This window comes from Poecilia mexicana, unplaced genomic scaffold (assembly GCF_051168715.1).
Source record: "Poecilia mexicana isolate PSO_F unplaced genomic scaffold, ASM5116871v1 scaffold_5, whole genome shotgun sequence".
Taxonomy (NCBI): domain Eukaryota; kingdom Metazoa; phylum Chordata; class Actinopteri; order Cyprinodontiformes; family Poeciliidae; genus Poecilia; species Poecilia mexicana.
The window spans coordinates 32,282,709-32,488,110 of NW_028263374.1; the positions used below are offsets into that span (position 1 = coordinate 32,282,709).

Below are 205,402 nucleotides of genomic sequence, written 5' to 3' on the forward strand. Positions count from 1 at the left end.
TCCCAGGCCGGGACTCAAACCCAGAACCTTCTTGATGCAAGGCAACAGCTCTACCAACTGCACCACTGTGCAGCCCTTTACTATCCCCTTACCATCAATTCCTGCCTTACTTCCTCCACCCTACCTCAACATAACATTTGCTCAAAATTACAGCTAGATCAGCTCTGCACAAACCGATCTAGCTAGTCTTATTTGGAAATATGCTGAGGTTAACACTAAATGGATCAACATCCATTTTTAAGCCTTGCCACAATTTTTCACGTTATGCTCTGGTTGTTTGCCTAGAACTTTTTCACTGTGGTGCAAACCATCCTGAAGGTCATTTATAACAAATGACCTTAAAATTAATAAAAGTAAACAATTTTGCAAAAATGCTTCTGTTCTTGCTTCCATAAAAAAAGAAAACATTTCACTAAAGTTAAAGGTTACTGGTTGCAATTTATGAGTATCAAAGTAAAAAAGCTGATTACAAATGTACAACACAGTGCGGTAGGTAGAACTGTTGTCTTGCAGCATGAAGGTCCTGGGTTCAATTCCCAACCCGGGGTCTTTCTGCATGGAGTTTGCATGAACTCCATGTGCGTGTGTGGGTTCTCTCTGGCTTCCTCCCACAGTCCTAAAACATGACTGTTAATTGGTCTGTATAAATTCTCCTTAGGTGTGAGAGTGTAAGCCTGGTTGTTTGTCCTGTCTATCTCTGCCACTGGTGACCTTGTCCAGGATGACCCCACCTCTCACCTGTTGACAGCTGGAGATAGGCACCAGAACCCCTCCTAAAGTCGAGTGCAAGAAAACGGATTGATGGAAATGCACCCCACTTTTCAGAGGTCTAAACATAGAATATTCTTTCTCCTTCACAACTGTGCTCTGCTGTAACAGTTCTGAGCCCTATAAATAAGCACGATCACCACACTTAAAAATGTTAACATTTATTGCTATTTCTGAATACCGCGCTGAAAGCAAAAGTATTCAGAGTATACACAGAAATTATACAATAATATATTGTTTCACAAAGGCAGTGAACACAAACTGTATTACAATCTACAAAAAAATCTACTTTACAGAAATTTAAAATTCTAAATATCAAAAAAGTACAGCTGCAGAAACAGGTGTAGAACTGTAACCAAAAACTGGATATCGGTCAGTCGGTGAAACAACGTGGTGACATCACGATACAAAGAAAGCGCTCCATCTTTGTACTTACAGCTGGATTTTTCGGGAACTACAACCGGCAGACAAAAAAACATCCCCAAAATGTACTCCAGAAGAAGTCACTGAACTGAAATCTAATAAATTATGGTTTTATGCATCCCAGAAAACATCAGTTTACAGAGGATGCTATTACAAAAGGGAACATGTCTGTATAGTTCAGTGGGACTGGTAGTGTATCACTGTGGAAAGACGCTTCAAATATGAGGATAGCAAGTGGTAAAAATAAAAGCTTCTCGTCTCACAGGAACTGAGAAATCAATTGGGAAAAAAAAACACAAAAAAAAACTGGCTGATGGAGCCTGGTGGATTAAAGATAAACCAACACTTAAGCTCATAGAAGTGGTTATACTTCTTATGAAAAGTCTACTAAATAATAGTCTGTAGAATGGCAAGTTACTTCCTGTTACAGGTTGGAGTAAGTGGTCCAAAACTCGAGCCATAAACCACAGCAGTCAAAATAAACTCACTGATCATAAAAATAATTAGAGGAAAAAAATTCCAAGGCTAATAAAATCAACCCTGTTGGATTTAAAAACAAAAACCTGTAAAATATTCCAATAGAAAGAAAAAATATTTTCTGGAGCCCAGAAAATACACTCCTCCAAAATAGTAGCCATTTTGGAGGAGTGTCCAGAGGCAGGGCGAGGTGTTCGTCTGGTGTTTGAGGTGCCTGTCGTCTTGGCGACAACTGATGGAAAGAACAAGCTGGTTTACAGTCACATGCGACTGCAGGGAGAAGGGGTAGCCTTCAGTCTAATCCTGCTCCATAGGCTCCTCGATGGTCTCAGTGTTTAAGGTGGCGCCCTCTGTAGGAGGTTCAGTTGTAATGAAGGAAGGAGCGACAGCGGTCTCCTCTCGCGTTGCCACTGCCCCCTCCTCTGTACAACTGCTGCTGCTGCTGCTGACCGGGTCACTGCTGCTCTCCTCTCCATCCCGGCTGCTCTCCTGGTTCTCCTGGACGCTAGTGGGGGCCTGCTGGTCTGTCTGGTCCATGTCGCTACTCTCCTCTTCTGAAGCGCATGGTACCTCCCTCTCAGTCGGATCACCCTCCTCCTGGTTGGATCCTTCGCAACTCTCAGACACTGTGCTGCTAGTTGGTTCTAAACAACAAGAAGGACAAAAAAGGGGGTACAACAGGTATTTATAATTGTATAAATACCTGTATAATTGTAAACATAATTGCTACATCTAAAAATACTTATCTGTTTTTATGAAGCAGTTGTCAACAGCTAGAGATACACCACAAACCTGGCTAGTCATCACCCAATTAAAAAAAATAATTTAGTGTGTGTGTGTATATATATAAAAAAAAAAAACTCCGTGGGTGGTCTCTTTCATCCTGTATCTGTCTCTAAGTTGCGCAGTTTCTCATGCTCCTTTTTCCTGATGTTGTGGTCACTTGGTATTGCTATGAACCGTCTTTTCCATGATGGAAATCAGCTCATTGGTTTCTGTTATGGTGTTGGTAGGGATTGTTCTCAATGCTGCATTCACATCTTCAATGAGACTATCTGATGGTACTTCACTCAGCCGTTGTAATTGGCGTCCCGAATTGCCTGGTGTTCATTCGGGCCATGATTCTGTCTCTCAGGTCAGTTGCTGTCTCGTTCAGCTTTGATAGTTCGTTCATTACTGGGGCTGCATACCCAGTCTCGGGGTGGGGAGTAGTTAACTCCCCCCTGACCTTACCTTTGGGCTCCTCCCTCCTGCCGTAGCATTTGTGTTGTACCTCGTCAATCTCAAGTTGTGATAGCAGTTGCCGTTTGCGGATGTTGGAACACTGAGCTACCAGTTGTTTGGCAGTCATTGTAGACTGTGGGTGTCGAAGTAACCATTCCACCCTCAGTCTTTGCATGTAACCCCTCTGACTAGGGTTACTTGAGTAGTAGCATTCCAACAGATCCATGTTTTCGTCTCTCGCCCATTTCCGTCTTGTTCCAGAAGCCCATTTTTCATCAAGGTGCTCTGGTTCTCCAGCACCTGACGCAGACCTTGTTTGGCCAGGCGACGTCTGAGCCGGCACGTCATGCTTATCAGTGTCTCTCATTGTATGAGGTAGGCTATATAGCTCCAAGGGTCTTGCCTAGGGACCCACACTGCATAGCTCAATTGCACTGTTGTAACTTGCCCCAACCTGGATTCGAACCCCGGTCTCCCAGGTGGTAGACTGGTGTCTTACCCACTGAGCTATACAGTCAGATATATATATATATATATATATATATACACACACATATATACATATATACTAGAGGTGTGCCGATCTATCGGCCACCGATCATAATCGGCCGATTTCCGTGAAAAAGTGATCGGTGATCCCCGATTACGGTCTCTTGTTGCCGATACCGATCACCTGCATCTCATTTCGCAGCCTGTCTGTACAGCTGGTCTCCTCTTTCCTTCACTCTGCGCAAACGCGCAGCAACAAATCCTAAGCGATGTGGAACTATGACCACTGAGTAAATGGAGAAGTTTGCATGTAGCGGTGGAAAATTGAAGCAGGTCAAAATGCATCAACACGACGAATCTAATATGGCATAAAAACAATGAAATACTTGATGGAGTTTGGCTACACCGAGGCTCACTGCAGTAAAAAAGACATATGGAGGATCAGATAGCAGGTAAAGCAGCGCACAGCTACAAACACTCACCCGGATTAGCATGACGGTCAGAAAGCTAAACAAATAACCTGGAAAATTATTTAAGTCTTCGAGCTGCGATGTAAGACGCTGGTTCTGCTCTCACTGTTGAGCCGCTGCTACGCTACAGGTAGTAATATTTGACAGACGGAGCTTCGCTTCTGCTCCACCTGGTAGTGACTCTCACACCGAACCTCTGCTTAAAGCTGCAGCATCTAACTTAAAAAAATAAATTTTACATACGTATTAAAACTTTCGCTGTCCTAACATGAGACAGATAATCTCTGAAAAAATAATCGATCTCCTCTGCCTCCTCCCTGATCTGCATAATTACTCCGCTCAGTCAGAAACAGCCAATCAGAGCTAGCAGTAATCAGCTAGCCGCCATGCTAACAGGAAGTTTTCATTCAGTAACTCTAGATTGTTTATTGTAATGGATCCTGTTTTTGCCTTTGAATGTTAAGTTTTATACTTGAATTTTTTGGCAATGTTGAGAGGTTTTATTTTGACTTTTTGCATTATTTAGCCTCTTCAGAGCCTTCACATGTTTTCAGTCTGTTAAAGGTAGTATTACTGATAGCAGTACAATCTGCACAATGCCTGTTTTGTTTTGTTTTCTTGAAAAAAGTTATTTTAAAAACAAGTTTTTGTCTAATGCAACCGGTAGTGCTTATGATTAAAAAAATAATAATTATGTGATCGATATCGGTGATTGGCCCTCATGGTGATCGGCACATCTCTAGTATATTATATATATATATATATATATATATATATATATATATATATATATATATATATATATATATATATATATATATATGTATTTGTTTTTGTTTTTTTTGAAGTAGAAAAACAATTTAAAACTGACAGCAAGCCAAAAACTCTGGGCAGCTTAGAGTAGAACCTTGATGGGGAGAACATTAAAAAAAGAAATAAATCCTATCAGAACCCACCTTGCTCCTCAGTGGCAGCTTCAGTGCTGAACGCCTTCTCCTCCTCCTCTTCCTCTTGTACCATGGCTTCAGCTTCTTTGGAGTGGTGGCTGCTGTCTGAGGACCTCAGCGTCTCCACTTCCTGCTCTTCTTCCTCCTCGTCTTTGCAGAACTTCAGTCTCTTTACCTCTTGGTGTTCAGCCTCCATGTCCTCTTCCTCCTCCTCTTCGTCCGAGTGTTTGTTCTTCACAGCGCTCCCCGGGGAGCCTTCTGAAGGCAAAACGTTGCTAACGAGAAATCGAGACAGATGACAGAAATAGATTCCAACTGCTGGTTGTGTTTAAGAGGGCAGATGGGTTTTCTATAGAACCTGTCCTACCTGGTGTCTTTGTTGTCATCTTGCTCCATGTTGAGGTCTTTGTTGTCTGTGCTGTCTGGCAGACCATTGGCTGCTAGTGAGTTGGCCAGAGACACCTTTGGTCTGTTCAACGGTCGAGGGGTTCCTGGACCATTTACTTTCCTGACAGACATGAAAAAAATAGCTACAGGGTATCTGCAGGTTTCAATAAGCCAAATTTAAGACCATAAGACTTTTTTTAATGCAATGTAACAAAATTTAAGATTGAAAAATCTATAAGTAGAGGTGATGGTTGAAGTGGTGAGAATGTTGCATCAACCATAGCAAAAACTGCACCCATGATACAGTCACAACTACCTGGCCAGGTAGCTAGCAAAGGTACCACCTTGAGTCACAGAATGAAATAAAAATATTTGTGTGCGACTCAAATTTTTGCCTGATAGAAGTCCAGTGAGAAAAAAACCCCTAGATTAAATGGTCCTGCCATAAGAAAATGCAAGACCTCTAATTATTCTCCACATCCAAATCGGAGAAAGGGTTTAGGAATCATAGCTCTGTAATGCATAGCCTCCTCTTTTTCAAGGGACCAAAAGTAATTGGACAATGGACTCTAAGGGCTGCAATTAACTCAGAAGGTGTCTCCCTCGTTAACCTGTAATCAATTAAGTAGTTAAAAGGTCTGGGGTTGATTCCAGGTGTGAGTTTTGCATTTGGAAGCTGTTGCTGTGACCAGACAACATGCGGTCGAAGGAACTCTCAATTGAGATGAAGCAGAACATCCTGAGGCTGAAAAAAAAGAAAAAATCCATCAGAGAGATAGCAGACATGCTTGGAGTAGCAAAATCAACAGTCGGGTACATTCTGAGAAAAAAGGAATTCACTGGTGAGCTTGGGAACTCAAAAAGGCCTGGGCGTCCACGGAAGACAACGGTGGTGGATGATCGCCGCATACTTTCTTTGGTGAAGAAGAACCCGTTCAACAACATCAACTGAAGTCCAGAACACACTCAGGGAAGTAGGTGTATCTGTCTCTAAGTTAACAGTAAAGAGAAGACTCCATGAAAGTAAATACAAAGGGTTCACATCTAGATGCAAACCATTCATCAATTCCAAAAATAGACAGGCCAGAGTTAAATTTGCCGAAAAACACCTCAAGAAGCCAGCCCAGTTCTGGAAAAGTATTCTATGGACAGATGAGACAAAGATCAACCTGTACCAGAATGATGGGAAGAAAAAAGTTTGGAGAAGAAAGGGAACGGCACATGATCCAAGGCACACCACATCCTCTGTAAAACATGATGGAGGCAACGTGATGGCATGGGCATGCATGGCTTTCAATGGCACTGGGTCACTTGTGTTTATTGATGACATAACAGCAGACAAGAGTAGCCGGATGAATTCTGAAGTGTACCGGGATATACTTTCAGCCCAGATTCAGCCAAATGCTGCAAAGTTGATCGGACGGCGCTTCACAGTACAGATGGACAATGACCCCAAGCATACAGCCAAAGCTACCCAGGAGTTCATGAGTGCAAAAAAGTGGAACATTCTGCAATGGCCAAGTCAATCACCAGATCTTAACCCAATTGAGCATGCATTTCACTTGCTCAAATCCAGACTTCAGACGGAAAGACCCACAAACAAGCAAGACCTGAAGGCTGCAGCTGTAAAGGCCTGGCAAAGCATTAAGGAGGAGGAAACCCAGCGTTTGGTGATGTCCATGGGTTCCAGACTTAAGGCAGTGATTGCCTCCAAAGGATTTGCAACAAAATATTGAAAAAAACTATTTTGTTTGGGTTATGTTTATTTGTCCAATTACTTTTGAGCTCCTAAAATGTGGAGTGTTTGTAAAGAAATGTGTACAATTCCTACATTTTCTATCAGATATTTTTGTTCAACCCTTTAAATTAAATGTTACAATCTGCACTTGAATTCTGTTGTAGAGGTTTCATTTCAAATCCAATGCGGTGGCATGCAGAGCCCAACTCGCGAAAATTGTGTTACTGTCCAAATATTTCTGGCCCCAACTGTATATTTTAAGGCCTTCAATTTAGACACAATTAAGACATTTTAAGAATGAGAACTCAAGAGTTACAAAAAAAAAAAAAAAAAAAAAGACAACCGATTTCAGTTTTCAACCTCTCTATAAAAGCAGATGTGTTTCCTGGAAGCATCACTCCATTCATTCGGTTAACAGTGCTGCATCCATTTTTCCTGAAAAAAATAAATAAATAAAAAAGATTAAAACAAGATTAAAAATGTGATCGTCTCATTGTTGCATCTAAAAATAGAATGATTCTTCAGCCTACACCATATACTTACTCTGAAGTGGGATGGACACAGCTTACCACCAACACATTCTAAAACAGAAGCAACAAAGCTCAACTTAGAACAAAACAACCGTTTGAAAAGTTTAGAGAGACAGACACCGATTAGGACCAACCTTCTCCACGCCTCGAAGGAACTTATCTGTTCCAGTGTAGTTCCTTTTGGGCTCTGTGAGCAGCTCGCACAATCGCTGGATTGTGAAGGGGATTCTAAGAAAAAAACAAACAAAAACCTTTTTTTTTTTTTTTAACAGTTTCTAACATAATATTTATGCTTTTGTCACCTTAAAAATCATAAACAATGCAGAAGTGTTGCCTTTTACGTAAGTTTTTTTTTTTTTTTTTCAATGTTTTACAAATAAAGTGAAATGCATCAGACTCATTTAGATTTAGGTTTAAACTCAACATGGGAAGGCCATTACAACCCATGAATAAAGTTTGATTTAAATGTTTCCATTTGCCCCTGTGTTAGTTTTTAAAAAAAGATTTATTAATCACATACTGGAATTAAATTGTGAAATATCTGAAGCAGGGTTTTCCTCAGTGTATAGCATGGTGGCACCCCCATGCTATGCTTGGCTACCCGACAGGCTAAGCGTTACATGTTTATGTTTTTAGGGAAAGGAAAAACATTTCGTAATTTTTTTTTTTTTTTTTTTTTTTAAATAAGCCACAGCAAGCGTCTCAGTTGCTCTGAGCATTTTACTGGTGGAGCATAATTATTCCCAAAAGAAAGGTTTATAGTTTATGGATTTTAATGGTATTTGTACCATTAAAATCCATAAACTATAAACCTTTCTAAACCGGGAGAACAACCAATCACACTGTTGGCGCTTCTACGCGTTGCCTCACGTGCTGCCACTGCTTGATCACTGAAGTTTACTCAGTGTGGATCGCGTGCCCCTCCTTTTACTCAAACTGGACAAAGGCTGACCTCTATGAATCAGTGATTCTTGAGAATAGGGACAAAACAGGTCCTATGGATAAAGCACAAAATTTGAATAAAATATACACAAAATATAATTTTTTCAAATATTTGACTCAACTAACCTGAGTCATGTGAGCACAACAATGTATATTTTCCTGGTATTTGCTGAATATTTTTTTATTTTAAACATTGTAGTCGGTGGATGATGCCTGTAAAAGCCCTTGTCCAGGAGCAGAAATCAATACATTATAATAGTTTAAAATAATTAAAGAAATACTAAAATTATATATTGTGACAATTAAGTATAAGTAGTCATATAAATAATTATAGAGGTATCAATAAATTGAATTAAAAATCATTTTTATATATTTTCCAACTCCGTTGAAATTTGTCCCTAGTTTTTGCCAACACCGTCAGAAATGAAAAGAATGTAAAAAAAATCAGGCATTATTGGGGGGCACCAGAACTTCTGAGGACCCCATGACGTTGTCTTTTCTCTTCCTTTGCTAGGAGGGCTAGTTAGCTCCGGTTAGCTTAAGTTATTCTTTAGTTTTTTCTTCTGTTTTATTCCTAAGTTGTTTGTCACAACCATGACGTTTCAACTCCATAACTGATAATTTACAAAACTTTGATAAAATTTTGTGAAATAAAAGCTTAATTTTGGTATAATGTAAAGATTTCATGGACCTGATGAGCTACAATATGGCCTCCTTCAGAATAACATCATATAAATTGAGGTAGTTTGGCTTTTTGTCAACTCCGTCAGATGTCAACTCCATCAGAGTTTTTCTGACTCTTTCAGTGAAATTGTTGTCAAATCTCACTTAAATTAGGGCCGAAACGATTCCTCGAATGATTCGAGTACCTCGATTACTAAAATTCCTCGAGGAAAATTTACCTGCCTCGAAGCTTCGTTAATTTATGTTTTATTAGTTAGCGCACCGTGTTCCGGCCGGGACTTCATTTGCGTTGCGCGGAGCTCTCACTTCCGCCTCTGAGTTGTTGACAAAAGCTAAGTCTCAGCGGCATAAAGTCCAATCTTCAAGATTGGCCTGTGGGGATTTTATTGATTGATGATAATGCCCGACTTTTTATCGTTTTTGGGGAACCAATAAGCATCCTTAAAATGACTGGGGGAATGCCTGGAGTACGGCAGCATTTCTCCTCCGGGGCTGCTGGTTGAAAGCGAACGGCGGGAAGAGCGCTGAGGTGAGCGGATAGACTGAACAGGGCGGGCGGCTGAGTAGCTGATGCTTACCGTGTAAATGTAGCTTTACCGACGAACCGCACAATAAATTTCATATCCCGGTCTGAAGAAACAGGTGGCGGAGCGCATCGTACATGGCTGGTAGATGAGTTTCTGAGTGTGACCAGTGAAGGTGTCGTAAATATCCCGTATTGCTTCCCCCGTGTTCGTCCCCCGGTCTAACGGTTCGTCAGTCCGCTGGTCTATTTCCTCCCCTCCACCCCATCTTACGTTCGTTCATTCGCCCTCTCCTCCCACTCCAGGCGGCATTTCCCGTATTTTCAAACCCAAAGCGTGACAGGTTAGGTGGCAAGGTGAGTTTAATTAATCTATTAAACTCACTGAAGATGAATACATAAACTAAAAGCTGGATTGTAGACATTTTTATAAGCACATTTGTGAGCCTGCCTCTTTGTTATTAAATTCAATATAATTTCAGATTTTTCTATAACTTTTCTTCTGGTTAACTTAGAAAGTGAGCTATTATTGTTACAGGTTAGTTTTCTAAACTACAAAAAAGCAACTGTTAGGGATGCTCAAATATGAAAAATTGGACTGATATTGATATCTGATAGTAACACCGGTATTATGCCAGATTTACCAATATTTCATTTTATATTTTTTTTTATCCGATTACTCGATTAATCGTAAGAATAATCGATAGATTACTAGATTACTAAAATATTCGTTTACAACAGCCCTAACTTAAATGTGCAGTTAATTCATTTTAATGTATTTTACATAAATTGCATTACTTCACATGTACCAAGTTTTTCATTTTATTCACTAGTTTGTCACCACCTTCAGTTCTGTCAACTCCGTCAGATGGACTTTTTGTTGTTTTTGGTTTTAAATAATATTTCTTTTGTTTCTTGAGAAACATTTGTCTGTAAAATGAGTAAAAATATCACTAATAGGGTCATTAAAAATGATTTTTTATTTATTTTTGTCAGATGGTGATGACAACTTTCTAGGTCAGGTCGATTAAAAATATAATTTTTTTTTAAAAATGTTGCAACTGGGAGCCTGCACCTTAGCATCTTTACATTTCCTAAACATTATTTGTCATATTTGCATACATAAGGTTGAGAAATAACAAAAAAAAATTATGGGAAAATTAAAACCCATTTTGTCCCTATTCTCAAGAATCACTACATCACCCCCCTGTAACTTATGTACAACTTATGTTTCCTTTCAGAGTTTTTGATCAATGTAGGAGTCAAGATTAAAACCCATCGCATTGGCTCTGGTTGCGCAGCTCTATGTGAAAGACAGGTATAACCCGTAGTCGCGCTTTCAGAGGTGTATGTTGAGGAGCAAGTGGTGAGAATGATTTATATCTGTGAACAAAGGATTATGAGCAGCATATGCGTTTACATCTCAACTCGCTATCCAACGCGTGGTTCTGTCTAGTTTGGGCAACCAAAACAGTTTCTGTGGCAATTATTAAAAACTCAAGACACGAAACAGAAGAGCCACTAACGCCACATTCAATATGGATTTAGTGAAATCTGGGAGGAGAGTGTAGTTTAATTAGCCAACCTAAAAAGCAATCAGTTATAACTGCAATTTACTGAGATGTAATTGTGAACAAGCAGAGCTCAAACTCAAATATTAAACTAGGGCTGTTGTAAACGAATATTTTAGTAATCGCGTAATCTATCGATTATTCTTACGATTAATCAAGTAATCGGATAAAAAAAATTATAAAATGAAATATTGGTAAATCTGGCATAATACCGGTGTTACTATCAGATATCAATATCAGTCCAATTTTTCATATTTGAGCATCCCTAACAGTTGCTTTTTTGTAGTTTAGAAAACTAACCTGTAACAATAATAGCTCACTTTCTAAGTTAACCAGAAGAAAAGTTATAGAAAAATCTGAAATTATATTGAATTTAATAAAGAGGCAGGCTCACAAATATGCTTATAAAAATGTCTACAATCCAGCTTTTAGTTTATGTATTCATCTTCAGTGAGTTTAATAGATTAATTAAACTCACCTTGCCACCTAACCTGTCATGCTTTGGGTTTGAAAATTCGGGAAATGCCGCCTGGAGTGGGAGGAGAGGGCGAATGAACGAACGTAAGATGGGGTGGAGGGGAGGAAATAGACCAGCGGACTGACGAACCGTTAGACCGGGGGACGAACACGGGGGAAGCAATACGGGATATTTACGACACCTTCACTGGTCACACTCAGAAACTCATCTACCAGCCATGTACGATGCGCTCCGCCACCTGTTTCTTCAGACCGGGATATGAAATTTATTGTGCGGTTCGTCGGTAAAGCTACATTTACACGGTAAGCATCAGCTACTCAGCCGCCCGCCCTGTTCAGTCTATCCGCTCACCTCAGCGCTCTTCCCGCCGTTCGCTTTCAACCAGCAGCCCCGGAGGAGAAATGCTGCCGTACTCCAGGCATTCCCCCAGTCATTTTAAGGATGCTTATTGGTTCCCCAAAAACGATAAAAAGTCGGGCATTATCATCAATCAATAAAATCCCCACAGGCCAATCTTGAAGATTGGACTTTATGCCGCTGAGACTTAGCTTTTGTCAACAACTCAGAGGCGGAAGTGAGAGCTCCGCGCAACGCAAATGAAGTCCCGGCCGGAACACGGTGCGCTAACTAATAAAACATAAATTAACGAAGCTTCGAGGCAGGTAAATTTTCCTCGAGGAATTTTAGTAATCGAGGTACTCGAATCATTCGAGGAATCGTTTCAGCCCTATATTAAACACACAGCATCAGATTGTAGTTGTAACAAAACACTATGTAGCTCTTTGAACTTTTACAAAGTAAACTTGCCAGCTCCTTAAAATCTTAAATTTAAATGTTAAACAATTCCAAATCTTTTAATTTATGCTGAAACCATAAAATCAAATTTAGCAGGATGTTGTAAAAGAACATTTTAGTAATCGAGTACTCTATGGATTATTTTTACGATTAATTGGATCTCTCTCTCTCTCCCCATAGCACAAAAGCTGTCATACTCCAAATGTCAAGCCACACGATTTAACGTGAAACGACGGAAAATTCAATGTCATGCTGCTACCACTATGCCTGTGAGCAACAACTCCTAGGCAGAAGTAACCGTGCTGCCCGCCACAAATAATGACCCGGGCAGAACACGGTGCGTTAAATAATAAAACATAATTTAACGAAGCTTTGAGGCAGATAAATTTTCCTTAAGGAATTTTAATAATCGAGGTACTTGAATCATTCGAGGAATCGTTACAGCGCTAATTAATATTCTCAAACAAATGTTACATTTATACATCTATGGTCTGTGTTAAAATGTTAGCATTTATAGGGCCCCTGAAGGTCTAGGGGGCCTTAAGAAGCTGCTGACATAATTTGGATTAAACAGAAGTGCATTTTACTGGTGACGTCTTTCTGGAGCATAAAACGGATCTTCTCTCTTAGCACTTGTTTTGTTTCGTTGAATTCTTTCTAACAATTTAGAATTGTGGTAGGGTAGTCGTGGTTGAAGCATGGTCTTCTCCCATGCCTTTCTTAGTATTTCCTCTGAGAAAGGAACTGGGCCACAATCTATCAGGGTTTTGCTGCTCCTATTGGTTTTGAAGCTAGAGTTCTGTGAGCTCTATGTTGAGTTCATAAGAGTAAGGGATGTCCAGTTTCTATCGGAGGAGCTTTTCAACAGGAGAGGTTTTAAAACCTTTAAGGAAGAGCGCTTATGGTATGCTGCCGTCTAGGTCAAACTGCCCCCAAAGTTGGCTTTTCAGTAAAAGTCTGAATGATAATAAGTGTAGCTATGTCCAAAGGTTGGTTGTAAAAAGATGAACAAATTGTGTTGTACTTGTCATTTTTCATTGCAAGAAAACTGTAAAAATTTATAATAATGAAAATTTCAAGAAACAAATTTGTATCATTCTTGAGCTGCAGTTGTGGGCTACAAGACATCACTCCAAAGGCCACAAATGGCACATGGGCTGCACTTTGGACACACCTCTTTTAATATAAGTTACCGGATGTAACGTTTTTTGGAGGTACCTACCCATTGTATCCCTTCACTATCTTCAAGATTCTCTCCTTCATGTCCTCAAACGAAACCGATTCCACGTTTGAGTTTGCCGAAGCTCTTTGCTCAGGTGCTGAGGCTCTGAAGTCATCCATTACTTTTTCCAATTTAAACAAGAAGTAGCTCTTGAATTGTGACCATGGAACACTGGAGGAATTAAAAAAAAAATCATGAGGTGAAATACAAAAACCAAAACAGAGGTTCTGAAATGCAGCATTTGTTCAGAGGTTTTTAATCAGAAAAAGTAGCTTTAACATGAATTCACGTTAACTATATAGCCAGAAACCGTAGAAATGTATCTGCAGTAACAGCTAGAGTTGCCCAATATCAGGGAATGGGCCAGTGCATTGTAAGCCTGTCGAATCACAAAGCTTTACTTGTGCCCCTAACCAGGCTAAGAATTGACTTTTTTATTCAAGTCTTTTTAAAATGTTTGCATTTTTAAGATTTTATAGTTGGTTTTCAGACAAAGAGTGATCAATCCTAGTGAGTTTAGTGCAGCTTGGATGGAATCTGTGGAATTTAGCGGCGGATATATGGCAACGGCTTCACAGGTGATTTTGCCACATCGCCACACCCACCTTTTTTCCACTTTTCTTCATTTTTCTTCCAAATTACTCCAATGTCTTTCAATGGGAAATTTGAATTAGTTTACATGGATTAACTTTTGTTTCCATCGTAGGTGAAACATAGGATTTGCTCCCAGGTGCTGTCTTACTGTAAACGGAGAACTTCCACAAGGCTGAGGCATAAGCTCACCCGGCCTCAGAGGGAAGAACTTAACACTGCTGTGATAAACCCTCGTGTTTCCAGAAAGCAGGCGAGTCATGAGTGACTATGATCATTATAGACTGTCAGCCGCTTATCCTTGTGGAAGATGAGCAGTTCCGAGAGCTGCTCCAACTTGAGCCCTCGTATGTTCTACCAAGTAGAAGGGTACGTGAAAAACTGATGAATGGGCGTTATACATGTTGAAGTATATTATTCTTCTCCATTTGTGTTATTAATTTTAGGCTATAAAGACGATGATTAGCCAAAGGTATGAGGAGAAAAAGGAGCAAGTGAAAAAAGAGCTGCAGAGTGCAGTTGCAATTAGCCTAACAGCTGACATGTGGACATCCATCAACATGGAGACTTACCTGGCTATGACCTGTCACTATGTCAACAGTGAGAACCATACATTTTGTAAATAAATGTTGGGAGTGGAACACTGCTGAAAATCTGGCCCAAGGAATAAAAAATAATGGAGGAGTCAGCCATATCAGAGAAAGTGACATGTCTGGTCACAGATGTGACTGTAAACATGATTGCATATGTCAGAAAGCTCCTAATCAGACACACGATTTGCATAGCGTATTCTCTAAATTTACGTTATCATGTGATTTGGTCAAATCATGTGACCAAATTGAAACACTCACTGATAGAAATAAAACAAGGCAGATTGTTGCATACTTTAGAACAAGTACTACAGCCAAAGAGAAGCTGGCACAAGTCCAGCTACAGAAGAAATTAATGAATGAGGTGTCAACGAGATGTCACGCATTTAATGCTGGAACACATGGCGGAAACAGAAGGAGCCAGTGTTGGTGTCCCTGGCCTCTTTAAAAAGTGACACACCTCAGCTAACTACAGATGATTACAAAATCATAGAGGACACATTCCGTGTGCTTGCTCTATTTAACCAAACTGTTGGGGGCTGGGGCGAGTGTAAAGTGTAATTCCAATGCTTAAAATGGTGCATCACAATGCATTAAATGTAACCACGAAAACCGCAATTAATCTTATGGAAAACCTTAAAAGAAAACCGCTAGAAACACTGCGCAACCTGGAGTCATTAAGTGGAATGACTATACCAACATTACTGGACTGTCGGTACAAGACGATGGGATTCTTAAGTGCTTCAAAAGACAATAATGCATTAGAGTGTGCGGCAGAAATGAGAAACACTGGACTGACAAATGGAAGATGCCCAAACTGGACCTTCAACTCAACCATCTGCTCCCAGTTCAGGTTTGTCACTATGTCAACATAGTGACATGGTGACAATGTTAAATGTGTATTTTAATGTTCTTGCAAGTCACACCATATAATTACAATGAATTAGTAACAGATGCATTTTTTTTTCTCAGATGATAACCTGTGGCAGCAGCTGGACATGGAAGTTGAAGAGACCAAGGTTAATTCAAATGTCAACACCGATGCCATTATCAAGGTTCAAAGATGCATCTCTGAGGTGAGATCACAAGATCCACTACTGGGAAACGCAATGACTACATTACCCTACCTTATACAAACTTGCAATTAAATTTCTATGTTCACCGTCATCATTAGTGCCCTTTGAAAGGGTGTTCTCAAAAGCAGGAGAAATGGTTTGTTTTTTGGCACTGTTCTGTTTTGAAGTTATAAATGCTGTTTTCAGTGTATACAAGAAAAAAGGGGAAAGCCTGCCCTCATGTGTTATTTTCAGGAATTGCAACCCTAGCAATCTTTTGTTGCTTTTGAAATAAACTCCATCGAACAGTGAACCTTGCGCTCTAAGACACAGTCCGCATTCACTTCGTGAGGCCCGGTCAAGTGATTCTGCAAACATCTTTTCTTTATGGTCGCATTGCCAGTATGTATTGTGAAAATATTTATGTAGGATTGTTTCTGTGCTATATGTAGCTTCTTAATATGCTATTTTGACTGCGAATACGTTTTTATTTACTTATTTTTACCGTTGTGTAATTAACCGCAAGTTGGGAAGTTACCGTATCGGTTGCCTAGATACACTTATAGATGTTCGGCAGAAACTCGGGGTAAAGTGTAATTTATGCGGCGCATACTGATACATTTATTTTGTCTTTTGTCTTGTTTTCAGTTTCATCCTTTTGAATGTCAATAAATCTGCTGACAACATCTTCAGTCTTCAGAGTTTTGATACGTTATCTAGCCTTTGCACCAGTAACGGCACAGGCGCAATTGCCTCGACCCAAAGTTGCTACAGCAGCTGACGTTTTTAAATACAAACATGAATGGACCCTGTTCAGTCTGTTTCCAGTCTTTTTGCAATTTGCCTACAGAACAGATGTCACCATCAAGTGATACAGCAACACAGTTTCAACACAGCATCGACACAGTTTGGGAAATGTGCCATACACAGGGCTTAAAGTAAAAAAAAAGATCCTGAGCCTGAAACTTATAGTTAATAGAAATTAACTATAGCGTCAAAGTGTCTTTGAATAGTGCAAACAATTGCTTCTAACAATACAATTAACAAGCTAAACACTCAAACTTAAATAAGACTTCAGTTCATTTCAACTCAAAACAAAATGTAAAATGTCTGTGCCCTAAAGGTTTGCCCTACAGGCAAAAATCCCTCAACATTAAATAAGAGTCCTTTCAGTCAATGTTTTTGCAAGTAATTTAGAACATGCAAAATTACCAACGAAATCAGTTTCTCAACCTTTTTCGGGCCAGCGCCCCTCAGCCTTTATCCAGGTCCCTCCCGCCCCCCACCAAAGAATTTGTAGGCTACTTTGCTCTGACTATTATTTTATTATTAATATTACTATCACTATTGTAGATGTTTTGATTTTTATGCTTGTTTCTGTATTTATCATCAAGATAATTTCCCAGAGAACAAAAAAGCCATGGGAATAGAAATTATTTTCACAGGTGTTTATGAAAAATTTAATGAACAATCAACTTAAAATTTGTAGGCCAACAGCAGCCAATCAGAGTGGAAAAAATATTCTTGTTCTTTGTCATTTTCTAGTTGTTAAATTTTCCACAAAATGATCAGATAAAAGATGTTCAACATGCCAGTTTAAACTTTGAACTATTTACAAACTGACTGAGCTCTGCAACATTAAAACATGGATAGAACTGTAACTACATTCATCATAACTCTTCTTCTCTTCAGTGTTTGTCAGTTTCTGGTGGTGCAGCTCTGTGCTGCCTTCAGGAGAATGGGACATCAGAGTATCATCCATAAAATTTCACCCACATGGCATTTACTGTGCAAACCAGAGCTTTCAGTGGAAAAACTAAAGTTCCTTTTAATGCCATACAAATATGAGACAGAAACATGGATTATATCTTTATATAGACCTGTCTATTGATTTATAGATTAATAGTTTTACTGGACAGAAATTACAAAGAACAAATCTGGTTCTTAATCAAATCCTAATGAGTCAAATTGAAAGTGTCATGGAGTCATCAGCCTCATGACATTAACACTGACATGAAAAATACTACTGAAGAAATAAATATATTAAATCTTATTAAAAACATAAATAAGTGATAAGTTATTTACTGTTATGGTCTCTAAGATATATTTATTCTCAGTATTAGATATGGTCTCATATCTAATACTGCATTTTCTTCTTCATTTCTATTTAGTTTCCTTTGATTATTATCCTCTCTTGGTTTATTGCTATGTCCACTTTAGTTTCTTTCCTGTTGCTAGATTTATTTGATCATTTATTGACGCCCGCCATCCGTAATCTTCACTCATCACCTGCTGCACCGCCTAATCATCATGTTTCACATCATGTGTTGATTTTTCACTGTTCAGCGTCGGATTCTCTGTTTTTATGCCATAATTCACATCTAGTTCGTTGCTCCGTTTTATGTCCCACTTCTCCTGTGTCAGAGTTTTGCGCGATGTGTGCGTCGTTTTTTTTTAGTTTTTTTTTTACCCCCTAAGGTGCAGGGCATATCCATGGGGAAAAGGCAGACTGACATAAACCTTTTAAAACAACGGAAACAATTTCGGTATTCTGATTATTGAAATTTAAAAGTGTTGTGGCAGTACAGTTGTTCTATCACACCCTTTTCATACCGGACCACTTACAGCACAGGTGTTAACACTATAAAATGAACGCTCTCTATCGTGGTATCACCCATGGAGGGATTTCTTTATTTAAATGGGTTCATTTTTCAGAGGGATACAAAGTCAGGGTATCGTGATTTTAGTAATTACAAGTTTATAAGAGCGATTTTCTGTTGTCCTTCCATGGAAGAGGGCAGCATCCAGATGGAAATAAAACACTTTTTAATTCAAGTTGCTGCTTTGACATGATCACAGAACCGCCTAAACATATGTACAAAAATCCTCAATAAAACATAAAATATTAGAAAATCAGACACCAGACAAAGTGAATCACAGCAACGTCATCAGCCGGTGTAACTCTGACCTGATGCAGTGAAGCTACCAGTAGCAATAGCGGAGCTGCGCCAAGAAGCTACAAACACTAAATAGAAGAAGATCTGCCATCGATACAGTTGCAGCCAAGAATGATTTAATGCCTGGCTGCAACAGTTAGTTTTAGGAAGTTGCTCAAAGTCTAAACTGGTATTGTTGTGATTGTAAGGTGTAAAGTTTACCTTCGACCAAACGCCCCCAAAGAAATCCCAGCGCCCCCCTTTTGTAAAAATTTCCGCCAGCTTCCCGTCTTGTCCCCTTTCCTCTAGCCATGCCCAGCACCACCTGTTTTTAATTCCTTTCTCAAGTAAACGTGTTTCTTTACCGGGTGAGACAAACTCCATCTTCTTTCATATCGCATTTGATTTAACCGAACACATGCACTTCTTTTCTACAAAACGTTTTACATTGGTCAAGAACACAGGAGCTAGAATTCTGATTGGCAGACATCTTTGTCTGTTATCTACAGTTTAGTTGAGGCAGGCCGTTTGGTCCAATGCTCGCTTTGCTTGGAAGTCTGGCCCCCAGACGGAGCTCTTTACCTTAAGTTTCAAACGTCTGACTAAATAAATCCTCCTTATTTTAATTGTAAGTAGTTCTTTAAATGTCCTGTGAGATGATATACTTACCCATGTATCGATAACAACTGGAACTTTCAATATCCAGCAAGTTATTTTCGCAATTTACCGTCTATTAAACGAGTGCCCCCCCCGGATTAATTACACTATCTGCAGCTGCAGCTATGAAGTTGCCGTATTAACCTGATATTTGCTGGAAAGTGCAACGTCTTCCCTTTCAGAAACCGCTGGAATTTTTCAGATGGCGCTACGTGTGGCGGAATTACGGTACTGCAAATTTAGATGTGTCGCCACCGACACGTTCAGGTCTAGCCTGGAGACTACAGTTTGGTTGAGGCGGACCGTTTGGTCAAAAGTCGGAAATCCGGCCCCCGGCTGGAGCTCTTCAAGCCCTGCATACACCCAATGAGACCTCATCTGCCCATCACTACTGCCAACACCTCAGACAGCTGATGTGCACAGTCCCTCAGTAACCACCCTGGGATGTTGTCAGGGCCTGCAGCCTTATGGGGATTGGTTTCCCAAAGGGACTTCCTCACATCTGATGTGGTCACACAGAGGGGTCTGTCACCAGGTGGTGGCAAGAGTCTGGTGCTGAGGGGGTGTCAGAATCCTCAAAGCAGGCAAGAACTTATTGAGTGCATCTGGCAATTAGGAGTTCCTTGGGCATTCTGCATCCCCGATATTGTAGTCTCTGATGCACTTGATGCCCTTCCACATGCGCCGGGGGTCGTTGGTAGTGAAGTAACCTTGAATTTTCTGGGCGTTTGTGTTTTGGCTCTCACAATGCCAACAGTCAGTCCCTTCCTCACCTCTCAAGAGTGCTGATGCCTCACCAGTCCTGAATGCAGCATCCCTAGATTTTCAGCAGAGATCTCACCTCAGCCTTCAGTCAGGGTTTCTGGTTCAATTAACAGGTTACTCTCGGTGTTGGTGATATTATCATCACACTTGGAGATGAAGCCAAGAACAGAAGGATCTCCTCCGGATCTACCTCTCCCTCATAAGTAGCTGCCTCTCTGAAGACCTGCCAGTCTGTGAATTACAAGGCCGAAAACAGTCTTGGAGCACACAGGCTGCATCCCTGGGTCACACAGTGACTAATGCGTATCATCAGCGGATGATATGCTGATGCCAGCAGAATACAGATGTGGTCAGAGAGGCCAAGATGTTGACAAAGAAAAGCCCTGTATGCAGTGTGAATGTTAGTGTACAGACAGAGTGTTGTCTCCTCATGTAGAAAAGGTGAGACGCTGGTAAAAACTGGGCAGTGTGTCCATCAGTTTTACGTGATTAAAGTCCCCTGCAGACAAGTAAAACACCTCCGGGTGTGTCATCTGCAGTGAGCTAACGTGTCATACAGTTATTGTATTGTATTTAATACAATAATAGATTATTAAATTGGAAAAGAAATTAGATTTTAATCAAAAATAAATTTAACTGGAAATGTATTAGAAAAAATTAATAGATTAAATTTTTTTTTTATTTTTGCTTGTTTTTTTACCTCATCTTCTCTCCAACTTTGAGCCTCCCTAGAGAGTCCAACTGTGAAAACACTGAATTAGAGTACAACTAACTCACGTTTGACTAAAAAATTTTTTCCATCTCAACATCCGATTCAGACACGGCCCAAAATACTATTAGAATGTCACTTAAAATATAACATCCTACCAAATATTGAATCCAAGCAGTTATTAGTGTTTGCAATTTTGTAAACACTGACATAACGATGCCTGTGATTTGATATATTGTGTAGCTCTAGATCTAAGGTGAAACAGAGGTGTGCACAGTCTAGATCAAAAGCTGTGGGGTTTCCCCAAATTGTTGTGTCGTTAACTGCTAGTTGCTATGAATGAATGAAGTAAGTCCAACATTCAGTATTTTGGACATGTAAGCAACAAATGTGAGCAGAAAAAAGGTAATAGAAATCAAACATAAAATAAAACCTCCATAGAGAAGTCAACCTTTATAAATTCCAACTCCCATTTCACTCATTCAGAGTACACATTGTGCATTTCAGTTTAAATACTTGACATTAAAAAAAAAAAATTATATAAAAATTCCATTCTCACCCTCCGTGGGTAGTCTCTCTTTCATCCTCTGACCTCAGGTCCTCTACCAGAGGCCTGGGAGCTTGAGGGTTCCTCCAGTATCTTTGCTGTGCCTAGAACTGCACCTTTCTGGACTGAGATGTCTGATGTTGTTCCTGGGATCTGTTTGAGCCACTGCTCCAGTTTGGGGGTGACTGCCCTGAGGGCCCCGATGACCACAGGCACCACTGTGGTCTTCACCTTCCAGGCCTTCTCCAGTTCCTCTCTGAGGCCCTGGTATTTCTCCAGTTTCTCCTGCTCCTTTTTCCTGATGTTGTGGTCACTTGGTATTGCTACATCCACCACAACGGCTTTCCTCTGTTGTTCATCCTCCACCACAATGTCCGGTTGGTTCTCCATTACCATCTTGTCTGTCTGGATCTGGATGTCCCACAGGATCTTAGCTCGGTCATTCTCCACCACCTTTGGGGGTGTTCCCCACTTTGATCTTGGGGCTTCCAGTCCATATTCTGCACAGATGTTTCTGTACACTATGCCCGCCACTTGGTTATGTCGTTCCATGTACGCTTTCCCTGCCAGGATCTTGTACCCTGCTGTTATGTGCTGGACTGTCTGAGGGGCCTTCTTGCACAATCTACACCTTGGGTCTTGTCTGGTGTGGTAGATCTGAGCCTCTATTGCTCTGGTGTTTAGGGCCTGTTCCTGTGCAGCCAGGATGAGGGCCTCTGTGCTGTCCTTGAGTCCAGCTTTCTCCAGCCATTGGTAGGATTTCCTGATATCAGCCACTTGAGTTATTTGTTGGTGGTACATCCCATGTAGGGGCTTGTCCTCCCATGCTGGTTGCTCCAGCACCTCAACTTCTGTTCCCCATTGTCTGAGACATTCGCTGAGCACATCGTCCGTTGAGGCTTTGTCCTTGATGCATTTATGGATCTTGGATGTTTCATCCTGGACAGTGGCTCTCACACTCACTAGTCCTCTAGTCCTTACGGCTTGTGTACAGTCTCAGGGTACAGTCTCTGAACTTTTTTGTCCATCACACATAAAGCAGATGAATGGATCTAACATGAGTAGTAGCATTCCAACAGATTCAAACAGTTTTCACCTCTCGCCCATTTCCGTCTTGTTCCAGTAGCCCATTTGTCGTCAAGGTGCTCTGGTTCCCCAGCACCTGACGCAGACCTTGTTTGGCCGGGTGATGTCTGAGCCGGCATGTTATGCATATCAATGTATGAGGTAGGCAGTAGCTCAAAGGGTCTTGCCTAAGGACCCAGACTGGATAGCGCAATTTGTTTTTTGTGTCCCGGCCTGGATTCGAACCCGGGTCTCCCAGGTGAAAGACTGATGGCTTACCTATATATATATATATATATATATATATATATATATATATATATATATATATATATATATATATATATATATATATATATATATAAATAAATAAAGCAGATGAACGGATCTAACTTTTTCTCCGGAGTGACAAAAACCACTGACAGCTAAATATATATATATATAGATAGATAGAGAGAGAGCGAGAGAGAGGTCACGCTAGACTTTTTTGTTCTCCGTCATTTTGACCGAAAGGATTAAAAAAAAATAAAAAATCGGTCATGTTCTATTTTTACCAATCAAATTATAATCACATTAACATTGGCTATTTAGCTGCATTTTTATACGGTTTAGTTAATATTCACCTAGTTGAACATTGAACTTTTGCATCGTCATTTATTTCCTCAAGATAAACTGCCGGCTCCTCAAATGGATTAACACAAAGTTGCATTCTCTTTAGTTTTCTCTGGTCTGTAATGGAGACTTGAATTTAACGCGCCATTTCAAACAAAGGTTTTGAATGGGCTTCCTAACCAGAAGCTCCAAAGAGTTGTTTAACAAACAATATGAGGTGTTCAATTTATTTTTAACATTGTATTTTCATACATTTTATGCTAGGGGTGCCCAAGTCTAGTTTTCCAGAGCTACCATCTGCAACTTTAGATGCGTTCCTTCTCTAACACACCTGGATCATTTACTCATTATAAGGCTCTACAGAACTGAGTTGCTGCTAATGAGGGAAGTCAACCTTTTGCCTGGGGTGTGTTTTAGCAGGGATGCATCTAAAAGTTGCAGTCTGAAGGACTGCAGCTGGGCACTCCTGATTTGTACCGTCAATGTGGCCCTTTGAGGGTGGCCAATATGCTGAAGTGGCCCTCGGTGAAATTGAGTTTGACACCCCTGGCTTATAGTATCAATTAAGCCGCATGAACTGATCAGTAGATTATTGTGAGGGAACGCAAAAGTTTTGCGAGGGAACGCAAAACCTTTTGCGAGGGAACGCAAAAGTATTGCGAGGGAACGCAAAACCTTTTGCGAGGGAACGCAAAAGTATTGCGAGGGAACGCAAAAGAAAAAAAATTCCCCATGTCCCCTGGGGGGCTCCGTAGATGTCAGCCAATGGGTGACAAGTCATCTTTTCTGTTCACGAAACAAAAAGACTAATAAACCGGCGACCCCACCAGAACCGCGCACAGTGTAAAAAGCTCAGCCAGAATCCAAACGGCTGCTCTTAGAACTACAGGTGGATCAAACTCCGCTCATTCATTTTTAGCTTACAGAGAAAGCGCCAAGCCTCCAAATTAAAAAAAAAAAACGCAAACTGACCAATAAGATTTAGGCTTTGGCGTGCTCACCCCCACAGACTGACACTGATGTGCGCTACATACAAGATGTTTTGAAACAGATCTTTTTTTTCTCTACAATTTTCTTAATAGTAAAGAGGGTTAGATAATAAAAAGTACAAGAAATATTATTTTTATTTTTTTATTTAAAAGGAAAATCTCAATATAGGCACAGTGCATACAGCCGTTCAGCTGCAAGTGCTACTGCAACAATCCTCAGTCACACTTGTAGGCAATTTAGAATCACACAGAAGAGCTCCAAAACTAAATCAAACTTAAAACTCTCTGAACTAAAAACATCTGATCACATAATAACAATTAACCATATCTGCCATGGTAAATCATTACCGATACCTATTGTGAGGAGTCCCTAACATTAATATGATCAGGCAGCATGTAATCATATATGTATTAATGTCATAAAGGCTGAGCCAATATAATTTATGTCTGTATCAAACAAGTAGCCCTTCGTGTTACTCTGTACCAGTGAAGTAGCTCCCAGTCTCAAAAAGGTTGGTGACCCCTCGTCTATAACATAATCAAAGCATAGCATTATGTACGCTATCCATATACTACATTAATCTTTAACCAGAACAACCAAAAACTACATAGTTTTGGGACTATTTATAATCCCTTATAAATCTGACACATTCGATCATGATTTTAGCAGTTAGACATAGCTTGGCTAAAATATGCAAGATGATGATGTCTCGCAGTTTTTTTTACAGCACAGAAAGTCACTGGTCCTTTCATACTTGATGAAAAATAATCTTACTTCTCAGTTTGAACAGAACGTCATTCAATAGGAATCACAATTCTTTTATTTTTTTCTGCCTAGCATACATTTATGCGAATGCTTAAGAGTTGTGAAATATCCAAACAATCCCGCTCCCCACACAAACAACCGAGACAAAAGAAAAAAGTCTGTCTTGAAACTAACATTCTTTTAACTTTTAACAATGTACATTTTACAGCTGAAAAGCTGTGAAATGTACATTGTTCAGCAACTTTTCTATGCATACATGCATGGTTGAATAGTAAAAATGGGGCCTGTGGGTTTCACTTACATGGTCTGTCCAGTCTTTGCAACATGGCATAGAAATTGTTCCAAAAGGGGGGTAAGCTCCTTCTTCGCTTTCTTATCAAAATCTGTAATGAGGTCAAAAAAGAGGAGACAGAGGAGACATACTTAAACTGTTGACACTGTTGCCTAGAAGAAGGGGTTTTCATTTATCCTGGCATAATGCTCAATTGTGGTAACTCTGTGACGTAAAACTGGATGTTTAACTTCCTTCAGTTATCTACATCAACCAAATATGCCATCAGTTAGCAGGTGGTCGGTTACACCTGTTTCAGTCAAGCCGTCGGAACATTTGATTCCCCTACTTTATTTACATAATCAATCTAGTTAAGAGCGCTTTCTAGCTAAAACTGGCACAAGTTAGCTTGGAATGCTAAGTTAGCCCGAACAAGGCGACCGCTAAACGGTTCTATACAAAACCCGAAGGCAGTGGCCTAAAAGTCCATCTAAGCCAACGACTTAAAATAGGGAAAACAGTATTATAGTTTAAATGTACTGGTTAATCATTTTAACAAGTTGGCTTATTGTAGCGAACACCGTGAACACACGGCTAACAGTTCTGTAAAAGTACCTATGTTAGCATCAGCTAAAGCTAAACTGGTAGCTAGCTAGCGACACGCTTTTCCTTTAGAAAAACAGCCATTTCGAAACACCTGTTTTACCCATATTGTCCTTAATCAAAACGAAGAAAGCGAAATTTGATTTTTGACCTCTGAGCGCCTCTTCAAGCGAGTCAATTTCCATCACGTCGTTGCCCTCTTGTCAGGCTTGTGGATGAAAAAGGCAGAGTGGTGGCTAGCCGCTGCTGCTAAGCTACAAGCTCACAGGCAGACAGGAGAGAGCATTTTAATATGGCGCCGTGAGGTCACCGGCTGTTTAGCAGCAGACACACAACCAGCTGTGAGTGGACCACCCTCTATCCCCACAGCATTTAAAATATCACTGGGAGGAAGTTTTACAAATATATAAAAGAAAAACCTTGTAGAAGAACAAAACACCAATTTGTATCCCCATATTGTCCAGATATTAGATAGTATTGTTTGTTACTTATGCTGTCTGTCCTACACGACACAACTCTAGAAGGCACAATTTCTTATAAAAAAAACACATCCTATTTTCTGTCTTATTATCCAAGTAATTCAAGATTCTAAGTATGTCAGTAGATAAAAGAGCAATACTACACAGTTTGTATCCTTTTTACATTATGTAATTCTATAAAGTTCTGGTAAAAAGATTATACTTCATCTGAACTCCTTTTCCATGGTGGAGTGTTTGTTCAATATAGCAGCTAAAATCTTTTTAATATTTACTTACAAATACATGGTCAAATCTATACAGACCCGTTCAATAAACTAGAATATTACTGAAAACCACATTTATTTCAGGAACTTTATCACTAAAGTGAAACCCATTATATAGGTTAATCACACAGAAGAATGTTTGAAAGCCTTTATTTCTGTTATTTATTATTTTTTTCACGTGCAAGTAATGAGATTAAGACATTTAAAATTATAATATTAAATCACACCAATAAAAAAGTATTTTTAAAAACAGAAATGCGGGCTTCATGAAAATCTGACAAACGGGCCTCATTTGAATGCATATACTAATTTATTCCATAGTTTTGAGGGGAAAATAGAATGTGATAAATAAGAAAATAAGGAAATACTATATGAATAAGAGAAATTGGAAAATGGAAAATTAAAAATTTTTCAAACAAATGTTAAATGAAAAATAGATAAAAGAAAAATGGGTAAATAAAAAAGAGATACATGAAAAATTGATTAATGAAACTGGAAAATAGAAAATTGGGTAAATGAAAAGGGAAATTGAAAAGTGGTTAAATAAAAAAAATAGATTAATGAAAAATGGGTAAATAGATAAAGGGATAAATGAAAAATAGATAAAAGAAAAAATTGATAAAAGAAAAGGCGAAATTGAAAAATTGATAATATGAAAAATAAATAAATAAAAATTGGGTTAATGAAAAAGGGAAATTGAAAAGTGTTTAAATGAAAAATAGAATAATGAAAAATGGGTAAATGGATAAAGAAATCAATCAAAAACGTAAATGAAAATGGGAAATGGAAAAATTGATAATATGAAAAATAAATAAAAATTGGGTTAATGAAAAAGGGAAATTGAAAAGTGTTTAAATGAAAAATAGAATAATGAAAAATGGGTAAATGGATAAAGAAATCAATCAAAAACATAAATGAAAATGGGAAATGGAAAAATTGATAATATGAAAAATAAATAAATAAAAAATTGGGTTAATGAAAAAGGGAAATTGAAAAGTGGTTAAATGAAAAATAGATTAAAGAAAAATGGGTAAATGGATAAAGGGATAAATGAAAAACGGGTAAACAAAAAAGGGAAAAATTAAAATTGGGCAAATAAAATGGGAACATAAAAATGGTTAAATTAATCTGGGAATAAATAAATGTATAAAAGAACAAATAAAAATGGGAATAAAATGACAATTATTTAACTCATTTTTTATTTATTTCACTCATTTTTTTATTTATTTCACTCATTTTTTTCATTTATTGATTTATTTTACTCATTTGTTTATTTAATTAATTTTGGCTGAAATGACTCTCCATACAGGGACAACTTTTTATCTCTCAGGACAAACAAGTTTTTTAATTTAATATAGTGTAAGAATAATTGGACTAAAGCAGCTTCAAAACATTATATTGTTTTATTTAGAAACATGTGGACAATATTTTAAGTTTGTAAGTTGAAATATGTGATACAATTACACCATTATAACTCATAAAAAAACAACTCAGGCACACAACAAACCTTCAAGCAGAGACACTTTTTCAAACACACGTACACTTCCAAATCTTCTGATAGGAAACATGGTACACAATAATATTTTTATGGCACATTCACAACCATACTAAGTCCATACAAAAACCTTCCACATTTGGTTTGATTTAAGTCAAGCAAAGTTGCTTAAAATGTGTACATTCACTTAAAAAGAATAATAATAAAAACCTGTTTTAATGTCACAAAGTATAGTTTAAGGATCTAATATTTAATTTACTGTGTTGTACTTAATACAACATAATTGCATAATTGGCATAATTGCAGAACAGACGCCAAATTATTGGATTGTTCTCATTTACATGCCTATGATTCAAAATCCTGCTAAAAGGTTAGTATTTCTGAAAGTTACTCGTTTGTTTTTAAATATTGCCTGAAAAGTGAGAAAAAATATCAATTTGGAAAATGCATAACAAAAAAAATATGCCTAAAAATATTCTTCTGCGTTTTTGATGAGGTGCGACCTTCATTATTTATTTTTTTTACCCATGGGAATTTATGTGATACATTCTTATTTTTGTAGAACCACAGGATGAAAAAAGGCAAAAATATTCTGTTGCATCATTGATCAGCATTGTGCCTTTGCTTAAATAGTCATGCTCCTTGAACTGCACATATTTTGTCAAATTACAACCACAATGCGGCCTGATATGATTTTTTTATGACAGACCAACACAAAACAGTGCATATTTGAAGTGAAATAAAAGAACTGAGGTAATAATAGATAATCAGTTTTCTACTTTTTTATCCAGTGCAAAAATGTTTAATTTTTCAACATTTAATTTGAATTGCAAGGTAAAAGGAATATACAGTAGAGCTTTGCATATTAATTTTTAAAAATGCTATATTTTTATATAGCATTTTTTATTATCCGTACGTCCATCCGTACGTCTTCTTCCGCTTACCCGGGGTCGGGTCGCGGGGGTAGCAGCTTAAGAAGGGAGGCCCAAACTTCCCTCTCCCCAGCCACTTGTTCCAGCTCCTCCGGAGGAACCCCGAGGAGTTCCCAGGCCAGCCGAGAAACATAGTCCCTCCAGCGTGTCCTGGGTCTTCCCCGGGGCCTCCTCCCGGTGGGACGTGCCCGGAACACCTCATCAGGGAGGTGTCCAGGAGGCATCCTGATCAGATGCCCGTGCCACCTCAACTGGCTCCTCTCGATGTAAAGGAGCAGTGGCTCTACTCTGAGTCCCTCCCGGATGACTAAGTTTCTCACCCTATCTTTAAGGGAGAGCCCAGCCACCCTACGGCGAAAACCCATTTTGGCTGCTTGTATCTGGGACCTCATCCTTTCGGTCATGACCCAAAGCTCATGACCATAGATGGGGGTAGGAACGTAGATGTCTGTGTTAAAAAAATAACACTGCTTATGTCAATTCAGCATTGTTTTTCTGTACTGTATCAGCTGATGCTAAACCTCATATATTGGTATCAGTATCGAAAGTGAAAAAAGTGAATCGGTGCATCAAGGAACGCTCTGCAGTGCAAGTGGAATGGGCAAAAATTTGGCTGGAGAAAGTATTAACTAGGGTGCTTAATCAAACTCCTTTGTGTTGGTCCATCCTAATAAAACACATTAAAGCTTGGCATTGCAAACGTAGCAAAATATAAAACACCAGTTAAAGGGGGTGGAAAAACTTTAGCAAGGCACTATCTGTTCATTCCACCAAATCATCGCAGTCCATCCATCGTCTTGTAAAGTAACCCATTCCAGGAGGTCCATAGTGTCCAGCACTACCAATCCACACAACCTCCAGTTTGCTTCAACATATCCCTTTGCTGCTCATAATCCACAGAAAGTACAGCTCTCCAACGTCAGTCACTTGTGTGGTCTGACATGGCGCACCACATTCGCCTCAAACACCGTCTTCATCGCATTTTCTATCTGCTTGAGGAAGACCTGGGGAATCCGACCACACAGAGTGTTGACAGTGTCCAAGAACTTGTTCTGGATGGGATAGAAGAGTGACTGGAACATGTTGTCCTCGAAGGGGAACTGTGGAGAAACAATCAGTCATCATCTGTTCTGGTCCACAGTTTGGTCACATCTCGTTTAGACTATTGTAATTCTCTACTTTTTGGTCTGCCACAGAAAACTCTGCATAAACTACAATTGGTTCAAAATTCAGCTGCTTGTATTATTACTCAGACCCCCTTAATTCATCACATCACACCTATTTTATGACAGCTCCATTGGCTTCCAATCACATATCGCATCAACTATAAAATACTTCTTCTAACTTTTAAAGTAGTTCACAACCTCACACCTTCATATCTCTCGGACCTCCTTCACATTGCCACACCCACCCATCTCCTCAGATCCTCTTCCTCTGTCCATCTCACCGTTCCCCCTGCTCGTCTTGTCACTATGGGAAGCAGAGCATTCAGCCGCTCTGCTCCTAAACTCTGGAACTCACTCCCACCTGATTTCCGTAACATTGAGTCTTTGCAATATTTTAAGTCCAAACTAAAAACCCATTTGTTTGAACTAGCATACAGCTTTTAATTACCTTTGTACTGTCTTATAAATCTTGTTTCTTTTATTACCAGTATGTATTTTATAACTTGTTTTATGTTAAGGTGACCTTGGGTGTCCAGAAAGGCCCGTATAAATGAAATGTATTATTATTATTATTTATTATTATCAGCATCCAACCCCAAAGTGCTTCTTCTCCTTTTTTTTTTTTTTAAAGAAAAAAAGGGAAGTCATCAAGGTTTGGATTTCCGGAAGCATATGGAATAATGGTCACACCAGAATCTCTCTCCCACCTTAATATCAAAAACCTCCATTTGTTAATCTGCTTGCTGCCTTGACAACGTAATTTATGAATGGGAGGAGAAGCACGTTAAGCCATAAAAAACTTTATAAAGATGCTCAGAGCTCAGGATAAAAATACGAAAAGGCCACAAAAAACTAAAAAGCATCCGAATGAAGCTAGCAACAACGTGGCTGGCCCAGGAGTTCAGAACACCGGAACAACCATGGACTCGGATGGAATATTTAAGGGTACCGATGATTTGAAGATGACCTTAAAGAGGGACAATGCAAAACCAAAACAAGCATTTGGGACATGAGATTAACGGTAAGCTGGATAGTATTGTCACTGATGTACAGGGCCTAGCTGAGCGGATTGACAAGACAGACGCCAGCGTGCATCAAGCGGACAACTGGGCGAAGGTGGCAACCGAGGCGCTGTGCTCCTGCATCGAGCAGCAGAGGATGCTCCAGTTCAAGCGCTTATTTAGAGTCCCACTTCAGAAGAAACCTGTATCTTTGGGGTCCCAGAAGGACAGGAGGTTAACTCTGTCATACAATTTATTGAGGCGCTTTTGAGAAGCCAGCTGCAACCTATGGCACAAAAAATTTTTCATAGAGCTATTGAAAAAAAAAATAGATAATGCCATTTGATATAAACATTTGTCAAAATGTTTATATCCAAAAGCTGATCGTGAGAACGTGAGATCCAATAGGTTGATCGTGGCATCATCCTGTCCCAAACATGGAACTGTGATGTTCATATGGTGCATCTTCTGTTTTGAGCCAATCCATTTCATGTTCCTCATTATCATTATGTTTTGCACCTCTCTGATTGTTTCCCTTCTTGGGCCTCACTGATTCACACTCACGCTACAATATTATCGAATGGATTATGCAAGTAGGTTTCCAGCACTCTTCATCTCACCCTCATTGTTGTGCCCTCGCTCTTGTTCCCTGGATGTGTCCCCTGGCTTTGCCCTGGTCGGATTGTTCCTAGTTGTCCATCTGGATCTCGACCCACGCCTGTATTACAGATTCCCCACCTACTCTATATCCTCCTATGGATAAATAATCTGTTCACTGCCTCTTCATGTATGACCGTAGCCCGTCTGACCCAGGATTTGGATATGGAATTGTACTTTTGTTGAACATGGAGAGGACCGAAGCAGATAGCAGGAGCGCCACCCTGCATCAACGCTCCTCCTCCCCGGGTTCTCACCCCTGAGCCCTCCATCAGTGGACCATCTGCTCCCTTCTTCCCCTCGGCCGATCTGTACAGTATCTGATAGGCAGGCCAGGTTAGTGTATATTCCACACACTAAGATTCCTTTAGTGTTTCTCAGATCTCAGATCATCGAGCTCTCTTCTCCGCCCCCCGCAGTGCTGCAGCTGCTTCTTAGTGTGGTCTATTATCGTTTGTATTGTGGTGTCATGAATTTAATGAACCCAGTTTGGTCTTCATGAATCTGTCAAGTAATGCTCCATTCCCCTTGAGACTATTGATGTAAAAAGTTTAGAATCAACATTCAGAATTGAGATTATGTAATATGATTCAATGTATTCAATGTTTTTCCCTTCTTTAGGGAGGACACATATTACAGCCTCTCTCCAAGATGGTGGCTTCTCTGCCCTACTCCAGAGTCCAGGGGAAAGCTCCTCCCTGAACATGTTGCACCACTCTTTTGGAAACCCATTGCTATGTGGGCACTTATTAGTTTTCAAATAGCAACGTTGGAGACAATGTGGCTGGCCATCAGAACAACAATTACTCTCTTATTTTGGTCCTGTCCAAAGTAGCACCTTTCTACTACCTTTCTACTGGGATATGTCATCCCCACGAACCCCAGCATTCTCCTTTTGAGGCTAATATCTGGAAAGGTGCATTAAAAAGAATTCCTTTATCTATTTAAAATTCTATCAGTTGCAAGCAAAAAAACTGTAACGTGGTCTTGGTTAAAGAAACTCCCACCCCATTGGCAATTCATGGAAGAGATTCCTTCTATGGGAATGTGGCATATCTTCTATGCACTAAAGGACAGTCTTTCAACAAACATTGGCCTAAATGGTTTACATATAAGAGCAACGGAAGCATAAGACCTAACATTATGTAATATTGTTTTTCTCCCACTAAACTACAAATCAGTGATCCAAGTTCTGTGTGCGTTGTATGTTTTACTGTAATAATGAAAAAGGTTAAATAAAGAGTATTTTAAAAAAAGAATTCATCACAGTCTGTAAACGCATTTACTAATTCTGTCAGCAGGGATGGGGCATGGTTTGTGTATTAATCATAAATTACGTCCCGCCTCGTGTTTAAGAGGCTTATCTTTGCTGCCAGTGAAACAGCCGTCTGAAATTAAAAAACTGACCCAAATTGTTTAATGTGAGCTCAAGAGAATTAACATCACACAGTCAACAGCCAGCCAGAGAGATCTTTTCAATGAGCCCTTTATTGTAAGCTAAAGAAGCAGTCCCACTCTTTTCAGCCAACTGTTGTGAAGTGTGAGTTGTTTTTCTATCAGTTTTTGCATAACAAAAAGATAATGATGTCCAACCATATAGTACAATGGTTTACATGAGCTTTCATGTCACTTGGCATTTACCAGTCTCTTACAGCATTTGTCATGTTGAATGTAAAGATTAATGTAATTTTTGGGAGAGTCTTGGTGATTTCTGATCACTTCAATTTCAGAAATGGTCCCTGACTTCAAAACTTAAGCTGCTGCTTGTAATTCCAGTCCAGTGCGGCTGCAGAGTGTGGAGTCAGACTCCAGGTCAAAGCCCTGAGGATTTGATTAAGCACAAGTGGGTGAACCATTTATAGCCATGTTCATAACTTGAGTGCAAGCTACATGTATGTGCTACATGTGTGCAAAAGTTTCTACGTCTTACTACATCATCTTCTTTTTTTTTTTTTTTTTTTTTGCAGCCATGATTAACGTCAACATCTGATAAAATCACTCTTTGCGTGGGCTGGTTGATTCACTTCAAACCAGTAGAGGGAAACACGTCTAATTCATATTTTCTTTTTTGCAATATTTTAAAAATTTGTCCAAAATTCACATCATAATTGCATAGAAACATGGCTACTGATGCAGCATTTCCAAAGACCTTTTCAGCTTTCCAACCAGTCCAACATCATGAATGACTCACAACATTTTGAAAAAACATAAATATGGCATTTGATTTACAAGAATGCTCTAAAGTCAAGAGGCACATTGAAGATGATGTTACATCTGTTACAAGTTACATATAGGGGTGAATTTGTCTCAATATTATTCAATCAAACAAAAATATTGTAATGGAATATTAGATTTTGGAAAAAACGTTTCGTCTAAAAACTATTTTTTAAATTCAAATCACAAATTTTTGTCTCATGAAGAGAAAAAGTTGCATGCAAAACATTAACTTTTATTTGCACGTGACAGAAGTCTTTGGTTGCGATTCTTAAACTTTTGGTTTTAATGCTCCCTTTTTTGGTTGAACTCAGAGTTTTAATTGATGGAAACATGAACATCTTGGGTGGGGCATAAAGATGCGTTAGTGCTGACTAACCCACCTCTGAACTGTACCCTAAACAACCAATTGTAAGCCACAAGTAGTGGTGACATACTTCCATTTAAATTCCGGTTGCCTCTTTCTCCATATTGTTTTTAGCAATAGCTGTACTGTGATCAAGACACAAAATCTAGAATATCTGCAAGCTACTGGTACAACAACTAATTTTTGTTGTGTGTTGTTGTATCCATCCAGTAATTAGCAGGTACAATCCAGTGATAAGTTATTATTACTTTCCTGTTGATATCAAGGCAACAAAGGACCATGGCTATTGTAGTGGAAAATTTTAAGGAAAATTTTATTGTTTTACTCATATGTTTATGAGTAAAACAATGCATAAAAGTTTCATGATTCTTGTGAGACACACACCTGCTCTAAAGGGAGTCTAGGGAGTCTTCCAGAGCAGTTCCTCTGTTCTTGGTAGTACAATAAATCTATGGAGTCGTTATCTTTCCTGGAATGTTATGATGTACATAGTTTCTGGATTGTTTCTGATAAAACTGTAAGTTTTGTTTGCTCGGGGTTCTTTCTCCTGACTGCGATCAGTGAGCAGAGACTTCGAACGCTGTAGAGCCTTCGAATAAATACTGATTAAGAATATATTCTTTCTCTGGTTCCTTGGGTTTTTGAAACAGTCTATCCTCACTCCTTGTTCAATGAAAATTTCCACAACACTATCTGCAGGAAAAACTTAGCCACTAAAGCTAAAAGTCACATACCATTTCAAACTAGAGGATATTATTTTATATGTCAAAGTAAAGCAAAACAAGATAATGACAGGAGAGGAAAAATGTTAAGTTCTTAGCAGTATTAGCTCAGCCGATGTCTCCCTTCAGGAAGCCACAAAAGCCAAACAGAACTCCAGTCCAGCTCCAGCTACAATGAAGATGAAAAGAGAGAAAACAGTATGCAGTGAAAATAGTCTCAAAATATCTGTACATGCGTAAAAAGATTTGTGCGTATGTAAAAAGATTTGTGTGTGTCTAAAAGTATCTGTGCGTGTGTAATACTGGATTTGTAAACCTTAAAAATAAAATAAACCTTCTCCTACGCCTATACATGTTGAAAAAGTACACACAAATCACCTGGTACACACACACAAAACTGCATTTACACACAGATCCGGTTATGAGTGCACAACTATTTTTGAGACTCATTTCACGCTTCGGGGAAGCTCCCAGATTTGTTGTGTAGATGATGCGTTTACATGCTAGTAAAAGCTGGGACATCTGAGTTTTGCTCTGACGTTTGCTTGTGCCGAAGTGGCAAATACGTTAGTTCGGTGAAAAACGGTATAAATCAGCACTTCTTTATAATATCCTAAAATTATTTATAGACATATTGTGCATTTTTGAGCGGCACAGAAGACTAAGTGGTCTGAAAAAGGACCACTGGGTGGCGGAATGGTTCGCTGGCCGGAAAAATAGCCAGGCAAACCCAGAAGCAAGACGGAGCGTCCCGGTGGTCTGTCCTCTGAAGTAAGTAGGAGCTAAACCTGCAGGCTTTGCCCTCCGATTATAATGAGACATGGAGTAATTATAAATGATTTCAGATTACGTTTTATATATGTGGTATTTTGATACTCTGCCCTCCTCATATGTTTCTGTTAGCGGGAGCTAAAGTTTATGTCAGCTACGCTACGTTAGCTGTTGGGAGCTGAGTCCTTGTATTTTTATTGTCTCACTCTTCACAGTTTGATAGTCTGTCTTCAGTCTTAACTTTAACCCAGGTTGATCACGTTTTATGATGCCGAAGTCGGCAAGCATCTTCAGGAGATTATGGCAGTTATAGATGTTGGTCACTATCACTGAAACTGTATTTTGTTGCTTCAGCAGCTTTAACATACTTAAAGATTTAGTCTAATGTTCACACATAGGACTGTTAGAATAATCAATAAGTCATTTCCATTGGCCTGATTTATCGTTTCTCTTTTTTTTCTCTCTTTCTACCAAAAACTGGATAATAAAAGTCTTCAGTTTGGTACTTTGGTCTCGACTAGCCCTTATTTTGAAAAGCAATTTTGTTTAAAAAGACTTCAAAATTCATTAGTTGTTTTATTTATTCTGTATATTAAAATGTCTTCAGTTCCAGTGTTAAATGTTCATTAGAATTTAAAGTTAAATGACCTTTGAGAATGTGTTCTTGAATTATTATTTTGTCATTACCATAACATTACTTAAAAATTGGTCTCAAAAGTACTATATTATCGTTTGTTGAGAACTTCTGGAACAATTTATCAGACAGTAACATTTTTCATGGTGACAGACCTATTCACGCATCCTCCAGAATCTTCAGATTAAACCGTCTTTGTGTCTGGATCTCTAAAATCCACAGAGACCCCATTTCATCGGCCCTTAAACAAATATAGGTATATACCTCATCTGAAAATTAGGACAAACCTGCTGTTCCTGTTTGTCTTCATTTCAAGTTGATTAATGTAGATGGTAAAATATATTCAGATGGTTTAGATTTTCACAAGCAGTAAATTTCTTTCTCAATCGATATTTTGACACAATTGAGAGCTAATAAACACATAGTTAAGAAAATAAATATTTTATGCATTTATTTAAAGCACCACTGCAAAAATAGCCTCCACAGAAAAACATTTAATGTAAAACATTTGATTAAAATCAAAAGAAAAATTTCTACATCCATTGTGATGATTCAAGTAATTTTCAGGTTCAGTAATGTTCTGTCACAGTCAGGTCTGTCGGTGCATCAGCTGTTCAGGAAAATCAACATATTTTTTTCTAACACTAACTGTCTATCTGTACTTTTCTCTGCATCTTCAGACAATCTGCAGCAGCTGAGATTCTGGGAGGTTCAACACCAAAACCTGAAGCTTCAAACTGAGCCGTCGACTGAACCAAGACGCCTTTCAAACAACTACAGTAGTAAACCTGCTCTGTTGGTAGATGTTATGGTGTCTTTTACTGCCATAATTTTAGTTTATGTTTTATTTTGTATTATGCACATTTTTTGTTATGACTCTTATTTTGAAAAGCCAAAGTAGGAAGTGCAATCCAGAATGTTTGCTGGGGCACCAGAAAAAGAAGCACATGGTAAGAAGGCACATTAGTAGTTGTTCCAAGTAATTTAAGTTTAAGAATTTTTTATTTTTTATTTTCTGCTCTCATTTCTACCTTAAAAGAAATGGTCAGCCAGCGAGGTATGTCATATGTCATGTATCATTTTTTTATGTCGTTGTATTCGTGACACTTTATGTTTATGTTGTATTTTTAGTTCGACGGTGGTGTTGTGTCAGTGCCAACAAAAGTTAAGTATTATAAGAAGACTTGCATTAAAGTTGACTTAACACCAGCAGTAACGAACTCTTTATTGACGCCAAGAAGAGAGGGAATGATAGTGTTTCTTTAATCTATACAGACTGACCTTGGTCTTCTTTGAATACACAGCTTTATGCTGTTTTCTTTTGTTAATTGATTATAGTCAATACTTGAACATCCATGTAAGTTTTAAGACATTTCATTGTTAACTTTAAGTAGATGTGAAACCACCCATGTTAATCTGAATGTATTTTGTTAAAGATTAAACAGATTTGTTGCATTCTTAAATATTTAATATGTCCTTTGTGTGCAGTGAAATTAACATTAAAGTTAATTTAGGAAACACTTATCTTCTTCTTTCTACAGTATAAATTGAATGATGCCTCTATTAAAATCATATATTTGTGACTTTCTGTCATAAAGCAGTGGTCAAACTATGGCTAAATGTTTGTAATTTACTTTCAACAAATGGAAACCAAAATGGTTTTAAAGTAAAGACACTATGTAAACTCCTCATCTACCTCAACACAGGTAAAGTTTCCACTGTATGCAAGTGAATGTGATTACGATTGAATGAAAATTGTACAAATGAGCTTTAACTCCAGTTCATAAGGATCAGTGTCCTCCAACCTTTAGATGTCTCTTCTTTAATACACCTGAGTCAAATCCTGAGGTCAGAGGTCATTAGCACGACTCTGGAGAACTTGACTGTCCTAAGCAGCCATTTAATTCAGGTGTGTTGGACCAGGACGTATCTAAATGTTGCAGGACACCAGACATCGATGCCTGGATCTGAGGATCCTGTTAGAGGATCAGTGTGTTCCTGCAGCAGCTCCATCGGATCAGAAGGTAGATGAGATCTGAAAGATCCTGATCCTCCAGAAAGTGAAATGACACCAGACCCACTCCATCAGTCACCTGTTTTGTCCTGTGTAGAGATAAATATAAAATGTTATTTATACACATAGAAAGTCAATAAACTAGAATTGAAAGGCAATTTATTTCACTTAATTATATTCACTTAGTGAATAAAGTAAAAGGCAAATCAGAATATCTCACAAACTATAGATACAAATATCAGTCAGCAACTTGACTTAGAAATTTGACTGGAACCTTTTGGGCCAAACAGATACTGTAAGAACCACACAGAGATCATTTTTATGGATTAAAGACTCAAACTGCAAAATGAGACAATAAAAATACAAGGACTCAGCTCCCAACAGCTAACGTAGCATAGCTGACATAAACTTTAGCTCCCGCTAACACAGGGGTGTCAAACTCCAGTCCTCAAGGGCCACTGTCCTGCAGTTTTTAGATGTACCAGAGGTACAAAACACTGGAATGAAATGGCTTAATTACCTCCTCCTTGTGTAGGTAAGTTCACCAGAGTCCTGCTAATGACATAATTATTCTATTCAGGTGTGGTGCAGCAGAGGCACATCTAAAAGTTGCAGGACACCGGCCCTCGAGGACTGGAGTTTGACACCTGTGCGCTAACAGAAACATATGAGGAGGGCAGAGTATCAAAATACCACACATATAAAACGTAATCTGAAATTATTTATAATTACTCCATGTCTCATTATAATCGGAGGGCAAAGCCTGCAGGTTTAGCTCCTACTTACTTCAGAGGACAGACCACCGGGACGCTCCGTCTTGCTTCTGGGTTTGCCTGGCTATTTTTCCAGCCAGCGAACCATTCCGTCACCCAGTGGTTGCTTTTCAGACCACTTAGTCTCCTGTACTGCTCAAAAATGCACAATATGTCTATAAATAATTTTAGGATATCATAAGGAAGTGCTGAGATATAACGTTTTCCACCGAACTAACGTATTTGCCACTTCGGCACAAGCAAACGTCAGAGGATAAAAACACTAGACTCAGAGCAAAACTCAGATGACCCAGCTTTTACTAGCATGTAAATGCATCATCTACACACAAATCTGGGAGCTTCCTCCAAAGTGTGAAATGAGTCTCAAAAATAGTTGGGCATTCGTAACCGGATCTCTGTGTAAATGCAGTTTTGTGTGTGTGTACCAGGTGATTTGTGTGTACTTTTTCAACATGTATAGGCGTAGGAGAAGATTTGTTTTATTTTTAAGGTTTACAAATCACTGGATTTGTAAACATTACACACGCACAGATATTTTTACACACACACACAAATCTTTTTACATACGCACAAATATTTTTACACACGCACAAATCCTTTTACGCACGCACAAATCATTTTACACATGCAAAAATCTTTTTACACACACACAGATATTTTGAGACTATTTTCACTCCATAAAACAAAGCTAAAATAACATGAAATAAAGGAAATTTGATAATTTGGTTCTAATGTGTTCCAGATGCAAAAAAAAGTTCAGATATAGACCTGTTTCAGACTTCTTCCAGGAAGTTGGTGTTAATTATTGTATTTTTCTTGCAAAAAATGTTATCAACACATATTCATGCTCATTTATATTTGTCTTGTCAAAACCAACTTTGCCACAGCATCTTAACCAATTATCATATTTCTGTCCCTGAATAATGAACTTAGGAAACTGGCAAGAATCAAATATGTTTAATGTGATGCTTGTCTGATTAGCAGCTGTCCCTACTGATAGTCCTGTAGCAACAAAGCTTAATGGATCCAACAAACTACAAAAGAACACTAATTTAATCTCATAGCATAACACAGCAAAAGCCATTCAAAATAATACAATTCAAAATATAACTAAATACAAGATACATACACTAACACTGAAGCAAAGCTTCAGTGTTAGAGTGCATGTATGGATATCAGTTTGGGTATCAGTTATGAGGTGGGAGGGAGTAAGAGTTTTTCACTTTAATCAGCGCTAACCAATAGGGACACGTCTTACATTGTTCGTCTTTAGGCCCCACCCACGATGTCCATGTTTCTAACAATCAAAACTCTGAGTTCAACCAAAAAAAGGGAGCATCAAAACCAAAAGTTTGAGAATTGCATCCAAAGATTTCTGACATGCACACATAAAAGTTTATATTTTGCAAATAACTTTTTCTCTTCATGAGACAAAATTAAAAAAGGTTTTTAGACATTTTTTTTTCTTTTAAAACAAAATATTCCATTACAATACAAAAAAATTCATTACAGTTCAAAAATTGGACCACAACTTATTTTTTAAATTGAGATTAGTTTTTGTTTGATTCAATAATATTGAGACAAATTTTTGTCCAAAAATATAAATATACAGGTGCTGGTCATAAAATTAGAATATTGTGATAAAGTTCATTATTTTCCATAATGTCATGATAAAAATTAAATTGTCATATATTTTAGATTCATTGCACACCAACTGAAATATTTCAGGTCTTTTATTGTTTTAATTTTGATGATTTTGGCAAACAGCTCATGAAAACCCAAAATCCCTGTCTCAAAAAATTAGAATATTATGAAAAGGTTCTCTGAACGAGCAATAAAAATAATCATCTGAATCAACAAAGTAACTCTAAACACCTGAAAAAGATTCCTGAGGCCTTTAAAAACTCCCAGCCTGGTTCATTACTCAAAACCGCAATCATGGGTCAGATTGCTGACCTGACTGCTGTCCAGAAGGCCATCACTGACATCCTCAAGCAAGAGGGTGAGAAACGGAAAGAAATTTCTGAACGAATCGGCTGTTTGCAGAGTGTTATATCAAGGCACCTCAGTGGGAAGTCAGTAGGAAGGAAAAAGTGTGGGAGAAAACGCTGCACAACGAGAAGAGGTGACCGGACCCTGAGGAAGATTGTGGAGAAGGGCCGATTCCAGACCAAATTAAATTTTCATCTCCATAAAACTTTTCAGCAGATGGAAGCATGAAGTGCTCCAAAATCTTCTGATAGCTGCTGCATTGATCCTGCCCTTGATAAAACCCAGTGGACCAACACCAGCAGCTGACATGGCACCCAGACCATCACTGACTGCGGGTACTTGACACTGGACTTCTGGCATTTTGGCATTTCCTTCTCCCCAGTCTTCCTCCAGAGTCTGGCACTTTGATTTCCAAATGACATGCAAAGTTTGCTTTCATCCGAAAAAAGTACTTTGGACCACTGAACAACAGTGGTCCAAAGTGCTGCTTCTCTGTAGCCCAGGTCAGGCGCTTCTGCCGCTGTTTCTGGTTCAAAAGTGGCTTGACCTTTGACCTGGGGAATGCGGCACCTGTAGCCCATTTCCTGCACAAGCCTGTGCACAGTGGCTCTGGATGTTTCTACTCCAGACTCAGTCCACTGCTTCCCCCAAGGTCTGGAATCGGCCCTTCTCCACAATCTTCCTCAGGGTCCGGTCACCTCTTCTCGTTGTGCAGCGTTTTCTGCCACACTTTTTCCTTCCTACTGACTTCCCACTGAGGTGCCTTGATATAACACTCTGCAAACAGCCGATTCGTTCAGAAATTTCTTTCTGTTTCTCACCCTCTTGCTTGAGGATGTCAGTGATGGCCTTCTGGACAGCAGTCAGGTCAGCAGTCTGACCCATCATTGCGGTTTTGAGTAATGAACCAGGCTGGGAGTTTTTAAAGGCCTCAGGAATCTTTTTCAGGTGTTTAGAGTTACTTTGTTGATTCATATGATTATTTTTATTGCTCGTTCAGAGAACCTTTTCATAATATTCTAATTTTTTGAGACAGGGATTTTGGGTTTTCATGAGCTGTTTGCCAAAATCATCAAAATTAAAACAATAAAAGACCTGAAATATTTCAGTTGGTGTGCAATGAATCTAAAATATATGACAATTTAATTTTTATCATGACATTATGGAAAATAATGAACTTTATCACAATATTCTAATTTTATGACCAGCACCTGTATATATTTTTTCCCCCTGTACTTACATTATGTATTGCATCATAGACTACTTTAAACGCAGGCTGCTTGTCATCATGATATACTCCACGGTTGCCATGGAGAATAGACACGCCTTCCTGTTCAGCTCCTTTACAGTTACTCCCATACATGCAGTGGTCAGGTCTGTAGTTCCACTGGCAGGGAAAGATATAGAGATTCTCTGCAACAGAAGGAAAAAAAAAAGAAGAACATGTCATCACATGTTCAGATTTAAGACATTTACTAACGTCTAAACACCCCTGCTACAGAACCTGCTTTTTGTATTTTAAAACTATTTCCACCTTAATGTGACATAATTCTGTACAATTAAGCTAAAAAACAAACAAATCTAGTCAACTGAAAAAGCCTAACATAAAATTCAGTTGTAGATGTTTGCTTCTGTGGTAGTTTCCACTGTGCATATCAATGAATATTAAGGTATATTTGGTGTTTGAACTATTAAAGTGGGGCAGTTATGCGGTTTTGAAGGGGCTATCAAGGATTCCCAGAATTTTGTTATTTGCGTATGGCTGTGGGTTGTGTATTGTTTTTAAATTTATTTTAAAATGCAATTCATGTAAAAAAAATAAAAACACCAAACAAGGACATGTTTAAATAAAATTGTATAGAAATGGGGAAATTGAGAAATTGGGGCTAGCGTTGTCTGTAAAAGAAACCTTGGATCATAAAATTGATCAGTTTTATGTGTTTTGCATGGTGTCTATGCCCTGCCAGCCACACAAGGCAGGTAGAACAAAGTGTTTCCATCAAAGTAAAATGTTCTCCAGTTGCTGCAATCCATTGGCTCAAGAGTTGGTGAACAATAGGTAACAGATGCTGGGTAAGAATGCAGATGTTTGCAACCTCAAGATGTTTCTAAGGTTTTCTAAAAGAGATCCGATCCATCTGTCTGATTTAAAACCTTTGTGTAGAATTGCAGGGTGCAGTCTTTCACCAAAAAATAGCAAATTGAAATGCTTTTCTTTTTAGAATTAATCTAGAAATCGTCTTTCTTGTCTCAAATCTCAGTCTCTGAAAGTTGCTTCTGATTTCAGAGCAAAGAATTGGACTTTTGTCTATAGAAAAATGTAAAAGATTCATCTGAAGACATCGGAGCGGAGCTTTTTTTGGCTCTGTTGCTTGGCAGCCAGTGTACTGCTGCTGCATCTGAGAAGTTAATGCCCACATCTGACAGCTGCAGCAGAAACTCGGTCTGCAGCCACAGCCATGACAAGGATAGCTTTAAGACACTACAGGATTAGTGAGCAGAGCAGGGTATGGTTTTCAATCTTTAATATAGAACGTTTCAGAGTAGTTGTGGTTTCTTTATTCACATTAGATGTGATGAATAAAGTGAAACAAACACTGCACCTGGGTTATAGTGGAAGATAATATTGAGGAGGTCCTGGTCTCCCCATGTTATGTAGTTCTTGTACTTCTGGTGAAGCGGATGAAGAAGATCTTCCCACAACAGACCACCAGCAATCAGGCTACTCTGCAAGAGCAAGACGGGCAGGAGAAGGAAAGTCATCAAAGCAGCTGGACATTTGTATTCTCCTTTCCAAGTGCTGCCAGTAGAGATGCTAAGTTGAGCTCTGAGGCATGATGTTTGTGTGGTGAAATGGAAAGTCTTGTTCAGAGCCACTCTGAGCACTGAGGGGAGGGGGTAAGAAATTACAGGCCACTTTAGTGTGTTTATCACAGCATGGAGTGACGGGGGGGAGGGGCTGTGTTCGGTGCTCACCTTAAACAGTGTTCTGCGGATCCTAGTCAGGTTCATCAGCATCACGCCAGAGTTGACCCCTGTCACTCCATAGAAAGGGTGCCGGGCGAAGCGGCTGTACCAGCCGATCTTGGACACCTCGTGCTCTGGAGCCATGGCCGCCAGCTGTGACCCATTAAAGGACTTGAGGAACATCCAGATATCGTCCATAGGCCGCAGAAACAGAACATCGGTGTCCACGTAAAGCAACGAGTCCACATCTTTCAGGATTACCTGGAGGCAACAGTAGTACATAACACGAATGCAAACAATTAATCAATTTACCATTGTCAATTAATGGTTTATTAGATTAAAATTTGTTCCAATTGATTAACAAATGTCTAATTAACATCAGCTTAGAGATTCATTAAGTATTGTAGTTTGGCCACCAAAATAGAACCCTTACATCTTTATGTGTTTTCTCTATTAAAGAATAATGGCAGTCCTCACTGTGAAGACTGAGAAACAGCCAGCCAGCCAGCCAGTCAGCCTCCCTCTTATCTGGGATCTGGTCGCGGGGGTAGCAGCCTAAGAAGGGAGGCCCAGACTTCCCTCTCCCCAGCCACTTGTTCCAGCTCCTCCGGGGGAATCCCAAGGCGTTCCCAGGCCAGCCAAGAAACATAGTCCTTCCAGCGTGTCTTGGGTCTTCCCCGGGGCCTCCTCCCGGTGGGATGTGCCCGGAACACCTCACCAGGGAGGCATCCAGGAGGCATCCTGACCAGGGGCCTCATACATGAAAGAATCCGCAGTTTTCACAATAAAACAGGGCGTACAGAAAAATTTAGAAAAGTGCGACACACCAAAAAAATGGGATGCATAAAGCCGCGCGCACGCACGTGGCTGCGCATCTTTCCTTTATAAATCCTAATTTACAGGAAATAGAGCGCAGCTGCTGGTCCGCCTGTTGCCACACATAAATACATATGTAGATTAATATAAATACCACGTCCTTGTTTGTAGCAGTATGAGTATTTATAATAATGTATTTTATTTAAAAGGTGTTTTTAGGACACGTAAGGTCACCTCACAAAAATAAAAATAATACATTTTAAAGAAAAAAAATAAAATCCAATTAAAATGAACAAATAAAGAGATGGTGAAAATATATGTTTGAACAATAGGGTGTTCAGCCGGGATTTAAAGACAGACAGCGTGTCACAGAGTCTTTGAGTGGGGAATGTGGATGTTTATTCTAAATAGTAGAATCATGTGCATAAGTTGTACATTTGCAGAATAAAGATGCTTTCTATTCAGAAAGGCGCTTTCACAAAGCTGGCGGCTCGATGACTGCAGTTGCACCGGTACTGCACGGCTCCTTCTTTAAGTTTTGCTCAGAGCTCCAGGATGATCAGTCTGGATTAATATAAACACTAATAAACCATCATCAACAGAAGATAAATAACGTCTCTCATCAATTGCTCCCTCTAAATCCTTCCATTGGCAATGTTCTCCATCAGAGCCAAAACGCTCCACAATGCGGCACATTTTTGCGCAGCTACGTACATACGGGATTGTCTACACACCTTAATTATCTTAAAAATAATCAGACCTGTTTGGAGTTAATCTGCTGATCCAACCTTGGTTTTCTTTTTTTTTTTTTTTTCTTAGTGAGAATGAAATTACCCCATAGATGCATTTCATGCGCTTCGGCACACAGACCGACGCGTTACATCTTTACAAGACAAAAACTGAGGAAAACTACTATTCATATTTGAGTGAGGTTTTCACATCCTTTCATTTTTATTTCCTTTATTTTGTGTTTGTGTTATTTTATTGTCTGGGGATAAATGCGGTTCAGTTTCATCGTTTACTTTTAAGCAATACAAAAATAAAATCATGAAAAAAACATCGGGTTTGATGCTTCTTGGTCTAAAAAACACTGAATGTCGTCAGGTTTCAGTGTATTTAGATGAGTTTTGACGCTTTGTAGTTTGATGGCTGCCATACATTTTCACACCAGCGAAAAAGTGTGCGCATATTTACGTACACTTTGACACAAAGTTAATTTTTATACATACCGACTTGTGTGTAAAATATGGCGCCGCACATATTTTGTGCGCACGCAACGCTTTATGCATGAGGGCCCCAGATGCCCGAGCCACCTCCACTGGCTCCTCTCGACGTGAAGGAGCAGCGGCTCTACTCTGAGACCCTCCCGGATGACCAAGCTTCTCACCCTATCTCTAAGGGAGAGCCCAGCCACCCTGCTGAGAAAGCCCATTTCGGCGCCTTGTATCCGTGATCTCGTTCTTTCAGTCTTGACCCAAAGCTCATGACCATAGACGAGGGTGGGAACGTAGATCGACGGGTAAATTGAGAGCTTCACTGTTTGACTCTGCTCTCTCTTCACCACGATGGACCGGTACAGTGCCCGCAGAAGCTGCACCAATCCGCCTGTCGACATCCCGCTCCCTTCTTCCCTCATTCGTGAACAAGATCCCAAGATACTTAAACTCCTCCACATGAGGCAGGGCGTCCCCCCCTACCAGGGTAGAGTGCCTGGAGAAGGCACTCTACCCTGGCTCAAGATCATGGCCTCGGATTTGGAGGCACTGATCCCGGCTGCTTCACACTCGACTGCGAACCGCTCTAGCGAGAGCTGCAGATCACGACCTGATGAAGCCAATAGGACCACAACATCCGCAAAAAGCAGAGATGTGATCCTAAGGCCACCAAAACGAATCCCCTCAACATCTCGGCTGTGCCTAGAAATTCTGTCCATGAAAGTAATGAACAGAATCGGTGACAAAGGGCAGCCCTGGTGGAGTCCAACTCTCACTGGAAACAAGCCTGACTTACTGTCGGCAATGCGGACCAGACTCTGACACCGGTCATAAAGGGACCTGACAGCCCTCAAAGGGCCCGGTACCCCATACTCCCGGAGAACCCTCCACAGTGCTCCCCGAGGGACACTGTCCAACGCCTTCTCCAAGTCCACAAAACACATGTAGACTGGTTGGGCGAACTCCCATGCACCCTCCAGGACCTGCTGAGGGTGTAGAGCTGGTCCAGTGTTCCACGACCAGGACGAAAACCACATTGCTCTTCGTGAATCTGAGGTTCAACTATCCGACGGACCCTCCTCTCCAGAACCCCTGAATAGACCTTGCCAGGGAGGCTTAAGAGTGTGACCCCCTGTAATTGGAACACACTGTCCGGTCCCAATTTTTGAACAGGGGGACCACCACCCCAGTCTGCTAATCCAGAGGAACTGCCCCCGATGTCCATGCAATGTTGCAGAGCCGCGTCAACCAACACAACCCTACAGCATCCAGAGCCTTAAGACACTCCGGTCAGATCTCATCCTTCAACGGGTTCGAGGGTTGTCACCTCGACAGGCACCGACAACCTTGTGGCCGCAGCTCCGATAAGCCGCCTCGGCAATGGAGGCACGGAACATGGTCCACTCAGACTCAATGTCTCCAACTTCCCCTGGAAAGTGTTCGAAGTTCTGCCGAAGATGGGAGATGAAGCTCCGCCTCACAGGGGACTTGGCCAGATGTTCCCAGCAGACCCTCACAACACGTTTGGGCCTGCCAGGTCTGACCAGCATCCTCCCCCATCACCGGAGCCAACTCACCACCAGGTAGTGGTCAGTGGACAGCTCTGTACCTCTCTTCACCTGAGTGTCCAAGACATGCCGCCGCAGACCCGATGATACAATGACAAAGTCGATCATCGAACTGTGGCCTAGGGTGTCCTGGTGCCAAGTATGCCATGTTCAGGCATAAGGACACCCTTATGCCTGAACATGGCGTTTGCTATGGACAATCCATGACGAGCACAGAAGTCCAACAACAGAACACCACTCAAGTTCAGATCAGGGCGGCCGTTCCTCCCAACCACGCCCCTCCAGGTCTCACTGTCATTGCCCACGTGAGGGATGAAGTTCCCCAGCAGAACAACGGAGTCCCCAGGAGGGGCACTCTCCAGTACCCCCTCTAAGGAATCCAAGAAGGGTGGGTAATCTGAACTGTTGTTCGGCCTGTAAGCACAAACAGCAGTTAGAACCTGTCCCCCCACCCATAGGCGGAGGGAGGCTACCCTCTCATTCACCGGGGTAAACCCCAACATATAGGCACCGAGATGGGGAGCAACAAGTACACCCACTCCTGGCCGGCGCCTCTCACCGTGGGCAACTCCAGAGTGGAAGTACGTCCAGCTCCTCTCAAGGAGACCGTTTCCAGAACCAGATCCATACTTCGAGGCGAGACCGACTATTTCTAGCCGGAACTTCTCAGCCTCACACACTATCTCCGGCTCCTTCCCCACCACAGAGGTGAGGTGATATTCCATGTCGCAAGAGCCAGCTTCTGCAGCCGAGGATCAGACCGCCAGTGTCCCCTCTCTCGACCGCCACCCATCCCACACTGCATCCGACCCCTTTGGCCCCTCTCACGGATGCTGGGCCCATGGGAGAGGGGATCCATGTGTCCTCTTCGGCCTGAGTCCGGCCGGGCTCCAAGGGTAAAAGTCTGGCCACCAGGCATTCGCCATCGTGCCCCACCTCCAGGCCTGGTTCCAGAGTGGGGCCCTGGTGACTAGAGAAGTGTGGTCGGATGGTTACAAAGAGAGAGAAGGTCGTCCACACAGAAGGGGTCTCACTCCCAGAAGGAACAATAGCAGACATTGAGGACAGGTACAAGTACCTGGGAATACCACAAGCAAATGGCAACTTCAATGAGGTCACAAGGAAAGAGCCACAGCCAAATACCTCCAACGAATAAGGCAAGTCCTGAGAAGTCAGCTCAATGGCAAGAACAAGATCCGTGCGATAAACAGCTATGCTTTACCAGTAATCAGATACCCTGCTGGAATAATTAGCTGACCAATGGAAGAGATAAAGGCCATGGATGTTAAGACTCAGAAGCTACTAACCATGCATGGAGGGTTCCACCCCAAATCCAGCACCATGAGACTGTAAACAAGCCGAAAGGAAGGAGGCAGAGGACTAGCGAGTGTGAGAGCCACTGTCCAGGATGAAACATCCAAGATCCATAAATACATCAAGGACAAAGCCTCAACAGACGATGTACTCAGCGAATGTCTCAGACAATGGGGAACATAGGACAAGGTGCTGGAGGTACCATCATGGGAGGACAAGCCCCTACATGGGATGTACCACCGACAAATAACTCAAGTGGCTGATATCAGGAAATCCTACCAATGGCTGGAAAAAGCTGGACTCAAGGACAGCACAGAGGCCCTCATCCTGGCCGCCCAGGAACAGGCCCTAAACACCAGAGCAATAAAGGCTCAGATCTACCACACCAGACAAGACCCAAGGTGTAGATTGTGCAAGGAGGCCCCTCAGACAGTCCAGCACATAACAGCAGGGTGCAAGATGCTGGTAGGGAAAGCATACATGGAACGACATAACCAAGTGGCAGGCATAGTGTACAGAAACATCTGTGCAGAATATGGACTAGAAGCCCCAAGATCAAAGTGGGGAACACCCCCAAAGGTGGTGGAGAATGACCGAGCTAAGATCCTGTAGGACTTCCAGATCCAGACAGACAAAATGGTAATGGCGAACCAACCGGACATTGTGGTGCTGGATAAACAACAGAGGAAAGCCGTTGTGGAGGATGTAGCAATACCAAGTGATTACAACATCAGGAAAAAGGAGCATGAGAAACTGGAGAAATACCAGGGCCTCAGAGAGGAACTGGAAAAGACCTGGAAGATGAAGACCACAGTGGTGCCTGTGGTCATCGGGGCCCTCGGGCAGTCACCCCCAAACTGGAGCAGTGGTTAAAACAGATCCCAGGAACAACATCAGACATCTCAGTCCAGAAAGGTGCAGTTCTAGGCACAACCAAGATACTGGAGGAACCCTCAAGCTCCCAGGCCTCTGGTAGAGGATCTGAGGTCAGAGGATGAAAGAGAGACCACCCGCGGAGGGTGAAAAGGGAATATTGTAAACTGTATTTCCTTCAGCCCACTGGCTGCAATGTTGACACATTGAGATGCAATGAGACCTAAATTCTGAACATCATGGCATGGAGTGCATCCCAGTTTTCCATGTCTGGCATATAACCATTCACTTTAGCTTTTAAACTGGTTATATTGATCCTGTGTCCAGACAGAGGGATAATCAGTAGCCTAGCATCATGACCTGTTTGTTCTGAAGATCCTGCAGCTTCCACTTCTTTTCCTAACATGGCGCCTCCTCACCTTGACTCTCATACTGATAGGAGGAACCACAGAGCTCAGAAAACAGATATCTGTTGGGGGCAAACACACTTTTAAAAACTTTTAGAATTTAAAATAAGCATATCATTTTTAGGTGGGTTTTTAAGTTATGTTTATTAGAGTAATACTATGAAAAGTCTAACATCTTTAAGCACATTTCCTAGAAAACATTTTTTTAAATACATTTAAATAATCATAAATAAGCTTTCCATTAAATCTCATCTCTGGATTCTGTTATCACTGGACACTGGATTGTATTGTTGCTCTTTGAAGGAGAGCCAGTCTGATTTTAGGGATATTTGTTAGTGACATTTTTACTATGGAAAAACACGCACGCACGCACAAAACATTGTTATGCAAGAGTGAAGCAGTGTAGTGGAACTGTAGATGTTTGGAGCTGCAGTACTGTCAGAAGAGATAATGTTGAGATAAAACCTGACGTTTTTGGAGTTTTCTTCTTTACAGCATACAATATTTTGCATAAACAATATTCATAAGGCTAAAAGGAAGTGCTTACAAATAATAAGCAATTCCCACACTCATAAAATTTTAAGTCAGGTTGCAGTTCTTTTTTTTGTTTTTGCAGCTGACAAAGCAATTTTGCAGGATAGAGCCTGGATCTGCATGCTTTTTTTTTGTTCCAATTTCCACTATAACTTTCAATTGTTTTCCACTCACAACTCTCTTGTTGGGGTCATGTTTCCTGTTAATCAGCCAGCTGCAACAACTAGTCAAAGGTTTTCTAAAAAAAATCAACAAAACACACTTTTAAATGTGTATTTATAGTGGGTTTTCACTTCATTTATTGAAAGTTTTTTTTATCATGAAATATCTTCAAAAACAGCAGTTAGTTTTAAAAGAAAAATCCAAATCACAACCGAAATTAAGATCTTATTCCAAAAGACCTGAGTATAATTTCCAGTCTCTGGAGTTAGATTAAGCCTTTGTCAAGATTTAATTCCTCACCTGTTCTTTTCCTTGCACTTGAAACTGTAATATGTTGACTCTGACTTGTTAAACTTTTCCTCCTTGTTTTAGGGTTAATAGTCACTGATTGCTATGCAGTGAGAGGAGAACATCATAGATTTGCTGCACCAGCATTATGTCCCTTTTATTGCTAGAAAGCCAACTGCTATTTCAATGGACAATGGTCTGAAAAGAAAAATCAATACCAGAGCACAAGCTTTGCTTAATGAAATCAATGGTTTCTGTCTCTAGAGACAAGTCTGTTTCTTTGAGTGTGCACTGCACACAAATGTGAAAAGTCACCCATGTAATTAATTATATCCATAAACTACACCTAGAATTAACTGCTGGTGTGGGAAAAACAATAAAGACAATAAAGTTGTCTAAAAGAGAAAAAAATTATTTGCTTGCTAGCCTATTAGTGACATTAAGCATGTTGAGGATATAAGATGAGAAACTGTGCTGTGGTCTTACAGGTAGGAAGAGTCTCTGAGCAGCACAGGGTTTGAAGAGCTTCTTCCACTCCTCAGCGTCGCCCACAGAGAAAGAGATGGGATAGATGCTGTACTGGAACCTAGCTGAGACCGACTGAGGCCACTGGTTCAGCTGCATGGGAAGATATACACATCTCATGAAAATATATTTCAAATAAAGGCAAAAAGGAAGTAAGAAATGCACCAGGAAATTGGCTGGTGACCAGTACAGAGCAAAAATACGCTTAATGATTGAGGATTGGATAATCACAGATAGTAGCTGCATTTCCATTTATCATATCATTGCGCAATTTGAAATTTAAAAAATAAGTTTGCTTAATGGAAATACACCAATTTAGAGTCCATCATGGTGGAGCGGGGGGAGTTTTGAAGAGAGTGACATCACATGCAAAGGGTGATATTGTCATATTGGTTTTCTTTATTCACTTGTGTTTTATTTGCCTATTTAACAACTTAAGAGTTTGATTTGACCATCAATAAGTGTCCGTATGAATCCTAAATGACCATTATAATTGGTGGCTGATCAATCGGCACACCACTAGAAATAAATTTTACAGAAGCTACAGCCTAAATAAAGAATAGATAAAAGTAGCTGAAGGTCAAGCTCATAGAAAATGAATATGTCTTTGCTAATCAGTGAATTTTGGTTCAGAATTGGCTTTGAGAGTCACAAGGACTTGGCAAGCACCTACCTTGAGTCTCTTAGCACTGTGGCTGCTCCTACATTCCTCCCTGTTCAAAGCCAGCATATGTGCAACACTATCCAAGCTCAGACTGCCATAATTCCCCTTTTTTCCTCCCAAACAAGAGTCAACACAGCACTGATTCAGCATGCATGAAGGCAGGCTTGTAAACTCAATATCTGAATGAATGCTTTAGTGTTAAGTTTGAAGTTCATTAATTGGAATTGTTTATGTAGCTGGTGACTTACAACATTACTGGAAAGATCTTTTAGGTTTTATGTTGATCTAAAAATCTTAGTTATGTAATATGTTCCTGTTTTGGGACAAAACATCAATATCTGCCTGTAAGCACTGAGAAGAAGTGGTATGTAATCTATTTCCAGGGAAAAGACACACCATAGATACAAAAACCTAATGAATTTTCATGGAATCGTTGCATGCATTGAATCCATGGTTCCAGTGTGCCATTATTGAGCCATTTAACAACTTGTACACATACTCCTAGAATTTGCATGATGAAGGTCTCTTACCCTTTCTTCAAACTCAGGCGCCAAGGAGTCCTCAGCAAAAATGTGAAACTTGATCTTCTTCAAGCTGAATAGCAAGGCCGACTTGAGCATTGTGAGGGTCTCATCCAGACGTTTCCCACAAGCCACCACAGCTAAGTGCATGACTTCCTCAGGTCGCCTGCGCCTGGTCACAGGTCGGATCACTTTGCCCAGAAATTTACTGGAATACACGAGAGAAAAAAAGCTTAAGATATGAAACACAGATGAATGACCAATAAAATATAGAGAGGAGACATAATAACAATAATAATCGAGATATGAAGAAATTACTGCCAGAATTCATTTGGGGTGTCAAGTTTTTAAACCTACATGTGTTTATAGATATCAGGAATGAGAAAGATGATCATTTCCTGTGTTGGTTGTTGAATAGTTTATGTACTGCAATATTTTAACACTACTACACAAAATGTATGGGCATAAAGCCATGTCTTTTTCTAACAATATATTACAAAAGAAAATAAAGTTAGGTTGCAATTAGAAACCTACACTCAGTAAAATGCATTTAGATATTTGAAAAAAACAAAAGGACTTGTTTGATATTTACTTCAATCAATGTTATATTTTTTAAAGTTACAAATAGAGTTTTCAATACCAAAATTTCTTTTCATGTTCATTTTAAGGTGTCATCATTTTGGCACCATGCCTACAAAAGTATAGAGTCCACAGTGTTTCTCTGCATCAGGATGGGATACCTTACTTTTGTCCAGATGTCAGAATTTATTCTATAGATTTGATCAACTGACACTCTAGTAGGGATGCACAATATGGACTTTAAATTGTATTAAGATATTTTGAGGTATTTATTGCAACAATGATAAAAGTGAGGATAAAAAAGTATTTACAACTTCCCTGCAATCTTTTTTATGTCTCTTACTGCACACAAATACTGTTCTTAAAAGACACACCCAGCTTCAAAATAGGCAACTTCAGGACACCAGCTACATAAAGATGTGAGATTTTTGTGGCTAATGCTCTCATGAACCAACATTGGAGAAAGTAGTAAAATTAACAATACCAACAATTTTTATTTACTTTTGTTATACTGACAATTTATCATTGTCAGCATAAATCAAAATCCTTATCACAATGTGAATTTTTTCACATCAACAATAAACAATACAATAAATGCCCATCCCTACGCCCTAGCTTTTTGACTCAGCTCTCTCTTCACCATGGCAGACCGGTGCAGTGCCCACTTCACTGCAGACGCTGCGCCATCCACCTGTCGATCTCCCATTCCATTTTTCCCTTATTCGTGAACAAGATCTCAAGATACTTAAACTCCTCCACTTGGGGCAGGACATCTGCCCCGAAGAAGAGAAGGCACTCTACCCTTTTTAGGCTCAAGACCATGGCCTTGGATTTGGAGGCACTGATCCTCATCCTTGCCACTTCACACTCGGCTGCAAACTGCTCCAGTGAAAGCTGTAAATTATGACCTGATGAAGCCAGTAGGATCACGTCATCTGCAAAAAGCAGAGATGGCCACCAAAATGGATCCCCTCAACACCTTGGCCATGCCTAGAAATTCTGTCCATGAAAGTAATGAACAGCATCGGTGACAAACGGCAGCCTTGGTAGAGTCCAACTCTCACTGGAAACGAGCCCGACTTACTGCCGGCAATGCAGACCAGACTCTGACACCGGTCATACAGGGACCTAACAGCCCGTAAAGGGCCCACTTCCCCATTTTCCCAGAGAACCCACCACAGGGTTACCCAAGGGACACTGTCAAATGCCTTCTCCAAGTCCACAAAACACATGTAGACCTGTTGGGTGAACTCGAACTCCCAAGCACCCTCCAGGACCCTGCTGAGGGTGTACACTGCTCTTCCTGAATCCAAGGTTCGACTATCCAATGGACCCTCCTGTTCAGGACCCCTGAATAGACCTTGCTAGGGAGGCTTAATAGTGTGACCCCTCTGTAATTGGAGTACACCCTCCGGTCCCCCTTTTTGAACAGGGAGACCACCATCCCAGTCTGCCAATCCAGGGGGACTTCCCCCAATGTCTATGTGATATTGCAGAGTCGCGTCACCCAACACATCCCTACAATATCGAGAGCCTTAAAGAAGTCCAGGCAAATATCAACCACAGAGTCCCCAGTCTGAATCCAACAGTCTCACTCAACATAAGGGATCCCGTTCTGCAGAGAGACGTGGTTTTCATTTACTGAGTTTGTAAAAAACACAAACATCTCATAAAGCTATAGAAACTTTTCTAAGACTAATTGGGAGCCTTGCCCAATTTAGTAGTTTCCATGAACTATGTAGGTAACTCCACCTCCTCCCAAGGCACCATGCCCCCTATGATCTTTTTTCCTCTTTTTTAATTTGTATATGCCTTCATGTGTATATGTATCTATATATATTTTGTTATTTATTGTTGTTGTATGTTTATTCTTATTACTGTATTTATTTAAATTTTCATTGTGCACTGGGACAAACAAAATATCTCCCTCTTAGGGAATCAATAAAGTATTATTATCTTATTATCTAATTTTATCTTATATACACATTTATTTACTTTATTTTATTTTATTTACTTTCTCTCTCTTTCTTGGGTTGCTTTGTTTATGTTTTGTGAACACATTATCTGAATATACTCTACTTCTGTATGTTAAATTGAAAAATATACAAATAAAGTTCTAAAAAAAGAAAAAGAGACCAAACAGAAATGTGTCTTTGTTTGGTAAACGTGGTGTGCCATGCACAGTGGACCATATTGAAGGACTGCTCCCCACATCTGGAAGCAGTCAATTGAAGCCATTGCAGTTGCCAGAGAGACAGCAGGACATGAGCTCTCTGTCTGCAAAGCAGCACCACAGCAAGGTTTATTAGCCCGACTTATATATATGCAAAGAAAAGAAGGGCAAAAATTTACAGCATGATTAACAATAACTTGGAAGAAAAACTGAGACATGCAGAGGGAAAAACTGAGACATGCAGAGGGAACAACCAGAGCAACAGCTGTACCAAAGTACAACTTCAGGGCTTTTTAGCAATTAGAATGGAACTGGGTCATTTAAAGGACTCTGTAGCTGCCGGAATCAAAGACGTTCTCTGAACATCTGAGGAAGGAACAAAGCAGAGCTCTTTCACACAAGTGATTCCCTAATCAATCGCCGAAGGAATGGAAGTGGCATTATTTGCCACTGGAAAGTCTGAATAAAGAACTGCTACTGTTTGAGGTTATTTAGATGTACTGTACTTTGTTTCACTTTTCTGAGTTCAATAAAAATCAGATCAAGATTGGGAATATATATTAAATAGCAAAAGTCTTGGAACTTCTTTATTACAGCAAAATCTCTTCTCTACTAATGTCAAAATCAGAATTGGTGGAAAGCAGCGCATAATTGCCAACACTCACCCAGATGAGCATGACTGTCAGAAAGCTAAGCACAAAATCTAAAAAATAATTTAAGTCATAGTTAGCAGTGCAAGACGCTGGGTTCTGCTCTGGCTGTTGGACCGGCTCTTTGAGCTACTGAGATGTAACAGTTTACAGATGTATTGGACGTCTACCAGACAGTGGACTCTCACATCTAACATCTCCTTAAAGCTGCAGCATGTAACTTAAAAAAAAAAAAGAAACATATTGAAACTTTTGCTGTCCTAAGATGAGATAAATACTCTATGAAAAAAATCGAGCTCCTCTGCCTTCTCCAGGCACAAAACAGTTGGCCATGCTCACAGGGAGTCTTGCATTAGAATTGTTTATTTTAATGCAACATGCATTTGACTTTGAATGAATGTTTCCTTAGCTCCCAATGATTCATTTAGCTGTAATTTCCAAACACGTATACAGCAGACTTCTCCTGATGAGACTCTCACGGTGAGTCTCATCAGGATGCTCAGGCAAGCAAGGAGATCTCAAAACACCCAGAGCAGAGAGAGCGCTCAGTCATACAAGGCGACATTTTTATGGTTCTGTGTAATGTTGCGGTGAGAGAGTGACTTCTTTACTGCCAGAAACGCTGCTTAACTATAGTTGAAGTGACAGGGCAAGAGATTTGTTTCAACACAAAACATCAACAGAAATATAATCCTGAACCTGAACATATGCAGGGAAGAAGGCAGTTTCTCAAACCAAATGCTGTGGAGAAAGTCTACTTTTTTCCCTGACACCAAAGCAGAGATGAATAAGTACTACTTGAAATCATGAATGCTTGTCACCTCCTGTTGATTGTGACGCATGGTGGTAGACGTTTAATGGTTTGGGCTAGTAGAGCCACTGGATCATTCACCAAGGTTCTTGAATAACTCAGAGTACTCCTCTGTATACCAAAATATTCTAGCATCCAGTGTGAAAGTATTTCACTGGCCAGGTTAAATACAACATCTCAGTCACACGTTGATTGAGATGTTGCAACAAACGGCCACAGACTTCAAGGAAATGATGGAGTGTTTTAAAGAAGCATGCAGTCATGAAGTGCATCCTTTAGGGAACTGTTGCAAAGATGTTTATACACACCACTAACTACAGCAGATAACTTTTTGACTTAAGGTTGACTAAAGATTTGGGATACAAAGAGAAATCAGGTGGATTCCCCATTTTCAGCTTGACCAGTCACCAGTCACCCAGAAGTGTTAAATGATTTTGTTAGATAAGCATATTATATTGCGTCATATCAATCGCAGACTTGAGAATCGAACTGAATCGAAATTTGTATCATGAGAGACTTTGTAATATCAAGAGACATATCGTCATCTAAACAAATTGATATATTATATTGTGATTAAGCCTGTCACAATAACAAATTTTAGTGGATAATAAGTTGTCACATGATTGTGAATAATAATGTTGTTTTGAGACCATTTAAGCGATATAGTGATATTCCCACAGAAATGTGAATATTAGTAATAGTACTAATCAAAATGGAAATTGAGCTCATCTAAATTTATCATGCAATTAACTGATTAATTGCTTATTGTGAAAAGCTTAGTATCATCATCTAAACAAACTCATACAATATCACATTGCAAAGGACAAAAATCATAAAAACATGAAAAACATAAGGGATGTGCTTAGGGTTGCCATGATAACACTGTCTGAGGAAGATGCTTCACAAGTATTTGCAGGAGAGAACTACGTCATGAAGGCGATCAGCCTCTGGGGAGGCGAGGAGGACGCCAGAGAGGCCACATTTACAGAAGTCCACACATTTTTCTATCATGGAGGAGGCCACAGAACTTCTCCAATCACCTCCAGAGGATAAAGTTGGTGTGGGCCTCCTGATCATAGAGGGTCAAATTGTCTAAGTAAATGGACTGCACTTGAGAAAGAAGATAATTAGCTCTCTATCTGTATGTAAAACATCTACTTTTTGCAGACAAATAGAGATTCCTTAATTTTCTGTGATGATACACTACTGGAATTATAGGTGGCCAGATCAGCCTACAAACGTGGCCTTTGAAGGATGCAGTCCCTGAATGCAGACACAGTCACTGTGCACTGTGTAAGAACACACAGCTGGTGACCTCATGGATCAACTTCAACAATGTGAAACGGACAACATGATTTCTAAAGAGGGGTCTGAAGCTGTGTGTTTATTGAAGATAAATTTTGCGATGGCAACATAAGTTGTATAATAGCCACATTTTAACTACCAATGCTAATTTTGCTAATTCCTTCTATAAGACGTTAAACACAACATAAAATGTTAACTCCGAATAATATTTTCCTAGTTTTAAATGATCAAAAACCACTTTTTAACAGTGGCTGCCTCACACACACAGTGTGATGTCGGCCGGTTTATAGTTGCCAGCAAGTCAAAGCTTTACAAAAACCGCAGATTGAATATCTAGTAAATATGACTAAAGAACCATTTTAAAAGTAAGAAAAATGTCTGTACTTTGAGCAAAACTGTGACAACAGTTTTAATTGTGAGGATGAGGGGATAAACTGGAGCCATTTTTTCCTCTATTTTTGGCTGCAGGAAGTGATGTGATGTGTCCAGAGGAAATTTAAAGATTAAAATTTGCACATGTGTTCATCTGGTAAGTCTTGCAGGAAATCTGTCTGGCGTTCCGACTTATAGACGAACAGCACAGGAAGGAGCGGATTCACCACGGAATAGGGATTGAAAAGGACAAGCACAAGTAATTTCTGTCCCAGAATATTAATCTGGCACTGCATGAATGATCCCATCCTAGCATTTTCACCCTAATCGCCTGTAGCAAAAAAAACCTGGACTTTTTCTTCACTACCTCCTCTAATCTTAGCAGTCACTTTGCAACATTTTTCATCTGGTTAAGTCTCTTATTTCCTCTCCTTTTTTCTCTAAGCGGCCCCACCGGTGACCCCTTTCCACCCATCTCCCTTATCAATACCGAGCACACGCAACAGCAGCGTGCCTTCTGCAAGGACGCAAAGGACTTTTCCTCAGTGCAATGCCTTGATGGCTCTTTATCTAGCGAGCGGCGTCTGGGGGCTCCAGCCCCGGCGTCTGTGCTGAATACATATTACGGTAGAGGGGGGGTGTCTCCACTTGTGACGCTGTCAGTCAGACTGAAGGTGAAAGCACAAGGGATGCATGAGGCTCAAGAACATAAAAACACTGGGTCCATCCTGTGTAGCAGAAAGTGAAAGTGACGTTCCAAGCCTGATCAGAGATTTTCTGTAACTCCCCAAAAAGAGAGAAAAAGAACAACAAAAATAAATAAATAAATAAAATAAAAAAGAGATCAGATAACTTTCAGCTGAACAGGATGTGCTTCCTTTATATGCTGCTTCTAATAATATCTCACTCAGTTTGTACACATGTGCAATTCCTTTTTTATTATTATTAATGCAAAACCTGTCTATCAAGGTCACTTTTGTAGCTTTAAGTCAATTAGAAGAATAAAATGACGTCTAGTTCCTACAAAATGGGGTTAAATTATAAACATACTGACAGTAGGGGATGATTTACTGCCTCCTGTAGTGTCTATGCACGCATTACCATACATTTGTACATATTTTCAGCCAAATACATTATGTTAAATGCACACAAGGGAGAATCTTTGCAGATGAAGCTTCGCCCTTGATCACATATTTTTGAAATAGAGGAATTCAGTTTAAAATATGACTAAAAAGACACTAAAGAAAGAATGATGAGAAGGTTGGCTCCTAAGCAAAGAGAGGTACAAACTGTCTTTTTTACCTTTTTGCATTCACGCTGCCCTCTCTTCCAGTCGCCTTGCCCTCTTTTCTCCCCACACGCTCGCCGACTCCAGTGGCTGATTTTCTGGCCAACTTCGCCACGGCGTCACTTCCCACATACTCGGAGAGAAGCGAAGGTGGGGATCTGCCGACCTCCTCCAACTCCCGATCCCCTCCAACTTCCTTCGGCGGCGGCTCGTCAGCGCCGCCGTTCCCCCCGAAGAGGTACACAAGTAGAAAAACTCCGAAACCCACGGCGATCGCAACTACTTTGCAGTGGATTCGCATGGTGAGAATGACTTGTTGCGGGTGGAAGAAGCGACGGCCACGGCCGAGCTCATGTCTACGGCGGAGGGCGAGCGGCCCAAGTTGGCATTTTTTGTCACCGCACCCCGCTCGCAATTTTCTGCAGATGATGATGGAGAGCGGAGAGCGGTTTCTCAGTCCATGGAGGGCTTTAGACGGCGGAGGAGGGGTTTCTACAGCTTTACCGTAATGATGCACGTACAGCTAAAGTTGCACGTACATTGCAAAAGTAGTCGTGTACTTTTATCTTGTATTCACAATTTCTAAAGTATATGCATTTGACCACATGTTTACAAGTACCCGGAGTTACGCACATTTTTTAACGGTTTACAAATCATGTTTCACAGATACAGCTATCCAAAGTTACACACAAAGAAGCTTAAACGGAATATAAATCCAGTATTACACACGTACAAGTATTTTGAGACTATTTTCTCTCCACAGTCGTGCCATATTTTCTTAGGCTGTAATATCACAAACGTCTGAGTATTTTATTGGGATTTAATGTGATTCGCAAAACAAAGTAGTGCATATAGTTGTTAAATTATTTGATGGATTGTTTCAGGATTTATTATAATACTTTGCATCACCACTTCTTTGCTGCAAAAAAAAGCTGCAACCCTAGGGACCTACCAGTTGACACATCCAGACAACAGAGTTGTGCAGTACTGCCTATTTTGGTATCAATGCCATACCAAGTACAGGGCCAGTATGGCCGATATAAATAACAATACTTTCTATTACTCATGAACGATATAGACTGAAACTTCTTACCTTTAAGGTGTTTTTGTGGTTTATCCTTTGAATTGCTTTGCTAAATTTCAGGACAGAATTTGGGTAAAGTTTATAGGTGTCTACAAAATATTTAAATTATACATATAATTGCATTTATTCCTAGAGAAAGAGCAAAATATTATTTGAGAGCAAATTAAACACAAAAACTCTTTTGAGCTAGGGTTGAGAGACTAATAAAAAATTAGGAAAAAAATTCAAAGAGCAAATGTGAACCTGAAGTATTGATCTTGCCACATTTGGTGGTACTTTTGGACTTCCATATAAACCCATAGATAGAGATAGGAAATAAATTCAGGAGCAGTATCTCACTATAACAAGAAATCTTCTTGTTACAATGAGATGCAAAACTCGCTAAAACAAGAAATTTTGATGCCAAAATCATTACACAAAGAAAATCAATGCAAAACTCATTAAAATGACAAGTTTTCTTATGTAGACAAGAAACTATAGATAAAACAAGTTTCTTGTTACAAGAAGAAACGTTCCTGTTTAAACGAGTTTTGTATCTTGTTAAAAAGAGAACATTGCTCATCATGAGATATTTCTCCTGAATTTATTTCATAGCCTTGGCAGTTAAACACTTGCATAGCCACTCGGTTTCTTCCAGATGTCAAACGTCCTGCAAAGTATCCCTACATGTGTTTAAACATGAACATTTTGATTTTAATGAGCTATAAATCTTGTTATGACAATTTTTATATCTTGTTATAACAACAGAAATTCTTTTTATAACAATAAACTTCCTTATTTTAAACAAGTTTTGCATCTCATTATAAAGAGAACATTTTTTAAATTTTTATTTTTTTTTACAAAACTCTGGAAAAAAATCCATATTATTTAGTTTTTCTATATTTATGACAGGTTAGGAGTTAGGCAGGGTACACTTCAAGCTGAAACTTCAACCTGTGGGACTAAATTTATGCTGTCATTTTTTAATACAGATTTGAAAATATCCAGAAACAAATTTACTCACTGTGCAAAAGTGAGTGAAGAAAATACATTGTAGTTTGAAATATGACTTTCATAAGACTCACTATTTTATACCCCGTGCATATATTTTTACTGAGCTTCTTGTTTTTATCTCAGACTCATTTGAACTGCGGTTTAACACTTCATATTACGGTAAAATATGGACGCTTGATTAAACGGCAGTGAGAGCTTTTTGGTATAGCCCAGCTTGTTTGGGGTGAGTCATTTATTTTCCTGTATATTTCTAAGTATTGTAACAGTGTCCTTAAACAGTTCGCCTGTAGCGCATGGGACTGAGCAAAAATCTTCTTTCAGCTGCTACACTGAAAGGCACGAGGACATACATCACGTGTTAGCTTCCTGTACGCTACATCGGCTAGCTAACTGTAAACAGAACTCCCTTTAAAAACCATTGGAATTACCATAAGTTTTGTGTCCGCGGCAAAATGTTTTGTTTCTTGGACAAGCATCTAATAATTTACGATGCTGGTGGCCTATGTTTAATTTCGGGCCACGTACAAACGAATTAAACTATTTATTTACAGATACTTAGCGCTAAAAAGTAATTTTAAGCCTTCATCTTTGGGTTTGCCTAGTATCAGGAAAATTTTGTGCTTTTAATGATAAAGCTAATGCCCGGGAAATATGTTGGATGTTATACGCTGGAATACTTGTCCAAAAAAAATTCTTCTGCTCAAACCTTTGTCAGTACATAAAACCTATTCAAGTTTAGAAATGTCCTCTACAGAGGACAAAAATGAACTACTACTGTTAGTCAGGAGGATATGACCAAATTGTCAACAACCACGTCCTCCACCAGGTGGCGAGCTGGGTGCTATATTAAAAACTTGGTGCCTTTAGTTGGAATGCAGCGAGTGAACTGATGAATCTTGCTGTCTCTATGGAGGACCAAAACTGACATAATAAAAAAATAAAAGCATATATATTTAGTTTTTCCTTGTCCTTACACATGAGTTTCCATCAAGAAATGTAGTGATCCCTCGCTGTAATGCGTTTCACCTTTCGCGTTCTTGCTGCTTTGCGGATTTTTTTGTGCAGTTTTTTTCACAGTGCATCCTGATTGGCTAAACAGTCTCCGAGCTCCTTCTCTACCTGTGTGCCAATAACGTTACGGTATTTAAATATAAGTAATACAGCTTGGCCATTCAGGAGATGGAAACTGAAACTTTGAATGCCAACTGGAAAAAACTGTGGCCAGAGGCAGCAGAACCCGAGCGGAGGCTCACTTGACGAGCTCCATCGCTCTGTCGTAGATACAGCTGTGAATCTCACGGGGCAGGTTGGAGGAGACGCTTTAAGGACATGACTCCGGATCACATTAAGGCCCGATTGATGAACACACACATCTGCTGACCTGAAAACAGGTTTTGTTCTTTTGGTTTCAATGTAGAGTATTTAATTATGCTGTATAATAATTGTAAAAACTAAAGATAACTACTTTAGTTACCTAAAGTAACACGGGTTATTTTCGGAAAGCAACCCCCGTGAAAAACGAGGGATCACTGTATATATTTTATTTTCATTCACCCTAAGCATGCGTTTTTGTCAAGAAAAGTAGATATTTTGTTTTGTCTTTTCCTTTTACAAGCCCTACTTTTGTTATTGCCTCCTGCATCATTATGTTAATGAGGAGAGCTGCCTTCTATGTCCAGCTCCTCTACTATTGGTCAATAGAGCTTTGGAATCAACGTCACTGCATCAAACGTTGTGGGGCGTTTAGGTCGCTCGGTGCCGAGGAAGGTAACCAACCAGGGCTTCATTGCAGATGGACAGAGACAGCTCAACCACAGACGCCTCTCAGCTGGGCATGACTGGAGAATACATGGCGTCCAGTCATTATGTTCTCCACCCCCAGGACGATGATGGAGAAGAGAACATGAATGACCATGAAGACAGCGGAACCAAGAAGAACTACAGGGAACAGGACATTTACCTCCCTATTGCTAATGTGGCTCGCATCATGAAGAACGCTGTTCCACATACTGGGAAGATCGCTAAAGACGCCAAAGAGGGTGTGCAGGAGTGTGTGAGTGAGTTCATCAGCTTCATCATGTCGGAAGCCAGTGAGCGCTACCACCATGAGAAGAGGAAGACCATCAACAGGGAGGACCTCCTGTTCGCCGTGTCCAGGCTGGGCTTCAACATGTACGTCGACCCCCTCAAGCTCTACCTGCAGAAGCTCAGAGAGGCGATGAAGGGGAAGAAGGGGATGCCGAGGGTGGCAGTGGGAGAAAGTCTGGGTGAGGATCTGACAGACGACGGCTTCGCCAATCCGCTTCCAGCTGGGATTATCACAGCAGATGGTCAGCAGCAGAATGTCATGGTGTACACCACCACTGCATACCCACAGATTCCCACCGTACAGCAGATCCAGTTTTCATGACGAGCGCCAACACCAGGCCCTCCTGCTGGGCTTTTACCCGGGACTCGTGCTCACCTGATGACCTCTGACCCTTCCGCTGGGAAAGGCCATCCAGTCAACTGGAAGGGAAGCATTCGGAGAAGCCCTCATGTACAGAGAAATCACTACTGCCCCTTTTCCACCGGCTCTACTTCAACACCCGGCTCGGCTCTGTTTCGGAGTGACCGCGTTTCCACCGGCCTACTTGGCTCTGTTGCAGGGTACCGCCTCCTGGTGGCGGGGGGTGGGGGGGCGTAGCTGCTTCCTCCTGAAGGAGATCCTGTTGTTCTGATGGTTCACACAACATCATGTCAGCCATGTTGCTCTCCTTCTGCTCCCTGGGAAAAGTAATCAGATGTTATAGCTTATAGCACATAAATGTAGATAAATAACATAGTTACTAATGTGGAAGTTACATACACATAAGGAATTATTTAAAACAGACATGTTACTTTATATATACATGCAACCCCCTTTTTTTTACCATCCAACCATACAGAATTATAAATAACTGGAATAGTGTAAATTAAAGACAAAATGTAATTACTTGTAAGTTTTAGACCTATGCATGCATACAGCCATGGATAAAATACCACTATTGTTTTCTTCAGGTTTATTGCTCATTCTACAATTACTAATTCATAATTTGATTAGAGAACTGGGTAACACTTTATTTGAAGGGGGTTGAATAAGACTGTCATGACACTTTCATAAACATGACATAACACATGTCATGAACATGAATAAGCCTTCATGAATATTTATGACTGTTGTCATAAAGCATCATTCGGTAAATTATGACACTTTTAATACAAAGTTGACATTATTCAAAATGTCTTTGTTATGACAACTTGACATTAACCAGGAAATCATTACTGTTTAAACTTTACCTTTAATAACATAAAGTTACCTAATTTTTAAAGTGCAATCAATAATACTTTTATAACAAATTTATATCAGTAATGATTTCCTGGTTAATGTCAAGTTGTCATAACAAAGACATTTTGAATAATGTCAACTTTGTATTAAAAGTGTCATAATTTACCGAATGACGCTTTATGACAACAGTCATATATATTCATGAAGGCTTACTGATGTTCATGACATGTGTTTATGACAGTGTCATGTCAGTCTTATTCACCCCCCTTCAAATAAAGTGTTACCGAGAACTGATATCTAGCCATTTTACAATAATAGGATGTCATATAACATGTTTTATTATCTCGCAATGGGGGAAACTCAGATGCAACAGCAAAATGAGAAACGATCGAAGCACGTAGATTCACGCAAAGATAAGAAACAAGCGAAGGTAAAATGCTGTACACTATTGAGTTATTTATAACTGTAATGTGCAACCGAGTGTCTTCAGAAAATGCGCATGTTGTGTTTGAGCAATAAAAATACAGCAGACTTTGTGTTTTAAATGTCTTCCATGACTGTATGTATGCAACCTAAAATGTAGTACAAACCAGACAGATATATCTACAAACTTCTCACCTGGCTGGAGAGCAGCAGCGGCGTCAGCTGCGTCTGCGTCGGTGTTCACCGTGAGGCTCTGTCGGCTCCCGGCTAACGAGGCTTTACATTCGCTCCACTACTGACAAAAACGACTCATTCCTCACGGCTCCATCGAGCTGGAGCTGGCGCTGAATATTGAAATCCGAAGCAAAGAAAAAAGCCGGCATCTTTTTTTAGTTAACGGCTTGTTTGTATCTTCCATCACTTCGTGTTGCAGCGAGTTTCAAACGTTGCGCCTTCATTTTCCTTCTCTCTCCGCTGCGCCGTCTTGTCCACGCCCTCAGCCAATCAGTGAACAGCAGCGAAGCTTGCGTCACCTACCAAACCAGGGCCCTAAAGAGCAGGGCCAGCCCCGTTGAAAAGGGCTGGTGGAAACGCATTTAAAGCGAGCCGAGCCGGCCGAGTAGAGCCGGTGGAAAAGGGGCATACCTGTTTCGTAGAGTGTGTAGTTTCTAGTTGTCAGGTACCAAACGTTTGGAGAACATCCAAGTAAGTTGGGAGATACAAGGTTTTATTGTAAAAACTAGTCCTCTTTATAGGCCTGTCGCAATAAACAATAAATCAATTAATCGCACGATAAAAGAAAATTATCGACCTCATTTTAATTTATCTGCTTTATCGTTTCTTCCTGCCTTTTTCTCTTTGTATTGATGACAGTGAATGAATAAAGCTCAACTCTGGTGCTCTCCACTGACCCTCCCTTCCTTATTTCCTTAGTGTAATGCTCAGCTCACACTACACGATTTTGGAATTGTCGGTCGATGATGATTTTCAAAACCTGAGAGACACACTAGCCGACAAAAAAGTCGTAAGTATAACGGGTTCGATCGGGTTTAATCATGCCGTGTGTCCAGCCACACGACAAGAGCAACACACCACACATGAACCGATTTCTCTCCCCAACATTCAGATTTAAGATTCCGTAAAAACCCACTATATCAGACATGAATTTAAAGTAAACGAACGCGGGTGCATTTATAGCCTTATCATTGTAACCTATTTATGTCACGTTAACGATGAACAGCTGAAAAGTTACCGGGTTTATCAACTGCGGTAGCAATTTTGCTCCAACTCAGCTCCTTGTCATTTCTGTGGATATTCCTCTCACAAAATGTTGAATTGATGTTTCCACATATCATCTCCGATGTCCGCTGGATTTTGGGTTGAGCTGTGTCTGCTGTTTGGGATTCCCCTTCGTAATTTCCCCTCAGAAAGCACGAAGGGGATTCCGCGCTTTCTGATTGGCTACCTGTCACATTCAACAGGCTGTGATCTCGCTCCCAATCTGGGAAAACTCCACACGCTGCGATAATGGGGCCAAGACAATCCAACATGTTGAATATGCCTGATCAGAGCGGCCTGACTGGACCAATCAGTCGTAACACACAGGATGATCGGTTACGACCGTTGGACTTTCGAAGATTGTTGTAAGGGAGGAAATCGGAGCAAAAAAATTGTGTAGCGTGAACTGGGCTTAAGGGAGGGGTGAACTGTTGCATTAGGTAGTCGGATATACCTGTCTTCTCCATCTAAATCTATTGATTATTGAAGGGCAATGTAGTATACAGACTTCATAATCTGCACTCGTTTAGTTGAATGTAGTTTTTATTTCCACTTTGGTCTTATGTTGTGTTTAGTTTTTATTCAAGTGCATTTTTTGATAATGGAGACTGAGAGTCCATTTTATTTTCGTTTTTGATTTTGTTTATTTTGTTTACCAGTTCCAGTTTTTAGTATTCTTTTGAAAATAAAGTGCATTTATTTTTGGCAGGATGTGCTTGCATTATTATGTCATTACCATTACATCAGTTTAAAATGGTCTTCAAACAATATCACAATAATTCTTGAGACAATTAATCGTCCAGAAGAATTTGTTGTCGTGACAGACCTACTCTTACATGGTTTAGTTTTGTATTATGTTTGTGCTTGTGTATCAATGTGTTTTGCTTTTAAGCGTTTTTGACGTGTTTCGGTGCGGGGGGAGGGTTCAGAGAGGGTTTGTGAAGGGTTGAGTTTCTGTCTAGGCTGGTTTTTGAACACCTGCGTTCAGAAGGAGCCATGTTGTTACCTTCACATTAGATCAAGCAGCTCTTTTTGTAAGTGATCAAATGTGCTTTAATATTATGGAAACCTTTTGAATAAAAATTCAGAAGTGATCTTTCAAGCGTCAAAAAAAAAAAAAATAAATAAATAAGTTGATCGGTGCCATCTTTACAGGCCACAGATCAAAACAAACTTTATCCCGGTGGTTTTGTTGTGTTACCGATTGCAGTGAAGTTAGTTTTGAGTTGGATATTTAATATTACAATATCCGCCAAGGTTAGCTCTTAGCTCAAGGTTACTCCTTGAGCTAAGAGCCGCTTGCTTGGGGATTTATGAACAATAATTTCAGCCAGCCGTTCTCCAGCTCCCTCCTCAAGCACTCAGAGGTTCACTTAGGGACTGTCAACAAATCTCCGAACCAAACACTCCTGTCAAACAAATGTTAAGAAATGCCTTGCCTTGTGACCAACTGATACAAAAAAGTGGTAATTCATGAGACACACTACCCTGTATTAAAATGTCAAGTCATATTCAATATTTTAAATAATTTTAATATTAAATAATATATTTTCTTCAGTAACTTCCATATTGCGTGCCACATTGACTAGAAATCAGTGTGTAATTGTACTAAACTATATATATGAGGCACATGCATTTTTATTCCATTTGAACTAAATTTTTATTTTTGTTACCTTTTTTTTTTTAGTTTAAATTTAGTATTTCTCTTCAATAGCTTCTAGGTCATGTGACCTATTGAGTTAAAATCAGTGTGAAATTGTTCTTCCAGTCTGTACAGATGAGGTACACTCATTGTTATTTGATTTGACCCTTTTTATTCCCTGTCGACGCACAGCTCTACATTACCATGTCTTCAGGTGACTCTGAACCTCTGTAGTCACTGAATAGATGCTTAAAACAGATAAATGTGTCAAAACTTTCTGCAGCTGAATAGAAACAAAACTGAAGTTATTATCTTTGGACCTAAAGAGGAACAATCTTGAGTTATAGATCTAGAGTTGTAGATCTATAAGTAGTGATGGACTCTGACCCAAACCTTTAGAGCCACATTAAGACAGTCACGAAGTTGGCCTTCTATCACCTGAAGAAAATTAGGCGACTTATGTCTCAGCAAGATCTAGAAAAACTCATCCATGCATTTATCTTTAGTCACATTGATTACTGCAACAGTGTCTTTACAGGTCTGTCCAACAAATCAATCCTCCAGCTGCAGCTGATCCAGGACGTTGCTGCTGGTGTTCTCACTAAAACCAGGAAGATGGAGCACATAACACCAGTTTTAAAGTTCTTACACTGGCTCCCTGTAGCTCAGAGAATAGACTTTAAAATATTGTTGTTAGTTTAAATCACTGAACAGCTTAGCACCACAATACATTAAAGATCTGCTGTAGTTGTACCAACTTTCTGATTGGTTCTGGTTCTGGTCTGCTCTGCATCCCCAGAACCAGAACTAAACAAGGCGAAGCAGCATTCAGCATCTATACACCACAAATCTAGAACAAACTTCCAGAAAACTGTAAAACAGCTGAAACACTGACTTCCTTTAAATCTCAACTAAAAACCCACCTGTTTAGGGTTATATTTGAAACATAATCAATTTACAAATTTACAAACCTTAATGTAAAATGTTTTTATTGTTGATTCTATGTTACATGACTTTGTGTTTTTAATGATGTAAAGACCTTTGAAAGGCTTTGCTGTTGAATTGTGCTATAAAAATTAAATTTGATTGTCAGTGGGTCACATGACACGTGAGCTATTAAACACCAATCATATTTTTATAAATATAAAATAACGTAAAAAAAATTTTAAACATCTAAAATGGGAAAAATGAGTGTATCTCATCTGTACTGACTGGTAGTACAATTTCACACTGATTTTGACTGAATAGGTCACATGACCTAGAAGCTGTTGAAGAGAAATACTTAATTTAAACTAAAAAAAAAAATAGGTAACAAAAATAAAAAATTAGTTCAAATGGAATAAAAATGCATGTGCCTCATCTATATAGTTTAGTACAATTACACACAGATTTCTAGTCAATGTGGCACGCAATATGGAAGCTATTGAAGAAAATATTAGATTACTTAATATTAAAATTATTTAAAATTTTGAATATGACTTGACATTTTAATACAGGGTAGTGTGTCTCATGAATTACCACTTTTTTTGTATCAGTTGGTCACAAGGCAAGACATTTATTAACATTTGTTTGACAGGAGTGTTTGGTTCGGAGATTTGTTGACAGTCCCTAAGTGAACCTCTGAGTGCTTGAGGAGGGAGCTGGAGAACGGCTGGCCGAAATTAGCCATTGGAATATCCAATATCCAACTTGAAATTAACTTCACTGCAGTCAGTAACACAATAAAGTTTGATAAAGCTTGATGAAGTTTGTTTTGATCTGTGGCCTGTAAAGATGGCACCGAGTGACTGCACCTAAGCACCTCACAACGTCTGACATATATAATAGTGACGTTGGTTCCAAAGCTCTATTGACCAATAGTAGAGGAGCTGGACATAGAAGCAGCTCTCCTTAATAACATAATGATGCAGGAGACAATGACAAAAGGAGGGCTTGTATAAGGAAATGACAAAACAAATATCTACTTTTCTTGACAAAAACGCATGTTTAGGGTAAATGAAAAAGAAAATGTATACATTTCTTGACAGAAACTCATGTGTAAGGACAAGGAAAAACTAAATATATATTTATGCTTTTATTTCTTATTATGTCAGTTTTGGTCCTCCATAGTCTTCACGCTGCAGGTCGGTATTACATCATGATCACTCCTGCGTTTGACCTGAGTCAGGATCCAGATTATCTAACCATCTGCATCAGAGTGCCTTACACCAGAACGTCAGAGTTTGACCTGTTCATCGATGGGGCAGACTTCAAGTTCTATGCAAAGCCCTACTTCCTTAGGTGAGTTGAGTAATATACTCTTACTAAAGTCACACTGCACAGTTGACCTGGGTTGACCTGAGGTGGGCTGGCGAGCATTTTTGCATTAGCATTTCCAGCCCGGTCCCAACTGCTCCCTGCATCCCAGAGAGCTGTAGTTCCAGTCAGGCTGGCCAGACAAGGCTGGTTTGGAGTCAGTTGTTGATGGGTACATTGGCTGCAGGGGCGGGACAGAGATGTGTGCTCTTCCAGATCTCTGGGTCAAGGAGCGTTTGTATTTAGACTTTCTCAATGTCTGTTATAACATGAGGCATCAAAAAATTCCTGTCATAATCTATTCTTACCTGTAAGTTTGTAAATGATACTAATGACCAGAGTTTCCCCCAGAAAACTTGCTAAGCTCAGTGGTCGGGGCACCAAGGCAGTCCACCGTGTTTTTGTATTAAAAGATGTTAAGTAGACAGAAAAAGTAAAAATATTACTGGGTAATTATATGTTACGGGAAAACATCGCCAGTGAAATGCTGTCTAAACCCACAACTAGTCTTAAAAACAATAAATAAAAAAAATTCAATTAAAATGAACATTAATTATTTGCACTTCTGTTAAATACAAATTAAGTCAGCGGCTCCATGAGGCCCCCCAGGTCTTCAGGGGCCCATAAATGCTAATATTTTAACACAGACCACATGCACATAAATGCAACATTTATTTATTGAGATTATCCATGCTGCTAAATTTGATTTAATGATTTCAGCATACATAAATTAAAATATTTTAAGTTGTTTAACATTTAAATGTAAGATTTTAAGGAACTGGCAAGTTTACTTTATAAAAGTTCAAAGAACAATATTCATAGTTAGATTGTTTTGTTACTACAGCTTCATTCTGATGCTGTGAGTTTAATCTTTGAGTTTGAGTTATGTTTGTTCACAAATACAAATTAGTAAACTGCAAAATATAACTTATTGCTTTATAGGCTGGCCAATTAAACCACTCCCCTCTCCCAGATTTAACTAAATCTAACACAGAAGCTGTTAGATTTGCTGATGTTTTTAGCAGAAGAGGGGCCCTTAAGTCAAATTCTGCTCATGGCCTCATACAGCCTTGGACCAGCCCTGCATGATGAGTTAAATCCGCTGCACTGCGTGCAGAGATGCGCAACAAATGGGAGATTTAATTTAATGCTGCTAATGTAGTTTTAGTAACTCTTCCATTTCATGTCTGCTGAGTTTTTAATAGGAGCCACAGAAACTGTTTCGGTTTCTCAAGTTTATAGGATGGGTTTTTCAGATCTCCCCTTGGCCATGCGCATTAACTCCATTAAGTGGAGAAAGCATTTGATATGGTTTAATGCTTTGTGTAACTGGAAAAATAATACTAAAAAATAAAATAAAATAATATAAAACAAGTGTGAAGCGCAGAGCCGGCCTAAGCCTCCATGGGGCCCTAAGCGAAATTTGGTTTTGGGGCCTTCTAGTTCTGCTAACAACGTGGACCGGTTGCAATCAGCAGTCTGATCAATAGATCATTCACACACCTGCTATAAACTTATTGCATCTCTGACAGTGCTGTTTACATTATATACACAGGGATTAAAGAGCTCCGGCCAGGGGCCGGATTTCCGGCTTTTGACCAAACGGTCCTCCTCAACCAAACTGTAGTCTCCGGGCTAGACCGGAACGTGTCAGCGGCGACACATCTAAATTTGCAGTACCGTAATTCCGCCACACGTAGCACTATCTGAAAAATTCCAACGGTTTCTGAAAGGGGAGACGTTGCACTTTCCAGCAAGTATCGGGTTAATACGGCAACTTCACAGCTGCAGCTGCAGAGAGTGTAATGGGCTCTTTGCACCTACTGCGTTGACGTCACATCTCCAGGAGCTAATGCGGCTCACTTGTTTCCGCTTTGAGTTACCATGACTGGTAGAAAAGTCTAAGTTGTATTTCAGATGCAAAAAACGCAATACTATGAACATTGCTGTGTTCCTAACATAATGGGCTTTTAAGTTTTCATTAATTTCCAAGCGATCCTGAATTAAGAAGATGGTGGCTTGTAAATATTTACCACTACCAGTTAAAGCTAACGCTGCACAACACAAAGTTTGCAGCCTTCACTTCACTCCGGATCAGCCTAAAAATACCAGGGATACGGATGGTAAATAAAGGAGCCTCCCTGAGTTATTTCCATGGAATCACTTCTGTATTCAGCCTGAAAGAGTTTATGGGAACGAGAGAGCAGACCAGAGCCAGACAGCCGAGCAACTGATCCGCCTGTACATACTGCTGTAAACACCGTCCTATCTGAGCTCTTCACAAGAAACATGCAAAGGTAATAAAACGAAATAACACGGAGACATGAAGCAACACGGTCATATTTTTCGAAAAGCAGCAACTTTGAACCTGAACAGCTGAACCAGATCTCTGACACCAGAGCTGCGCTACTGTTAAATATGAGGTTTGTTGTGCTTCGTCGTGCTAAGGAAGTAAAAAGCCCGAACCGTGACCTCCCCGTTAGTCTGTGACACTTACGGCAATAAACACACATAATATACTTGAAAATAAGAAAAACATTGTCCGTTAGAATGTTTAGATACTTAAATAGCACATTTTTACAAGAACAATGTCAGAGAATATTGCCTACTAGCATAAGCTAACGTTAATGTTAGCCACAAAGTTTTAAGTAAAACTCACCTTCATATCAGTGAATGTATAACGAGGCGTACATCTAAAACCTTTCTCCAGCTGACTTGTTGGGGCTTCGGATCGATGTACAAACCTTGGCCACGCACTGCAAGCACCTAATGTAAAAGGCCATTTTCAATAGATCGGAAACAATCGAGACGCTTTTCCCCAAACGCGGAAGCGGAGGTGCAAAGAGTTCATTAATCTGGGGGGCACTCGTTTAATAGACGGTAAATTGCGAAAATAACTTGCTGGACATTGAAAGTTCCGGTTGTTATGGATACATGGGTAAGTATATCATCTCACAGGACATTTAAAGAACTACTTACAATTAAAATAAGGAGGATTTATTTAGTCAGACGTTTGAAACTTAAGGTAAAGAGCTCCGTCTGGGGGCCAGACTTCCAAGCAAAGCGAGCATTGGACCAAACGGCCTGCCTCAACTAAACTGTAGATAACAGACAAAGATGTCTGCCAATCAGAATTCTAGCTCCTGTGTTCTTTACCAATGACTAAAACGTTTTGTAGAAAAGAAGTGCATGTGTTCGGTTAAATCAAATGCGATATAGTTAATTTAGTTGTATATATTGTTATTATTGTTATTATTATTATTGTGTGTTTGCTTATTTATACTGTATATATTTGACCTTTTGCACGGGAGCTGCAATGGAAATTTCGTTGAATTCTGTTCAGTGACAATAAATGCTATCTATCTATCTATCTATCTATATGAAAGAAGATGGAGTTTGTCTCACCCGGTAAAGAAACACGTTTACTTGAGAAAGGAATTAAAAACAGGTGGTGCTGGGCATGGCTAGAGGAAAGGGGACAAGACGGGAAGCTGGCGGAAATTTTTACAAAAGGGGGGCGCTGGGATTTCTTTGGGGGCGTTTGGTCGAAGGTAAACTTTACACCTTACAATCACAATAATACCAGTTTAGACTTTGAGCAACTTCCTAAAATTGTATTGTGTAACATTAAATCATTCTTGGCTGCAACTGTATCGATGGCAGATCTTCTTCTTCTATTCAGTGTTTGTAGCTTCTTGGCGCAGCTCCGCTCCTGCTACTAGTAGCTTCACTGCATCAGGTCAGAGTTACACCGGCTGATGACGTTGCTGTGATTCACTTTGTCTGGTGTCTGATTTTCTAATATTTTATGTTTTATTGAGGATTTTTGTACATATGTTTAGGCGGTTCTGTGATCATGTCAAAGCAGCAACTTATATTAAAAAGTGTTTTATTTCCATCTGGATGCTGCCCGCTTCCATGGAAGGACAACAGAAAATCTCTTATAAACATGTAATTACTAAAATCACGATACCCTCACTGTGTATCCATCTGAAAAATGAACCCATTTAAATAAAGAAATCCCTCCACGATAGAGAGCGTTCATTTTATAGTGTTAACACCTGTGCTGTAAGTGGTCCGGTATGAAAAGGGTGTGACAGAACAACGGAACCACAGCACTTTTAAATGTCGATAATCAGAATACTGAAATTGTTTCCGTTGTTTTAAAAGGTTTATGTCAGTCTGCCTTTTCCCCATCGATACGTTTCCCAACCGCCCTGCACCTTAGGGGGTTAAAATAAAATAAAAAAGACGCGCACATCGCGCAAAACTCTGAAACAGGAGAAGTGGGACATAAAACAGAGCGACGAACTAGATGTGAATTATGGCATAAAAACAGAGAATCCGACGCTGAACAGTGAAAAATCAACACATGATGTGAAACATGATGATTAGGCGGCGCAGCAGGTGATGAGTGAAGATTACGGATGGTGAGCATCAATAAATGATCAAATAAATCTAGCAACAGGAAATAAACTAAAGTGGACATAGCAATAAACCAAGAGAGGATAATAATCAAAGGAAACTAAATAGAAATGAAGAAGAAAATGCAAGAAGAAACTAAAGTAAATACAGAGAAATAAACTGGTATGGCAAGACCTTTAGAGCAATAATTAATACAGAGGATTGTATGGCAAGAATAAACAGACACTATTTCCAGATAAAAGGTAAAATAATATGTTGAAGTGGCATGAGTTTGTTGAGACCATATCTAATACTGAGAATAAATATATCTTAGAGACCATAACAGTAAATAACTTATCACTTATTTATGTTTTTAATAAGATTTAATATATTTATTTCTTCAGTAGTATTTTTCATGTCAGTGTTAATGTCATGAGGCTGATGACTCCATGACACTTTCAATTTGACTCATTAGGATTTGATTAAGAACCAGATTTGTTCTTTGTAATTTCTGTCCAGTAAAACTATTAATCTATAAATCAATAGACAGGTCTATATAAAGATATAATCCATGTTTCTGTCTCATATTTGTATGGTATTAAAAGGAACTTTAGTTTTTCCACTGAAAGCTCTGGTTTGCACAGTAAATGCCATGTGGGTGAAATTTTATGGATGATACTCTGATGTCCCATTCTCCTGAAGGCAGCACAGAGCTGCACCACCAGAAACTGACAAACACTGAAGAGAAGAAGAGTTATGATGAATGTAGTTACAGTTCTATCCATGTTTTAATGTTGCAGAGCTCAGTCAGTTTGTAAATAGTTCAAAGTTTAAACTGGCATGTTGAACATCTTTTATCTGATCATTTTGTGGAAAATTTAACAACTAGAAAATGACAAAGAACAAGAATATTTTTTCCACTCTGATTGGCTGCTGTTGGCCTACAAATTTTAAGTTGATTGTTCTTAAATTTTTCATAAACACCTGTGAAAATAATTTCTATTCCCATGGCTTTTTTGTTCTCTGGGAAATTATTTTTGATGATTAATACAAAAACAAGAATAAAAATCAAAACATCCACAATATTGACATTGATATTAATAATAAAATAATAGTGTAAAGTAGCCTACAAATTCTTTGGTGGGGGGCGGGAGGGACCTGGATAAAGGCTGAGGGGCGCTGGCCCGAAAAAGGTTGAGAAACTGATTTCGTTGGTAATTTTGCATGTTCTAAATTACTTGCAAAAACATTGACTGAAAGGACTCTTATTTAATGTTGAGGGATTTTTGCCTGTAGGGCAAACCTTTAGGGCACAGACATTTTACATTTTGTTTTGAGTTGAAATGTACTGAAGTCTTATTTAAGTTTGAGTGTTTAGCTTGTTAATTGTATTGTTAGAAGCAATTGTTTGCACTATTCAAAGACACTTTTTATTAAACTGTGGGAATAGCAACGCTATAGTTAATTTCTATCACCACTATAAGTTTCAGGCTCAGGATTTTTTTTTACTTTAAGCCCTGTATACATGTATAATATTGGATTTTCACTGGCCAACTGATTTATCGACCAGTTGATTTCTGGGTGCCAATTTCCTTAATTTTGGGGGATCGTGATCTGCTGATACTTGCATGCGAAGCTGCAAGTATCAGCTTATCTTCATCAGTAAAGGTTTAAAAATCAGTCTCTGTCCTCTTCTGCTCTACAGTGAGGTTTGACTGACAGACCAACCAGGTCAGGTCTGCACATTTACAGTTAACAATATTCACCCTACTGTTGCCAACTCGGTGACTTTCTTGCTATATTTAGCAACGTTTCAGACAAAACAAAATTCATATCAGCTAAAATCAAAATGATCAGGTCAGGCTTTTTAAAGATCGGTAACCAGGGATTGGCCAGAAAACTGCAGCCCTACACACATATTCATAACATTCTTTGATTAAATAAATTTCTCTTAAGTGTAACTCCAATAGCTAAACATGTAATTCATACCAGGTGAGTCTTTCTCCCCTGCGAATATAGATCGGTACCGGTACTGGACTGATTTTGTACCTTCCAATGATTTTAACAGAAATTTCACATAACTTAGAAGTTGATGTAAAAATAATGTTTGTTTTAGCCACAAAATAATTATGCTCAGCAGCAAACAACAAATCCCAACTATAGCACAGAGCAGCTCATCCATGTAGCAGCTATGTAGTCTGACGCAAAAACATTTTGCTAGACAATGTCAAATGTTGAGATGCTTTAATTATTGTTATGAAATGTTATCAAACTCGTTTTGAAGCCAAAAATACCTCAGAAATATACAGAGCCAACCATGAGAATCAACTCATTTAAAGTCAAGACTCAGTTTCACACAAACACAAAGACCCTAACATAAATGTTTGGCTGTTGAACTGGACCGTTCCAGGTCGCTATCAAGCTAATTTTCTATTAGCAGCTTTAGAAATCTTTTACATTATATTACATAACCAAGGCACATTGAAACAAACCTTTGTCTTAGCTTTTTTCTATTCTTCCTCTTTCATTTTTCCCTCCCTGAAGGATAAGTTCATTTTTGAGACATTGTTTTGCTTACTTAACTTCTGACTGGAGCTTTGGACATTTGGATGCTCTGCTTATTGCATGGCAGCTCATGTTACTGTCGATGCGTGCGGCACCTACCGCGGCCACCAGGGGCCGCCAAGAGCAATCTTTTTTCTTTTTATCAATAAAATAATAATTTCTACATACATTTTAAAATATATATTATTGTAAAGACAAATCACTTCATGTTGAAATTGTGTGTTTTTCATATTATAATGACATAGAAATTATTACTAAAACAAAAAAAATCAGCTGGGCAGCGCATAATTGTTTGTTTATAAAGATTAATCATTCTCACCGATCCCTCAATGTGCATGTCTGAAAGCGCGAGTACAGGTTATTCTTGCGGTTCACATAGAGCTGCGCAACCAGAGCTAACGCAGTGGATTTTAAACTCTTACCTCAATGTGGAGTTCGCCAAAGAAAAATAATTCCTCACAGGGGGTTGATGTAAATATCCATACAGGTCACTCTGTGTCCAGTTTGAGTGAAAGGAGGTCAAGCAGCGGCAGCGCGGGCTTCAACGCGCAGAGGTGCCAGCAATGTGATTGGTTCCCTCTCCCTGCTTTAAATGCATAAACTATAAACTTATCTTTTAGAAATAAATTTGCTCCGCCAGTGAAATGCTCAGAGCAACAGAGATGCTTGCAATCCGGGTTAAATTAATGACAAAAGAAAATTTTTTATTTATTTATTTTTTGATTATTAATTGCTCTAATAACAAAAACAAGCAACTCCTCCTCCAGGAGGGGAATCCCACAAGCTACAGCGGTAGTTCAGCAGGACCAGACAGAACACTCAGATGAGATTTTTTTTCTCTTTCTTTAGTAGGATAAGATAAATCCTTCTTTCCTTCAGATTCTTCACATGTACCGAATCAGCTGGTTATACAAGCATGTACCGAATCAGCTGGAGGGGACAACCAAGAGCAAAACTGCTCCACAGTCTCTGGGTAGATTGCCTCGACAGCTTTATCAGGAATTTGATTAACCTTCGTCTTTGACATCATACTCCGCTCAATGCAAAACAACCAGGGCCAGAGTACAATAGGACCAGGCCAGCCCTGCAGTGCAAAAAGGCTTCAAATATAACTTGCATGTAATGTCAGCTGTGATTGATTTTAAGTTTGTTTTCTTGTGTTTTGCTGATTTTGGTTCTAATATACAAACTCTTATTACTGTTAGATTAAGTCTTCCTGGAAGAATTGTTGAAGATGGAACAGAAAAGGCTACGTTTGACATTGATAAAGGTGGGTCGGATCATTATTGAAATAATATGTTTCAGTCATGAAAGTCTTGCAAATTTATGGTTTGTTCAAAACCTCTCTGTTCAGATTATTCCAAAAACCAAACATGAATTGGAACATTTGTTACATTTTCAGTTCGCTTTCTCACTGCAATATGTCAAATAAACCAAATAAAAAACCTGGTCCCTCCCCTCACCTGTGGTGGTGCTGCACCAAGAACAACTGAAAGAAACAACACAAAAACCTCTGAAGAAGACACTGAGCTTGACATCCTTCTTTGCAAAATGGAGTGGTGTCAAATTTTAGCGGTTGTAGGACTTCTTTGTTTTTGGCAAAAGACCACAAACCATTTCTCCTGCTACCAGTAACACACACTTTTGTTTTGGTTGTATTTACCCAGAATACTCTGTGCTATAGTCCAGTGGTCCCTAATCCCCGGTCTGTGGACCGGTACCGGTCCGTGGACCAATTGGTACCGGGCCGCTCAAGAAATAATTAAATATTTCCGTTTTATGTATTATTTGAGTCTGGAGGATCTTTTATTTTGAAAATCCTTTAACCGGATTCTCTCGGTTACTTGCGTGAGCCCACAAGCAGCAAAATGAGCAAGAAACAGATCAGGCGTCTTTGGAAAGTTTCTTTGCAAAGGGGAAAAGGCCCAGAGAAGAGACAGGAGGATGGATTTATCCCGGACCGGTAGGTGAGTCAAACATTACAAGCCGCTCTGTGTAACATGCGGCGATCGGCTGCTAATGAGGCAATGAAGCTTCAAACTGCTTCACCACATAGAGACCAAGCAGGCTGTGGATATAAGCAACACTTCGGGTGTCATTGTCTCCCATCACTCCCAGATGGGACCGTCTCGTTGCAGAGAAACAAGCTCAGAGCTCCCATTAGTCGTTATTGTGAGTTAAAATTTTCACGAAAGTAAAATGCTCGTTTTTGTGTCGCATCTGTATCTTACTTTGAAGGAATATGTAAACGACCAGAGTCAGAGAGAGTTTGGGCAGTGGTCGAGAGGAGATGAGTAGAGCTTGTGAGTCTTAAGTCTGGTTTAGACGGCAAGATTTATGAATTGTCGGCCGATTCTCCAAACCTCTGTGACCACAGAGCTGATAAAAGTACAACAGGTTCGATCGGTTCGTGTGTCCAAGGCAGGAGCAACACGAACCGATTCCAGTCACAAACATTGCGATTCCAGAAGAAAATCCACAAAACCCCCAACATCGCATACGGGAATTTAGAATAACTAAACACAGATGATGATGTAGAAGCAATAGTGATAGTTTGTGGAGATAAAAGACGTAACAAAAAGAAAAGGTGGTGGATAAAAGAGACGGGAGCAGCCGCTCTATTTGCTGCACTATGATTTGGAGGCAACTATGTTTTTTCATAGTTAACATTTTTAACTGAATAAACATAGACATATATAATAACGACCTTTACATATAATAATAAACATTTCCACATATCATCTCTGATATCCACCGGACTCACAGTTGCGCGATATGTCAGCTGTTTGGGATTCCCCTCTGTTCTTACGTCACCGCGCTTTCTGATTGGCTACCTGTCACATTCAACAGGTTGTATTCTCGTTCCCAGTCAGGGAAAACCCCACAGGCTGCGATAAAATGGCCAAGACAACCCAAATTGGGCATATTCAGGACTTAGCGGGAACACCAACATGCAGAAGCCTTATCTGACTGTTCACCCCCCGCCCGCTGCCCTGGGCCGCAGCAAAATTTTCTAAGTCTTAACCGGTCCGTGGTAATAAAAAGGTTGGGGACCACTGCTATAGTCAACTTCCTGCTTTTGGAGCGGTCTCCACTCCGCTGGGTATTCACATATGCACTCGAACCATCCCAGAGTATTCAAACCTCCCCAAAAGAGCTGGAGTTTCTAGGGAAACAAACTAGAATTTGATTAAAGCAGACTAAACAAGGCTGGTGTGAATGCACATTTAGTGCATGGGGGCAGAGTAAAGAAAAGCTTTATTGCACAACCTAAGGTCAAAGCTTTTGTTTAACCACTGTTGTTGATATTTGTTACATTCCAACAAGATTCTGGGACAGGGCTTTGGCTGCTTTTAATGATTGGTACTTGGGGCATCACTGAATGGGGCTGAATGGCTGATTTAGTAAATCAGCCATTGTTAATTGACTTAACTGATCATGTTACTCCACTCATTTAAATGTCCACTGGAACCTTCTGTGATGCTACAATGGTTACTATCTGGGGGCAATCTATCTGCTTTTGGGATAACAAAAGCAGATATTGATCTGATAATGGATCACACATATCAGATCATGTGTGACTTTTCTTTTTTTATTAGATATGCATTTATTTTTCTTTTTTTATATATAATATGTATTTGAATTTTAGTGTCACATAATTATTTCTGACATTTGTATAGTAGTGTCTGCCTTCTTCATCAGTGATATGTCTTTTACCCAAGTGTCAGCATATCTGTAGCTAACAAAATGTCAGTATGAGCCTGCAATGTTTGCTAATAAAGCTTCTGCTAATGAGTGTCCTTGTTTAGTCTTCTAATGAGCAATCATTAACGTCCCACTTCGAAGGCTCTCCATTCTTAAGCAATTAGTCACCTTCTCTTGCAAACTGGTTCAAGCTGTAACACTTGGGTGCATTGAAATTTTATGAGATCTTTAAAGCGACCATCTCTGTGGTGTGGCTACATTGTTGAACTCATCAGTCAAATTTGACCTTTTTCAACAGTCTACTTCAAATGAGCTAATGTGTTTTAAGGTCAGTAAAAGTAGGTACTCTATAGGATTCTTAGATTTTAGATACAAAAAGAAAAAACAGATCCTCAAAAGTATTGTAATTGTGCAAGTTTTGTAATTCCAAAAAATATATGTAAAAATTGTAGCTTCCATTTGCAAAGTTACATATGTTTTATGCATACGCAACTTTCAGAAATGATGGACTTTACCTGAACATTGCAAACACTTAAAACTGGTGCTGGACAAACAACTTAATGTCACAGAAAACTGTTTACTCATTGGTGGTCATTCTCACCACTGTGGGGGGAGGAGCTGTAGCATAGCAGAGAGCTTGGGGAACGGTGTGAGCACTGTGTATACGAGCATGATTGACAGCACTTGCACCGTCTTCCTGGCTCTGACTGGGTGTACTTTTGCAAATGGCAGTTGGATCATAGGGAGGAGGCAGAGGAGTTGGATTTTTTTCCTCATTTTATCTGTCTCATATTGCATACGGTCATGACAGTTTTAACAAATATGTCAAAAATACAATTAAAGTTACCTACTGCGGCTTTAATTTCTATTTTATATTTGTGCCGATACTATTGCTAAAACAGCAATAGCCATTTGTTTTTGTAAAGGATCTTTACCCTTAATCAAACTTTGAAATTCCACCAAAGCTTGACAACCTGCGTCCATCCAGCATGATGGATGCATGCAAATATGATGGCTATAACTTAACTTTATCTGGCCTTTTTCTGTTCCATCTTGAATGTCTGGCTCTCTGTTTGTTGCAGCCTGAATCAACGGCAGACGTGTCAACATATAATAGTAAATATAGTTCAAATTTAAGCAGATCCCTACATATCTGTGCTTCCTCTGCTCTCATTTTTAAACACTTTATAGAAACTAAAATATGTTGTCTTCCTTCAGTAATTGCATCCACACCAAAGAGTGTTGGTGGGAGGGCAACGTGGCTGCACTTTATATTGTCAAGCTGAAAGTCCTATGTTTATAATTACCACCCTGTATCTCCACCAAGTCATCATGCTATATTTTATGCTATATTTAATTAACAAGCAATCTTCCTGAAAGTGTGCTTACATAAATGTATCCTGCATGTTTGGATCTTATTTCTCTGGAGTTCTGAAAGGGTTATAATTCTCCTTTCATGTTACTTTGCTGTAGGTGTTTTCACACTTAAGGCTCCTAAGGAAACAAGAGGGGAGCACTTCGGAGGGCTTCAAATGCTCACTAGTCTCCTCGCACCAAAAGGCTCCCGATCAGCAAAACTTCTGGTGGAAGATATGAGTGCCGGTGAGTCCCGGAATTATTCCATAGGTTTGCTGTGTTTAAGAAGTCACTTTTGAATTTAGGTAAATGTTGCAACATTTGACTGTTGCAACATTCACTGCCTGTTTTTCTAGAAACAGGCAGTGAAACCACAGGAGATGGTGAGGAGGAGGAGGATGAAGAAGAGTTTGACTGGCAGCTGGAACAGGATCGATACACAGATCGATCTGAAGAGGAGCTGGGAACCATGCAGAAATACGGTTTTGCTAATCAAAGGTCCGGAGTGTTTGGACGATTGCAGGTTGGTTTCACAGAGAAACATTCCCAAATTTTAAATTTGGATGTTTTATACAAATATATTTCTGTGATGCTGAATATCTTGAAGGAGGAACTCAGTGACGTGATTGATGTCAAGAACCCAGAGGAGACTTTAGCATCCGAGAGACGTCGGGCTCGGCTGGAGGCAGAGGCATTGGCTTTCTCTTCTGACCATTATTTGTGAGTAAAGATTATTAATCCCCAACCTTATTTTCTCTGTTGCTTGGGACTGCTAACATCTCTGTTTTTTCAGAGCTGACTTGTTTGAAGACGATGAGATAAATCGCTTGGTGAAGTTTACACCATGGTGGTCTAAGCTGAGTCCATCTACGGAGCAGAAAGGGGAATCTGGTGAGTTTATTTATTTTATCTTATGTGGAGTTAGGGCTAAAGGTAGACCTACTTTATTAAAAGTAAATAAAGAGAGCAGCCTATTCTCCTGAAAAGTGCATAAATTTGCCATCTTCCCATATTTGCTAAGTTGACTTTGTCGTGTTTGCATGAGATCTACCTATACAACAAATATAGTCACATACTGATAAATGTACAAATTTTGATACAGCCGAAAACCACCTCATCTTAGCACAAAAACATTTTACAGAAAAGCACAAGTTTTTTTTAAAATTGCCATGTAGGAGACTTCTGCACCTCCTTATTGTGGAGAAAGAAACATCATTATTTACAACCCCTAGTCAGCACCATATGGGATAGGGTTAGGGTTATTTTGTAATAATTTTAACATAGATTTGGAGCTCTGTATGCAATTCTCTTGAAAATATACAAAGAAGAAATCTACACAATTTACAAAGTTCTTTTCCATCAAAATTCTTGTCCATGCTCCTGTTATTTGGGTGTCAGGAGAGATGAGCTTGAATAATTCATTGCTTAATCGCAAGAACAATGCAAACTTCAATTAGTGTTGATTCTATGTCTTTTAGTGGTGGAGCAAAGACAGATCTTCCAAATATTCCAAATAATTATTTTCACTTACTTTAAAAAAAGTAACACTGCAGCTTGCTACATTTTTGCTGGGTACTGTAAGAAAAAAAAGGGCTCTCACAATAGATTACTCAGAATTTTGAGAAACCTTTGTTGGATATTGTAACTTGTGCTGAAATAGAATAGACCTTTATTTTTCCTTAGTGGGGAAAGTCTTCTCTCCTGCTCTGCCCTCCCGGGCCTCGGTCATCACTTCTTCGTGGGATTGCCTCCATCCCCTGGACGTATGAGTATGCGTCCTCCTCGTTCTCCATGTTGTCTTTGTCCTCGAGTTGCCTATCCCCCAAAGCCTCTCTTAAGCTATCGAGCAGGGATGGGTCTAGGCTGTGTTGGCTGCTGGCTTCACGTCCGGATACATATGTTTATCCTCAGTAGAAGCTTTCCCTCACCTGTATGCTATACAGTTACTGCAAGGGTTGTGACTGACGGCCGGATCAGTCACCACTAACTCTATTCCCTAAGAGCTAGCCTCCCAAGTGAGCTATTCAGATCCTCGCCTCTGTTTTTACTGACTTGGTTAAAGTAGGGCTCTACCCCTTCTCAAGGGGCGTGGCCCCACGTTGGGCGCCACCTTGTTGTTGCACAGCACCTCCCCCCCCCTTCTCTCTCTCTACTTCCTCTTCTGAGAGGAGGGAGATGTTGCTCCCAGCTCTCCGTCTAACGGGTGAATTGAGTTTCCTAAATCTGCCGAGATTTACCCTACCCAGAACTGAAGTAAACTCTGTTTAAGCTGAGTGCGAGAAAGACTAGCCTGGCTTCTAACGACCTCCATCCAGATGTCCCATCCTTTTTCACCCTGTGAATGAGCCAGATAGAGCAGCCCAGAATCAGCTAGTTTCACAGAGCACACCTGTTAACGGTCGCTCTTTCTCTTATTACAACTTGCACTTATTACTGAACCAGGTTGGTTTTAGTGACTCGGGCGAGTCCCAAGGGTGTTGTTTTAGTTTTGGCTAAAAGCAACCTATAAAACATTTTCCACTTTCTCCTCCCAGAATCAAACTTCATAGCTATTTTACAACCATCAAAGAACTTTAAGGTGACTCATTAATTGAATGTCCACAACATCTTTTAGATTTTCTTGATGCTAATTATTTTATTAGTAAGGCAATTTTGCAAGGGTCAGTACAGCTTAAATCAGTAACAGAAATAATCAAATAAGTAAAATCAATAATCTAGCCTATCTTTCCCTAATGCTGACACTGTGAACTAAAAAAGGAAAACTTTGAGAGAGACGGACGGAGTTTGGCATTTTGAACCCCAGAACTGGCCTGATGATGGAAAAGGTGTTGCAGCAGCAGGAGGCTCCCAGTACAGGAAGAGTACTGAGTCAGAGCGGCAGATCCCGGGCCTCAGGGTGACTTCCTCATGCAGTCCTCTCCTTCTTGTCTTGCAGCTCTGTAGCTCCTTTCTCTTCGTCTCACGATCTTTCTGGTTCATCGAGATGTAGACGAGTTGGTCTCATGGAAGGAACACACCAGTTCTTCCTCTTTGCCTTCGTTCTTTGCCTTTGTCTTTATCTTCATCTTTGCCTTGGTCTTTGTCTTTGGGGTCTCGAACCCAGCTGGTGAGAAAAGTGCAATTTGAAGCCACATGTTGCGGGGCTAACGGGTTGGTCCCCATATGCAGAACAGTCTTCGGCTCTGTGGCTCCGGCTCTTCTTCAGCTGCAGAGTTCTTTGTCCATCTCGATCTTGGCTCGAAGCTGCCTGAAGGATCCAACCAAAGACTCCTCTTTTGCACTCACCTTATAAAGGGTTTATCCACCCTTTTGGTGCATTTGCATTGGCTAGCTTTGTTGCTGTGCCTGTTTCATTGGCTGACTGCTTGGACCGATGATCTCATATCCATCACCATCTTTGGACATGACCTGATGTCTGTTCTAATGTCCCCGAGTTGCTCAACAGCCCTCTTGTGTCTAACCTTTTCTTAGGTAAGTTTTAAGTTTAGCAATAAGGCCTTAGTCACCTCCGCTCTCCCATCAGTTCCTCTTCCTCCCTGACCTTTCACCTACCATCTACCTCCAACACAACATCAGTGACCTTTAGTTACAGTTACACATTTTACACCATTTCAAGTTCAATGTCAAAATCACATTTATAACCTTTTAGTTTCTCTGATTTAGCATTCACTTATAATATTATAATAACCATTACTTATTAGTTACTCTTATAATCATAATGTGTTATTACAGACATTTCTGAAAAGAAACCAATAATAATTCATTATTCTAATTATTTGACACCATGTTACAGTTACTTCTTTCACCTTTAAGTACTTCCATAAGTATAAGAGTAAGTGTAAATATTCTTATAATCAAACCAACATCAACCACTGGTTAAATCAATATTGATTATTGGCTTAATTATAAGTTATCATTATTAATTCAAGTATTTTACTCTGGGTTTTATCCAATTACTCAAAATGTCTAGATTTTATTCCTTAAACCTTTAATGCTCAAAATGAGCAGTCTGAACTATTTTAATCACTGCAGGCTGGAAACTTCCTCTTTCTCCAGGAAACCTGCTCTTCCTGTTTCATAACTCTCTTTCTGTCTGACTATGATTTTTTATGATTAAATAGAAAAAAGTAGAATTAAAGCAGGACACAATAACAACACACACAACCAGATTAATTTTATTACCGTCTGACTCTACTGTTGGGTCTTGATGTCACCTGTGTATTCAATTTTAAAGGTAACTTTATTTATTGTTATTATTAAACTAAAATCTCCAGCATGGGGAAGTGGGTTGAGCTCGACTTTTTCTCGACACAGGTGTACCAGCAGCAAAGTGACTGGCAGGTAGAAGCATGTAGATTTACACAAATACAAAAACAAAAGTAAGAATAACACACTGTACAGTAAGAGCATTTTTTTCAGCATAAGAAAAAATGTTTTTATATTAAAAGATGTTGGCAAGAAATATAAAAACATCACTGGGTAATTATGTTACCAAACTTTGTCAGTGAAATGCTATTTAAACACACAACTATAGTCTTAAAACCAACAAATAAAAAATCCAATTAAAATAAATATCAATTATTTGCACTTCTGTTAAATCCAAATTAATTCAGCAGCCGCTTAAGGCACCCCAGGCCTTCAGGGGCCCCATAAATGCTAACATTTTAACACAGAGCACATATAGAAAGTTAACATTTAGTGAGAATATCATTGCTGTTAAATTTGATTTAATGGTTTCACCATAAATAAATAAAAGATTTTAAATTGTGTAACATTTAAATTTAAGATTTTAAAGAACTGGTAACTTTGCTTTGTAAAAGTGCAAAGAGCAATTTTCATAGATTTTTTTTTGTTACCATAGCAATAGTCTGATAATGTGAGTTTAATCTCTGAGTTTGAGCTCTGTTTGCTCACAAATATATCTCAGTAAACTACAATTATCACTGATTGCTTTTAGACATGGTCAATTAAACAAGACTCCCTCTCCCAGATACTATTAAATCTATGGTGAAACGCAGTAAGTGGTGTTGATGTTCTTAGCAACAGGGGTCCGTAAATCAAATTCTGCTCGTGGTCCTCATACGACATAGGCCTGGCCCTGCATGACTAGCTAGAACTGCTGCACTGCACATCTCTTTGATGGATGCAGAGGGACAAACAAGGAGATTTAATTTGTGTTGCACTGGTATAGACCAAACTGTTCCATTTTGTGTCTATAGAGTTTGTGTTAAATTTGGCGATTAAAATGTTAGCAAACAGAGAACATTTGTTTTGATAGTCATGGCATTACATTCCAAATTTCTCTGTTCTCTGCGCGGCTGTGTGTAGCAACTATGTCTGACTGGAGCGAGATTTGATGTGGCGCAGTTTGAAGCATTGTGGCACTGCAAAAAACAAAACACACACAAAAAACCCCAGCATTCTGAGTGACTGTGAGGAGAGCACAACAGCTCCTCCATGGGCTGAACCACCGGCCCACTAACGCACTGTCTGACCGGAAACACATGCATAAACATTTATCAAGCTGCACCGCAGACACAGAGCCACGAACTGGGCAGCGTGTGTGAGGTGTAAAAGTACATGCCACACATAATTATTTGTTTACAAATATATATCTTCACTGCACGGCACGTACAATGCGCACCCCTGAAAACGCAACCATAGGTATAGGTTATATTTGCGATTTGCACGAGCAGATCAAATGAGGTGGCTTTTAAACTTGACTCATACCTGACTGAAGCATTCTCCAAAGGGACATGTTTTCTCACAGGGGGTAAATATAAATGTAGGTGAAGTTTCTCTAAAAGAGCACCTTCCAAATCGTCCAGTTTGAGTGAGAAATGGGGTGTTAACCACACAGCCGCAACAGCAGCCAAGGTGCAGAGGCGCCAATGGTGTGATTTCTACACATGGCCAGCTTCATGCCATGCTCAATGCATCAACTATAAAACTGGCTTTGTGGAATGATTCTGCTCTGCAGTCCGGGGTTACTGGTGTATTAAAAAAAAACTATTTTAAACAATTAAAAATAAATTAATTAATAAAAACAAGAAAGTTTTAGCCTGGTGGGGCTTCAACGGGCTTCTAGTATACCAGGGGAAACCCTGGTTATTGCGTCTAATACCTGCTGAAAGGAAGGATCTTTGATAGTACTCCTTTATGCACCTAGGATGCATAGCCCAAATTTGCTTTGTGCAGGATTTTGCAAGCAGTTCAAGCTTCACCTAAAAGTACATTTTCCTTTTATATCCCCAAATGCCCCTTGCAGGCATCAGTAGGTAAACTATTTAAATAGTTGAATTTGTTTTGCTTGTTTTTTTTTTGTTTTTTAAGATCTCTAGACAGATTTTTTTCTTACAGTTGTAACTAAAAGAAGTGAATGGACTGAACTTATGTAGCGTTTTTCCAATAATTTTTGACCACTCAAAGCGCTTTACACTGGAGTCACATTCACCCATTTGCACTCCCAAACACACACAGACATTTATCCACCAATACGCAGATCAGTAGGCAAGTTGGGGCTAAGTGCCTTGCCCAGGGGCATGTTGAAATGTGACAGGAGGAAAACGACTACTCTACCCACAGAGCCACAGTTGCCCGTCTGTGTTTTCACCATTTTTCTGTTGCCAGGACTACCACTTGAAATCTTCCCTAGACACACTTGAAACAATTCATATGCAGAGCTGTAAACAGATACCATATAGCCAGCTATTGTATGTGCCAGACACTGTCAGGTTGTCTAACAACACATTAATACTCAAAAGGACACTTGAGCTTTTTTTCCCTGGCTGTCCTCCTCTGGGAGAGTGAGACATCAGCTCATTTGTTAGTGAGCTGCACTCTTTGTTAAAGTGCCTCAGGCTCATTAGCAGAAAAGACACTTACCATTATCAGGGATTGAACTTCTCTAATCGCTTCATCTCTGCTCTGCCTCTCGGCCAGTTTAAACACCAGCATTCACAGTGCAGCGTGTGGCGAGTTGGAACGCAGCTCGTCTTCGCCCACCATCTTCATTCCGCTTTTAATTCAGCTTCTCTTTTTGCAGTCACTTCCCATTCTTATCCAATCTCTGCTTAATTTCTGTGATGCCAATAGCCAGAGGCCTTTTTAGCATTTTCTCCACACAAAGGTGATAACTTGTGAACTCTTGCCAGGGTCTTTAATTGTGCCATCCGGGTCTCATAACGGCCTGCTAATTCCTGCACATCCTCTGTATAAGCTGACATGGTGTTCACTGCTACAGCGGAAGTGCAGCACTCCAATGTCATCAGATTAAGACCAGATTTAGATTAAACAAATTGTGCAGTTTTGCAGGACGAATTGGCAGTTGGTCATGTTTTTTGTTGTTGTTTTTTTTAAGGATTTTATTGGTTCTTGTGGCTTCCGAGGTGACAGAAAAGTGGAAAAGTGGGCTGTGACAAAGGTCAACGGCCAGGACTCAAACCCTCGACAGCCTCGTCAAGGATCGAGTCCTCTGTATGTGGGTGGCATGCTCCACCTCTGTACCACTGCAGTAGACTGGCCGTTTTTTTAACAAAGCCTTTTTCGGCCTTTGATTGACAGTGACCAGAAAGCAGATTGTGAGAGCTGGGGGAACAAAGGTAATCTGGCTGGGACTCGAACCAGTGACAGTTGAGTACTAAAGCTAAAATCTCAGTATATGGGTCTCGCTGGTTCCACTGCCACACTCTTTTTTTCTTTTTCTTTTTGACAGGTTGACTTTCAGGCCTTTATTTTCCCTCGTCCTCTTCTTCCCCTTGCTCTGCTTTCTGAGACAGAGCATCTCAGTCAGGAGCGCAGTTGTAGATAAATGGGCCAAATTAAACTTAATGACTTGATTGACAGCACGAATAACATTAGTCTTGGCTGAGTATGAAGAATGGCGTCAGTCAGAAGGTTTAAGTGGCTCGCCATCAAATCTTAAATGGCATGCTTATGATTTTAACAGTTAGCCATATATTTCAATTGAAGAGTTAGAAGTCTTGTGTGTGAGTTTTATTTTTTTCTCCACAACCTCCTTTCTTACTGTCTGCTAAATCTGATATATATGTCACCTGACAGATGGCTGTGGACATGGGTGCTAATCAGTGACATGTGGTCAGGGGTGGCAGGTGAGGCAGAGTTGAAAGGTTTGCTTCAAACTACGAGACAGAAGGGTAGCCCCTCTTTTCAAACAAAGTGGTATACAGAAAAGGCAGGCTTTCTGGATGTCCTACTAGAAACTGCCTTTCCTGCGTTTTTTGCCACCTTTTCTCAACTTATGTCAAGGATAGACTTGGTTTTGGATGAACTGATATTTTTGTGCAGAATGAGCAGCGCATGGACTTCATCTCTAAATAAAGGTAAGATGGCAATACATTTTTAAAAAGTTTTTTAATGAAATGTGCATTTTGCAGAGAGTATGTGTAAAAAAGCGCAGAAAAGAAATAACCTGCAAACCGCTTAGCTTATAGCAATGGTAGCTATAATCTACCACAGCAATCACTTATTAATAATCTCAAAATAAACTTTTAGTCTAAAAACAAGCTACTGCAACGTACTGAATGTTCTGTTCTTTATGTTGGAAATATTTGAGTGTTTTGGGTGTTGAATCCTGAAACATAAAGTTGCGTTGGTGTCAGTTGCTATGGCCACAAGTCCGCTTGTAGCTTGGCCGCTAAAGAGAGTAGAAAGAAATGGTTTTGAGTTGTACTTCAATGGGTTTTCCCTTTACTGTGTAGCATAACACTAAATTAATAATACATACATTTCTAAGCTTCATTGAATTAATGGAATTATTCTAGACAGCAGTGTGGCTATGGATGACGTAAAAGAATGCAAGTCTTTTTGCCCTCCTGCGTTGTCCACATGCACGAAATCTCCATATGTAAACAATAACATGCAGGGAGTCTATATTTATAATTCTGATTATGATTAAATCAGTGCCTCACCAGCTATGAACCTCACTGCACGTCACTGGTGCTAATGAAATAGAAAGCAGCTTCTTTGTGCTTCTAGTGGCCAGCCCATTGACGGGCCACAGCTGTCTTCCGGGGGGCTGGGGAGTCTGTATTTACCCACTAATCTGGTATAAGTGGTCCTGACAGCTCAGACTCTTTGTATCTCTTCCACTTTCCTTTTCTATGTGTAAATAAATCTGATCCCTAACCAGGGATCAGTTTAGGGAATGGGCCAACTGTTGACATGAAGCTCCAGTGTTTAGAGTCCCTTCGTCACACGCCCTCTTTGATTTGATACTGGACTCAATCATAGGGCCCAGATCAAGTGGCATTTTGACCTCTGGCTTTTAGAGTTTAGCCCAGGACAACTTTCCAACTCTCAGCAGCATTTTTTGAAGCATATTTTGATTCATGCCGTCACGCCATCTGGAATTGGAGAGAGCAGCGATGAGCCAGGCTGCCGTTTCCAACTGGAGGAATTAGGTCAGAAATTAATTTCCAATCATTCTGCTCTCCAAAATGCATTTATGGTTAATGCCCAATAGAATTGACAGGCTTCATGGTAATGATGAATGACCATAGCAGTGAATAATACTGGCTCTGCAGAATTGATAGAAAATCCTCCGGCTCCATATCGCTGCTGTGTGGATTTAAATATTAGGTTTTTATGAGTTGTGGTGGAGCATCGTCACTCTGAGAAATCCATGCTTGTATTTGGTGAAATTGATGCAAGATATGTCTATAGTGCCTTGCGAATGTATTCGCACCCAGTGAACTTTTACATTTTGAGCTCCAAATTTCATTGGGTTTTACCGACCCATTCAATAAATTAGACTTGGACTTAATTTATTGTTATTGCACGAATACACAATAGTGAATTTGGCAACAAAATATCACTTATTGGCTACTGGAATACACAGAAAAAAACACAGAAAAACTAAAGTGTCACTATTTCCCGACGGTATAATATGAGACAGATAAGCCATGAAAAAAATCTAGCTTCTCTACCTAAAAAATGTATTTAGTTCTAGAATTGCACCACAGCTGGAGAGGCTGAACCAGTACAAGGCTACAAGTTCAGATGGTGTCAGCTCCAGAGTCCTGAAGTTCTGAAGCTGCAGAGCAACATCTCTTCAAACTTAACTTGACCCAAGAGAAGGTTCTGTTGTTATATAGGATATCCTGGTTGGTTCCAGTACAGAAGAAAACTCACCCATCAGTCATCAATAACTATAAATCTGTTGCCGTGACAACCCACATCATGAAGGTCTTGGAGAGACTTGTGCTGGCCCATCTCTGTAAGCAATCAAGGCCACATGCAGTTTGCTTATCGCCATGGAGACTGAGACACCATCATACACCTTCAACAAACCCACTATTATCTGCAGAAACCCAGGAGACACAGGTGGACACTTTAACAATCATCTAGATGTATGACTACCTAACAAAAGCTGCTTTTCCACTGGCAAGTTGCACACTAACCGAAAGTGTGGTTCAGTTTTACCCCAGGTAGTGAACTTTTCCATTATCCGATCTGTTCCTCACTATGGTGAGCAGGATGTGAGCTGCAGCAGTTGTGACCAACTCTCCACTGATGTTTGCAACGACACTCGTAATGGAGAACCTTGAGGTTCTGGTTCTAATAGACCAAAGTAAACCCAGATATTTAATTTTGTTTTATAGAAATCCATTGATGGTCCAAACATAATGATTAAAGCTCATATCAGCTGATTATTTTGCTGTATATACAATTACATTCTGGCACTTTATCGTTGTATATGTGCAACCTTTTGGACTTAGGTTTACATCTTTTTGCATTAAAAGATGTAAACCAATAGCCATACATAAGCTTTATTATTATTTTTTCATCCAAATGAAAAATAGCATTTAAATCACAAGTTAATATCATGTAGTTCCGGTGTTTCACACTGTCAATGCAAAATAGCAGCTTTGTCAGAAAGCTGACCACATGTGCACCATTTCTCTCTTCTTTATTTTTCATGTTTCAGAGAAACAAGCTGCTAGCACTGCTGCTAATTCACGGTCAGTCTGCTGCAAAAGTTACCGCATGTGTTCCTATCACTGCTCTTGATTAAACTCATAATTAAACTGCCCAGTACGGTCCACAGCTAAACGTTAACCTCTAAAAGCTGAATGCTGTTTGCAGTTGTCAGTGGTGTAAATAACGAGCCAATCAATGAATGCGGTCAGTTGTCAATCAAATTGTTTTGTTGCTGTACCCTGATCAGTGCTGCTAGTACTACCCCTGAAGTAGGTGCAAAAATCTGAGAACACCTGGGCAGAACCCAGATCTGCTAGTGGAGGTCTCGCTCCGGCTCGGCAGAGCGAGACCAGACCAGTTAGAGGGGGGCTAGTGGAAAAGTGGCTATACAGACTCCAGCTTGTAAGAGTGAAGAACTGTGTGTCTAACAAGGAGCACCACAGGGCACTGTACTCACATTCCTTTTCTCTCTTTACATTTCAGACTTCCAGCACAAGTCTGACTTTTGTCACCTCCAGAAATACTCAGATGACTCTGCAGGTATCGGGTTTATCAGTGATGGACAAGAGGCTGAATACAGAGAGTTGGTGGACCGCTTTGTGTCATGGTGTGGGAACAATCATCTCATCTTAAATGTGAAGAAAACAAAGGAGATAATTGTTGATTTCAAGAAAAACAGGATTAGATCAAATGCTATTTCCATCATGGCATAAAAACTTGTGAGGCATTGTATCATTTCAATCATAAACTTCCTACTTATGCTGAAATTTGTGCTGCTGAAGTACATTCAACCTGTGTCAACTAACTCCTCCAGTCACTTCTAGTCTTTTTTCATTTTGCATCTTGAGCCCAACTTCAGTGCATGTGTGCAGCAAATGTTCTCCTCCATGTGGGCTTTTATGTCCACTTGGCTGTGCTCTCCCCTTTGCGGCTGCACCGACGAGAGACTCAGGTAACGTCCACAGAGAACTGACGTAATGCAGGAGGAATCTCCTATGCAGCAGATCCAAGTTCCCAGTGCAGCCAGAGAGATATTGAGTTTCTGTGTGTTTGTCTGTTTGCTTTAGCCAACACAGTATACACATCAGAGATCAAGAGCAGGGACACTTCATCCTCACGCAGAGCAAGGAATTGCTTTCAGCTGTTTCCTACGGAGCTGGGAGGGGAATAAAGAGCAGGGCAAGCTGGGAGCTCGCTGCCGTCACAGACATCCAGCGTGCCTTTCAGTGCTAAACGACGCAGATTACCAAAATGGGATTGAAGTCTTTTTGCATCGCCCTAATAGGCTTGCTGCAGATCCCCATTAAGCAGATGTTTCTTTCAAAAGGAACTAGTTAATGAATTTTCAAAAACAGTCAAATGCCGAACCTCTGTATTTTATTCTGGGGTGAGCTATCAGACATATTGATATTGCACATTTTACTCACTTTAATTCGATTTTTTTGCACCACAGCGACAAACTCAGTCAGTAACTGCAGCAGACAGACTTTACTGGCTGACTGCCGGTTTAACGTTGTGTGAATTTGTCAGGTTTTTATTAATCTGACTTAATGAGGTGAAGAAAAAGGCACACTGTTTAGACCCATAAACTGATAATGTGTGAAAATAGTTTTCACCTCTACTTGTTTTTCTAACACCACTGCGAAAAGGCAACACAAAAACATTATAAAACATGAGCGGCGATGTAAGAAATTTGAGTGCATTTTCCTCCTGACTAACCCGTTGTTGTCTGATGCTGTATGTCCTAGATCTGTAGGATGTGTAGACGGCTCACTCTGGACTTTCTGTTCACACTTGGACATTCTCGCTTGACCTGTATAAATACACTGCGGCATTGTCAGCTGTGCTTATGGCGCTTAGCATTGACTTGTCTGCTGAACTTCTCGATCAGGAGATGGAGGATAATCTTCATAGTGAATCAGTTTCAGTTCTCTTGAAAGATTCACAGAGTCACGTCATCCTTGAAAGCTAAATCAGTGACTCCCAGTGGTATTAGCTTGATTATGAGTTTCGTTGAGGTCATTTATCTGAAACCTTCAACCCAGTTGGTTTTCCATTTACATGAACCGACCTGTTAGCATGCTTACATGGATTCATTATGGGCATGAATGAAAATATTACAATTTGGGTCTTCCTCAAATTGATTTGACTTGCAAGTGTGAATTTACTGTCAACATTTTATTTATTTCATACAGATTAAAATTACACCTACCAGGTCAGGGCAATAAATCATTAACGGTACATAGTGCATATTTTTTATTGATAAATGTAAAGAGAAAAGACGTGTTAGAATTTTCACTAACTTCACTGAACTCTGATCGAGAACTGCACAGTATTCTGGGAGATGTAGGCTTTAGCTGCTCAACATCTCACAGCCAGCATCAACTAACTCACTGGTGGCCTAGCAACAACCTATTGAGTAACTGGTGCAGCAGCACTATCTGGTTTTGCCATTGTGCCTCATGACTACTTAAAAATAAAAAACAACAGCATGGAATGAAAACTGAATAAAACAAGAAGGGTCATGTCACCAATTTGGCAGTATTTCAGTTACTTGAAATAAAAAAGCTAATCAATTTGTATTGATATCGACTGTTATTGAATGCTTTTATCATGATACATTTTTCAGCCATATCATACAGCCCTAATGCCTACAGACTTAATATGCTTAAGTTGTCAGACCAGACATAACGAGAGAGTTGGTCCCGTTGGTCCAGACGTTATGTTCACGTGTGAATACACTCAGACAAACTCTGGTACGGTTCACCTCTGGTGTGAATATAGTCTGGCATCGATCCAGACCAACTAAAGTAACTGCACATCTTTCTGAACTTTACGAGTTACCGTTGCTTGGCATTATAATTAAAATATGGCATTCAGTATTGCTAATGCTATTACTACATGTACTGATTGCACTGAAATTGTACTTGATTTGATGCCTTCTGCTTAGAGATGTTAGTAGCATGTTGTGGATTAAGACATGCAGAGTGTCTCATCTCATTCAGCATTTGCAGATGCCGTTAAAAAATTTAAATATCACATTGAGTTTTATGAGCTGGTCGTGACATCCCAAATGGTGTTGCCGTTGTAATAATAGTATAAATGTGCCCAGACAAATGCAGCAAGCAGGACTTCCAAACTTTGTTTTTCATTTCTGCCCACTGGGAGTAATGATCGTCACCCACGTGGCTTTACTTACAAATTGTAGTAAAGCACATTACAAATTATAATGTACAACTATTACAAATTGTAGTTGTACATTTTTTACATGTAAAATGTAAAAAAGAAAACAATGTAAAAGAAACCGCACCAAATGGAAAAAAAAAGTCCTCTTTTGGTCCGGACCAAACAAGTTGACCAAAGAACTTTCTTAGTGTGAATACACACTCAAATGAGGCCTGAACAATATCAGAAAAGTATGTCACTATTGCTAAATGGTGACAAAATAGCATTTCCATAAATATAAATTATGTAACTCTTAACAAATATTGTGATCACCACATCAGTTGGGATGAATCCACATTTTCCACACCCCGTTTCTCTTGTGAAAACACAATGGTTTGTTATTTTGTTTGTATTTCCTTTTAATTCATTCACTTTGAAATGCCTTGTTGCTAAAAATGTGCTATATGAATAAAATTACCTTACCTTACCTTGTGTGCTACCACAACTCTGTGAACAATGAGCTTCTGTAGCAGTGACCTTTTGTACCTTCCCCTCCTTGTGGAGAGTCTAAATGACTGTTTTCTGAACATCTGTTCAATTAGCAGTCTTCCCCAGGATTGTGTCCCACTGACACAAATATTAGCTCCATTTTCATTGATTTTAAAATTACACTAATTGGAATTACAAAAGTAAATTTCCTTAATGGATAAATGCCAATTGTGAAAAACCTATGTTTTTCAATAAAACCTTTTTGTGCTAGGATGAGGTGGTTTATCGACTGCATTAAAATTAATCTGTTTTGCAAAACTGCAGTGAAAACACTTTTTTCACATCACATGAGACATGTGATCAGCAATGGGATGTTGCTACTGGGAGAAAAGACGAAGAAGACGACAGGAGGATGATGGTATGCCATGTTTTTTTAAGGACATCGCTTGAACAGTTTTTTTTCACTTTTTCTTAATGGAAACACTGCAATTGTGAAATTAATTGTTTTTTTGTTTTTTTTTTACATTATCGGAATATCAGCAAAGTTTTGTGCACATTTGTTTTGGAAACACAGCTTGAGAGACCAATTAGAGACTCAGGAAACAGTTGCAAGTATTTCAAGTTAATTACTATGAGCTTCCATCACAATATTCAAATTTCTTGAGACATTGATTGATCATGAGTTTTTATCTGTAAGCCATCATCACCAAAATTACCAGAAATAAAGACTTTTTTCACTCTGCTGTATGGCTATATAATATAACTTTCAGTTCAGAGTGACAAAAAATACAAAACATTTGACATTTGTTGATATTAATTTTTTCTCAGCTGAAAAACAAAGTCTGATAAGTAATCTTGTACTTTTCATTTTAATTATATTGTGCTTGGCACCTGCTGGTACATTGAATGTGTTTTAAGCACAGAAATATTGCAATTCTGTAGGTCCTCTGAGAAGGGGCAGTTTAGCCCCAATGAACCCTGCACTGCTTTCTGTATGGAAAGCTTAATTTTGTTTAATCAGACTTGAACAGGTAGTTAGCAAAACAGTATGCATCTCATATTTATTCAACTCAATATAGACATTGTCTTAAAGACTTAATACACTAGATCTGCTTTGATTAAGCTGTTTGTTCCTGCAGCGATACATCAGGTCTTATCTTGATACATGCTGGTCACAGGTAACACTTTATTTGAAGGGATGTGCATAAGACTGACATGACACTATCATGAACATGACATAACACCTGTTATGAACATGAAGAATTCTTTATTAATGTTTGTGACTGACGTCATGAAGTGTCATTCGGTAAATAATGACACTTTTAATGCAAAATTGCTTTAAAAGTTGTATTAAAAGTCAATTAAAAGTGCCAACTTTGCATTAAAGTGTCACAATTTACCAAATGACACTTCATGATAATAGTCATAAACATTCATAAAGACTTCATGTTCATGACAGGTAGGATATCATATTTATGACAGTGTCATATCAATCTTATGAACACTTCTTCAGATAAAGTGTTACCGACCTGGTAAAGTACTACTTGTTTTGTCTCCTTACAACTACAAACTTCTGTGTACTTCATTATTTGTGAAAGGCCAGCATAGAGTTGTAGATGATTAAGTGGAAGGAAAACAATACCCCGAGAACATTAAAGAACAAACCACATAATAAAACCTATGCAGCAGACCATGAGCGTAGTCTGAAATGTCAAGATTTCAACATGTGAATCCCAGAGCCTTTACTTGTAATACCTCTTATGAATGCTGTCTCAAGTTTTACTTTCCATAAGCAAACCCCATTTTTAATTTGTTCAGTTTAGACTTAAAAGCGATACATGAAGCATTGATTTTAGATGCACTCTTGCAAGTGTGTCTTGTAAGATAAACATGTTCCCACCACGTCTTACTATTGTTGAGAGAAGTGGCCGTATTGAAACCCGAAGTCGGTCTTATAAATCATAACTGTGAGTAGTTGGATTTTGCCCCACTTGTTGAGGGGGATTCCAACTTTGCGGGGCATTCCAGTTGATTTTTCCGATTATCCCAGTTCCGACTACATATGGAGCCTTTTGAAAGCCATTGTTGAAGGAAAGGCACAACAAGGATGTGTTGGGAACACAGAAACATATGGACTCTGGTCAAAATTGGAACTTTTGGGCCAATATTATTGGTGGTAAACTAACTGCACACATCACCCTGACCACACCATCACCATGGTGAAACATACTAGTGGGTGTGTCATGTTGTGGGGATGCATCATATTTTTTCAGAAGAAGAAAGATCAGTTCATTTATGGGAAGATAGCAGAGCTAAATAGAGATCAAACCTGGAAGAAAGTATGTCTTTGCTTCTTACCATCTTTAAATCCACAAAATAAAATCTGAATATTTTTCTAGAAAAACCCTGGTGCTTTGAGCCTTAAGTTTAAGTTATATTTCCCAGATATTTGTTATTTTTACCTACTTGTTCAGTCATCCAGGACATTGAGAGTCTAAAAAAGGTTTCAAAATAAAACAACTTAAGTTATAATTTAAATAATGCATAATAATACATTGTATTGAGAGCCACTACAATAAATCAATATTTATGAGGAATTTTATTAAGTGGAGTTACTCATTAAAACTTGTTTTTATTCAGAGCCTTACATTTGTTAAAGGTCTAGCAGAGATTAGATCAGTGACACTGAACCAAACTCATATCTAGACATTTGACTTCAATAGGACTCAACAATTTATTTACTGAGAAAAACACACGTCTGATATGCATTGCCATTTACTAGTCATTTTTGTTCCTGCAGCTTGAACATATTTTTAAACCACATTTTACGTTACGTTTCACTGTGACTTTGTCGACCCCCCCCCCATTTGCTCTTAAGAAATTTCCCTGTTTATTGTCCCCCCTAATAATGAAATGGGATTTCTTCCCTAGCAGAGACCCCTAAAGACTTGATGTTGCACCTGCAGCAAAAGGGTGTTCTACAAAGTATTGAATAAGAGGACTTAGTAGAAAGGTCCACCAAAACGTTTCAGAATTAGATTTTAGAAAACATTTTCTTTCCACATTACACTTATCCGCTTTTTTGTTTTGATTTGTTGCATAAAAACACTGGAGTATATAAAAAATTAAGGTTATAAAGATTGTGATAAAGTCTAAGGTTGTGAATACATTGAAACACACTGTGAAACACACAATGTTTTGGTGTTTCACTAAAGCAGAGCTAAAACTTACTTTCATACCTAGTGATGTGTGCACAGCATTTAGAGTCAATTTAATGATTATTTCCCTTTTTTCTGCAGCCGTTTCTTTTAGTGATGAAGAGAAAGAGCAGCTGAGAAAATTCACAAACCGCTCCTTCCTGTTGGACAAGACATCTCGTTGCCAAGCATGGCTTAGCCTTCTTGACATCCTGCTGGCATACTCCTATGAAGTGCGTTCTGCAGAGGGGGAACACAATGTAAGTGAGAAGGCAACTCCTGGTGAGCAGCATCCATCCATTCATTATCTTACATGTTATCCCTACTGGGGTTGCAAAGGATGCTGATGCCCATATCAAGCAGTCAATGGGAAGGAGGGTCACCCTGGACACTCCATCACAGGGCAATACAGAGACAGACAGGATAAACAGTCATGCACATAGGGAGAATTTAGAGAGACCAATTAATCTGACAGCCATGTTTTTGGATTGTGGGAGGAAGCCGGAGAGAACCCACGCCTGGACAGGGAGAACATGCAGACTCTACAGACAGAAAGGCTCCAGGCCAGGAATTAAACCCAGGACCTTCTTGCTGCAAGGCAACGGTGCTACCAACTGTGCACTGTTGAGCAACAATTCCAATTAAAATCAGAAGTTTACATACACCATATAAAGACACACACACCTGTCTGAAGTGAAATCAGACCAAACTTCTCTTTGGGTCAGTTAGAATTGCCTAAATAATAATTTCCATTCTTTCTGGAAGCCCTGAAATTACAAACGGATCCAAGGGCTCACACTGGCCATCAGTGTGTTGTACCTCTGTGAGGTGGTACAGACCGATTGTGTTGTGAAATATGCTTCAAAACATGGCTGAAGTGTTTGATACCACATACTGAGAATTTATCTTTAACTATTAAACCACGACCTTTGTAGATAATAGAGATGCACCGATTACCGTCTTCTGGCTGCTCAGAGATTACCAAAGCCTACCTGCTGATTCTGATTTTGGCCAATACCAATTGATTTTTAGTCTGAAATGTTGCTAAAAATAGCAAAAAAGTCACTGAGTTGGCATCAGACAATCTTGTCTGATGCCCCACTGGCATCAGTGGGGTGATTATTGCAGGCATGACCTGATGGGCCAGTTTGTCAGTAAACTTTCTGTCGCTGTATAGCAGAGGAGGCAGTGGTTGATTTTTAAACCTTTGCTAAGGTTAATAAGATCAGGGAATAAGATCAGCTTCACATGCAAGTATCGGCCAATCTCCCAAAATTAAGTAAGTCGGCGCAGATAAATCTGTTGGTTGATAAATTGGTGCACCACTAGTGGATTAACTTTCTTTCTGTTTGGAAAATTGTAAAATAGAGACAGACTGTATCAAAACTCCTCCTCTAAATGTTCCTCCTCTGTTTTTAAAGTGTCAAAGAATTGTTCATTTCCCCGGCAGGTAGAGTCACCATGGACTATCAGAAAACTCAGCGGTACTCTGTGCTGGCTGGAGGTGAGGCTACTATTTTTTTAAATAATGAACAATTATATTTATGCTGACTCCAAAAAGTAATTTTGAATAAATGTTACAGTTCATATGCATTCATGTGCCCAAGCTTAATTTTAATGTTATTTATTTATTGGCAGATAAATAATTCTTGGAGCTTCAAGGTGCTGTATATGGTTCTCATTTCAGCCATGAAAGAAAAAACAAAAGTTCAACAGGAAGTCATAATTACGAGAAAAAGCCCTAATTTTGATGTTCTAAGTCATATTTATGAAACGGAAAGTCACACAGTTTCTCTAAGGATGCTTGATCCTATGGAAGCTCATATTTCATAATCATAACTTTGAATCTCATAGTTATGATGTAGAAAAGCAAAATTATAAATAGGAAAGTCAATTTCCACTTCCTATCTCAAAATTATGACTTTGAATTTCATACTTATAGATTTATATCTCATAATTATTACTTTGAAAGTTGAAATTATGACTTTCTATCTCAAAATTAGAACTTTGAATTTCATAATTATGACAAAAGGTGGGTAGTAACTAGTTACATTTACTCAATTACATTCACTAGAGTAACTTCTTTTGAAAAAAATTACTTTCAGGAGTATTTTTTATTATGCTGTACTTTTCACTTTTACTTCAGCAATTTTATGAAGTATCACGACTCTTAAGAAAAATTTTGGAATTCGCTACAACACTAAATGAAAAACAAATATGTTTTAGCCAAATATTCACCAGATACAGACTCACACCTGCAGTTTTTGTTAGTTTCATTAGTTTTTTATTAAACAAAATCTGATTTGGAAAAATGATGTTCTGCCTAGTATTAGATAATTGATCTTTTAATTAGTTACTCAGTACTTGGAGTTTTTACCAAATTCTTTTTTTACCTACTTAAGTAACTTTTTGGATGGCTTCTTTGTACTTTTACTTGAGTAAAAATATGTTGAAGTAGTGCTTCTCTTACTTGAGTTAAATTTTTTGCAGTTCTCTGATTAAGACTTTGTATTTCATAAATATGACTATGAAAGTCAAAATTTGACTTTCTATCCCATAGTTATGACTTTGTGTCTCATAATTATAAGTTGGGCAGACACAATTATGACTTACTGTAATTATGACTTTAAAATGTGTAGTTATGATTGATATGAACTTTAAATATGGATTGTAAATGGTAAAGATTAGCTGAAAAGAAGTCCATCGCTTCCATGTTGCAGCGAGTTTGAAATTTTGCGATGTTTGTTTTTCTTCTGACTTTACTGCCACATCTGACCATGCCCACGGCCAATCAGTTAACAGGAGCTTAGCTTGCTGAGCTGGCCCTACTCCAAAGCAGGGACCGGCCTCGAAAAAATTCCAGTGAGAACACTCGCAAAGCAAGCCGAGTAGAGTTGTTCCGGAACCACTAGAGCCAGTGGAAAAGGGGTATTAGTTCCCCTCTAACAGATGCAATCTTAGAGTGCAAATCTTCAGCAACAATATCCACTTTAGTAAAGATGTTATTTCTCAGTCTGTCCATCATAGCTTGAATCCTAGTATTCGGAGATCTAGCTGCATTATCTGAGTCCAGCATTTTGGATAGGATGGTGTTTTTTAGCCTCCTTTCTGATTGTCTTGTTTTTTTGTGAGTATTGTACATTTGTACGGCACAGGTTGAGATAGTGGGCATAAAAGAGTTTATAACCGCTTGAAAAGCAACTGCAGAGTACTTATATTTATGTCACTAAATCACTATAGCGATTTAAAAAAAAGTCAGGTTTCCTCTGAACTAACAGTGGACACGTCCACTGTCCACTGTTGGTCATCTTTCGTCATATTGATACTTTTACTTATTAACTTTTTTATTTTATTACTATTGGAGCTTTGCAAATACATTTTGCTCAATATGCACATTTTAATGTGCATATTGAGCAGATTCAGACTATTGAATGACAATAGTCTGTCTATGTCTATGACACGGCTCATCTTTTCATTGACGCCAGGGAGGCGTGTCGGAGGCTGCCTCCCAGAGCCTATATGAATATTTTAATGGGTGTTGGATATGCTCATGTGATCGGGCGAGGGTTCCTGGAGGAGACTGTGACTTCAGATTGAGAGGTGAACTTTTTTTTCATGTCGGTAGAGGTGGCATTGAGGGAGAGAACGGTCTTCGCCTGCCTGGCAGCCCTCTTAATGCTCATCAGGCAGTCGGCAGGGCCGTCTGCCTCCATCAGCATAGCATCTCCTCCATCCCCTGCCAGCTCCATCTTCTCCTCCCTCCTTAATCTCAACAATAGCTAGCTATGTCTTTGACTGGTATCCCGTTTGAGAGTCACCATCACCGTTTTCTCACTCCCATATCTGTTTTTTAGGTCTCACTTGGTGCCTCACACTCTCCTTCCCCTACAGAGCTATACTTCATGTTTACTTGTCCTCATTTGACTGAGTTGGTGTTCCTGAGGCCCCTGGCGAGCAGCAGCAACAGACCTTATTTACACTTCTGCTAAACAAGCCCCTGGGAAGGGTACGATCCCCCCCGACACACATTCCGCAAGCTAGCAGTGCATCTTTTGCAAGAGGAGAAGGGAGCGGGAAGCCTGGATAAATGTGTATTTCTTTCTTCTGACTGTGAGTTCTTTAAAGCAGAAACAGCATGTGGTGATTAACGAGAGGCAGCGATTAAGAGACCAGGGTCGCAGAAGTGATTGAGAACTACGAGTCCCCTTTTTGGTTCACTCTATGAAGGAGTAATTGTTAGGAATAATTAGAGCTTCATCACCTTCATATTTAACCCAAGGAAATGGTGAATGTAAAAAAAATCCGAGGGACTAAATGTGTGGCAGAAAAAAGTTCTTGTCATTTTTATTCGTGTATTTTTATTAGATGTCTGCCTATAGAATCTAAATTTCTAGTCTCCAACATTTGGAAAGCTTTGACGTACTGATTCAATTTTTCATTGAAAGCTTTACGAAGAAAACATCTTTAAAACAAGGAAATATATATTTGTTTGTATTATTATTTTTAGCCCCTTAAACCTCACTCCCTAAATCACCAAAAACAGCTGAAAAGGTATACCAAAATTAAATCAGCTGCTGTTCTTGTACAAGTTGGAGTTCTTGCAAAAGCTTGATCTCATTATGAAGATGACAAGCTAAATTTTCTTTTTTTGCAGTTAAAAATACTTTAACTGTTCAAAAATACTTTAACTGTAAGTAGTTTGTAGTTATATTTGTAACACAAATTAAAAAAAAAAAAAAATTTGCTTCACCCAGATTTTTCATTTTATTTTTTGTAAATGCAGATTGAGTGTTGAATGTATGGACTGGAAAATACAATAAATCTGTAGAATAAGGTATTCTGCTCGTGTATTTCAAGACTGATCAAAATAGCACAAAAAAGAAATGTCATTTTGGACATGTTTATTTTTGAGGGTGTACCGGTGTTGTCCAAGTGTGCCATTTGGAGTCTCCATTTGGAGTCTCCAAATGACACACTTGGACAACACCTGATATACAAACTCTAAAGAAAGATAATGACCAGAGGAATCCTCTGGTAGACACATTACTAATCGTGGAAATTACTTATAATTATATAAATAAAATAGCATATCTAGGGGGGCAGGGGGAGTTAGCGTACAGTCAGACCTCCTCCCCCTTCTGACAGTATGCAGACTGATGGGCAGTCTGACCGCCCCCATCCATCCATCTGCCCCCCCTCCCCAGCACTCAACGGTACACTAGCCCCCCCCCAGTCCGACCCCCTACCTTCTCTCCTTCTTCGCAAAGAAGAAGAAGGAGAGAATCGGATCGGGATCAACGGCTGTTCCGCAGATATGATGGCACATATATGTGGCTTAATGCTTAGAATTACTCCACAGTACCACCTGCTGGACACTTTGAAACCCGGTTAGACAAACAAAGGGAATAATGGTGACTTCACTTTGGACATTAGGATCTAACTTCACATTTAAGTCCTCTTCCCTCAGTAACAACTTCCATACTAGTGACTGATCAGGATGCCAGCTCTATTCCAATTGTCAGCTGAATTCTTAGTAGATATTAACTTTAAAGTGGGATACATTTTGTTTTCTGCAGACCTACAGCTGCTTACGAGACGTCCTGGTGTCCTTTGGACGGAGGGTTTTGTGCTACCCACTCTACAGACACTTTGCTTTAGTGGCCTTGTCAGTTTGTGACACGGCTAAGATTTTACAATCAGGTGAGTCACCAAAGAGCACCACACAACATAAAAGTTTAAAAGGGACTAGTACATTACCTTCAGAAAGCCAGTAGCAATCAGTATCTATATTTCCATCAGTGGTGGGCTGTCAGGGCCAGCAGGGACTTCTCTGCTAGCCCTAGAAACTGAAAAGAAAAAGTGTAAAATGTCTTATTCATATTTAATTGTATCTATAACTTCATGTTTTTATTTTACAAACAAGTTGCTTATTTGTATTATTGAATATTCACTTTAATTTCCTACTTTAAAAAGTGCCTTACGGGGTGTGCTGTAGTGGTGCAGGGGTTAAGCACAGCCCACATATGGAGGCCTTAGTTCTTGACACGGCTGTCGCAGGTTCAATTCCCTGCCTGGCAACCTTTGCCGGATGTCTTCCCCCTTTCTCATTACCCACTTTCCTGTCAATTAACTGTCAAATAAAGGTCACTAGAGCCAATAAAATCTAAAAAAAAAGTGCCTTACACACATCTGTCGAGCTGCTCTGCCTCAGGACCTACTGTACAAATTCAGCTACCCTTTTGACAAAAGTGCCATGCAATAGGCCATAGTTGGCATGACTGACAGAATTATCAGCCAATCAAAATGTACATACTTTGACAAACTTTGTAAGGCATTTTAAAGACTAGCTATGAGTTCTACGAGTGGCTAACAACTAGCACAGACGCATGGATTTTATTTACAAGTAATGAGTGAGTGTTACTTTTCTGTTACATTCCCATACAGACTTTACAGAACATTATTTCTTTTAATTGTTCACATGTGCTAGTTGAGCAGTTTGGATTAATGTTGATCTTAACTGGGAAACATAGAAAGGTTTTGCTAAATTGCTGACTGTTCAATTATGTGCAGCATTGCCTGTGTATACAGTTATATATATTTGCTTAACTTGGATTATTTTTATTTATTTGCTTATTATTAGATGGCTGTAGCTTGGTGTGGTGAATAGATTTTGCATTGTCCTGCACAATGTGTGTATTGTTCAGATATAGTTGACGCCTACTGAAGGCCCTGACTGAAACCTCATGGCATGGTTTCCATTGACCATATAATTGCGAAATTTGGAATTACAAAAACATTTGCTTAATGGAAACACGGCAATTTAAAAAAATATATATATATTTTTCGATAAAAAGTTTTTGTGCTTTTAACAAAAACTAGAATGAGTTACTCATTATAAATGTTACTCATTCTAAATGAGTAATTAAGTCATTAGTTAGTCTTTCAGCTGTATTGAAATTAGCCGTATTTTGAATGAGTCGTGATCAATGGATGTTACTACTGGCAGAGAAGACAAAGAAGGCAACAGGTAGTGGAAGGAGGATGATGGCGCAACATGTTTTTTAATGTTATATATCGTGAACAAACTTATTTATGTGTGATTTTAATGGCATTTCTTATTTATTGGAAACACCACAATTGCAAAATTGTGTTTTTTCTATGTTAGCAGAATACTGACTGACAATGTTTTGCGCACATTTATCATGGAAACACAACTAGTTTTGGTGCATCTACTAGACAGCAGACATTAAAATGAAATACTATTTATCTTGGGTCATACTGTGAAATATAGGAAGGATGGGGATGTTGCTTGGGTTCGACAGGATGCTACCAAAAAGGCATAGTCAGCGTAGTCTCCATGTGTTTTCAAGCAAAAGCATGTTGACAGCTGGATACAGTTTACAGAAAGTGCTTCATGGACATCCTGCACTGGGTGTTTGAAGGTAATATTTAAGTAGGGAGAAAAGGCTACATATGGAGGACCAAAACTGACATAATGAGAAATAAAAGCATTAATATATATTTAGTTTTTCCTTTTCCTTACACATGAGTTTCCGTCAAGTAATGTATATACGTTCTTTTTCATTTCCCCTAAACATGCGTTTTTGTCGAGAAAAGTAAATATTTTGTTTTGTCTTTTCCTTATACAAAACCTCGTTCTTTTGTCATTGCCTCTTCTCTCCTGTTTTTACTTTCCCGTATGCATCATTATGTTGTTAAGGAGAGCTACCTTCTATGTCCAGCTCCTCTACTATTGGTCAATAGAGCTTTGGAACCAACATCACTGTCAGACGTTGTGGGGCGTTTAGGTGCAGTCACTCGGTGCCATCTTTACAGACCACAGACCAAAACAAACTTTATCCCGGTGGTTTTATTGTGTTACTGACTGCAGTGAAGAGGTGGATATTGGATATTCCAATATCCACCGAGCAAACAGCGTTTAGCTCAAGGTTGATCCGATTTATAAACGATAATTTCAGCCAGCCGTTCTCTTGCTCCCTCCTCAGGGCTCGGAGGTTCACTTAGGGACTGTCAACAAATTAATTCTTTTCAGCTGGAAAGTGTGTTGTAATTGATCCTTCTGTGTTCTGCTAGCCTGATATGTTTGCAGTACTGTAATGTGTATGAAGCATGTCATGTACAAAGTGGCAAAGAAGAATAATAAAAGACATTGATAAGTACCTGAAAAGTGTACTTCATTAGCAATTATAGTAAACCAAAAGTGTAATTGTAGCATACTGTGATCACACTACTATTTAAAATATGTAATGCTCATCTACTTTTATCAGACTTTTATCAGACTTTGCCAGGAGGCTCAGTAACGTTACTTCATGGCCCTTTGACGTCACCGCCTTCACTCGTGTCTTTGTTTTGTCTGAATGTTGCCATTTGCCCTAATGTGTCCTTTTCTCTTTTTTTGTTTTAGGTGGAGTACTCCCTATTTAACCCAGAAAAGGATTATTTTAGTTTATTAGTAATATCAGAAATTGTGGAGTACGCACTATTTAGATCAATATTATACAGCCTAGAAATGGAATCAGAATTAGAATTAGAATAACTATGAACTTGGAATCCAGAAATACTTATCAGGAACAGTCACTGCTTAGATTATATTACTTTTAACCCAGAAAAGGATTTAGAACAAACTTAGAATTGTGGAGTACTTACTTTAACCCAGAAAAGGAATTAGACCAGTCACTCTTTAGCTTATTTTATCAGAAACTGTAGAGTACTCACTATTTAGAAATGGAATTAGATACTTAGCAACCCTGAACAGGAGCACTTGGTTTACATACTTTAGAACAGTGGTTCCCAAACTGTGGGGCGCGCCCCCTGGAGGGGGGCGCCGTGCCATTGCAGGGGGGGACGCGGGAAGCTGTCTGGATGGAAAAAACCCCCAAAAGAACAAACATGAACGCTGTATGCGCTGGGTTTTTACCTTAGAGTGGCCAACTCTCTGTTAATCCTCTGTCAATTTGATAGAGTAGGGGCTTCCGCACTTCCCATATCTGTGTCTTCTGTCACTTTTATCAGTAGTTAAAACTGTTTAATCCGTTGTTAACATGTCGTAACCTGTTTTTCCGAGCCGCCTTTAAACGCAACATGAACGCTACGACGCTCGCGATTGGTTTACACCTGTGTGGCAGTGAAGGAGACCTGCTGCTGCTGTACAGAGCTATAGGTGTGTTAGAATCATGGCAGCAAACCAGCAAAACGCAAAGAACTTTTCACAGTTTTTCCACCAAACAAACCGACTGAGTTGAGTAAAGCTGTTGGATGCAAGTAATGTTAGCTAAAAGACGACTAGCTATCAATACCGCAACTTAAGCTTGTTAACAAGTAGCTTGTAGGGTACTGGTGTTGTTGTCTATGTTCAGCTACTATTCATTTTGCCCCCAAAAAAGTTGATTCCCCCTTACCCCTTTGTTCGTCTGGAGCCAGGGCTGAGTATAACAGGGAGTCTCTAAAAATCCAACCCCCACCCCCTTTGCTCACGCACATCGTTCAACCAAACAGCTATTTGTAAGCAAAGGGGGGGGCGGGGGACAGAAATAGTTTGGAAACCACTGGGGGGGCCCAGGAGAAAAAGTTTGGGAACCACTGCTTTAGAACAACATTAGATTAACTTTATTTTGTTTGTATTTCCTTTTAACTCATGTAAAACACTTTGAATTGCCTTGTTGCTGAAAATGTGCTATATAAATAAAATGACCTTACCTTAAAATACACTAAGCACAAAATTAGTTGTTCTAACACACTTCAAGTTAACTAATCCTAAGCGAACTTGAACTATACTCATGATTAGTCTGACTTAAAGTAGGCTAAAATGTTATATACTTAGTATATTTATTTTCACCTGGGCTTTTACGCCCCAAGGGAGGGAAACATGAATTAGTGGAAAGTGGACTTTTGACTTTGATATCTTTAATCTTTAAAGGAAGAAGCCCCTACAGACTGTGAAGAGTCGACAATGTAAACACACTTTGATATTATCCTGCTGGTGACAATTCTGACACTGGTAAATGACAGCAAATTAGAGGCCTTTTAAGCCCCTGATTAGCATTTCATCGACTCACCAAGTAGGAAGATTAGTATTCGGGAGTGTGAGAGAAAAGACAGTTTGTCACTCTTGCCCCGCACTGTCTTTCTCTTATGTTTGAACATCTACTCCCGTTTTCAAACTAATATATTTTTTCAGTTCACAAAATCTAATATTCAAGCCCAGCTTTTGGTAGGAGTTACTGCTTTGTTCTGGGTTCCTCGTAAAGTCTGGAAATTGAATAAAAGGAACAAGTATGCAAAAATATTTTTTGAATTTATTCATTTCCATTGCTAAATAGTTGCGACTGTTGGTGCAAATAAAAGTTTAGCTTTTTGATCCATCCATCGACCTGTTGATCTGTCCATCCATAAGCCAGCCAGGCAACAAACAAACAAGCAAGCAAACACGCCAGTCAACATAGAATTGTGTAAGAACCCTGTTTATTCATGTTTCTTGCTGTACCCATCCATAGTTCAAGCATTATGCTAAAATGAGTAATGTGGCTCTCCCCTAATAAACTGTAACAGCACAGAAATTTGGCCTGGCTTGTGTCTAGAGTGTTTCCTCTCAGAATTACACTGCATCCTCATTAATTTGTCATAGTGAGGGAAACTATAATGCACACTCCAGTTTTAAGCCACTCCTTTCACAAGGCTGCTTAAACAATCACTCATAGGTATTAGCAAAACAAACCTTTCAGCAGTGGTAGACAGGTTAGGGCTGCAGAGGAAATGCTATTCAGCGGTAAATATTTAAGCAGCCCTGAGGCATGATGGCAAGTATTCCCAACAAGGCCCTCCACTTGCATTGGAAGTGTAACTCAAGAGCCATCAGAAATGCAGGGAGGAGCAGGGAGCGTATGGGACACTGGAGTTAGGAGGTATGGAGGCCAGCATCAGGATAATAGTGCTGCCATTCTTTTACCAACATGACAAGAAAACTAAATGTTCCCTGCGGCAGGATCCAGTCGACAGATGTCTTTGTTCATCCATCCATATATTTTACAGAAGATGCCGTAGTCTCCTGAATGTTGAGAAAGCTGGGAAAGCTCAGGCATCTGATCAGAGGGAAGTTAAAAAAACAACTGACCTACTTGTACGATAGTCATTGAAAAGTCAAAAAAGTGTACAACCGGGTTTGAGTGTGTTCAGGGTAGTGATTTTCTTTTATTGCTTTTTACCCTTAAGTAAAAACACAGAACACTTTCTGCAGGTGTATTTGCTTTACAAAACCTGCTCCTGCTCTTAGTGCCAGTAAAAAAGTGTCACCACTTGGAATGTTTTTTTTTTTTTTTTCCAAAAAGCTTTGTTGTTCATGATGGATTTGTAAAAGCAATAAAAAGGGTTAAAACATCCAAGGGAGTGAACTTTCTATACCTTTTAGGCATTGAACATTGGCAAAATAGTGTAAAAAAAAACTTTTTTATTGGTGTTCATTTGAAATAACATTTCATCACTGAAGCTCTTACAAAGAAAAATGAAGGTTTCATGTTCCCCAAGCCAATGATTTTTCACCTTAAAATCTCCACAAACTATGGAGAGTACAAACTGAATCTGCCCTGACCAAAATGAGATAAGCTTCAATACTTCTAATACTTAAGACTACTGTTTTGCCCCAGTATGAGACTCCATCAACAGCACATCTCTTTTTCATGCACTCCTCAAGCCTGGAAGCCTAGCCATTGTCTTCCTACACTATTCTAATCGGTTGTCATCACCATTCAGTTCTCCATCTGGGTTTTGTGTCGTAGAGCTGGATTTTTCAGGATGGCCAGTCAGAAAACATGACCTGGGCTGAAGGAAGGAAACATCTAAATCATGCAGAGCAGTGTGCCTTGAGGACCAGGGTTGGGAAACATTGTGTTAGGCGTTTGGTTGCTGGAGAGGAATCCTCAAGAAAACGTGTTAGCGGCTGCGGAACACCTAAAACTGGTGTAGAGGTTCACCTATGGGCAAGACAGAAGCACCAAAACATCCTGCCAAAGATAGAATGGTTGGGTTGTGTTAGAATGGCTCAGTCAATTTTAAGTGCCAGACAGATGTTTTTCAATTCTCCAAATAAAAATGGGCAAATATGCCTGGTAGAGAGATTTAGCTTACCTGAATTTTACTAATTTAAAAAGTTTGATCCCTTCTATTTAGCTAGAATCAAAGTGTAACCTTTCCTCTAGTTTTCCACAAGCTGAGAAAATGATAGTCTTCCTGTTGAGAAAAAAAAGGCCAAGTCTTGCAAGCATATGTGCTTTTGCCTCATATGATCCAAATTCTTCTTAGGGCACAGCTCCCCGTGTATAACCCCATGTTTTAAATGAGAACCAAATGTTAGCTTAAGCTTTTCCTCTTTGTTCGTGTGCTGTTTGTTTGGATTGGTCCGGAATGCTCCTAGACAATGCCAACCAGCTCAGTGGAGGTTGGGAAAAGCTGATTCTCTGACCCTCATGGAGTTGTTGGCCACACCATTAAGCTATTTAAATGGTTGATTGGAAGGGAGGCTGGAGCAGTTCAGTTTGTTGGATCATTTTGAGAAAAAGCATACGTCGGAATGGTAGGAGCAGATTTTTTGTGGTTCTGCAAACCTGAGCTGGAAACCCAAACCATTTCAAATCACACATGCAGTGGGGCAGGTGTCACTTATGTGAACTTTGCACTTACAGCAAATGGCTTTTGTACATTTTAATGCAAACTTTTTTGTTATATTCACTTTTTAAACTTTAGTTAATTTTCTTCAGTTAAAAAGTTTACACATGAAATAACCTGTAAAAGGCTTTTGTTGTATAACTGCTTATTAAAAGGGGACATGTTATGCAAAATTTATAATTTACATGTTTTGTACTTCCAATTTTGTCTTTACTGCTTCTGAAAACAACCCAAGCACTTAAAAAAATCTACCCTGACATTTTTGGCAATGACAATATTTTTGCTGTCTAGAAAATGAGCCATTTCAAAAACCTTATTAATGTAATGTCACAAAACAAAATCCAGTTCACAAATCAGATATGTACAAGTTCATTGCACTTGACTTATAACAGAGATGAACTCCTGTTACCTGGTGTGGGTCTTCGGACTGTGATTATAAGTCAACGGCTGCCCAACCACGTCATGCGTCCTCGTTTTGCATTGCTAACCTTGAAAAATGATGGCCTAATTTGGTGTGCAGAGCTTGCAGAACTGTACAGAGCATCTACATTATGCATTTGCGGCACTTTCCTGCAAGGTTTTTCAACAGGTTTACGAAGACCATGTTGAAATATGTCATGAGGCAAAATATTACTTATCACATCCAAATTGGCGTTCACTCACCTCATTGACTTCCTGTATTCTAAATGCTTATGTGATCTAGGTGTGTACAGGCAGCTGAGCGAATACTTTTGATAATATGGTGTGTTTTATTTTCCTCTAGATCTAACAGCCAAATTGATGCGTGGCACAATGCAGTCAGACAACGAGCTGAATTAGAGCTGCATAACATATTGAATCATAGTTGATATCGCAGTGTAATTGTATGGAAATCAATATTGTCATCAAAGGACTGCTTGGAAGCAATATTTGGTAGGATTGTATATGTCAAGTGTCTTCCATTCAAGTATCTGTCCAGCTGGATGTGTTTTAACAGGCCTTTATGCCAACTCCTGAGCTGTGGGGGGAGGATATTTTGTAATTATAAAGTATGAAAGACTGGATTGTATTGTATCTCCTGACAGCATGAAAATCTTTCTGAACTTAATCAAAACTGAATCTTTAGAAATCTGTGTAGAGCTGAGTGTTAGAAAAACGTAGGAAAAGAAAAATTTCGCAAAGTTGTTCTATTGGGTTGAAGTCAGGACTCTGTTCAGGCCAGCCAAGTTCACCCACACCAGACTCTGCCCTCCATGTCTTTATCGACTTCCTGAAAAACAACTTCACACCATAGTCCCCCCTCCACCAAACTTTACATTTGGCATAATACAGTCAGAAAAGTACCGTTGTCCTGGCAACCGCCAAACCTAGACTCATCTATCGGATTGCCAGATGGAGAAGCGCAATTTGTCACTCCAGAGGACGTGCTTCCCCTGCTCTAGAGTTCAGTGGCCGCATGCTTTACACCACTGCATCCGATGCTTTACATCACTTGATGCATGGCTTGGATGGTGCTGCTCCAAGTCATGGAATGGAAATCCATTCCATGAAGCTCTCTGCACACTGTTCATGAGGCCCACGTGAAGTTTGAAGGTTTGTAGTGATTTACTCTGCAGAAAGTCTCAGCCTCTTTGCACAATGCGCTCAGCATCCGCTGACCCTGCTCCGCTAGTTTACATGGCCTACCACTTGGTGGCTGAATTGGCCTCAATATTGACCTATTTTACATAATTTTTTATAGGGATTCACAATATATCGGTACTAACATCAGTTTTGGCCAGATGTAGTTGTTTTATAGGGACACACAATATATTAATATTCATATTGGCTTTAGAAAATTTTAGTCATGTTTTATAGGGATGCATAATATATCTGCACTAATATCGATATCGCCAAACTTTAATAACTTTTTTAGGGATTCACAATATTTCTACTCTAACATCAACTTATACATTGGTATAGGCCTTCTTCATCCGGAGGTTGACGCTGTCAAGACGAGAATTTGCACATATTCTAGTCATTTTTAGCTTACTGATATCCGTCCAATAAATAAAAATGGGATATTTAGGCATGCTGTGGTGGGGCAGTGGTAAAGCACAACCCATATAAGGATGACCCTCTCCGCATGTCTTTCCCCTCTCTCATTACCTACTGTCTTGTCAGACTACTCTCAAATAAAGGTCACTAGAAGCAATAAAACCTTTAAAAACAACAACAAAAAATAACCTGTATTTATTTCCATCTTCTTGCTGTTTGTTTCTGACAGTGATGCTTTGCATTATTATTATTGTGAGGAGTTAAACTGAAGCAGAGAACTCAGCAGTGTGATTGTTTTCTTTCAAGGTGTAGAAAGGATTGGGAAATATATATATAAATATATATATGCAATATTGGTAAATATTGGTTATCAGCCGCAGCTGCAATGAAAATATTGGATTTTGGTATTGGGCCAAATTTTTATATCAGTGCAATCCTTACAACTCATCGCACAAAAAACACCAGCATCAATACCAAAGTTGCACACTCCAGATAGAACCAGCATTAAATAGATTGCAAAAGGAATTTGAAATGGGTTTCTAGTGTCAAGGTTGTTAAACACACACTCAGGTTCTTTGTCTCCTATATCTCAAATGAGTCCCTTCTTACCCAGGAACTCTTTTTGAAACATACGGATCAAATTACCCTGCAGCATGCTAGGATTTCCCTCTCATCTCATACCTTGGCTTTTATGTATGGAACAAAGACTGCGAGCCTTAAGATGGATGCTGCATCTGCCAGCAGCCACAGCACATTCTCATCCTCTGTACAGACTTCAAATAACACTGTTTTTCCATTTGCCTTCCACGCTGTGTTCCCGTGCCAAGGGAAAGCCTGTGTCCTCAAATGCCTGCTGGATATTCATAAAGTCTTCAGAGAGAACGACCCAGCCTACATACTGAATGACTTGTACATCACGGATTACTGCATCTGGATCCAGAGGGTCAGGTAAGTTCATCCAGACACACAAGTCCATGCTCAGTTTCATACACCACCATCTTGAGGGAATTACCTTCAGAGCCGTGGGAAGTGCCACTCAGCTCTTACAAAACATTAGTAATTTAGATGAGAGGTCCAGCCGAATGATTTGTCTCAGTAGGGACAGTTCAAGAGTGCAAATAGCTCAATCGGTTATTTCTCTCTCCTTGTCTAGCAGAAGTAGCAAAACGGAGTCATAAAATAGCTATCTTCATACATTTTCTTAGACTCAATAGGGTTATTTTATGTAGACAACACTAAGCATGTTATAGTCTGAGCTACAATAGATTGACTTGGATCAAAACATGTCCATGTGTTAGAATTACGGTTGGTATTTTAACCAATGTCAATTTTATTTATAAAGCACTTTAAAAACAGGTATTAACTGCACCAAAGTGTTGTGCAGTATTCATGAAACACAAATTAAAACAGATAGGACAAATATTTATAATGACTGGCCTTATCGGAAAGCCAAACAATAAAAAAATTAGTTTTATTGAGTTTTGTTAAATTCAACTAATTAATTACATAGATTTTCACATGATAAAAATTTTATCGCAATAATTTTGTTTTTTTACATTCACAACTCCCGAGCTGAAATATTTGCAATGTGTTTCTGATGCACACATAAATCTGATGCACGCGGCTGCACCCTCATTAGACAAAATTAAAGAACAGTGGCAGCTGGAGATGAGATTGAGAATAACTGAGTTAGAGTGGCAGCAGGCAACAAGGCTTATTCATGATTCATCAATATGTATCAGACATGGTTTAATACAATTTAAGGTGGTTCATAGACTTCATTTGTCAAATAGTAAACTCGCAAAGTTGTTTCCAGGATTGGGTGAAGTGTGTCCAAGATGTAAAAGCGAGAAAGGCACTCTTGGTCATATGTTTTGGGAATGCCAAAAACTGCAGACCTTCTGGAGAGCTATCTTTAAGACCCTGTCGAAATCGTGGAATATTAATATTCCGCCGAATCCTCTTTCTGCAATATTTGGGGTTGTTCCTCAGACATGTTGTGTGTCCACCCGACAAGCTTCAGCTGTAGCCTTTTCCACATTGGTTGCTCGACGACTCATACTTCTATCATGGAAAAAAGAGGCACCTCCCTCCTATAAACAATGGATTAAGGACTTGCTTTCAATTCTCAAAGTTGAACAACAGAGATATGCTGTGCAGGGTTCTGCGGACAAATTTTACAAAGTATGGCGGCCATTCTTGTGTCACATTGAGGGACTTCCAGCCAATCAGTCAATCCAGCATGAAACTAACTAAGTAACTAAGTCAACCTTCCCTTTTTTTTATGTTCTGTAAAGGATGTGTTGATTTGAATGTTTGGGTTTGTAATCTACTTTGTTGAAAACCAATAAAAATATTCAAATAAAATATTCAAATAAATCTGATGCACAAGCGACATGCGACGGACAGTAAAGCTGCTTCTCTTGGCCCACTGGGAGTTACATTTTGCTTCAAAACCCATTGACAGAAGCAACAGGAGTTGAATAATTTTCTACTTTCTTGTGTAGCATCATTAGCCCGCGTGTGCTCGTCTACATGTACAAGCTAGAAATTTCACATGCATGAATTATGCTGTTTGCTCTTCTGGATGAGGTCAAGTGACTGTCGCCTCACCATGCAAGTTTCATAGAAATGAATGGAGAGGGAGCAGCGCTGACTACTGTCACCGAATGGACATTTCCTCAGTTACCTACCAGGCTCCTGGTCTCCTACCACAGAGCGTAACATAAAGCCCGATGAGGAGGAGAGAGCCAGGGAAACGCTGGTTTAAAAGCCGAACGTGACAGTTGCAGTCTGGGAGCGCTTTGGATTCAAACTGAATCACTGGTGACTGTGTTCATCACAGTCACCAGTGAACCACTGAACCTGTGGAGCTGCTACGCTGTAAAACAGTAGCAACTAAACAACTGCCATATCCACATCTAAATTGCACCAATGCATCTTGTGGGTGGCGGCTCCCTTTCCCCCCTGCCAGGAACCGGAGGATCTGAATGTGAACTCCAACCCCATCCCAATTTTTTATTTAAAAGGTGTTTCAGACAAGGTGTATTTGCATTGTTATGCAATTTTTATGCTATTTGTAAACAATGGTCTCAAAATGACACTAATATTGTTTATCGCAACAATTTCTGGGACAATTAATTGGCCAGCAAAATTTGTCATTGTAACAGGCCTAATAAGGAGTTCCTGAAACACTTAGACTAAATAAATTTGTAAATTATTGAAAAAACTATGAGCTTCCACAATGGGCTCTTTGCACCTCAGCTTCCGCGTTCGGGGTAAAGCGGCTCGATTGTTTCCGATCCAATACAAATATCATTTACATTAGGTGCTTGGCCAAGGTTTGTACATCGATCCGAAGCCCCAACAAGTCAGCTGGAGAAAGGTTTTAAGATGTTCGCCTCGTTATACATTCACTGACACGAAGGTGAGTTTTACTTAAAATTTGTGGCTAACATTAAGTTAGCTTATGCTAGTAGGCAATATTCTCGGACATTGTTCTTGTAAAATGTGCTATTTAAGTATCTAAACATTCTAACGGACAATGTATTTATCTTATTTTCAAGTATATTATGTGTGTTTATTGTCGTTAGTGTCACAGACTAACGGGGAGGTCACGGTTCGGGCTTTTTACTTCCGAAGCCTGACGGAGCTCAACAAGCCTCATAGCTCGACAGTAGCGCAGCTCTGGTGTCAGAGATCTGGTTCAGCTGTTCAGGTTCAAAGTTGCTGCTTTTAGAAAAATATGACCGTGTTGCTTCATGTCTCCGTGTTATTTCATTTTATTACCTTTGCATGTTTCTTGTGAAGAGCTCAGATAGGACGGTGTTTACAGCAGTATGTACAGGCGGATCAGTTGCTCGGCTGTCTGGCTCTGGTCTGCTCTCTCGTTCCCATAAACTCTTTCAGGCTGAATATAGAAGTGATTCCATGGAAATAACTCAGGGAGGCTCCTTTATTTACCATCCGTATCCCCGGTAGTTTTAGGCTGATCCGGAGTGAAGTGAAGGCTGCAAACTTTGCTGTGCGGCGTTAACTGGTAGTGACAGATATTTACAAGCCATCTTCTTAATTCAGGATCGCTTGGAAATTAACGAAAACTTAAAAGCCCATTATATTAGGAAGACAACAATGTTAATAGTATTGTTTTTTTTTGCATCTGAAATACGACTTAGTCTTTTCTACCAGTCATGGTAACTCAAAGCGGAAAAAAGTGAGCCGCATTAGCTCCTGGAGATGTGACGTCAACGCCTTAGGTGCAAACAGCCCATAAATTGACTTAGAGGGAAAGAACACAACTGCACACCATGCATTTTCATATTGCATAATTTTCCATCCACTTTACAGTTCTGTGCTACTACAGCTTGAGGTTTGGGGTTGTAATGTGACAAAAAAGTCCAGGGTGTGCAAGTCACTGTAGCTTTTCAAGCCTAACATTGAGAATCTGTGCTTTGTTCTTCAGATGATAGAGGTCCTCCGCCTTCCCCTCCTCCTAGTTCATATTGAAAAATTACTCACACACTTTAAATGTGAGCCTGCAAGCATATTTCTCAGTAATGAGCTCTGTTTTACTCTTGGCCAAAGTTCAGCTGAGTGGTGTGCTCATCTGGAAAAAAGCCCAGTTGAAAAATGTGTGCCTGATGTTGTAGGCTCGGTGCCCAGATGTAGACATAATAACAGGTCCACAGGGATTTAGTGCAATCCCACCACCACCACCGCTCCACCCACTTCAAGACTTTTCCAGTTCCGAATCTGAAGTTCTGCTCTGAGAACGGTTCAAATGTTGGAATGCAAGAAATCAGCTTCAGGGTTTAAGTTTGATGGCTTGCGTTTATGTCCTCAATTGAAGAGTCATCTGGACTGTAGGATTGAGAATTGATATTTGTGAATATTTCCAAAGACTTACAGCTGTGAATCATGGCTTTGTCACCCTGTAAAAGAAATCTGTCCGAGAATTCCCTATATATGAATGAGCTGAAGACAATTTTTTCATGTGTAGAAAAGTTGCATAAACACAAGTTTTTTTTCCCCCAATTAAATTCAATTCTAAACTTATTTTATCTCAAAGAAAAACTTAATGTTGTCGTAACTCGTATCATCCAAGTATGTTCAGAATGGTTGGATCTCTGGCTACAATCAAGTAGCTTGCCATCATCAGTGTGTGAATGTGTGCCTGAATGGGAAAGAAAGATGAAGTGTCGTTGAATGTCTTCAAAAGTGCTATACAAGTCTGATGTCAGTTCATTTAAAAAGGCCTCTAAGAGAAGACTGTTGCTGTATCAGTTTTATGATATGCTAATGGCTCAATTTCTGCTCAGCAACATGTTATGGATGTCATGATTTGTGAGGAGTGGTGAGAGAGGACGCAGGCAGACCCAGGTTGAAGTGATGATGATTTAATGAAAAATCCATCGAACTGAACAACAGGCAGCAAGACGTTACATAATGAGGATCCGACAACAGACAAAGGCAACAGGTGGGACTAAATACACTGGGAGGGTAATCAAAGAAACGAGACACAGCTGGAAACAATCAGGATGGCACAGAGATTCATAGGAGAAAACAGGACACAGAAAACCTCAAAATAACACACAGAAAAACACAGATCACCACAATGGAAATGTCCAGAACTTTATCGCTTTCATTTTGATTAATTAATTACGTAGGTTTTAACAGAAACATTTTTTTTAATGCGATTAATTTTTTTTTCTTGCATACAAAAGTCCCTAGCCAGAACCTTTGTATTTGGTACGTTTGTAAATTTGAATCCAAACAACAATGATGGTCAACAACGGTCAACAACGCCGCTTCTCAGTTAATTTTTTCTTTAAAAAAATTATCTGATGGGATGCTGGAAAACATTATTGTTGTGTTCAAGATGTGCTAAAAGGAGTTAACTTATCAGCAAAGCTATTCGAGGATACAACAGCATCTCAATGCTAAACATGTGGCAGCAGCACAGATGTCCCCAACGCTAATGCAGTTCACATTTCTAAAGAAGTTTCATGAATGATCAGGGGTTTCTGAAACACTGGAAAGCTGCATAGATATAATAGCACTTTGCACAAATCTTATGGATGAATAACCTAAATAATAGATTAAAAACAATAAATATTCTCGTTGTTGACCTCATGTGTCTAATTATTCAATAATTTAGCTGTAAATAGAATTTTAAGATATTTATTTTGTTGATATATGGTTTCTGATTAGAATGCAATTAGTTTCAATTAATTAATTACAGACCATGGAATTACCTCAAAAAAAATTTTTTTATACGAGTCCCGTTTGGCACTATGAGTTGTTGATAAGCAGTGCTAATCCACTTCATTTACTTTTCCTGCTCCTCTTAAATCTCTGTCAAAAATCTTGTTTTAGTTTGTCAACATCTGGCTACAAGTAAACAGAACACTTTGCATATGAAACTCAAGGCTTAAACTTCCCACATTGTAATACTAAGAGCTTAAGAGTAAAACCTCACCTGTTTTAGGTGAACCAACCAATCGGAAGGCAGATGTGTTGAGCTTTAACCAAAGATAGATGCATTAAATTTACTTTAATTTAATTTTAGGAAAGCAAAGACTGATGTTACAAACAAATTCTCGAATCTGGAGATAGCGGAATAGGATGGAACACTGTAAATTAAATTTAGACGTGTTGGTATTAAAGGTAGCAAAAATTCCATCTATATAAAGATCACTAAATTTACATAAGCCTGCTCTCCACCACTAAGTAAAGACAGGATCTTATATGGCTGCCAGGAAAACATGGTTATCACATATGGGACTATAGACATGTAAACTATAGTTCATAGACTGTCCAAGGGTGTCAAACTCCAGTCCTCAAGGGCCGGTGTCCTGCAACTTTTAGATATGCCTTTGCTGCACTACGCCTGAATAGAATAATTAGGTCATTAAGGCTCTGGAGAACTTATCTACACAAGGAGGAGGTAATTAAGCCATTTCATTCCAGTGTTTTGTACCTGTGGCACATCTAAAAACTGCAGGACACCGGCCCTTGAGGACTGGAGTTTGACACCTCCAGTCCTTCAACATATTGAAGTGTTGGTTAAATTGTGGCCAGATTTTTAGGGTGGAGATAACAATTGGGCATGAAGAGTATTGCTTAGGGGAGAGAGAGAGCTTTGAGGTAACTAATGCAGGAATTGATGATAGTTTACATACATTCAGTTCTAATTGGTACCAGTCAACATCTGGTTGTTGAAGCAATCAGACTGTTTGTAGGTTTGCTCCCCAGTAATAATACATCAGGTTGGGTAGAGTCACATTGCCCTCTTCTTTGTGTCTCTGAAGGAATCGCCTACTGATTCTGGGGTATTTATAACCTCATAAGAACAAGGACAGCTGTTCATCAAGAAGTCTGAAGAATGATTTTAAAAGAAAACTGAAATATTCAGAAAAAGATACATAAATCTTGGCAATATATTCATTTTACTACATGCTACTTTGCCGGCTAAGGATAAATTTGGGACACTCCACTTCTGGAGGTCACATTTAAGATTATTAAGCAGAGGAGTGAAATTCTTTCCGAACAGATCAGAAAGTGAACGGTCACATTGATTCCCAAATATTTAAATCCTGTTCTAGAGAGAGGGAAGGGCAACTCAGTTTCTGTAATTTGGAGCGGAGAGTTAATTGGAAAATGTTCACTCTTTGGGAAATTCTTTTTATATCCTGAAAATATACCAAAATGGTTTGGCAAATTCACAATGTTGGAGATAGACGATAATGGGTCTAAGATATAGAGCAATAACTCTGTTTTTTTTACCATCTTTTAGTAAGAACATGATGGATGTTGCCTTCTGCAAGGGTCTGTGGCAAGGTTCCCAGATCCAGAGTGGTTAAACCCATCCGTCCGTCCCTCCCTCTTTCTCGCCCTCCCTCCCACCTTATGGGGAGCCGGGTCGTGGGGCAGCAACCTAAGTAAGGAGGCCCAGACTTCTCTCTCCTCAGCCACTTAGGCCAGCTCCTCGAGGGGAATCCCATGGTATTGCCAGGCCAGTCAAGAAACATAGTCCCTCCAGTGTGCAGGGGTGCCGCCAGGAATCATGGGCCCCCTGACAAAAAATTTGTTTGGGACAGATAATCTGTGAAAACAATCAATCTTCTCAATTTCCTGCCTGAATTACTATTACTGGTTAAAGTCATGCATCGTTCTGACCAAAACAACCAATCAGAACTAGTAGTATGCTCTTAGCGCTGACAATTAGCCTCATTCACTCACTGCTAAATGTGCTAATGGGGGAGAAACAACTTATCATTACAAGAAACCGTTTATCTGCCATCATTGGTAGCTATGCTAACTAAACTGAGCATTCACAGTTTGAAAATTGAAAATGCACAGCTCTGTGCTATGCTAACTGCAGCACAGCACAAATCGAGGGGGAGGAACGATGAGCAGCACCACATGAGATTGTGATTTACAGCACTAAAACTCTCCTGCCACTGATTGGTTGTTTCTAGAGAACCATGGGAGAAAGCAGAGGAAATAGATTTTTCACAGATTACCTCTCATACCATACTGTCACAACATAATGACAGTTTTTTAAAAAAATATGTGAAAAAATACAATTATATAAAAGTTACATACTGCAGTTTTAATTTCACTCAGGAGAGGACGGATCAGGAGGGACGTGGGTTACAGCTTCTGCTGACTGACTCATCTGTTAAGTGGTAAAAGGCACAGGGACAAGTTAAATATATGAATATGTTGGTAATTGTTTTCCTTAGTTCATTAAATGCTAGTGAAACGGAGGTAAACGGTAGTCTGTAGCTAAGCTAATTATGCTAAATGGTTGATAATCTCACACAGTCTACCCACCTCTCTTGGAGAAAAACTGGGTTATAAATTAATACTCTTGCCTTTTTTCTTTCTCTCTCTCTATTTTGTTTTTGAAAACCTGATTTTATAACTTTTCTTAGCAGCATAGTAACTGGCACAGTCGTTTCGTGGCAGCTGTATTTAGCAGCAGTTTCTACTGACTGCAGCTGCATACAGCGTCACTCTCAAGTGCTCCAAGCAGGAACGAATCATTTCATGCAGATCCAGGGGAAAGGGGTGGGGGTGTTCAGGGCAAAAACAGATGTGTGTTTTTTGGTCTGGGAGGGGTAATGTTAAATTTTTACTGCTGAAAACAATCTTTGAAAATACAATATGATTAAATTTGTATTTGACAGGATCCTGATTTTTTAAATTTTATTTCTATGAACAAAATACAAATAATTAAATTGTGGAAGGCCCCCTGCTGGTCAGGGCCCCTCGAATTGTCATCACTTTTCACCCCTTTTCCACGCCCCTGCCAGTGTGTCCTGGGTCTGTGACACCAAGCCCGACTTACTGCTGGCAGTGCGAACCAGACTCTGACACTGGTTGTACAGCCCATAACAAAGGGCTCAGTACTCCCTACACCTGGAGCACCCCACACAGGGTTCCCAGAGTGACACGGTTGAATCCCTTCTCCAAGTCCACAAAACGCATGCAGACTGGTTAGACAAACTCCTAGGCACCTACCAGGACCCTGCTCAGGATGTAGCATTGGTCCAGTGTTCCATGCAATATTGCAGAGTCGCGTCAACAACACAACCCTACAAAATCCAGAGCCTTAAGGAACTCCAGGCAAATCTCATCCACCCCCAGCGCCTTGCCGCTCTTGATCCAACTTAGCGTCCTCATTTCCAGAGATTGTAGAGCTCGATCCAGAGTCCCCAGGCTCTGCTTCCTCAATGGAATGCATGTTGATAGGATTGAGGAGGTCTTTGAAGTATTCTGCCCACCGGCCACAACATCCCAAGTCGAGGTCAGCAGCACACCATCCCAACTATAAACAGTGTTGGCGCTGTCCTTTCCTGAGATACTGGATGGTGGGCCAGAATCGCCTCAAAGCCGTGCTACAGTCTTTCTCCACGGCCTCTCCGAACTCCTTCCACGCCCAAGGTTTTCCTCAGCAACCACCCAAGCTGGATGCCGTTTCAACTGCCGGTATTGATCAGCTGCTTCCACAGGCCAACAAGGCCTGTGGAAGGATTCCTTCTTCAGCCTGACAGCATTCCTCACCAAAGGTGTCCACCAGCGGGTTCAAGGGTTGCTGACTTGACATGCACTGATAATCTTGCAGTCACAGTTCTGATAAGCCACCTTGACAATGGAGGCACAGAAAATGGTCCACTCAGATTCAATGTCCACCACCTCTCCCAAAACGTGTTCAAAGTTCTTCCGGAGTTAAAATTCGAAGTCGATCATCGAACTGCGGCCTATGGTCCCAAGAGCACATATGGACACCCTTGTGCTTGAACATGGTGTTTATTATAGACAGTCCATGACCAGCACAGAAGTCCAACAACAGATCACCTCTCAGGTTGAGATCAGAGAGGCCATTCCTCTCAACCACACCCCTCCAGGTATAACTGTCATTGCCCATGTGAGTGTTGAAGTACTGCAGCAGAACAAGGGAGTCCCCAGGAGAGGCACTCTCCAATACCCACTCCAAGGACTCCAAAAAGGGTAATCCGATCTGTTTGGTGCATAATTTCAAAGAGTCAGAACCAGTCCCCTCACTGGTAGGCGGAGGGAATTTACCCTCTCATTCACCGGGATGAACCCCAACACACCTTCACCAAGACGGGGGACAACAAGTATGCCCACTCCTGCCTGGCGCCTCTCTCCATGGGCAACTCTGGAGTGGAAAACTATCCAACCCCTCTCAAGGAATCTGGTTCCAGAACCAGAGTCATGCGCTGAGGTCAGGCCAACTATTTCTAGCCAGAACCTCTCAACTTCACACACCAACTAAGGCTCCTTCCCCACCAGAGGGGTGACATATTCCACGTCCTGAGAGCCAGCTTCCAAGAATTGGATCGCCAAGGTCCCTGGCTCCAGAGTGAGTGAAGAAAGATTGTTTCCAATGGTCATCTTCATTATAAGAGGTCTTCTGGCTGACCTTTGTCTGGCACCTCACTTAGGACCTGTCTGTCTTGGGTGGCCCTACCAGGAGCATGAAGCCCCTGACAGCATAGCTCCTAGGATCACTGGGACACTCAAACCTCTTTACCACGATAAGGTGGCAGCCCATGGAAGGACCCATCTGGCCCTTCCATGGGTACGTAATTTCTTGTCCACAAAGTTCAAAATTGTGAGAAAAATAAAGTAAAAAAAAAAACAAAAAAAAAAAGAAAAAAAAAAACAGCTGTATGAACCCAAAAGGCAGCTCTGAACTCAAAACTTATTAGAACCAACCCCAACTATGTCCTTGTGAGGTCTTTTGATGGACCATACTCTCAATCCCAAAATAACTTAGAAAGGCTTCCAATAGACTTAGCATGCAGGAGTTGCACTCTTTGGTCAATGAACTAAAATAGTGCCTGTGACTATAAACAGTGGCTAATATAAGCTCCACATGGAACCTGCACCATAACCAACTTATTTATGAATGTGGACTTTGGTCTAAGTTCACTAAATTCTAAAGGTAACAACTAGGCAACAGGCACTTAAACCTTTAATCTATAATTATTTAGTGCTAACCCTTAATTTAAATGGGTGGCAGTTAAACAAAAAAAAAAAAAAAAACAGTCATAAGGTAAATATATGAGTACATGCATACATAGTGCGAACATAGGCACAGAGCGAATTGAATTATTGAATTATTGAATAGCTGAATTATTTTACCCACCAAAGTTCCGTGAAACTAAAACCAGGGACAAACTTTTTTTTTATCCGTCTTCTGCCTTCTCAGCGATGCTACCAGAGTCGTTCACTGCAGACTGCACAGATGCAATAGGATATAAGTCAATAATCTGCTTATTTTAGAATTATCTTTCCTTTTTTTTTGTTCTCCCCATCTGCTTCATCCTGGGTCAAAAAAGTCTGCGGGTTGTTTATTTTCCAACGCAGCAGCCATAAAACGCCATAAAAGGCCTGGGCCTCTTCTGCCATTTCAAATAAGTGGCTTTCTCTCTTAAATTTAACTTTAAGACAGGTAAGGAAAAGAAGATGAAATGTGACACCTTTCTGGCAAAGAGCCCCTTTAATACCGTTGAATGCCAACCATTTCTTTGCAAGAGTGATGCTGAGATTTGGATATATTCTAAGGGTGGTTCCCTGATACTTTACTTTGTGCTGCCTGGACCATCTTACAGTGGCTTCTTTCTCCAGTTACCGAAGGAATGCAAGGATGAAGGTCATCCTGCTGCGGGCTTGGGTCCAGCTGTGCGCTGTACGCACTCTAGTTCCGGGGGAGACAGGAATGTGCTGTTCCCCATAACATCCTTCAGCGTCTTGGAGATTAACTTAGTGGGATCCTAGTCGTCTTCACTGCCTTCAGGTCTATTAAGTATGTATAGATTTGATCTTCAGGATCGATTTTGCAGATTTTCCAGGTGCTCCTGCAAGGCTGTGTTTTGGGCCTTTAGAGTCTTGATGACACCTTCAGCTACACATATGCGTTGAAAGCTAATGCCTGCCAGGTTTTCCGCTACCACAAGGAGGCCCTGAAAAGAGCTAACTTTTGTCCCACAATCCATACGTCAAGGAGTGCAGATGCTGAATTGTTTCCTGGATTAATGTGGCCACAATATAGACCCAGAGATTTTCATCAAGTTAATGTTTATTATTATAACGGGTACTTCAGTAATATGTGTGGTAAAGTTGTCCTTTAGCTCTCAACAACTAGCAATTGGGAAAAATATTTTTAAACCCTTTATTGAGAAGTATTCACAACAAATGTATTAGAAATGCTTTAAATAAGCAAAATATTTATTTTCAGACAGAAAGCATTAAAAATTCTAAAAGCACACAACACTGCAGTCCCCCATTGTAAATCCCTCATCGGAGCCCATGGACTTCATGTCAAAACGCTAGTCGCATAACATAGAGATGAAATGTCACACTGTGTAAAACGAGAAATGTAAACTGCTAATTCACTGGCTTGACATGTTGCCTAGATAGTTAACAAACCATATCTAACATGGAGTAATTACACATTGTAGCTGCTTTTATGTTAGCTTACTAGCTATTTATAACCTCTAAAAGGAGTGCAACGTTAAATTAAATATGAGCCAACTATTTTTAAAATGTAAATCATAACGTTGATATCTACCTTATGAAATAGCTGTTTATCTGCCTGTTTCGGATTATTACTGGCCATTATACTGTCACAAGTGTTCAGGAACAATGCTTCTGTCAGTCCAGTGCTTACTGACAGAAGCAGATAAAAAATAAGTAAATAAAAAGATTAGCTTACTTACTTTTTATCTCATAAAAACACTTTCAATTTTTGCTGATATAAGAATCTAAATCTTCTCCACACAAACAGTAGTATTGAATTTCTGAGAGATTTTTTTCACTCAGCCTCTGTGATTGATTTATATCTTGAAATCATTCATTAACATTAACAACCTCATAATGATTCTGCTATAAGACCATGCCTCCTTTTTTTCTCTCTTTTTGACACACACAGAGCTGCTGTACGAGTCCCTGGAGCTGCTTAACCCTTGTGTCCAGAAATGGGGTCCAACTGACCCCACACACGTAAAACTTGTATCATTTTCCACAGTCCTCTACGTTTGCCTCAGTCCTCGCACGTACAAGAGTTAAGCTTTGTCAGCTCACAAGAAAAGTCAATCAGTCTCTTATCTGCTGAGGGGCACTGATCGGAGCACCGCTGCTCCTCCTCGCTCGTTCTCCTCGCTGCACCCTGGAACTTAATGTCAGCTTGACGGGCTGATTCCAGCTATGCTCTACATCGATTATTAAAGAGATTAGCTCTTTCTGTGGCAGCCCTAAGCACAGATTTTATTGTTACATCTCTCTTTGATAGAGATGCGTTTTTTATTATCAGAGCTTACAGGCCGTCACATTGGAAAAAAGACATCCAGGTTACAGAACTTTTGTCACTTTCAGCCACTTGAGAGAGACAGTAAGCCTGACTGCCTGACTGCCTCTATTTCTCTTGTAGGATGTGTACTTTGGCTCACACTCCATGGAGATTTCATACAATCCGCTCTTGTGATTTAAAGAACGCATTTATACCAGCCCTGTTTAGTCCGCTTCAGTGTGAATGCATGATCAAACTCTCCTGCGGACAAAAAAGCTAACTGATGCCTAAAAACCTAGATATTAGACTGGCTGAAGTGAATTCTTCCGCAGTTCAAGAGCATATGTAAACACCAAGCCGATCGGAAATCACTCCAAAAGGCAGTGGTGGAGGAAGTACTCAAACAATGTACTTGAGTAAAAGTGCAAATACACAAAGTGTACTCGAGTAAAAGTACCACATTAACATTCTTACTTGAGTAAAAGAAAAGTACTGTCTTTTTAAAATACTTAAAGTATTAAAAGTAAAAGCACTTGGTGAATGTATTACCTAATGGCTAATACAATATCATTAAGTGTCCCTATGGCATTGAATTTTAATAGACCTCTAGTGTGCCATTGTAATGAACAATGCTGCAGATAAACCATGCTTTTTTGTGTTTACTCTGTGACAGTTTAGATTTAGATTTGTGATTCTATGCATCAGAATTTCACGTATGACCTCTAGCAGTCCTTAACTACAGTCATTTTCAATAGGATATCTATAAAAAGTTCATGCATTTCAATAACTCTGCTCAAAAGTTAAACATCATACAGATGAATTCCCTATAAACTGTTTTAAAGCTTTTATTTGTTGCTGATGATAATTTGTTAGTAACAGCTAATGAAAACACAACATTTCTGATTAGATTACAGACCAATAAAAAGACCTTCATGTAGAAATGTGGGTCTAATGAAAAATATGTTTAAGTTGTTTTCAAAGTCTGCCAAACTATGGGGAAATTTTTCTCCCATAATTTCAGAGCACACATTTTCAGTCTGAAAGCAGGATTTTATGTATTTTGTTCTCAAAATTTTTAATACTTGTGCTTAAATTTTCAGTCTGAAAGCAGATTTCATGTCTGTCTTTTCAAAACTTGTAATCCTTGTACTCAAAACTTCTACTCTCTTTCCAATATTCACTGTTCTTTCTCAAACCTTTCTTATCGCACTTAAAACTTGCCTCTGCTTGGATCAAATTTCTGCCTGCAAACATTTTCTGCTAGTGCTTGGAACAAAAGAGCACCGTTGCCTGGCAACTTCTCAGCCAATAGAATGAAAGTGATATACTGGGTGCATTTGTTTCCTTGTAGTGGGTGTCCCAGCGCTCCCTCCTTCCCCACCTCTGTTCCCCCCCGCCCCAGTCAGAAATTGAAGTAGCAAAGGTTGCCACGGTAACTGACGAGCATTGATCCATAGTGGTACTCAGCTTTACATATGTGATTTATTTGCGGACACCAAATGAAATTAGTCTGCTCTGCTGTGAAGATTTGGTGTTGAACGGATGACTGTCAAATTGTCTGTAGTACTGAAGAAGCAGGAGAAGCTAATAGTGGCTAATAGCCACTTTGATTGCTGCTCAGGACAGACAGGCTGCAGTCCAGTTGCAGAGCGCTGTCCCCATAAAACTCTCCAACAACATGTTTGAATGAGGGTTAAAAAATAAAACACACTTTAATGCTAAAAGTGCGTACTCAGTACTTGTTCTATTATATGTCCATAGTTGATGTTTGCACCCAGCTGTCATGCCAGTTGCTATGGCAGTTGTTAGTGCCATAGCACTTCTGGTTTTGCTTATGTCGACTTAAACAAACCAGAAGCTTAGAGCTAACTCTTTTCCCGCTGTGTTCATCTTTTACACAATATACATACATTACACAACACAGAATAAGCTAAATTTATTATTAGTTATTGTTTTGAGAAAAAAAAAGAAGTCACTAGAGGAATAGAAAAATCAAAAAACATTGCGACAAAGTGAATAAGTTGACAAGTGCTTCTTTCATCCTGATGACACTCTTATCCCTCTGCTCATCTCCCCACTCTGTCATGTCTCTTGGCTTCGCCACATTTGCTAGAAGGAAGAAGGAAGTTCCCCTCAGTGTCTTCTTTAGAGGTTTTCCTGTCGTTTCCTTCAGTGGTTCTTGGTTTGATGATGGATCTTGTTGGCTGTTGGCATTGTTTCCTGCACTGCGACATATTCCCCTGAGTGAGATCAGTCCTCACCTGTGCTTCGTGGCGAGATGAGACATAATGGATTCCTGGTCATATGACACCTCTATCCTGTCATTGCTCGTCGCCTACAAAGCAGAAGTGATCATCCTCACATGATGGATATGTGTTTAATGGATGTACACTCACTGTGGGAGCAGCTTGATTTATCTAATCTCCCAGCCATCCCACGGGCACTTCTCCTTCTAAAGTTCCATCGACTGCCTGGATGTCTGTCTCAGATTTACTGCCTTGCAAAGACTTCATCATGATTTAAGACCACAGGGTATGGGATCTTCCTTACCCTTACACAGTGAGTGAGAGCAGCACTTGATTGTGTGACCTCTTAGCAAGTTATGTTGCACACCAACCCTGATTTTTGCTGTTCGGTTTGTCTTCTTTTTTGCTACAGAGCTCAGTTTCCCTTCAGACTTCCTCCTGATGAACTTGTTTGATCATACTGTTACTTCCAAAAAGGACACAACATATTTGAGGACACAGAGGCAATAATGAGGGTTCAAAAATTATTTTATTTTAAAACTCTCTTGAACTTTTCTTTTGGTTCAGCTGCTTTGATTTTCTGTGAAGAGAAAAAAAGAGAGACTTAAATACCCTAAGTCCCCCATGTCCCAAAAAAGAGAGGAAAAAACAAAACACCAAAAGTATTAACAGAAAGTTGGACCTGGTGAGTTGATCAAAAAGAACTAAACGGTACAACAGGGGGCCGACCCTACACAGGGCTGTCAAAGCCCCTACTAGTACCAAACTAAAGCAAAAAGAATCTACTGCAAAAGAAAGATCGAAAGCAGGACAACCGGTCCCACCAGGCCAAAATCACAACAAAAAAAGTAAACAAACTACCGCATGGCAGGCTGGAGACGTCAGCTGCGGCCTACAGCTACTGGAGACACGTCAGGACACATCGCCGGTGGTGGTGGTGGAGCGAGTGGAAGCGAGTGGAAGGGCAGGTCTCCCACACACATCGAAACCCAGCCTACTGGTAGGCAGACCAACAGCGCCACAAATTAACATAATCAAATTAGTTACCAAAAATAAGAGATTATCCAAACTCCAAAATATTAAGAAAAAACAGAAAATCATTCAACTAAAGTTTATAAACAAAACAATCTAGAAAAATAGACAAAAATCATTAGAATGTGCCCAAAGCACATAACACATACATCCGCATTATCTCAAGACTCCAAATACAATAAGTGCCTCTTCAATTCATTAGTTCCAGGATGAAATTTTGAAGGCCAAAGGTCCCCCTGCAGAGATTCTGCACAACAAAGAGGACAGTAGAGTAGAATAGAATATACTTTATTGATCAATATACTTTACAGATATTGTTGGGGATTTGCTATACCACCAAAGGTGTGAAGTATTAATATAAGCGAATATAAGCGATAAAATGTATATTTTATCTCTGGAAAAAATTAAGAGACTACTATATTGAACCCCATTGAAGACCTTGTGAGAAAATTAGATGTGAATTACTCAGAGTTGGGCATTGTAAGTCTGATGAGCACAGGCAGAAATGATTTTCTGTGGTGCATTTAGGTAAAAATGGCTGAAGGTGCTCCTGTATCTAGCCAGCACATCATGAAGTGGTGAGACTTGTTGCCTATGGCCTGCATCTTAGACAGGATCCTACTCTCTGACACTACTGTCAGAGAGTCTAGCTCCTCTCCAACAATCTTGCTGGCCTTGTGGATCAGTCTGTTCAGTCTGTTGGTGTCCTCCACCTTCAGCCTGATGCTCCAGCACCCCACAGATGAGAGCACTACAAGCACAGTTGAAACCAGACTTTTATATAGTTCCAAAGTACAGTGAGAAACCCAGAGGACTGGACCAGAACTCCAGCAACATATTGTGAGAAACCTTTGGAAGAAAACCCAAAATGTTTGACCTATGTCATTCAGTTCAAAGGTAATGATACCAAATACAGTAGAAATTTATGTAAACTTCTGATTTAGAAAACATTAATAAAAGTTTTCACTTTGGACTGTGACATAGAAAAAGGTGTATGAGATTTTTTTATTCTTCTCATTATTACTTGTATGTAAACTTATGGTTTCGACTATATGTGGATCTGGTAAAATGATCGCTACTTTTCTGTGAGGTCAAGTTTTTAGTTAATGCTTGTAACATGATAAAATAGCTAAAACACTCAGCAGGGTGTGAATAATTTTAGTATGGTATTTCTTGTAGTCGGATATGATGTGTTTCTTAAATTTGACAGTATTTAAGAAAATTTACAGGCTACGTCCCTGTAAACAACCTTTCTCTACAGACTCTGTCATGGTGAGTCGCAGATGTAAAACCTGAACAACACAGATGTTGTGTTTGGGGCTTATCCTGTAAGGTTCAGCCAAGAAATTAAATCCTCCTTCAAAGAGTGGGATCCAGCCCAGGCATCATACATAGCATGACATCAAGATCTTTGTTAAAAATGAGCAGCTCTGGGCTGCATTACTCAGCTGTCAAATGGTCATCCTGGATGCTTTAAAACAGATAAAGGAGCTGCTCTATCTGAGCAGTGATGGAGATCCTGATGGGTCCCGCTGAGAACAACAAAGACACAAATGTCACTAATCTAACAGGGATAAGTAGTGCAGATTTCCTCTCAGCATGGAGCCACTCCAGATTTTGTCTTGAATACACATGCTCATTTTAAACAGACAGCTGCGCCTGCATAATTTGTTCCTCTCATGTTTGGAGAGCACTCCAGTTAATACAACTGATTATGTGTGTTGTTTTTTTCTTGTCATTGTGGCTTCACAGGCTGATGTTTTGAGATAGAGCCCTATAAAACTATGAATCTCCATGATTTCTGAAACATAGTGAAATCACAGGCTTGAAACTGAAAAGAGCCAAATCTTTATAATGTTTGAATTAAATATCAGTATACTGTAATACAAACTGAAGTGTTTCTTAATCAGAAAAAAATGGATGGGATGAGTTTTACTTAACGTAACAAAATCCTCAGTCAATAATTCTGTTCTCATTTTAGCACTAAAATGTATGTTGTGCTAACCCAACAGCTCTAATGATAAACATTACTTCAATTCAAATTATTTCTTCCCTTGGAAGACTACAATTCTCAAGCACCAATTTAGATTTGATGTTATAATTTGCTAGTTATAGTATGCCCTTAGATACTCTATTTATGTTTTTATTTTGTTCCTGTATGCTTGTTCAAAAAAAAGAAGGAATATAAGGAGAGGAAGCTGCTCCATAAACAGCCATCATCCTCTTCAAAATAAGAGCATGAATGTAAACATATATCTACCTGTAGACTTCTTAACAGTATATAACTAAGACTTCAACACAGATGTTGAGCTTTATTCAATAGAAAGTTTACAGAACAGGGAAAATTACTTTAGTGCACAAAGTTAGCAAAAGCGAAAAAGTGCCAATAGAAAGATTAGCTACTAGTGGATTAGAGGAATTGTGCCCACCACAGCCTCCTAATGATCTCAGCAGTATTGGTTGTAATGAAGTTTTGTTTGCATCACCCCTCCACATACCTACTCCCCAAATTGGCTTATTTTTAAACCAATTTTTGTCATTACCTGCTATGTCAGGCAATGACCAGTTTTTGTCCAATCCATGTGCAGGACACACATGGATTGGATATGGTCGTTTCTATCACAGCAAAGAGTGGCATCTTGGGAAAACTCCCAGAGGAAAAATTTTTTTGTCATTTGAATATATGGAAAAGCACCTTATGGCAACTGTAAAGTAACATGGAGGATCTACAATGCTGTGAATCAGTATCTCTTCGTATAATGCATGATCTATAAAAAAATGGAACGAAGAAGGTATACCTGGCTGTATTCCTCAACCTGGTGAAATGTTTTAGGACAGAGTTTCACAAACTTTTTCAGGCTGAGGACCACTTAACCCATTTACCAGTCACAGACCACCTAACCTGAAATTGCCCCCACAATAACACATCTTAATATATAATGCAACCTGAAATGTTAATATTAGTCTCTTAACTCATGTATTGTTTTTTTCTTCATCCTAATTAGAAAAGTGGTGCTGTTTGGTAAATGTGACTGGCCACATCAAGGCCATGAACAGGTCTACTTGGGTATTTTGAGTTATTTACAGACTCTGAAAGTGTGGAGTTGAAGCTTTCCAATGATGCCAAACACATAGAAATAAAAAAAGAAGTTATTCTTTACTACCAAGTGTTGTGTGCATTAATAACATTTAGGACTATTTGTGATTTAGAAGCATGATTAAAGAAAAATAGACTTGAGTTGCTTTTACAGAAACAAAAAAATCCTTTTCTGCACAATTAAATATAAAAATAATTAACCCATTTCTATTAATTGTATTTATTTATTGTATTTATTTTAATATATTTTTAATGAAATAAAAATAACAATAGCTGATGACCTAAAAGCAGAGCGTCAGTCATTACCAAGCAAAGTCATAAAAAACAAAGAACAGTTCTGACTAACTGGAGCGATTCATACCGCTAACCGTTCAAAGGAATCAAATCGCTAGTGAACGACACATCAACTCTCAGCAGTAATGACTCAGCTTCATCTGAGTTGTTTTCCTGGAGTTATTTTCTTTCCACCGGTATCTGCAGATTTTCTTTAGAGTAACCCAGTTTTAAGCCAGTTTTCCATCATTATTTTTAACACAATCCTGTAGCGTCGCACTTTGAGCTCACGTCACGGCAAATAAACAGTCGTTTACATGCAGTACCTCGCGAACCACTAGGGGGCACCCGCAGACCTCTAGTGGTCCGGGGACCACAGTTTGATTCCCAAAGTCAAATCCGTTATCCTTCCACATAACACCACCTCAGACTGGTATCAGACATCCCCATCTCATCATCTCATATAGGCAGCTCTGAGACCAAACTCGAATAATGTCTTATTGGATAAAGTCATCTGTGTTTCTTATATCTGTAATACTTATCAGTGTCTGGGGGGGGGCATTCTGGTGTTTCGTCTCAGTGAAGGATTGCATCTTTTAGTTGTCAGCTTTTATCTCCCCCCCACTTCCTTGAGCTAGTGAATGAAGCCTCCACAAGACTCTCCAAGGGATTCCAGTGCTTCTATTACCCAGATTTCTACATCTCAGGACAAGCTTTATCTGACATGTTTTTCAAGACCATGGGCTCACTGAATGAGCCACTCTCTGAGCACACATGAGCTGGATGAGAGAAACCCAAGACTGTAATTTAACTTGGGTTCACAGATACAGGCGGTGCACATACGCAGAGACGCTCTCTCTGCCCGTTCTCGCCAAATACTTTGGCAAATGGAGGCATCTTTGTCTCGGCAGAAGTTTTCCAACCTTGGAGAAATAAAAAAGTCTCCCTTCCACGGTTTAATGAAAGCAAGCCACAACAGCAGTGTGGTAATGACCGGATTGTGTACAACATTATCCCTCGCTCCTTCTGGGCGTAGCCTTTGTATCCACCGCAAACAGAGCTTTTCCCACCACAGAGTGAGGGAGGGGAGCGAAAACAAGCACCCCCCTTCTCCATCGCTATCTCAATAATGACTTCCCACGGGGGGAAAGAGAATACAGGGCAGTGACTGAAGTGGCCCTACTGCAGGAGGCCCCTCTGGCCCAGCGTCACTGCAGAATGCTCACACAAAGGCTTCTAAGTGCCAGGTACCTAAACAGGAATTTTATTGGCTCCCTCACTCGTCATCCTCATCAGCAAAGGTTGCCGTTATATATCAGTGTACCCTCCCCCTCCCGCTGGCTCTTTGAAAACACAATCCTACACGACAGGTGTTGAAGATTCTCGGATGCAGGGATTTTCTCTGTTTCCAGAGAATGGAGGGATTTTTGTTTACACATGTTGTGAATCAGTTCTTCAGACAGCTAAGGAACTGGAGGTGGAGTGTTTTTCTGTCCTACTGTTGGCATTCCTGGTGTTTTTATCAGTTGATACCCAGGTTGTGTAGGAAATTCCAGATATGGTGGGCAGTAAAGTTACAAACTAATTTTACGGGGTTTCATCCATCTGTTTGTCCATATGACATTCATCTGTTGTTCCATTTGTCAATTCTTCCATTCCTCAAATTTCTCTTTTTTTTTTTTTTTGGTATATTTTACACTGAATCCTGTTTGTTGAAGAAATACCTGTCCTCCAAAGGTAAATTATAATTTGAGTTTTAAAAACTGAAAATTTGACATGAAAAAGACTAGGGAAACCTGTTTTTTGGGCATCAGTTTGAAATGAGATTTCAATGCTTGTCAGACTAGTTCAGAGTAAACAGAAAGCAGCAGTGTAAGATGTTAAGAGTCATCTTTGACCTACTACAAAGATTAAATTGAAAATTTACAAATATATGTAATGAATGAAGTAACATATTGTGGCGACAAAACCCTTACCTCTCCCTCACCTGTTCTTCCATCACTCTGGGACCTTTAGTATTTTGGACAGTGTCATTTCTGTGAACATCTGCTACTGTGAAACTATACAGCTAGCTAAAAGTTACATTAGCATGGAAAATGCAAGTTCAAAACACTTGGAATATATTTTCCAACAATTATTGTATGATAATTAGTGCTTTCCAATAGGAGTAATTTCAGACTTTTTGTGTCTGAAATGTTTGACGATGTTACTCAAGTGTACTGTGTGAATTCTGTGAGCTGTGCAGATTCCATGCGCACTGTCAAACAGTTGAGATTAAATTTTTGTGTGAACTAATTTTCTACAATTCTCATGACAAATTCCCCACGATCCGAATAGATTCTAGAAAGTTTGATGAGTTAGTTGGGCGCCTGGCCCCATTTCTTCTCCAGCAGGTTAGCCATCACATACCTGTTAGTGCAGCACAGAAGGGCAGTGATGCTGCACATTCTTGTAACCGGTTGCTCCAGCTGTCAACATTATCACCTCGATGTTGCATACAAAAGTATTCGATGTCAACACTTTTTCTTGTTGGACAGTTTATTGCGTATGCAATCATAAAAATGTACCTCTGCGTGGACCTGTCCAGCAGACATCCGCTTTAAGTCTGCTTCGAGGCGCATGGACTGAATGGAATGAAGTACGCCTGAGGCCTGAAATCTTAAGCATATCATCTGCATGTACACCAATAGAAATTGGAATGGCTCAAATACTTTTCTAGAAGTCTGTCATGAGCTTCTAAACATCCAAATTGTCTTCAGATTTTTCTGACACATTTTCAGTGTTAGTGTGTGCAAGAACAAAGAGTGTTCCAGCCCACAGCCCCCCATTGCATGTTTGTTTTCTTCTCCTTTCTCACACTTCAAAATGGAATTTGTGTGCAATTCCATTTTGCATACAGAGATAGAATAAGATTTGCTTACGCAGCCCCTCCTTAGGTCTTAAATGAATGTGCAGCCTCCACAAACACCATTCACCAGAACAGGGCTCTCATTAGGACTGCATCAAAATGAGGAGCCACCCCGGCGCTCAGCAGTGGTTTAATTGAGCCAGAGAGGGCAAGAGGGGTAGAGTGTGTGTGCATATGAATGGCAAAAGAACAGTGGCCCCTCCACACACACGCACACACACACACTCACACTCCAGCTCTGCTCTCGCACACTTTCTCTAATCTTGAATGGACACATCCTGAATGGTAGTGATCCACAGAGGTCTCCCCTTCAGTAATCACCACGGCAATGGGAGCGGCACACATGCACTAACCACACCAGGGGACAAATTGCAATCACTTTAGGTTTTGGCAGCTCAGTGGACTTTCCCAGCGTAAATAATGTGCAGGCGGGGTCCTCCACACAAAGGTAATGCCTTTACAAAAGAAGGGCCGATGCAGGAGGACAATCATCAGCAGCACAACGTCTAACACCTAGAGCGGTCTGCTGCATTATCCACGGCGACACCACTGTAAAGTCAAAGTGACAGGACAAGAATGCTGTTTAATAATGTACTACCTAATGAGGGCATTCTTCTAATCCTAATCTCTGGGGAAGCAGGGCTGCAGCCTGGAGTCACTTGTGGTCTGGACTTTTATTATCTGGACTGCAGTCAGACTGGACTTTGCTGCAGTCTTTTCAGCTGGCTTCCAGCTTTCATTCTGCAGGATCTATTCAGACTAATGGCTTGTTTTGATCATGGTTGGTTGGCCTTTTTCTATCTGCCAAAAATTACGCACTCAGGAGAGCCAGTGATACATCTTCCACAAGGTTTTCACACACTCACAACCACAAGCTTCTATGTGTTTTGTTGGTATTCTGTGTGATAGATGTCATTATTGGAAAGTGGATGCTAAGTTGATTTTCCTTTAAAATGTTTTTATAAATACAACCCTGAAAATTGATGTGTATGTGACCCCAGGTATGTCTTGGTCTGACAATCCAAGATGCAGTCTTAGGGAATCATTTACGAGACCCCATTAACTTTAATGTGTTCCAGTTGCTGATTACATCATTGGACCCAATTTTCCATCGGATAGAAAATTAATCTGAGAAATACATCAATCAGCAGTGTGATGTAGACTCATGCTGAGGATGTGTGTACACATCCTCAGCATGAGTATTTAAAGAACCGGTTGTATCGTCAGATGAAGAGGAAATCTCCCACACATGTACAGTGGATATAAAAAGTCTACACACCCCTGTTCAAATACCAAGTTTTTGTGATGTAAAAAATGATAGCAAGACAAATATATTCACAACTTTTTCCACTTTTAATGTGACCTATAACCTGTACAATGCAACTAAGAAACAGAAATCTTTCAGGGAGGAAAATATAAAATAAAAAAACTTACAATAACCTGGTTGCATATGCACACCCTTAAACTAATACTTTGTTGCAGCAACTTTGGCTTTTATTACTTTTATTATAGGATGGCACATCAGCCCTCTTCAGATCACCCCAGACCTGAATCGATGGGATCCAGGTCTGGACTCTGGCTGAGCCATTCCAAAGCCTTCATCTTATTCCGGTGAAGCCATTCTTTTGTTGATTTAGATGAGTGCTTTGAGTCATTGTCATGCTGAAAGATGAAGTTCCTCTTCATCTTCAGCTTTCTAATAGAAGGCCAAAGGTTTTGTGCCAACACCGACTGATATTTGGAACTGTCAAGTTTTGTCAGGTTTGCTTTACTGTGTGATTCCCCACTTGAAAGGGATAGTCTCTATAGTGAAACTTTTAACAGGATTTCAATCAAAGAGCCTTCAATTTAGCTGATCCATATTTATTTTTGTATGATGGTCACCATAGTGATTTAGCCTTTCAGCCACTTAGGTGAAAAACCTGAAAAGAAACAGAAACACATATATTACATTGTGAAATTAACAAGATAAATACATTGTGAAATAATCAAACAAATTTTATAGTAAAATTCAACACCAATAAATAAATTAGCATATTTATCAACATTTTGATAAATACATTTTCATAGTCAAACATTCTGACCAACATTTATTTATTTTTGTTTTTTAGTCTCATTTTCTTTTTCACTTCCTACTTTAACCAATAAACACCAAGTGTTTTTTTTTTTTTTTTTTTTTTACTTACTAGCTTGACTTCAATAAGATTAAAACTATTAGGTACAACCAGGGACATGGCATAGGGGGGAAAAGTGATGACAATTCTAGGGGCCGTGACCAACAGGGGGCCCTCCACAATTTATTTATTGTTCATAGAAATTAAAAAAAAATTGAGGCCCTGTAAATTACAAAATTATTCATATTGTATTTTCTAAGATTGTTTTTAGCAGTAAAAATTTAATGTTCCCACTCCCAGACCAAAAAACACACATCCATATTTGCCCTGAACACCCCCACCCTGCATGAAATGGTTTGTTCCTGCTTGGAGCGCTTGAGAGTGAGGCTGTTCAGCAGCAGACAGTAGAAAACAAGAACGACTGTGACAGTTACTATGCTGCTACGAAAAGTTAGAAAATCAGGTTTTCAAAAAAAATAGAGAGAGTGAGAGAGAAAAAGGCAAGAGTGTCAATTTATAACTCAGTTTTTCTCTGAGAGGTGGGTAGACTGTGTGAGATTCGTTAGCGTAGCTTCAGACTTCTGTTTGCCTCCATCATTTCACTAGCATTTAATGAATTAAGGAAAAAAAATTACCAACATATTCATATATTTAACTTGTACCTTTTACCACTTAACAATTGGTGAGTCAGTCAGCAGCAGTTATAACCCACGTCCCTCCTGACCTGTTCTCTCCTAAGTGAAATTAAAGCTGCTGTATGTAGCTTTTATAAAAATATATTTTTTCCACATATTTGTTAAAACTGTCATTATGTTGTGACAGTATAGTATGAGAAATAATCTGTGAAAAATCTATTTCCTCTGCTTTCTCCCAGTGCTCAATAGAAACAACCAGTCAGTGGCAGGAGAGGTTTAGTGCTGTCAATCACAATCTCATATGGCTCATCCTTCCGCCCCCTTGCTCTGTGCTATTCTGCAGCTACCATAGCATGTTGTAAATGCTTAGTCTAGTAAGCATATCTACCAGTAATGGCAGATAAACGATTTTCCTGTAACAATAAGTTGTTTCTCCTTCATTAGCGCATTTAGCAGTGAGTGAATGAAGTTGATTGACAGCGCTAAGAGCATCCTCCTGGTTCTGATTGGTTGAATTGGCCAGAACATTGCATTACTTTAGCTAGCAATAGTAGTTCAGGAAGGAGGTGGAGGAGATTGATTGTTTTCACTAATTATCTGTCTCATAACAAACTGCTACGACATCGTGACAGCTTTAACAAATATGGAGAAAACATATTTTTTTACATAACTGCACTTTGAATAAAATGCAACTACTTAGCATTTTTTGAGAAGTCTGAATTGCTTCATGTATGTGGACCAAAGAAACCAAGGCAGTTGCAAGCTTTTGAAATTGTGACGCTTTTGATGGGTCAAGTTAGACTCAAGAAATTGTAACTGCAGCTGTGTGAGGGGGAGCCCAATTTAATTTTTTGTCAGGGGGCCCAAGATTCCTGGCAGCACCCCTGGATACAACATTCAGTCAGAGTCCATGTGCTGCTCCAATAAGATTCAGGAAGTGCATTGTGAGGCTTACCGGCTGTCCTTCACAGTATGTAGAAGACTTTTGCACAGTTCTGAATTTTTTTACATGTGCTACCAGCACTGTTTGCTTCTGATGCTGTGGCACTTTTTCAAACAGGAGTAACAGGTCAGTCACACCAGAAGTACCTGCACTCTGATTGCTAGCAGATTGAGTCCACCTGGTCCTTATCACTAACAAGCAGAGAAGCCGCAGAAAGGTGCAGCCTATGGTCTCAAACGCCACTCCTGGCACTTCGCCAGAACGGGAACTGTTCATAATTCCGTCCACCCTGACTAAGGCCCCAGTTCCAGCTGAAGAAAATCAGCCCCAAAGCATGATGCTGTCACCACCATGCTTCGCTGTATGTATGGTGTTCTTTTAGTGATGAGCAGTGTTGTTTTTGCGTCAAATATGTCTTCTGGAATTATGTCCAAAAAGTTCAACCTTGGTTTCATCAGACCATAACACATTTTCCCACATGTTTTGAGATTTCAGATGTGTTTTTGCAAAATTAAGCTGGGCTTTGATGTTTTTCTTTGTAAGATAAGGCTTCCGTCTTGCCACCCTACCCCATAGCCCAGACATATGAAGAAGACAGGGGATAGTTGTCACATGTAATGCACAGCCAGTTCTTGCGAGAAATTCTTGCAGTGTTGCTGTCTGCCTCTAGGCAGCCTCCCTGACCAGTTTTCTTCTTGTCTTCTCATCAATTTTGGACGGACGTCCTGTCCTTGGTAATGTCACTATTGTGCCATGTTTTCTCCACTTGATGATGACGACAGTCTTCACAGTGTTCCATGGTATATTTAATGAACTGGAAATTCTTTTGTAGCCTTCACCTGACTGATATCTTTGAATAATGAAATCCCTCTGATGCTGTGGCAGCTCTTTGTGGACCATGGGTTGTGCTGGATGATGTGGCTACAAAAATGTCAGGACAAGCCTACTAGAACAGCTGAACTTTATCAGAGGCACTTTAATCGGTGACAGGTGTGTGCTGACTCCAATTTAACATGAGTTTGAATGTAATTGGTTAAATCTGAACACAGCCACACCCCCAGTTCTAAAAGGGTGTGCACACTTATGCAACCAAATTTTCTCAGTTGTTTATTTTTACTTCACCTCCCTGGAAGATTTCTGTTTGTTTTTCAATTGCATTGAACAGGTTATAGGTCACATTAAAGGTGGAAAAAGTTGGGAAAATGTTTGTCTTGCTGTCATTTTTTTACATCACAAAACCCTGGTATTTGAACTGGGGTGTGTAGACTTTTTATATCCACTGTATCTCATGCATATGCAACCAGTGAGTTCTAAGCCACATCTCCTCTGTTCCTCAATCCCAGCTGCATTCTCAGAAAGCACACACTGCAACAAGCTCTTCTTTGATTGATTAGGGTTCATTTACACCAGCTCTGTGTAGTCTGCTTTAATTGGTCTCTAGTTCGTTTGCCTAAAAAGTCTGGTTTCTTTTGGGAGGTGTGATTTTGCTCTGTCACACAAACATACAAATAAAATACACCAACACTTGTGATTGTAGCATGAGAACAATGTTAAACAGTCCAAGTTGTGTGAATACGGTCTCAAATGCCAAACTTTGAAATATGGGAATTGCATCTTGCAATGTAAGGTATAACGATTCCATCAGCCTCAATGTCAATGTCAAATTTATTTATATAGCACTTTAAAAACAGGTGTAAAACTGCACCAAAGTGCTGTACAGGAATGACAATAACACAAACTGATAAAAACAGAGTATCAAAACACTTCTTCAAATAAATATCAAAGAATAAAAATTAGTTTTCAGAAGCAATTTAAAATGATCCAGGCTGTTGGCAAATCTAATCTGGAAAGGTAAATTGTTACATAGAATAGGAGCCACTACAGAAAAAGCCCGATCTCCTTTCCTCTTAACTCGAGTTCGAGGAACTGTCAGTAATAGCTGATTGTTTGATCCTAGGGTTCTGGACACAGACTGAAATTTTAAAAGGTCCCGAAGATATGGGGGGCCTAACCCATTTAAGACTTTATAAGTTAATAAAAGAGTCTGAAAATCTATTCAATAAAAGACAGGCAGCCAGTGAAGGCTTTATATGGTCATTCTTCCTGGTTCCTGTAAGAAGCTGTGCCGCTGCATTCTGTATCATTTGAAGTCACTGCATCTGTGATTTATTCATGCCTCTTTATAATGAATTGCAATAATCCAAATGAGTTATAATGAAGGTTTGGATAAGTCCTTCAAAGTCCTTAAAACAAAAACAAGATTTAACTTTTGCTAAAATCCACAGGTGATAAAAACTTGATTTGATGACAGAGCTAACTTGTTTATCTAGCTTTAAAGAGCTATCAAAAGTGAAACCAAGATTCCTAGCAGAGGTCTGAAAAGCCAGTCTCCACAACTCCAGTCTGATTGGTTCTGTCTCTTTCTGTTCACAGCCCCGAACATCTGCTTTAATCTCCCCGTACTTAGAGGTACATGTGTGTACGTGTTTTTCAGAGCAGGATGAATTGGGGGGCAGGGTTGATCTGCCTCTGTGTAATCCCATGCAGTCTCTTATCACCTCTCGCCAGGAAAGCAGCGGTTTGGGGAACAAAAGGTCCCGATCCTCCTTGCATCAGCAGAGCTCATCTTCTTACATTATAAAACATTCATATTTCCATATTTAATTGAGCCCCCACCGCTTCTGCAAATCACAGGCTACTTAGTATTCATACGAGAATGGGATTTGCTTAATGGGTATTAGATTTGTAGATGGTTATCCTGTGGCTATGTCTTTAGTATGCCAAGCCGGTCGATAAGTCAACCGCCATGCCTCTTTCCGAGTGAGGCGGCAATACCGATCAGTTTGTAGTTTGATGTCTCTTTCTCTCTTCTCAATCTGAATTGTCAATGCAGAAACTCTGCTTTTAAAACTTCTTTCTTTTTCTTGGTAATCTCAGTTCCAAGAAGATGTTGGAGTTGGCCAGTATGCTGCAACACACCTTGCTTCAGAAGAAAGATTTGGAGCTGGAGCTTGATGAACTTGAGAGTGCGGCGAGGATCGTGGTGGAGGAAGAAGAACAAGCTTCTACAGAGAGCAGCAGCAGTGATTCATCCAGCGAGAGCGAAGAGTCTGTAGCTGAAGAACAGGGCTGCTCTGACTCCAAGCAGGGAGGTGGAGAAACATGTAAAGACAGCCCCTCGGAGCCCAGCTCCTCCCCCTCCTCTCCCATCCCCGCCTTATCCTCCGTTGCGCTCTCCCCATCAGTAAACAGGAAAGCAGGCGTTGAGAGTTCAGACTCACAGGGCCGCAGGCAGCTGATCCAGGATCTGGGGAGACAGATGACAGAGGAGATGAGGATCTCTGCAGATTCCTGCTCCTCTGGAGCAGGAGAGATGTTGTTCGCTGATGAGTGACGCTGCAGCGGAGGCAGAGGAACCATCTGGGAGCAGCAGCAGCTGTAGTAGTTGGACTTTATTAGAGGAGAGTCCTTGCAAAACCCCCCTGCTCATCATTTAGACCAAGGCTTCATTAGCTAGATACAAAACCATAAGGAAGTTCAAATCTTCAAGAATTAGTTCTGTTCTTGTAAAGAAAGTTATTTTTGTTAAATTCTTTCATATTTTATTGCTATACATATTTGACTTAATGCAGTAAAAATATAATGTTGTAACTTACATACTTCGGACTTTATGTGCTTCAAACAAGAAATTCATAATGACTTACATTTGATGTGTGTTTGTAAATACCAAATGTATCCAATCTAGAACTTCATCAGCTTCATGCAAAGTTATGTCAGATTTGATGAATTTTGGACTCTTCTAATAAAGAACTTTGGAATTTCAATGTCCTATAAATTTTTTGTTGTAGTTTAGATTTTATGCAATAATTCATCTTAGAGGGTTATATTCCACTGTGAAAATACTAATATATTTAGCATAGCTGTCAATTCATTCATAAGTCATTTGAAATAAATCCTTATTGTGCGTGCATTGGCTGACTTAATTTGGTTAGAAGTAGAGATGCGCTAATCAGAACTTTGTGGCTGATTTTAAATAACCAGTCACTGGTTGTTGTAAAGGTTTGTTTGACCAAAGACAATTTTTGCTGAAAACATAAAAAGAAATCAACTTTGCAATCCGGTGAGCGGACACTGGCCAGAAAGAGAGTTGGAATCGGTGCTTCCTAGGTTTCAGCTGGGCCAACGCTCCCGCCCGCTTCCCCCTCTTCTGTTTTTGGACACAATGTTTCTGTTTGACCGTCGGTCCTCGTACTCTGCTATGCCAGTCCGTTGTCCTCAGGAGCCGCTGTCTACCAAGTGCGTTTAACAGCCGAACTGTCTTCAATAGACATCATTCAGTTAGGCGGAGCTGTACTTTAGCCGTGAATTAAAATAAGGCTTAATTCTGGGAGCTGGAGAAGCCTCTGTACCTTCTCCTTATATATGTAACCGAATCCTTTCTGCGTTATGCTGGTTTTATTGATTGATCAGGCCGTGACACAGTTTGTCTTTAAAAGGATGATTCTCGGTTTATTCTGACAAGAACAACATATAGAAAACGACTGTGTTATAGGCTGCCCGCTCCAAGTACTACATAAAAACACATAACAAAAATTAACTTAATAAATCTATAAATAAACTGGATGTATTTAGATGAAAAATAAACAGCACACACCTCTCCCGCAGAACATGACAAAAGGGGAGGATCTAAGGGGCGTAAACAATTTAAAGACAATACCACAGAAGAAGAAATAAAAAGGAGGGGCTTCTGATCTTAAAGTAACATTACAAATACCCCCCCAAAAAAAGAGATTTTGTGTACCGTATTTTCCGCACTCTAAGGGCACCCCATTATAAGGCGCATAGAATAGACGCTATAGTAGAGGCTGGAGTTACGTTATGCATTCACTAGATGGAGCTGTACTAAAAGGAACAAAACAGTCTGACTCCGGTCGGCGAGGAGAGCCTTCCGGACTGGGCCGGGGCGTGGCCGGACGATGGTCACCCTTCTCCATTCCGCACAGCATGTTTGTGGAGAACGTGGTGCTAAATGACCTGCAGACGACCTGATTCTAGACGCTAGATAGGTAGATAGGTCCATAGACATAATATAAGCATAGACGCCTCATGGACCGCTCCGGCGCAGGAAATACGGCGGCCATCTTGGAGCGGTATACCCTCCTACTTTGCTCAATCAAAACAGCAGAAGATGCCTCAGCACTGAGGGATATTGTTGTTCGGATCGATGGATTATTGATGCGAGGGCTCCACAGACAACATTTCACAAGTAAGATGGACATATTATTGTGTATATTTTGTGATTAGAATATTACTTTACTGTATTTATGTCCACCGGCGAGATACCAGCTAATATTAGCTACAGTGCTTGGTGTAATACGGGTTCAGCCCCGCTATGAAGGCTGACTGAGATTCTGTAAATCTAAAAAAATTAATTATTCTCTAACATTGAGTTAGATTATCTGACACAAGGGCCTATATTAGAAATGAAACAATATAACACATATTATAAAACTTATATTATGTGTTATAACATTCACCGGCAAAGTTTACACAGGTGGTAAAGACTATTATTTATATTCTTTCACTCTGTCAAAAGTAAGATACATCCTAAATCTTCCGTTTTTGTTTTGAAAGTTTCATAAAGACACGATGTGAGGAAGAAGAGGGAGAAATCTATAAAGACAGACGGATTCACTGCAGCATGGATGAATCTCACATCGGATTTTGGACTCCTCGGCTGGAAAATTTATATATATATATATATATATATATATATATATATATATACTGCTCAAAAAAATAAAGGGAACATTTCACTTTAATTTTGTGTGTGGCTCCAAATCCAGGCCTCCATTGGTTAATAAATTTGATTTCCATTGATTATTTTTGTGTGATTTTGTTGTCAGCACATTCAACTTTGTACAGAACAAAGTATTCAATGAGAATATTTCATTCATTCAGATCTAGGATATGTTATTTCAGTGTTCCCTTTATTTTTTTGAGCAGTGTATATAAAATTCAGTATTAATCATTATTTATTTGTGCCATTATTAATTTTTATTTATTAGTGTTTGTATAGTTATATAAAATATGTATTGATATTACTACATAATTTATTAAATAAATTATGAACGGCTGTGTGCTTTGTAATATGCTCTTCATACATCGATATCAGAATATTCCATTCCTATTCTATTGTTATAGCCACTAAGCATATTTAAATATGATGAACTATGTATTAAAAACATACTTAAAAAATACAATTGTTTATAAATGTTGCTTTGATAGATGTTTGAATATGGTTTACAGTAACAAAAAAGTGTGTTATGATCGATTAAATGCGCTGATACATCATTGTGCTGCTAAACACATAACGCTGAGTGGAGGGGTGTACCGCTCCAAGATGGCCGCCCTAAATCTCGTCAGCGACAATAGGCGAGAGCGGTCCATGAGGCGTCTATCCTTATATTATGTCTATGGATAGGTCAGTCAAACTTTATTAATAGATTACAAACCAGCGTTCTAACAACTATCCCAGCATGCACCAAGCGCTTCTTCTTCTACGGGAGAAAATGAAGTCGGCGGCTGCTTACCGTAGTTGCTAGACCTGTTGTGGCTCAATATTGGTCCATATATAAGGTGCACCAGATTATAAGCTCACTGTCGGCTTTTGAGGAAATTGAAGGATTTTAGGTGCGCCTTATAGTGTGGAAAATACGGTAATTATAACAAAAGAGAAATACAACCAGGTTACATCTAGTAATCTGCCTCCATAGTAATAGTAATATCAACCTCAGGAGATGAGTGAGGGATGAAGAGACTGATTTCTGATTCTGCAGTTCCCCTCCCGATCCATTCTGTCTATCATACAGCAGCACACTGCGCCACAACACACTTTTTTTTTTGTCGATCGATGTACACACTATCCATCCTAGCTGACATTGTTCGACTTATAATGCGAGTCTTTTCACTCACGTCTGTATTTTTTGAAAGTGTTTTTTCCTCTAAGGACATGTAATCGGGTTTTAAAAAGACGCGGGTTAATAGCAGCTCACCGTGGCTGCGTAGTGTCCGTCTCTGGGCAACCGTGAGGGCTGTGTCGGTTCGTCTGGGGGTCCAAGCCATTTTAACATAAATTGGTTTCATCTGTCTACCCATAATTACATTCCAGATATCTAAAAATGCATTTTGACTAGACAAAACTACATTTTGACAATTCGGAATGATAATTTAAGATATCTGTATTTACATTCTGACTAGTAAGAATAATAATTCAAGATATCTTCAATTACATTTTGACTAGTCAAATTTCCTTTCAAGATATTTCAGATGACGTCACTGGATCTGTCATTTGACGGGACACAGATCCGTAATTAAGATTTAAGATATCTTCAACACAATTATGACTAGTCAAAATTACAATTTAGATATCTGAATTAAGAATGACGTGGAAGCCCCTTTGTGGTGTCCAAACAGTTGCCTGCAGATGTTTCCTGCACAAAATTGTCAGTAAATGCTACAAATTAGAAAGAGCTCGACAATGTTGGAAATGCAGAGATATCAAAACTTTATAAACTATAAGTCTGCTTCTGATATCTGCAAATAATTTCCTGTTTATTCATTTCCGACGAACCGAATGCACTTAACAACAGTTTTGAAAAGCTAAAATTGCTATTGTCAAACCATTTTCAACCATGAAAGTAATGCATTTTCTAACATCTTTTTTGTTTTCTCTTTTTTTCATTGTTTTATTAAACTTTGAAATTGCTATCTAAGTCAGGGACGTTTTGACTAGACAGAACACTAAGTCAAGATATCAGCATTGTCATTCTGACTAGTCGGAATGTCCATTTAAGATATCTTAAATAGAAAAACTGTGTAATTCAAGATATCTCTAACTCAGATATCTTAAAAGGAATTTTAACTAGTCAAAATTACAATTCAATATATCTTTAATTTAGTTTTGTCTAGTCATTATTGCTTTTAAGATATCTATAATTTAGTTTTCACTAGTCAACAAATCTCCTATCCAAAAATACATTTAAGAGATCTTGAATTATGGACTCATTAGAGATATCTTTAATTAGAATTATGACTAGTCAAAACCAAAATCCGAGATATCTTGAATTTTCTTTATGACTAGTCATAATTTAATTGTATGGAGAGCCATTTCAGCCAAAATTAAATAAATAAATAAATGGGTGACCCAACATCAGCAGGTAAAGTGGGTGGTGTGTCTTGCCCAGGGTCACAAAACGAGAGCAGCCAGACCAGGAATCAAACCTCTGAAGCACCGATTGCAGGGCGAACTCCTGTCGCTATCATCCCCTGAAAAATATACTATTTCTGTGCTGAACTTTACATAAGCTGTATTAATACACTAATTCTTCAGATTGAGATATTTAAAAATACACAAAAAGTGCAAGAATAAAACATTTATTTATTATACTGGGAACACTGGTCACAGGCAGGGCTTCAGTCTGCTGGTCACTGAACTCAATGACTTCTGAGACGTCCTGGTTCACAGGCTGAAGCCAAGGATAAAAGAGAAATTATCCAAAAGTGTAATAGAAAATACATAATGTTTCCTCACATTCATAAAAAGCCATTTCAGCATGTTGGGCTCTGACTCGTAGCATCTTTATAGCTAAATACCGACATGGAGAAGCTGAGCTGGAAACAGACTGAAGAACAGCAGCTCCAGCTCTGATCCTGACTGATCTTTCCTCACTAAATCCTCTGGTTTCTAACGAACTTCTCCTCTAACAGCGGTTTCTCATCAGCTCTCTCTCATTAGAAAACAGTATGAAAACATTAGCTGCTAAGCTAACAATCAGCGGTTATTTCGGGCCAATTTAGCTACATAGGAAATATTTTCGGTTGTTTAAAGCAAATTTCTGGCTGCAAAGTCAAGTAATTCTGATCTTTCATCCTTACCTGGGGAAGGTAATGCCGGTGAATCCAGTTTGTTTTGTAAAACGGTTGAAATAAGTCCTCACAGCACAGGACTTAAGAGCTCCGATCGCTCTGCTGCCACATACAAGATGGCGGACGCAGTTACGTACGGCTCAGCGCTCCATGAGGCGTCTACGTATTGATGTCTATGCATACAACGGCCTGATACTACAACAGGTGGATTGAGGCGCCAAATTATTTTTCTTTTTCTTGTGATTAATGGCGGTTGGGAATCATGGCACATTACCGCCACCAACTGGACTGGTTCGGTGACAGGAAATTAACAGGAAAAAAAAGTAGAATAACTAATTTATATAGGTCTATTTATAATACTAAGTGGGTAAATTAACATTAGCTTACTAAATTATCTGTTTTACCTTTTATTTTACTTACGTCACTTTCAAGCTTATTTTAATTATTTTTGTTTATTATGATTATTTTCCACTTAGAGTAATGCAAACATGACAGTTAAATTAGAATATTACATCTGAAACACTCAAAACTTGTTTAATACAGTAATGTGGTCTTAACGAAAAGAATGTTTCCCAGCTAATAAGCGATTGTTTAATTTTCAAACTGACATTCACCAAATCTCGTCCAATGGGGTATATGCCACGGACTTCCGTTTTAGCACTTCCGCATTTTTTAGCCACATAGACACTTCCGGTGCGCAGGCAACAGTATGTTAACAGTGGCCTCTCAGTCGCTGCATGACTATTAATGATGCCTATAAAATTATAAATAAATAAATATTTACTACTTAGAAAATGCATGTTAAAATCTGAATACTCTTGAAAGTGTGCAGCTGAAATTAATTGAAACTACTAGCAGGCAAAGCACAGTGTTCGCCTGATATCTGTACCAACAGCAATACAAAAAATTTTGCATATAAGAGGTATTAGTTTATAAAAGTCGAGGCAAACCTAAATTTACCATTTTAAAAACAAAAAAGCAGCGGGAGAATGTAACTTCATAACTTCATTTTCTAAGCAGAATCTCAGAGGAAAAAAATAGAAATTACAAGAACAGATTATAGCAGCCAATGGAAAAATTCACTCTAACGTGGATTATAATTATGAAACAGCAAAGGTAGATATCATATTTTCGGTATTTGGGAAATACGTGATTTGTACTATTTGTTCTGTGGTTTTTCATGTGGATCGGTGAAACTTAAACTGCTGTAAACGAAGGTTTTGGACATTAATCTGACTACTTGTGTGGTTTGGATCGGGCTGAAGCGTTGCTGCTCTCGGCTGTTCTTAAATTACCTGCTCAGTATCGGAGGGGCTCGTCGCTCCGACTGCATGTTAAATGTATTTTATATATGTCATATAAAGAAAAGCTAAGGAGTTGCCTAAAAATAATTTCATACTCTGTATAACACAAACGGCATCAACACATGTATTGACTTACCCTGTGCCGAATCGCTGCCTCTGTTCTCAGCCTGTTTCCGTAGCAGTGGATTTCCTCCGGCATTATTTTCCTCCAACAAATTATTCCAGTGAACGAACCACGTACCTTTATATCCCCCATCTTCCCATTTCTGACGCTGGATCTTCAATATCCTCAAGCTTTGAAACAGCAGGCAGCTACAAACCGCGTGTTAGCTGTAGTGGCTAAGTTTTGGCTACAGTCCGCTGCCGCTTTGATATCAGCAGGAAAATTAAAAAACTAAGCACTGGATGGTACCGACTAATTACTGGACACAACGGCACACCACAAAACTCGATTGTTGTACCAGCAGCTCACAGACATTTTAAGTTTGCGTCTTTTTCATGGTACAGATCTTGCAGCTTCGGCCAAGAACAATAGGAGCAAGAAGGACCCAGAACCAACCTATGTGGAATAAATTCAAACGGAAATACGTCACCACCTCTCGTGGCATATACCCCATTCCTTTATTCTGGGCTCTAATGGCGGTGAGAAGATAGGCGCCTACCGGAACTTTCTCCCAGACTTTTTTTTTAGAAAATCGGTTTTTATAGAAATGCCAACCAATCCCTCGACGAAGAGAAAGAGTGATAACCCCCCATCTCTTACCCCTACAAAATCCACTAACATCAAAAAAGGTAAAATGGAGCAAGAAATGGCAGACAATATCGTGAAGGAGCTAACGCAAGCAAGGATCTTCCCTTGAAAAATCTATGGATGATTTGAAGCGGTCAGTTGAATTTATCTCCGCTGATTTGCAAGACATCAAAGAAACATTGAATACCACAGTAAAGAGGGTTGATAAGGCGGAAGAAAAAATCAAAATTCTAGAGAATCAAGTTGGCACGTTATAAACGCCGCTGGAACTTACGTTTGCGGGGTTTGCCGGAGGTTGAAGGGGAAGAGCTCAGGATGAAAGTGATTGACATCTGTCAAAATATAGTTCCAAGCCACAAAGAAAAATTCTCGGATGTAATCGACTCAGTGCACAGGGTCGGAAGATCAAATGTTGCCAGGGCTCAACCCCAACCGAGGGATGTCATGATCCAGTTCGCTATGAGGCATTACCGGGATGCCGTGTGGAAGATGTCTAAAAAGGCGGACTACCTGACTCAGAGGAAACTGCGCTTCATGGAAGACCTGACCCCGGAGGATCGCGACAAAAGAAAACGGCTGTGGCCCATCATCCAAAAGGCAAGGGAGGAGAAAAAGATGGCATATTTCGTCGGAGGGAGAGCATTTGTTGAAAACAAAGAAATATTCTAATGGATATTTTGTTCTAAAGGGAGAATAGCTCCGCTGTTTCATCCAACTTAAGAGGAGTTAAGTCACTGTTCTAACTTTTTTTCTATCGTTCCAATTAAACATTTTTACTCTAAAATTTATTTCAGTTAACGCTCAAGGCTTAAGAGACATTATTAAAAGAAAGGCAGTTTTTCTTTATACAAAAAACTTTGACGCAGACTTTTGCTTGGTTCAGGAATCGCATTCGTCTAATGAAGATTACAAGTTCTGGAAATCGCAATGGGGCGAGGATTTATGGATGTCCCATGGAAACAGCCATTCTGCTGGAACACTAACTCTTAAGCACAAATTTAATGAGAAAGTTATTTTTACTCAATCTGACTCTAATGGTCATTATATGTTGATAGTTTTCTGTTATTGTCACCAACTTTTTCTGTTTGGAAACATTTATGGTTACTCAAGCACGAGACAAAACAAAGAATTATTTCAAACGCTAAATAATTTGATTGATAGTATTGTTGAAAGGTTCTCTGAAGTTAAAATAATACTGGGTGGAGATTTTAATTGTACTATAGACAACAAAATTGATAGATAGCCACAAAAATTACAGGTAGTTCTTTCTTATCTGATTTCATAAATGAAAGAGGCCTTGTTGATATTTGGAGAGTTAATAATCCAGGTAGAAGAGACTTTACATGGACAAACAGAGCCGGTTCATTACGATCTAGAATTGATTTTTGGTTCATTTCAGAATCCCTTACTCAACTGAACTGTAAAACAGAAATTATGCCGACACCCTTATCAGACCACAAAGCAATTGCATTAACTTTAAATTTATCGCCAAACAAACCAACTCAAAGATATCCAGCCTATTGGAAACTTAATAATTCTCTCTTGCAAAATGAAACTCTAAGGGAAATAAGAAATATAATTTTAGAATATTTTAGGACTGCTACAGAGGAAGGTAATTATCAAAAACAATGGTAACTTTTAAAATTTGAGTTAAGAAAATATTTTATAGAATTTGGTTCTAAACAAAGAAAGGGAAAAATGTAGAGGAAATCACTTTAATAACAAACCTTACTGCTCTATCATCCATTTTGCCAGAAAACCTGTCTGAACCACAGCAAGCAGAACTCCTATCATTACAACTAAAACTAGATCAATTGTACATAAATAAAGCTAAAGGTGCATTTGTTCAATCAAGAGCGAAATGGTTAGAGGTGGGTGAGCAGAATTCCAGTTATTGTTTTAATCTAGAAAAACAAAGACAGAATAAAAATAATATAAATAAACTCTCCTCAAATGGTAATATTGTAGATAAAGAGATCCAAGAGAGATATCCAAGATCTGTGAAAACTATTATAAAATGTTATATACCTCAAATATCTCTGGTACCCAAATGAATAATTTCTTTAAGAATCTTGGTGAGGTTAAACCCATCGGAGAACTCCAAAGGTCAGTCTGTGATTCACATATAACGCTTACAGAAATTTTGGATGCCATTAAAAACCTTAAATTAAACAAGTCCCCAGGCACTGATGGGCTAACATCTGAATTTTATAAATTATTCTCTACCCAACTTCCTCCCTTTTTATTGAATGTTTTTACAGAAAGTATACTGAAAGAACAACTACCGACCACACTTCGTCAAGGCGTAATTACATTAATTCCTAAACCGCAAAAAGATGCTTTAAGTTTAGACAATTGGCGCCCTATCACTTTATTAAATAATTATTATAAAATATTTGCTCTATGTTTGGCTAATAAATTAAAATCTGTACTTAATGATATTATTGGAGAAACGCAAAATGGCTTTATGGCTGGACGATATATAACTGATAACATAAGACTTGTTTTAGATTTATTAGATTACTCTGATCTAATATCAGAAAACAGTTTTATTCTTTTTCTGGAGTTCCATAAAGCCTTTGATTCACTGGAACACGAATTTCTGTTTAAAACACTCGACCTTTTTGGCTTCGGTGAGCAGTTTAAAAAGTCAATTCGCACTTTATATGCATTAGGTAACAGTTCAGTTAAACTATCTCATGGAACCACCTGTAGATTTAATATTGAGCGTGGAATTCGTCAAGGTTGTCCAATTTCACCGTTTTTGTTTCTTCTACCTATGCAAATATTAGCAAATTTCATAAAGAACAGCGGCTTAAAGGGTATTCAAATTGCAGAGAGAGAAATTTGTTTGAGTCAACTGGCAGATGATACGACTCTATTTTTAAAAGATTGCTCTCAAATAAATATTGCTATTAAGCTGGTTAATGAATTTTCTTCAGCATCTGGCCTCAAACTTAATCTCTCTAAATGCGAATTGCTTCCTATAAAAACCTGCTATGAAACTGAAATCTCAGGAATCCCTGTTAAACATAAAGTTAAATATCTTGGTATCTCCATTACGAAAGAAGAAAACCAAAGGTCAATTGAAATTTTTAACCCCATTGTTGCTTTAATCCAAAAGAAATTTAATATGTGGTTACAGAGAGATTTATCTATCTCTGGTTGGGTCTTACTGTCTAAAGCTGAAGGTCTCTCCAGTTTGGTATATGCTAGTTCAGCACTTGAGGTTTCCAATGAGATCAGTTCAAAAGTAGATAAAATATTATTTGATTTTATTTGGAAGAAAAAGGTTCATCTTATTAGGAAAAATGTAATGATAAACAAGTTGAGCTCTGGTGGATTTAATGTTTTAGATTTTCAAACTTTGAATTCTTCCTTTAAAATTAAGTGGATTAAAAGGTATCTTCTAAATCCAAACTCTCTGTGGAACTTTATATCCACACATGTATTTGAGGCTATAGGTGGTTTATCTTTTCTTTTAAGATGTAACTATAGTATTGAAAAAATCCCAGTTAAACTTTCCAGTTTCCATAAACAGATACTGCTTTGCTGGAATTTAATACATAAACATAACTTTTCCCCACACAACTACTATATTTGGAATAACAAAGACATCTGCTATAAACATAAATCTATTTTTCTTAAAAAATGGTTTGACAAAGGCATTGTTTGTGTACATCATCTTTTCAACAAAGAAGGTAATACTTACTCTTATGATGAATTTCTGACCACATATAATTTTCCTGTACTGCCTAAAGAATTTGCAATTGTTTTTGATGCCATTCCTTCTGGGGTGAAAATGTTACTGTCATCCTCTGTTCAATACCATGCTGATTACTTAAGAGAACAATTATTCATTGGTAACTCAGACCCATTTTTAAGTAGTAAGACTAGTAACAAATGCATTAGAGAACTCATTATAAGAGATCATATATGCAAACCAGCTTCTACTTTTTTTTGGAACAATATATTTAATGGTATTTGCTGGAAAGATGTTTGGTTATTGCTGAAGAAATATTTAATTACTAATAAGATTCGAGAAGTGTCTCTAAAGATTCTACATAGATGTTATCCTGTTAATAGTAAAATATTTAAATATCACCCTAATGTAGACCCTCTATGTTCATTTTGTCACAATTCTGAGGAGACTATCACTCATCTTTTTTGGGACTGTTCTTACACTCAAATATTTTGGAAAGATGTTTTTTTATTTGTAAAGAATTTCTCATGTAATTTGTCCTAACTACTGTATTTAACCTTGTCCTGTTTGTAACCTCTTCCTTTTTGTATTCCTTTCTTGTTTATAATTTTTGCTGTTATCTTCCTTAAGCCTCTTTGTTCATCTAGTTACTGTTTATGTAACTTGTTGTACATATTGTTGTAATAATAAAAAAAAATCCCTTATTCTGGAATAAAAAATATAGCTGTGATTTTATTTAATCTGTTTTAGACCTTTACTGAACATCAGGTATTTTTACATTAGTAAAATCTTAGCAGGTGTGTTAAAATCCAGAGATTGGTCATATAAGATTTCATAATATTTACACAAATCGCTCGCCTCTGGTCCACAACAAGACAGAAATTTCCAGAGTAATAGCAAATACAGTAGTAACTCAGCTTAAATGTAACACAGGCATGCAAGTGGAAAAACATCATTTTGATATTTTTAAATTTTAAAATGGAAGTAAACATCCATCTTGCTCTCTAAAAGAGTGGTATGTTTAAAAAATAGGACAAAGGACAAAGTCTGAGAATTAGATCTTTTTTTAAAATCTATATTTGAGAGGTCAGAGGAGAAACACTTCTCTCAACATGTAAAACAAGATGTTGGTAATGTCCGATAATCGCCATGTTTTCACAAACACTGCACATTCTCAATGTAGATTATCACTTTCAGTAAATGCTCAGGTATTGTAACATAACCTGAGGAACAGGACTAGCACAGGCTATTGCTCAGCATTAGCTTTAAGCTAACTGACAAATCAGGTTCATGCTGAGCAACAATGCCATTTGAACAATAGGAACAGACATTTCTTTCAGTCCAAGTATTTTGGCTAATCTTGTCGTGTTCTTTTGGTTGTTCTCAAAGAACTGCTTCATAAACTGAGTTGCACATACTGCACAATTTGGTAACATCGCAGGGACACTGGAGGCAGGAATAAAATGTAGCCATGCTGTTTTGTTGTCTGGGACTGGGAGAAAATACATGGACACATGCTATGTATTGCAGCCAACAGTATAATAGTTTCCTTTTCCAGCAGCCATTTTGCAGCTTAAATCCAACAGAATAAATTTAGCAGTCTCTCGTAGGTGGAGCTCCAGCTGGGTGGCCTGGTGAGGAATAGGGCTGGGCTTGAGGTTGCCAGACAAAAAAACATTGTAACACATCAATTTAGAGGTTTTTGAAACAGGTTATTTTGCAGACACCAGCAGAGCATATACTTATTTACAAAAACGGCTGGGTGTTTTTGTTTTCCTACTGCTAGAATTAGGACATACTCAAATGGAAGGATGAAAACATGCAAAATGGGAATTTTGTATAATAATGGACTTTTACTGGACAAGTGACCAAATGGCTCCAAATCAGATGCAATTAACTTATTATTAACAACATAAAGTTAAAATATTAAAAATGCATCAACATGACAATAACATGTTAACCATACGCAGACAATGTGTTGTTGAGTGTTAAAAAATCATATATAGTTGACTTGAATGGCCTTCCTTAGATTCCTGCAGTTCATTGTGTTGGTCACCATTTAGGGGAAATGAGCTGCTTTCCCTTTAACAACGCAGCCTTAGTAAACATGAGGAGTGTCTCCCTCGCTGAAAATGAAAGTTTGAAAATGAAACTTCTGTCACAAGGCTCTGGTATATTTCTGCAGTGAGTAACGGTTTTCTCCTTTCTCTATCCAGTCCCATATGTTGGTGTCTTTTAAACACTGCCCACTCTCTTCTTCTCATCAGTAATGTTATTCTTGTTATAGATTTTTGAACACTGTTCGATCAGATTATTCTCAATGTTTGTAAACAGTTATCAGATTGTTCTGACCCGTAATGTTTCTCTTTTATGATTTACAAAACAAGATGGCGTCTGAGGAAGTGATCGAGGTGGCGACTCTGGGCCGACCGTTCAGACTCGGGATGCTGTACGACCTCCGCCGGGACACAATCATTCCCGGTAAGGATTCACATTGTGTTATTTTTAAATTATTTATTTTACCTGTTTTTGTGAGAGAACAGGACTGTAGTGGAAGAGAATTGTTTTTTTGTTCATTCTTTTTCTATTTTTTAATCCTTCTTTTGTCATTTTATTTTAACTGTTTAGTTATGAGTTACGTGGTTTTTGTTTATTGTTTTAAACTTTTTTTAAGTTCTGAGGTTGTTGTCTTTTGAGGGTGTGGCTGCCAGGTGTAACTGGTTGGCATGTGCTAAGAACTGGAAATTTTTCCATCGGGTAAGGAAGAACCGTGCCTCATTTCCAACTCATTAGTCTTCGCCCTCATGCATTAAAGACTGCACAGTTTTCTCACTAAAACCTGGCGTACGGAAAAATTTAGAAAAGTTCGGCGCACAAAACAAAATTGGATACATAAAGCCGTGCGCACGCACACCTTTCCGTTATAAATCCTAATTTACGGGAAATGGAGTGCAGCTACTCTCTGCAATGTCGCCAACCATCAGTGTTGTGGTCAAGACCACCTAACCCGAGACCGAGTCAAGACCAAGACCAGCGGCCCGTGCTACATGATACAATGAAATGTAAAATATGATCGAAATTGCTTCTCAAAATAATCTGAAAGATCCATATTCCCATAAAAACACCTAGATATTAAATACTTAATATATTTTACCAATATTAAATATTCCATTTCTGTGCTACAATGTGTGATGGTCTCGTGAAAACATAACACCCTGGACATTTGCCCATATTGCTCATATAAGAAACCACCACTGTCTGCACCATTAAACATAGCAATTGAGTCAATGCCCTGATGGTAAATAATGCTCAACCATGAACACTGACCAAGGAGCAACAAGCAAGAAGTAACCAAACAGAAGGCGCTCATCGTGACTGTTTTCACTCTCTATCCCAGTACATGAAGCCAGGTAGTCTGACACCATGGCAGACATTACAGCTGCCACTTTGAACAAAAACAATCAAAGAGCAATGTACATGCTCTGCGTGCTCTTTCGTTCTTGTGTTTTAGTTATTTAATTTAAATATCAACGTACATAATTAAATAAAATAATGATGCCGTGTACACAGAGCATTACAAGAACAAAGAACGGCTGTTCTGTCAGGTCGTCATACGCTTAGCACAAACTCACGGTGTTCTGTCAGATCAGCATACGTTGTCAGATAGTCGTACGCTTAGCTCAGACATGCATACGCTGTCATTACCATATGATTTTATTTAATCAGCAACATAGAATCATGACGTAGATCATTATTAACAGTTATTAACAGTTGTATGGCATCCAGCTGCAGCCAGACCTGCTTTAAATACACTTTGAAACCATGACAACGCATGTATATCTATCTAGTTATCATATTATGTCATATTATAAACAATTTAATGACTTATTTTCATCATAACTTGTTGCGTATACTGAACTGACAACTCCACTGACGGTCGTACTTCTTAATGCGCAGGCATGGTACTCACTGCATGTATGCTATTCTGACAGTGATATAACATCAGCAATATCTGTCAGACACGTCATTACCATAAGATTTCATTTAATCAGCAACACAGAATCATGACGTAGATCGTCATACACTTGGTTATTAACAGTTGTATGGCATCATGACTCAGCGGTTAAGTAAGTTTTACATGGGCGTGTGTTGTAGCTGACTCCAGCTGCAGCCAGACCTGCTTTAAATACACGTTGAAACCATGACAACACATGTATATCTATATAGTTATCATTTAAAACAATTTAATGACTTATTTTCGTCATAACTTGCTGCATATGGTGAACTGACAACTCCACTGACCGTCGGACTTCTTAATGCGCAGGCATGCTACTCACTGCATGTATGCTATCCTGACAGCGTATGGCTATCTGATAGAACAACGGCTCTCAGTGACACTCCAGTCCTATCTAATAAGTAAAGAGACGAGCAGATGAATCGACTGTTCCTGAATGTCACATCACTATATTGCAGACTTTTGGACACAGCGTTGTCACATATATGCGACAAGTCAGTCTACACCTCCGCACAGTAATTCAGCGCAGTGAGTGACAACATTTTTCAAAACAAATTCTTATGTGTCTCTGTACAGCTAGCTTTGCTAACATCACGTTAACGGGGCTTACCTTCTTTGAGCTACTTTTCTAAGTGACAAAAAAGTTAGACGTTGTCTCCACCGTCTGTGAAAGCGAAGCGCTACTGAGTTAGCTGTGGCCATCGGATTTCTTACTATTTTTGCAGCGCTATTATATTACTGACAATTAGACAAACATCTTCTGCCGCTGAGAGAAAACCACTGCGCATGTCTCAGAGCGCGGCGCGCGAGTGGAAGGTGGGGACGGGTAGAGGAGGGGGGAGTAACAGAAACACATAGTTGCTTGGATTTTAATTGGTGCATTTTGCATCCACTGAAAACAAAGATGTTAACAAATAAACTGGACAGTATGCTGTACGTTTAGTGATATTTTCACAGTTGCGGTCTCGACTGGTCTTGAAATAAAATGCCGAGTCCTCAGAGACCGAGACAAGACCGAGACCAAATGCGGTCGAGTCCGAGATGAGACCAAGACCATCAAAAAATGGTCTTAAGACCGGTATCGAGACCAAGACCAATTTCGAGTACCACAACACTGCCACCCATAAATACATATTAATATAAATTTGTATAAATACCTGGAAGTCTGCCACCGATTGAAGCAGTAACCATGGCGACGTCCTTGTTTGTAGCAGTATGAGTATTTATAATAAGAATAATTGTATATGTTATTTAAAAGGTGTTTTCAGGACACATAAGGTCACCTCACACAAATAAAAATGATACATTTTAAAGAAAAGACATAAAATCCAAATGAAATATAAAGAGATGGTGAAAATGCCTGTTAAAACAGAAGCAAAACGTTCAGCCAGGGTTTAAAGACAGACAGAGAGTCAGAGGGTCTTTGAGTGGGAATGTGGACGTTTATTCTAAATAGTAGAATCGTTGTATATTTGCAGAATAAAGATACTTTATGTCCATAAGGTTCATTCGCAAAGCTCGACTGAAGGATGGCTGCAGCTGGACCGGTACCGGTACCACACAGCTCCTTCTTTAAGTTTTGCTCAGAGATCCAGGATGATCAGTCTGGATTAATCTAAACACTAATAAACCATCATCATCATTTCCCAATAGATCAATATGATCTCTGATCATTCGCTCCCTCTAAATTCTTCCTTTGGCGATGTTCTCCATCAGAGCCAAAGCTCCACAATTACGCAGCTCACCTTTGCGCAGCTACTTATATACGTGTAATTGCATACACACCTTGATCACTTTAAAAATAATCAAACCTGTTGATTATTTGTAATCAGCAGATTTGAGTTAATCTGTTGATCCAACCCTGTTTTCTTATTTTAGTGAGAATTAAATTACCACACAGACCAATGAGTTACATCTTTATGAGACAAAAACTGAGGAAAAGTACTATTTACATTTGAGTGAGGTTTTCACATCCTTTCATTTTTATTTTCTTTATTTTCTGTGCGTGTTAGCTTATTGTCTGAGGATAAATGCAGTTCAGATTCATCATTTACGATCAAACAATAAAATATTAAAATCATGAAAAACATCGGGTTTGATGCTTCTTGGTCTAAATGACACAGAATGTAGTCAGATTTCAGTGTATTTAGGGGAGTTTTGACGCTTTGTGGTTTGATGTCCACCGCACATTTTCACGGCAGCGAAAAAGTGTTTGTATATTTATGCAAACCTTGACGCAAAGTTAGTCTTTAGACATGCCGAGTTTTGCGTAAAATATGGAACAGCACATTTTTTGTGTGCATGCAGCTTTGTGCATGAAGCCCCTGGTCTTTTGTTCAGCATTTAACCTCCCCAGTATTTAAGCTTCTCATTCTCAGTCACTCCTGGCTGGTTCCTCTCGTCAACTGCCATCATTTCTCTGTGCTTTTCTGTGTTCTCCTTGTGTCTCCTTGCTTGATGCCTTTTTTGATTATTATTTGTTTTTCCCTGGTTCCAGTGATTTTTGTTAGTTTTGATTTATTTCGTTTTTCATAGATATTTTCAGGGTCCTAGGTCTATCCTATAAGACAAACCACATGACATTTTGCCTTCTTCTAAAGCTTTGTACTTGATACCGTTATGAAAAACTGATACAATGGTATTTGTAAAAAAAAATGTAGTTGCTAAAAATGGAATAATCATTTAAAAGACTGTGAAATGACTGTTTCTTAATGGTAACCATCAATGATTTGAATCTATAAATTGCCTCTGAAATCCCCAAATTTGAATATTTTCTCTGTTTCTACAGGACTAACACTCTGGGACTGTGAAGAATTGGAGAAAGACAAAAGAGAAACCCCACAACCAAACAGTGAATTTGAGATAGTTGCTTCTGAATCTATTGAGGACAAATCTTCAGCCCTGGATGTTGAAGCATCTTTAAAAGCAAGTTTTTTAGGTGGCCTAGTTAAAGTTGAAGGATCAGCCAAATACCTCAATGATCAGATGACATCCAAAACTCAAGCCAGAGTAACACTGAAGTACAAAGTTACCACAAAGTTCCAAGAATTATCAATGAATCACCTTGGAAGAGGCAACGTGAAGCATCCATATGTTTTTGAGAACAAAATAGCAACACATGTGGTCACAGGCATTTTGTATGGAGCTCAAGCATTTTTTGTCTTTGATCAAGAAAAATCAGAGACAGAAAGTCACCAAGACATTCAGGGCAACTTGAAAGTTTTGATTGAGAAGATTCCAAAACTATCTATTGAAGGGGAAGGCTCCTTACACCTGGAAGATAAGGATAAGGAAAAAATCCAGAAATTCTCCTGTAAGTTTCATGGAGACTTCCTGCTTGAGGAAACTCCAACCACCTTCCAGGATGCAGTAGCAGTCTACCAAAGCCTGCCCAAGCTGCTGGGAGCCAGTGGAGAAAATGCCGTACCAATCAAGGTCTGGATGCTGCCTCTGACCAACTTAGATTCTTCTGCAGCTAAACTTGTCCGTGAAATAAGTGTTAGGTTAGTTCAGGATGTACAAAGTGTCCTGGAGGAGCTCAGTGACCTGGAAATAAGGTGCAATGATGCAATGAAAAACACAACAACTCAGCAGTTTCCACAGATTAACAAAAAACTTAAACGTTTTAAAAGTATGTGCTCTGAGTTCAGGCTAGGATTTCAACAAACACTAGCAAAGAAACTCCCATCAATCCGAGGAGGAGGAGAAGAAGAGTCTGAGCTCGCAGATTTCTTGAAGAAGATTCATTCCTCACCTTTCAACAGCAAAAGCCTCAATGACTGGATTGACTGCAAAAAGAGAGAAATACATGTTCTGAAATCCTACACCAGGATGATGAAGAACACCAAAATCATCCCGTCTCCAGATATCTTTGATGAAGAACTTCTCACTGCAGAGCATGCTTTGTGTTTTGTCTTCAGCTCACTGGACAGAGATGAGCCATACCTCTCTGCTTTGCTGAACTACCTCAAAGGCAGAACCAAGTCAGAAGATTCACACAGTTATGATATTGAGAAGGAACAATGGTATCTCTCCAACAACTTGGCAGATGAAATGAGAACAAAAGTAAAACTCTTCAGTGATTTTGCAGAGGCCAACACTGAGACCAAGAGCTCAACATTCCTGGCAGTCGGTCTAACAGATGAGAAACATGAAGGTTCAACCATCTACCTTTATGAAGATGGCTTCCCTGTCAGTAAGAACTTTGAGCCTCCTTCAAAGCCTGAAACTGTGACAGCTGCTGATATAACCCACAGCAGTGTGACTCTGAAGGTTTCTCCTCCCAGGTTTGGAGCAGAGAGCGTCACCTCCTACTCTGTGGAGTTCTGTGTCAGAGGACAAGATAGATGGACACAACAGGTTGAACCAAAATCTGGAGAAATCACAGTGACCCACCTGCAGCCAAACACAGAGTACGTGTTCAGATGCAGAGCTGTGACCTCAGCAGGTGTTGGACCGGCCAATGTAATCAATGATCCCATGAAAACTTTACCCTGCAGCCCTCCTGGAGAACCTCAAGGTGAACCAAACTCTTCTGAGATATCAGTGAGTTGGGAGAAACCTGCTGAGCTCAGACCAGATGTTCAGATCCTGAGCTACATGGTGGAATATGCAAGCAGAGCCGATAGTTCAAAAGTAGAAGATCTCATCTGGAACCAAACAAGGTCAACAGGTGAAAAGGCCATCATTTCAGGACTTCAGTCAGAAACTCAATATGCAGTCAGGATCACATGTGACTGTGGAGGAGCCGGCAGAAGCAAGGAAAGCAAGATTGTTCAGGTTCATACAACAAAGACAAACATGCTTCCTGATGCTGTTAAAGCTGAGAGCACAAAGCTGGAGCCACAGTTCGGACCGCTGCCTGTTTATAGAGTTCCTTTGAAGGAGGAGAGCATCAGAATAAAGGGATGCAGGTTCTTCAAATTTGGAGAACTCAGCAAAGTTGCTCCCAAACAAAGTCGTACCATCATGGTTCTTGGAGCTACAGGTGCTGGGAAGTCAACCCTCATCAATGGGATGATAAATTACATTCTAGGTGTTAAATGGTCAGACTCGTATCGGTTCAGCTTAGTGGATGATGGTCCAACAAAATCCCAAGCTCACAGTCAGACCTCTGAGGTCACTGTGTACAAACTCAACCACAGGGACGGATTTGAGGTTCCCTTTTCTCTGACCATCATAGACACTCCAGGCTTTGGAGACACCAGAGGAATAGACAGAGACAGGGAGATCACAGAGCAAATCCGTAACCTCTTCACTAGTAAAGACGGGGTCACAGAGATTGATGCCGTATGCTTTGTTTCTATTACACCTTTAACACCAACACAGAAATATGTCTTTGATTCCATTCTCTCCATCTTTGGCAAAGATATAGCAGAAAACATCAGGATCCTGGTGACCTTTGCAGACGGTCAGAAGCCTCCAGTTCTAGAAGCCATCAACGCTTCAGGCGTACCAAGTCCGAAAGGGGAAGATGGTCTTCCAGTTCACTTCAAATTTAACAACTCTGCTCTGTTTGCTGACAATAAATCCTCTGCAGCAGATGCCCTGAGTGATGATGATGGAAACTTTGATCAGATGTTTTGGAACATGGGAACAAAAAGCATGAAAAGGTTTTTTGCTGCTCTAAATCAGATAGAAACCAAAAGTTTGACACTGACAAACGAGGTCCTGAGAGAAAGACAACAGCTGGAGGTTTCAGTTGAGAATCTGCAGCTTCAGGTTAAACTTGGTTTGGCCAAAATGGAGGAAATCAGAGAGACGAGAGAACAAATCAAAGAGCTTGAAGCCGAGATCAGTAGAAATGAGGACTTTGAGTTTGAGGTTACTGTGAAAAAACATATACAAGTTGATGTCTCTGGTACTGGGAACTTCACCCTGAACTGTCAGCAGTGTCAGGTCACCTGTCATTACCCTTGTGAAACATCAAATGATGCTGATAAAAGAGGATGTGTGGCGATGGACAGATATGGATACTGCCGTGTGTGTCCAGGGAAATGTTACTGGAACCTTCATTTCAACCAAAACTACGCTTGGAAATACAAAGATGTTACAGAGAAACGGACAGTCGCAGACCTGAAAGAAAACTATGAAAAGGCCACAGGGCAGAAGATGACTGTTGAAGGCCTGATGAGAGAACTAAAGGCTGAATATGGTATCATGCAGAATGAGGTGAATAAATTAATAGACAAATCAGCAAAGTGTCTGAACCGACTGAAGGAGATAGCACTGAGGCCCAATCCTCTCACCACTCCAGAGTACATTGATGAGCTGATTGAAGGAGAGAAACAGGAGGGAAAACCAGGCTGGAAACAACGAATTGAGTCACTGATGGAAGTGAAACAAAAAGCAGAGTTCATGGCTAAATTGGAGAAAGGAGAAAATTCTCTCCACTGATACAGTCGCTTGATGTGAGATCTCAACAGATCTCCTCAGAATCATTTAGATTTTAATTATTATTACTCTCTTAGTTTTTGCTCAAAGCAATTTGTTTCGTTTGAAACAGGAAATATAAATCCTGCATACATGATTTTACCAGCATCAAATAAATTTGGGGAAGCCAGTCTGACTCTTTTATTACTCTTTTTGACACATCAGGAAATCTCTCTGAATTGCACCCTGTGTCAGTGCGTGTATCACTTTAAGGAAAACCACATGACTGCTACAGTTCCTGTCATTTGCATGTGAATGCCCCAAATTATTTTCTCCCATGTGGGATAATTTTGATCTATTATTTCATTCTCATTTCCACTTTTGATAATTATTCTTTTGGCTTATTTCAGTTCCTTTCTATATTATATTTGAATTAGTTTACAGGGACTAACTTTTATTTATATTGTAGGTGAAAAGTAGGATGCGCTGTCTAACTGTAACCAGAGCTCTTCCACAATTCTGAGGTGCCAACATGTCTAGCATGAGGGGCATGAACCGTTAACATTCCCGTCTTTATTGAGTTTGCCTGCAATGACTTTCTAAATCCAGCAGATGTCACTGAAAGTGACAAAGCAACACAGTGTCAACAGTTTGGGAAATGTGCCACACACCCAGTGAGGCCTCAACTGTCAGATTTATGCTAGTCAATATGCTAAAGCTGTTGGAGTCTACAGAAGGCAGGCCTTGTTATATGTGGGTTGATGCTTTCTGCTTTTAGTTTGTTTTTGTTTTTTTTTATCTCATTTGCTAAGATAATTTAGGGTTCAGATATTACTTTAACCAACATAATATTCTTGGCTTTATTTGAGTGTCATATTTTTGCTGTAATTTGACTTAAAGGAGGGTAAAGACTTGCAAACACTTGTAAAACATTTCAGGTAGATGATTTTTATGTGAAAAAACTTAATGTGACTTAATGTGCTTTTAAGAGTTGTGCTAAAATAATAAATGTTTCAACTCATTAGTGTTTTTAGTTTTGTCTTTGTGTCTTTAAACTCCTCTATTAAAACCTGAATGTAGAAAGTGAAATTGTTAAGTAAAACTGTTAACCTGTACAAAAAAAAGAAAGAAAAAAAAGATGCATCTGTAGTTAATTTTTACATAACTAGCGAAAGTCCTAGCGCAAAATTTTCGCGAAACAGGCGGACGGAGCCTGGTGCTGCAAGGCTGGAGGCCTTGTCCTGTTAGGCTGTGATTTCATCTTTTCTTTTTATCTTTTTATTACTTTCTTTTTCTTTCTCACTGTTTAAAATTATGTAAAGCACTTTGAAATGCCTTGCTGCTGAAATGTGCTATACAAATAAAATTTGATTGATTGATTGATAACTAAGCTTTTGTTTTAAAGTTCATTTAGTTAGTGTAACGTCTTGCATAGGCGTAGGAAGCTAGAGGGGGGAGATGTCCCCCCTCCAATATTGGAGAGAGTCACATTCGTCCCCCCCAATAATTTCACCACAGTTGTGAAGAATTTTAAAATCTTCCACTCGCGTGCTTTTATTTTGAAGGCGCACAACAGCGCATTGAGCAGAGCGCTTCCTGCCCCTCCCCCCTCTGAGGGGCAGAGTAAAGGCTGCAGCGGCTCAGAGTAAAGGCAGCAGCAGACGGAGTCAGAAACTCGTTTGAATGAGGTAAACTGTCTGTCAGGAATGTTGCCATGAATATCGCTCGTTTATAACTGTAGTGACCATTTGTCCCCAAACTTAAATTCAAAAATCAAAAAACTCGAAGGTGATCAAAACAAAAGTAAATCCAACTCAAATAGTCACCTGATGCACCGTGGATTCTGGTTTATGCAGCAAAAAGGGAATCAAAAGTCAAAATATAGTTCTTTGGTTTTATTTGCAGTTCAAGCAAAAGGGTTACAGGCTTCTGCTCCTATTCCTGTACCTGTTCTCTGACTGACAAAAGAAACCGATGTGACTGATTGGCTGGTAAAAAACCTTATGACCACCACGTGCATAATAAGCTACCTAAGACCCACCTATTTATACCGTGAAATACCCACATCCCAACCTGAAATTAATTAACTATTTATGTGAATTCCTAATCAAAGAAATTATAAACAAAACAAAAAATTCTAATGATAAATCCACTCGCGTGGTGAGCAAATGTCAGGCCCACTGTCTTTGGGTGAGCAAATGTCAGGCCCACTGTCTTTGGGTGAGCAAATGTCAGGCCCACTGTCTTTGGGTGAGCAAATGTCAGGCCCACTGTCTTTGGGTGAGCAAATGTCAGGCCGACTGTCTTTGGGTGAGCAAATGTCAAGCCGACTGTCTTTGGGTGAGCAAATGTCAGGCCGACTGTCTTTTACTCAACCACTGTCTTTGTGTGAGCAAATGTCAGGTCGACTGTCTTTGGGTGAGCAAATGTCAGGCCCACTGTCTTTGGGTGAGCAAATGTCAGGCCCACTGTCTTTGGGTGAGCAAATGTCAGGCCGACTGTCTTTTGCTCACCCACTGTCTTTGGGTGAGCAAATGTCAGGCCCACTGTCTTTGGGTGAGCAAATGTCAGGCCCACTGTCTTTGGGTGAGCAAATGTCAGGCCGACTGTCTTTGTGTGAGCAAATGTCAGGTCGACTGTCTTTGGGTGAGCAAATGTCAGGCCCACTGTCTTTGGGTGAGCAAATGTCAGGCCCACTGTCTTTGGGTGAGCAAATGTCAGGCCGACTGTCTTTGGGTGAGCAAATGTCAGGCCGACTGTCTTTGGGTGAGCAAATGTCAGGCCGACTGTCTTTTGCTCACCCACTGTCTTTGGGTGAGCAAATGTCAGGCCCACTGTCTTTGGGTGAGCAAATGTCAGGCCCACTGTCTTTGGGTGAGCAAATGTCAGGCCCACTGTCTATGGGTGAGCAAATGTCAGGCCCACTGTCTTTGGGTGAGCAAATGTCAGGCCGACTGTCTTTGGGTGAGCAAATGTCAGGCCCACTGTCTTTGGGTGAGCAAATGTCAGGCCCACTGTCTTTGGGTGAGCAAATGTCAGGCCGACTGTCTTTGGGTGAGCAAATGTCAGGCCCACTGTCTTTGGGTGAGCAAATGTCAGGCCGACTGTCTTTTACTCAACCACTGTCTTTGGGTGAGCAAATGTCAGGTCGACTGTCTTTGGGTGAGCAAATGTCAGGCCCACTGTCTTTGGGTGAGCAAATGTCAGGCCCACTGTCTTTGGGTGAGCAAATGTCAGGCCCACTGTCTTTTGCTCACCCACTGTCTTTGGGTGAGCAAATGTCAGGCCCACTGTCTTTGGGTGAGCAAATGTCAGGCCGACTGTCTTTGGGTCAGCAAATGTCAGGCCCACTGTCTTTGGGTGAGCAAATGTCAGGCCCACTGTCTTTGGGTGAGCAAATGTCAGGCCCACTGTCTTTGGGTGAGCAAATGTCAGGCCCACTGTCTTTGGGTGAGCAAATGTCAGGCCGACTGTCTTTGGGTGAGCAAATGTCAGGCCCACTGTCTTTGGGTGAGCAAATGTCAGGCCCACTGTCTTTGGGTGAGCAAATGTCAGGCCCACTGTCTTTGGGTGAGCAAATGTCAAGCCGACTGTCTTTGGGTGAGCAAATGTCAGGCCGACTGTCTTTTACTCAACCACTGTCTTTGTGTGAGCAAATGTCAGGTCGACTGTCTTTGGGTGAGCAAATGTCAGGCCCACTGTCTTTGGGTGAGCAAATGTCAGGCCGACTGTCTTTGGGTGAGCAAATGTCAGGCCGACTGTCTTTGGGTGAGCAAATGTCAGGCCGACTGTCTTTTGCTCACCCACTGTCTTTGGGTGAGCAAATGTCAGGTCGACTGTCTTTGGGTGAGCAAATGTCAGGCCCACTGTCTTTTGCTCACCCACTGTCTTTGGCTGAGCAAATGTCAGGCCCACTGTCTTTGGGTGAGCAAATGTCAGGCCCACTGTCTTTGGGTGAGCAAATGTCAGGCCGACTGTCTTTGGGTCAGCAAATGTCAGGCCCACTGTCTTTGGGTGAGCAAATGTCAGGCCCACTGTCTTTGGGTGAGCAAATGTCAGGCCCACTGTCTTTGGGTGAGCAAATGTCAGGCCCACTGTCTTTGGGTGAGCAAATGTCAGGCCGACTGTCTTTGGGTGAGCAAATGTCAGGCCCACTGTCTTTGGGTGAGCAAATGTCAGGCCCACTGTCTTTGGGTGAGCAAATGTCAGGCCGACTGTCTTTGGGTGAGCAAATGTCAAGCCGACTGTCTTTGGGTGAGCAAATGTCAGGCCGACTGTCTTTTACTCAACCACTGTCTTTGTGTGAGCAAATGTCAGGTCGACTGTCTTTGGGTGAGCAAATGTCAGGCCCACTGTCTTTGGGTGAGCAAATGTCAGGCCCACTGTCTTTGGGTGAGCAAATGTCAGGCCGACTGTCTTTGGGTGAGCAAATGTCAGGCCGACTGTCTTTGGGTGAGCAAATGTCAGGCCGACTGTCTTTTGCTCACCCACTGTCTTTGGGTGAGCAAATGTCAGGCCCACTGTCTTTGGGTGAGCAAATGTCAGGCCCACTGTCTTTGGGTGAGCAAATGTCAGGCCCACTGTCTTTGGGTGAGCAAATGTCAGGCCCACTGTCTTTGGGTGAGCAAATGTCAGGCCGACTGTCTTTGGGTGAGCAAATGTCAGGCCCACTGTCTTTGGGTGAGCAAATGTCAGGCCCACTGTCTTTGGGTGAGCAAATGTCAGGCCGACTGTCTTTGGGTGAGCAAATGTCAAGCCGACTGTCTTTGGGTGAGCAAATGTCAGGCCAACTGTCTTTTACTCAACCACTGTCTTTGTGTGAGCAAATGTCAGGTCGACTGTCTTTGGGTGAGCAAATGTCAGGCCCACTGTCTTTGGGTGAGCAAATGTCAGGCCCACTGTCTTTGGGTGAGCAAATGTCAGGCCGACTGTCTTTGGGTGAGCAAATGTCAGGCCGACTGTCTTTGGGTGAGCAAATGTCAGGCCGACTGTCTTTTGCTCACCCACTGTCTTTGGGTGAGCAAATGTCAGGCCCACTGTCTTTGGGTGAGCAAATGTCAGGCCCACTGTCTTTGGGTGAGCAAATGTCAGGCCCACTGTCTTTGGGTGAGCAAATGTCAGGCCCACTGTCTTTGGGTGAGCAAATGTCAGGCCGACTGTCTTTGGGTGAGCAAATGTCAGGCCCACTGTCTTTGGGTGAGCAAATGTCAGGCCCACTGTCTTTGGGTGAGCAAATGTCAGGCCGACTGTCTTTGGGTGAGCAAATGTCAGGCCCACTGTCTTTGGGTGAGCAAATGTCAGGCCGACTGTCTTTTACTCAACCACTGTCTTTGGGTGAGCAAATGTCAGGTCGACTGTCTTTGGGTGAGCAAATGTCAGGCCCACTGTCTTTGGGTGAGCAAATGTCAGGCCCACTGTCTTTGGGTGAGCAAATGTCAGGCCCACTGTCTTTTGCTCACCCACTGTCTTTGGGTGAGCAAATGTCAGGCCCACTGTCTTTGGGTGAGCAAATGTCAGGCCCACTGTCTTTGGGTGAGCAAATGTCAGGCCGACTGTCTTTGGGTGAGCAAATGTCAGGCCCACTGTCTTTGGGTGAGCAAATGTCAGGCCGACTGTCTTTGGGTGAGCAAATGTCAAGCCGACTGTCTTTGGGTGAGCAAATGTCAGGCCGACTGTCTTTTACTCAACCACTGTCTTTGTGTGAGCAAATGTCAGGTCGACTGTCTTTGGGTGAGCAAATGTCAGGCCCACTGTCTTTGGGTGAGCAAATGTCAGGCCCACTGTCTTTGGGTGAGCAAATGTCAGGCTGACTGTCTTTGGGTGAGCAAATGTCAGGCCGACTGTCTTTGGGTGAGCAAATGTCAGGCCGACTGTCTTTTGCTCACCCACTGTCTTTGGGTGAGCAAATGTCAGGCCCACTGTCTTTGGGTGAGCAAATGTCAGGCCCACTGTCTTTGGGTGAGCAAATGTCAGGCCCACTGTCTTTGGGTGAGCAAATGTCAGGCCCACTGTCTTTGGGTGAGCAAATGTCAGGCCCACTGTCTTTGGGTGAGCAAATGTCAGGCCGACTGTCTTTGGGTGAGCAAATGTCAAGCCGACTGTCTTTGGGTGAGCAAATGTCAGGCCAACTGTCTTTTACTCAACCACTGTCTTTGTGTGAGCAAATGTCAGGTCGACTGTCTTTGGGTGAGCAAATGTCAGGCCCACTGTCTTTGGGTGAGCAAATGTCAGGCCCACTGTCTTTGGGTGAGCAAATGTCAGGCCGACTGTCTTTGGGTGAGCAAATGTCAGGCCGACTGTCTTTGGGTGAGCAAATGTCAGGCCGACTGTCTTTTGCTCACCCACTGTCTTTGGGTGAGCAAATGTCAGGCCCACTGTCTTTGGGTGAGCAAATGTCAGGCCCACTGTCTTTGGGTGAGCAAATGTCAGGCCGACTGTCTTTGGGTGAGCAAATGTCAGGCCCACTGTCTTTGGGTGAGCAAATGTCAGGCCCACTGTCTTTGGGGGAGCAAATGTCAGGCCCACTGTCTTTGGGTGAGCAAATGTCAGGCCCACTGTCTTTTGCTCACCCACTGTCTTTGGGTGAGCAAATGTCAGGCCCACTGTCTTTGGGTGAGCAAATGTCAGGCCCACTGTCTTTGGGTGAGCAAATGTCAGGCCGACTGTCTTTTACTCAACCACTGTCTTTGGGTGAGCAAATGTCAGGTCGACTGTCTTTGGGTGAGCAAATGTCAGGCCCACTGTCTTTGGGTGAGCAAATGTCAGGCCCACTGTCTTTGGGTGAGCAAATGTCAGGCCGACTGTCTTTGGGTGAGCAAATGTCAGGCCCACTGTCTTTGGGTGAGCAAATGTCAGGCCGACTGTCTTTGGGTGAGCAAATGTCAGGCCGACTGTCTTTGGGTGAGCAAATGTCAGGCCGACTGTCTTTTACTCAACCACTGTCTTTGTGTGAGCAAATGTCAGGTCGACTGTCTTTGGGTGAGCAAATGTCAGGCCCACTGTCTTTGGGTGAGCAAATGTCAGGCCGACTGTCTTTGGGTGAGCAAATGTCAGGCCCACTGTCTTTGGGTGAGCAAATGTCAGGCCGACTGTCTTTGGGTGAGCAAATGTCAAGCCGACTGTCTTTGGGTGAGCAAATGTCAGGCCGACTGTCTTTTACTCAACCACTGTCTTTGTGTGAGCAAATGTCAGGTCGACTGTCTTTGGGTGAGCAAATGTCAGGCCCACTGTCTTTGGGTGAGCAAATGTCAGGCCCACTGTCTTTGGGTGAGCAAATGTCAGGCTGACTGTCTTTGGGTGAGCAAATGTCAGGCCGACTGTCTTTGGGTGAGCAAATGTCAGGCCGACTGTCTTTTGCTCACCCACTGTCTTTGGGTGAGCAAATGTCAGGCCCACTGTCTTTGGGTGAGCAAATGTCAGGCCCACTGTCTTTGGGTGAGCAAATGTCAGGCCCACTGTCTTTGGGTGAGCAAATGTCAGGCCCACTGTCTTTGGGTGAGCAAATGTCAGGCCCACTGTCTTTGGGTGAGCAAATGTCAGGCCGACTGTCTTTGGGTGAGCAAATGTCAAGCCGACTGTCTTTGGGTGAGCAAATGTCAGGCCAACTGTCTTTTACTCAACCACTGTCTTTGTGTGAGCAAATGTCAGGTCGACTGTCTTTGGGTGAGCAAATGTCAGGCCCACTGTCTTTGGGTGAGCAAATGTCAGGCCCACTGTCTTTGGGTGAGCAAATGTCAGGCCGACTGTCTTTGGGTGAGCAAATGTCAGGCCGACTGTCTTTGGGTGAGCAAATGTCAGGCCGACTGTCTTTTGCTCACCCACTGTCTTTGGGTGAGCAAATGTCAGGCCCACTGTCTTTGGGTGAGCAAATGTCAGGCCCACTGTCTTTGGGTGAGCAAATGTCAGGCCGACTGTCTTTTGCTCACCCACTGTCTTTGGGTGAGCAAATGTCAGGCCCACTGTCTTTGGGTGAGCAAATGTCAGGCCCACTGTCTTTGGGTGAGCAAATGTCAGGCCGACTGTCTTTGGGTGAGCAAATGTCAGGCCCACTGTCTTTGGGTGAGCAAATGTCAGGCCGACTGTCTTTGGGTGAGCAAATGTCAGGCCCACTGTCTTTGGGTGAGCAAATGTCAGTCCCACTGTCTTTGGGTGAGCAAATGTCAGGCCCACTGTCTTTGGGTGAGCAAATGTCAGGCCCACTGTCTTTGGGTGAGCAAATGTCAGGCCGACTGTCTTTGGGTGATCAAATGTCAGGCCCACTGTCTTTGGGTGAGCAAATGTCAGGCCCACTGTCTTTGGGTGAGCAAATGTCAGGCTGACTGTCTTTGGGTGAGCAAATGTCAGGCCGACTGTCTTTGGGTGAGCAAATGTCAGGCCGACTGTCTTTTACTCAACCACTGTCTTTGGGTGAGCAAATGTCAGGTCGACTGTCTTTGGGTGAGCAAATGTCAGGCCCACTGTCTTTGGGTGAGCAAATGTCAGGCCGACTGTCTTTTGCTCACCCACTGTCTTTGGGTGAGCAAATGTCAGGCCCACTGTGTTTGGGTGAGCAAATGTCAGGCCCACTGTCTTTGGGTGAGCAAATGTCAGGCCGACTGTCTTTGGGTGAGCAAATGTCAGGCCCACTGTCTTTGGGTGAGCAAATGTCAGGCCGACTGTCTTTGGGTGAGCAAATGTCAGGCCCACTGTCTTTGGGTGAGCAAATGTCAGGCCCACTGTCTTTGGGTGAGCAAATGTCAGGCCCACTGTCTTTGGGTGAGCAAATGTCAGGCCCACTGTCTTTGGGTGAGCAAATGTCAGGCCGACTGTCTTTGGGTGAGCAAATGTCAGGCCCACTGTCTTTGGGTGAGCAAATGTCAGGCCCACTGTTTTTGGGTGAGCAAATGTCAGGCCGACTGTCTTTGGGTGAGCAAATGTCAGGCCCACTGTCTTTGGGTGAGCAAATGTCAGGCCGACTGTCTTTGGGTGAGCAAATGTCAGGCCCACTGTCTTTGGGTGAGCAAATGTCAGGCCCACTGTCTTTGGGTGAGCAAATGTCAGGCCCACTGTCTTTGGGTGAGCAAATGTCAGGCCCACCGTCTTTGGGTGAGCAAATGTCAGGCCGACTGTCTTTGGGTGAGCAAATGTCAGGCCGACTGTCTTTGGGTGAGCAAATGTCAGGCCGACTGTCTTTTACTCAACCACTGTCTTTGGGTGAGCAAATGTCAGGTCGACTGTCTTTGGGTGAGCAAATGTCAGCCCGACTGTCTTTGGGTGAGCAAATGTCAGGCCCACTGTCTTTTGCTCACCCACTGTCTTTGGGTGAGCAAATGTCAGGCCCACTGTCTTTGGGTGAGCAAATGTCAGGCCCACTGTCTTAGGGTGAGCAAATGTCAGGCCCACTGTCTTTGGGTGAGCAAATGTCAGGCCCACTGTCTTTGGGTGAGCAAATGTCAGGCCCACTGTCTTTGGGTGAGCAAATGTCAGGCCCACTGTCTTTGGGTGAGCAAATGTCAGGCCCACTGTCTTTGGGTGAGCAAATGTCAGGCCGACTGTCTTTGGGTGAGCAAATGTCAGGCCCACTGTCTTTGGGTGAGCAAATGTCAGGCCCACTGTCTTTGGGTGAGCAAATGTCAGGCCCACTGTCTTTGGGTGAGCAAATGTCAGGCCCACTGTCTTTTGCTCACCCACTGTCTTTGGGTGAGCAAATGTCAGGCCCACTGTCTTTGGGTGAGCAAATGTCAGGCCCACTGTCTTTGGGTGAGCAAATGTCAGGCCGACTGTCTTTTACTCAACCACTGTCTTTGGGTGAGCAAATGTCAGGTCGACTGTCTTTGGGTGAGCAAATGTCAGGCCCACTGTCTTTGGGTGAGCAAATGTCAGGCCCACTGTCTTTGGGTGAGCAAATGTCAGGCCGACTGTCTTTGGGTGAGCAAATGTCAGGCCCACTGTCTTTGGGTGAGCAAATGTCAGGCCGACTGTCTTTGGGTGAGCAAATGTCAGGCCGACTGTCTTTGGGTGAGCAAATGTCAGGCCGACTGTCTTTTACTCAACCACTGTCTTTGTGTGAGCAAATGTCAGGTCGACTGTCTTTGGGTGAGCAAATGTCAGGCCCACTGTCTTTGGGTGAGCAAATGTCAGGCCGACTGTCTTTGGGTGAGCAAATGTCAGGCCCACTGTCTTTGGGTGAGCAAATGTCAGGCCGACTGTCTTTGGGTGAGCAAATGTCAAGCCGACTGTCTTTGGGTGAGCAAATGTCAGGCCGACTGTCTTTTACTCAACCACTGTCTTTGTGTGAGCAAATGTCAGGTCGACTGTCTTTGGGTGAGCAAATGTCAGGCCCACTGTCTTTGGGTGAGCAAATGTCAGGCCCACTGTCTTTGGGTGAGCAAATGTCAGGCCGACTGTCTTTGGGTGAGCAAATGTCAGGCCGACTGTCTTTTACTCAACCACTGTCTTTGTGTGAGCAAATGTCAGGTCGACTGTCTTTGGGTGAGCAAATGTCAGGCCCACTGTCTTTGGGTGAGCAAATGTCAGGCCCACTGTCTTTGGGTGAGCAAATGTCAGGCCCACTGTCTTTGGGTGAGCAAATGTCAGGCCCACTGTCTTTGGGTGAGCAAATGTCAGGCCCACCGTCTTTGGGTGAGCAAATGTCAGGCCGACTGTCTTTGGGTGAGCAAATGTCAGGCCGACTGTCTTTGGGTGAGCAAATGTCAGGCCGACTGTCTTTTACTCAACCACTGTCTTTGGGTGAGCAAATGTCAGGTCGACTGTCTTTGGGTGAGCAAATGTCAGCCCGACTGTCTTTGGGTGAGCAAATGTCAGGCCCACTGTCTTTTGCTCACCCACTGTCTTTGGGTGAGCAAATGTCAGGCCCACTGTCTTTGGGTGAGCAAATGTCAGGCCCACTGTCTTAGGGTGAGCAAATGTCAGGCCCACTGTCTTTGGGTGAGCAAATGTCAGGCCCACTGTCTTTGGGTGAGCAAATGTCAGGCCCACTGTCTTTGGGTGAGCAAATGTCAGGCCCACTGTCTTTGGGTGAGCAAATGTCAGGCCCACTGTCTTTGGGTGAGCAAATGTCAGGCCGACTGTCTTTGGGTGAGCAAATGTCAGGCCCACTGTCTTTGGGTGAGCAAATGTCAGGCCCACTGTCTTTGGGTGAGCAAATGTCAGGCCCACTGTCTTTGGGTGAGCAAATGTCAGGCCCACTGTCTTTTGCTCACCCACTGTCTTTGGGTGAGCAAATGTCAGGCCCACTGTCTTTGGGTGAGCAAATGTCAGGCCCACTGTCTTTGGGTGAGCAAATGTCAGGCCGACTGTCTTTTACTCAACCACTGTCTTTGGGTGAGCAAATGTCAGGTCGACTGTCTTTGGGTGAGCAAATGTCAGGCCCACTGTCTTTGGGTGAGCAAATGTCAGGCCCACTGTCTTTGGGTGAGCAAATGTCAGGCCGACTGTCTTTGGGTGAGCAAATGTCAGGCCCACTGTCTTTGGGTGAGCAAATGTCAGGCCGACTGTCTTTGGGTGAGCAAATGTCAGGCCGACTGTCTTTGGGTGAGCAAATGTCAGGCCGACTGTCTTTTACTCAACCACTGTCTTTGTGTGAGCAAATGTCAGGTCGACTGTCTTTGGGTGAGCAAATGTCAGGCCCACTGTCTTTGGGTGAGCAAATGTCAGGCCGACTGTCTTTGGGTGAGCAAATGTCAGGCCCACTGTCTTTGGGTGAGCAAATGTCAGGCCGACTGTCTTTGGGTGAGCAAATGTCAAGCCGACTGTCTTTGGGTGAGCAAATGTCAGGCCGACTGTCTTTTACTCAACCACTGTCTTTGTGTGAGCAAATGTCAGGTCGACTGTCTTTGGGTGAGCAAATGTCAGGCCCACTGTCTTTGGGTGAGCAAATGTCAGGCCCACTGTCTTTGGGTGAGCAAATGTCAGGCTGACTGTCTTTGGGTGAGCAAATGTCAGGCCGACTGTCTTTGGGTGAGCAAATGTCAGGCCGACTGTCTTTTGCTCACCCACTGTCTTTGGGTGAGCAAATGTCAGGCCCACTGTCTTTGGGTGAGCAAATGTCAGGCCCACTGTCTTTGGGTGAGCAAATGTCAGGCCCACTGTCTTTGGGTGAGCAAATGTCAGGCCCACTGTCTTTGGGTGAGCAAATGTCAGGCCCACTGTCTTTGGGTGAGCAAATGTCAGGCCGACTGTCTTTGGGTGAGCAAATGTCAAGCCGACTGTCTTTGGGTGAGCAAATGTCAGGCCAACTGTCTTTTACTCAACCACTGTCTTTGTGTGAGCAAATGTCAGGTCGACTGTCTTTGGGTGAGCAAATGTCAGGCCCACTGTCTTTGGGTGAGCAAATGTCAGGCCCACTGTCTTTGGGTGAGCAAATGTCAGGCCGACTGTCTTTGGGTGAGCAAATGTCAGGCCGACTGTCTTTGGGTGAGCAAATGTCAGGCCGACTGTCTTTTGCTCACCCACTGTCTTTGGGTGAGCAAATGTCAGGCCCACTGTCTTTGGGTGAGCAAATGTCAGGCCCACTGTCTTTGGGTGAGCAAATGTCAGGCCCACTGTCTTTTGCTCACCCACTGTCTTTGGGTGAGCAAATGTCAGGCCCACTGTCTTTGGGTGAGCAAATGTCAGGCCCACTGTCTTTGGGTGAGCAAATGTCAGGCCGACTGTCTTTTGCTCACCCACTGTCTTTGGGTGAGCAAATGTCAGGCCCACTGTCTTTGGGTGAGCAAATGTCAGGCCCACTGTCTTTGGGTGAGCAAATGTCAGGCCCACTGTCTTTTGCTCACCCACTGTCTTTGGGTGAGCAAATGTCAGGCCCACTGTCTTTGGGTGAGCAAATGTCAGGCCCACTGTCTTTGGGTGAGCAAATGTCAGGCCCACTGTCTTTGGGTGAGCAAATGTCAGGCCGACTGTCTTTGGGTGAGCAAATGTCAGGCCCACTGTCTTTGGGTGAGCAAATGTCAGTCCCACTGTCTTTGGGTGAGCAAATGTCAGGCCCACTGTCTTTGGGTGAGCAAATGTCAGGCCCACTGTCTTTGGGTGAGCAAATGTCAGGCCGACTGTCTTTGGGTGAGCAAATGTCAGGCCCACTGTCTTTGGGTGAGCAAATGTCAGGCCCACTGTCTTTGGGTGAGCAAATGTCAGGCTGACTGTCTTTGGGTGAGCAAATGTCAGGCCGACTGTCTTTGGGTGAGCAAATGTCAGGCCGACTGTCTTTTACTCAACCACTGTCTTTGGGTGAGCAAATGTCAGGTCGACTGTCTTTGGGTGAGTAAATGTCAGGCCCACTGTCTTTGGGTGAGCAAATGTCAGGCCGACTGTCTTTTGCTCACCCACTGTCTTTGGGTGAGCAAATGTCAGGCCCACTGTGTTTGGGTGAGCAAATGTCAGGCCCACTGTCTTTGGGTGAGCAAATGTCAGGCCGACTGTCTTTGGGTGAGCAAATGTCAGGCCCACTGTCTTTGGGTGAGCAAATGTCAGGCCGACTGTCTTTGGGTGAGCAAATGTCAGGCCCACTGTCTTTGGGTGAGCAAATGTCAGGCCGACTGTCTTTGGGTGAGCAAATGTCAGGCCGACTGTCTTTGGGTGAGCAAATGTCAGGCCGACTGTCTTTTACTCAACCACTGTCTTTGTGTGAGCAAATGTCAGGTCGACTGTCTTTGGGTGAGCAAATGTCAGGCCCACTGTCTTTGGGTGAGCAAATGTCAGGCCGACTGTCTTTGGGTGAGCAAATGTCAGGCCCACTGTCTTTGGGTGAGCAAATGTCAGGCCGACTGTCTTTGGGTGAGCAAATGTCAAGCCGACTGTCTTTGGGTGAGCAAATGTCAGGCCGACTGTTTTTTACTCAACCACTGTCTTTGTGTGAGCAAATGTCAGGTCGACTGTCTTTGGGTGAGCAAATGTCAGGCCCACTGTCTTTGGGTGAGCAAATGTCAGGCCCACTGTCTTTGGGTGAGCAAATGTCAGGCCGACTGTCTTTGGGTGAGCAAATGTCAGGCCGACTGTCTTTTACTCAACCACTGTCTTTGTGTGAGCAAATGTCAGGTCGACTGTCTTTGGGTGAGCAAATGTCAGGCCCACTGTCTTTGGGTGAGCAAATGTCAGGCCCACTGTCTTTGGGTGAGCAAATGTCAGGCCCACTGTCTTTGGGTGAGCAAATGTCAGGCCCACTGTCTTTGGGTGAGCAAATGTCAGGCCCACCGTCTTTGGGTGAGCAAATGTCAGGCCGACTGTCTTTGGGTGAGCAAATGTCAGGCCGACTGTCTTTGGGTGAGCAAATGTCAGGCCGACTGTCTTTTACTCAACCACTGTCTTTGGGTGAGCAAATGTCAGGTCGACTGTCTTTGGGTGAGCAAATGTCAGCCCGACTGTCTTTGGGTGAGCAAATGTCAGGCCCACTGTCTTTTGCTCACCCACTGTCTTTGGGTGAGCAAATGTCAGGCCCACTGTCTTTGGGTGAGCAAATGTCAGGCCCACTGTCTTTGGGTGAGCAAATGTCAGGCCCACCGTCTTTGGGTGAGCAAATGTCAGGCCCACTGTCTTTGGGTGAGCAAATGTCAGGCCCACTGTCTTTGGGTGAGCAAATGTCAGGCCCACCGTCTTTGGGTGAGCAAATGTCAGGCCGACTGTCTTTGGGTGAGCAAATGTCAGGCCGACTGTCTTTGGGTGAGCAAATGTCAGGCCGACTGTCTTTTACTCAACCACTGTCTTTGGGTGAGCAAATGTCAGGTCGACTGTCTTTGGGTGAGCAAATGTCAGGCCCACTGTCTTTGGGTGAGCAAATGTCAGGCCGACTGTCTTTTGCTCACCCACTGTCTTTGGGTGAGCAAATGTCAGGCCCACTGTGTTTGGGTGAGCAAATGTCAGGCCCACTGTCTTTGGGTGAGCAAATGTCAGGCCGACTGTCTTTGGGTGAGCAAATGTCAGGCCCACTGTCTTTGGGTGAGCAAATGTCAGGCCGACTGTCTTTGGGTGAGCAAATGTCAGGCCCACTGTCTTTGGGTGAGCAAATGTCAGGCCCACTGTCTTTGGGTGAGCAAATGTCAGGCCCACTGTCTTTGGGTGAGCAAATGTCAGGCCCACTGTCTTTGGGTGAGCAAATGTCAGGCCGACTGTCTTTGGGTGAGCAAATGTCAGGCCCACTGTCTTTGGGTGAGCAAATGTCAGGCCCACTGTTTTTGGGTGAGCAAATGTCAGGCCGACTGTCTTTGGGTGAGCAAATGTCAGGCCCACTGTCTTTGGGTGAGCAAATGTCAGGCAGACTGTCTTTGGGTGAGCAAATGTCAGGCCCACTGTCTTTGGGTGAGCAAATGTCAGGCCCACTGTCTTTGGGTGAGCAAATGTCAGGCCCACTGTCTTTGGGTGAGCAAATGTCAGGCCCACCGTCTTTGGGTGAGCAAATGTCAGGCCAACTGTCTTTGGGTGAGCAAATGTCAGGCCGACTGTCTTTGGGTGAGCAAATGTCAGGCCGACTGTCTTTTACTCAACCACTGTCTTTGGGTGAGCAAATGTCAGGTCAACTGTCTTTGGGTGAGCAAATGTCAGCCCGACTGTCTTTGGGTGAGCAAATGTCAGGCCCACTGTCTTTTGCTCACCCACTGTCTTTGGGTGAGCAAATGTCAGGCCCACTGTCTTTGGGTGAGCAAATGTCAGGCCCACTGTCTATGGGTGAGCAAATGTCAGGCCCACTGTCTTTGGGTGAGCAAATGTCAGGCCGACTGTCTTTGGGTGAGCAAATGTCAGGCCGACTGTCTTTGGGTGAGCAAATGTCAGGCCCACTGTCTTTGGGTGAGCAAATGTCAGGCCCACTGTCTATGGGTGAGCAAATGTCAGGCCCACTGTCTTTGGGTGAGCAAATGTCAGGCCGACTGTCTTTTGCTCACCCACTTTCTTTGGGTGAGCAAATGTCAGGCCCACTGTCTTTGGGTGAGCAAATGTCAGGCCCACTGTCTTTGGGTGAGCAAATGTCAGGCCGACTGTCTTTGGGTGAGCAAATGTCAGGCCCACTGTCTTTGGGTGAGCAAATGTCAGGCCGACTGTCTTTGGGTGAGCAAATGTCAGGCCGACTGTCTTTGGGTGAGCAAATGTCAGGCCGACTGTCTTTTACTCAACCACTGTCTTTGGGTGAGCAAATGTCAGGTCGACTGTCTTTGGGTGAGCAAATGTCAGGCCCACTGTCTTTGGGTGAGCAAATGTCAGGCCGACTGTCTTTTGCTCACCCACTGTCTTTGGGTGAGCAAATGTCAGGCCCACTGTGTTTGGGTGAGCAAATGTCAGGCCCACTGTCTTTGGGTGAGCAAATGTCAGGCCGACTGTCTTTGGGTGAGCAAATGTCAGGCCCACTGTCTTTGGGTGAGCAAATGTCAGGCCGACTGTCTTTGGGTGAGCAAATGTCAGGCCCACTGTCTTTGGGTGAGCAAATGTCAGGCCCACTGTCTTTGGGTGAGCAAATGTCAGGCCCACTGTCTTTGGGTGAGCAAATGTCAGGCCCACTGTCTTTGGGTGAGCAAATGTCAGGCCGACTGTCTTTGGGTGAGCAAATGTCAGGCCCACTGTCTTTGGGTGAGCAAATGTCAGGCCCACTGTTTTTGGGTGAGCAAATGTCAGGCCGACTGTCTTTGGGTGAGCAAATGTCAGGCCCACTGTCTTTGGGTGAGCAAATGTCAGGCCGACTGTCTTTTACTCAACCACTGTCTTTGGGTGAGCAAATGTCAGGTCGACTGTCTTTGGGTGAGCAAATGTCAGCCCGACTGTCTTTGGGTGAGCAAATGTCAGGCCCACTGTCTTTTGCTCACCCACTGTCTTTGGGTGAGCAAATGTCAGGCCCACTGTCTTTGGGTGAGCAAATGTCAGGCCCACTGTCTTAGGGTGAGCAAATGTCAGGCCCACTGTCTTTGGGTGAGCAAATGTCAGGCCCACTGTCTTTGGGTGAGCAAATGTCAGGCCCACTGTCTTTGGGTGAGCAAATGTCAGGCCCACTGTCTTTGGGTGAGCAAATGTCAGGCCCACTGTCTTTGGGTGAGCAAATGTCAGGCCGACTGTCTTTGGGTGAGCAAATGTCAGGCCCACTGTCTTTGGGTGAGCAAATGTCAGGCCCACTGTCTTTGGGTGAGCAAATGTCAGGCCCACTGTCTTTGGGTGAGCAAATGTCAGGCCCACTGTCTTTTGCTCACCCACTGTCTTTGGGTGAGCAAATGTCAGGCCCACTGTCTTTGGGTGAGCAAATGTCAGGCCCACTGTCTTTGGGTGAGCAAATGTGAGGCCGACTGTCTTTTACTCAACCACTGTCTTTGGGTGAGCAAATGTCAGGTCGACTGTCTTTGGGTGAGCAAATGTCAGGCCCACTGTCTTTGGGTGAGCAAATGTCAGGCCCACTGTCTTTGGGTGAGCAAATGTCAGGCCGACTGTCTTTGGGTGAGCAAATGTCAGGCCCACTGTCTTTGGGTGAGCAAATGTCAGGCCGACTGTCTTTGGGTGAGCAAATGTCAGGCCGACTGTCTTTGGGTGAGCAAATGTCAGGCCGACTGTCTTTTACTCAACCACTGTCTTTGTGTGAGCAAATGTCAGGTCGACTGTCTTTGGGTGAGCAAATGTCAGGCCCACTGTCTTTGGGTGAGCAAATGTCAGGCCGACTGTCTTTGGGTGAGCAAATGTCAGGCCCACTGTCTTTGGGTGAGCAAATGTCAGGCCGACTGTCTTTGGGTGAGCAAATGTCAAGCCGACTGTCTTTGGGTGAGCAAATGTCAGGCCGACTGTCTTTTACTCAACCACTGTCTTTGTGTGAGCAAATGTCAGGTCGACTGTCTTTGGGTGAGCAAATGTCAGGCCCACTGTCTTTGGGTGAGCAAATGTCAGGCCCACTGTCTTTGGGTGAGCAAATGTCAGGCCGACTGTCTTTGGGTGAGCAAATGTCAGGCCGACTGTCTTTTACTCAACCACTGTCTTTGTGTGAGCAAATGTCAGGTCGACTGTCTTTGGGTGAGCAAATGTCAGGCCCACTGTCTTTGGGTGAGCAAATGTCAGGCCCACTGTCTTTGGGTGAGCAAATGTCAGGCCCACTGTCTTTGGGTGAGCAAATGTCAGGCCCAATGTCTTTGGGTGAGCAAATGTCAGGCCCACCGTCTTTGGGTGAGCAAATGTCAGGCCGACTGTCTTTGGGTGAGCAAATGTCAGGCCGACTGTCTTTGGGTGAGCAAATGTCAGGCCGACTGTCTTTTACTCAACCACTGTCTTTGGGTGAGCAAATGTCAGGTCGACTGTCTTTGGGTGAGCAAATGTCAGCCCGACTGTCTTTGGGTGAGCAAATGTCAGGCCCACTGTCTTTTGCTCACCCACTGTCTTTGGGTGAGCAAATGTCAGGCCCACTGTCTTTGGGTGAGCAAATGTCAGGCCCACTGTCTTTGGGTGAGCAAATGTCAGGCCCACTGTCTTTGGGTGAGCAAATGTCAGGCCCACTGTCTTTGGGTGAGCAAATGTCAGGCCCACTGTCTTTGGGTGAGCAAATGTCAGGCCCACCGTCTTTGGGTGAGCAAATGTCAGGCCGACTGTCTTTGGGTGAGCAAATGTCAGGCCGACTGTCTTTGGGTGAGCAAATGTCAGGCCGACTGTCTTTGGGTGAGCAAATGTCAGGCCGACTGTCTTTTGCTCACCCACTGTCTTTGGGTGAGCAAATGTCAGGCCCACTGTCTTTGGGTGAGCAAATGTCAGGCCCACTGTCTTTGGGTGAGCAAATGTCAGGCCCACTGTCTTTTGCTCACCCACTGTCTTTGGGTGAGCAAATGTCAGGCCCACTGTCTTTGGGTGAGCAAATGTCAGGCCCACTGTCTTTGGGTGAGCAAATGTCAGGCCGACTGTCTTTGGGTGAGCAAATGTCAGGCCCACTGTCTTTGGGTGAGCAAATGTCAGGCCGACTGTCTTTGGGTGAGCAAATGTCAGGCCCACTGTCTTTGGGTGAGCAAATGTCAGTCCCACTGTCTTTGGGTGAGCAAATGTCAGGCCCACTGTCTTTGGGTGAGCAAATGTCAGGCCCACTGTCTTTGGGTGAGCAAATGTCAGGCCGACTGTCTTTGGGTGAGCAAATGTCAGGCCCACTGTCTTTGGGTGAGCAAATGTCAGGCCCACTGTCTTTGGGTGAGCAAATGTCAGGCTGACTGTCTTTGGGTGAGCAAATGTCAGGCCGACTGTCTTTGGGTGAGCAAATGTCAGGCCGACTGTCTTTTACTCAACCACTGTCTTTGGGTGAGCAAATGTCAGGTCGACTGTCTTTGGGTGAGTAAATGTCAGGCCCACTGTCTTTGGGTGAGCAAATGTCAGGCCGACTGTCTTTTGCTCACCCACTGTCTTTGGGTGAGCAAATGTCAGGCCCACTGTGTTTGGGTGAGCAAATGTCAGGCCCACTGTCTTTGGGTGAGCAAATGTCAGGCCGACTGTCTTTGGGTGAGCAAATGTCAGGCCCACTGTCTTTGGGTGAGCAAATGTCAGGCCGACTGTCTTTGGGTGAGCAAATGTCAGGCCCACTGTCTTTGGGTGAGCAAATGTCAGGCCGACTGTCTTTGGGTGAGCAAATGTCAGGCCGACTGTCTTTGGGTGAGCAAATGTCAGGCCGACTGTCTTTTACTCAACCACTGTCTTTGTGTGAGCAAATGTCAGGTCGACTGTCTTTGGGTGAGCAAATGTCAGGCCCACTGTCTTTGGGTGAGCAAATGTCAGGCCGACTGTCTTTGGGTGAGCAAATGTCAGGCCCACTGTCTTTGGGTGAGCAAATGTCAGGCCGACTGTCTTTGGGTGAGTAAATGTCAGGCCCACTGTCTTTGGGTGAGCAAATGTCAGGCCGACTGTCTTTTGCTCACCCACTGTCTTTGGGTGAGCAAATGTCAGGCCCACTGTCTTTGGGTGAGCAAATGTCAGGCCGACTGTCTTTGGGTGAGTAAATGTCAGGCCCACTGTCTTTGGGTGAGCAAATGTCAGGCCGACTGTCTTTTGCTCACCCACTGTCTTTGGGTGAGCAAATGTCAGGCCCACTGTGTTTGGGTGAGCAAATGTCAGGCCCACTGTCTTTGGGTGAGCAAATGTCAGGCCGACTGTCTTTGGGTGAGCAAATGTCAGGCCCACTGTCTTTGGGTGAGCAAATGTCAGGCCGACTGTCTTTGGGTGAGCAAATGTCAGGCCCACTGTCTTTGGGTGAGCAAATGTCAGGCCGACTGTCTTTGGGTGAGCAAATGTCAGGCCGACTGTCTTTGGGTGAGCAAATGTCAGGCCGACTGTCTTTTACTCAACCACTGTCTTTGTGTGAGCAAATGTCAGGTCGACTGTCTTTGGGTGAGCAAATGTCAGGCCCACTGTCTTTGGGTGAGCAAATGTCAGGCCGACTGTCTTTGGGTGAGCAAATGTCAGGCCCACTGTCTTTGGGTGAGCAAATGTCAGGCCCACTGTCTTTGGGTGAGCAAATGTCAAGCCGACTGTCTTTGGGTGAGCAAATGTCAGGCCGACTGTCTTTTACTCAACCACTGTCTTTGTGTGAGCAAATGTCAGGTCGACTGTCTTTGGGTGAGCAAATGTCAGGCCCACTGTCTTTGGGTGAGCAAATGTCAGGCCCACTGTCTTTGGGTGAGCAAATGTCAGGCCCACTGTCTTTGGGTGAGCAAATGTCAGGCCGACTGTCTTTGGGTGAGCAAATGTCAGGCCCACTGTCTTTGGGTGAGCAAATGTCAGGCCGACTGTCTTTGGGTGAGCAAATGTCAGGCCCACTGTCTTTGGGTGAGCAAATGTCAGGCCGACTGTCTTTGGGTGAGCAAATGTCAGGCCGACTGTCTTTGGGTGAGCAAATGTCAGGCCGACTGTCTTTTACTCAACCACTGTCTTTGTGTGAGCAAATGTCAGGTCGACTGTCTTTGGGTGAGCAAATGTCAGGCCCACTGTCTTTGGGTGAGCAAATGTCAGGCCGACTGTCTTTGGGTGAGCAAATGTCAGGCCCACTGTCTTTGGGTGAGCAAATGTCAGGCCCACTGTCTTTGGGTGAGCAAATGTCAAGCCGACTGTCTTTGGGTGAGCAAATGTCAGGCCGACTGTCTTTTACTCAACCACTGTCTTTGTGTGAGCAAATGTCAGGTCGACTGTCTTTGGGTGAGCAAATGTCAGGCCCACTGTCTTTGGGTGAGCAAATGTCAGGCCCACTGTCTTTGTGTGAGCAAATGTCAGGTCGACTGTCTTTGGGTGAGCAAATGTCAGGCCCACTGTCTTTGGGTGAGCAAATGTCAGGCCCACTGTCTTTGGGTGAGCAAATGTCAGGCCCACTGTCTTTGGGTGAGCAAATGTCAGGCCCACTGTCTTTGGGTGAGCAAATGTCAGGCCCACCGTCTTTGGGTGAGCAAATGTCAGGCCGACTGTCTTTGGGTGAGCAAATGTCAGGCCGACTGTCTTTGGGTGAGCAAATGTCAGGCCGACTGTCTTTTACTCAACCACTGTCTTTGGGTGAGCAAATGTCAGGTCGACTGTCTTTGGGTGAGCAAATGTCAGCCCGACTGTCTTTGGGTGAGCAAATGTCAGGCCCACTGTCTTTTGCTCACCCACTGTCTTTGGGTGAGCAAATGTCAGGCCCACTGTCTTTGGGTGAGCAAATGTCAGGCCCACTGTCTTTGGGTGAGCAAATGTCAGGCCCACCGTCTTTGGGTGAGCAAATGTCAGGCCCACTGCCTTTGGGTGAGCAAATGTCAGGCCCACTGTCTTTGGGTGAGCAAATGTCAGGCCCACCGTCTTTGGGTGAGCAAATGTCAGGCCGACTGTCTTTGGGTGAGCAAATGTCAGGCCGACTGTCTTTGGGTGAGCAAATGTCAGGCCGACTGTCTTTTACTCAACCACTGTCTTTGGGTGAGCAAATGTCAGGTCGACTGTCTTTGGGTGAGCAAATGTCAGGCCCACTGTCTTTGGGTGAGCAAATGTCAGGCCGACTGTCTTTTGCTCACCCACTGTCTTTGGGTGAGCAAATGTCAGGCCCACTGTGTTTGGGTGAGCAAATGTCAGGCCCACTGTCTTTGGGTGAGCAAATGTCAGGCCGACTGTCTTTGGGTGAGCAAATGTCAGGCCCACTGTCTTTGGGTGAGCAAATGTCAGGCCGACTGTCTTTGGGTGAGCAAATGTCAGGCCCACTGTCTTTGGGTGAGCAAATGTCAGGCCCACTGTCTTTGGGTGAGCAAATGTCAGGCCCACTGTCTTTGGGTGAGCAAATGTCAGGCCCACTGTCTTTGGGTGAGCAAATGTCAGGCCGACTGTCTTTGGGTGAGCAAATGTCAGGCCCACTGTCTTTGGGTGAGCAAATGTCAGGCCCACTGTTTTTGGGTGAGCAAATGTCAGGCCGACTGTCTTTGGGTGAGCAAATGTCAGGCCCACTGTCTTTGGGTGAGCAAATGTCAGGCAGACTGTCTTTGGGTGAGCAAATGTCAGGCCCACTGTCTTTGGGTGAGCAAATGTCAGGCCCACTGTCTTTGGGTGAGCAAATGTCAGGCCCACTGTCTTTGGGTGAGCAAATGTCAGGCCCACCGTCTTTGGGTGAGCAAATGTCAGGCCAACTGTCTTTGGGTGAGCAAATGTCAGGCCGACTGTCTTTGGGTGAGCAAATGTCAGGCCGACTGTCTTTTACTCAACCACTGTCTTTGGGTGAGCAAATGTCAGGTCGACTGTCTTTGGGTGAGCAAATGTCAGCCCGACTGTCTTTGGGTGAGCAAATGTCAGGCCCACTGTCTTTTGCTCACCCACTGTCTTTGGGTGAGCAAATGTCAGGCCCACTGTCTTTGGGTGAGCAAATGTCAGGCCCACTGTCTATGGGTGAGCAAATGTCAGGCCCACTGTCTTTGGGTGAGCAAATGTCAGGCCGACTGTCTTTTGCTCACCCACTTTCTTTGGGTGAGCAAATGTCAGGCCCACTGTCTTTGGGTGAGCAAATGTCAGGCCCACTGTCTTTGGGTGAGCAAATGTCAGGCCGACTGTCTTTGGGTGAGCAAATGTCAGGCCCACTGTCTTTGGGTGAGCAAATGTCAGGCCGACTGTCTTTGGGTGAGCAAATGTCAGGCCGACTGTCTTTGGGTGAGCAAATGTCAGGCCGACTGTCTTTTACTCAACCACTGTCTTTGGGTGAGCAAATGTCAGGTCGACTGTCTTTGGGTGAGCAAATGTCAGGCCCACTGTCTTTGGGTGAGCAAATGTCAGGCCGACTGTCTTTTGCTCACCCACTGTCTTTGGGTGAGCAAATGTCAGGCCCACTGTGTTTGGGTGAGCAAATGTCAGGCCCACTGTCTTTGGGTGAGCAAATGTCAGGCCGACTGTCTTTGGGTGAGCAAATGTCAGGCCCACTGTCTTTGGGTGAGCAAATGTCAGGCCGACTGTCTTTGGGTGAGCAAATGTCAGGCCCACTGTCTTTGGGTGAGCAAATGTCAGGCCCACTGTCTTTGGGTGAGCAAATGTCAGGCCCACTGTCTTTGGGTGAGCAAATGTCAGGCCCACTGTCTTTGGGTGAGCAAATGTCAGGCCGACTGTCTTTGGGTGAGCAAATGTCAGGCCCACTGTCTTTGGGTGAGCAAATGTCAGGCCCACTGTTTTTGGGTGAGCAAATGTCAGGCCGACTGTCTTTGGGTGAGCAAATGTCAGGCCCACTGTCTTTGGGTGAGCAAATGTCAGGCCGACTGTCTTTGGGTGAGCAAATGTCAGGCCCACTGTCTTTGGGTGAGCAAATGTCAGGCCCACTGTCTTTGGGTGAGCAAATGTCAGGCCCACTGTCTTTGGGTGAGCAAATGTCAAGCCCACCGTCTTTGGGTGAGCAAATGTCAGGCCGACTGTCTTTGGGTGAGCAAATGTCAGGCCGACTGTCTTTGGGTGAGCAAATGTCAGGCCGACTGTCTTTTACTCAACCACTGTCTTTGGGTGAGCAAATGTCAGGTCGACTGTCTTTGGGTGAGCAAATGTCAGCCCGACTGTCTTTGGGTGAGCAAATGTCAGGCCCACTGTCTTTTGCTCACCCACTGTCTTTGGGTGAGCAAATGTCAGGCCCACTGTCTTTGGGTGAGCAAATGTCAGGCCCACTGTCTTAGGGTGAGCAAATGTCAGGCCCACTGTCTTTGGGTGAGCAAATGTCAGGCCCACTGTCTTTGGGTGAGCAAATGTCAGGCCCACTGTCTTTGGGTGAGCAAATGTCAGGCCCACTGTCTTTGGGTGAGCAAATGTCAGGCCCACTGTCTTTGGGTGAGCAAATGTCAGGCCGACTGTCTTTGGGTGAGCAAATGTCAGGCCCACTGTCTTTGGGTGAGCAAATGTCAGGCCCACTGTCTTTGGGTGAGCAAATGTCAGGCCCACTGTCTTTGGGTGAGCAAATGTCAGGCCCACTGTCTTTTGCTCACCCACTGTCTTTGGGTGAGCAAATGTCAGGCCCACTGTCTTTGGGTGAGCAAATGTCAGGCCCACTGTCTTTGGGTGAGCAAATGTGAGGCCGACTGTCTTTTACTCAACCACTGTCTTTGGGTGAGCAAATGTCAGGTCGACTGTCTTTGGGTGAGCAAATGTCAGGCCCACTGTCTTTGGGTGAGCAAATGTCAGGCCCACTGTCTTTGGGTGAGCAAATGTCAGGCCGACTGTCTTTGGGTGAGCAAATGTCAGGCCCACTGTCTTTGGGTGAGCAAATGTCAGGCCGACTGTCTTTGGGTGAGCAAATGTCAGGCCGACTGTCTTTGGGTGAGCAAATGTCAGGCCGACTGTCTTTTACTCAACCACTGTCTTTGTGTGAGCAAATGTCAGGTCGACTGTCTTTGGGTGAGCAAATGTCAGGCCCACTGTCTTTGGGTGAGCAAATGTCAGGCCGACTGTCTTTGGGTGAGCAAATGTCAGGCCCACTGTCTTTGGGTGAGCAAATGTCAGGCCGACTGTCTTTGGGTGAGCAAATGTCAAGCCGACTGTCTTTGGGTGAGCAAATGTCAGGCCGACTGTCTTTTACTCAACCACTGTCTTTGTGTGAGCAAATGTCAGGTCGACTGTCTTTGGGTGAGCAAATGTCAGGCCCACTGTCTTTGGGTGAGCAAATGTCAGGCCCACTGTCTTTGGGTGAGCAAATGTCAGGCCGACTGTCTTTGGGTGAGCAAATGTCAGGCCGACTGTCTTTTACTCAACCACTGTCTTTGTGTGAGCAAATGTCAGGTCGACTGTCTTTGGGTGAGCAAATGTCAGGCCCACTGTCTTTGGGTGAGCAAATGTCAGGCCCACTGTCTTTGGGTGAGCAAATGTCAGGCCCACTGTCTTTGGGTGAGCAAATGTCAGGCCCACTGTCTTTGGGTGAGCAAATGTCAGGCCCACTGTCTTTGGGTGAGCAAATGTCAAGCCCACCGTCTTTGGGTGAGCAAATGTCAGGCCGACTGTCTTTGGGTGAGCAAATGTCAGGCCGACTGTCTTTGGGTGAGCAAATGTCAGGCCGACTGTCTTTTACTCAACCACTGTCTTTGGGTGAGCAAATGTCAGGTCGACTGTCTTTGGGTGAGCAAATGTCAGCCCGACTGTCTTTGGGTGAGCAAATGTCAGGCCCACTGTCTTTTGCTCACCCACTGTCTTTGGGTGAGCAAATGTCAGGCCCACTGTCTTTGGGTGAGCAAATGTCAGGCCCACTGTCTTAGGGTGAGCAAATGTCAGGCCCACTGTCTTTGGGTGAGCAAATGTCAGGCCCACTGTCTTTGGGTGAGCAAATGTCAGGCCCACTGTCTTTGGGTGAGCAAATGTCAGGCCCACTGTCTTTGGGTGAGCAAATGTCAGGCCCACTGTCTTTGGGTGAGCAAATGTCAGGCCGACTGTCTTTGGGTGAGCAAATGTCAGGCCCACTGTCTTTGGGTGAGCAAATGTCAGGCCCACTGTCTTTGGGTGAGCAAATGTCAGGCCCACTGTCTTTGGGTGAGCAAATGTCAGGCCCACTGTCTTTTGCTCACCCACTGTCTTTGGGTGAGCAAATGTCAGGCCCACTGTCTTTGGGTGAGCAAATGTCAGGCCCACTGTCTTTGGGTGAGCAAATGTGAGGCCGACTGTCTTTTACTCAACCACTGTCTTTGGGTGAGCAAATGTCAGGTCGACTGTCTTTGGGTGAGCAAATGTCAGGCCCACTGTCTTTGGGTGAGCAAATGTCAGGCCCACTGTCTTTGGGTGAGCAAATGTCAGGCCGACTGTCTTTGGGTGAGCAAATGTCAGGCCCACTGTCTTTGGGTGAGCAAATGTCAGGCCGACTGTCTTTGGGTGAGCAAATGTCAGGCCGACTGTCTTTGGGTGAGCAAATGTCAGGCCGACTGTCTTTTACTCAACCACTGTCTTTGTGTGAGCAAATGTCAGGTCGACTGTCTTTGGGTGAGCAAATGTCAGGCCCACTGTCTTTGGGTGAGCAAATGTCAGGCCGACTGTCTTTGGGTGAGCAAATGTCAGGCCCACTGTCTTTGGGTGAGCAAATGTCAGGCCGACTGTCTTTGGGTGAGCAAATGTCAAGCCGACTGTCTTTGGGTGAGCAAATGTCAGGCCGACTGTCTTTTACTCAACCACTGTCTTTGTGTGAGCAAATGTCAGGTCGACTGTCTTTGGGTGAGCAAATGTCAGGCCCACTGTCTTTGGGTGAGCAAATGTCAGGCCCACTGTCTTTGGGTGAGCAAATGTCAGGCCGACTGTCTTTGGGTGAGCAAATGTCAGGCCGACTGTCTTTTACTCAACCACTGTCTTTGTGTGAGCAAATGTCAGGTCGACTGTCTTTGGGTGAGCAAATGTCAGGCCCACTGTCTTTGGGTGAGCAAATGTCAGGCCCACTGTCTTTGGGTGAGCAAATGTCAGGCCCACTGTCTTTGGGTGAGCAAATGTCAGGCCCACTGTCTTTGGGTGAGCAAATGTCAGGCCCACCGTCTTTGGGTGAGCAAATGTCAGGCCGACTGTCTTTGGGTGAGCAAATGTCAGGCCGACTGTCTTTGGGTGAGCAAATGTCAGGCCGACTGTCTTTTACTCAACCACTGTCTTTGGGTGAGCAAATGTCAGGTCGACTGTCTTTGGGTGAGCAAATGTCAGCCCGACTGTCTTTGGGTGAGCAAATGTCAGGCCCACTGTCTTTTGCTCACCCACTGTCTTTGGGTGAGCAAATGTCAGGCCCACTGTCTTTGGGTGAGCAAATGTCAGGCCCACTGTCTTTGGGTGAGCAAATGTCAGGCCCACTGTCTTTGGGTGAGCAAATGTCAGGCCCACTGTCTTTGGGTGAGCAAATGTCAGGCCCACTGTCTTTGGGTGAGCAAATGTCAGGCCCACCGTCTTTGGGTGAGCAAATGTCAGGCCGACTGTCTTTGGGTGAGCAAATGTCAGGCCGACTGTCTTTGGGTGAGCAAATGTCAGGCCGACTGTCTTTTACTCAACCACTGTCTTTGGGTGAGCAAATGTCAGGTCGACTGTCTTTGGGTGAGCAAATGTCAGGCCCACTGTCTTTGGGTGAGCAAATGTCAGGCCGACTGTCTTTTGCTCACCCACTGTCTTTGGGTGAGCAAATGTCAGGCCCACTGTGTTTGGGTGAGCAAATGTCAGGCCCACTGTCTTTGGGTGAGCAAATGTCAGGCCGACTGTCTTTGGGTGAGCAAATGTCAGGCCCACTGTCTTTGGGTGAGCAAATGTCAGGCCGACTGTCTTTGGGTGAGCAAATGTCAGGCCCACTGTCTTTGGGTGAGCAAATGTCAGGCCCACTGTCTTTGGGTGAGCAAATGTCAGGCCCACTGTCTTTGGGTGAGCAAATGTCAGGCCCACTGTCTTTGGGTGAGCAAATGTCAGGCCGACTGTCTTTGGGTGAGCAAATGTCAGGCCCACTGTCTTTGGGTGAGCAAATGTCAGGCCCACTGTTTTTGGGTGAGCAAATGTCAGGCCGACTGTCTTTGGGTGAGCAAATGTCAGGCCCACTGTCTTTGGGTGAGCAAATGTCAGGCCGACTGTCTTTGGGTGAGCAAATGTCAGGCCCACTGTCTTTGGGTGAGCAAATGTCAGGCCCACTGTCTTTGGGTGAGCAAATGTCAGGCCCACTGTCTTTGGGTGAGCAAATGTCAGGCCCACCGTCTTTGGGTGAGCAAATGTCAGGCCGACTGTCTTTGGGTGAGCAAATGTCAGGCCGACTGTCTTTGGGTGAGCAAATGTCAGGCCGACTGTCTTTGGGTGAGCAAATGTCAGGCCGACTGTCTTTTGCTCACCCACTGTCTTTGGGTGAGCAAATGTCAGGCCCACTGTCTTTGGGTGAGCAAATGTCAGGCCCACTGTCTTTGGGTGAGCAAATGTCAGGCCCACTGTCTTTTGCTCACCCACTGTCTTTGGGTGAGCAAATGTCAGGCCCACTGTCTTTGGGTGAGCAAATGTCAGGCCCACTGTCTTTGGGTGAGCAAATGTCAGGCCGACTGTCTTTGGGTGAGCAAATGTCAGGCCCACTGTCTTTGGGTGAGCAAATGTCAGGCCGACTGTCTTTGGGTGAGCAAATGTCAGGCCCACTGTCTTTGGGTGAGCAAATGTCAGTCCCACTGTCTTTGGGTGAGCAAATGTCAGGCCCACTGTCTTTGGGTGAGCAAATGTCAGGCCCACTGTCTTTGGGTGAGCAAATGTCAGGCCGACTGTCTTTGGGTGAGCAAATGTCAGGCCCACTGTCTTTGGGTGAGCAAATGTCAGGCCCACTGTCTTTGGGTGAGCAAATGTCAGGCTGACTGTCTTTGGGTGAGCAAATGTCAGGCCGACTGTCTTTGGGTGAGCAAATGTCAGGCCGACTGTCTTTTACTCAACCACTGTCTTTGGGTGAGCAAATGTCAGGTCGACTGTCTTTGGGTGAGTAAATGTCAGGCCCACTGTCTTTGGGTGAGCAAATGTCAGGCCGACTGTCTTTTGCTCACCCACTGTCTTTGGGTGAGCAAATGTCAGGCCCACTGTGTTTGGGTGAGCAAATGTCAGGCCCACTGTCTTTGGGTGAGCAAATGTCAGGCCCACTGTCTTTGGGTGAGCAAATGTCAGGCCCACTGTCTTTGGGTGAGCAAATGTCAGGCCCACCGTCTTTGGGTGAGCAAATGTCAGGCCGACTGTCTTTGGGTGAGCAAATGTCAGGCCGACTGTCTTTGGGTGAGCAAATGTCAGGCCGACTGTCTTTGGGTGAGCAAATGTCAGGCCGACTGTCTTTTGCTCACCCACTGTCTTTGGGTGAGCAAATGTCAGGCCCACTGTCTTTGGGTGAGCAAATGTCAGGCCCACTGTCTTTGGGTGAGCAAATGTCAGGCCCACTGTCTTTTGCTCACCCACTGTCTTTGGGTGAGCAAATGTCAGGCCCACTGTCTTTGGGTGAGCAAATGTCAGGCCCACTGTCTTTGGGTGAGCAAATGTCAGGCCGACTGTCTTTGGGTGAGCAAATGTCAGGCCCACTGTCTTTGGGTGAGCAAATGTCAGGCCGACTGTCTTTGGGTGAGCAAATGTCAGGCCCACTGTCTTTGGGTGAGCAAATGTCAGTCCCACTGTCTTTGGGTGAGCAAATGTCAGGCCCACTGTCTTTGGGTGAGCAAATGTCAGGCCCACTGTCTTTGGGTGAGCAAATGTCAGGCCGACTGTCTTTGGGTGAGCAAATGTCAGGCCCACTGTCTTTGGGTGAGCAAATGTCAGGCCCACTGTCTTTGGGTGAGCAAATGTCAGGCTGACTGTCTTTGGGTGAGCAAATGTCAGGCCGACTGTCTTTGGGTGAGCAAATGTCAGGCCGACTGTCTTTTACTCAACCACTGTCTTTGGGTGAGCAAATGTCAGGTCGACTGTCTTTGGGTGAGTAAATGTCAGGCCCACTGTCTTTGGGTGAGCAAATGTCAGGCCGACTGTCTTTTGCTCACCCACTGTCTTTGGGTGAGCAAATGTCAGGCCCACTGTGTTTGGGTGAGCAAATGTCAGGCCCACTGTCTTTGGGTGAGCAAATGTCAGGCCGACTGTCTTTGGGTGAGCAAATGTCAGGCCCACTGTCTTTGGGTGAGCAAATGTCAGGCCGACTGTCTTTGGGTGAGCAAATGTCAGGCCCACTGTCTTTGGGTGAGCAAATGTCAGGCCCACTGTCTTTGGGTGAGCAAATGTCAGGCCCACTGTCTTTGGGTGAGCAAATGTCAGGCCCACTGTCTTTTACTCAACCACTGTCTTTGTGTGAGCAAATGTCAGGTCGACTGTCTTTGGGTGAGCAAATGTCAGGCCCACTGTCTTTGGGTGAGCAAATGTCAGGCCGACTGTCTTTGGGTGAGCAAATGTCAGGCCCACTGTCTTTGGGTGAGCAAATGTCAGGCCGACTGTCTTTGGGTGAGCAAATGTCAAGCCGACTGTCTTTGGGTGAGCAAATGTCAGGCCGACTGTCTTTTACTCAACCACTGTCTTTGTGTGAGCAAATGTCAGGTCGACTGTCTTTGGGTGAGCAAATGTCAGGCCCACTGTCTTTGGGTGAGCAAATGTCAGGCCCACTGTCTTTGGGTGAGCAAATGTCAGGCCGACTGTCTTTGGGTGAGCAAATGTCAGGCCGACTGTCTTTTACTCAACCACTGTCTTTGTGTGAGCAAATGTCAGGCCGACTGTCTTTGGGTGAGCAAATGTCAGGCCGACTGTCTTTTACTCAACCACTGTCTTTGGGTGAGCAAATGTCAGGTCGACTGTCTTTGGGTGAGCAAATGTCAGGCCCACTGTCTTTGGGTGAGCAAATGTCAGGCCCACTGTCTTTGGGTGAGCAAATGTCAGGCCGACTGTCTTTTGCTCACCCACTGTCTTTGGGTGAGCAAATGTCAGGCCCATTGTCTTTGGGTGAGCAAATGTCAGGCCCACTGTCTTTGGGTGAGCAAATGTCAGGCCCACTGTCTTTTACTCAACCACTGTCTTTGGGTGAGCAAATGTCAGGCCGACTGTCTTTGGGTGAGCAAATGTCAGGCCGACTGTCTTTTGCTCACCCACTGTCTTTGGGTGAGCAAATGTCAGGCCCACTGTCTTTGGGTGAGCAAATGTCAGGCCCACTGTCTTTGGGTGAGCAAATGTCAGGCCCACTGTCTTTGGGTGAGCAAATGTCAGGCCCACTGTCTTTGGGTGAGCAAATGTCAGGCCCACTGTCTTTGGGTGAGCAAATGTCAGGCTGACTGTCTTTGGGTGAGCAAATGTCAGGCCGACTGTCTTTGGGTGAGCAAATGTCAGGCCGACTGTCTTTTACTCAACCACTGTCTTTGGGTGAGCAAATGTCAGGTCGACTGTCTTTGGGTGAGCAAATGTCAGGCCCACTGTCTTTGGGTGAGCAAATGTCAGGCCCACTGTCTTTGGGTGAGCAAATGTCAGGCCGACTGTCTTTTGCTCACCCACTGTCTTTGGGTGAGCAAATGTCAGGCCCACTGTGTTTGGGTGAGCAAATGTCAGGCCCACTGTCTTTGGGTGAGCAAATGTCAGGCCGACTGTCTTTGGGTGAGCAAATGTCAGGCCCACTGTCTTTGGGTGAGCAAATGTCAGGCCGACTGTCTTTGGGTGAGCAAATGTCAGGCCCACTGTCTTTGGGTGAGCAAATGTCAGGCCGACTGTCTTTGGGTGAGCAAATGTCAGGCCCACTGTCTTTGGGTGAGCAAATGTCAGGCCCACTGTCTTTGGGTGAGCAAATGTCAGGCCCACTGTCTTTGGGTGAGCAAATGTCAGGCCCACTGTCTTTGGGTGAGCAAATGTCAGGCCGACTGTCTTTGGGTGAGCAAATGTCAGGCCCACTGTCTTTGGGTGAGCAAATGTCAGGCCCACTGTCTTTGGGTGAGCAAATGTCAGGCTGACTGTCTTTGGGTGAGCAAATGTCAGGCCGACTGTCTTTGGGTGAGCAAATGTCAGGCCGACTGTCTTTTACTCAACCACTGTCTTTGGGTGAGCAAATGTCAGGTCGACTGTCTTTGGGTGAGCAAATGTCAGGCCCACTGTCTTTGGGTGAGCAAATGTCAGGCCCACTGTCTTTGGGTGAGCAAATGTCAGGCCCACTGTCTTTGGGTGAGCAAATGTCAGGCCGACTGTCTTTGGGTGAGCAAATGTCAGGCCCACTGTCTTTGGGTGAGCAAATGTCAGGCCGACTGTCTTTGGGTGAGCAAATGTCAGGCCCACTGTCTTTGGGTGAGCAAATGTCAGGCCCACTGTCTTTGGGTGAGCAAATGTCAGGCCCACTGTCTTTGGGTGAGCAAATGTCAGGCCCACTGTCTTTGGGTGAGCAAATGTCAGGCCGACTGTCTTTGGGTGAGCAAATGTCAGGCCCACTGTCTTTGGGTGAGCAAATGTCAGGCCCACTGTCTTTGGGTGAGCAAATGTCAGGCCGACTGTCTTTGGGTGAGCAAATGTCAGGCCGACTGTCTTTGGGTGAGCAAATGTCAGGCCGACTGTCTTTTACTCAACCACTGTCTTTGGGTGAGCAAATGTCAGGTCGACTGTCTTTGGGTGAGCAAATGTCAGGCCCACTGTCTTTGGGTGAGCAAATGTCAGGCCCACTGTCTTTGGGTGAGCAAATGTCAGGCCGACTGTCTTTTGCTCACCCACTGTCTTTGGGTGAGCAAATGTCAGGCCCATTGTCTTTGGGTGAGCAAATGTCAGGCCCACTGTCTTTGGGTGAGCAAATGTCAGGCCGACTGTCTTTTACTCAACCACTGTCTTTGGGTGAGCAAATGTCAGGCCGACTGTCTTTGGGTGAGCAAATGTCAGGCCGACTGTCTTTTGCTCACCCACTGTCTTTGGGTGAGCAAATGTCAGGCCCACTGTCTTTGGGTGAGCAAATGTCAGGCCCACTGTCTTTGGGTGAGCAAATGTCAGGCCCACTGTCTTTGGGTGAGCAAATGTCAGGCCCACTGTCTTTGGGTGAGCAAATGTCAGGCCCACTGTCTTTGGGTGAGCAAATGTCAGGCCCACTGTCTTTGGGTGATCAAATGTCAGGCAGACTCTTTGGGTGAGCAAATGTCAGGCCTACTGTCTTTGGGTGAGCAAATGTCAGGCCGACTGTCTTTTACTCAACCACTGTCTTTGTGTGATCAAATGTCAGGTCGACTGTCTTTGGGTGAGCAAATGTCAGGCCGACTGTCTTTGGGTGAGCAAATGTCAAGCCGACTGTCTTTGGGTGAGCAAATGTCAGGCCGACTGTCTTTTACTCAACCACTGTCTTTGTGTGAGCAAATGTCAGGCCGACTGTCTTTGGGTGAGCAAATGTCAGGCCCACTGTCTTTGGGTGAGCAAATGTCAGGCCCACTGTCTTTGGGTGAGCAAATGTCAGGCCGACTGTCTTTGGGTGAGCAAATGTCAGGCCCACTGTCTTTGGGTGAGCAAATGTCAGGCCGACTGTCTTTGGGTGAGCAAATGTCAGGCCGACTGTCTTTGGGTGAGCAAATGTCAGGCCGACTGTCTTTTACTCAACCACTGTCTTTGTGTGAGCAAATGTCAGGTCGACTGTCTTTGGGTGAGCAAATGTCAGGCCCACTGTCTTTGGGTGAGCAAATGTCAGGCCGACTGTCTTTGGGTGAGCAAATGTCAGGCCCACTGTCTTTGGGTGAGCAAATGTCAGGCCGACTGTCTTTGGGTGAGCAAATGTCAAGCCGACTGTCTTTGGGTGAGCAAATGTCAGGCCGACTGTCTTTTACTCAACCACTGTCTTTGTGTGATCAAATGTCAGGTCGACTGTCTTTGGGTGAGCAAATGTCAGGCCGACTGTCTTTGGGTGAGCAAATGTCAGGCCGACTGTCTTTGGGTGAGCAAATGTCAAGCCGACTGTCTTTGGGTGAGCAAATGTCAGGCCGACTGTCTTTTACTCAACCACTGTCTTTGTGTGAGCAAATGTCAGGTCGACTGTCTTTGGGTGAGCAAATGTCAGGCCCACTGTCTTTGGGTGAGCAAATGTCAGGCCCACTGTCTTTGGGTGAGCAAATGTCAGGCCAACTGTCTTTGGGTGAGCAAATGTCAGGCCGACTGTCTTTGGGTGAGCAAATGTCAGGCCGACTGTCTTTTGCTCACCCACTGTCTTTGGGTGGGCAAATGTCAGGCCCACTGTCTTTGGGTGAGCAAATGTCAGGCCCACTGTCTTTGGGTGAGCAAATGTCAGGCCCACTGTCTTTGGGTGAGCAAATGTCAGGCCGACTGTCTTTTGCTCACCCACTGTCTTTGGGTGAGCAAATGTCAGGCCCACTGTCTTTGGGTGAGCAAATGTCAGGCCCACTGTCTTTGGGTGAGCAAATGTCAGGCCGACTGTCTTTGGGTGAGCAAATGTCAGGCCCACTGTCTTTGGGTGAGCAAATGTCAGGCCCACTGTCTTTGGGTGAGCAAATGTCAGGCCCACTGTCTTTGGGTGAGCAAATGTCAGGCCCACTGTCTTTGGGTGAGCAAATGTCAGGCCCACTGTCTTTGGGTGAGCAAATGTCAGGCCCACTGTCTTTGGGTGAGCAAATGTCAGGCCCACTGTCTTTGGGTGAGCAAATATCAGGCCCACTGTCTTTGGGTGAGCAAATGTCAGGCTGACTGTCTTTGGGTGAGCAAATGTCAGGCCGACTGTCTTTGGGTGAGCAAATGTCAGGCCGACTGTCTTTTACTCAACCACTGTCTTTGGGTGAGCAAATGTCAGGTCGACTGTCTTTGGGTGAGCAAATGTCAGGCCCACTGTCTTTGGGTGAGCAAATGTCAGGCCCACTGTCTTTGGGTGAGCAAATGTCAGGCCGACTGTCTTTTGCTCACCCACTGTCTTTGGGTGAGCAAATGTCAGGCCCACTGTCTTTGGGTGAGCAAATGTCAGGCCCACTGTCTTTGGGTGAGCAAATGTCAGGCCGACTGTCTTTGGGTGAGCAAATGTCAGGCCCACTGTCTTTGGGTGAGCAAATGTCAGGCCGACTGTCTTTGGGTGAGCAAATGTCAGGCCCACTGTCTTTGGGTGAGCAAATGTCAGGCCCACTGTCTTTGGGTGAGCAAATGTCAGGCCCACTGTCTTTGGGTGAGCAAATGTCAGGCCCACTGTCTTTGGGTGAGCAAATGTCAGGCCGACTGTCTTTTACTCAACCACTGTCTTTGGGTGAGCAAATGTCAGGTCGACTGTCTTTGGGTGAGCAAATGTCAGGCCCACTGTCTTTGGGTGAGCAAATGTCAGGCCCACTGTCTTTGGGTGAGCAAATGTCAGGCCCACTGTCTTTGGGTGAGCAAATGTCAGGCCGACTGTCTTTGGGTGAGCAAATGTCAGGCCGACTGTCTTTTACTCAACCACTGTCTTTGTGTGAGCAAATGTCAGGTCGACTGTCTTTGGGTGAGCAAATGTCAGGCCCACTGTCTTTGGGTGAGCAAATGTCAGGCCGACTGTCTTTGGGTGAGCAAATGTCAGGCCCACTGTCTTTGGGTGAGCAAATGTCAGGCCGACTGTCTTTGGGTGAGCAAATGTCAAGCCGACTGTCTTTGGGTGAGCAAATGTCAGGCCGACTGTCTTTTACTCAACCACTGTCTTTGTGTGATCAAATGTCAGGTCGACTGTCTTTGGGTGAGCAAATGTCAGGCCGACTGTCTTTGGGTGAGCAAATGTCAGGCCGACTGTCTTTGGGTGAGCAAATGTCAAGCCGACTGTCTTTGGGTGAGCAAATGTCAGGCCGACTGTCTTTTACTCAACCACTGTCTTTGTGTGAGCAAATGTCAGGTCGACTGTCTTTGGGTGAGCAAATGTCAGGCCCACTGTCTTTGGGTGAGCAAATGTCAGGCCCACTGTCTTTGGGTGAGCAAATGTCAGGCCAACTGTCTTTGGGTGAGCAAATGTCAGGCCGACTGTCTTTGGGTGAGCAAATGTCAGGCCGACTGTCTTTTGCTCACCCACTGTCTTTGGGTGGGCAAATGTCAGGCCCACTGTCTTTGGGTGAGCAAATGTCAGGCCCACTGTCTTTGGGTGAGCAAATGTCAGGCCCACTGTCTTTGGGTGAGCAAATGTCAGGCCGACTGTCTTTTGCTCACCCACTGTCTTTGGGTGAGCAAATGTCAGGCCCACTGTCTTTGGGTGAGCAAATGTCAGGCCCACTGTCTTTGGGTGAGCAAATGTCAGGCCGACTGTCTTTGGGTGAGCAAATGTCAGGCCCACTGTCTTTGGGTGAGCAAATGTCAGGCCCACTGTCTTTGGGTGAGCAAATGTCAGGCCCACTGTCTTTGGGTGAGCAAATGTCAGGCCCACTGTCTTTGGGTGAGCAAATGTCAGGCCCACTGTCTTTGGGTGAGCAAATGTCAGGCCCACTGTCTTTGGGTGAGCAAATGTCAGGCCCACTGTCTTTGGGTGAGCAAATATCAGGCCCACTGTCTTTGGGTGAGCAAATGTCAGGCTGACTGTCTTTGGGTGAGCAAATGTCAGGCCGACTGTCTTTGGGTGAGCAAATGTCAGGCCGACTGTCTTTTACTCAACCACTGTCTTTGGGTGAGCAAATGTCAGGTCGACTGTCTTTGGGTGAGCAAATGTCAGGCCCACTGTCTTTGGGTGAGCAAATGTCAGGCCCACTGTCTTTGGGTGAGCAAATGTCAGGCCGACTGTCTTTTGCTCACCCACTGTCTTTGGGTGAGCAAATGTCAGGCCCACTGTCTTTGGGTGAGCAAATGTCAGGCCCACTGTCTTTTACTCAACCACTGTCTTTGGGTGAGCAAATGTCAGGCCGACTGTCTTTGGGTGAGCAAATGTCAGGCCGACTGTCTTTTGCTCACCCACTGTCTTTGGGTGAGCAAATGTCAGGCCCACTGTCTTTGGGTGAGCAAATTTCAGGCCCACTGTCTTTGGGTGAGCAAATGTCAGGCCCACTGTCTTTGGGTGAGCAAATGTCAGGCCCACTGTCTTTGGGTGAGCAAATGTCAGGCCCACTGTCTTTGGGTGAGCAAATGTCAGGCTGACTGTCTTTGGGTGAGCAAATGTCAGGCCGACTGTCTTTGGGTGAGCAAATGTCAGGCCGACTGTCTTTTACTCAACCACTGTCTTTGGGTGAGCAAATGTCAGGTCGACTGTCTTTGGGTGAGCAAATGTCAGGCCCACTGTCTTTGGGTGAGCAAATGTCAGGCCCACTGTCTTTGGGTGAGCAAATGTCAGGCCGACTGTCTTTTGCTCACCCACTGTCTTTGGGTGAGCAAATGTCAGGCCCACTGTGTTTGGGTGAGCAAATGTCAGGCCCACTGTCTTTGGGTGAGCAAATGTCAGGCCGACTGTCTTTGGGTGAGCAAATGTCAGGCCCACTGTCTTTGGGTGAGCAAATGTCAGGCCGACTGTCTTTGGGTGAGCAAATGTCAGGCCCACTGTCTTTGGGTGAGCAAATGTCAGGCCGACTGTCTTTGGGTGAGCAAATGTCAGGCCCACTGTCTTTGGGTGAGCAAATGTCAGGCCCACTGTCTTTGGGTGAGCAAATGTCAGGC

General features: G+C 41.6%; 4 protein-coding genes, 1 long non-coding RNA gene and 1 pseudogene across 11 annotated transcripts; 4 read left to right on the top strand and 2 right to left on the bottom strand.

Annotated features, from left to right (window-relative positions):
- Nucleotides 1–913: 913 nt before the first annotated feature.
- On the bottom strand, nt 914–26,230 carry ppp4r2b (protein phosphatase 4, regulatory subunit 2b). The gene is made up of 9 exons (XM_088005929.1): nt 25,976–26,230; nt 25,252–25,333; nt 13,669–13,839; nt 7,588–7,681; nt 7,467–7,504; nt 7,284–7,358; nt 5,166–5,306; nt 4,808–5,073; nt 914–2,312 (listed from the first exon to the last, which is right to left on the bottom strand). Exons 1-9 carry the CDS (start codon nt 26,007–26,009, stop codon nt 1,966–1,968), a joined length of 1,248 nt encoding a protein of 415 aa, XP_087862055.1. The 5' UTR covers nt 26,010–26,230; the 3' UTR covers nt 914–1,965.
- A 1,720-nt stretch (nt 26,231–27,950) lies between these two features.
- Nucleotides 27,951–60,785, bottom strand: gxylt2 (glucoside xylosyltransferase 2). Of its 3 annotated transcripts, none has more exons than XM_014978586.2 (7): nt 60,350–60,785; nt 53,167–53,365; nt 51,934–52,065; nt 44,281–44,532; nt 43,908–44,031; nt 42,545–42,717; nt 27,951–30,093 (listed from the first exon to the last, which is right to left on the bottom strand). In XM_014978586.2, exons 1-7 carry the CDS (start codon nt 60,634–60,636, stop codon nt 29,917–29,919), a joined length of 1,344 nt encoding a protein of 447 aa, XP_014834072.2. In that variant the 5' UTR covers nt 60,637–60,785; the 3' UTR covers nt 27,951–29,916. The 3 variants fall into 3 exon arrangements, with proteins under 3 accessions (XP_014834072.2, XP_087862056.1, XP_014834073.2); XM_088005930.1 differs by lacking the exon at nt 27,951–30,093 and adding an exon at nt 33,288–33,638 and having other exon boundaries at nt 60,350–60,751; XM_014978587.2 differs by lacking the exon at nt 27,951–30,093 and adding an exon at nt 33,288–35,289 and having other exon boundaries at nt 60,350–60,751.
- Nucleotides 60,786–62,552: 1,767 nt separating this feature from the next.
- On the top strand, nt 62,553–146,770 carry shq1 (SHQ1, H/ACA ribonucleoprotein assembly factor). Of its 5 annotated transcripts, none has more exons than XM_088005924.1 (12): nt 62,553–62,635; nt 71,156–71,342; nt 79,532–79,596; nt 83,505–83,633; nt 83,744–83,910; nt 83,995–84,107; nt 84,181–84,278; nt 101,282–101,439; nt 102,630–102,683; nt 106,756–106,879; nt 116,701–116,821; nt 145,884–146,770. In XM_088005924.1, exons 2-12 carry the CDS (start codon nt 71,200–71,202, stop codon nt 146,338–146,340), a joined length of 1,629 nt encoding a protein of 542 aa, XP_087862050.1. In that variant the 5' UTR covers nt 62,553–62,635; nt 71,156–71,199; the 3' UTR covers nt 146,341–146,770. The 5 variants fall into 5 exon arrangements, with proteins under 5 accessions (XP_087862050.1, XP_087862051.1, XP_087862052.1 ...); XM_088005925.1 differs by having other exon boundaries at nt 83,750–83,910; XM_088005926.1 differs by lacking the exon at nt 102,630–102,683.
- Nucleotides 62,694–65,262, top strand: LOC106911759 (nuclear transcription factor Y subunit beta pseudogene; annotated as a pseudogene).
- LOC148159843 (uncharacterized) lies at nt 91,885–94,977 on the top strand. Its single transcript, XR_015762937.1, has 2 exons — nt 91,885–94,369; nt 94,812–94,977. It is a non-coding gene; the product is annotated as an uncharacterized LOC148159843 (long non-coding RNA).
- Nucleotides 146,771–159,722: 12,952 nt separating the features above from the next.
- LOC106905467 (uncharacterized) lies at nt 159,723–169,040 on the top strand. Its single transcript, XM_014970329.2, has 3 exons — nt 159,723–159,816; nt 160,020–160,113; nt 164,436–169,040. Exons 2-3 carry the CDS (start codon nt 160,020–160,022, stop codon nt 168,041–168,043), a joined length of 3,702 nt encoding a protein of 1,233 aa, XP_014825815.2. The 5' UTR covers nt 159,723–159,816; the 3' UTR covers nt 168,044–169,040.
- The last annotated feature ends 36,362 nt before the right edge of the window (nt 169,041–205,402 follow it).

Coding starts and splice junctions, on each gene's coding strand:
- ppp4r2b (XM_088005929.1), bottom strand. CDS start 26,009: ATGGAAATTGACTCGCTTGAAGAGGCGCTCAGAG. Junction 5,074..5,165: donor GATGACAACAAAGACACCAG/GTAGGACAGGTT, acceptor ATTTCTCGTTAG/CAACGTTTTGCCTTCAGAAG. Junction 2,313..4,807: donor AGCTGCCACTGAGGAGCAAG/GTGGGTTCTGAT, acceptor CTTGTTGTTTAG/AACCAACTAGCAGCACAGTG.
- gxylt2 (XM_014978586.2), bottom strand. CDS start 60,636: ATGCGAATCCACTGCAAAGTAGTTGCGATCGCCGTGGGTTTCGGAGTT. Junction 53,366..60,349: donor GGCAGCGTGAATGCAAAAAG/GTAAAAAAGACA, acceptor CGTGTATTCCAG/TAAATTTCTGGGCAAAGTGA. Junction 52,066..53,166: donor CGCCTGAGTTTGAAGAAAGG/GTAAGAGACCTT, acceptor CTTCCCATGCAG/CTGAACCAGTGGCCTCAGTC.
- shq1 (XM_088005924.1), top strand. CDS start 71,200: ATGATCACTCCTGCGTTTGACCTGAGTCAGGATCCAGATTATCTAACC. Junction 83,911..83,994: donor GAGTGTTTGGACGATTGCAG/GTTGGTTTCACA, acceptor AATATCTTGAAG/GAGGAACTCAGTGACGTGAT. Junction 84,108..84,180: donor TTCTCTTCTGACCATTATTT/GTGAGTAAAGAT, acceptor CTGTTTTTTCAG/AGCTGACTTGTTTGAAGACG.
- LOC106905467 (XM_014970329.2), top strand. CDS start 160,020: ATGGCGTCTGAGGAAGTGATCGAGGTGGCGACTCTGGGCCGACCGTTC. Junction 160,114..164,435: donor CCGGGACACAATCATTCCCG/GTAAGGATTCAC, acceptor CTGTTTCTACAG/GACTAACACTCTGGGACTGT.